Here is a 288,358-nt window from a genome sequence, read left to right as displayed (position 1 = left end):
ATCCTCCAGCAAGTGACCTATGCAAAGAGGAAAAAAAAGGATCTGCTGACATTTTCTTCTTTTGCTTAAGATGAGATGCTGTGAGCCAGAAAGAAATTGATGGTGGATTACAAAGTGGGTAATACTGAAATGCATAAACACAGCTAAATGGTGGACATTGGCTAAATAAGAACAAAATATGTTGGCACATGCCAGCAAAATGAACAGACCCACAAATGACACCAAAATTCCACGTGATTGACTTAACATTCCCACTTATTTGTATAGGGACAGGACCCTCCAGGCTACCTACCTAGGAATGGAACATTCCATAGTAACAGTTTTATCATGGGAGTTGTAGCCTTTTCACTTGTTATTTATGGACACTTGCATATGTTCATAACCTGGATCCACGTGCTGCTGCAGAATCCAAAGGAGAGGGTCAAATGTGGCTGTAAGGGATCAGGGCTGCTCTAATCTGTACCCAGCAGCAACACCTCCCAAGATTGCTGTGGGACTCCATCCTGGTCATGTCCTTATATCAGAGCCATGAGAGTGGGATGATGCACAGTAACTAGGTTGATGACACTTGGGATCCCAATATTGTGGTAAGTCCCTGACTGGCCAGTTAAGCTGGGCTTCTGCCTGCTTTTCCTTCTGGATCAGAGGCTAGAGTCTGGCCCAATATCTTTAATAAAGGCACTGACCTCTGGTGCCAGAGTGACGGCCTCGTAAAGAATGAGTGACATTACAGGGACCCCGTTTGATCTCTCACACACCAGTACAGCTCCACTGACTTCAATGGAGCTGTGGCTCATTTGCACCAGGGTGAGATCCCAGGTCACTCTGAGGTAGGGTGACTAGATGTCCCGATAAAATCAGGACTGTCCCGATTTTTAGGCGTTTGTCGCGCGTCCTGATCAATGTTTAGTTGGGACGCAATTTGTCTAGATATTTCTCACTTCTGTTTTTTTTGTTTTGTTTTGTTCTGCCAATGGGACTTCACTTTTTGTTTGTTTGGTTGGTTGGTTTTCTTCCCCACCTCTGCCGGCGGGACTCTGTGACTCCATTTTTTCCCTCTCTCTCTCTCTCTGTCTGCAGGACTCCATTTTTTTCCTCTCTATTCCTACCCCCCACCCCCTGCCGGTGGGATTCAGGGACTTTATTATTTTGTTTTCTCTCTGCTGGCGGGATTCCGGGACTACTCCGCACTTTTTTTTTGCTTCTCTAGTGGGATACCCCCGCATGAGTCCCAATATTTTCTTCATTCCATCTGGACCCTACTCTGAGGTATCCTACCCAATGGCACAATAAAAGCCCCTCTCTGACCTCAAAGTCATTCTGGGCCTGATTCTGGAGAACTGAGAAGTCCAAGGACACACTCAACCCTCCTCAGGCTAGTCTCTAAATAGTGCATTGGGGCTGGGGGAGACATGTTCTTTACTGCACAGTAGAAGCAAAGCAAAATTCATTTTGAACTAAATGTTGGGTCCTTTTCCTTATCCCACTCCTATTCCCAGGGAAGCCTAATTGTAGTTTTCCTTGACTGGCATCAGCTAATTTCTACAAGAGGGAGTCATTCAAAAGCCAGTGCCACTCATCTGCCCCGGAAACCCGTACGCCATCTCTCTGAATAAATCTGGTCCTTCTGCCCCGGCGGTGCCGACTCATTGTTGTGTCATAAAGGGCAGTCTGCTCTACAAAAAGCAAACTGGTCTCGGTGGGGCATTTTTCTTGGGTTTAGCAGAAGCGGAATTTGCATAGACATGAGTGTAAACAGAAAAGGTAGCGTAAAGTCCCTGCAGGGGCAGGAAGGAGGGAAACAAAAGCTCAGATGTCAAAAAGGATTTACAAGGATCTGGAAGAGCAAGAAGTAGGAGTGGGAGAAAAAGGCGCAGAGAAAGGACTGAGGGGAGAGAGAGAGAGAGGATGAGGGAAGGAAGCCAGGGAAAAGAGAAAAGGGAGGATGAAAAGAAGAAGGGAGCAGAAGGAAGGAGGAGAAAGAGAAAGTGAGAGAACAGAGGAAGGAAGAGAAGTGGGAGAGGATGAAGGGAGCAGAGGAAAGACAGACAGAAGACCAATCAGACAGAGGAATGTGTGATACTGAGGTTGTTACACAGATATGCTGGACCTAACAGTCACTGCACCAGAAGAGCTGCCACTGATTGAAGGCACGAGCTCCTTGAGTTTAGTGAGGTTCTAGGCACACAGTTATGTGCTTTTTGCCCCACCTGCTCAAACAGGGAAATATTTTGCACTGGGCAGGGGGTGGAGCTATGGCTCCCCCCATTCGTTCCCTGCCCACTGGCACTTCTTGAATAGGCACAGTGCTGGGATTCAGGGGATGTGGATTCTGTTCTTAAGACACATTGTTTTGTAGAAGTGCCAAGTGACCCGTGAAGGGAAAATTACCCCACCCCCTTTTTATAGTTTCTTCTCTCTCATGAATAAACGTAGCCTCAGCCTAAAAAAAAAAAAAGCACATCCTTTTTCTACTTTAAAAAAATTAGAAATAATTTCCCCACCCATCTCTCTTTTTGCTGGAGGGCCTTGGGGCAAGATCTTTAGGGAGGTCAATAGTGATGTCATATGAAGCTGTAGCAGAAGGTCTCTCTATCCATGCTGTCATGTGTGGGAGGCTACACTTGAAGATCAAAATGGGCATTAAAATCTATGATTGTCAGACTATATCTCAGAATCAACATCTGCTTCCCAGCAGCTAGGTGAGGGATTAGAAGACCTCCATTTTTGATTAAATGAAACTTCTTCCTTTCAAAGATCAATGAGATGAGATCAGTTTGGACGGGGAAATTCTTTTGGTCAGGGGCCACATTTTTCTGATCTGTTTGTACTGTTCTTGGCATAATGAGGCCCTGTCTTCTTGGTGCTGTCACGATACAAATAAAAAAATGAGTCTCTCCTAGGGCTTCATTATGCATGTCTAACTACAGGCAGTAGAATTTACTTCTGCCCTGTAGTTTGTGTTACACTGTAATGCAAATTAGGGAAAATATCATGAAAAGTGTTGTTAGCTACCTTTTCTCAGATCATCTAAGAAAATACATTTTAAAGGACAGAATTTTTATTGTTAATAATTATTTTTCATTTGTTTATTAAGGGACAAGGGTCAGTGAAAGATCTGTGCTTCCCACAGGTGAATTCACTAGTCCCTAGGTGAGAATCAGTTACCATCCAGGAGACTATATAATCCAGTTTGCCTTTTTTCCCCCCATCTCTGACCTAAATGCAGTCTCTAGCATGGCTCCATGGTCACAAATCAGAGGCCTAATTCCCTCTATCACCTGGACATTTCTCTTTTCAGTTCTTCTCTCAACAGTGGAGACAGCTTTAATAATCCATCATTACACTTACATGAACTTCCTGCCTGTCTGTCAGGTATTTCAACATTCACAGTGACTCAGACCTCACATTTAGCATCCTTGGGACTTTTCTTTCCAATCTCAAGACAGATTTGCCCTGAGGTCTTTACCCAGGCCCTCTTTTGATTGTCATCCCTGGCACGTCAGCCCCATAAATTATTATTGCTAAGTGATGACTAGAACCCTGGATAGTAGCTCACGTTCCTTTTTCCACGGTTTATATTCAGTGCTTCACAAGTTCACATTAACTTTCATCTGACAACTAGAAAAGCCATTCCTTCTTTTCTTACCTGCCAAGTCCAGAGTTCATATATTTGGTTTTGAAATGTGTTCCTCTAACATGTGTCTATGCACTTTTAATCCAACCTTGCAAGCCCTCCATGAGGAGAACTCCAGTTGAAATGATCTGCACTAATTGTGTATGAAAATGAGTCAAACATACCTCGTGGAAGCCCTATCCTCAAGTGTCTGAAGATCAGGCCAGGAGTACCACAGAGAATTTACAGAATAAATGTCTAAAAATATATGGAAGTGATGAAATTCCCTCACATACTGTCATATAACTGCCATATAACTGCTCCTATGCTCACAGATTTTATACTATTAAATATGGTTACTCATCTTCCCTGCATCCCACTTTCACTTTTCTCTCTTTCAAGTGTTTTGCAGGATAGATGTTGAAATCAGTTATTTTAAGGGCCCATCTAACTCAGGAAAAGAAACCCTCAAAAGCTGTCAGAGCAAATGAGCTGCTTCACAAATGACACAGGCACACACTATTAAAACCATTCAATGCCCAAGGTCAGAAAACAAACAATTTCCCTCATTCTGAGGACTCTGCTGCATTTTAACTTGGCATCCAACAATCATATATGAATGAGATGACAACATACTGTAAGTGTTTCCTGTAATTAGAGTGACATGATTCCATGCTTGGTCTAGTAGGCATACTGCAGGCTGGCAGTTAGCTTTGCCCTCCGCAATGGTTTCACTCTGTCCAGAGGAAAGTAAATCTTGCTAACATACTGGCAACATGAACTATGAAAAAGCATATACAGGTTGAGAGGTCCAGATGAGATCAAACCAGAGTCACTCCATCATAGTAAATGCAGCACGGCTGATGTACACCAGCTGAGCATCTAATCCACTGACCTTTAGATAGATGAAAAACAAATCTCTATTCTCAAGTAGAATAGCAGTTTGTCTAACTTGCTGTGCTGCTCTATTTTATTTGTCCTTGATCAAAGTCAAGATCTTGTTATGGCAAATCCTTGCTGGCCATTAAGACACCAATGCAGTAGAGTTATGAGAGTCTTTATTTTGCAAGATGAATAATGATAAGTAATGAATATTTGACCAAAGGGGCAACCAATTTCATAGCATCAACTTCTTAGCTGTCAGTAGAGAAGTATGTTTGCAGTGGGCTTAACAACAACAGTCTTCTGTCCCCCTTCATTAATGGAGAGGGTGCTTCCTTGCACGAGACCTAATTATGCTATGTATAATGAATTATATAATAAAGATTACTCAATTAATCCCCATCAGACTGGTCCATCATAGGCAGCAAATTCAATGCCATTCTGCTTGCATAATGAATCACATCTGCCAAGGACAGGCAAGGCCATTTGAGCATAAAATGAGTTGGAAGGGGGAATCCATAGTAGCTTTGCAAGAAGCTTTACAGCTGGACTGGTATTGGGTCCCACAAATTGGCAGCTCATTGATGGTGCTGTAGGTCCCTTGTAAATGAAAAAGGGACATTGTCAAGGGTTTTGAGACCCACACTTTAAGGTACCTTTTCATGTAAGTGATCCCAGAAAGGAAAAGAGTAAGAAAAACACAAGAACTGTAGAGAAATAGACTCAACCTACTTCCCCCATCTTACACAGCACAGAAGTTTTATGAATGGGTGGGACTCCAAGAATGAGGAATGGCCAGGTAAATAGAGATCTAGACACATTCTGCACTCAGTTACACTAAGGTAAATTCAGAATAACTTCACTGATTGCATTGGTATTACACATTTTAGCTAAGGGCAGAATCTGGACCACAAATTGCTTCTTCACCCATCCATAGAACATATGGTCAACCTCTCTTTAATTTTCCCACCCACAATATTGGATTTTATTTTAATCTTTTTCTAGTAACTTGCCACTTATCCAAGTCATCTCAGGAAGGTTTAGCAATACATGACCCACTGCATTTCCACCCCATGCCTTCCTCCAAATCTTCCAAGAAAATGTGGCATAATTTGAAGTCATTTTGTATACAAAAGAGCAGATAGGCAGCCCGAGTGGATGTGAGCAACAGCAGATGACACCAATCATCTGATAAATGGTTGTCACACCATTTAAAAAATTAGTCCTGACAAGGAGTCATTATCCCTTAAGTAAACACAACCAAAATGTGATGAGGACTGTCAGGGCAACCAGACATACTTGACTCTCTCCTTTTGATGATGCCACTCAACTGTGGGCTGGTATTTGTCACTTTGAAGAGATGTAACAACAATATTAATTTTCAGTTTGTGCTAAGCAAGCCTTCCGCCCCCATCCAAGCACGGTGCTGCCTTTCAGACACAGGATTCTAAGGTTATTCTTCACCTGCCTGGAAACGCATTGTTGAAACGTTACCTACTTTCCTTGTCACATCCCATCCCTTTCTTGGACCCCCTGTGATGCCTAGACCGCCTCTGTCCCTCTCTCCTACTCTTCCCTTCTCTGTCCCTTCTAACACTTTTCATCACCAGGCTCCAGTTGTAACAGGATGATTCCCAGCGATTCATCAAAGCCCCAGCTATCATTTTCACAACTCGATCTGTCCTGTGCTCAAAAACACTCTCACAGTTCTTCCAGGTCGGTGCAGAACTTCAAGAGAAGGGGAAACAGACTGCAGTGCCAACTTGCCTTCTTTATCTTTCCCCTACTGGTTAGTTGTTACTTCTGTGGACCTTACAAGAAAACATCTTCAGATGGATAATACAATGGCACCAATAAGTTTGGAGTTCAAGAGGCCATGCTGTTTGTCCACCACCAGTTGTTACGTTCCCAACTTTTATGTTCACAGGATACCCACAGAGAAGTTAAAAAAAACATACAGTACCAGACTGACTCTGATAGCACACTTCCCTATAGAGTTCCCTAGCCTGCAATCAGGAAACCTTCCCCACCTTGTAATTCCAATACAGTCCTCAATACACCACACCAACCTTCTTCTCTAGGGGAAAATTTCAACTCCATACACATGGCAAAGCTCACGGACACCACTTAGGTGCTGGAGTGTGCACAACGCCATTTAAACCTCACTCCGGCACATTCGGTTTGCAGAACCAGATGGATGAGGGCCTTTGAGTACGCACGTCAAAAAAGATAAACAAAATGCACACTGGGTATAGAAAGCAAGATTTATTATCTGCAAAGTCTTATTTTTGCTACAGAAATATAAATGTATAGGGAGAAGCGAACCTGGGGCACTGTTATATAGATGCAGATGAAAGCAGTGAGGATGGGGGTGGTTGTGAATAGTGAGGGGAAGGGGCAGAAAGACACAGAGTCGCAGAGATCCAGAAGGTAAACCAGGCCTTTAGGAGATCAGATAAGAGGTAGGCACATGAAATGGCGATAATGCAGGCTGCAGGAAAAGGTATGGAGGGTAGGGGCTACTCCAGGCCCCAGCACACCAAGAGCGTGCTTGGAGCAGCAAGTCGCAAGGGGCGCTCTGCCAGCACCGTGAGGGCGGCAGGCAGGCTGCCTCCGGCGGCGTGCCTGCGGGAGGTCCATCGAAGCCGCAGGACCAGCAAACCCTCTGCAGGCAAACTGCTGGAGGCAGCCTGCCTGCCATGCTTGGGGTGGCAAAATCTCTAGAACAGGCCCTGATAGAGGGTACAGAGATAAACATGCCAATGGGAAAGAAAATGTGTCCAAGCCTGAGAGGTGAAAGGGAGCAGTGGAATAGAAACATGGTCAAAAAGGAAGGACAAAAAAAACTTACCAAAAAATCAGACAAGAGATGATAAATAGAATGAGGTTTTTCAATTAAACTGGCCCCTCAGGCAGTGATGTAGGAACACATTCAATTAGGCCCTGATTTTAAAGTTGAGGTTCCCTCATGAGCAGTTAATTAAATTAGAAGATTAATTTAGCTTCTTGGGAAGGAAGCAACAAAATATGTACACTTTTGTACGTGATTTTTAGCAACCACAGAGCTCCTAGAGCTTTGGATTAGGTGCTGTCTCCTTTCAGAAATTGAAAATACTACAGGAAGAGAAAGAAAAGAAGGAAGAGGAAACTAATGATTTTGGATTTTTCGATTCCTACTGTAAATCTCTGAAAATAAGGATTTATGATGGTGGATCTTAGGAGCACATCCTCTGCTGCCATAGCTCCATTCAATGATCATCTGCAGCCAATCCATCAGCCGAGTGAGGACCTCTTAGACTCTTCACAGCAGGGCTGTACCAATAATAATGTCTGGAGATAGCACTAACGACATTCGCAAGGATCACTTTCTGTTCCTTTCAAAAGCTGGGAGGGGTGTGCAATCCACATCATGAAGTTGCCTCACCTTCTGTGTGGGAAGCTTGGTTCTATCACTTGTACAACATCCTGTGGTACAGGGAATGGCCTATTGCAACAATCCTGTAAAAATTGTCTAATGGCTGCTGGCAAATACTCCTGGTGACGTGATGGGGAAACAGGGAAGGAAGGATAGAAAAATGGAAAACAAATGATTTGACCAGAGATTCATCTTGTTGGAAATCTTTGGTTTCATCTCTTTGGTATCCAGTGGTTTGGATGGACGTTAGTGTTAAAATGTCCCAGCCCTGACAGTCGAGAGTCAAGGCAACAATGGGAATGGTCCTGACAATGGCAGAGTCTAGAAGGAGCCCATACTACCTTTTCAAATCTCTGCAAGGTTTTACTAGCATGTTATTTGGTAGGACCCTGCTTCAGCCTCTGACTTTGGACTCTCTCTCCTCGTTCCAGAATCAGCACACAAGAAATTTCCACATTGTATGGCAACAGGTGAGAAACAGCTGCGCTCTCTTTTGACTGTCGCTAGGTCTCAACTCACTTTCCCTCCTCCAGACAACTCCCCCTTCTCAACTTTCCCTCCTTCACTGGCCTGTATCTCTGTGAGCTCTCTTCAGTTCATTTAAAGCAATGGATACTCTCAGCTAACTGTATCCTACAGACCAAGAATCATTCCTAAGAGTTATCCAGGACATAATTTCAACGAACAGATAAAGTCTAGAATATCACATTCTGTTTGTGGACAAGGGGTAAACAGAAAAAGAGCTATAGTCTGAGTCAATGAATAAATCATTCGTTTTCTGTTGGCTACCCTGCTTTAATCTGTACTGATGCCACAGCTTATTTCCCAGTTCAAGGTCAAGGGATCCCAGTTCAAGGTCAGACATATTCATTAATTTTGAAGCTCCACTGAGGCATGACTAATGGGAGAGCCACTGTTCAGCTCACTGGGGTAGATGGATAATTGAGCTAATTCAGACTAGGATGTGTGTTAAGAAAGAGGAAGCAAAATTCTATAGTGGTTTGTATGAAGTAATGGTGATCTGATAATATGGTGCCCTGAGCACTATAATAATGTGGTGCTATTAGTGTATATCCCTGGGAATTTGCATGGAAATAATGGCTTGTAGCAATGCAGTCTCTTGTGAGACTATCTCCTCGTGAGGGGTGCAGAATTCTTACTGATGGGCACTGTAGAAGCTGCAGGTTGCTTTGCTACCTGAGGTCGCTGAGGTGGCATAGTGCCTCTAATGAATCCTCAGATCTCAACTAAGGAAAACACAAGTCAGTGAAAGCCATAATTCCTGCATTGCATGAATAGAGATTAGGTCCCTTTGCCATTGTTTATTATTGTTTCATCTGACCTGAACCAGGGAATTGCAAACACGCTAATAAAGGAAAACTAGAAAGATGGTCTGGTTTGACTGTAGCTCCTGCAAATATCTCCAGATAGTGCTGAAATTCTACATTGTAACCCGAGACATCAGTGCTCTTTAGTGAAATCATATCAGATTTCTACCCACCACTTCCTTGGAAAAAAGGGCAACCTCAGAACATTTTCTTCAGGGGCAGATGCCTACTTTTATTTCTGAAGGCTGTGGTATGTCAGGAATATCTCTCTATCTGTATTACTACCAACTATGCCTACAGTTTAGCATTGGCCATAAACCAGTTATCTGTCTTGTGTTGATGGTTTTGGTGACAGAAGCACAAATAATCCAGCATAAAACCCATTCCTTTTTCTAAACGCTGTACGGCTAGCCCCTAGGAAAACGTTGGTAACAAGATAAGCCCATGACTAGACAACTGTGGGGACCCAGAATAAGCAAAGGGCAGGGTGTGTATCTGGAAATGTGGCTTTCTTGTTGAAAGGCTGTCTCGTTAACATTGGGCCCCTTTCAGTGGAACATTAACTTTTAAAAAAGAGGGAGCGGGCTAATGAGAGCCTGGAGAGCTTTTAACCTGTTTGAGGTTCCTGTTCTTCCAGAGAGGCAGGTTTCAATGGATTCAGATTGATAAAGTACCATCCATTCCTCTTTGGTGCAGAGAAGCCATCCAGGGAAGTTGTGAATCTTTGACATTTCAAAGGGGTCTGACGTCTTTAAGAAAAATACACCAGAACTAGTTTAGAAGACAGGACTGGAGGAATGAGGCCACGCCAGAAAGACAAAGGTGGGAGCCCTGTGACTAGTTATTTGAACTTAGCTTTATGATGATGAACCTGGCACTTGGAAATGTGGGTAGCTGAAGCGAGTGGAAGCTGAGGTTTTGCAAACTGTTCTTTCTATCGGTTAAACTTTTAAAAAGATGTGCCCTAGTTCAAGCCCACATTAGGGGATTTGAAGCAGGGACTAGGGGTGAAAAAGTCTATAACCTGTGTTACAAAGGAGGTCAGATTCGATGATCACTATGGTTCATTCCAGCCCCTATCTGTGTGTCTAAGCTCATCATATTTCTTTAGGGGGAATAAAATTAGTGCTTGAGCTAAAGGTGCTGTATAGTGGACAGAAGGGTTCCTCCTAAGCCAGGCTAGTACAAGCAGAGGACCAACATACAGAATGTTTACTGCTTTTTACACCCTCCCTTCCTGCTCTCAGCTATTCATCTCTTTTAGGGTCACAAGATTTTTTGTCTCCCTCCACTTTTGCTTTGCTTTCTTCTCTCCCAGCCACCCCCAATCTCATAATCAAAACAAAACAGCTTGGAAAGTTCAGTTTAAACTTCTAAGCTCCTGATGTTCAGTAGAATTAAAATGTAGGAAAAGCAAGTGCACCCAGCCCTAAGATACCTGTCTTTGACTTATAAGGTAGCAATACCCTAAAACACACAGAAGCAGCCCTTTATGGAGAAACCCTTTGCTTTGTGAATGCCTAGCCTATATTACTATACTCTGCTGCAAGGCTGCCTACTTATATAACCTTTTCCCCCAGCATGCCTCTCTGTGACTGGCCCTTTAAATTTAGCAGCTCTTAGGGTCCTTCAGTCCTAAAGTAGCCATTTTGCAGATAGCTACTAGATCTTCCTCTTTTCCAGCTGGTAAGTGTCAGCATCTACCATGTTCTTCCTTTACTGCTCATGAAGAAGGGAGTCACACATTGTGCCACATCCTTTAAGAGTTTAGCAGACACAACAACACACAGACATGCACTAGAGGTTTGTGTATATTGGGCTATTTGGGGAAATCTGCCTCCCACTCCTCTGTGAAGTTAGCAAGGTGCATTAGTGTAGACTGCCCACAAGCCTTTGATACCGCTGCCCTCTCTGAGCTACACTGGATAACACGGCAGAAACCCCCCCTGAAACCAAGCTATGCTAGTGCTTCTGCTGGTGGGACTGCACAGCTGCTACACAATAATGACTAACAGAGCTAAGTGGAGATATTGTCTAACTGATTTCCCCTCCCAGGCATATGTTAATATTTGCTTTAACAAAACACTGATTTGTTCCACTTCTAAACCCCACACCTGAAATAAAAAAATCCTCCCCCCCCCGCCCCGTATGTGTGTATCTTGTGCAAGAATATGACACCAGGATTTTTCTCACCCTTTTCAAAGATCCCTACTGTTCACCCCTCCTGAGGAATCCTCTTGCTCTAAGGAAGTGTCCTGTGAACATTCAGGGAATCTCTTGGTGATTTTTCTGGGGCAGGCAATGCATTATATAAGTAAAATAACAAACTTGCTGATGCATTTCTTGTCACCATCCATCCCACCCAGCCACAAGAAAAGACCTGCTGACCTTTCAGTGCTTCTTATTTAGAAAATCATTTAAACTCTAGACTGGAAGCCAATGAGGTCCTAGAGAAATCTGGCATAAGACTCCTCAAAATTGTCAAGCAGCAGCAGCAGCAAAGCCCTATTTGCATTGATGGGTAGGAGAGATTCTTTGAGAATTACAGGTGATTAACCAGAGAGGCTGGTCCCAATTGCAGGTGACCGTGCTAAACAAACATTGGCAAGCAGCTTTACTGAATGATCTCGAGCATTTTTTCCCTTCAAGTGAGATGTTTAACATGAATCAGTTGTCAAGAAGGGAAAAATACGGGATTTTAAATGAAGAACAGATAAAAAACTCCTCAGTGCCATGCTATATTTGCAGACAGAGGGGTGACTGGCTGCTGAAGAGAATAAGGTATTCCTCCCCCTTCTCAAATGCCTCTAGCCACTTCTACCTTAAGGAGCAGGAGATGAAAAAGAATCAGACAGAGATCTCCCATATGAGGCTGCCAAAGGCTAATCACTAGGCCCTGCTGCCAGTGAGATTTTTCAGACATGACACTGGGCGGTATAGAGATCCTTTCACATGCTTTCTGCTGAGTGTGGATGAATATTTCCCTGACTGAATCTGAATGCAGATTATTATTTTATTATTTCGATTGATAAAGAAACAAGTGGCTCTCCGAATGTGCCAGTTGACCAACAAACACAATAAATCAAAAGAGAAATCACAGCTCCATAACACACAATAATAGTAAATCACCTGGCAGCATGGAAAGGAAACCACAAATGCCCATTTTCCACCGTACCTCATCTCTGATAATATTTGCAACCATTGTAAGAAGATGGGCCTTGCAGCTTGCCCGGAAGGTTGACAGATGTAGGATGTTTGGGACCGATGGGGCAAAGGAGCACAGTCTAGAGGAAAGGGGCCCTTAGCCAAGAATGCCCTGCCAGTTTCCTCATCTATTTGATACCAAAGGGGTCCTGGTGATTTCTGCTGTGGCAGTGGGTCACTGGGAGAGGTGATCTCAAGGTAGGAAGAACCTACATCACTTAGAACTTTATGGTCAGTATCAACACCTTAAACAGCACTCCCTATTTCCATTTGGAGGTAGGATTCCCTTTGCTCAGGCTGTATCTGGCTTAGTCTGAATGCTGTACCAAGCATTTAAATTATTCATTCAGACACAGCCTGGGTTTGAGATTTACGTCATGCTATGAAAATGAGTTGAGGTGGTTCACACAGCTATGACATTTGTAAACCCTCCACTCCTGACCCCCTTCTCTCTCTCTGGGTACACCCACAGTGCAGCTGGGAGGTGTGATTCCCAGCTCACACAGACATACCAGCGCTAGCTTTGATTGAGCCAGCATGCTAAAAATAGCAGTGTAACTGTGACCACACAAGTAGTGGCTCAGCCTAGCTGCCAGAGTATAAACCTGCTCAGGAGGACCCTGGGTATGTAGTCAGGTGGCTAGCCCAAGCTGCTGCCTGTGCTGCTTTGGCTACACGACTATACTTTGTGTGTTAGCCCGAACAAAGCTAGTGCAGGCATACCTTCCTGAGCTGGGAATCTCACCTCCTAGCTGCAGTGTAGATGTAGCCTATATGTGTATAGGACCTGCATCACTGCCACATCTGAGTACCTGTGGACCACAACCCACTCCATGGCCTTAGAATTCTGAGAGGGCAGATGTCACCTGTTGAGAGAGGGTCACGTTCCATTTAGAGTCCGTTGTTCATCTCAGTATTGCACAGCTCTTAGTCCTCAAAAGAAGTCGTATTTAATAAACATTTATTTTGCTGATAATGCACAAAAGCTCGAGACAATGTGGTGGTGGAATATCACCAGGGACATGAAGCCCATGTCCACCCAAACCTGAGTGGAGAAGGGTTCGAGCCTGTTTATATTATTTATTGCGTGGGAGGAGGTGTCCTTTCCCTACTGCCCTAATCCCCAGTGTTTCCAGTATTGGAAGTCCCCTTCAGAAAAGATCAACTGATCCACCCAAATCTTGCATTGGTTATTGACTGAAATTCAGGAGGTTAGAATTTCTGAGGAACTCAGGGCCAAATTTTCAGATGCTTAGTACCAGCAATTGGGACCAGATTTTCCAAAGACTTCAGCATCTAATGTGCTGAGGTCTTTTGAGGCTATCACCCCTACTGTGGGTTCCTGAACCTTTTTGAGATTACTGGCTGTACAGTCAATCTTATTGCTTCCTAATTCACAGCAAACAGCTAGACAATGGTAACACAGTTTAATGCCCAGATTGCAGCAACAATAGCTCTGAAGATCTCACAATAAGTATGCTGCTGATGGATGATGCCTTTGTACTCGGTTATGTATATTTCCCTGGAGGTGTTCCCAAATCTACCCTAGCACAGAGGGACAGTGCACATTACATGTTTTTATTTTATCTACATCATTTGTTGAGACTTTTGTTTGGGAGAAAAGGAGCGAAGCAAAAGATGGTGGCTATCTTCGCTCTACACCTGCACCCGGGATGCTGGCTGACGAATGACATCCAACTGGCAACGGTAGCCCTCCCAGCTTTTCAGATAAACATAACACAGAGCCATCAAGAAGCCGTCAGACCTTTCACTTAAATCTATTGATTAAGCCCAGATCTTTGGAAAGGGGTTCAAATAACAGTATAGTCTCTCTCTTTCCTCTCTCCCCCGCCCCTCACTTTTAAGTTGTTTTGGGATCCATTTCTTCAAATGAGATGTTAGACTGAAGTCTCTTCCAAGGCTCAGTTGAGAGTGACTGGAAGCCAGGAAGCCCTGAAGTCTTATCATAACTCTGCTACTGATTTTCTTTGTGGCCTTGGGCAAGTTATTAACCACTCTGTGTCTGTTATTCCACCTGAAAAGTGGGGCTAATAATACTTCACAGTCTGAAAGAACAGAAATGTGACGGCTCTTCACTCTAGCTGACAAAGGTTTAACAAGATCCAATTACTGTAAACTCAGGCTAGACAAATTCAGCCTGGAAATAAGATGTACATTTTTAACAGCTAGGGTAATTAATCACTGGAACAATTTATCAAGGGTCATGGTGGATTCTCCATCACTGACAATTTTTAATCCAAGACTGGATGTTTTTCTAAAAGATCTGCTCTAGTTCAAACATAATTAATTCAGGAAAGTCCTGTGGCAGCCCGTGTTCTGCAGAAGGTCAAACTAGATGATCACATTGGTCCCTTCTGGCTTTATAATCTATGACTCTAAACTGTTACTGTATGTACAGCACCTAGTGCCAAGTGGCTATGATTTCAGTTTGCCAGTAGGCGCCAACATAATGCAAAATAACCAATAATGAGTAAAAAAAATAAACTCTTTAAAAAATAAGATGGTGCGATCTGTTGTCAGCCAAGCCTCTTCATAGCCTCTGCTCAGCACACACATGGTCTAACAATTGCACCTGCATCTTTAAATAATCTGACACCTGTGTGGATGCAAGTGCTTGTGGAACTGGTCTCCCGCTGTGCCTGTCCCACAGAGGATGTGTGTGTGTTACAGTTCCCAGCTAGAGCCTGGCTCTTCAGCTCAAGCTGTAGAGACTCATGATTTTAACTCTGGAGGGGACCCTAAGCCAATACCAAGTCACGCTAGCAGCTGCCAAATTCACTGCAGCAAATGCAAGTATGAGAGTTTAAAGAATGTGTGCAATATTTTGTGCATACATAAGTGCGGAGCTCTTGGATGAAAATGCTGCCATGTATTTTGAATGCTTTCTGCTGAATTCCTATAGCCTGTGTTTTACAGAAGGTCAGGCTAAATTATTATAATGGTCTCTTCTAGCTTTAGAATCTATTGGAGAAAAAAAAACCCTCTGTCTGAGCTATTTCTGAGCATATAATGATTGCTTGCTGTGTAATTAATACAGAAACAGTCTCTAACTTCCAATTACTAGCAAGCAGAAGTCTCAATTTAAGTTTTTTTTTTTAAATAAGGATTTATAGGCACAAGGCTACCTAGGTCCAAGGGCAGTGAGTGCCCAACTCTGCTCAGTTACACCAGTGTCAATCCAAAGTAATGCCACTCATTTTAACAGAGTTACCAGACAGACACCAATGTGATTGAAAGCAAATTTTGGCCTTGAAGCTCCACTCCATTTCTACATGGCATCTCTTCCAGGTTGCAAATAGAGAGACAGAAGTATTGTTGCAGTAGGAGTCACCAGACGGCGCTTGTCTCACACATTCCTACACGTTCTTAGCACACGAGCGCTGTTCAGTCTTTGGAAAAATGCTTTATTGTTGTTAGTTTTGGGGAAGTGGGGGAGAGTTGCCGCTAAGGCAGGAGAGACTTTGCTGCACTTTAACCTCCCTGACTAGTCAACTCCTGGAGCAGAGTTGCATCCTGGGGCCTCTGCATTAGGGCTGAAGGTCCTGGAAGAGCTTTTTGTCAGCGCCTCTGGCCAATGACTGGTGTATGTGTGTACAGAAAACAAGTTACACTAAGAAAATCCTCAATCTCCACGTTACTGGTTTCTTCTCCACTGGAAAGCTGGCATGCAAGGCCCCAAAATGTGCTTGGAGGAGGGGAGATATCATGTAGGGGGGTAGACTTTGTTTTGATAATCCAACACTGGAGTAGTCGAGATCTGAATCCCGGTTAATTCAAATCCCTAAGATGAGGCATTGCATTCAGAGAAATGGTGCTGGGGTTGGCCTATAATCTCACCAGCATGAATATCTAGACCTAAACTACAAACAGCCTTGTTTGCAAATGAATGTTATCTCAAAATACTAGACCCAAAAGACAGTCTGCTGCTTACTCAGAAGAACAAATAAAAAAGCAAAGTAAGCTATAAATTGTTATAGATCCAGATTGAGAAGCATCTCATTAACAAGCTACTGTGCCTTCCAACATCCAGATATTTAAAACACAGGCTGACTGTGCTACCAAATGTCAAATTGGTAGCCACAAACTGGAACTACAAACCAGGAGATCAGGGCAAGTGATTTTTTTAAATCAATATGGCCAAGGGCAAACTGAACCTCAGTCATTTTCTGCTTCACTTTGAAGAATATAAAAATACAAGAAAGATGTTACAAGGCCCCAGTTGGCACCTGTCATAATATAACTATTGAATTATTACAATGCGTAAGCCTTTGGCACTAATGTATCTGCACTCTTCTTATATAGTGAATTGCCAGTATAAGTAGGATGTATCTGTGATATAGAAACTGCCTTGTTTGACTGAGTGTCATACACAACAGCCTCCCCGCAGAAACCTGCAGCCCACTTAATTTGCCCTTGGAAAGCAATTACTATGAACATGGGTGTAAACTGCACCTACTTAGCTCTTTACACACATATGGTACATGGCATCCGCTCATGTGACAGAATGTCGAACTTGCTTAAAATTTTAGCCCCTGATTCTGAGCGAATTTACCATTTATCTCCATGTTCCCCTCCTCACGTAAAAAGTAACTCCTAAGCCACTGAGGTTAGCATGGTTGAGAACATAACCAATTGGCTAAATCTGAGCATCAGCTACCAGGATGTAGGATTACACAGTTCAATTTGGTGTGTCTCTTTGTCAGTATTCTGGATCAGTGGTCAGATTAATGAGGCCAAATTTAAAATCCCAATACAAATCAAGGTAGTGCATGTACAAATAACTGTCTGGACGCACAGTTATCTGATCTGCATGAGCAAATGCAGGAGGCTTGAGTGTGCAGATGGTTATTTTCATTGAATTTTGGAACTGTGGTTCCATAATTTCCTTCTCCTCTCCCATTCTGCTCCCTTTGAAGTTTCCTCTCGCTGTTCCCCATTGCATGGGCACTGCGAGTTCTACTAAATGAGTGAAAACAGCCTGTGTCATTTTTTAGAGACGTGCTTCAAAGATTTCCTACAGCCTGCTAGAAAACCTTGAGGAATGAAAGCATAATATTTCAGACTACACTAAGTTATGTTTATTTAACCTATTTCCTGTGCTAGCTTTCATATCTCATCCTGGAGAAAATGTTATGCTGATGTGATTTTCATTTATTCACAACTTGGACTTTTAAGAAAATGATCATCCTTGAGCTATTTTTCTATTTGCATTCTGAATAAACCATAAATTGCTTTTTCCTCCCTTTCACCACAGTAACAGTAAAGCACTGACTGAGCAACTGTCTAAGTTACACAAACTGAAATGACTTGTTTTTTTCAAATGCTTATGCAGCCGTTTTCATTGTAGGTTCCGAGCATCTTCCAGAAGTGCTTTAAGTCACCTGACCTGTACCTGTCACATGTCATTCTTTCTTTCTCGCTTCTTCTCCTCAAGAGGAAATTGTATGGGGATTTTTTTGTAATGAATATATTCTGTGTATATCCTGTTCTGTGTTTACTTTACCCTCCTACATCACAGATGAACTCTGTTTTGTGATTTCTCATCCTTGTTCATTGAGGATATTTGTCCATATCTCCAAAGGACCACACAGTTCTTCAAAATGGACATGTTCTATTAGTCTGTCATTTGTAAGAGCATCTCACATTCTGCTAAATGTTAAAGAAAAGGATAAAGAAAAAAGAAAAAAAAAGATGTCTTACTGATGAGATTTTGCAACAGTTTCTGACACTGAGGGGATGTAACTGTGGTAACTGGAAGTAAGGGGTTGTGGGAAAATACAATATTCTCATCATTTAATGTCATGATGCTGATAAACCAAAGCATGCAGCCAATGCCTGTCCGTAGCTGAAGAATCTGGTGGCTCCTGGGGACATGGGCTTGCGAGCCTCTAATATGAAGGACTGATGGAAAGAGAATTTGGGTTCCTTCAGCCTATGGTGCAAACATTGATCTGGAAAAGCTTCAGTTCAGCAGTTCTGTCCTGAAGCAGCGCAATGGATCACATGGTGATTGTTTCATCAGAGAGATGTCGGTTTTGGTTCTTTAGTCCATTCATTAGAATGCAAGGCTAACAAGTCAGATCTCTAACCATCTCAATTTTCCAGTCTAGCTGACTCTCCTATCTTGTCTACCCCGACATGTCTCCTACCTACAGGCTGTCTCTGCCCTTCCTTTCTTCTTCCCAAAAGCCTCTGCTCAAGTTTCATTCTCCTTAATTTCCCACACCCCTGACCTGCATGCCCAACCTCAGCTCGCTCTCGGGTGGTCATAGACACCAGATCCTGAAAGGTATTTAGGTGCTTAACTCCCATTTAAAGCAACGTGAGTTAGGCACCTAAATACCTTTGAGGATCTGGACCATATTGCCTACTCTAGACACTGGAAGGGGAAGGGGAGACGCTTTGACCTAGGACATCTCCTTTCCAATGGTTTCACAGGGCAGGGAGACATTCCACACGTGAGATATGGCATCTTCACCATCTCATTTCTACCACATCTAGAACCAGCTGTTAATGTCCATTCCACACCTTCACTTTGTGGACAACAGGTGGCAAAGATAAGACAGCTCTGGTTCCTCAATCAGCCCCTTCTCTCCACTTGGGTGAGCCCAGAAAGACTCTGAGGATGAAACAAGGTATAATCTGAGCTGCACACAATGCACATAACTACATACTTTTTTTCACCCACCAGAACCTGCAGGGGTAAATCTTACCAATTTCACATGCACCTGAACTCACTAGAGAAAAACCAGCAGGTAGCTGGGCTAGTATGTGAATATTTGTGCTTGCACTCAGTTTAGGACAAATACAGGGGCATTTTGAATAGGCCCAAAGGGCCAGATTTACGAAGGTCTGTAGTCACCTACCTGCTTCTTAGGCACCTATGTACTGTTGTAAATCTGGGCCAGGGAGATTGAGTCTCAGACTGCTTGGAAATCTAGGCCAACGTTTTTGCAGGTGAGTGCCTAAATGTGGCCCCCAGGGCAAGGTCACTGGAAGCCAAAGATGTTGGTAGGAGCTTCTGGTGCATTTCTCCACTTTAAACAAAATCACATCCTTTTTATTCAGCAGCCTTAAATCTGGATTTAGGAGACTACCCCCAACTTTGAAAATGTTTATATTCCACTCTGGAAGAAAGATTTAAACCTATGCAAGTATTAATAGTTGTAATATGTTTTAATACATTTCATTACTCTCATTCTCTGAAGCTGTAGACATTCTTCAATTAATTCTCATAAGCATTTCGTTCCACCCCATTAAAATATGTCAGTTTCAAGATTTAAGAATAATAGTACTAAAAAAAAGACCTCAAACCCTGAGAAGGATTAAGATTAGTGCTTGGTAAATGAATGCTTAAGAAAAGGTCTTTTCATTTTGTCTCGACTAAATTCCCACCCCGGAAACCTTGCTATACAGTATGCTTTGCCCTTCGAGCACTCAGAGCGAGCTCCCATGCTTGGTCAATGTACAGGGCATGCTTAATATCAGCCAGGTTGAATGTGCTGATGAGGGGCAGAGGGCCACTGAAGGGTCCTTTGTGTCTGCCTCAGATTTCTCCCTGCTGACTAAACTCTAATCTGTCTTCTGTTTAAAATCTCATTAGGGGAAGCTCCTGCTGGAGGGAAAGCAAACCTTTTTGTGTATGTTTGGAATGAGTCTGCAATTTTCTGTCCCTTAAGCTTCAGACAGCAGTTCCCTAATGTTACAGGCCATTAGCAGTGATGTCAATGTCACACAGGCCCTTTTCTCTGTGTTGCTCTCCCTTCACACATGCTTTACCTCCCTACATGTGCTTTAGTGCAGAAAAGGTCTGATCCTGCACATTGCTGAGCACCCTCCCGGGTCCAGGGAAGCCAGTGGGAGTTGAGCAGGCTTAGCATCTTTGCAGGATTGAGCGTCTAATAAAGCATGGTGCTTATGAACTCTGATACATCCCCCCCGTCCAACTGGGCTGAAATACACAGTGCATGGCCATCATTGGGAGGAAGCAAGCTGCTTTGCTTTTCATCTGCTTGCACATAATGCATTGGTTTTCAAGGAAAAAAAATCTCAACCATTTTCCAGGGGGAACCAAACAGCCCTGAAGCCAATACGTTCCCCTTTTGAGTCGTAGGTTCCAAGTCCAGAAAGGACCATTGTGATCATCTACTCTGACCTTGTGTATGACACAGGCCAGAGAGCGTCCCCCAAATAATTCCTTTTGAACTAGAGTAGATCTTTAAAAAATAAAATTCCAGTCTTTGCCCTGGGAGAATTCTATTTCCAGCCACAGTCAAGCAGGTCTCTTGATGCTGTTTGCTCACCTTTGCATACACAAATGGAGTGCACCTGCAGAAGTAGCCAGGAGCATGCGTATTGGGGCGATGAATGCCTAGCTGCTTTAGGTGCACAGGAGACGGGCCATCAGTGTGGTGTGCGCCAAATGCATGTAGTCCCCCATTTTGTAGACACAAGCAGTTGCACATGAATGTCTATCCAGGTACTTAGATGACCCATCACAGCACCTGACCACCCTTGCAAACATTAGTGAATCTGTGCTCACAACCAACTTTGCATTTGTAGGGAGGTAGTATTATACCCATTTCACAGAGGTGGAACTGAGGCACAAAGATTATGTGATTTGCCTGAGATTTTACAGTGGGTCTGCGTCAGAGCTGAGAAGAGAATCCAGGTCTCCTGAGGCCCAGTCCAGTGCTTTATCCACATGCTGTTCTGATAACTGGGCCTACTGATATAACTCAGGGACTGTGCAAAAATCATATTTGATAAACAGGAGAAGGGTGGGTCTGGAAATCAATGAGCCAAAATCAGTGTGTCGGAAATTAGGCCTAATTGGTGAACAAAATATAAGGGGATGGGCTATTCCACCCATCACTCCATTTTGCAGGCCTTAAAAGAACAGACTGTATGGGGAGAGTGGAGCTGTCTGAGAACAATGCCTGCTGGGAGACAGGTGGATCGGAAAGAGCGAGCTTCACCATCCTGCCTGCTGCTTCTCCCACCATCTCCTGGGACCCCAGGGTTCAGCAGGACACCACTAGGCCTTTGTCAGCATGATCTCAAGGGATGTCCTGACTGCTCCAGGCCAAAAAGAGGACCCCACCTCCACTAGCTCCGGTCAAATCCTGAACACCATCTGGGATGTGAGCCTTTGGTTCCTGCTGTCACCTCCCTCTGCCACCATGTGCCCTTTGCCTTCCATACCTTACTCCTTCTCTTTCTTGCCCATTTCCTTTTGCCTTCTGTCTAATAAGAGTCTGGCTTTGCTGGCCAGGACTGTATATTCTGCAAAACTGCCGTGAGCCTGTGACCAAAGAGGCAGCTAAAGGTAATGTCCTAAACAGTCCCATGCTGGCACATGCTTGCCGGGTCTTGGAGTGGCTGGTAAGACCATGTGCTGTGCCAATGTTTCTCCAGCACTGAGGCTGCAAGTGAGGGTCAACCCCAGAGACAGACGCTGCATTTTGTTCTTTTCGCTCCCCTCTTGTGTGTGTTTGTCATGTTTTGTCTTCTAGGAAATGGGACTGGACTTTAACAACAGCTTCAGCCAGTCTCAGCTAACTACTTCTCTTTCTCAAAAGGACAGTTATTATCATCTTTAATTCCATCTCCAAGACTATCAGGCAGGGGCGTTGTTCTTCTGTAGAATCTCTCCAGCTAAAGAGAGATTGTTAAAACGAAAGCCTTAGTTAGTACTCTGTATTTTAAACGCTCTGTTTTTCTTTCTTTTTCTGAATCATTAATAAAAGGTTTTAAAGGATTTTTAATGGTGTGTTTGCTGTGGTATTAGCAGGCTGAATGGTATTAAACTGTACTTTTAAAACTGTTTAATATTGTACAGTGACAGCTATGTTAATATTTGACTGTTTAGGCCCATTTATTCCATCAAAATTAACACAGCAGTGCCCGTGCTTGCTGAAAAGTGAGCACACGCAATTAGAAGCCAGTGCTGGAAATTTTATCCTGCTCAGCTTCTTATTTCCAGTCAACCTTTGGCACTCCTGTTCATGGATTTGTAGCTTTTAAGCAAAGAAAGGACCATTACCTCGTCTAGTCTGACCTCCTTCGTAACACAAGCCAGAGAAGTTCAACGGGCCTCAAGCAAAATCTGATTGGGCTTTGTTTTATTTTATTCATGTGTATTTGTTTTACTTAGGGTCATTACCAATGGACCAGTCCATTATTATCGCCACACAAGCCAAGCTCTCCGTTAAACTGGCATTGGAATCTGGAGCTAACTGAGCAATTGGATTGCTTGGCTGAACATTCCTGGATGACCGATGAAACCAGCTCCAGGGTTTAACCTGGTATCTGTTAAGTAAAATCATGCACACTCAGAATTCTCCCCTCCACCCCGAGTCCTGACAGAATGACCACATTATCTCCTTTGCTGCTTGTGACCACATGCCTTTCCTAGTAAAAGGTAGAAGACTGGTCATCTCATTGGATTTCCATATATCAAAATATCAGATCCAATTCAAGCTGATTTTATATTAAACCCCCTTGCCTCAGGCACATCCGGAGAGATGGACAGAAGTCAGCTAATTAAACTTTCAGCAGTACACCTTGCCAAGAGTTTAATTAGCTGAGATGCTCTCTTCGCTATATTTATCTTATGCACATCTTCCAGAGAGTTTGCATGTTATGAAATTCAGAGGGAGCAAAATCATTCATGCCCATGTATGCGGATGCATTCAAAGAACAGGGGTTTGTTGGTTTTCTTTTGCATAAGTGGTTAAATATGCTCAAAATCTGCACAGTTTTAGATGCCCAACCCCTGTTGATTTTAATGGGAGTCACGCAACTAATGCACTACATGCTTTAAAAACGTAGGGGGGGAAGGGTTTGATGTAACTCATTTTTGCTGGATTTTAGCTCTGGAGTGTAAACAAGTGTGATAATTGCTCTATATCTCAATCCTCACCAGCTGCATTAGAAAGGCAAAGGTAACTAGCACTCATCTCTCCACATACCACAAAATCAGCCACAAGTGCAGTTCTCTCATGCATTTGTCTGAAATGTTAATTTTTCTCTTTCATTTAGGAGTGTGGGTCACGGATTACAATACAGATATGTGCAGTGTTGTGCCAGGGACAGGCACGAATCATAGCTACGTTTCTATTTCACACACCACCCTATTGCTGATTTCTTGGAGGTGGAAACACAAATCCTTGGAGTGAACTTCTGTTCACAAGAATTCTGCTGAGCAAGTAATCAATAACCCATTATTAGGCCCGTGTCTTTGGTTGCGGTAGATACAATGTGCCATTTGAGATCAGCTTATAGTTTTGTCTTTGTATTCATTGAGCTCGCTGAAGTTCAAAGTAGTGCAACTGGCAAAGGCATCCAGGCTGCACACCCGAAGACTTGCCCAGTTAGGAATAGCTTATGGTCAATATTTTCAGAACTGCACATGTTAAAATGTACACATGCAAGTGCAATTGGATGCCTGCACAGCTCAGAAGGACCTGGCCATTGGCTGCATTCCTGCACAGCTGGCAGTAGAATCAGTGTAGCTTGGTTGTGCAAGGGACCAGAATTTAAGTGAGGGGGCGGGGGCGGGGAGCCTGACAGCAGATAGGGTGTGCAGCCACTGACATGGTGTGTACCACCACTCTGCAGCAGTGCACCAGGCATGGGCAGGAACTAGGCATTCAGTATTATGAAGACCTTCTGTTGTTAATTTCCAAGGCCACTCCATCATATAACTTAGGCTGGTACATTATTCCTCTTCGTTCTATCCCTCCTTCCTCCTCCCGCTCCCGCCTCAAAGGCACTGATCCTGGGCTCTAGTAATCTTTGCCATCAATTAAAACGAGTCCCATTAAAGAGTCTGAAGCTGCAGCCTGCTCCTTTCCCCAAACCAGAAAATATTAAACCAAAGCTAGAATCAAATCTCCCCGTTATCACAAACACCAACCCTCATTTCAAGCCCTCCCTCCCTAGAAACATGGGAAAAGAGAGAGGCCTGGGTAGAGTTCTGAAAGACAACATCTTTCAGGTTAACTGGGCAGGGGAGTTTGTTCCAAAGTTGAGGGCCTCTTGCAGAGAATGCCTGACCGGCAGTGCTCTCTTGATTATATAATGGGGGGGGGCGGGGTGCAGGCCCGGCTTCCCTGCTGAGCATGCCTGAGGCCATCTTGCATGGGGGAGAGTCAGATTTTTTAACAAAGTAGAACCTAATCCAGTGAGGGCTCTATAGGTTAAACATTGATGCCTTAAAGTCCACTTGGGAATAAGAGGCAGCCAGTGCAGATCTCAGAGCACAGATGCCATGGGCTCTGGGCAAAGACCATCTGCCAAGCAGGCCAACTCATTGTGCTCTCCTTTCAAGTTGCAGGTTGACTTAAGCCCCATGTAGAGTTCCTCTGTTAGAGAGCTCCAGATAAGCTCAGTAGCATAACAGAGAGATTCCTTTCAACTTACCTGGCTGTGGAGATACTCAGCTACTCAGGCCAAACATTTGCCTAGGTGTTTGGACCTTAGTGAATAATAAGAACAAGACACTGGCAAATCCTTTTTCCTTTTGGCCCTGGTTTGAATTTATCTTGTCTCTTCTCCAGGCTCGTTCTCTCTCGCTGGCACAGGAAATCGTGTCTGAGTGAAATCTTGGGAACTGGCCTTAGGAGGGAAAAAAAAAAAAAGACAACCAGAAAGTCTGAATTAGTGAAGTATGTACAAGTGAGCTTTTTAAGTCTAATGAGAGGTAATTAGAAATACTCAAAAGCAATCCATCAAAGCCTCGCTGGATATTCATCATCCTTCCAGGGCCATTCACAGGTATCCTCCAAGATGAATTGTGGTTTATGTGGGCTTATTTCTGGATGTCCTGATGCATTTATTTTTAAACTCCAACATTTTGCTGGGTTTGAATTTGAGCATGTTGTGCTATTTATAGATTTTTTTTAACTGTTCTAGGACAAAAGGAAATAGCTTTCCTGAGAGTTAACAGATAATTTATTAGACAAATTGGTCCCTTTTTCTATGTGTGTAACATCTGCTCACTTACCACAATTTATTCCTGATGCAAACTGAGCAGACACAATTTGTTTTTACTTTATGGATCTCTAGGGAATAGCTCACCGGGCATATTCAATGCTCAGTTGAACTGGCAAGGTCTAGCGAATAGGACACTTGCCTGGGAAATTAGGAGACTTAGTTTTTTTCTCTGCCACTGACCTGCCATGTGACCTTGGGCAAGTTCACTTCACCTCTTTTGGACCTTCTGTTCCACTCCCATCCTATGTCTGGCTTGTTTGTTTAGAATGTGAGCTTTCTGAGGTTGGAGTTGTTTCTTAATTTGTATATGTGCAGCTCCCAGCACGGTGGGGCACCATTCTCTGCTGAAGCCTCTAGGCACTTCTGAAATACAAATAACGATCAAAGAGGTATTCACAAACTAGGCTGTAGTGCTTAGCTGTGGTTCGGCACATTATGTTACTTCTGTTCCCTGATTTTATCCTAGTGGGCCTGGACGCACAACACTGCCCGCCATAGTTATGGAATGTATTCATCCAGGCCCTATGTCTTCATTCTCAACAAAGCCACGCATTTCTCTGCACTGACTCTGCAGTAAAGTCGACTAGACCAACTCCAGTGACTCTGTACCAGCTCCTTGCTGTTCTGGTTTTCACATTTCCCCACATCTCAGCACCCAAGCAAGTCTAGCAAGTTGTAATATTGGAAAGTGAGGGGCACTCTGCCATATTGATTATATTAGATGAGAAAAAATTGCTACATGCTATTTGCAGATAAGAGATTTATTATCTCTCTGCAATATGGCTCACCAGCTGGAGAGAGCCAAAGCTTAAAGACACAGACCCAAGACTCCTGCTGGTTCTTATTCTGCTTCCATCTGTGAAAGGGAACTGGGGGATAAGGCTTGTCTACACATTCACTGCTCACCCCCCCACCCGGCTCTGTGCTATCTGCCGGGGTGGTGGTGGTGGTTTTATTATAGAGGTCCAAAATGCAGTTTTGCCCATAGCTGCATCTTTACTAGGAGTGATTTGCCAGTCTAGCATACCACACTGGTAGAGCACTCCTAGTGTAGACATGGCCTGGGTGTGCCATGCAGGTGAATAGACACGGTGGATCAATCCCCAAATGCAGCATGCAGCCCCATTATGACCTGCTCAAGGAATCTGCCTCTTTCTGATCCTTTGCTATACTTGTAGGGCTTATCATGCCAGTGATGCTGTATTGACTGGATTCTGGCCTGGTCAACACCGAAAAGTGAAGGATGTGAGTTTTTACCAACATAGCTATGCCAGTAAAAGCCCCGCAGTGATACCGTATGCCAGGTAAGGGAAGCACTTTTATACGCTACAACTTTGTCCAGACTAGAGGGTTTTGCCAGTGTAACAATAACAGTATAACCGTACCAGCAAAACCCACCTAATGTAGACAAGGCCTCTGAGTTAAAGGAAATCCTAGGCTCCTTTGCTGAGGCTACCGGTTGCAGTGGTGTTTAAATCACTATGGGCTTGTATCTATTTGGAACTAGACATTCATTTAGCAAGAAGTCTCACCCAGCTGTCACTCAAGGTAGATTTGAACCAATAGCCTTTAAGCAAGAGCAGCTTCATATATTTTAAGTCTAGATGACTATCTAAGGATATTTGAAGGGTACAAATACCACAGAGGGAGAGGAATTGACTAGGGTGTTACGTGGGGAGAATAATTGGAATTAATGGGATTAAATTAAGAAAAAGAAACAGTAGGCTGAATAGCAAGAAAAATATCCTGACCGTGACATTTATTAGAGTGTAGAAGAGTCTCCTAGTACTTGAGAGGAGTGTGGACAGGGCCCTGGACTATGATCCAGTAAACCTGCGTTTGGTTCCCTTCTTTACTGCTCATCTGTTGTGTGGCCTTGTCAAGTCATTTTCTCTCCGTGCCTCTATTTCCCCGTAAAACCCTTGTCTATCTAGACTATAAACTCTGAGGTGGGAACTGTGTTCGTACAGCGCCCAGCGTGGCAGGGCCTTGAGATACTACCATAATATAAAGGAGAAGTAGGGGCAGCCCCGTGGCTTGGGCTATTTAGAACTAGACATAGGGTAAAATTTTCAGAAACGCTTGAGTGACTTAGGAGCCTCAATCCTGTTGATTTGCAGTGAGATTTAGGGCTTGCCTAGACGGTGGGGTAATGTGCTCTGAGGGGGGCGGGGTGTGATTTTTAAAGCACACGAATATGCTGTACATGAATTGGTCCTTGCAAACCCTGGGATGGTAACTGCAGGGAAAAAGGGTTGTGCTTCATCCCGGAACAGCCTTCAGATTGCTTCTGTGCTGACAGCTCTAGGTGTCTCGGCTTTTATTAGCAGCCCAGGATGCTAGGAGACCCGGATGCTAACTGTACAGAGGAGCAAGTGTTTTCTGTAATTGCCGTTAAATGAAAAATTTGTTAAAACATTCCACTCTTGACAAATCAAGGATGGTTTTCTTCGTGTAACATCACCACAGTTTGGGTTGTTCCTTATGCTGACAGCAATGATTGCTAATGCACCAGCCAGCATCACTGTGCAGGTTGGGGAAACCTGGGGTTACACTGTCTTTTAGAAGGGAGAGAGAAAGCAAGCAAGGGAATGCCTGACTGATTACTAATCCATTATTCAGCTTCCAGACGTTTTGCATTTCTTAGCTGGAGGGTTGACGTGCATGACATCTGACTTACTGGAGAGATGCTAGTGAGACAAGGCAGGGGAGGTAATAGCTTTCATTAGACCAACTTGTCTTCCCAGGTTGTGTGCTTATTTATGAAGCAATGTCTGCATCCTTACCTTCTTCATTAGTTGCCAGGGGAAGAATCTGAGCCAATTTTCTTGTTAAAGTAGAAAATGGGCTACCCTGCTTTTGGAAAAGGAGCGATCTATTCCCTGCTCTGCTGCAACTCACTGTGTGACCTTGACTGTTGTTACGATGTATAAATGTCAACATGCAGAAAGGGGTGGATCACTTATTTGACCAGCATCAGATTATTAATGGTCAGGATGAGATCTATGAGGGGACCGATTATCTCATATCTGACTGTCGGTTGCAGGGGTCTTCTTCTGAATCCTGGTCTACAAGGACCTCGGGTCTGATCAAGTGTGGCAGTTCGCCTGTCCCTGTGACCACTCACCTCATAGCTGCGTCAGGAATGTTGTATGAGGGCAGTGGCTGCTCTTACCTGTTGAATTTCCCTCTCCTCACTACTGATTTAGTCCTTCAAGACAGCTTTTGAAGTCAATGGCTGTCATTTCAAAGGAGTTTCAGAGTTCTACAGAGAACATATGGACTGTGCTGATCCTCCAGGAGACTTCCTTAGCGAGCAATGTTTTTGAGAACAAAATAAACCAGTGAGAACTGCTACGTGCAAGCATATACTTGCCTCCCCGTATCCCATAGTGCTGATCCTGAAGGACACGGTCTATTCTGGCAGCCAATGCTCAGGGGCGGTAGCTCAGCAGCCTTTGTGACAAATTGGAAAGCACATTTCCATCACCCCCAGTGGACTCCTTACACAATTGATTTCCTTTTGGGTTCCCGTTAGGTCAATGCTGACTGTTTAAATACAGGTTCCTCAGCTATACTACACTCCTGGCAGATGCTTCCTCCCCACTCCCATCCTAAGGGGTGGGAGTGGGAAGAGAGATTTAAATAATCTCCATGCTGAAGTCTAATCTGACCCACCAGCAAAATCCAAGGGCAGTTTCTGCTGCTACAGAATACTGACCCCAGGAGCAGTATTGGCACTGAGTTGGAGGAAGCATCGAGGGCCTGCTTTCCAGCAGGGTGCACCAGGTGGAGGCGAGAGCAGTGTGTTGCTCAATGTATTTAATCTGAATTCATTCTGGAGTGTGATTATTTGGGGGGGGAAGTGACCCACATAAAAGCAACAAAGAGTCCTGTGGTACCTTATAGACTAACAGATGTATTGGAGCATAAGCTTTTGTGGATGAATACCCACTTCGTCAGACACATGTTAGTCTATAAGGTGCCACAGGACTCGTTGCTGCTTTTTACAGGCCCAGACTAACATGGCTACCCCTCTGATACATGACCCACATAATATCTGCCACTGGGCCCCCAGCAAACTCCACAGCTTCAGGATGGGATTCTCAAACTGCTTTGGCCCTTGGATAAAAAAAAACCTTAACTCTGTGGCTGCAGCTCTATACTCTTAAAATAGATGGATGACCACTCTATGAATGGCAAGCTGTGTCCAACCAAATCAACTGCTTCTCAGGGTAGGGGGCAGTGTTTGTACAGTAAATGAATTTATATCATATGGGGAAAAAACTACACTGACACCTTTAACACAGTGCATGTTCCCAGTAGCAGCATGCTACCCCGAGAGCCAGGGGCTTAGGTGAGCTTTTGCCTTCTCATACTCCAATAGGCATCAAAAGATTAAATGCAATGATTTCTGCTGAATGCAAAGGTGGTTTGCCCTGTGGGCATTGTTTCTAGATATGTGAAGGGTTGGTTTGTTTGTTTTTTTCAGTTGGCTTCCCTCAGAGAAACTCAGTTTTGTGCGAACCAGGCCAGGTCTCTCCTGCATTTAGGTCTCTTTGCATGGAGTTAAGCCATGAGTTTTTATAGTGTTTTGAGTTTGCATTCGGTGCACCTGAGAGTGACTCTCCCTCCCCGCACCCTGACTCTAAATAATTATGCAAAATGGTGCTTCATTGTTGGTCAGAAGCCCTGGAGTTGCCATCATGGACTGAAATTCTGGAGCCCCTCAAGAGAGGTGCTGTAACGGGGTGCACTCGCCTCTCGTGAGCGCCCCTTTGGCCAAGCGTGTGTGCCTGCACACTCTCTCTCAGGTTGTCCCTGCTCTGGGATAGAGCAGTGTCCCAGGGCTCCTCCCTGGAGACGTCTTTGCCCTCTTGGGCTTTCTGGCTGCAGCTCTCCAGCTGGGCCAATATAGTTCAGTTCCCTCTCTGGGGGCCTCACTGTCCAGGCCATTTTCTCCCAGTGGCTAATAGGGGGTGAGGTTGGGGGACCCAGGCCAGCCCACTACTCTGGGTCCTAGCCCAGGGACCCCGTAGATCGCAGCGGTTTGCTGTGTCCCTTGAACTATGTCACACAGCTTCTCTAATTCCCTGGGCCACAGCCCCGCACTGTCTTCACCTTACCCAGAGCCATAGGGCAGACTGGGGCAACTGGCCCAGGGCCCATGCTTTGTGGGGCCCCATGCATCAGGAGGATGTGGGGGGGGGCAGTGTAGTCCTGGGGGGCTAACAGGGGGCCTGGCACCAGCAGCAGGGGTCAGACCTGCACCCCGCACTCACCAGCCCAGGTGAGTATTTCTTTTTCTTGCCTGCAGCCCCCTGGGTTCAGGCTCAGCCTCTGCCGCAGGGAGCAACCCGGCCCCAGCTGGCTCCCAGCATCCCCTGCTGCATCAGGGTCCTAGCACCCCCCAACCACTAGTACTAGGGCAGGCAGACCCTGTCCTTCCACCTCAGGGAGACCCTTCCCTTTTTTGGAAGGACCCTCCACCAGCACAGGGGGTCCCCTCGCCCCAGCACAGGTGACTGCCAGCTTGTAGTCTCCATCACCCCTTGCCCAGCACTGGTGTCCCCCTCAGTGCCCCACAGCTCACCCTTACTCTGCCCTCTTCTGCCTCTCCCAGCACTGGGGGGGGCCCTCCAATGCCACCTCCAGGCCATGGCCAGCCCTTATCACCCCCCCACCTCAGGGGGGGGGTCTTTGCCTTTCAGCTCTCCAGCCTTGGGGTCACCCACCCCATAGTAACAGGACTTGGGGTCCCACAATTCTCCACCACCCACCAGGACTGGGGTCCTCCAGCCATCCGCTTTTCCACCTCCCCTCCCTGCCCCCAGAGAAAACAGATCTTAGAGCCCACCCCCATGCTGGATGGTCCTGGGGTTCCACAGCACCAGGGCACATATGGGCCCTCTGAGAGCCACCTGATTCCCAAGACATGGGCTCTCACTGCTGGGAATGTATAATTACAGTTAAAAAAAATCCACTGAGGGTAACAAGACCATATGCACCTGGGAAGTGAGTTTGCTGCAAGAAGTCCAGGAAGATGGATTTCAGAATATAAGTGGCACAACACTGATCATGACTGATGAGTTATTTTAATTATATGAACTTCATTATAAGTATGAAACAGATTATATAACACTATAATTATACAGCTGAGTGCTATCACTATTTAACCTGCAGTTGCCCTTGAAGTTCACTGTAACCAGATTTCACCTGTATAAGAAATGTTAAAGGGGGGGGGCATACAGGCTGATTTGTCCCAGGCCCCCCCAGGAACAGCCCTGCCCTTACCTCACCTCTGGGCCTTGTCCTAATGGAGTCTCAGCAACCAGCTCATGGATCCTTCTCACTCTCCCTGGCTTCCAGCAGCACTGCCCTGTCCAGGGTTCTGTAATTCCATGAACCAGCCACACACCACCCATGCTCCTACAGCTCCAACAGGGACCTGAACTCCTGCTGTCCCTGCAGCTCTTTTTATACTAGGCTGCTGGGCCCTGATTGGCTGTGTGCCACACAGCAGCTCTAGACAGCTTGCAGGATTCTCTCCACTGCTCTTTTGGGGGGCTGGGGCAGGGTGTGGCGGGGCCATGAGGCCTCCAGCAGGGGGCCTCAGAGGGTCTGGTGTACCCCAACACCGGTGCGTTTGCTCATTTCTATCTGCAGTTGAACAGCCCCCACTGCAGCTGAGTTGCACTCAAGTGATGAAAACAGCCCCTAGTTCAAAAATATCTGTTGTGCCAATAAAGCCCTGCCTTGTGCTTGCATATCATGTGTTGTTCAGGTTTGTGTTTTGAGATTTGTCTCCAGAAAATAAGGGTCTCCCTGTTTACAGATGCAGTGCAGAAATATTGATGAGAGGAGATCAAAGAGGGATTTCATGACTAGGTTGGTTTGAACAAGTTTCTTACCCCCCCCCCCAGCATTAAAGTGCGGATTTTCTGTGAAAATTTCCTCCATGTAAATGTCACTATCAGACTGCAGTGTCTTCTCTGATTCCTGGTGAAATGTGTTCAGTTTACAAATGAAATGTGATTTATTGTTTAGTACCTGCCAACCCTGTAATCTCACTCTGGGCCCTGGCAGTTAAGCAGGGTTGTTTCATTATATATAGAGCATCATCATTAAGACAGACTTTCTAGGCCACACCATGCCCCTACTTACTTCTGTGTTAGCCCTCCTTTAGCTTACCCCATTTCCACCCAAGAACAGACTTGCCTTGACTATGTTCAAAAATACTGAGGTTTAACAAAAGGTGTGATTATATACTGATTTAATGTTAAACCAGTTCAGTTTGGGGTTGATCCATACAGCGAAATGGCACCAATTTAACTAAATGGGTTTCCAGACCAAATTCATAAAATCAGTATAGACTTCTCGTGTGGAAACACATTGATTTAAGAGAAGCGAAAATCAATTTAGGCTGATCTACACAGCAGGTTGCACCAGTTTAACTTCAGGTGTTTTTTTTTTTTTAAACCAATTTACTGTAAAACACTCTCTGGGCACACTCATATCAGTTTAAATCTGCTTTATGTTGATTTAAATTGTATGAGGAAATTTCCAAGCACAAACCAAACCAATATAACCTGTCTTAAACTGATACAAGTCTTTCTGCACCATAGTTTGTACCAGTTTAATTAATCTGTTTTTTAAACTGATTTTAGTTCAACTGGTGCTACTTTTGTATGTGGATAAGGCCTTAGCTTACTTTGTCAGAATTGCTCTATGCAAATCTACGAGGCCTCAGGGTAACATTCAAAGACAATGGTGTTACAGAAATGTTCATGAGGACTTCCTTAAGCTTGCAGTGCCCAGTTGATGCATGAGAAGGAAAAACCTCTATTTAGCTCTCAGATCTTCCCTTGTGTACATGCATAAACTGTGAAGCCTTTTGATCTAGAATGGATAAGACATACTAACTGTATATCTTCCTAGTGCTTTTTTTTTTTTTACAATCACCTGCTTTAACCAGTAAGTGTTTTCTCATAGTCGCCAGCTAGATTCCTAGGATAAAGATGGTTGGATTAGCACCGAAATGTCGAGGTGTTTATGTAGACTGAACTGAACACTGGAATGTTTTGGGGTTTGCTCATCACTAGTTGTTGCTATGGTTCCAGGACAGATTTTCTTGTTTCCTAGCAATGATTGTCTTTGAGTTGAACCGTGGTTGGGCTCCTGACGGAAATATTCAGTCTGTCAGCCCTTTGCCTGCTCAAATGGTGTCTGTTTCATCAAATGAAATCTCCCCTCCTCCACCCCATAGCTGATAGCTTGCCTCAGGGAACATCATTTCATGCAGCCCAGCAATTTACACCTTGGTGAAATGCTTGGGATATTAGAATAACATCATTTCTGCATGGGACCTGATTTGATTTTTAATAAACTGCAGCAGTGGTATGGTAGGTATTTGTGAGTCATTGGTTGTAATGTAGCTACTTGCCTCCGAACAAGAGTTTCAATGAACTTTCATTTGAATAAAAGATTGAATTCACTTTGGCCATGTTTACATCCCTTTCATGTTTGTGTTCCACGAATATTGATAAGTGTTTTGACACAAATGCTCACAGAACAATTTATTTAAGGAAAGATTAATGAAATATTATTTAATTTATACTGATACTTTTAAAACCAGGGGAAAAGAACAGCTGGTTGAAAAACACCAGAAAAGTTTTGTGCTTTTGAAACATTTTGACCAGCTCTAGCAAATAATGTTCTTCTAAATATAGCAATCCAGGCTGGAATGTGGTACATTTTGAGGATTTGCAAAATTTTTTACAAATGAGACTGTGACCCTCTGAATACTCATGAATAACAAATACAGCCTCATGGATAACAGCAGAGCAAACACATTCTGTTTATTCATGAATCATTTTTTATTCATCCAGCATAAGCAGGGGGTCCTGCACTTACTCTGAGTGAAAGAGATGAACCCAGTGTTGCCAACTCTTATGATTATGTTCTGAGTCATGCAATATTTAGTGCTATTCTTAAAGTCCCAGCTGCTCAAGTCAAGTGAGTATTTGAAAAGTTCTGTTTAATTTGTTTTTAAAGTAAGATTTTAGGCCTCATGGTTGCAGAGAAAAGCTTGAAACAATCAAGAATATATATATTTGAGGTTCTTTTTATTAATCTTCTGCACCTTTATGATACATTTTCTTCATTGTTTCAAGCTTTTCTCTGCAACCATGAGACCTAGAAACTTACTTTAAAAAACAAATTAAACAGAACTACCAACACTAAGCCTTTAAACACCATGGATCAACCCCCTCAAATCATGGAATTTTATATGTATAAACATATAAATAAATATATAGATTATATATATATAAAATCCCATGATTTGAAGGGGGGTGACCCATGGTGTTTAAAGGCTTAGGGTCAATAGTACTGTAAACCTTTGACTAAACAAGTTATACTTTTCCATACAGTATATATTCAGTCTGATATATATAAATCCATGGTACACCCACATCTTGAATACTGCATACAGATGTGGTCTCCTCATCTCAAAAAAGATATACTGGCATTAGGAAAGGTTCAGAGAAGGGCAACTAAAATGATCAGGAGTTTGGAACGGGTTCCATATGAGGAGAGATTAAAGAGGCTAGGACTTTTCAGCTTGGAAAAGAGGAGACTAAGGGGGGATATGATAGAGGTATCTAAAATCATGAGTGGTGTGGAGAAAGTGAATAAGGAGAAGTTATTTACTTGTTCCCATAATACAAGAACTAGGGGCCACCAAATGAAATTAATAGGCAGCAGGTTTAAAACAAATAAAAGGAAGTTCTCCTTCACACAGCGCACAGTCAACCTGTGGAACTCCTTGCCTGAGGAGGTTTTTTAAACAGAGTTTAAAAGAGAACTGGATAAATTCATAGAGGTTAAGTCCATTAATGGCTATTAGCCAGGATGGGTAAGGAATGGTGTCCCTAGCCTCTGTTTGTCAGAGAGTGGAGATGGATGGCAGGAGAGAGATCACTTGATCATTACCTGTTAGGTTCACTCCTTCTGGGACACCTGGCATTGGTCACTGTTGGTAGACAGGATACTGGGCTGGATGGACCTTTGGTCTGTTCCAGTCTGGCCATTCTTATGTTCTTAATGATTTGATTCTGTATTAGGGATAACACAAGAAAGAATTTTTAAAAACCCTCTGCCTTAAAAAGAGCCTGGAGTGTGTGTGTGTCTCATTTGTAAGAAGCCACAGTAATGCTGAGAGCAAAATGGCATCTATTTCTTTGTGCAGCCAGTATTCATAGCTATTTAAAGAAAAAAAAGCATCACAGCGTCATATCTAAATGAAACACAGCAATTAAAAATAAAAATAATTAGTAACATTTTTTAAAAGGTTGACTTGGTTTTTCTCTGTCTGCTAGGAAACCCATATGCCAGACACAAATCTGGACAACAAAAAGATAATAAATGTATAAATCAGTGTGTATATTTTCCAGCCTGATTTTGGCTCAGAGTTGACCCTGAATAAAAATGTGATGATTGCTCTTTTCTAGTGTTGCATGTTTTCAATTCAGTGATCCCTCTGGTGGATATGCTTATGAAAAGCAATCCCTTCCTAGAGCTGGGTGGGAATCCTGTGAAAATGTTTGAGATTTCAAAATGTTTCCTGTTCCACACTGGGACAAAAACAAAGACCTTTTGAAATTTTTCATTAAAAAAATGACAGATTCAGACTAGGGACTGAGACCTGGGTCCCTCACGTCTTAGCCAGTGGTTCTGTGCAGGGAAACAGGCAATCCGTTTTCAAGTAGCAGGCATTTTTCTGACAGGTGCGCCCCTCCCCAGCTCCTCTCTCTTGCCATAATGCTGTCTCAGGCCACTGGTTCACTGTGCCGCCATTAAATTAACACTTCATTTATTTCTAAATATTTAATCACCTGAAAAAAAATCTGAGGGTAACAAAACATCAGTGCTACTGAAGGCCTTGAGTCTCCATGGCCCTGGCATGAAATGTTGGAGGCAAGATGTGGCAGGAGGAAAATACCAGGAGAGCGCAGTTCTGTCTCTCCCACACATGACAAGTGGCTGCTTCACAACAAATTAGGCCGAAGTTTGAAATGAGACCAAGTGGCCGTGTGCGTCCAGTAAAATCAGCCTTTTGCTATAGGATGGCTCCCTTAGGAGATGTTTAAGTGTGACTACGTAGCTTAACAAACAGCAGGTGAAGGGGCAACTTGATTAGAAGCTAAGTGTCTATACAAGGAACAAATGTTTAAGAATAGGCTCTTCAATCTAGCACAGAAAGATCTAACACGATCCAATGGGTGGAAGCTGAAAGTGAACAAATTCAGACTGAAAAGAAGGAAGGTGTACATTTGTAACAGTGGGAGGAATGAACCATTGGAGCAATTTACAAAGAGTCATGGTAGATTCTCCATCACTGACAATTTTTAAATCAAGATTGGATGTTTTCTAAAAGCTCTGCGCTAGGAATTATTTTGGGGCAGTTCTATGGGCTGTGTTATACAGGAGGTCAGACTAGATGACCATAGTGGTCCGTTCTGGCATTAGAATCTATGAACACCCGGTTGGTGCAATAGATTGTAAAAGGCATTCCCCGCCCCCACTGGCTGTGTTGCAGATGGGTGTGATTTGAGGCAGGCTGGAAAGTTAAACAAAATGTCTTTTACGAGTGGAGGAGAAGAGTTGTATGGGTTGAAGAGTTGTTAGGGGCTGCTGTGTGTCAGCTGCACTTGCCTCCTGCCTTCAGTTAACCCTCATGTGGCTATACATTGTTGTAACTGTTTATGGGTATGTCTACACTACACACCGGATTGGCGGGTAGGGATCGATCTATCGGGGATCAATTTATCACGTGTAGTGTAGACGCGATAAATCGATCCCTGATCGCTCTTCCGCCAACTGGCGGAACTCCAGCAGTGCGAGAGGCGGAAGCAAAGTCGACAGGGGAGCCGCGGTCGTCAAGCTGAGGGCCGAGAGACGTGCTAGCCGCCACTTCCCACCGCCCCCATTGGCCTGGAGCAGCGAACTGTGGCCAGTGGGAGCAGTGATCGGCCTACATGGCAGGTAAACAAACTGGCCCGGCCCGTCAGGGTGCTTATCCTGGTGAGCTGCGTGCCAAAGGTGCCAATCCCTGGTACAGAAGTATGAGCCAAGCATTCTATCTATGCCATGCAGCACAAGTTAGCTTCAAATGTCCAGCTAACCTCTCTGCTGCATCTACAAAATGTGTGGTTGCTTAAGTTTTGCACCCCTGCAGCTATTCAACAATGCAAAAAGTTCTGTGTGTGGACATTGGATTGTTAGATGAACAACTACCCAACTCTCATGTGCATATACCCGTTGGTCTGTATAAAAACGTGGTTGTGTATACAAATAGGTGTGCCCCTATATTCTAGGGCCTGTTGGACATACTGATTTAGCAATGCACGTAGGCACATGCTTCAGTCCATCCCTAGGCCCAGATCCTGTGAAGACTTATTCACACACTTTGCTTTACACCCTGCAGGTCCATTGAACCAATGGGAGTTTTGCCATTGATTTCAATGGCTCCAGGATGTGACCATTTGAGTAGCTCCAGTGAGATCAGTAGCGTTACTCACAGTGTGTAAAGTTAAGCACGTGCATAAGTCTTTGCACAATCATGGCTTTATTGGGCAAATCATTTAATCTCTTACTTAACTTTAATCATGAACTGAGATCTCCATGTCTTCACAGTCAGTGCTTGAATGCATTGCTGAATGGGGGACTGGAAGCACAGCCCACAGTGTTGCTAGGCTCTGTTGTGGCTTTTATTGTTGCCTTTTTATCCTGCACAAAATTATAATCAATGTCTCTGCTTTCTGGCAACTCTGTTAATCAACTTTTTATTATTATGATAGCTTCCATGTTTTCATTATACCATCATTTATTTATTGAATGGCTGCCTTAGCTTGCTATCCCTGCACGGGCATAGTTTTGCATCCACAGGACTTGCATCCACATATATCAGTTGCAGGAACGGGTATAGCTACATCTTCTCTAGCTGGCTGATTTATTTTTTTTCCTTCTTCCAGTAATACAACCTTGACCAAGAAGATTTTTGATTTGCAAATTCTCGATTGTGAGCAGTTTCCAAATAGACAGCAGGGATTATTGATCTTGCTCAACATAAACTTTACCGTTTGCTGCAGTGTATAAATTAATCAGCTCCCCTTCGACTGTGCTGAACTGCTTCCGCTAGGCCTCCATGAGAAATAATTAAAGGTAGCGTAAGCCGTGCTGCTAACAATGGTCTTTTTGTAGAGCTCACTTATCTGCTTGTAATTCTTTGTGGAGACAGCTCAGGGAGTCACTTTTCCTTTCTCTCCTGATGCATGATACCTGCACTCTGCAGGATGTGTGGAGTTCAATTGCTGATGTTCATGGTGGAGATAGTGGTTTTAAAAAAAGAAATAGAGGAGGTATAGGGTACTATATAGTGCAATGTTTCTCAAACTGGGGTCGCCGCTTGTGTAAGGAAAGCCCCTGGCGGGCGGGCCAGTTTGTTTACCTGCCCCGTCCACAGGTCAGGCCGATTGTAGCTCCCAGTGGACGTGGTTCACCATTGCAGGCCAATGGGAGCTGCTGGAAATGGTGGCCAATATGTCCCTCAGCCCGTACCACTTCCAGCAGCTCCCATTGGCCCCGAGCAGTGAACCACGGCCAGTGGGAGCCACGATCAGCCAGACCTGTGGACGGGGCAGGTAAACAAACTGGCCCGGCCCGCCAGGGGCTTGCCCTACACAAGTGGTGACCACAGTTTGAGAAACACTGGTGTAGTGCATTTGTTGGCCTCCAGCCTTTGGGGACAGTATACAAAATAGAGTATCCAAATGGCATTATGTTCTAAGGGCTTGTCTACACTTGAAACTATACAGCTGTAGTGCTTCAGTGTAGACACTACCTATGCCAATGGGAGGGGTTCCTGGTTGTCACTAAAACATTCTATAAATTGGGGAATCAGCCAGATATTAGCTCCCCAGAGACAACAGCAAGGAAAGTAACCAGTGCCCGGGTGGGGTGTCAAACAACCCATCAACAGCTATCGTGCAGCAGGGGAGTTAAAAATTAATGACTCACCTGCATAAGACCCCACCAGGGGAATTGGTCAACTTTGCCTGGGGACTCAGCAATGCCCCCAGACATGCCTGGACTTGTTTATAAATGGACTAAGGGTATAAAACAGGACTCAGCAAGCAACACTGAGAAGACTGAGGAGACTGGCCCAGGTTTCTGTGTACTATGAACTGAAATATCCAGTGGAGTGAGAAAAATTGCTTAATCTAGATGTTGCCCAGCCTAATAGGGTTGAGAGTTTAGACTGCGTGCTTATATTTTCTTTTCTTTTGGCAACTAACTCTGACTTTTTGCCTATCACTTATAATCACTTAAAATCTATCTTCTGTAGTCAGTACATTTGTGTAACTGTTTATCTTTACCAGTGAGTTTGCCTTAAGTGTTTGGTAAGGTGTCACCTTCATTTTTTCACCAGCTGTATGGGCACTAGGGGGCCCAGCCTGTGTCAGGGGCCAAATAGAGCTGTTCTAACTTGCACCTCTGCACCTATGGACTGTTTCAACAGTGCAGAATTACAGGGGCACAGAACTACCTGAGCCATTTCCCGTCCCTTTATAGTGGCTTGTGCATGCACGCGCGCACAGACACACACACACACAAAAATTGCCTTTGGTTCTGAACTAATGATAACTGAGTGGTACAATTTAGAAGCCAGGTTCTGACGATGCTGACTCACATTTAATAGTACCTTAATCTGTGAGAAACCTCCCTGAAAACAATGCAAGTATACGTACCTGAATCTGGTCCTGAGCCTGGACCTATGTATTCAGAATGTGGATAAATCTTCCTCTGAAGGCATGAGGAAGGTTGGGATTTTGGGGGGGAGATTATCAAAGCAGAGAGGGCAGTTTCAGAAGCCAATGGGAATTAGGTACTTAATCATTTGTATTTTTGAAATTCACCCCCTTAATCAATCAAAGACCTTGAGATTCAGAATGCTGTGGGAGGAACAGATGGGAGATGGTTCCTCCCACAGGGCACTGAAATGACAGAAGCATATGTATGAATCAACAGGAAGCTGATTTAAGACCAAAGGTGTCAATAACACAAGTTATGGATACAGACAGATACACAAACCAGCTGCCAGCCTTCTTTTCTGTCAGTAGATTTCCTTCTCCACTGCTTGAAAATTGAGAGTGAGGGAAAATTATCAATAGTGCATTGGAATCAAATAATAAGGTGATCTTGAGATTTCTGCATTGGGACTTGCGAAGCAAAGATCATAGCATATACTAGCTATAAAACCAAGGCAGTAAACTGTTTGGTACTGGCAAATGAAAGCCACAGTTGTCTGCAGAAAAACTTTTGTCCCATTGTGAAGATTCAGACGGTAAGAAGAATTTCTACTTTCCAACTTGTCAAGTCTATAAAAAAATGAAACTTTCTATTTTTTTTTTAGTTCCATTATTAGCAATGGGCACATCAATTTACAATACAACCTGAGCCAAACCCTCACTCAAAACTTTAACCCATGCCTGAAGGGCCAAAATCCATGTGCTGTTTATGTAACAGTCTGATAGACTATGTCAGCGCTGTTTACAGGCCCAAAGTCCAGAGTTTGGTCAAGAGGCCCAAGGCCCAGAAAACAACAAACAATATTAGTTAAGAGAAGCAGAGCAAACAAAAGACAACTTTGCTTTTTGCTAAGATAAGCTTGGTCAGCAAAAAGCCAGGTGGGGAGCTGTAATTGGTGTCTTTATCTAAAGCTGCAAATGAACCAAAGGAATGAAAGAGGCCTATTATGCCTGTGTCCATTCTTTCTGTAGAAAGAGATGTTCTCCCCACACATCGACCTCGAGTTTATGGAAAGGGTTCAAGCATGTCGGTATGAGATATGATATCCTCCCTCCTGCTTCCCACAGATACCAGTGCCCAAGGCTGGCGCTACCATTTAGGCAGCCTAGGCAATCGCCTAGGGCGCCAGGATTATTCGAGGGGCGGCATTTTGCCGGGGGATGGCAGGCGGCTCTGGTTGACCTGCCGCAGGCATGCCTGCGGAGGGTCTGCTGGTCCGCGGCTCCGGTGGAGCTGCCGCAGTCATGCCTGCGGACGGTCGGCTGCTCGCGTGGCTCTGGTGGACCGCCCGCAGACATGCCTGCGGCAGCTCCACCAGAGCCATGGACCAACGGACCCTCCGCAGGAATGACTGTGGCAGCTCCACCGGAGCCACAGGATCAGTGCGGGAGGCGGCAAAATGGCTGTGTGCCTAGGGCGCGAGAAACCCTAGTGCCGGTCCTGCCAGTGCCTGCCTTAGAAACACAAATGAGCACCTGAAAAACAATCTTTATTGCCATATACTTTTCATTTGTCTTTTTGTTTCAACCCCTAGGTATGTACCTGTTGGCAATCAGAAGGGCTACTTGATTCCTATGGACCCCAAATCAGAATTCAACATATATATCTTCAACATATACATGTTATACATTGTTTGACGTGCTACCTGTATGTTACTTGTTTACATAATGTCTCCGCTCATGGTTTTAGATTATCTTTGACTATTGGCTACTGTGCTTATCTTGTCTTGCTGTTAGACCTAGCCAGGGGTTTAGGACTACCTACCCCGTCACTTTCCTTTGCCCATGGAAAATCCATATAATCTACTCCATTGGCCTGGAGCAGAGAACCATGGCCAGTGGGAGCCACAATCGGCTGGACCTGCGGACGGGGCAGGTAAACAAACCGGCCCGGCCCGCCAAGGGCTTTCCCTACACAAGCGGCAGCCCCAGTTTGAGAAACACTGGTGTAGACACTGCTTTGACATTGCAGCTCAGGCTCTGAAGTTTAAGGAGGAGAGTCAAGCCGGGCTAGGAGGCTTGTTACTATAGACAGTGTAGACATACCCTAAGACAGGCCCCCGGCCATTCTATGAGAGTAGGAAATGAAACCTGTTTTTCTAATTCCTTCCTCCACCCTCCATGCACGAAACAATTCTCCCTCCTCATTAAACACACCTGTTTAAAGTGGATGCAAAGGAAATAGGGAACCTTGAGCCAGAGCATCTGAGAAAGTGGGAGTGCTGGGGTTACCTGGCCAAACAGCCACACCCAGCTCAGGTGTGTATGGAACACTGGGTCTACACTATATACTTACTTCGGGATAAGTGTGTCACTTCGGGGTGTGAAATATCCCCATCTTAAGCCCCCATGTGGAAAGCACTATGCTGGCAGGAGAGCTTCTCCCATGGACATCACACTGCCTCTTGTGGAGTGGAGTTATTAAGCCAATGGAAGAGCTCTCTCCCGTCAGCTTAGAACATCTTCACCAGATGTGCCTCAGTCGTGCAGCTGTACCAATGTACATCTGTAGTGTAGGCCTGCCCAGAGAGTAAAAAGGCCCAAGTGGGAAGTTTTCATCTCATTTTGCCTCTCTATTGTTATAGCGTAATGCTACTAAATTCAGAGCCACCTGTGAAGGGGCAGTTTGCCCCCGGCCCCCATTTGAGAGGGCTCCCAAACTGAGTGGCATTGTCACCTGCTGCACAGAGCCGCTCACGTTTGGCCTGGCCACCCCTCCATCATGGTGACGGGGTGGCTGGGCTAAACTGGAGTGATGCTGCAACCCTCTGTGTCAGGTCACAACACTTGGAGTGGAGAGCTGGGCCCAGCCCCCTGGGACAGGAGTTACTGCTGTGGGTGAGTGGGGTGAGGAGCTGTAATAACCTTAGCTTTGTCCTTACACTTGGAAACAGAAGACTAGAAAATAGAAACTACTTCTCCAAAGCTCAGAGAAAGCAGGCAGACGGAAAACAAAGCCTCAGAGACACAATTCCCTCCACCCAAAGTTGAAAAAATCCGGTTTCCTGATTGGTCCTCTGGTTAGGTGCTTCAGGTGAAAGAGACATTAACCCTTAGCTATCTGTTTATGACAGGAGCTCGCTCTCCAAACCCCCCATGCCCTGCCCCCACCCAGTGTTAATATTTGGAAGGGTTCAAATTTTTCCTTTTGCCTCCAGAAACCTTTGCACAGCCCTCACTAAATTACCTGAAGCACTTGTAACTGTTCTTGGCACTTTTAGACCAGGTTTGATAAGGCAGTAAAACCACATCAGAGAGTTGGTTTACATCATAATTGTCCCCTATCCGGGTTTATAAAGGACCACACTGTAGCATAAATCATAACTTAACCATGTTTATGGGAGACAGTGAAGTCTAGTGGTTAGGGCATTTGAGATGGGAGTCAGGGGTCCTAGGTTCTACTCCTGGCTCAGCCATTGATCTGCTATGTGCCCCTGGGAGGGCCACTTTTCCTCCAGAGCCGGGACTCCCTCTCACTATGTGTAAATAGCAGAGCTGGGCAGCGAACTCTCAATGCATTCCATGGATGATTTGGAAATTTGGTTTTGTTCTGATTTGGAATGAAAATGACCATTGTGATAGTCTCGGAAAAATGGATGTGGGAGCTGGGAACCCTGGGAGCTGCACCTGCTGAGGTGTTGCAGACCTGGGCTCCCGCCCTGCTTTGTTCTCAGTGGAATGTCATTGAATCCTTGCAATTTCAACTAATTGGCAGATTTCAACAACAACAAAATGTTCAGACCAGCTCTAGAAAGTATAGAACCGAGCATGACCGGACGTCCGATATTAGGGGGTTTATCTTCTATGGGACCCTATTATCCCTTCCCCCCATCCTGATTTTTCACCCTTGCTACCTTGTCACCTTAATAGCACCCAGCACAATGGTGGTTGGGTCCTTTGGGCTACTGGAATACAAATAATGTTTCATAAATGGGCTTAAGACTTGGGCTTTAACTTAGTTATGCAATAGCGTTAAAGAACTGCCTACACTGCAGTTTGCAGTCAGGCTCCCTGACAAGGTTGTATTTGTAGGGTAGGCGGGGCCTGTGGCTAAGTGATTACCAGGGAGTGTAGAAGATGGACTGTGTCAATCAATCAGCTCCAGATTTCATCAGTGAATAAATTGGGCAGCATTTGCCCTTCGGTTGGGAAGGACACGAGCCTAATTTAGATCTACAAAGCCGAGCAATGAAACCAAAGATATCCTTGGAGAACAAACTTGTCTAGAGAGCTATGCTTCTGTTCTCTAATTTAAAATCCCTCAGCTTAGATCCCAACGGAAGCTAAAGCTGCCTCCCTTGTTCTTCCCCCTCTCCCCCCACCATTTATAATATCTGACATTTACAAATAAGGCTTTGAGGTTTGTCTCATTTGTTATATTAAGCTTCTCATAGCCTTAAAGATGGTTTGTGCCATGTTGTGTAAAGTGGCTGCAGTGCAGGGAGGCTTTCCGTCTCCTCCCCCTTCCTGGTACCACTTGACCCCTGGAGAGCTGTAAATACAATGTGCCGATCTCATAACTCTATTACAGGGCCTAATCCTGCAAAGTGCTGAGCACCCTTAATAATTTACCAGATTGTAAGGCAGCGCAATAGGCGAATGCACTAGGGCCCCTGCACTTAGATTCGAATCCTAATCAGCTCGTGGACAGACGAGAGAGTTAGTGATCTTGCCCTAGAGTGGCCTTTATATTTATTCTTTCCACACATCTGTCACATATTTCATAATTGTTCACATGCTCCCAGGACTGGAACAGCGGGGGCTGCTGTAGGTCAGAATTGTGGCGCATTGGCAGAGCTGCCTGGAGGAAGCCAGCGAGGACACCCTCTTGCACTGGGCATGGCTGAGAACCTTCACTAAGAGGCTGTCAGTTTCACAAGCACTGAAAGGACTGTGTTAATAACACGTTCATTGCGATGCAAACTGTACTGAGGAGAAATAAAGAGAAGGGCAAATAATTTAGTCTGGTTATAGGCTTGTCACAAGCACTCACCCAAACACGAGCACAGAGATTAACCCCTCTACATTTTAAGACCCAGGTCAATCCTTAACTATTAGCCATTCCCTTTCTTTCTGCAACAGGTGTCAATCTCTTGCTTGGCGGCTGAGTGCTGTCCCACTACCCCAGTCAGTTAGCTGCAAACATCCTTCCTGATGTTTGTCCCTAAAAAGAGAGCATAGTACAAAATATTTCAATTGTACTTTAACAAGCAGGAAAGGGCAGTGAAAACCAGACCTTTATCCGGAGGGTAAATGATCTTTATCTTGACTCTGCTGCTGCTGCGTCAGCTGGAAATTCTCTCTGCATCTTTCATAGCTGGCATGATGCTGGAATGAACGCAGCTTTGGAAGAAATTCAGTTCACACTCTTTGTGATCTCGAAGGGTACTGGCAGCTTCTTCTGGAAGCCAAGAATGAGAGGGGCATAATTACAGCAATTATTAAAGGGGAATAATACGCTGGAGCTCTATGGGCATGATGAGAGTATGATGATGACATATATAAAAAGCTTTAGCGCATGTACAGTGGCATCCTATAAATGATATCAGATGGAATTGGTGCCAGGCAGCCATATTGTTGGATAACTGGCTATTATTCACCAATGAAAACTTGGTTTCTCAAAGCAGACACTGAAATCTGTTGTTGTACAGCTGCGTTACTGTCTTTGTCCTTAGACACTGAGCATTGTGATGAAAATGTTTCAGTATATAATCAGGTATAAAAATGAAATGGATGAAATTCCAGCCACCCAGAAAAAAAATCATCATTCCTTAAAAAGAACAATACTTGTGAATATTATGGATTCTGATTGGCTTAATCACATGTCATGTGAGGTTTCTAAGCCAGTGGTTTTCAAACTTTTTTCATCTGCAGACCCCTAACTAGTTTGAATGGAGGTGCAGACCCCTGGGAAATCTTAGACGTAGTCTGTGAACCCCCAGGGGTCCATGGGCCAAAGGTTGAAAACCAATGTTCTAAACCAGTTATACTACAACAGATTACTGATGTAAGGCTACAGGATAAGGAGATCCTTGCTCAAGCCCACATCATCCTTCCCCAATTATTACTATTTGCTTAGGACACAGCCATACTCTCCTCACCCCTCCCACATGAGGTCAGTTCCCACTGGGGGTTAGGTACATCTGCCTCCTTCCTGGGAACCCGTGGACCAACTCCCTTCAGGGTGCTACACGGGTAGTCATGGGCCTCAGGCTGAGTCAGGTCAGGGTAGGCTGGGGGTGGATTCCTTTCTTCCCCACCCACCCCTGCACATGAACGTGCTCCGTGACCTTTGCTGCAGGAAAACACCCCCATCTACGGACAGGTACAGGGAGGGGAGGCATTGGTAGTGTGACTCCATTGGCACTGTACTGTCAGGGAGCACTAGGATTCCTACCTCCTGGGATTCACAGGGTTTGGGGCTGACCCCCAGCTCATTGGTGGGAGCGGGGGCAGCCCCACTTCCCCACCCCTTACAGAATGATGTGGAGGGATGCTCCACAAGGGAATCCTCCCAGAGGTCTTCTGCTCCTCCCAGATCCCCTCCCCTGGGTATTTCTAAGGTGATCTGGCTCTTTGATTGTTCTCAGTTCTGGGTAGGGAGCCCTCTCTGAAGTCAATGGCAGTTCTTCTGGTTAAGGGCTGAGTGAAAATTGGCTCTGGGCTCCACACTGGTGCTTCCTCTTCCACAGGAAACAAATACCCAGTTGTTCTGGAGTAATAGAAATAATGCCGAGTCATTTCAGCACAGCTATTTTTATTTCTATACAAAAGCCTCTTCTGCCTGGGACGATGTTTGATTCTCTCGGGAATATCCTTCAAGATCCACTCATGCCTTGTGGCCACACTGAGAGAAATACTGGGCCAGATACACTCAGCTGGTGTAAATCAACGGCGCTCCAGTGAGGTCAACAATACTCTTCTGATTGACACCAGATGAGGAGTGGCACCCATTCTGCTTAGAAACCTTTCTGTACCCACAGCCTGCTGCAGTCCGCTCCCCTCATCGCTTATGTCTCAGCACATTTGCATTGAACAAGGATCTCCCTCCCTGAAGTGTTGGCTTTGTTTCCTGCTGCTAATTTCTCACCTGAAGTCAGAATTCTTTGCTGGTGACAAAGCAATCGACTGCTGCGGAAGATAAATCTTCTTTGTGAGGAAAGAATGAAGGGAGGAAAAGAAAGAAAACTGTCTCTTTAGGGAACAAGGCTTTGAACTCCAGGAGAATGTTTCCCAAACTTCCCTTGTGTGAAGCCCAAGTTAACAGACTTTGCATGGAGGGAATATTATTACTTGTGTAACATGAAAGATATGCACAATGCTTTACTAAACAGATACAGATGGAGGCCTTGCCCTGGAGAGCACACAATGCAGGCTGAGATGAGAGCGGGAAATGACAGCAAAGCAGGGAGCGCAAAAGCAAAGACAATTTAATTGTGCAGTCCCTTGAGGGGAGCGTGCATGTGTCTTGAGGGTTACATCGGGAGCCTGTGTGCATGTGTTTTGTTACTACATGAGATTACTGGGGCCAGGGGTTAAGCCCCCGACTCTCCTAGACTTTCAGTGGGAGTGGGAAGCCTCTGTCCTTGGTGACTTTGAAAATCCACCCCATAGCTGAGAAACTGCCTTCAAGAAGGAGGTTTTGAGAAGGGCTTAGAAGAAGGAACCTGAACAAGAGTATTCTGGGTTCTAAGTACTGGTGGCTCTGGGGCATGGAGACATGCCTCTGAGAGAAATGGGAAGCATCTAGCAGCTTGGCTTGAGTGAATTCCCCCTGCCAACTCTGTGAAACAGAACTGCAGCTCTTCCTTTTCATTTGGTGTTTTCTGCCCCTCCAGGCCTATAGGATCTCTCGCTAAGTAACCGCAGCTACGGTGCTCATTGTTCTCGTAGGTGTTCTTTGTAGAGTGCTCACATGGTGTTTCCCAAGAGGAAAGCTGTGCTAAAGGAGAACAATAATGATTGCAGGGCAACACAATGCAGAAATGGAGTGACAAGTGATCCTCATAACTAGACTTCATCTTTGTCATAGAACAGGGTGGGCTGAAAGGGGCTTTCTGAAGGAGATGTGTGACGGAGCCTTGCCTATGCTAACATTGCTCCAGATATGAAGGGCATGGAACGTGGCACAAAGGCAGGAGAGAGGAAGGGAGACACAGGGACTCTCTCAGTGAGAGGGTGTTTAGTGGAGATGGAGGGCAGAGATCCATAGATCCCAAGGCCAGGTCATTTATGATCCTCTAGTCCAGGGTTTCTCAAACACAGGTCACCGCTTGTGTAGGGAAAGTCCCCGGCGGGCTGGGCCGATGTGATTACTTGCCCCGTCCTCAGGTCCGGCCGATCGCAGTTCTCACTGTCCGTGGATCACTGCACCAGGCCAATGGGAGCTGCTGGAAGCAGTGACCAGTACGTCCCTCAGCCTGCACTGCTTCCTGCACCTCCCATTGGCCTGGAGCAGCGAACCACTGCCAGTGGGAGCTGCGATCAGCTGGACCTGCCGACGGGGCAGGTAAACAAACCAGCCTGGCCCATCAGAGGCTTTTCCTACACAAGCGGCGACCCCTGTTTGAGAAACACTGTTCTAGTCTGACCTCCCATTTAACACAGGCCATAGAACTGCCCCAAAATAATTCCAAGAACAGAGCTTTTAGAAAAAATATCCAATCTTCATTTAAAAATTCTCAAGTGATGGAGAATCCACCATGACCCTTGGTAAGTTGTTCAATGGTTAATTACTCTCACCATTAAAATTGATACCTTATTTCCAGCTAGAATTTCAACTTCCAGCCTTTGGATTGTGTTGTTCCTTTCTCTGCTTGGTTGAAGAGTAAATATTTGTTCTCCATATAGATACATACAGACTGTATAGATCAATGTTTCTCAAACCGGGGTCACTGCTTGTGCAGGGAAAGCCCCTGGTGGGCCGGGCTGGTTTGTTTACCTGCTCCGTCCACAGATCCAGCCGATCGCGGCTCCCACTGGCTGTGGTTCGCTGCTCCGGGCCAATGGGGGCTGCTGGAAGCGGCACGGGCCAAAGGACATACTGGCTGCCGCTTCCAGCTGCTTCCATTGGCCTGCACTTGGAGAGCACTAATGTGAGCCCTGCAAGCCTGAGTCTATTGACCAGAGATGGGAGGCTTGGTGCTGCCGGCTGTGTAGATGTACTCTCAACACCTCCATTTCACATCAACTTTAGAGGGTGCAATCAGTGCACTCTGTGCAAACATCAACTAAAAAAGAATTAGAGGCCATGGCTCAAAATGTGACCAGCAGTATTTTGCTTGGCTAAATAGCCAGGAACTTCTGATTGTCAAACGTTTACTGCAATAGGGTAAGAGGTAGGAGATAACTAGGGTAACAGCTAGTATGGTGGTAGGGACATATTTCAGAAACATTGTATAGGGAAAACATGGCAAGTTGAGACCCTGGACGTGGAAGAAGAAGGAGAGAGAGGGAGAGAGAAGTTGAAGATGAATGAGCAATCACTCACAGCCAGGAATCCAGCGGCAGTAGGTAATTACCCACATGCCTTAGCTTCAACGTCAATGTCACAAGGTCAAATGTCAATGTTCTTCAGTCTCCCTGAGAAATTCAGGTAGCCAGGATGCTTGTACTTGCTAAGATTTCTCCCCCCAACCCCACCATCATAGATACTTTTTTGAAGGCCAAGTGATGAGAGTAAATCCAATCTCATGCTTCAGAGTGTGAAATGATCAGCTGCAAGGAGCGGGAAATACGTTTTTCTCCCCGCATACCATTGTACAATTTGCTACATGCTAATGTTTAGCCACTATTGAGTGAGGCAGGGTACCAGACTAATTTCGACCAGATCAGTGGTCTAATGAAGTCTGTTCTTAACATAGGATCTGCTCAGGCAAAGAACAGGCATGTTCAGAGTAGATACATTCCGGTTTTGAAATTACTGAGTCCTAAAGATTAAATATCTTCTTGTTATTCAATACATTCCAGTAAATCAACAGAAGACATTATGGTTTGACTGCTTGTATATCACTTGTGCCATCCAGCTCACAGCTCAAGTCTGAGATGATTAAAAGCTAGGGGTAAAATGCTGTTTCAGTTACATTTGGCAAAGCTCTTAACCCCAAATAGCTTCAGTGTCAGTAAAGCTGGCCATACATTTGTAATGCCCAGATGAACCATGTGATGGTCTAAATTCTTTGCAAATAAATAAAGATATTAATAATGTCAGTCTCAGTCTCTCATCCTTGGATTAGACTAGAATCAGGCTTTTGGTGGGATCCTTACCATTTTTCAACTGAAATTCATTTAAAATCATTATTTCAAAGGTGCATAGTTTGTCCCAGGCATGCTGAGTTTCATGTACATGTTCCAGCAGAAAACTTTGTCTTCCGAATACATACAAGAGTGTATGGAAATTTTGTTATGGCCCAATGATGCAGAAAGGAATTGGCAGTGAGATTGAACAAGGTCACTTCAAGGTGCAGAAATTCTTGTAAAATGTACTTCCTTCCCCACATCATATAAAAACAGGGCAGGAGGGAAGAGGGATAAACTCTTCACTTATAGGGAATGATGAGGTGTGATTGATCTCTGCAAGAAGGAAATCCATTTTTAATCAAAATTATTTATAGGGTTAACGCAAAGGCCGTACTTGCTAGCCTGCTCCATAGCTAAGCAGCATGGACTGTGACATGTGTTGGAGATGGATGGAGTATTTCTACAGTAGTTTGAATCAACTTCAAACTCCTGTAGCCAAGGAGACTGTATCACTCATGGACAAGATTTTCAAAAGTGACTTGTGATTTTGGATGCCTCAAGTTCTGAGTGTTCAGCTACTGCCTCTCACCAATATAGTCTCATTGCTTCCCTGTACTCCCTGTCTGTCTTCATCTGTTGTCTCCTCTTATACTTAGATTGTAAGCTCCTTGGGGCAGGGACCATCTTTTTGTTCTGCTCTTGTATAGCAGCTAGCGCAATGGGGGCTTGGTCAATGACTAGGGCTCCCCTGCACTGCAGTAATACAAATAAATACATAATAAATATTCATATTAATAATGCCAACCACAACTTAAACAGCATGATTTTCCAATAGTGGTAAGTACTCAACTTCTAAAAATCTGGCCTCTTCTAAAAATCTTGGCCTAGTGTCCCATTTTTTTCCTCAAATGGGAATTTGAAGAGAGCAGTCGTATTTGGTATCTGTTGGTTGAAACTCTAAACCTATTGAAATCACTGACTTCCCTGTTTACCTGCGCGTATGCACCTTGCGCAGACAGACACCACAAGAATTTCAATGTAAAGCCACATGTGCAAGGAAATTGCAGAAACCTTCACAGATCTCTTCAGAATCAAAAGACACATGATACAAGGAAGTCTGGTGTCCTGGTTAGTGCACAGAGCTGGGACTCGGAGACCTGACGTCAGTGACTGCCTCTGCCACTGACTTCTACATGACCCCAGACAAATCACTGACATTTCTTTGTGCCTCCACTCTCCCATCTATAAAATGAAGATAATATTTCCTTGTCTCACAAATGTGTTGTGGGGATAAATTCAATAATGTTTCTAAGCTGCTCAGATAATATGGGGAGGGGGGCCAGATAAGTATCTAGGTGATAGATAGAAGAAATTTTACCTAGGTATGGGGCTGAGATCTTCCAACCCTTTCCCCTAAACGCTAGAGGAAAATACGCAATTTCCAGGTAAAATAAAGGAGTTTTGAATTTCTCCAAAGGGATAAATGACTGTGTCTGATTGTCTAGAGGAATTTACAAGGAAACAGTGGAGTAATCAGAATCCTGAGTACCTGCAGGTGTCAATATTATAGACTCTTGCTGACTTTTTCTTCTGTGGGCAACTTAGTCCAGAATGAGACATTGGGAAATTACTGCTGCTTCATAGACTAATGACCACATTTCCACTAAGAAGGGCACCAGCTGGCTAAGGGTGCATGTCACAGAGAGTTCTTGGCCCTATCAGGGCCTGATCCTGTGGGGGCTCTGTCATTCATTTCCATTGCTGCCAATGAGGAAGCCTGGTGCTTAGTGCTTGGAAGCACTGGACATTCAGGAGGTATCATGAGTAGCAAGCCAGAATCTTTGAATATTAACCCTGATCCTGGAGAAGGAATAATAAGTAATATATGATGCAGTGTTGGAACATTCTGTTCTGTAATTTTCTCTCACTTCTTTCTTTGCATATATTATTGCCAGAGGAAGCCCATGGAATTAGCCCCCTTCTGAAGAAGCACATAATGTTCGGATGCCACACTGATGGGTGTAGTATAAAAGAGAAGAGAAGAGAAGTTGGACTAGATGACCTCCTGAGGTCCCTTCCAACCCTGATATTCTATGATTCTATGAAGTTTGTCACTGCATGTTGATTTTACTCGTGCTTTTAGAATAGATTCAGTGTCTTGGGTTGCTTTAAACCTACCTGTTGTCAGTCACGTAATCTAATGCTATAAAAGACCTAGGTATTATCTTTGTTCTGTGTTACATTAAAAGGCACCTGATATGCTTTGGGAGAAAGGAAACTATATATATAAAACTATGGATTTATTATTAGAACAGACTTTGATTAACTTTACAGTGTGGAAGTAATTAGCTACATCTGCAAATACAATCCATTTCCTATCCTTGTGGAAGTAATCATAACATCATAGCAGGGGCAAGCTTAAAGCGAAACAGAAAGGGCTGAGTTCTGCATTCTGGTTAACATCACTGAAATCATTAGAAGCAGTGAGTTGGTTTAGAGCCAGATTGCAACTCCTTTACTCACAGCAAATAATCCGTTACTCCATAGGTAGCACCATTGACTTCAGCAGGACAGTTTGCAGCATAAAGTTGTATTCAAGTGGGCCCCTTACTCACAGTCTTGATTGGGATGTTGTCTGGGATAGGGACTGTCTCTTTTAATGTAATGTTTGAACAGCATCTAGCACTATGGGTCTCTTGCACAATAATAATATGCAAGGAATGAAAAACGGTCAGGCCACAGACACTTCACTTTCCCTATTGCTTTCAAAATAAATATAGTGTAAAGAACTGCTGATCAAAAGTTAATTTTATGGGGTAAGAAATAATAATTAACTGGAGATCTGGGCCTGCTCCATACAGATCTCTATTGGTGTTCAGGCACCATAAAGACTGCGGCTGAACCAAATTCCCTTCCAGTCTGGAGCCCTGGCCTTTGAGAATCACCCTCATTCTAAAAGTCTCCCTTTCCTGCAGGCTGTTTGCTGAAGTACACGGATTCTCTCCTCCCCCTTCTTTAGACAGGAGGTGGGCAGGTCCAAGTGGATTAAATATGCAAACACACTGTAGCAGCTCCCTCTGTTCTGCCAAGGGCTTTCACTGGCTTGCATAGACCATCAGCAGCGACCAATCTGAGCAAAGAAAAACCAAAGGGGGGAAACTGCAGTAGCTCTGCTATGAAAATCAGGCAGCAAACAAACTAAGGAAGAGAAAGCGGGGAGGAGAATATCAAAGGCGGGTGTGTAGTTGAAAAAAGAGCTTGCAGGGGCACCTGTGAACCCCTTAAAGTAACTGCGTGGATTTGTGTCCTAGGGAAGAGAAAAACTCCGAGTAGGACGAGCTGGAAATTGCTGTGAGCAGGAGGCAAAAAACCTCCCACCCCCTCCAAGAACCTGGTGTGTGCGTGTGAGGGAGAAAGGAGTTTGAGGGAATGAAGCTGGAAGATCCCGGGACTCCGAGAAGAAAAGTTGCTGCCAAGGGGGACTTTGCAGTCTAGAAACTGAGCTTTGCTCCGCGATGGGCTTTCTGGTTTCTAAAGAAAACCTTCTCCTCTTCCTCTGCGCTAACGTCTTCCCTGGTAAGTTTCAGAGCAGGTTTCCCTACGACCTTGGTCAATTCCCCCCCACTGCTCCCCAGCTGGAGATTGTCCCATTGCAGCAAGGAACCCCCCCCCCCCACTCAAAGAACCACCTACTCCTTTCCATCCGGTCCCTCGAGGATGCCCCCCTCCCCCTTGCACTATACTGTCTTGCTTTGTGTTTATTTTCTGCCTCTTGGGTGGCAAAGGGTTAACCCCCCCGGGGATTTAAACGCACGAGTCCTGCGCTCCCTCGCTGGTGGCTGCTTCCCCCCGGTGAAAGGCAGTGGGTTACTGTGCCTCCCAGCTGCAGCTCAGGCGGACGGGGATGTGCGCTAGGCGCTCACCTAGTGCCCCGTTTTTATGTAACCCAGGGCAGGCAAAACAATAACTAAGGACCACGGTGCCTGGGAGCTGGAGAGGGGCGGGAGAGCCCTGGGCTGAGTCCCCCATTCGCCCCAGATCTCCCACTGCCTCCCTCGCCTTTGTGCACATTCAGCACCGGCCAGAGACCTTTCCTGGCAGCTGCCTCCTCGACGCTTTAATTTTTAATCACCCCAGTGAAGGGGGAGCCAGTCTCTGCAGCCTCCAACTTTCGAAGTCATCAGTGAGGGGGCCTGTGTGCTCTTGAGCTAACTCCCGCACCAGACCCCCGTCGCCTTTGTCTGTACTACAGATACACAGATCTTGTAGCCGGGAGTGACCCGAGTTACTGGTCCAGTAAATTCTTGCTTTGCTCAGGGGGTTGAAATTTGGTCTGATGGTCGTTTTTTGATGTGTTTAATCTCCATAATCACAGACTCTCTCTCTCTCTGGCACACACACACACACATCCCTGAACTGATGTCCTGGTCCTATTTCCCCTCCTCCCCCGAACAACTCTTCTTGCCCTGTCCAGAGCAAGTGGCCCTTTCATATGCCCCACTCCATGCTTCAAAGCCTGACACTTGCTAATATTCTCCCAGCTGTTCAAGAATGGGACTGCTTGGCATCCACAAAGAGGCTGAAACAATTTAACAGGAGAACAGTCCAGGCAGTGTATTTCAAGTGCTTTTTAACAATCTCACCACCCCCAAGACAGTTCCTACATGCTGTTCCATGCCACATTGTGAACTAACAATGGTAGATGCTGAAAGTGTCCTGTCACTGGAGTGTCCTGTCACTGGGATGTCACTGCCATGTCATGCCCATCTATATTCTTTCCTCCTCTACCTGTCTGCATTTCTTTTGTGCCCATCACCACGGTATCTAGGTGCTGTACATATATAAGTAAGACTTGCATCATAGTGTCTCTGCCAAAGGACAGAAGGGCTGGGGTCTATTCAAGGAGAGAGGAATATGAAGCACTCCCCTCCTCTCCTGCACACCAAATGTCTCTGCTCCCGTCTTCCTAACTTACAAACGTTTCACACTTTCATGTCTCACACTTTCCCTGCAGTGTGCAGCCATGTGGAAACCCGAGCCCACGCAGAGGAGAGACTCCTGAAGAAACTCTTCTCTGGCTATAACAAGTGGTCCCGACCTGTAGCCAACATTTCGGACGTGGTCCTCGTCCATTTCGGATTGTCCATTGCGCAGCTCATTGACGTGGTAAGTAAAATTGACTGTACCTATAAGCAGTGGAGATTTTAGGGGTCATGGGTGAGGAGTGATTCCAGATGCAAGCCAGCGTGTGCGGTTTTTGCGGACTTATTTCATGAATATGAATATCTTACTGACACTGAAGAACAGTTATCCATATTTACAAGTTCTATTGAAACTAATGGGAGAACTCATGAGATAACTGCTCATCAAGGTGTGCAATCTGGTGGTCTTGTATTATTTATTTATTAATTATAGTAAAAAATGTGATGCCCTTTCTGAAACCAAGGGAAAGTCCATGGTAAGCCTCTATCCCGATATAACACAACCCGATATAACACAAATTCGGATAGAACATGGTAAAGCAGTGCTCTGGGGGAAGTGGCTGCGCACTCCAGTGGATCGAAGCAAGTTTGATATAACGCGGTTTCACCTATAACACGGTAAGATTTTTTGACTCCTGAGGACAGCGTTATATCGGGGTAGAGGAGTATAAAATCCATAGATCTATTAAGCTCAAGGGGAGTTTTGAGGGAATGAATTTTGGCTGAGTTAGAAACAAGGAAGGTGTTTAGAATTTGATCTATAATTAGAATTCATAATACATAATCCTCACAAATAATTTACACATCTATTACTTAGCTTATTCAAGGATCCCAAAGTTCTTTCTTCACATGGAAAGTCCTTCTGCTGCTTTGAGGCATAGTGGTTGACAGAAAATATTCCTGCATGTTTTCTCAAAGGGAATTGACTTGTATACAAAATATAGATGACATACAAAATTGATTGATTTTTACTATGAGTCAGGCGTATGCATTGGCGTGGTATTTAAAGGACATGATTTTATGGCACTCAATTTTCAAAGAAGAAAACAGGTGCATGATTCCACACCCACACAAATCTGCTTTTTACTGTTCTAGCATGATGGTATGCACAAGTACCAGTTTGCACATGGAACTCAGATAACTAATTTTGCATGCCAGTGTGTGTGTCTGTGTGCATGCATACCTGTTTTGAATGTTACATTTTTGGAAGCTGTCTGAATTATTTCTTAAATAGAAAACTATATGTGCAGTATGTTCTTATGTATGTAACAGAGAGAGAAGAAAGGTAATACAGGATGGTGTAGTGTAGTACACAAGAATGATTGGCATGAGTTTGTGCTTATACGCAAACAGTAAAGCTATAAATAAATTTTACAGATCATTCCAGATGAGTGTTATTAACCCTTTATTCCATACCACACCATCATGTACTCTCTATATGCCACCTATGTAATAGAATCACTATTTTTTAAATGGATGAGAAAGAAATATTGATGCTAACTTTCATATTCCTCCCTCTGAGAAGCTAGGCTGCCTGTTTCCTGGGTTCAGCCATATGTGACTCAGATAAATATTCCAGCTAATACAATTTACAGACTTCTTAAAACACCTGTAATCATTTTTCCACCCATAATGTTATCCTGACCCCTATGGTTCTTCCACTCAGATTGCCGAGTTCTGTTGAGAAGAATAGACGATCCCTTTTCCAGTAGTAAAAAGGTCCAATTTCTAGCCTTCATGAGTCATGAGATCTCAGGCCTTAAACGTCTCCCTGGTTGAATATTGTCCATATTGGGCTCATGCCATTGTAATTTAGATGGGTAAATTCTACTTTTGGGTGGAAATTAGAAAATGGTTCTGGGGTGGGTGGTTTCAAAGAAGGGTAGTTCTTTGAAGCTGCATTCATGTTTGGGACGTTAGAGGTAGTCACAGGTGGACTAGATTAGTGGTCAGAGTACAGGAGAGAGGATTGTAGATTAGTGATAGATGCACATGGTTCCACAATTTATCACATTTATATGTGGCAAAGATATCTGTGAAGTATACAATTTAATATAGGTATTGAGAAATGAATGGCATATGTGCATGAGGGGTTGTATATCTTTTTATATATAAGCCTTTGCTCAAACAACTTCAAAAAACAGAGCTTGGCATTGATTATTATATTATTATTGTGATAGCAGCTAGGAGCCCTAGTCATGGACCCGGGACCCCATTGTGCAAGGTGCTGTACACACACAGAACAAAAAGGCTGAGGAGCCCAAATCTGTCATTGGTGGTATTAGGTTGTATGCATTTTGTCTAAATAATTGATAAGATTAAAGATGGTACATCAACGATTGTGGTGGCATAAGAGATACTTTCTATTATGCAACTGCCCAATCATGGACAGTGAGATCAATACTTGTGCTTTGAAGTGCTTTTCTTGTCTTACCTAGGAAGAATATACTCTATAAAAGTCATATTCTGGTGTTTAAAACTGCAGTCGACGTGCAGGGCTGTAAAGCAGCTGAGATTTAGTTAATTATTCCCCTTCTCCTTCAGTAAGGTTCTCTAGTTCCTGTATAACCCTTTCCCTGATAGGATTCCTGTATCATGTTCCCAGTCCAGCTAAGTGTCTGTTTAATGATCCCCCTTCTTACCACAGGAGCATTTCTTAAGAAAACGTAGCATGATTGTCAGACATGATGTTAAAAGCGCAGTCTTCCCTTTTCAATGGAGTTCGCTTCTCCTCTAGACACATCTCAATGGCAGAAAGTCAAAGAAAGCAAAACAGAATCAATATTCAAATCCTGACGCGGTCTGACAAAAGCCAGAAAACTCAGTATCAAATCCACTATCCTGCTGTATCCTTACTTCACCCTGTTGTGCTGAGGTCAATTTGATACTGGCAGGGCCAGCTCCAGGTTTTTTGCCACCCCAAGCCAAAAAAAAAAAAAAAGTTGGAGTGCCGCCCCTTGAAAAGTGCTGCCCCAAGCACATGCTTGGGATGCTGGTGCCTAGAGCTGGCCCTGGGTACTGGACTAAGTGACTATGAGACTGAGACATGGGTTTCAGAACAGACTAGATAGAACCCATTTACCTCCTACGCCCCTCTCTGCTGGGTAGCATGGAGTGCAGCATATTCACCTTGGGAAAAGAGACTATGCAGTTAAATTTCACCCTCAGCTGTGTTGCTACCACAGCCCCTCTGTTCCTCTGTTAATAGTGAGCTGCTTTTGCTCAAAAAAGTACTGACATCTGAGCTCTTTTGAAGCCAGGCCAATGAGGAGACCAAACAAACAAACAAACAAAAATCATTAGTTTTGCTGCAGCACCTTAAACTGTGAGAACCGAACGGAGTCCAAAGCACTTTTCTTTGGATGTTTACACAGAAACTGTAATTAGCATGCAAGCAAACTAGCAAACATTAAACAATTCAATTAAATTGTATTAGTGATAGCTGAGCAATCTGCATGCTTTGCATTGGATTTCATTTATTTATACATACTTATATTTTGTAACTTAACACTCCATTCACGTTTAGCACAGGAAAGAGCCTGTCACCCAAAACACACACAGAGCTGTATAGATCATCAGAGATATCATCAGGTTGTGTGTCTGCAGAATGACTCACATAGTTTTGTCACTAAAATGAATTTGTAGTGTTTTAAGTTAACATATTTGTGGAAATGTAAATACTGCAGATGCCCAAGTTTTCAGAACTGCACATACAAAATGCACATGAACGCTGCTTGATTGCACACTAAGACATGCTAACTGTGCAGACAAAGGACTAATTGCACATGCAGCTGGCCATGTACACATGCTTACTGCATTTGTGTGTGCAAATGTGGTAAATGCACACAGAAATGATCAAATATACATCTAACCAGCTATGTGCTTATGCGTTTACTGCAACTGAATATCTATTGTGTTTATACAAGGAAATATTTCCCAAAGTGCACAAGGTGGCAATTCTCAAAGGCAAAAATGACAGTTAAGCACCTAACTCCCCTTGACATACCTGAGGCACTTTTGAAAATCTTGACCCAAGTGACTTATGAGCATAGGTATCTTTCAGTGGGACTTAGGCTTTTAAGTAGAGCTGAGTGAATAATGGATTTTTCAGTTCACTGGAAGTTCTGAAAAATTAAAATAATAATTTCAGGTCAAACCAAAAATGAAATGTTTACACATTTTTGGCAAATTGAAAAGTTGAAAAAAAATTGTTTTGGGTCAAATGAAATGTTTTATTGTGGTTTAGAGCACTTTAAAACATTTACCCTTAAAAAAAGTAAAACAAAAGAAATTATCTAAATGAAAATCCATTTTGAATTGAAAAATCAAAACATTTCATTAAAAAATGTCAAAATGAAACGTAGATATTTTCAGAATTTGGAGTTTGTTTTTTCAGAATGAACAATTCAGCGAAATGGACATGAATTTGTGAAACATTTTGGCATCACTGAATCTACTTTTTCTGCCAAAAAAAATGTTTTGGTTGAAAAGTTTTGACCAGTTCTGCTCTTGAGTCCCTCAGGCACTTTTGAAATTTTTACCTGTGGTCCTTATTATACTGGAATCTAAGCAACAACCAACCTACTACTTACATGCCCAAAGTAGATGCACAAAATGCACGTTAATTTCTGAGAATTGGAGCCTTAATTCTCTCTAGGTATAAAAAAATGCAAGACAGATTTTTTAAAAAAAAAGAATGAAGCTGTGTTGCACTCAGAAACAGGTCTTGGGAGGAGTGAATTACTTAAGAGATTAGAGGATATAAAGCCTTTAATTTCTTCTTGACCAGTTCAAATCCAGCCCAAATTGGTAACAATCAAAAGTTGTCACCTCCTGATGGCTTTTCAGTGACCTATATGAAAGATCCCCATGGACAGATGTCCCATTTGCAAATGCTATTCCCACTGGTGGCACCAGTTGGCACCTTTATTGGCAGTTCCATAAGAAAAGCCAAGGATTGAACAAGCAATGGAGACTGAGCCACCATCTCTTTAGACGGTCCCTGCAGGTTAGATCTGGCAGGACACTAAGGGGAAGATTTCCCTGGCATTGCATCTCTTGTGGATATAAAGAGGGTTTCAGGGTCCAACAGCTGCCAATTTAGCTGTCACTTTTTATCAGTGCTAAATTCATTTTTTATAAATGAGAGAAAGAGACAAGCAGGGGTTAGGAAAATATGAATTGTTTTCCAAAGAAGAACATTTTAAATTAAATGGCAATGGTTGTGTGAGCAATCATTGCAGCTGAGAGATATCCCCTAACTCAGGAAAAGCATATAGTTTAGAAGTGAACAAACAACTAGTAGAAAAACTTAAGAGTCTACACTTTCAGGGCAAAGTGTCAAGCTCTGAATACAGGTAAACCAACCACCAGTTCTCACTACAAGACTATCTGAAAGCTACCAATTTGCTATAGGAATTTCTTTATGGTCTGTGATAGGTATGTGTGAAAAACTGCGTGCTCTGGAGGAATGAAGCAAGGGCTAGGGGCCAGCGGGGCCTTGATTCTAATCTTAACCACCGGAGCTTCCTTCCCAGCACAGTACTATAGTGTGTTCTTTAGAACATGCTTTGGAGAGGAGGGTTGCACATTAGAGCTAAAGGCAGAGACCTATCGATAATGGCCTTAAATTCAAGAAGGGAAAGTGCAGATCTGCAACCAAGCATCACTTCCAAGTAGTCAGAACAATGCAGGAAAGGAAGTGCTGGGGAATTGTCTGTGGACATGTTCGAAGGTAAATCGTGCAGGGGACATTTCCAGATACCCGCACCCAGCCCACGTCTGCAGACAGATTGGTACTGCCATGCCAAGGGAGAATTTGCAAGTGGTAAGTGATTGGTTCTCAATAGGACAGCTTCCCTGGAAGTCCCAGTGAAGCTGTGCTCAGCAGGTCACTGGGGGAGGAGTGATGGACAAATGTAACAATCCTACCCCCATTGTGGTGAGGGCTGTGGATTCTTCTCCTGCCCTCCCTCCACCCCGGTGCTGATCTCATCTTGGCTGGGCCTTATAATGTCCTTCGAAACAAAAGTCTTCTTAGTACACATATTTCTAGGAAAATCTATTTAACAAATCCAAGTTGATCATCTGCCAAACTGCCTAGTCTTAGCCTCAGCTGTTGGGTGGTATCAGACAGGTGCATTCTATCCCATGCTAAACTCCAGGACCATCTGCTTTTTTTAGCTGAAAAATATGTTTATTGCTGAGATTATTTCTGATTACAAAAATGGCCTACAGTGAACATGTCTCTGCTTTCTGAACGTGTGCCTTTTTCTTTTCAGGATGAGAAGAATCAAATGATGACCACGAACATGTGGGTGAAGCAGGTGGGTGAGCCCAAAAAGTGTTTTCTTGTATTGTTTTCCGTGTATATTTCAATTCTAACTCCTCCCAGTCCCTGGTAATGGATCTGTTTTCCCCCAGGAGTGGTATGACTACAAGTTGCGCTGGGATCCTCTGGAATATGAGAACGTTACATCCATTCGCATCCCTTCAGAACTCATTTGGAGGCCGGATATCGTTCTCTACAATAAGTGAGTCGGAGCTCCAGGAAGGCGACTGTGTTCCTTTAAAAATCTACTCTGCTCTCTGCTCTGGGGAGATTGTTGTAATTTTCTCTCTCTATTCTATTTGATACTATTCTAGTTGATCCAGGGTCTTATGCTACCATAACTGCTGTAGTATCTGAGCACCTTCAAGTCATACGCTAAGCAACATCACTGACATCTGTCACATTTGGTTTGTTCTCCCTCTCTTTCTCTCTCTTTCTCTCCCAAGGGGGAGAACTGTGCATGCAGTGGAATGTTTTGTTTGGGAAGAGTTTTGTTTTTGTTTTAAAGGCACATCCTTTAAATATACTCGGATAATATTCTGGGAGAATGTCATATGTACCCTCTGTCCAAAATTGGCTGAAAAAGGACCCTAACACTATCGATTCTAACTGCTAACGAGTTATGGTCTTGGTTTCACTTGAGAACCTCTCCTTCCTGGGCAACAGTGCCATGTCCTCTAACTTATACCCAAGCAGTTCTCTGTAGAAAGTGCTAGGAGGAAGGGAGGAGTGTTTCCTGAGAAATTATTTGCAAACTTACCTACAGCTTCTTGGGCTGGGTACTGTTTAGGAATCATTATGCAGGTTCTGGGATTGTTCCAAGAAACCTCTAGTGTTGTTTGTAAATAAACTGTTGCAGCTGGATCTGCGTGTTTGAAATCTTGGACACATATGGCAAGTGAAGGTGGTTGCTTTCTTTACTAGACACTTTTGGACAGTAGTAGCTAAATTTGTTTCTCAGTGAGCCCTATGCAAGCTCAGTGTCAGGCTTTCCAGGTCTAGAATCCAAAGGAGGAGCAGCAAGGGCAGAGAGAAGAGATATCAGCACAGTTCAAAAGTATCTTACATGGGTGATGGGAACATCGGAGTTTGACTTTCACAAATTCCCAATTGCAAGGGAATGTTGGTCAACTCTACCAAAATAATTTACAAATATTTTTGTGACTAAAAACATTGAGTTTGTTTGGCTATGAACTGTGAGATCCTATTATGCATTGTTAGTGCCGATTAAGATGATTGCCTGGTACTGATGACAATCCTCATGAGTCCTAAAAGCATCACAAGTTTTAACATGAATTATTATTTCTCCAAAAAATTCACACAGGAAAGTGTGTCATCCAGGGTTCGATAGTCACTATTAATCATTCTCCTCTTCTAAAAGTTTCAGTTGCCCAATCAGAGATTAGAAACAATGCCATGTGACTTGGCATAACATAGGGCATAAAGGCTGTGGTAAATTATACCAGCTGGAGCACATGGCCCTAGCTCCTCACATCCTCTGCATGCTCCCTATATATCTGAGGGCACATCAGGGTGGAATGAAACAGGGTGACCGATGCAGTGCTCTCTCCAGTTCTTTGTTGGTGGAGCAGTCTCTGTGGGCAAATAGCATTGATTGGATACACAGATTAGGCATGCAATCACATATTTAACTTCTTAGACAACCTGTACATGTTATTACTAACGAAAGCACAGAAGAAGCAGCTGTGTTACAAGGTACAAAAAAATGCTTTATGTGAAGCACAGAATCTTCTGTTCTTCCCAAGCATGTTTAATCTGGACTGCTTTTCCCTGTGTTCTTCCATTTTTGTCTTGGCTGCTTTCGTTGTAATGAAGTCACTTGTCACTGGCTGAGGTCTTAAAGGTTTAGCAAGGTCTCTGAGCATCTTTACTTATTGTACTTGCAATATCCGAGCTCTGGTTGTTGGAGGACACATAGCCTTGCGTGGCAACCCTGGCCGAATGTGCCCTTGGAACGGCGAACAGAAATGGCTTTTTAAACAAGCAACATTTTGTGACTGAGTTTTGACAATGGAACTGTCTTCATTTTCAATTAACAGTTGCATGGTTCCAGTCTGGTACGTTCTCTAAGAAATGATTGAGGTAAATATATAAATCTAGAGGGTGTGCCGCTTTACAGACTATTGAAACAATCTTTTCCATTCTTCACGAGCCTGATCCTGAATAATGCTGAGCTTGCTGCTCTGGCTGAAATCATTGGGGGTGGTGTGTGCTCAGCACCTCTGAAGATTAGCCCTATGTAATTATTAATTCATGGACACTCAGACTTTCTTATCCTAAAAGCAGGCACAAGCTAACACTAACAGATTATCAGTGGCTTAGACTGCAGCCCAGGAAAGGTACGCATATTTTTTTGTCAACCTTCACATGCACATGGGAGTCCCTGTTTCTACACCAACCAGACACAGAAAAATACAATATCCACATTGAAATCTTTTTCAGGTAGCCCCTGAAAAAGCAGCAAACCCAGCTACCAATGGAATGGGATTAGAGCCTGAAAATGTTAGCAATGGAATAAGAAATAATGATCCTGCTTCTCCGTTACATTAAAGATCAATTTATGATTAATAAGAATGAATCATTGGAATTGCAGTCAAACCAGTCATGGACCCCACTGTGGTAGGCACTGTACCGACACCGAGTAAGTAGACAGACTCTGCCCCAAAGAGTCCACAATCGAAGTGTAAGGCAAGAGACTACAGGAGGTTACAACAAATGAACAGGAGGAATACAAAGAGAGCACTGGACATCAGCTGCCTGACCATGTGGGTTTTTTAAGGCTGAGAAGTTTCAAGAAGGGATTTGCAGGACCGTGAGTGGGCCTGGAGGATGATTATAGGGATTTTTTCCCATGCTATCTTTCTGACAGTGTAAAGGGACCTTAAAGTAGGTGTCAATACTGTATGGCTAGTATAAGGCCCCTTTCTCCTGCCAGAGTGGTATAAAAGGGGTTTAGCGGAACTTTTAGAGGAAAAGGCCCAATCGTCCTATTTCAGTGTTTCACCATTTTAATGTGAATCATTTTGGAAGGCCCCACTGTGCTTACAAAAAGAGTTCTGATATTCTTCTTTTGGATGAGATGCTTGGTGGGGGGGAGGAAGCTTCTGGCTGTGAGTCCACATAGAAGCCTTCCTTATTTTTAACCTCTGGGAATAGATAGAAACGATGCAATTGCAATTGACTTGAGATTTTCATCTTCAAGGAAGTCATACCCCTTGTTGTCAGTGATTCTCTTATCTGAGCTCATTATTGTCAAAAGCTTCAATTTATGCACTCTGGGGGCCCATATTAAGTCAGTAAATTTGGTCAGTTTGGCCTGCAGAGTATATGTAGTTGTCAACATTCATAAGGAATCTAAAACAAAACTAATATCCTAGGAGGAAATTAATATGCGGTTGGATTTTGCAGGCTTGATAAGATAAGCTCTAAGACTCTGTAAATTGTCTCAACTGAATCTGACAAAGCATATGTAAAACAGAGGAACATGATTTCATAGTGAAAAAACAAAACCTCCTTTCCTTTATTTTCTTTCTCAAGAAGGCGAGATGTTCCATAGTTGAGGTTTTAATGGTTGTGAAGGTAGCTTACCCAAGGCTCAATAAGGATGAGCAAATCATTTGTAGTGAATACATTTATTTGACATGTTTATTGTCCATGAACATTTTGCAATTTCCCTACATGTATTTGCTATTCAAATTATTTCTCAAACAGTTTCAGAGAATAATTCATAGGTTCTGATTTTCCACTGCTTTGCCACCATGTGTAGCTATTTGACCTGTGTGAGACATGCAACATGCTATCATCAATGACTGTGAGTGGAGAATTCTGAACACTAGCCTTACGTAGATCTGTCAAATCATTGGAGGACTGTGCTCTTGGTTCTGCAGATTGAGCAGTTCATTGAGAATATTTGATAATTGAAATTCAAGCTTTTCCAGATGGTTTTAATTGAACATGTGATAGCATTTCTGTTCTATAATTAGATGAGTTTAACACTTGGAAAGGAAGTTTCTGGTATGAATATTTGCACTTAGGAGGTCAAAATTCACTCTCTGAATATTAATATTCACCTAAAGTTAGTTGTTTCTATAAAAAATTCCTGTCAGCTAAAAGCACTTGGTAAAATAGTCTGAGAAAATTAACACAAGGGACATGATCACATGTGAAATGAGTTCAGATATTTATTACAATGAATATTATCAGGAAATGTTTTGATGAATTCTTCCAGTTGTAATATAGACACAAAGGACTTCAGTACATAGTTATAAGATGATCTGGTAGATGGCTTAATATAAATCAAAAAATGGATAGTTTCTTTTGAAAACTTTGGTGTTTTTTTGGTGTTTTTTTTTAACTGATGAGGCCCATGCAATAAGACAGGGTTCCTGACTGACCTGAAGGACATTTGGAACAGAAATTATCTTCCCTAAAATTATTGGAAACACTCTGACTACTGGGGCAATATGGTATTTTTCCCCATAGGGTGACCAGATAGCAAATGTGAAAAATCGGGACAGGGGGTGGAGGGTAATAGGAGCCCATATAAGAAAAAGACCCAAACATCGGGACTGTCCCTATAAAATCTGGTCACCCTATTTCCCCATATCATTGGCAGTTAAAGAATATCTCCGAATGACATAGTCTGTGTCTACCAGTCTGTTAAAGAAGCAGGTAGAAGTTGCAGCCAGTTCATTATTTATTGGTCCTCAAATTGCTGAAATTGAGATAACAGGTAGAACAAAGAATAAAAAAGACTAAATCTTCACACAAATTAGACATGAAAATACATGCATATATATGTATCATCGGTGATTTAGATAATGGCATAGAAAATACACATAAAGTTTGTGGGTGATACCAAGCTGGGAAGGGTTACAGGTGCTTTGGAGAATAGGATTAAAATTCAAAATGATCTGGACAAACTGGAGAAATGGTCTGAAGTAAATAGGATGAAATTCAATAAGGACATATGCAAAGTATTCCACTTAGGAAGGAACAATCAGTTGCACACATGCAAAATGGGAAATGACTGCCTAGGATGGAGTACTGCGGAAAGGGATCTGGGGGTCACAGTGGATCACAAGCTGAAGATGAATCAACAGTTTAACACAGTTGCAAAAAAAGCGAACATCATTCTGAGATGCATTAGCAGGAGTGTTGTAAGCAAGACACAAGATGTAATTCTTCAGCTCTACTCCATGCTGATTAGGCCTCAACTGGAGTTTTGTGTCCAGTTCTGGGCACCACATTTCGGGAAAGATGTGGGGAAATTGAAGAAAGTCCAGAGAAGAGCAACAAAAAATGATTAAAGATCTAGAAAACATGACCTATGAGGCAAGACTGAAAAAATTGTGTTTGTTTAGTCTGGAAAAGAGAAGACTGAGAGGGGATATGATAACACAGTGTTTCTCAAACTGAGGTCGCTGCTTGTGTAGGGAAAGCCCCTGGCGGGCTGGACTGGTTTGTTTACCTGCCCCGGCCGCAGGTCCAGCCAATTGCAGCACCCACTGGCTGCGGCTCACCGTTGCAGGCCAATGGGAGCTGCTGGAAGTGGCTCGGGCCAGGGGCCATACTGGCCGCTATTTCCAGCAGCTCCCATTGGCCCGGAGCAGCGAACCATGGCCAGTGGGAGCCGCGATCTATCTATATAAGTAAGGAACTAATTTTCAGACTTCTATAGCACTGTTTAAATTAAAATAGTATATCAAATTAAAATAAATTTGTGCCTCATTTATATGCATTCTGAAAACATTTAATCTGATGAGCTGATGTGTATCTGAACTACAAGGAAAAGAGAAGCTGGCAAAAGGATCTTCATCAGCAGAGCTTTTTAATGAAGCACGGTTGATATTTGTAAGCAGGACAACACAGTTCTTGAATTTCAATTCAACTCACCTTATGATAAAGATAAAATGAGAAGATTAGAGGAGACTCTGAAGTGAAGTTAAATCTAGAAATGAAATCTGGAAGGAGTATAGAACAATGAGAAGATGTTTACAGAGGACAACTGCTGTAACAAGCCACAATTCTCTTCTGCCAATATTGATATAGTATTTGATAGACGAAAGTGAGACTTCGGGGAGTTATTACTGACAGATATTTAGGCCTTTCTGGCCTGAACAATTAAGAGATCTTGACTACATTATTTATCTTGAAAATACTCTTGTTTTGATACTAGCCAGTGTTTCAGGAAGATTTTCACCTGTCCGGTTATAAAACTATATTGCAGCTTAATTGTCTTCATTGAACGAGACAATAATATGGTTGTTATCTGAGAAATGACTATATACAAATGGCACCTTCTTACTGAACATGTTTATCCCCAAATGTGTAGTCAGAGTCAGACCTGCTAACTTGATTATGAGTCTAAGCTGAAATCCACTGAAGCCAATGCAATAGCATCAGACCCCAATTAGCCTCACACAGCCAAGGCAGCTGTAGGGAAAAGGAGCTGGATTCAGTTCCAGTTAGCGACTCCTCAGCTGAATTGTTAACTAAATTCCAACTGCAGGAACAAACTCCACTCCTCCTTGCACACATGAAATCCCACTGCGAGCAGACTTAGGTCTTGCAGCCCTTTTGTTGCTGGTGATAATGAGTGAGCCAGAACAGAACCTGCCTGACTTTTGGCTCCAAGGCTGAGTTTGCAAGGTAGGCAGTTAAAAATGATCTTTCTTTCTCTATGTCGAAAAAAACCAGAAACAGTGTAGAAATAATTGAGAGATGATATCTGTAGAACCAAACAGTGCTACTCTTACAGAGACAAGGTGGGGGACTATTGAACTTCCATAGAGCTCTTCTTCAAGACCTGAAGAAGATTCCTGTCCAAGTTCAAAAGCTTGTCTCCCTTGTCAACAGAAATTGATCCACTAAAAGATATCTCGCCCACCTTGTCTCTTTAATATCCCGGGACCGACATGGTGGCCACAACATTGCAAACTACTTCTCCAAAGTCACTTCTCAAGATGGAATCGAACTCCAGTAACAAAAAGGTCTAAAAATAATTAGTCTATAATATGTAGACTGGTAAACTGCTCCTAAGAGATGGTGTCTGAATGAAACCCCATGGCTTTACATAACTCCGAGGAGGGGATTATAGATGAGCAAATATTATTATTCTCAGATGTATTTTTAATAACGACTATGGGCCGGAACTTCAGCTGGGGTAAATTAGCGTTGCTCCATTGAAATTGATTTCCCCTGGCAGAGTATCTGGCCAATTTTTTTCTGTTCAGTGTCCTCCCTTCTGCATTCACCAGCATAATGCTCAGCCCAATATCCAGTGAGAGAATTTGGTGCTTTTACTCTGTTATGAAGAAATTAAGGCAGGGATCAGAGGAACAGAGAAATAAAGCAATGTCCTCTTGTCTCTTCCCCTGTCTGTCCTTCCTCCCCAGCTTCTGGCTTGTAAATTCATATAAACCTAGTGATGGGTGAATCCTGGAAGGTTTGGAGGCTTAGGTCAGTTAGGATGACCAGACAGCAAATATGAAAAATTGGGATAGGGGGTGTAGGCCAATAGGAGCCTATATAAGAAAAAGACCCCAAAATCGGGACTTTCCCTATAAAATCAGGACATCTGGTCAGCCTAGGATCAGTTAGGAGAAACATGTTAGAGTCTTGGGACCTGCTATATCTTTTTTGGTAGCAGTGAGGTGTCCAGAGGACCCCAAGCTGCTCTCTCCTCCCCTGTGGACTATGCTGCTCTTCCTCCTCAGAGGCAAGAGAGGTAGGCTGGAGAACCTCCTGGTAGAGGTAGCCGTCTTGGTGTTAGGGCTCTAGCCACCTGCACTGCTCCATCGCTACTGCCTCTTAAACGTGGTGCTGCTCTTGGGCTTCCTCTTGAATGACCGGTGTGCAAGCAGCAGAGATATTCAGGACGCCTCCCTCCTTCCCCTGGAACCCATAATCTTCATTAGGGTGAAAGGATTTGCATGTTCTTCTCTCCAATGTTTCAGTGTCTAAATTTCCACCCAATCCTCCCTAAAATGCAGTGAGGCATAACATTCTTCATTGCACAAACTCAGCTGTGAGCTGCCCGAGGCGTTGGATCCTAATGGACCATAAGGTTTGCCTTTCCAGGTCAGGCCATCTAGCCTGGTAACCTGGCTCTGGTATTAAATAATACCTGATACTGCAATAATGTACCTAGTCAACTGAATGATGCTGTACATGGGAGGGACCATTATTAGCATAATCACTCAGCTGTGATGTGAATCCAATTATAAACGTACTATTCTATTAATGAATGATTTACTCATGCCTCAGAGATCTCATTAAATGCTGAATGAGATTCCAGTTTCTTATCAAAGTTTAAAGGACAACAACAACAGTAGTGTGTATTGAAGTGTCACACACAGTGAATGTTTCATTGCTCAGTCTGGTTTTACAGGAAGATAAAATCAGGCAGAAAGATTTGTTCTAGTCAGGAAACTGGAAGGAAAATGCCCAGGCAAAGAGCAAAATTCAAGTCATTAAATATCAACATTGCATTTTTCAATCAGAATAGACTAAAATGCAATAGTGCCATTGCCTGATTTCATTAATCTTTTGGGAGGTATTGAACTGAAGGTAGAATAGCATGGAAAAAAATCTTTTTGTCAAAAACAAACAAACAAACAAAAACTTGAAAATTTTTAAACAAAACCCAAAAAACTTAGTTTTGGGCCAAATACTGAACATTTAAGGTTATGGCCAAAAAATTTAGTGGTCAGGTATTTATATTTTCAATAGGGTTGTCAAGCAATGAAAAAAAATTAACCACACAATTAATCGCACTGTTAGAACACCATTTATTTAAATATTTTGGGATGTTTTCTACATTTTCAAATATATTGATTTCAGTTACAACACAGAATACAAAGTGTACAGTGCTCACTTTATATTTATTTTTAATTACAAGTATTTGCACTGTAAAAAGTAAAAGAAATAGTATTTTTAATTCACTTAATACAAGTACTGTAGTGCAATCTCTTTATCATGAAAGTTGAACTTACAAATGTAGAATTATGTACAAAAAAACTGCATTCAACAATAAAAATGTAAAATTTTAGACCCTGCTTCTAGTTCAAGCAGTTGTTCAGACAAACAAATTTGTTTACATTTGCAGGAGATAATGCTGCCCGCTTTTTGTTTGCAATGTCACCTGAAAGTGAGAACTAGTATTCTCATGGCACTGTTGTAGCAGGCATCCCAAATTATTTACGTGACCGTTGAGCTAAATATTCATTTGTGCCTTCATGCTTCAACAACCATTCCATGTTGATGACGGGTTCTGCTTGATAACAATCCAAAGCTGTGTGGACAGACACATGTTCATTTTCATTATCTGAGTCAGCTGCCACCAGCAGAAGGTTGGTTTTCTTTTTTGGTGGTTCGGGTTCTGTAGTTTCCGCATTAGAGTGGTTTTTTTTTAAGACTTCTAAAAGCATGCTCCACAGCTCAATTCAGATTCTTAAATCTTGGGTCACGTGCTATAGTTATCTTTAAAAATCTCCCATTGGTACCTTCTTTGAGTTTTGTCAAATCTGCAGTGAAAGTGTTCTTAAAATGAACAACATGTGCTGGTCATCACCAGAGACTGCTATAACATGAAATACATGGCAGAATGCAGGTAAAACAGAGCAGGGGACATACAATTCCTCCCCAAGGAGTTCAGTCACAAATTTAATTAACACATTATTTTTTTTAACAAGCATTGTCAGCATGGAAGCATGTCCTCTAGAATGGTGGCCAAAGCATGAAGGGGCATATGAATGTTTAGCATATCTGGCACATAAGTACCTTGTTATGCCAGCTACAAAAGTGCCGTGCAAATGCCTGTTCTCACTTTCTGGTGACATTGTAAGTAAGAAGCGGGCAGCATTATGTCCCATAAATGTAAACAACCTTGTTTCTCTTAGCAATTGGCTGAACAAGAAGTAGGACTGAGTGGACATGTAGGCTATGAAGTTTTACATTGTTTTGTTTTTGAGTGCAGTTATATAACAAAAAAAATCTAGATTTGTAAATTGCACTTTCACGACAAAGAGATTGCACTACAGTACTTGTATGAAGTAAATTGAAAAATACAGTTTGATTTCAGTTACAACAGAATAGAATATATATGAAAATGTAGAAAAACATCCACAATATTTAATAAATTTCTATTGGTATTCTATTTTTTAACAGTGCGATTAAAACTGTGATTAAACGAGATTATTTTTTAAATGGTGATTAAATTTTTGGGGTTAATTGCTTGCATTAATTGCGATTAATCGACAGCCCTAATTTTCGATGAAAGTCAAAATATTTTGTGGAACTCAGACAACTGTTGCAAAAAACTTTGTTTAGTCAACCGTCTCTTCCCCCTGCCCCCATTTTTCCATCAAAAGCCAATTTTGATTGAACATTTTTTACTAATCCTATTTGGGGGAAAACATTGTAAATAGCATTTTAAATCACTTTTAAACAAGATTGGCCGTTTTTTTTTAATGCCCCCTAAAAATAGCAGGTGGAAATTCAGAAGCCCAACTGCTTGAAAATGTGATCTTGCTATTTACCATTCTGGATTAGATAGTAGTAAAAAAAGGTGGCAGTGAAATCAATGAGGGAAACAGTGACACTCTGACAGCGATCAGGCTTGGACACTGGTATGTCTTCTTGTGGCTGGCTACCAAGGAAGAAACTTCATGTGATGCAAACCAGTGGCAAGGAATGGAGCTAATAAAACAAACAAAAAAACAAGAGGAGAAATCTTCTGCTAAAAACTGGAACTACATTATTAAATCTGGTATAGAGCGAAACTGGTTTTTCTCCAGCCAACGTGTCCCTAGCTGGAGCTGATCCAGGATAGGGATCCCTCAGTCCTGCTTAATTGCTTCAGTGCTCAGATGAGATGTGACAGCAGTGGTACAATAGCCTAGTGTGCGGGGATTAGATCTTTTGTTTATCTTTAGGAGAGAGAGAGAGAAGTGACCCAAGGAAGACTCTTTGGGGCTCATTTCTGACTGCCGGGGGTGCAGCTGGAAATATTAGTGAGACAGAGATGGTGAATCTGAAATGCTTGAACAATTTAAGAAATGATTTGACCCACATCTTTGTAAGCCCATCCCCGCCAGGGAAACAGAGCTCTCGAAATAAACTCAGCAGGAGCCACAGCATTGAGATGAGCAGCGACAGCCCATGCTGCAGTTCCCGTCTGCAGCACACTACTTTCTGCCACAGGAGGAAAGAAAATGTTGGTGAAAAGATAACTTTTTAAAAAACCATTGCCATTGGGATCTGCAATCGGCCAAACCTGCAGACGCAGCAGGTACACAAACCGGCCTGGCCTGCCAGGGGCTTTTCCTGCACAAGCGACGGAACAACTTTGGGAACCACTGGATTAGTTCATCACAAACTTTGTTGTGTTGTTAGTAGAGATGGTCCCAGACCAACTTCTCAGGTCCAAACAACCACAGACATGGTGGACTTTTGGATCTGGAGCCTGTTCTGAATTGCTCAGCTTTGGCCTGTTTCCAGTAGTTATTTTGTAGGGTCAACTGTGATCCAAAGAAAATTCAAGACTGACCAAAACACACTAAACCAGAAATACAACAATATTGCAAATTATGCAAAGTCTAAATGGGGACATTGCCCCAGTTACCTTGATGTGACAAGCATTTATATTTTAGAGCAACTTAATATGGTAACTTCATTCCATAATAATTATGGATTTCCTATTATCGCCTGGAGACACTCCCTGGTTGCTTTTAAGCTTGCTGTATAAGGAAATTGGAGTCCTGCAAAAATCCAACTATTGCCACATAACAATAGCATATTGAACAATGGTTCTTTATTGCAGCTGTCTGAAGTTGAAGCCTACTGGTGTCAGTGTTAGCTGAATAAGGAAGCTCTAGCCTATGTGTAGAACTCAGTGACTGGGGAATCAAGAGTTTGGTTTCTATTACTAATAGGATATTCTCCCTAGGTTTCCATATAGCAATTGTCACAATTAATCCCATTCTGCATAGTGTGCAGCCATGCCACCTGATGGCATGATGCTACCAGCACTATAGGATTTACAAGCAACCTACAAGCTCAAGCCTGGTCAGGAGGTAGATGGAAGAGCATCAAGGAAAATCTAGGTACAGCAGGAGGTGTTGTTACTGACTAAAAAGTGGGTACAGTTCTCTGTGTCTGGTCTGAACCAATGTCACAGTTGTGCTAGCGGGCACTTGGCGGCTGGAAGGCTTCTTTTTTGGATGAGCTGTAAAGCATAAACCCTGATCAGTTCTGATTTTAAGTGCTTGATTTGTACTAGGTGAGACCTGACGTTTGCCTGCCTAAGCTGGCACCTGCAAATCAGATATTTGCATATGAAAATAGGTTTCATAACCCACTTGCTTTACTACACATACCCAATTTTCATGCACCATTATAGCTCTCATATGTGCCAATGCAAAAAAGAAAAAGTGTCTTGGAATTCACTAAATATCCCCTTGCACATTTGGCAAGAGTTAGGGAGTTAACAGCATCCCAGAAATTTTGAAAGCGTGAGCCATATTTTGCAAGGCCTGTGAACTAATTTTAAAGCAATGGATTCTAATTTCCTTTTTATCTGATTTTCCCCTTAGTGCAGATGGGGACTTTGCAATCACCCACCTGACCAAAGCCCACCTTTTTTATGATGGAAGAATCAAGTGGATGCCCCCTGCTATCTACAAAAGCTCCTGTAGCATCGATGTCACCTTCTTCCCCTTTGACCAGCAAAACTGCACCATGAAGTTTGGCTCCTGGACCTATGACAAAGCCAAGATAGACTTAGTGAGCATGCACAGCCATGTGGACCAATTGGACTACTGGGAGAGTGGAGAATGGGTCATCATCGATGCTGTGGGCAATTACAATATCAAGAAATACGAGTGCTGTACAGAGATCTACCCTGATATCACCTACTTCTTTATTATCAGGAGGCTGCCCTTGTTCTACACAATTAATCTGATCATCCCCTGCCTCCTTATCTCCTTCCTGACTGTCTTAGTCTTCTACCTGCCTTCAGAGTGTGGTGAGAAGATCACCCTTTGTATCTCAGTGCTGCTGTCACTGACCGTGTTCCTGCTGCTCATTACGGAGATCATCCCTTCCACCTCCTTGGTCATCCCCTTGATTGGAGAGTATCTGCTTTTCACCATGATATTTGTCACCTTGTCCATCATCATCACTGTCTTTGTGCTCAACGTGCACCACCGATCCCCCCGCACCCACACCATGCCCGACTGGGTAAAGCGAATCTTTCTCAATGTTGTCCCACGCCTCCTCTTCATGCAACGGCCCTCGGTGGTGAAGAACTCTTGCAAGAAGCTGATTGAGTCCATGCACAAAATAGCCTCCTCTCCACAGCTTTGGTCCGAGACTGAAGTGGAGCCGAAGTTTACTATATCCTCTTCAGACAGCACTCAGAGCAAAGAACTGTCACCCGCCTCTTCTTTCTGTGCCCATCTTGAGGAGCAAGTCAAACCCCAGACTGTCGGCAAGTCACCTTCTCTCCAGTACTCTGTGCTACACCAAGAGCCAGCACAGGCTAGCTGCTCCTCCCTGCAGCCCCCCTGCCATCCCCTGAGTGACACCCAGTCCACGTCCATCTCCAAGAGCAGATCTTTAAGCATCCAGCAGATGTGCAGCCCAAATAAAGTAGAGGATGGGAGCATCCGCTGCAGATCCAGGAGCATCCAGTACTGCTATCTGCAAGAGGAGTCGTCCCAGACCAACGGCCAGACCAGTGGCTCTCCAGCATCTCAGCGGTATCATCTGAATGAAAAGCAGCCCCAAAGCAAACCCCCCCAGTGTAAATGCAAGTGTAAAAAGAATGTGGCAACCAGCTCTTCGGAAAAAGGAACCAAAACTCTCAGCACCAAAGAGCAACACATTTTGCTGATGTCCCCTGCCTTGAAGCTGGCAGTGGAGGGGGTCCATTACATTGCAGACCACTTGAGAGCCGAGGATGCGGATTTCTCAGTAAGTACAATTGGCTGCCTGCCACCCATTGTGATTGTCAGACAAAACAACTCATGTAACTAGAACTGGCTGAAAAGCAGGTCAAACAAACCCTTCCACCCCTTTGTAATGTCCACATTTTTATGGAAAACTTTTTCAGATTTTGAAACATCTCAACCAGCTTTAGTTATACCCTTGAGATCCAGCCAATGAGCATTGAGGGCCCGCCGTATCTTGCAGGGTTGAGGCTTAGGTCAGTAGTGCTTCCCTGTTGCTGCTGCCTATTTCATGATCGACCCATACAGGAGACGATTGTAGCTTATTGTTGAGAACCAGATCTGTCATTCCTCTTTTAACCTTGGCAGCCACCACGTAGCTTTCAACAGATTGGCTTTGTTTAGGAATGCACTGTGCTATTCCTCTGGCACTGGGTCTTGTTAAAATAACCATTGTTTCTAAGCTTAGCGTACTGCAGCTCAGAGTTATAGCTTCACTTGCCTGTAAATAAGAGATCTGGACACCATTTTATAATGATACAGCAAAGAACCAGAACACTTGGTGAAAGCAAATCATACTGGATGGAACTCAGCTGAGCTCTACACACCTGACCTATGGTCCTGAAAGTTGTTAAATACCTCCCATGAGAGGATGAGCACCGTAATTGGAGGTTTGATAGTGGCTAGTATGGAGAAAGTGAATAGGGAAGTGTTATTTACCCCTTCACATAACACAAGATCTAGGAGGTCACCTGATGAAATAAAAAGGTGGTAGGTTAAGAACATACATAAAATAGTACTTCTTCATACAAAACACAGTCACTAATGGAATTCATTGCCAGAGGATGTTGTAAGGGTCAAAAGTATAACTGGATTGAGGAGAGAATTAGATAAGTTCATGGAAAATAGGTCCATCAATGACTATTAGCCAAGATGGTCAGGGACACAACCCCATGCTCTTATGTCCCTAACCGCTGGACTGCCAGAAACTGAGACTGGACCACAGGGGATGGGTCACTTGAAATTGACCTGTTCTGTTCATGCCCTTTGAAACATCTGGCACTGGCCACTGTCAGAAGGCAGACAACTGGGTTACATGGACCATTGTTCTGACCCGCTATGGCCGTGTAAATCCCGTCGACTTCAGTGGAAGCTGAAGGTGCTCAGCACCTCAAAGGAACAGGTCCCAGCTGTTGCAGAACATAGTAACCCATGATCCTAGGATCTGGGAAGGGAAAGCTTGTACCACTGCAAGCATCAGATAAAAAGCAAAAAGGAGAACTCAAAGGCAGTCTCTGCTGCTCATTGATTGGGAACTTGACCACATTATACTTTGCAGCTAAGCCTCTGCTAGACAGGGAGTTATCACCCTCTGTCTTCTAGTAAGTGTTGACTTTGGATAATCTGGAAAAGTGAAGCACCACGGTAGTTCATTGATATGACAGCCTGGTAATACTGTGAGGTTAGGAGCTTCTCTGCTTCTCCACTGTCCTGAACCTGGGGTAATTATTTACTTCCATGTAAACTTAGTGCAAAGCAATTGTAAAGACCAGCATTGGTAGCATTTTACATCTACTCTCCGTACATGGCTATGGCGAAGAGGCAAGGGAGTGGGGAATCAAACCCTACTCTTTCACTGATGGAGATGTGGGTTCAAATACTAGCTAAAGCCACAAGAGAAATGTGATTTGGCCCATAATTTCCTTATTCACATAATAGAATTGGGAACAATTCTGCAGAGAAGACAACCAACTACCGCCGCATGTAAGATCAGACCTGGAATAGCATGGTTAGGCCAGGACAGGTCTGAGGTGGGAAGCTTACCCAGAGCCTGCATGTTTCTGTCAAGCCATTATCTATAGCAACCTCTCGTGTGCACGAATACTACATTAACTACCGTCTATTGTAGTTCTTTCACCAGGTTGATGGCAATGGAATGTGATGGGTAAGATCACCTGAAAAAATCACTTGTTATAACTAGAACCAGAAAATTCATCCATTGATAGAAAAAGCTACTGGAGTTGATCAGCTGTAGCAAACATACATTTAAGGCTACACTTTTGATGTCAATGTCTAAAGGTTTATATTCAATGCAACATGTGGTGCTTTTGTACATTGATCTCCATTAACTCTTTTGGATTGTAAGCTCCGTGGGGTAATGATTGGCTTTATATTTGTCTCCTGTACAGTGCTGAGCAGAGAGTTACATAAATGACAAAGAACCAGAATCCTAATAATAAATAAATATTGCTACCTCTGGTATTTACATGTCCTCATACCCCTTGCCCACATTACCATAGTATCTGAGCGCCTCACAGTCTTTAAGGTCCTCAGAGATATTTAGGTGCCTAAACCCCATTGAGTTAAATGGGAGAGAGGAACCTAAATAGTCCTGAGGATCTGAGCCAGAAAGACTCAGAGCTGCCTATATGGTGCAATAGTCCACCTCAGCTGGGGTGTAAATTCTAATGTGCACCACTGTGTTGCACACTAAGTGGCCCACGTGGGCTCTGCTGGAACACAATAAAAGTTCCCTAGTGCGTATTGAAACAGGACCACACTACCATGCACTTGGAACTTTTAGTGTGTACCAGCAGGGTCCACACGGGCCAGTTAATGCGTGACACTGTGGTTCACACTGGAATTCATACCCCAACTAGTGCAGACTAAGACATCGTGTAGCCCTAAGTGACTTGCCAAAGGTCACCTAGGAAGTCCCTGGTGAAGCAGGGACACCAACCCAGGGCTCCCAAGTCCTTGGCTAGTGCCCTAATCACTGGACCATCCCTCTTCTCTTCTGGGCCACAGCTGTGCCACAGTGAGTTAAAAATACATGAGTCAAATCCTGCTTTTATGTATTCCAATGTGAATCAGAAGTATTTCCATTGACATCAATAGAATTTGGCCCATATATTTCCCATGATTTAATAAAAGAGACATAATTCCCCACTTTTTACCAAAACAATGATACCTTCCATTTCATGTAAATCTCTTTATAAGCTTGTCAGTATAAATATAGTATTGAATAAGTGATTATATTAGATTCCTTGTAATCCATCCTTTTCATTTGCATTATAGACAGTGTGTGATGAAAACCACTAGTGCGTGCCTTCTCCTCTGATGCCATGTGACACTTTCCCCTTGTGAAATGGTCTGATATCTTCAGGGGAGAGCTGCCCTCATCATGACTGTCAATGTACTAGAGAAAAGAACAGTTTTGTCTTCTGTAAATGCATATTCCACCACACCAGTCTAATGGGTTAGTGGTTAAAAAATATCCAGCATGAGAACTCAAACAAATTGGAAAACTATGACCCTAAGGACCACTGATTCCTTAGCTTTCCCTGGGAATAGATGCCAAATCTACTATGTTAAGTTGCTTTATTTTTTTTCTCTATTCCTTGCTACATAAATAAGTGTGTTTCACCAGAGTTTAGCACCTTAGCGACTCTTGCAATTCCCTCAGAAAATAGAAGAGAAGGGACTAGTGGAGAAGACCTGTACCCCTGGGTTTTTTGTAGGGCTGAGCAGCTGAGCTATCACCACTGACTTTCTACACTTCCCCAATAGATTTTGTGGTTTGCTCTTGTTCTGAATCCAGAAAGGAAATAGCAGAAAGAGATATTACAAATGTGAACTGAAGATTCATTCTTGGGAGTAGAGCTGATGGAAACATGAGGATTCTATAGGACCATCCAATATTTCAACGTTTACTTTCATCCTGACTTGGGATGAAAAAATCAAAAACATTGAAATTTATCATGAAATTAGCTTTCCAGAACATTGCACCAGCTGCCCTAAGCCTATCTACTTCAGAGACACTGCACCTATGCTTGAGTATTTTTAGAGACCTGCACATCATTGCAATGGAGAAAGTTTCTCTTTAAACTCCCAACTGTTATTTGTTTAGTATCATTGCCACAAGAGACATATTTCTAAATTAAAAGTAAATAGTTCATTTAATTAAATGTTCCAATCAAAAGAAAAATGGGAAACCAGGAAGCAGCAGTCTGTTAAAAAACGTGTCTGCATGCAAATCCAGGCACAGAGTCACACTTAGGGAAATGACTGAAAATTGAATACCTGCGGTATATAATAGAAATGCCATCAGATTTCTTGCAGACTGTGATGAGCAAGAGAAGCTGTATGTCAAACCTGAGCTAGAATAACCAGGTTGCCTTTTCATTACCACCTATGCATTAACAGCATGGTCTGGAAACACAGACACTCATGTTATCACAGGGATATCCATTTCTGCTTGAGAAATACACTATTTCCTCTGAACAAATGAAGGTTTTACCAGTAATTAGTATCCCAAAATGATGCGCTGCTGGTAGCCTGCATTACTTGCTCTTTGCCTACTATTTAGGATATTTGTTTTAGGAACAAACGTTTGACATGTCTTGGAAGGTAGCATTATATTGTGACAGGAAAACCATCCTCTGCATTATAGTGAAATAAAAACGGTTAGACAAAGAGCTTTCATATTCAAACCACCAGATCTTTCCATTGGCTGAAGATTCTAATACTATATCTATTTTTTGGAAATGATAGGTTGGTTTGTGCAACATGGAATAGTTAATGGTCCAGTCCATTTAAATATTCAGAACCTTCCCACCCCCAACTCAAATAAATGCTTACGATTGCTTTAAAGAACATAAAGGCTAGGGAGGTGAATTTTCATTTGGAAATGAGTGAATAATTTGTAACCAAAAGTGTATTCAACACATTTTGCAGCTTCTTCTGTTCATAAAGGCCATGATCCACCAAGGTAATTAAACTCATCTTGACTAACTCTACACACAAGTATTCCCACACACTCAGAGGCTTATAATCAGGTACCCAGCTGAATCAGGGCTACATTGTCTGCAGAAACCCTTCTTTTTCTCAAAATGTATTTATAATGTAGAATCACTTGCCCATTAAAGTCTCCATTAGTTCTTGCCCTACAGGTTTCTCACAACTCTTCATTGTAAGGATTCAATACACTAAATTTGAGCTGTTCTGAGTTACTTGTATGTCCCATGGTATTGTTTGTGATCCTGAATCCTAACTGGGTGATCCTGACTCTTAGAATCAGAGTTCCTGCACAGATACCCACACTTCTGAACTGAATATTTGCCTCTTGCATATGTTCTGCAATATTTGCTTAAAAGTCACTATTTTGACAACATTGCCAGGAAACTCATTTCAAGGTTAATGGTAGAAAGCAAATTCAGGGGAGGTGTGATATGAAGTGATTTAAAAATAAAATTGGAATGATTATTTGTTGTGGGAGAGGGTTGCAGAATTTCCTCCAGCTTTATTTCTAACAGCGTATAGCAGACACTCTTGGGACTGCTCTAACTTATGCCACAGTCAATGGCCCATCTGCCAGAGAGAGATCCCTTGAGCACATCAACATTCCAGCCATCCCTCTTCCTCACACCAATCCCATATGCCAGGGGCTGAATGGAGCTGGCATAGTAACTGGCTAGATAGGTTCACCTGTGAACTCCCTCTTACCTGGAGGGAGTCTTTAATGGGGAGATCTAGCTACTTTATATCCCCTAATCCTTTCCCTCAACCTTGGGAGAGCCTGTTAAATCTAGGTAAAATCCAGAGCAGTGGTTCTGTGCCAGGTATTGATATCTGTATGCAAGTTGCTGGTGATGTCTCTATAGATTGCACTGCATGGGAATTGCTGTATAGAGGGCAGGCTGAAGGGGAATTTCAGTCAGAGGGAAAGACTATAGCACAGTTAAAAACATCTAATTTCCCTTTCTTCTTATTCTTTTTTGGTCTCCTCTCATCCTTTCTCATTTATCTCTTCTGTGCTCTCTGTGGTGCTGAATGCCAATTGACCATATTTGATGCAAATCCATTTTCCAGAAGAGCTGAGTATTCAGTGAAGATACAATCAAATTTAGAAGCAAATTTCAATTAGGCTGCTTACAACCCCCTCATGTTTCCTTTCCTGGAACAAATCACGCACCTAACGCTTTACTAGCACAACTACATCAAGCTCATTTTTACCTTGGATGCTGGAATGTTTGCTAAAGTGATTTCCAATTGTGCATTGGATGGTGAAGGTCAAAATCTGTGCTTTGTTGGTTACATACGTAAGACATAGAATCATGGAATCATAGAATATCAGGGTTGGAAGGGACCTCAGGAAGTCATCTACTCCAACCCCCTGCTCAAAGCAGGACCAAGCCCCAACTATATCATCCCAGCCAGGGCTTTGTCAAGCCTGACCTTAAAAGCCTCTAAGGAAGGAGATTCCACCACCTCCCTAGGTAACACATTCCAGTGCTTTACCACCCTCCTAGTGAAAAAGTTTTTCCTAATATCCAACCTAAAATTGTGATTTTAAAATCTAAAATCAAATTATGAAACAGAAACAATCCCCCAGAACTTCTCTAGCTCTCCCACATAGGACAAATGTTGAATATCAAACTATGAGCATCACAATCCAATTCAGAGTCCAACATTGGCTGTCATCAAATAATGAATAAATCAGAGAATCTCATGAGTTGCTTGTGGACAACTGATGAACGATGGGGGGTGGGAAATGAAATTCATAGTCTACATTATCATCCTGATCCCAAACTCAGTGGGAATTTTGCCCTGGCTTCCAGTAGTTGCAGGATCAAGACTTATTCGCTCAATTTTGTATTTGAAAGTGATTCTGAGCATTAAACAGCCATCATACCACCATTAATAGCTCAACTATGCAAGGTGCTGAGCAGTTTGGCCCCAGTCCAACAAAGCGTTTAAGAACATTTAGCTTAAATCATATGTCTACTGCCATCGAAGTGGCTCTGACAGCTCCTATACTTAAGAGGTTTTGCTGAATCAGAGCCAGTGCGCTCAATACCTGGCAGGACTGAGCCTCAAATGGGCCTGTTTAATGGCAGGGACGAGGCTCGGGGTGGGTGGGGCGGGGGAGTAGCTACTGCTATGTTGACACCCACTCACCCATTGACGAGTAGGAAGGATATAATTAGTTGAAACCATCTGATCAACAATCTGTGCCAAATTCAGTTGTGGTGCTTCACCATTTTACTTCTGCATCCTTCTCTCTCACATATCACCAGCATGTCATCTTAAACAGACCTCCCACAGCAGTGGGTCAAGCATACCAGCCAGTCATGTTCATTTGTCAGCATACTGTACGAGGTACTTGTGTGGTGGATGGACTGGGCACATGCACAGTAGGAGAGTTATATAGCTTTAGAGGCCCCATCTCCTCTCAGTAATCAGTGCTTCATGAGATTACATTCTGTAATCTGCCTCTAGTCAGGTTAGGAGCATAGCAACAGGTGGGCCTGGTTGGGCCATGACCCATCCACCTAGCCTCCAGGCCCACCCAAATCTGAGAGGGGTTTAGTACTGCTATGTTGGCCCGGAGCATCACTCAGGCACCTGAAATCCAGGATGGAGCTATGCGCCTGTCCTTCAGAAAGCTACGCTCCGGCAGCTCTGCCCTGCCATTTTCTGAGCCTCTCATGCCCATGCACAGCTCAGCCGGTGAAGCCCTGTGGCTGGGGGCACCAGGGCAAGGAAGACAGTGTGGTGTCATGGGAGAAGCTGAACTAACACAGTCTGTCATTACCCATCCACCCGAAAATTGGAGCCCACCCAAATTTCCTCTCCTAGCAACTGAGTCAGGCTTATTAGGCTGGGTTGGGGTTAAAACTGGCCTGTATAATGTCTGGATTGGGTTCAGAGCAGTCCGCCTCATGAAATGTAAATATTTTGTTTTCTTCCCTTTGAACTGATTTCAGTAGTGAGTATGAGCAAGGATTTTAACTGCCCAATGGAATTTATTCGCAGACTGCTTGATATCACTTTAATCGGACTCCTGGGGAATGAATATATATAGTCACCAAAATATATGTTAGATTCCATGCAGAGTTGTTTATTCCTTTTAAGGGATCTGAGATCTATGAAATTGTAGGCAGTAGTGATCCAAGTTATTTTTGTGTGTTTTGTTCTAGTGGCTGGATCATCAGTAACATGCACTCAACTGTGCACCTCTAGCACTCAGATTTTGACCTGTATTTTGGCTAATTTTAGAGGGCCACTCAAAGTTGTTTGAGGGAGATGATCCATCACAAGGAAACAAAAGAGCTCCTCTCAAATAACTCAAGTTGGAGAATTACATGCCATGATCTCATTGCAGAGTTGTACCATCTGATGTCACAAAATATTGGAACTGGGCAAAGAGGACACAAAGTGATTTATGAACATGTGAATAAATGTGATGAGTTCTATCTGATGTTAACAATGAGATGAAATTAACCACTGTTTGGAAATATTCCAGTGTCCATTTGTGAGAACATTTATGAATCCCTGATGTTTCATGAATCTTAGTACAAAGAACGATGTAAGAAACGTGTGTTATTTCTTATTCGCTTCTTATCATTCTCCTATGTAAAAAGCTGGTTGTCCATTCAGATTGCAGAAGTAATACTGGATGATTTGGGCAATGTGATACAGCATGGCCAGAGGGCAGCAGGAGAGGGTTAGAAGGGAGCCTTATTCCCTGTAAGAGGAAGAAAGTTTGCTATAGTTTAATTAGAGCACCTGAAGCCAATTAGAGCACTTGAGGCCAGTCACATGATAAAAACCCCTGCTTCAATCAGACAGTGTGAAAGTTGGAGCAGATAACAGTTTGAAGGAGTTGGAGCAGAGAGGAATTGGTGCTGGAGCAGAGAACAGTTTGAAGGGAAGCAGAGGACAGTTTGGAGAAGTGCTGTGGTGACCTAAGAAGTCCAAGACCCTAGGTAAAGGGGCACCTGGCTTGTACAGAGGGAGAGCAGGAAGCCCCCCACAAGCTGAAGGGCAGGAGAGGGAAGTAGCCCAGGGGAAGGAAGTATCAGTTCAAAGAAGTACCACTATCCTCAGGGCCCCTGGGCTGGGACCTGGAGTAGAGGGTGGGCCCAGGTCCCTCCCTCTCCACTCCCCTCCTCTAGGACACTACTGGGGCAGTTAACATTTCACTGCAGGGGCAAGAAATGGTGCCCTGACCCCTCCCCAAAGAAGAGAAGCGCGAGACCTGTCAAAATAGTGCCGGCAATTTGCCACAGCAACAAAAGCAAGTAATAGGAATAGCAAATAATCAAAGATGTGAACAGTTTACGAGTGTGCCATAGGCTGAAATTTTTTTGCATGCACCATTCAGTGAACATTTATTAATTATAAACACACCTGAAGATTCATGATTAGTTTGCAAAGGATTTGTGAGCCAAAACAGGAGCTAAATGCAGGTAACTTATTTAAAATGAATAATTCTACCAGCTCTACAAACATCACAATGTATTCCACACCAAACTTAAACTTTCATTCAGTCTATGACATGTCATGATTTATCTGCAAACTTCGTAGCTTATGACAAACTAAAACTCTCTTGTGAAACCATGACTAATGTAGAAAGAAAAGGTGATAGAAATGTTTTAACATAGTGACTCCATTGCATTCATGGGAGCTGTTTTGTTTGGCTGTATGTCAGATCATAACATTGTGTTACATGGTAACTAGAATGATATTTATGATGTCACTAAGACAGTGAAACCATGATCCTTGCTCAGCTGAAATGGTGGATTCCTTGGCACTTGAATAGCTTCCTTTACCGTCAATGTGCTTAAGAGCATTTCCAGCAAATTTAGGAATCCCTTAACATTGAGCAACCTCGTTTAAGGTCTCCTACCAATCACTTTTTGTTTCAGTTGTGCTAATAATTGCTCACAGCAACTTGTAAAAACATTTATTTTAAAACAGTGTCATGTACATAGGGTTGTTACTGATTAACCTGGGGTTAAAACCACTGCTCTTTTCACCATAGTTTAGTTCCATGAAGTAGTAAATACTGAAGTTAATCAAAGCAAGATCTCACGTCCCCTTCACCAGATCATGAAGGTATCCATTACACCTCTTTCCTGACATGAGGCCCTGACCAGCTCGATAAAGCACTGGTAATCCAAAGGAGGAATTTTCCAAAGCACTCAGCTCCGCCTTAACTCTGTTCCCCTTTTTAAATAATGCTGCAGTATCATTTTAACTCTTCAAAGATTTAGGACAGTGGAGATGGGTGAGTGCTGGGACTTCAGACACTTGGGTTTTATTCCTACCTCTGCCAATGACTTGCTGCATTCCCTTCAGCAGATCACTTAACCTCAATAGGCCTCAGTTTCTGTATCCATGAAAAGGGGCATAACTACACTTACCTACTTTTGAAAAGTGCATTGAGATTGATGGATGAGAAGCAGTGCAGTGTTAATGTCTTATTCATTGGTTAGGGTTGTAGGGTTGAGCCTGTCACCAGCACTACAATTGACAGCAAACAACAAGCCAAACTGCCATATTTCAGCCCTGAGTCCTGCAATATGGTGAGAATATCAAATAGCAAGCAGAATATTATAGGAAATGTTAATGGGCACATCCATATAAATCAAGACTTTACAGTCTGTTCAGACCTCTTTTTTGGGGGGGAAATCATGGCTGCAGTATAGTAGACAAGGTTGTGATGTGCATGTGGGTCTTTATTCCAAGCAATGTTCATCTAGGAACATTAACTCCTTCTCTCTGGGGAGGCCAAATAGATTTCTGTATGGCAGAGGAGAAGATGGGTAAATCCTTCCACAGCAACTTGAGAGTGGGCCAAAAGGGAACAGGCATGATCATTTCTCTTACCTGCTGGCTTTTTTCACTTATGACTCAGCAAAGGCTTCCTGGGATGGATTAGGATGTGTTAACGGCTCAGTGAAGATGTTTAAGCAGGGGGGAGATATGAACATTTCCCCCCAGTTTAAACCTCTGCCTAATTTGAGCCTACAGTTTTGGCCCATGGAAAATGGGTTATTGCATGTGCAAATAAGCCTAATGAACTATTTGCATATGCAGTGTGTGCACAATTGTAACTGCATGTGCAAACTAGGCATATCAGAACTGTCTGAAAATCCATCCCTTGGTCATATTTAATAGAATGAATTCCTGCCATTGTACGAGCTGCTTGAATGGAAAACAGGCACTCTCTGTCTAGGTAAAAAAGAGACATTGTCCTTTCACCATAAGAGCCGTAGTAACATCTCTTGCCTCTCTGTTTTCCCAGGTGAAGGAAGACTGGAAGTACGTTGCAATGGTGATTGACAGAATCTTCCTTTGGATGTTCATCATAGTCTGCTTACTGGGCACCGTTGGTCTCTTCCTTCCTCCTTGGCTGGCAGGAATGATCTAAGAATAGCTGTGGAAAGAACAAAGTGCATCCCATTCTATGGATTTTAGTCCATCTGGAAGGAGACAAGAGGAGAGAGCTGGAGACAGTCTCATTGAATAATTTACTATGTATCTGCGCATGAATTGTTCAGAGGGCGCTGGGGACACCTTCCAAGTTTACATTATTCGCCAAGCCATCCTCATCTTCTATATCTATTTTAAGGGGGAAATTGTTATTAAAATTTATACATAGCATGGTGGCATTTGTTGACATATATGCTACAATGTAAGAATGCAGGCTTGGTCCCTAAACCAGTACTAACCAAAGCATTATTTACAGACTTGTCCCTGGCAAATTAGGCCCATTAGTCTTGAGGGGTTTCAGTGTGTCCTACGTAGTAGGGTCACGCCATCAGGATGGAACAGTCCAGCACTGTGTGTCCCTGTAAGAGCCGTTTAATAAATAAAGTTTCAAATTTGGCTTTCTGGGCAAGAGACTGTCTGTGCGTCAGGCAGAGCAGCTGTAGTCACAGATGGCCAGATCACAAAGGTTCTGCATCAGCCCGGCCCTTCTGAGCCTCTGGAGACAGTTTACCCTGATCAAAGTCCCAGCAGCAGCAGCGGCACCCTTATCAAAGTGTATGGGCCAAGCGCTGACGTCTTTACTCATGCAAAACTGCAGGAGTAAGATTTTGGCTTGAGCAAGGACTGCATAAAACCTAAGCAAGGACCTCATGATTTGGCTCAAAGTGTGTTTCGATCCATCCACATTAGCCTTTGGCTTGGTTTGCTTTTCTTCCTGGACATCTGCTTGCTCACAGACTTCGGCTGCTGCACAAAGCCTATAAGCTGGACTCTGTCTCTGTGTCTGTCAGCAAAGCGTGAAATGCTTGGCACTTGTGCAGTAATGCTTTTAGTATTATATGAGGGAAGGGGAGGCAGTCATACGTAGTGGCCAGTTGTTAAATGCAGACACTTGAACAGGATACCTAGATCCCACATATGGAGGCTTGGACTGGCATTGAGCCAGCTAAAGAAGGCATTATGGACTAAATTCCTAAATGCCATTCTGGATGCACCAATTGAGACGTTGGTTACCCATGAACATTAGTTACCTCTGACAAGTCTGACCTATGTACAGAAGTAAATGTCCATCTAGATAGAGTCAATGTTATTGAAGGCCTGTGTTATACAGGAGGGTGACTGTTTCCTCTTTGTATCAAGGTTCTCTTTCTACATGCACTTCACTTTAACAACCACCAAGACTTGAGAAAATCTGACAAGACTGTGTCTTGGATGGTTCAGGGTGTCACCAGGATGCCTGCAAAGTTTCAAGTTGAAGGTAGTTTAAAAAATATACCTTTTAGTGCATGCTGGCACTATCAGCAGTTTCAAGTCCTAGTGGGTTATCAGAACTTAAATACAGCATTTATTTGAATAGCCACAATAGACGTAGGGAGGGAACATGGTTTTTATTGCATCTGGCACAAACATCAACATACGATAAGGCTCAAAACCCACCATTTTGGAATGTCAAGTTCAGCAACAGCATCTTCTGAAGCTGGATCAATTTACAGAAGTGTCAGGCACAGAGACTGGTCAGTGCTATGGTCAATCTTCAAAGGCAACATTATTGAGGAGTCATGTTGATTTTCATTGGTGCAAAACAGAGTCAATGGCCTTAGTTTGACTTGATGGTTTCTACATTTTGAATGCACAGGAGGATCAGCGAAGGCTGGATGGCTCAGTAATTTGACAGCGAAGCCAGTTAATGAGGTGGCTGAGTTGCCACAGTGGTTACTTTTTTACCCCTGAAGACCTGGGGCTTATGTCACAATTGAAATGAATGTTGTGGTCTAACACAAGTCCCCATTTGTCCACAGGATCAAATCACCACTGTTGGGAGCCCCACTTCATCAGTGGCGAGATGGGGATGTTATAAGTCAGGCTGACCTTAAAAACCTCTAAGGAAATAGATTCCACCACCTCCCTAGGTAACCCATTCCAGTGCTTCACCACCCTCCTAGTGAAAAAGTTTTTCCTAATATCCAGCCTAAACCTCCCCCACTGCAACTTGAGACCATTACTCAATGAGGGATTGAGTAATGGGATGAGGAGCACATTTTGTCCCAGAAGGTCTCGCTCTCCTTTCCCTTGGGTTTCTCAAACTATGTAAGGTGGTGGGAAAAAAGGCACCCCATGGATAAGCCTCATAAGGTCCCATTGACAGTGTTAAAACCTAAGCCCTTAAATACTTTCAATTCAATAAAAGGATGGACTTTATTTTTTTGCAGTTTGTACCTCAGAGAAAATTGTATTCAAAGAAAGATACAGAGGCTGAATGCAGACAGAGCCTTTCATGTTTTTTCCACCAGCAACTCACACTCAGAACTCAGATGCAAGTCATTCAGTGTGCTCTCAGATCTGTGAGTTGAAAAATTATCCAGGATCGTGCGGTACAAATTAACTGACTGAGTATTAGACCTTGCGTCTGCAATTCCCTAGTTAATTCTACCAAAAGGGTGAAATTCACTGATGTGCAGAGCCACAATGCATGTCCTATACTTAGTTTCAGGTATGTTTACACTGCATACTAAGCTCAGGCTGTGCCTCAGGTCTGAGCCCAAGCTCCACTTCCATCGCACATAAATCAGTCTGAGTTGGGCCAGCAAGAACTCAGGACCCAGGTTCTAGGATGCTGCAAGGGGTGTGGTTCAGCGCCAGAGTGCTGCTGTGACTTGGCTCCAAGTCCTGGCATTTTGCAGTGTGGACGCAGGTCAAGCCACAGACTTGAGTCAGAAGGTCTGTGCAGTGCAGCGTGGACACATTAGCATGGCTGGGAGACCCACGTCCAGCAATTGTAAACCCAGGTTTACAATGCAGTGTGGACACTCAAGCGTGGGCTTGGAAACACTAAGTCCACAGACCCAAATCCCGCAGACTCAATCAGGCAGTGTTTCTCAAACTGGGATCGCCGCTTGTGTAGGGAAAGCCCTTGGCGGGCTGGGCCGGTTTGTTTACCTGCTCCATCCGCAGGTCCAGCTGATCGCAGCTTCCACTGGCCATGGTTCGCTGCTGCAGGCCAATGGGAGCAGCTGGGAGCAGAGGCCAGTATGTCCCTCGGGCCATGCCACTTCCAGCAGCTCCCATTGGCCTGGAGCAGTGAACCACGGCCAGTGGGAGCCGCGATCAACCAGACTTGCAGATAGGGCAGGTAAACACACTGGCCCGGCCCGCCAGGGGCTTTCCCTACATGAGCGGCGACCCCAGTTTGAGAAACACGGCAATAGGGTTTGAGTGGGACTTAAGTAGTGCACAAGACTCATGCTGTCAATCTCAAAAGGGATGAATTTCACCTGCAAGTGGAATATATTGAAACTTAGACAAGGATTTCCCAATCATCTACAGCTACAGATTTCAGCTTTGCACCATGCTTAACTAATACAATTACAAAATAGTAATTCAATGAGACCAAAGAGCTCTCATTTGGAATGTGTTTTCCCTCACGGTTGCTCCTCCATCATGTTTTGCACACCCAGTTTTGCACAATTCACAGGCTACAGCTTCAGTAAAAGGCACGTCATGCAGCTCCCTGATTGTTGCACACAAATTTTACTGAGCAACCTGGGGACAGACACACTGGACATTCAAAACTGGATGCACAAAATCAGAGGTCACACTGAAGGTGGTTGAAAATTTAAATCCTCCGATCTCTTTCCTCTCTGAGTTAAATGAATTTTAATCCTATGACCTGTGGCGATTTTAAAGTCATGTTTCACATCATGAACTTGTAATAGACATCTGCACCCAACCACTCTGCTTCCATAAACCCTTGCAGGAAAATTGATGCAATAAGTTGGTATCTCTGCTAATAATTTCCCCATATATAAATTAGCCATCAGACAGTTTGCTTCAAGCAGACTCTGCATAGAAAAGCTACCCACGAGACCATTCAAATGGGTGCACCTCCATTCAAGGCAACGTAGCATAATGGAAATGTTTAAGAACAGCGCTGGTTGTTCTTAGTACATCTGTGTACATTTCCCTCTCTCCCCAGAAATCTATATTCCTCTAGCTTCTCAGAGGGCATAGGAAGGAAATGCCTGACAGTCAATCACAAGTCTGGCTTTGCCCATGGAGTGCCAGACTTCAGGCTTATTCTAGGCAGCGGAGGTAGCATGGTCTGGGAGCAGTTTTATCAGCTTACATCGTCATTCCTCTATGAGTATTTCCTCCAAGGAATATTAACTCACTCCAGAATTCACAGCTGTTCCAAGAGGCTTTCACATTTCTCCTAGGAGTCGTAGCCTGCAGGCCTACCAACAGGAATGATGATGTATTTGTGTTGCAGGGCTGACTGGGGATTCCGATCAAGGCCCCGTTCTCCTTGGCAACAAAGATGATGGCCCCTCCCCCAGACAGCACACAGACGAGGTGTCAGATGAGTGGACAAGCCGGACAAATGGGGTTGCCAGGTAACAAAAGGAGCACAGCAGAAAAAGAGAAGGCACTTTTTCAACCGAAACCAGGCGGGAGTGAGTTGTAGGGATCACATTGGATGTAGCTTTAAAGGAGGGATTTTAAAAAAGGATAAAGGGGGGCCCTTTTAAATTTCAACAGGGAGGATCGTGGGGCTTTGCTGGTATGCATGAGCTTCAATCCTGTCCATTCAGCCTAGGAGGCCAGGGTACCATACCAGACCATGAGGCCTCCCTAAGGGAACAATAGTCCAGTTACAGACAAGAGGATCACTGCAGGGATTCAGGAACTAACCCCTCTGAGCTTTGGGGTCCCTTTGCTCACCAGATGGGAATTCCCAAACTCTCTCAACTCTCCTAGACTATCATTTGATTAAGTGCACTTCAAAAGTGGCGGATAGTGTGACTTTGCTCAGTGCACGTGGCTGAAATCCTGATGTCTCACGGGGATCATGCCGCTATTACAGCAAATTGAATTGGGAGTGACTGGCAGGAACACAAAACTTCAATTAATCTCAGTCACAGAATTGTCCTGCAGTGCAGAATAAAACAAATATTTTGACTCACATCAACACTTCAGCCAGTGCCACTAGGACATTTGAACACCCTTAGGAATCAGCACTTTGGCCTCAGGAAGGTGGCAAAAAATAAAAAATACAAAAAAGTGGAAAATGAAACAGCTTAAACTTGTTACAAACATGTTGCTTATATTCTGGGAGAAATTCAGGTGCCTTTGAAGACCCCTCAGGGGTTTTGTAATCAGGTCACTGTCTCTCCCCATTTTGCTGGTGTCATAAGACTCTTCAGATAGTGGTAACTCCATTTCTTTACACTGGGCATAAATTCCTTAGGATTGCGGTCATATCTTTGCTGGGACTCAGAACAACATGATTCTATCAAGCCCTGCAGAGTGCCCATGAAGAATGCATTTCACACAGATGCCTTTCTCCATCCGACTTCTCAGCTTTGTAATTGACATTATCAGCTTCAGGCAATTCATTGAAAATGTAGAATACTTTGTATCAGTTTTTAGTGCAGGGAAAGGGGAAAATCCTGAGTCTGTACATCCTGCCCAGAAATCCTTAAGTTCAAAAAATCATTGACTTGTGCTGACATGTGTCCAGGTAAAACCAAAGACGTAGCTAGTAGGATTTAACTCCAACCACTGGATTTCCTATGCACCTCATCACACCGCACAGGTTGCTACAGGTTTGCCTGATTTATCCAGAGCAGTAATGTGAGACATTCAGAACTTTCCTAAAGAGTTTGACCAGAATAAAACTGGGACATCAGACAGAATATAACTATAGAATAATGAGTTATTCTAACCCCTCTGCCTAGTAATGGACGAGATGAAATATAAAGAGATTTTTTTAGCATATGAAAAACTCAGAAGATGAATCCAGCCATCCTATTAATATTTTTAATGGCCCTGCTCGGAACTGATTCATATTGGCTGGGCAAATTAATATAAGGGAAAAAAATAGGAATCCAGGATGGTAACTTAGTGGTAGCACTACACACTACTTTGAGTCTCTCAAGGCAAAATGACCAGTGTGTAGGATGTGGCTAAACCTTTTGTACTCAAAAGAAACACTGATATGTCACACACAGTACCTCCTCCGTCTCCAAAATAGGTCTCAATGTTTTGTGCTATAGCCTCATGAGAGAGAGCAGATCACTACCACTGTTAAGGAGTTTGTGGTCAGTCAAACAGATATCTAGGGTTTTGCCTCTCACTCACTTTTAAACTAGTGCAGCTGTATTGACTCCAGTGAACTTACTCCTAATTTACAAAAAAGTAAGAATGAATCAGGTCCTGGAAATCTAGTCTGCTTGTGACCTCCTGAATTACTACTTTAATTTGCATACCATCTGGCAATTATTGCCACATCATCCTCCCCAGCCACACGCACACATTGTCCAGTATCCCAATCAATGAAGCTTCCATCAATTCCCTTCCCATACTCTTTCTCTAAAGGGTATTAGATAAAACACCTTGGAACTGCACTAAGAGAGTGCTACATAGACAGACATGCCTCTAATAGGCAGTACATAGCCAATGTAACGTAATGATAAGGGACCACTCTGAGCAGAGACCCACTTAATAGACCTTCCTCTCTAATTACCTAGCTCCTTTTGACACCACCCCTACATCAGTGCTGCCCTCTTATAGGAACTCTCCTCCCTACCCCAGCATGCCTTTCTGCTTCTGGTCCTTTAAATTGGGCAGTGCCAGCCAACATAGACTTTAAGGTAGCCATTTTATAACTAATGGCTGCTTGCAATATCTTTCTTTCAGCTGGTGAGTTCTTTGTGTTTCTTTCATTTCCTCTACCCCCATTTAAGTATTCTTTTCTTTCCTAAACAGATGGCAAACCCTCACACATGCCAGGAGTTTTTTGTTGTGACCTATGAGTGTAGAGTAAAAATGGGCTATTTTTGCCCCATTAAGTGGGGTTGTGGCAATTGCCAAAGTGCTGTTCACCTCTAGTTCCTTGAAATCTCTTTATTATGCAGTCTTATTTACTCTCACTGGGATGCTATGGGGAAAAAGCATTTATTAAAGGCAGCATGTGGCACCAACAACAGTATGGAGTAGTGGGGGGCTGGTTTGGAGGTGGCATTAATGAGAACAGCAGAGTTAGTTTTTCCAACAATTAGGGGAAGGAGCAATGAAAAAAATTAAGCTGATTAAATATTTTTTAAAGCATCTCTGTTCTAGCCAGTGCCCAACTGCAGTATGCAGCATCAAACTATGCCTAAAAACACAAATGAAACATCACAACCCAAATGCCCCCTTAGCTTGGGAGAAAGTGAATGTAAAGATGTGACCTCAAACTGCTGACCACAGGGAACCAGGGTTTCTTTAGCATATATAATGCAGCTAGAAAGATGGGGTTTAGCAAAAAATGGCTCTGTGCATGGGAAGACCATGAGGCCCCAGCAAGCTAGCAAAAGTCTGTTTTGTTTTGTTTTTAAAATTCTTCTGTTTGAGTGAAGTGGTAATTAAAACTTTCCCATACACAAGGAAAAGAGATTGTCCCCACAAGACATCTTTCAGCATTCTCCAAATGAGATCAGGCTATAGTCCCACTTTGCTGTGAAACCTAGGCTTTGAGTGAGCTATACAATAAAATTGCCTGTCAAATTCACTGTTTGATCTCTTTCAGTGGAGCTGTTTGCCTGAGACGGGATTATTTCTGATTAAAGCTTTGCTGGATGAGGTCCCTACTGGAAAAGCTTGCTAGGGAAGTTTTCAGCATTGCACTTGTAAAACATTGGATTATTTTTAACAGCTGTTTACTTTAAAAATGACAAACTAGGCCAGAAAAGTACAAGGGTTACTAAAGGAAAGTCCAGCAGGGGAAGTGATTGATTGTGCTCTCCAAAGAGAGAAGGAATAGTTAATATTCATGAGTGAGTGGCATCTATTTTCATTAACAGCTAAAAGTAACTTAGCAAAACCATGGATGGGTTTCTTTTTTAACGCTTTCCCTTGTCTACATCACTGCCCCCCTCTGCTCCTTTGAACTCCTCTCTCTCTATATATATCATTTTGCCACTGTTGGTTTGAGAGCCTTCTCTGCAGCTCCTACCATCTGGAACAGCTTTAGCTATCTCATCAAATTTTCTAATCTCACTGGAATACCTTTGTCTCGCTTGCCCATCCCTCTTCTCTCTCTTGACCTGCCATTATTAGTTGTGTAGCTGTGTGATCCCCCCTCCATGGAAAATATCCCAAATAAAGTTGTCTTATTGTGTAGGAAATCAGGACATGTAGAGATTCAGTGTGTAGTAACACAGGTCAGTCATAAAGAAATGCTGCATGTACATAGCTAGAGAAATGTAGTCATTGGCCAGTTAATAACCTTTACAAATTAGAACTGAATTGAGACACTCACACTTAGAGCTGGTCAGGAATTTTTTGAGTAAATGTGTTTTTTTCATTGGAAAATAAACATTTTGCAGGAAAGAATCTGTTTTGATGAAACCTGCATTAGGAAGGTTTCTCTAGTCCAGAATGGAATTTCTAGTTAACAGCAGGGAGATACCTCCCACCCCCTGCACCCCAACCACAGAATAGCCAACACAGTACAAGAACGATTTCCTACCCTGCTGCTCTTACAAAGTATACCACCTTACTGCTGCAGTTCATGAAGAGTAGGCACTTGAAGCTGGGTTTCCCACATCCCAGAGTGAGTGCCATCATCACCAGGCTACTGGTTATTTTAGGGGAGGATTTCTTGAAAAACTTTGAAGGTCTCAATTTTGTCTCATTTCAGAGCAAAAAAAATTCCAAAATCTCAAAAGTTTCCCATGCTCCTGGACTCAGAGTGTAATGCCTCACTCCTCCAATAGCCCCACTGACTTCACTGCAACTGCTTGTGGTATAAGGGACTGTTCACTTGTAAGTGCGTTATAAACTGGCTCCTAATTAACAGAAATCCATGTGTTGCCGTTATTATTGATTTGTATTATTGTAGAACTCTGGAGCCCCAGTCCTGGACCTGCTTCCTGCTGAGCCAAAAAAAATCTCCCTTGGGGGTCGGGAATCTGACTTGTGCTACTGGCACAGACTATGGAAAAGTGTTTCCTTCTGTGAGGCTTTCAGTTGCGGTGCAATGAGTTTATGCTAAAAGCAGGATAACTATTTTTGAAGAATGGTTTATATGAATGCAGCTACAGCATCCTGGAGAAATAACGACTAACTGAGCTCCCCTCCCTTCCCCACTCCCCTGCCACCGCTGTCGTGTGGAAGGTTAAGTTTGTGATTTGTTCAGCAGCCATCTACGGATGACTGAAATTCTGTTGCTGATGGATGTCCCCAGGTGCAGTTATTACATCTATGTATAAGTCCCCTTTCTGTAATTAGTTACTGCTACTAACAGCTGTTTTAGTACCATGGTCTTAACCAGCAGGCGCTGGCATCACCTATACCTTACCAATCTGTCACTGTCCTCCATTGTAACCGTGAACATGGCGTGCCCAATAGGAAACCACTCAGCCGTGGGGGCTGAAAGCTGTAGGACCTTGTTCCTTCCTCATTCCTAGCTCTTGCTTTAGAAAGTCCCAGTGTTTCCTCCTGTGGAAGGAATTTCCCTACACTTCTCTCAAGCTGCTTACAAATAGATCATGGCTTGGCTAGTAGTTCTGAGCCGCTCACACTGACCAATGGGCTCCAGAAAAAGCCAGGACTCAAGTTCGACTGTCCCTGGGGAATGCTGTCAACTCCACAAAGGTATTTAGGTGCCTAACTTCCACTGATCCAGCCTAAGCACCTTTGTGGATCTGGCCCCAGATGCTTTCCTGGTGCGATCAGCATATGCTTCCTTAGTGAACACATCCCGCTGGGGAGGGGAAGCCCTAGTGGGAGCTTTTGGACTGACCCTGAACCTAGAAAACTTAGAAAAGTCAATCAACTGCAGCCCACGCTGCTTCCCGCAGCTCCCATTGGCTGGGAATGGCAAACCATGGCCACTGGGAGCTGAGGGGCTCCATGCCTGCGGATGCTCCAGGTAAACACGATGTCCTGATCCACGACTGGCTTACCCTGACAGGCTGGGAGTCAGAGTTTGCCACCCCCTGAAATATAGGGTCGGTTTATGAAAGGGTCATACAGTCTTTGCCATTTTGAGCTATCCATCTGGGGCGGTGGGGGGGGAGTGGTCAGCTTATAAACGAACAAGCTAATGAACGAGTATCTATGGCAGTTACTGCATCTGAGCCATATTTTTGCAGGAAGGACTTCTGTATTTATCCTGGGCATTTCTAAAGGGCCTAGCAACATGGTTTCTAAATGTTGGATAATTACAGGACTAAAATTTCAAGTGGGTTAGCTGTGCACAGTTACCGGTATTGCAAATTAAAATGCATGATCGTGTATGCGCGGTACCATCACTAGCCATTTGTGTACAGCTATCCAGTGTGCCAATAATTAGAGAAAATGTGCACACACATTAGGTGCACGGTAATGTGTGTTTTGCTCCTTTTTTTGTATCTAAGCTTTTTCGTAGAAGCGATGCAAGGAGAGTTGGTCCAGATTTTCTAATGCCAGTGACTTTTATTTACAGAACTTGATTGTCTTTGTGTCAATAACCCAGGTTCAGGAGCAATTATTTGAAAGCAGTTACAATGTAGCTCGGGTCTGGGACCAATACAAGCTGGTACAATATAAAATAACAAACAATTACCATTAAGGCATTGCATTACTAGTATCAATATAAATTTGGTATGAATGTGAACAATTAAGGCCTGTACAATTAGAATGTCAGACAATAACAAATACCTCTAGTATCCTATTGATAAAAGTGAGGCCTATGGCTATGCAGTATGTGATGGGATACAATGGAAAACTGTTACTATGTGCCTAGAAGGCAGACATGGAGAAGGCCAAGGGGTTATCTAGGCTATCCCTTATTAATGCACAAATGCTCTATTTTCTAGTACTTTGCTTGATATGTATAAAATGAGACTAGGCACCTGGGCTTTCACTGTTCCTCTGCAAAGGTGATTCCATAGTCCAATGATAGTCATGTATATAATGAAACTGGGAGGAAGACTTCAATATTGTGCCAAAGGCAGAAGCAGTAGCAATAGTATTAGACTTTATTCCATTGGCACCCCACAGCTAACATGGCAGTGGGGTGCCAATGGAATCCCCCCATTGTACGGATTTGCATTTTTTGGTACCTTGTACTGTTCTGCTCAGCTACTGGTGACCCACAATAATGGCTGAAAAAATAAAGCATAAGTGGACAAACACGAGCCATTGCTCCAGACTCTTTTTGAACATTTCATATACCGTTAGTGCTACTTTTGGCTTAACAGCCTGAACCTCAGACTGTATTTCTTTACCCTGTTGTGGGACACCTGACAGCAGTTCAGACACACCAACTGTCCAATGCAAAATGGTTCAGATAATATAGAAATACAGGTGAGAGGGGATGACTAGGTACTTGCTGCATACAGTCTGGTTTTGTGGGTAGTGTTTTATGCTTAGTTTAGAGTTCTGTGCTTCCGTACAAAAATCCAGTGCAACCGGGGGGAACTTTGTATTGGGTGTTGAAGTTGCAGTTACGCTCTGGCTAGATAGAAGCTTAATGCAGAAGTTTCCAAAGGACAGAGCCCTGTCCAAGGTAGCCCATGCCTCAGTCATCATGGGATGAAATCTGCATTTGGAGACAAAAACAGGAGATACTATTGAACAGAAGAATATATACAACACAAAGTACAGAGGATGGAGGGTGCACAATTAGCCCTCCCTCAACAATCTTCTCTCAGGCACCAACTAGTGTCTGTATTTTATTCTTATTCTATGAGATGGGGAGGTATAGCGAGGCATTAATATGTCCTGTCATTAGTACCATGAAAATACCCCAAGTTAATTGACAAGATACATCAATAACTAAATTGGGTAGCTCAGTATTAGGAGAAAAGGCCTTTCACATAAGAGAAAATAGCTCCATCTATATCGAGCAGGAGCATTTTTAAAAATCTACTTTGCCGCCTTCAAATGTGGTGCAATAAATCAGGGGGTTTCAAGCTGGGGGTCAGGGCCTCTCAGGGGTTCATGAGGTTATTACCTGGGGGGCTGCAAGCTGACAGCCTACACCCCAAACCCCACTTTGCATCCAGCATTTATAATGGTGTTAAATATAAACATGTTTTTATAAGGAGGGTCGCACTCAGAGGCTTGCTGTGCGAAAGGGGTCACCAGTCCAAAAGTTTGACAACCACTGACATAAATGGAGGGAAAAGGAACTACAGATACAGTTAAATAAAGATGCACAGCTTCATCTGACAGAGAGGGTGAAAATATCATTCAGGAGAAGTCTTGAACCAGTTCCCCTTCCAGTACATGGTTGCATAGTAGGCCAGTTTACAGACATAACTGCTCTGAAAAAATGGCTAGTTTGAGGGGGAGGTCAATATTACAGACAAATGGTCAGTCACATGAGAATGCCTTTTTGCAGTAGAAGTTTCTTGTAGAAACCATGCATAAGTGCTTCTTAAGAAGAATCCCTAGTCCTTTCATGAGGTACAGAGCAGAGGTCATATCCAAGTAAATGCTACTCCTGGTGTGTTAGATCATCTCATGCAACCCAAAGCCTCCAGAACTGGCTTTAGTCTGTCACAACGTCTTTCGTTGTGAGAAGGGGAAAAATTTGTGAGAGGTGGACAGATGCGTAAAGAGCAGAGGTATGCAATTATTACAGGTTAATCCAACCACTGTTAAACGTTCAGCAGCCAGTCAGAAGAACTTTTTCCACATGGTTTGTGTTAAGTACTTAGTAAAAAATGTTCTCCAGGATAAACTGTCCTTGAAGCATGGGAAAAATAAATTAAGCAAAAATAATAATTGGTCTAATACAGGTTATCCAGGTAGCCAAAGATGCATCAATGGGGCAGCTTCTAGAATCAGGACTCACCTCTTGTGCTTGCCCTGTAGCATCCAGAGATATCACAACCACCTGGGTAGCCAGGTGCTCCAGGATGGCCTCTGGCACCAGGAAAACCTGGAGGACCAGTGCTCCCAGGGGAACCCTTCAGACCCGGGTCCCCTATGACTTGTTCTCCTGGAAGGCCTGAAAAATGAATGGTATCTCAAACAGTACAGTATAACTCTGCTGGTCCAATGCAATATCTATAGACAAGTACTGACGGTTATCTGGGAACTTTCCTTTCTCCCTTTTGAAGGAAGATGAGGTTAGAGTCCCTACTGCATCCTGATGATCTATGGACCGCTTTCTCATTTCCCACAATTTAACTTTCCTGCTGTTCACCAGTGCCCTAGAAGCTTTGTGATGTGGTCAGCATCACTCTGTCTGAAGAAGGCTAGAAAGAATGCTTGTCTACCTTCATCAGTGCTGTCTCAAACATCAGGAAGAATTGCTCAGGAGTATGATGACCTAGCCTCACCCTCAAGGAGTGATTCCAGCCTGTGATGAGCAGGGAGAAGGATTAGGGAATCTCATCACTTTCTCCCATGTGGAGAATTATCAGACACTAATCCCAAGATCCTGTGGGATTCACTGATTTTATGTCTTTATGTCAATAGCAACAATCGTGTATATATATAAAAATGAAAAAATACTTTCTGCAAAGCTCTCCTGCTGGCACTGAAGTCAGCAATAGGCCCCCTGACTTCAGCTAAAGCAGATCAGGCTCTTGAGGGGAGAATTTTGAGTGATTTTAGGTTCCAACAAAGTAGGGGGCCAATTTTCAAAGGGCCTTCCACTTTGTGAGCCACATCCTTAACTGGCTTATGCCATCTGAACATCTGGCCCTGTATGCACAAAACTCTGCAATAGTGTAGGCAATGTGAAAAGTCTGTATGATTAAAACATGCAATTACCTAGCTGGTATGTTCAGACATTGGGGATTTCTGCCTCTGCACTGGCAGATGTTTACCAAAGGGAGGCTCTTTGGAAAGTGTGTCCCCATGGGATCTTAGAAACAGAGGAGCTGCCATACTGAAGCAGACCCATGGGCCATATAGTCTTGTTTCCTGTCTCTGATAATGGCCAGCACCAGATGCTTCAGATGAAGGTGCCAGAAACCCTGCTAGAGGCAGATTTAGGCTTATCTGTCTCTCATGAGTGAGTGTTGCTTTGAAATTGGGATGTGGCTGTTGCAAGCTATGCCCAAGCTGTTTGCTCAAACCCCTTGGGAGCACAGATGAAGAGTCAACATTATGTTTGAAACCAAAAGACTGTATTAACTGTACCTGCGCGTCCTCTTGGTCCCTGGCCTCCTTCCTCCCTGGCTCCAGCCATTCCTTTCTCACCCTTGGCTCCTGGTCCTCCTGTTTGAGGATGAGAGAGAGAAAGAGAGAGAGAGAGAGAGATGTCACTTACCAGAGCTTAACAGCTTCCTCTGAATTAACACCCTCTACTCCAGCCTCCCCATAAGGTGGCTCTTAAGTGGTACGGTCTTTGAGGAGGTTGTGGTCTTTAGTGCCACACACAGCAAAACAGGATCCCCTTCTTTAACCCCTCCTATGTGGCCCTGCATATGTATCCTTGGGCAGCCCTTGGAATTGTCCCTCAAATAGGATCATCCCCCTACACACTAAATTTAAGTTTGTGGCTATTTATGAAACTGTAAATATAAATCAAGTAATCTTTTAATATTTATACCTGGTCTTTAAGTACAGTGTAGTGCTTCGTACAGTGTTAGAGAGCCTGTTAACCCTTCGCTGTTGAATGCTATTTTCATGGTGCAGTAGAAATGACTTCCTCATTGATGTGCATTGTTCTGCTGTACCTGCAGCTCTCTGTGCAACAAAGCCAGTCTTCCCAAGCTCTTTCTCCCCTTACCACCTCTAGGGGCCAGCACCCAACTGCAGCTTTCTCAGGGCAACCGGTGCAACTGCATATGCCAGGCTCTTGCTGCTCAGGCAGGGTTGGCTGGAAAACAGTAATTCCATTGTGTGCAATGTTTTGGAGGTTTGGGAATCTGTTTCCATTCTGATGAGGAATGAAACTAAGACCTTACAAAAGTTCCCCCAGTGTCACCAGCCTGGTGGTTATGACACTGGCCTGAGATGTGCTAGCCTCAGGTTCAAGTCCCTTCTCTGACTCTAATCTGGTCTCCCATGTTCCAGGTCAATATCCTGACCCGTAGGCTAATGAGTTAGTCTCACCTTCCTGACGAAATGGTCAACTATACTGGGACCTGAAGAAGAGCTCTGTGTAGCTCAAAAGTGTCTCTCTCTCACCAAACAGAAGTTGGTCCAATAAAAGATATTAACTCCCGCACCTCATGTCTCAAGACGTAGCTCTTGAGAAAATGGCTTGTTTTGGTAAAGAGATTTTGACCAGTTCTACACCCAAGTTCTACCTGTTCTTCATCTAGGGGATCTGTCTCCTCACGTGACCATCTGGAAATAGTTGCAGGTTGCTTCATCCCTGCTCCACTTAATTGTCATTTTGATAAGTTTTATGTTTTCAGGACAGAACTGAATGACTAACCAGCTCGAGCTAGGGGTTGGCTTTTCAGAAGGATTAAGCAGCTACTGAAGCCAGAGCAGTTTCAATTAATGTTGTTGCACAAGACTCTCCAGCAAATATTTTTATAAAAATATCTGCTCGGACATTATTTCCTCCCATTAACACCTGGCTTTGCCTCTCCTGCCATCAAAAATTTGTATCAATATGTAAGACCTGCTCCGGAAGTGGGGCCCTTTCGTGGGAATACATGCTTGTGAGAGAGAGCAGCAGGAATTGCCCGACAGGCCTAGGACTCAAACTGCAGAAGAACTTTTCAGTGCATGGAGCGGTCCTTTGTATTGGTAGCAAAAATAGCTGCTTGCTTTACATGTCTTGTCAGGTGGACAGAAACAGAGTTTGTTATTGAGCTTGTGACTGGGGGAGATTTTCTTGAAATGGGAAGAAGAAAAAAAAACTTTGTTTTTACATGAGAGTTGGTTTAAAAAAAAAAGTCAGTATGGTTGGTATATACCCTTAGTGCTGGCTCCCATCCTGTTCTCACTGGGATGCTATGAATAAAGACTGGGGAGGGGGAGAAGGGCTGCTTCAGAAGCAAACTTGCTATCCCCAAAAGCTCTAGTAAGGAGATACCTTCCCCAACACATATTTCAAGATGGCTTTTCTACAGAAAAGTAAAGAGCTACTAAAAAGAAGGTGGGGGAACAGGAAACAATAGTGCAGAATCTTCCTTGAGTGCTCTTGACAGATTCAGGTTGCTGGGCTAGCAGCTGTGTGAAATGTGCCAATTAAACCACAAACTTAGACCAAAAATTGAAGGAAATTCTACATGAAATAGGAAGGTGAGGCTCTTCTTGCACGTGCACACAGTGATTTCCTTTTCTTTCTCTCACGTTTTCATCTTTAATAATGCTGTATGTGCCGCTTTCGAGCTGCAGCCAAAAGGTTCTTCTAACAGCCTATCCTTAATACACTGCTTTATTAAACCATGGGTGGTTGCCAGGATGATGGTGCAGTCAAGATTTGCCCTGTAATTTAAACAAAAGTTCCAGCAACACTTTCCAAATATTCTCTCCAAAGCTCATGAGTTCTACTCCAAAAAGGTGCCAGCAAGTGCTCTGCCCACTGAGGGGTGGCGGGTGGGGGCGGGGAGAGGTAAGAAGCATTGCATGCTGCTCTCATTCCCTCACTGGAAAAAACTGTTGGCCATATGCTGGCACCTTTACTTAGTCCTTACATTGACTTCAAGGGGAGTTTTGATCAAGTAAAACTTTCAGATTTGGTCCAGCATTGTGCCCAGAGACAATGAGAGCCCACCTTGGATGGTGGGTGATGCTGCTGGGTAGAAGGTGGTCCTGTTTTTTGTTGATTAATACTTATGGGCACGTGAATGGCTGGAGGCATCCACCAGGACTGCACTCCCCTGGGCTGGGTGATGTGAATACACGCACATGCACACCAACACACAAGGTCCCTACCCCAAAGAGCTTGCAGTCTGAGGTGGGTAACAATGCAATGGATGGGAGAAAGAAGTACAATCCAATACTGGAATCCTTCGTGCCCCATCAAACTTTGCTTCATGGCACAAACAAGGTGTCACCACTTCCATCTGTCCTGGGCTACTTTTTGCATATAATGGAAAGGTAAATTTAATATAAACCTCAGCCATACCTGGCAGAGCATTAAAGAATCTGACAAACATGCCTGGTGTGTGTAAGCAAGTCTAGATCTGGTACAGGAGTACATGACACTGCATATCTCAAGTCCCATACATTTCTCCCTTAGTACTGTTTGATGGTGGGAGGGATTATTTTAGTTGGCCCCTTTTATGTATTTCTCCAGCTACCCAATGGCACACTGGCCACAGCAGATGCTCTGGCTTTGGCCTTAACACATGTCCAGATATTTCCATCTTTTTTTCCTGTAGCCATCGTTAAAACGGCTGATTTCATAGACCCGACAGCAGTGGGAGCTGAATGAGGTGAGATCAGCTCAGGAAGGGTATTCCACAAGTAAGGGGCAGTGTGAAGGGATGTGGAGAAGAGTCACTGGCAAAGCTGAGGAGGGGAGTGTGACGAGTGATGAGCAGCTCACAGCCACGTGGGAGATCCAGTTAGAGAATGGGTGCTGCAGGATCCACTTTGCTAAACAGACATAATGCCAGTATGCAATTACTGGCTCAGAAGTGGAGGGGAATGAAGTACAGATATTCAGGCAGACCAGATAGACACTCATGCTGGTAATCCTGGGCAGACACTCCACTTGTTTGTAATTTTAATGGGGTGAGTGTGCCTCAAAATGTCTTGGAACCATAATTTTGACGTTACTCCTGAAAACAGGGTGAGAAGGTACTAGGCTGCAGTTCCTGGTCATTGCGAGAGCTAGAGCTGAACAAACCCCTCTGATCCAGTAACCTCCAAACTTTGTGGACATATGGATCATGAGGGAATCTTTGTTGTTGGTGCCTATCTCTATACCATGCTGAATCAATGTGAAATAGACGTGAGCTTAGTGCTCATATCTATCTGGAAGTTTAGGGTGAAGAAGCTACCCTTCATTAGCCACTATGTCTGAAAGTATGAAGGCCATGGCGAAGCCCTACTTAAGAACACTTCAGTCAGTACCTCTTTCCCCAGGATACCCATCTTTGCCTGGCTGTCCTGGGATACCGTCTTCTCCTCTTTCTCCTTTAGTACCAGCGATACCTGGAAGACCTGGTCGTCCAGGTCCTCCTGGCTTCAATGTGTCATCCCACACAGGAACTGGCTTCCTCGTATGTTCGTGGATGAATGAGTCGAATTTCAACACATGAGCTGAGAAGACAAGTCAGAAAATAAACTGCCTCATCTCCACTCCAGAGGAGATGCTGAGATGAGCAAAAGGCCTCAGGTCAGAACCTCTGCTGGCACAAATGTAACCTGTGAGGATAAAATAAAGGGTCCAAGAGCCTTTTGCCCACCTTTGGGCCAAGCCCTAACCTTTTACCAGATTCAGGAAAGGTTCTGTATGTTCTTCCAACCAGAGAAATAGTTGGAGTCCATCAAATGTGGAGCTACAGAGGACTTGGATTAGGTTTGGAGCCAAGTCAGGGCCACTATGTGGGTTGAGATCGAATAGTGCCAGCGAATCTCTCAACATATTGGCTGCATCTATACAAGACATCACCACCCCTACCCCAAGGCTTTCTGTTTCTGGATCCAAAACTGTCACTATGTTTAGTTCCAAGGACTCAGAACAGAACCCATGCCCAAGCCCTTGAAATCTGAAGCCGTTTAGAAGTCAGGTCCTCGTTTTGGCCCATTTTTAGTTTCCCATATACAGTTCTGATGCCATATGGTTATACATTGGTTGCATCACTTACATAGCAGAGAGAAGACAATACTGCAGCCTGTCTTAAAAGTGCAATGTACCTATCATCAGACCAGGCAAAGGGTGGTTTGGGTTTGAAAAAAGTACTAGCTGGAAACTTCACTGAGTTTGCAAAACCACAATTGGGGGGGGGGTGTTCAGATCCACTTCTGTTTTGTCTGCACCCCGAAGTTCAGGGAGGGAGAGGGGAAATAGGGTGATAGATAAGTGACAGTGGTTCCAGTTTTGGCTCATACCTATTTTACATAGATGAGAGTCAAACTATGGAAACTTTTGATATTACAAAACCATTCCCTGGTTCTGGTTTTGTTTGCAAAACTCATATCAGGATGAATGATGTGGTCTGATTTTATTCTGTGTATTCTGATGTTGCCCCATCTCTGAAAAAAAACTTATATAAATAAAAGTCACCAGGTACTATGAAGTTGTCAGTCCAAACTGCAGAGGTCATGAACTGAAGAGGAAGATTCTGCTGAATCATGGTCTTGCTATTTGACCTTGGGCAAAGCACTAACTTGATTTCCCTGTGCATGGCTGACCCCAAGCAAATCTTGCTGACAACTCTTCATCCCAGGAAAAGCAAACACACAAATCCCTGGTGCATTCAGTGGGCGTTGCACTTGGTCCAGGCATCATCTGAGCTAAGCTTTCCAAGTTCCACCCACCCACCCAAAATCAAGCCTCTTGTTTTCTCTGCTGTAGAAACTGAGGGATCAATTAATGGCACACTGGAGTGATTTTTCCTAAAAGAGTCAGTCAATCCAAGCCTTTTCCTACACTTGAAAGAAAAATCCAGTACAAGATGCCAGGCTGGACTGCTAAGTAATATTTCACAGGTCTTTGTTCTAATACAACTTGGCGGAGGGGCGGGGGAAGAAAAATGTTCAGTTTTGGGGGCTGGCCTGAGAGATTCTTACTCACTTTTAACGCTCATCACTTCACAGGATCTGACCCAAACTCACTGAAGTCATAGAATAGAATATCAGGGTTGGAAGGGACCTCAGGAGGTATCTAGTCCAACCTCCTGCTTAAAGCAAGACCAAGCCCCAATTTTTTCCCCAGATCGCTAAATGGCCCCTCAAGGATTGAACTCACAACCCTGAGTTTAGCAGGCCAATGCTCAAACCACTGAGCTATCCCTCCCCCAATGGAAGGCCAAGGCTTCAGCCTCCTGGATTATGCCAATGGATTATGTAGTAAAAAATCAAGTGCTGTAGAAGCACCACTGCCCAAGGAAACATGTTATACTCACTCTGAATCATCTGCTCACAAGCCTGGCTAACCAGCTGGTAAATTGTGGCCAGGGATTGTGGTTCACCCTGAAGTAAAATTTAAAATAATTAAATACTTTTGAAATAAAGTGGATAAAAGGTAAGAATGTAAGTTTTATGATGGCACAATCAGTTTGAGCTATCGAGATATTAATTGCCCTGAGATATCGCTGTTTATTCATCAATAGGCTTTGAAACAATAAAATCTTAACTGGTAAATATCAATAATTTTGTTCTTCCCTGCAACCACAAGTTGACTAAATAAATTTTCAGTCATTCTTAAATGAAAATTAACCACAACTGGAGAGTATAGTTGCATATATGTTTATATGGCTTGAAGGCTGATAAGTGTGTTTAGCATATAAATCAGTACTCAGCGATGCTTATATTAATATGATTAAATATAACAACTTTATGTCTTTGCTTCTGAATCTTTAATGAATGAATCTTAACTCCTATGGTCATTACCTGCTGAATAAACAACAATTGCTTTCTGACTTTTTTCTTAACGTTTTTGCACAGCAGGATATAAACTACTTGGAAATAAACATTGATTCTAGCCATAAAAATTCATAACTATAAAAATTGATCCCTTCCAAGCCTCTTTCAAAAACATCCATCTGTGGCTGGTACTGTTGCGATCGCTGTGCAATCTTACACAGAATGAAACAAAAACCGGGCACAAGGCCCGCCCAGGAAAACCAGCAATCACAACATAAAAAAAGTTCACAGAAGAAAGAGCTGGTGAAAAAGGGAGGTGACGAAATGAACAATCAGTATCAGCTTCAAATAGAAAAGTCTTGCACCCAGTCTCGAAGGCCATAGGTGCTGGAAGCAGGGGTGCTGCTGCACTTCCTGGCTAGAAGTAGTAATAGCAACCCAAATACATTGGTTCGACCTTCAACACCCACACTTTAAAAAACTCCTCCAGCACCACTTTCTAAGGGTACATCTACACTGCAAAGAAAATCCCGTGGTGTCAGGCCTCAGGGCCTGTGTCAACTGACTTGGGCTCATGGGACTTGGGTCGTAGTGCTGACAATAGCAATGTGGATGTTCCCACTCAGACTGGAGCGCAGGCTCTGAAACCCTGTGACCGGGGAGGGTCTCAAAACCAGGGCTCTACTCTGAGCAGGAATGTCTACACTGCTATTTTTAGCCCCATAGCGTGATCATGAGTCAATTGACCTGGTCTCTGAGACTTGTGCCATGTGTTTTAATTTGCAGCACAGATGTACCCAAAGACAGGTGCAATGGGAACCAGTGAGAAAGAGGTCCAGTGAAGAGGCTTCTCAGGGCATGAGCCTATTGAAGGTAATGGAACAACTTCCATTGGCTTCAATGTCTGTCAATCTGGTCCTGCATGGCAGGAAACATTGTGGCAAATTCTGTATTTGCATCACCTACAGACAAGGCTTGAGTTTTCCCAGTTCTCATATGTAATTCACAGACTGGATGATTGCAAGCCGGTACAAGAGCTGTGCGCATTCTCTGCCACTCAGTGCTACCTAGCAGTAGACAGGCCATTAAGGAGTGTAAATCTAACTGAAAGTCAATGGAACTTACTCTCCTAAGGCCTAACTCCCACAATCAAGGGAAGGCAGCTGTCTATGTGCTCAAGTCACCCTTGAAAATAGGACTTAGGCACTTGAGAAAATTTTAGGCAGCGTTGCCAGGGGAAAATTCCCCTTCAATATCAGAACCCAGATTTTCAGATTGTGTAAATCCCCTGATTCCAGTGGAACTGCAACTATTTATGATAACTGAGGATCTGACCCACTAAATTTTGTTCTGAGTTAGTCAATTAGCATGTAATACATTTTTATAGAAAAATCCTTAATGGGAGTCAAGTAGTTGGTGGGCTTCCCCCTCCCCCACCATTACTGAGACTAAGCCTGTTGCAATATTCTGTCAGGTTCCCGTGGGACAGTCATTCAGGTGAATGGAAAGTCAAGAAGCAACAGGTAAATGAGAGAGTTCAGCACTGAAATGGCTTAATCACGTCACTGTCACTTGTACAGCTGCTCAGCGTGCGCTGCCCAGTCAGTGCTGCACTCAGGAACTGCACTGCACAATATAAAGCACTCCAAGGAGAAACAACTCACTTTCTCTCCCCTTTCCCCCTTTGGACCAGGCAGACCCTGTTGAGAAAATAGAGCAAAAATAAACACTTCTTAAACTGGGAGGAGGTGAAACATGGAAAATAAAAGGCCAATTTAATAAACGCCGGTATTAGTACAGTACTTTGCTGTTGTGATTCACAAGAGAACAGCCAGCGTTATGTTTATAGGCTAACTCCAAGGTAAGGACCACATCTGCAGTGGATCTTTTCAGGTGCTCCTTCCAAAACTGTAGTCTCAGCCATCTGCATGCACAAAACCCCACAAATGTGAATGCAGATGCACAGGGGAAGCTGATCTGACAGCCCCATTCTTTGATATCTTATGGTTGTATATCGCAGAATTATGCAAAATGCATGTACAAATGTCATTTTGTTTAGTCACAAACATGTGAACCAGTAAATACTGTGGCTGTGGTTAAGGATATATACACTTCCCCCCACCCCACAACAGAAGACCATATTCATACAAATAATGGAGGGTTTTTATTAAGGATAACAACAAATAAGGAGCAACGGGAAAAGACTGATGCCAACAAAAAGGCAGAATCAGAGCTGTCAACACTACAGATCTGCCTTTGATCCAAGGTAAGTTCTCCTCACATGCAAAGAGTTCTTCATCTGAGCTAAAGGGACAACTGCAAAGTTCAGATGTGGGCTAAGGCTTGCCCAAAAAGTTTGGTTCAGGCCTATCTCTAGTGATTTCTTTCTCCAGTCCAGGATCTTACGTAGGAAATTTTTGACCACTGAATTTTATTTAGCTCAGAATCCTGCGGAGGGCCATGCTGCCATGAACAACTAGCCCTGAGTCTACTCCAAGACATTTGTCAGCCAGGTCTTTGATAAATAGTTAAAGTCCCTTCCACCAGAAGAGATGGATCTGACCTAACACCCTCAGAGCTACACACATTCAAACTTTGAGGAAGTTCAGATACAGAGCTGAACTTTGCAGCTGCAGCTCAGTCCGTTTAGAACTCTGTCAGGTTCCATGCTCTCATCAGGCACTCCTCAAGTACCATAACACACACACACCACTTACAGTGGGTCCAACATCACCTGGAGGTCCTCGCTCTCCGCTACTGCCTCGGGAACCTGTTATTCCTTGGAAACCCTGCAGAGATTAAATTGTGAGATGCAGCTACAGAGAAGGCCCAGTCAGCTGCACGCTTTCTTCTTCTGCTACTTGAGGCTGACATCTCCCTATGGCTCCAAGAGCACCAGCAGAATCAGTTTAGAGGGCTCAGTTAAAGGCATTGTGCCCTTAAGGTTTATGTCAGTGCATCATCCAACCATGAAGACAATGTTAAGAGTATATCATGCATGAGTCATGTCATGTTCACATCATTTACAATTACTCTCTCAGTTATGGCCAGGAGAGCAGATGTGAGTTGTGCCCACAACCTGCAAGGTGGTTTTTACCCTTCAGTTTTTAGTTCTTTCATTCTATATTGAGATTATTTTAGTCTTAGCCCAGAGCACATCTATTTTTGGACAGTTAACGCCTCTCGTTTACAGCTGAGCTTCCCTCCAATGTGTAATTGCATCAATAATGAAGAATTGTTTAAAGGAAAAAAAAACCTTGCATGCTCTAGACATCTCTGTCTGCTCCCCAGTTGTATTTCTGCAGTTGCCAGAATTGTATAGGAAAAGAGCCAGTTATTTTCTATATATTTGTAATTTTTCACCCACTGGATTCCAGTCAATAGCGATTGACAGCTATTTAGTGGTCATGGGGAAATGAGATGGAGATTTCACTGCAATTCCTAGTGCACAGGTAGCATCTTTGCTGTTGAAAGGCTGGTCTGGTGGTTCCTGCTGGGACTCGGTGAATCTGGGTTCACTTCCTGTGTCTGTCACGTACTGCCTGAAGTTCAGTAGTAGGTCACTGAGCCTCGCAATCCCTCAGCTCCTTATCTGTAAGGTGGGTACATAATAACTTCACCACCATCCACGGTGTTGAGAGACACTCGACACTAATGTGATTGGAGCCTTATAAATAGGTAGATGAACTCTAAGACTGTCCTTGACGAAACTGAGGCTAGGAATTTGTGCGTGGGAGCAGCTCAGGTCCCACTGGCATGGGCAGAGCTGAGTGAGGACATCTTGCCTGGCATCATGCCCAGCTCCAGCTAGTGACTTCAGTCTAGCATCCTGTATGCCTTAAACTCATCCACCATCTAAGAAAGAGGAACAGTAGCCAGCTGGACCACCTAACCCTCTGGCAAAGCACATGTCCCTCTAGAGGCTGCCTACTAGCTAAGTTGTCTACTGCTACCAGCTCACAGAGTTACTCCTGAAGCTGAAGTGGTAGAGGTCTCTGCTGCAGTGCTGAAGATCCCAGATTCTAACCCTGTGATGACCCATGCCAGGAGGTGGTTACTTTGGCTCCAGTGGAAAATGCAGCAAGTCAGCAGGAAGTGAAAGTTATTGCTGATGACAAGCTTTGTACTGACAGTTTGTGCAAGCTCTTACCCTGGGTCCTGGTGGCCCCGGAGGCCCTGCTGTGCCTTCCAGTCCTCTCATCCCCTGCAAACCCAACAGTGTGTTAACGAGAGGGTCCTCACAGCATTGGTGAGAGCTGAGGGTGCAGTGATGTGATGCCTTACTCCAAATGCTGTTTAGCCAGGGCTTATCAATGAAACATAACAACTGCCAAGGACGTTGGCAACTGCTCAGCCACATAAATCTAGCTGAAGAATTTTTGGGCCAAATTTGGGATGTCTGGATCATCAATTCACCCATCCCTGCTGCCACAGGCTTGGCCTGTGCTAGCAACATCAACTGTTGGGCGGAGAGTAGAGAAAACTGTGAATGCTGCCTCTTGACAGCAGAATATCCATGCTTCCTCCAAGATGCTGTGAGAAGAATAGGACCCCAGAGCTCTTTGCTAGGTAAGGTGTCATGGGGGAAATACCCAGAGAGTAAATCTCTAATTCACCATCTCAAGCCAATTCCTCCCCTCCCACCGTACACTCTGCCATGCACTTTTTACAGGAAGTGGTGCAGATATAGTCTGGCCAAAATTTTCAAATCTGAGTGAGTAAAGTTAGGCACCCAAGTCCATATTTGTGCACCTAAAAGCAGGCCAGTTTTCAGAGGTGCAGTGCAACCTCAGTTTCCCCCACACTTTAGGACCTGTGGGTGCTCAGCATCTCTGCAAATCAGGCCACAAATGGAGTGTTAGGTGCCCAGATTTGAAAATCTGGGTCTGTGTGTTTTACCTTTGCACCCTGAATGCCATCTCTGCCTGGAGCTCCCTGGACACCAGGAATACCCTGGAAAACAGAATTGCTGGTTAAGGCTGGCATCCAGCAATTACATCCCACTTCATATTTTTAATGGTGGAAATAGAGGCAACCACCAAAGAGGACAATCAAGCACAGCAGAACAAAAGAGAAACAGCACTAAAATGTCAGTGAAATTTCATTTTCAATTGGCTCTGTTTTCCGGTATATGAAACTCAACACCGCCTCATTCACCATCATAAGGTCAGACTCCTCTTCTCTCTCCTCCCCTATGCCTTACATTTTAATAGCACCTTCCATAATAGGGAGTCCCAAAAGAATTTTACAGGCCCAACTGGATCTCCTGCCTCTTCTGCACTGGGGATATTTAGGAAGTGTTAGAGAGGAGGGGTGGAAGCCAGCCTGCTGGCTCTGCCATTGCTTTACTGTTCGTCCACCGCCCAGTTTATTCTTCAGGGAAATGGGCCCAATAATACTTGCAAGGTTGGTGGGAGGCTGAACTGATTCACGTTTGCTAAGCTCCTGTGCGGGCTCGGATGTGAGCGCACAACAGCAGTGCAAGGTGTTCCTGCAGATTTCCTGTGTGATGGAGATATGGTTTCAAAGTGGGGATGGCAATAATGACAGATAATTCCTTGGATCTCAGATGTTCAGCAGTAAAATAGGTCGCTCTTTGAGTCAAAGGAGTGATGTCGATTATGTTACCTGCATGCCTGGGATTCCAGTGTCTCCTTTCTCCCCTTTAATTCCTGGTGGCCCCTGGAACCAAAATGTAACAATAGAGTTGCATGTATTCTGCCCCACCCCTTAAGTTGGGCAGACGCCTATCTCTCCATGGCTACTCACCACTAATGGTCAGTTCAGCATGGCCAGGAACCCAACTACCTCCACATACCCTTTGAAGGGATTCTTGCACACCTCCATATCTGACCCTTTTGCCTGGCATTTGCATGCAAGTTTGTGTGTCTATCCACATACATGCAAGTGTATATTGCTTCTCTAACACTTGCCCATTGCTTCTCTAACCATGATGACTGTGCTACTGAAATTTTAATACTCCGTTGGACACTTCAAGGGCTAGGCTAGGGATCAGCTATCCCCCATGGCCAGTTTTTAAACCAGAATTTAGCGTCTTGTCAACATTAGGAAAACTAGATATCCCTGTAATAGCAACAGCAAAGCTGGTAGTAGCAGCATTGTAAGCAGTGGTGTAGCTAGGGCTGAGGTTTTTTGATCAACACATCCCTGTAACAAAACCAGACCCCTCATACAGATGTATCTTTCACACAGAGCAAAAGGTGAGATAACAGCAATGGGAGAGATCACGTACCACTGGACCCTGCATGGTGATTCCTTGGGAGCCTGGTGACCCTTGTTGTCCACCAGGACCCTCTGGTCCGGCTTGTCCTGGAGGACCTGGCTCACCCTAAAGCCAGTCAAAAAAATGAGACCAAATGTGGGGAGGGACACCAGTGACTTCCACACGCATTGACTGCACTGTATGACCGGTGTCAGCACAAAGCAGCTACTGGATGCAAAAGGAAGAGACAAGGCCTGGAAGTGTCCAGTATCCTCTGCTGCACAGCCCTTTGCCTTTGCAGTCCGAGGTTTTGAGTCCAGGGAAGTCAATGGTAAAACTCGCACTGGTTGCCAGGGAAGCAAGAGCAGCCCTGCCCTATAGCAAATTATTCTAGCAATTGGAGCTGGTCAAAAAATGGAGGGTGGGAAGGAGAGAAAGTCCCACAAAGATTTCCGAAAACGGTGTCCATTTTTCAATGTCTTTTTCTGACCAGCTCTATCAATGATGCTGGCTTCTGTGCAGAAAAAGGACAGCAGTGTAGGGCGGGGGAGTGGTTCCCTTGCTTCTTTACTGGATTCTCTCAATCATGCTTTGTTGAGTAACACATAGCAAATGCTCTGGATGTGGATTTCAGTGCCTTCCCCACCCCCCAAATTCCAGGTCGTTCAGATCCAGCCTTTTGTTTCATACTTGTCTCTGCTCCTTTTCCACAGAGATATACCCAGTTTCCGTGGCTCTCCCTGTACTTCACACCTTTCCCAAGCACGTCGAGGCACGAGGTCAAATCAGCCACGCATGGCAGGGAGAATAAGAGCACCACAAAACAGGGATGAACGTTTTCTGATAGAGTCAGGTTGTTTTCTTAGAAAGAAGCTTATCGGATCTATGTAGTTAAATCAACACAACTGGGTGTCTGGAGAATTTTGGAGCAGGGATCACGTCTATATCGCACAGCTCTGAGCATCTACTTGGGGTTTAAATAACCATGTCATTTTCTATTCGATTACAGACATTTTCATTGTTCTGTTTCTCAAAATCTCTGGATCCCTGAGCTAAGCAGCAAGAAGGCTCAATCATTAATGTAGGGATGAATTCAGACCTGAGGTGAGTAAATGTAAATCAATTGAAGTTAAGGGAGTTGCACTTTCTCACCCCAGGTCTGCGTATGACCTATAGCTGCCTGAAAGAATATCGGAGGCAGAGTGCTGTCATTGCTCACCTTCGGCCCTGGTTCCCCTTGTTCCCCTTGCGGTCCTCTTCTCCCAGGACTGCCCTGCCAAAGTGGGACAAAGCACAAGACTCTCTTGTTATTAATATTAAGTAGTGTCTGTACTGCGGTAGTGCTTGTACTGCACACACACGTCAGAAGATGCTCCATGCTCCCGCATTGCTTGCTAGAAGGGGATGTGACAAACAGAGCAGGAAGCAGAAGGTAACAGCGAGATACTAGTGAGTGTGAAAAGCAGCAGTCACTGCACATCTGCTGCCGGACCATCCATCGCAGCAGAGATTTGAAGGGAGGACATTGAGGTGGCTTTGTGGAGGCTTATTTCTTCCAGGCATGAGGAGCAGCACAGGAGAAAGCCTGAAGTTGCTTGGTTTTGTAACTGTAACAAACGGCTGCCGAAGGCGACATCGGTAGCATTGAGGGTTAACTCGCTGTGGTTTTGCACCTCTACAGAAAATCTAGGACGGAAGCAACTTTTCTGCTCCATCTGCTTCATTCCAGAGCAGCGTGGGTGGCTCTGCGAATGGTGACGTTGACACAAATCAAAGAGGTCAGGTGAGAGGTGGCCCCCAAGAGGCTCCGAAAGCAGATCCGAATTTGGGTTTCACCCAATTTTTTAAGGACTCAGATGCGGCGTTCTAGTGAATCCCCATCTCTAGCTCACACTCAGCTCAGCCCACATGGGAACTGCAATCGTGAAAGCTCTCACTGCGGTCGTGAGTGGATGCGTAAAGCTCCTCTCATGCTCCCAGCACATAAATATGATGGCCTTGCCGCCATATGGCACTAGGTAAGTCTGCCACAAATGCATTTTGAGAGGGCTGAACAGTAACAAGCAGGAAATGGTTGCATCCCCTGTGGCAAGCTCCTCTCAGGTCAATGGTGTAAGAGAGATTAGAATCAGATCCTCCGTAGTTTAGCATATTCCATAAAAAGGAAAGGTATTCAGTGGGACCATGGAAATGCAACGGAAGCATTTCGTGATGGCACTGAGATTACACACTTATTTCTCAAAGTGCTTCTCACGAAGTGATGCTGATTAATCTCTATTCCAGCCACTTGTAGCAAGCTGGGGATGGGACAGCAGCTCATACTTGTACAGACTCTAGACACACATTCTACTTTACATAAGCTCCAGATGAGCACTTTCACAGAAGGGAAGGGTAGTGTATCCAGGGAGACCTGGTTTATCTGCGCATCTGCATAACCACTGGATCTAAGAGGAATCTAATCTTCTAGCATGTACAGGTGCTGTATGAACTATTGACATTTTAATCTGATGGCTTCTGTTCGTGAATCTAAATAGCAGTGGATTTGGATTAAGCAAGTCTGACTAAGAGCTTTGCTAGAGGTTGTTTATGGGGTGCCCCAAAGGGGCCTATCCCTGAGAAGGAGCTCATTAAGGAAGAGTGGATATGCATGAGACATCCTTGCTCACTATGGAATTACTTTAGACATGTTTAGTGCAAATCGATCAGAGTTTCATGATGCATGAAGCATGTGTGTCATAACTATATTCGCAATCATGGTGAAAGAAAACCCCTTACTCCCCAAAAGGGCACTGAAGAGACATTTAAATTAGAAGGCCGCATGGGTTCATAACTATGCGGGTAGCAGGTAATCATAGGACTGGAAGGAACCTCGACAGGTCTTCTAGTCCAGTCCCCTAGACTTGTGGCAGGACTAATTATCTAGACCATCCCTGACAGGTGTTTGTCTAACCCGCTCTTAAAAATCTTCAATGCTGGAGATTCCACAACCTCCCTAGGTAATTTATTCCAGTGCTTACCCACCTTGACAGTTAGGATGTGTTTCCTAATGTCCAACCTAAACCTCCCTTGCTGCAATTTAAGCACATTGCTTCTTGTCTTATCCTCAGCTGTTAAGAACAATTTTTCTCCCTCCTCCCTGTAATAACCTTTTATGTACTTGAAAACTGTTCTCATGTCCCTTCTCAGTCTTCTCTTCTCTAGACTAAACAAACACAACTTTTTCAATATTCCCTCTTAGGTCATGTTTTCTAGACCTTTAATCGTCTTCATTGCTCTTCTCTGGACTTTCTCCAATTTGTCCACATTCTTCCAAAATGTGGCGCCCAGAACTGGACACAAAACTCCAGTTGGGACCTAATCAGCATGGAGTAGAGCGGAATAATTACTTTTCATGTCTTGATTACAACACTCCTGCTAATACATCCCAGAATGACGTTTGCTTTTTTTTGCAAGAGTTTTACACTGTGGACTCATATTTAGCTTGTGGTCCACTATGACCCCCAGATCCCTTTCTGCAGTACTCCATCCTAGGCAGTAATTTCCCCATTTCGTATGTGTGCAACTAATTGTTCCTTCCTAAATGGAGTACTTTGCATTGTCCTTATTGAATTTCATCCTATTCACTTCAGACCATTTCTCAGTTTGTCCAGATCATTTTGAATTTTAATCCTATCCTCCAAAACACTGGCAACCCCTCCCAGGTTGATATCATCCGCAAACTTTACAAGTGTACTCTCTATGCCGTTATCTAAATCATTGAGGAAGATATTGAACAGAACCAGACCCAGATCTGATCCTTGCAGGACCCCACTCGTTATGCCCTTCCAGGATGACTGTGAACCACTGATAACTATTCTCTCGGAATGGTTTTCCAACCAGTTTTGCACCCACCTTATAGTAGCTCCATCTAGGTTGCATTTCCCTAGTTTATTTATGAGAAGGTTATGCGAGACAGTATCAAAAGCCTTACTAAAGTCAAGACGTACCACGTCTACCGCTTCCCCCCTACCACAAGGCTTGTTACCCTGTCAAAGAAAGCTATCAGGTTGGTTTGACACAATTTGTTTTTGACAAATGACATACTGTGATGAAGCAATGAGCTGTGTAATTAAAATTTCCAATGGAATTAACCACTAGTTATTATGTAACAAACAGTTGTTCCTTGTTAATTATGAAATTGACCTCACAGATGAATCCTAATATTTAAAAAGTTTAAAAGTGCTAGTCCTGTTTATTGGCATCAAAAGGGCACATAGGCTTCTGCCCTGTCCCCTCGCTCCAGGAAGAAGTGACTCCACACCCAGTCGGGCAGGCCCTTTTCTCAGGCCTTCGACTTTAAAATTAGCACAGCACAATTGTCCCTTCCCCCCTACTCAGGGTCTTCCTCAGGGGCCTATCTACTCCCTACTGGGTTTCATACTAGAGGCCACCTGTCTGAGAGTCCAACCCTGCTCCAGAGCTGCCCGCAGGAGCCAGCCAGCTTCCTGTTGTCCTGTTCCCCAACCCCAGTGGTTTCCTATCAGCACCTCCCTGCTCCTGGCAGCTTTCTCCTCCACTGGGCCACCAGCTGGCTTTTGTAAGCACTTGATCACTAGCCGCTCTCTCTCAGCTGGGAGGGAGCTGATCCTTCGCAGATGAGGCTGGGCCCAACTCCCCTTAAAGAGCCGGCCACCCTGTAACAGGATATTGTTAAACTATATTTATTTGACACAGAGAAAGATTTTTTCTACATTGTGGAAGATTCTCTGGGCTAGATTTTCAGCCCTCAGCTTCTTCATGCAAAAATTCCAATTGCAATCTGCATGTGCAAATACCTGCTAGGTATTCCCATGCCTGCTCTTGTTGTTTAAACAGTCCTGTGGGGAAATGTTAACATTTGCACCCAAAAAACCCGTTGCGGCAAGTGAGTGCATGCATTACATGTACATGGGGGGAGAGTAGGTACAGCCTTGGTTGTAAATGTTCCCCTCTCTCTGTGTAATGTGCATTATGAAACACAGAATTTGTGGTAATTATACAATTTTTCTGCAGTGACTGAAAAACAGATAGGAACAACCAGAACTTCTGAGAGCCAGAGTCAATACACACTCCCCCTACATTAAATTTTGATTGAATCGAGCCCTGAATTCAGTTGGATTCAAGGTTGCCATGCCATGCCTTTTGCATTTCAAGTGTTCATACAGGGTTTTGGAGCTTCCTATCCAATATATCTTTACAGACAGACAAAAAGGGGAGCTGACCTTTCTTCTCTAAGAGGATTAGTACAGTAATACTCTCTCTGCCCCCAGCTGTCACTGTCGCCTTGCAAGATAACTTATTTCGCTTTGGCAGTAGGAGAGGGAAATGAAAGGAAAGGCCTGCCCAGGTTGAGATGGCTGCCTTGAGAGAGACAAACATCAGCAGTTTTTATATTATTCAGCATTTTAAAAATACAAATACCTATGCAGAGATGGGCTTGGACCACGATGCCAGCTCCATGCAACCTTTGCTTTGTTGGCATTTGATATTTGGATCGATATATTCTGGCTTCATTGCACCTCTGATATTAAGGGGTCTGCCAAGATTGTGAGTTCATGGCAGGGACCTTGTCCTTTGCACATGGCTGTGAAATGCCACATGGATGCCACACAATATGAACATTTCTAGGAACAAATGTGAGAAGGCAAACTTACAGGGGGCCCTGGAGGACCTGGCAGGCCTGGGATACCTGAAGTGCAGGTGCAGGAAGGAGTCAAGGTAGGGCAGGTCTCTTCATTTCTCTGAAAGAAAGAAAGAAAGAAAGAAAGAAAAGAAAGAAAGAAAGAAAGAAAGAGAAAGAAGGAAGGAAGAAATTTTGGGTAACATTCTCAAAAATTCAGTACCATTTTCATGACTCAGGCATTGAAAGTAGGGTTGTCGATTAATTGCAGTTAACTCACATGATTAACTCAAAACAATTGTGATTAATCGCAGTTTTAATTGCACTATTAAACAATAGACTACCAATTGAAATGTATTAAATATGTTTGGATATTTTTCTACATTTTCAAATATATTGATTTCAATTATAACACAGAATACAAAGTGTACAATGCTCACTTTGTAATAAAAATAATATGAATATTTGCACTGTACAAATGATAAACAAAAGAAATTGTATTTTTCAGTTCACCTCATACAAGTACTGTAGGGAAATCTCTTTATTGCGAAGGTGCAATTTACAAATACAGATTTTTTTTTGTTACATAACTGCACTCCATAACAAAACAATGTAAAACTTTTCAGCCTGCAAGTCCACTCAGTTCTACTTCTTATTCAGCCAATTGCTAAGGCAAACAAGTTTGTTTACAGTTATGGAGATAATGCTGCCCGCTTCTTATTTATGTCACCTGAAAGTGAGAACAGGCTTTCTTTTGCATGGCACCTTTGTAGCTGGCATTGCAAGATATTTATGTGCCAGATACGCTAAACATTCATATGCCCCTTCATGCTTTAGCCACCATTCCAGAACATGCTTCCATGCTGATGACGCTTGTTAAAAAAAGAATGCATTAATTAAATTTGTGTGTAGCAAAGTGACAACTCACCGGTGCAGCACCTCCTGCTGGTCATCTGGGAATTAGCTCTTTTCCAGCATTTGGAGCGTCCTCTGCAGGCCAGTGTCTTGCCTGCCGCTGGCCCCGTGTTCCTCCCAGACCCCAGTGCCATTTACCTTGGGGTTCTGCCCCAGCAGTACTCCTATACTCTTGGTCTCCCCTCCCTGGGAACCCCCAACCCTCTAAACCCACTTTGCCTCGGTGGCTACTGCCAGTCATCATCTAGCCCCCGCTCACTGGGGCAGACTGAAGTCTGTAATGGCCACTCATCATGGCAAGGGGTTAGGATCTGCTGCCTTTACCTATCCTCAGGCTGCCCCTCTGCAGCCCCAGTACCTTTTGGCCTTAAAGCAAGGCCTGCAGCCTGGGGGTTTTACCAGGCTGGAGCTCCCCACCTCCCTTGCCCTATTCCCCAGCCCTGCTCCCTCCAGGGCTACAGTGAGACTCCTCCAGCTTCTGGCCCACGGCCCTCTTATCAGGGCCAGCTGGGCCCTGATTGGGCTGGTCACAGCTGTGGCTGCCTCCCCAAACAGCCTAGCCTGGCTGTTTTGAACCCGTTCTCCAGGAGTGGGGCAGCTGCCCCACCACATTGTGACTGAACTCCTTGAGGGAGAATTGTATGTCTCCCGCTCTGTTTTACCCACATTCTGCCATACATTTCATGTTATAGCAGTCTCGGACGATGACCCAACACGTTGTTCATTTTAAGAACATCTTTACCACAGATTTGACAAAACGCAAAGAAGGTACCAATGTGAGCTTTCTAAAGACAGCTACAGCACTTGACCCAAGGTTTAAGAATCTGAAGGGCCTTCCAAAATCTGAAAGGGATGAGGTGTGGAGCATGCTTTCAGAAGTCTTAAAAGAGCAACACTCTGATGTGGAAACTACAGAACCTGAACCACCAAAAAAGAAAACCAACCTTCTGGTGATGGCATCTGACTCAGATGCCGAAAATAAATAAGCATCAGTCCACACTGCTTTGGATTATTATCGAGCAAAACCCATAATCAGCATGGACACATGTTCCCTGGAATGGTCGTTGAAGTATGAAGGAACATATGGATCTCTAGTACATCTGGCACATAAATAGCTTATGACACCAACTGCAACAGTTCCACATGAATGCTAGTTCTCACTTTCAGCTGACATTGTAAATAAGCAGCAGGCGGCATTATCTCCCGCAAATGCAAACAAACTTTTTTGTCTAAGCAATTGGCTGAACAAGAAGTAGGACTGAATGGACTCGTAAGCTTTAAAAAGTTTTCCATTGTTTTATTTCTAAATGCAGTTTTTTTTGTATATAATTCCATATTTGTAATTTCAACTTTCATGATAAAGAGATTCCGCTACAGTACTTGTATTAGGTAAACTGAAAAATACTGTTTCTTTGGGTTTTTACTGTATAAATATTTGTAAAAAAAATAAATATAAAGTGAGCACTGTACATTATATTTGAAAATGTAGAAAATAGCCAAAAATATTTAAATAAATGGTATTCTATTATTAATTGCGCAATAAATTGCACGATTAATTTTTTTAATCATTTGACAGCCCTAACTGAAATTAAATGGTACTTAGCCTCCTAAGTCCCTTTTGAACATGGGACTTAGGCACCGCTGAAAATTTTATTTATCATTCCAGTACTTAGCTGGATTATATTTCCCATGATGCACCATGGTCTCCCCTCTTGGTGATATGAGGCAGTGCTTCATGGGAGTCCAAGGGCCATGGTGCATTATGTGAGATAAAGTCCAGCTGAGACACAATATTCAAATTGAAATATTTTGGTTTTCATTTGAAGTATTTCAATTTTAAGCTCAAAACCAAAACATTTTTGGATTTTGAGCATTCATTTTTTCAGTGAAAATCAAAATTTTCTGCAGATAGCAGATGGTTTGTGTTAAAAATTATGTTTAATCAAAGACCCAATTTTCCATCAAAAAACAATTTATAAAGGGAAATTTTCCAACCAGCCCTACATTTTCTAGTCACTGAAATTTACAATAAATATATCCTGAGGAAAACAATCAATCTACTCCTTTCTAAATATTTGCCCACAAAACAAACCACCTCTCAGTTCAGGAGTAAAACTTTTTTTGTGTGCAGTAGAAGCCCAGGGGCGGAAAGGAATAGCAGGGAAATGTTATAACTTCAATGACAAATTCGGGATTTCCAGTTCACGGGAGAATTTGAAATATCAAAAAATCCCACAAACTGGAAATCCCAAGAAAAAAATCTTTCAGAAACCTGACACATGGCCCTTCCAAAACCAGATATACTTGCCAGAACCCTGGCATCTGCTTCGTAAAACTGACACTCTTGTCCGCTGAATGTCAATTTCAGGCAGCAGCTGCTGGCGGTCCCATGCAGGCTATCCCAGGCCAGAGACCCTGGGGCTTTCAGATTCTTGGGCCAGCTGGTCCCCAAAGCTATTTTCACCAATCATTTTAGGTTTGATGAATTGGCATTTTCTGATGAAGCTTTGTTTCATCAGAAAAATGTCCAACCGGCTGTAGTTATAACTCAGAAATGAAGGCCAATAGCAGAGCTGTGTGACTGACAGCGCTGGCTTAGTAGATCTGATTCAAGTCAGGAATTACGTGCCCTGGTGGAGATGTGTTTGAGAAGCTCTCTTATCTGCTGAAGCCAACAGGCATTTTATTATTAATTTCACTGGGAGCAGACGCAGACGCACTTGGCCTTAGCTCTAGCTAGTTTTATCAGTTTCTTGGAAAAAAATAAAAGTTCATCTTCTGGCCCTACCAAAATTCTATTTAAAGTGTCATTTCCTTGTGACACACTCCCTAGTCTCATCCCAATGAGCACATAGGTCAGTCACATCTTACCAGTGCCGGGACATCACAACATCTATCTTCCTCTGCCGAGGAGTCACTGCAAACAATCTGTAAAGACTGCAGCTGGAACTGTTGAGCAAAGAGAATTAGACTAGTCATGAGAAGAGTTACAAATGTGACAGGTGGGTTGGCTATGCAACCTGCCATTTCCATGGCCATACATAATTATTCTACCCGCTGCTGGAGAAGAGAGGCCCCCTAACAAGAATTTAGGTGTAGAAAAAAGGATAGAACTGCACTGTTGTTTTTTTTTAAATATAGTGCCTCCAGGTGTCCTGATGAACAGCAATTATGCAGGCTAATGCCCCAGTTATTGTATGTTCCCAACAATAGGTCACGCCAAGTCTTGTTAAGATGCCAATGAGAATAATAGCTCATCCTACTGCAAGCCGCAGGGTGATCTGTCAAGAAGTTGTATAAGTTCTTGGCCACTTCTGGCTGCAGCAGAATGTAAAAATAACCTTATGTAAGAGACTATCATGAGCTTTCTCCCCTTCCCCCTACCCACCACCCATACAGACACATTCTTCCAAAGGCAATTGTACAAACTGCAGACACAAGGCAATGGATACAGAATTTAAAAGGGGCGGATGGTCATTGGACTGCATTGCAAGTCTCAGGCCTCTGAGGCCAGATCCTTGCAAAGTGAACTCTGTCAGATCATCCATGCTAACAATACCTGTTTCCAATTTACTCACATTTCAGCAGTGGCAGCCGCTCCCAAGGCCCCGGGTAATTGGCTTCAACACAAACCAAAATGTAAAAAGACAACTTTGCTCTGCTGCCACTCAAGAAAGTGGAAGAAGAACAAAAACAGCAGATATTCCTGGGAGATGCATCCTCCCCCTCCATATAAATATGCCCTCCTTCTCAGCCTCTCTCTAGACTGCCAGATCTTTCCGTTTTGATTAGCAAAAGAGCAAATGCAGCATGAAACCAAAAAAAGAAAAAAGAGGGGGGGGAGATATATTTAAAACCCACAGTTTTTTAAAAATGCCATTTTTACCAAATCAAATCTCCCCCCCCCCAGGCATTTAATGATGGGTGAGTGGTGCGACTGGAGGAGTGGGATGTGCAGCATATGGCTATAAAATGAGCCCCATACATCAAATGGCACTTAGAGATGTCTTAAATAAGGTTTGGTGATAACCAGTAATGAGGCACTCTGTCTCCTCAAGGGCAGCAGAGCTGCAGAAGACATGAAACTTTGTTAGGCTTGAAGCATGACGGGAGTAGAGACGGTCTGGGCTGCTCATTAGTAGCTCTTCAATGAGTGGATCCAGCTAGCTAAGCTGCTAAAAGGAAAAACCAGGGAGGGATAAAGGATATTTTCCTCCAAGGCAGAGATCTGACACGGCTGCTGTCAGTCTAAACCACCACAGTATTTCTTTGGCAAATAAAATTAGAGCTGCTTGAATCCTGCTTTGTTATGAATCTGTTCCATATCGTATTGCTCATTCCTTTGATGGCATTTCTCATGGTACGTTGCATGACTCCACTTCCTCCTGGTGTTAGCTGAGGCTGCATGCAATACAGACGGGCCAGATTGCTTGTGCAATGCTGCCTTCAGGTGTGGAAGGCTGCAGCCAGCTGATCTGTTCTTATTTGCACCCCCTAGATCTACAGTCAGAGTGCTGTGGAGCAGGCACCTAATTCATCCTTGCCCTGCGCCTGTGTAATTATTCAAACCAATGCAAATAATTCCCATGAAATCAGTGGGAGTCAGGTGCCAAAATACCTTTGAGGATCTGGGCCAAGGGGCAGAAAACTACCAGATCAGCCACTGGAGTGTTTCTACACTTATTTTGCAGCGGTGGAAATGGCAACATGAGGTATAAGGCAATGAAGAATCAGATTCAGGGTGTTTTTTGTCTCTGGTGCTTGTTTTTCTCATGGGTCAATCAGCCCAAGACCATTGATCTTCAGGGCACGGCACAAAGCCAAGATGTTTATTTTTTTCCTTTACCTATGGGGCAAAAGTGGGCTTATGTTTGCAACTGAGTCTGGTGTTGAGACGGTTTTTTGGTGACTACTCTGAGTATTGTTTTACAGTCATTCAAGGACAGTCATTCAGGAACAGTGCACTTTTGAGAATTTTAGACCAAATGAAACCCATCTGAATGCGTTGCCCCCGTGATGACTAGTATGTGGCTGCTGCCACTCCATGGGAGCTGACGTATAAAGCCTTCTCTTTTCGAAGCAATCTAGTAATCTTCCTGCCTTTTTCAGCCAAGTGCAACAGGATCTGTATATCCTCAGTTTCCAAGATTGTGCAGTATTAAAGCCTCGTGTAAGCTCCTCACCCACAGATCAGGGTGCGAGCTGATGTGACTATGTATCACACACGTGCTGCACTACATCTCGTCACAAACTCCCAAAGGTAGGAGGAGAGAGTGCAAAACATTGCATTAAAAATGCTCATCAAATTTCAAAAGCTGCATAGGTGTATAACACTTCCCTACTTTACAGGGGGAGCTCAACAGAAGAGCAATGGGGAGAGGGGACCGTAATTCTATTCTGATTTGTATTCCAGCCAGCCCTGAATTTAGACACAAGACTCCTCATTAAAATTGATAAACACTGTACTTACCGCTGCTGACCCACTCCTGGGTCCTCTGGTTCCTGTCAGTTTTCCTAGCATGATGAAGCCAGCTGTGGAGACGCTTCCCATAGCATTGATTGGTTTCTCTGCTATTTTCTTACAGTCCAAGTAGAGTTTGATCCTGAAATGGCTCACAGCTATGTGCACCTGGATAACAATTAAAAATAGATGCGTTAGACCTCACCTGTTGGATGGAGGATTCTTTTTAATCATGTATCTGGCAGAGTTCATATCCACTTTGGCAAGCAAAGGCATCTTTTTTTGTGCCTGTAATGATCACCAATGATATTGGGTGAACGCCCTAAAGAGTGAACTCCTCTATGGACAATAATACCTTGTCCTAAGGGACATCAAAACCATTGGAGAATCAAAGTTTCAGATGACTGAGGGGTAGAGGGGGCTAGTCCAACCAGCACTGAAGTCTGCACTCAGGATCTCCTATTTTTAGCTCCACTGACTATGAACAGGGGGCCAGTTTTCCCAGGGACAGTCAGCTCCTCACTCCCCAACACTCCTGCAGAGTTTAGGAGCTATGCAAGAGAAGAGCTCTTCTTCAGATTCCCAGGCCTCTTCCCCAGCCAGCCCTGAGCAAGCCAGGAATCCTTGTGCGCAGAAGCCTTCAACCGATAACAGGGTCAGTAACGATGGCGAAAAGCTTCTGTCAAAACAACAAACAGCCCACTTTGTGCACTGAAGGCTTTGGAGCACAGGACTTGTGGCTTCCTCTAGGCCAGCTCTTGGGATGGAGAAAAGGAACGCAGAATAGGGCTGAGAGCTGGAGCATAGTTCCTTCACAGTCAAACCCTGAAAGACATACACGAGTTCAGGGTAACCAAGAGTTTGAGTAAGCAGAGATACGGTTAATCAGACTTTGATTGCACCTGAAGAGCCATAGGAGCCCACTGTTGGATGTCAGCCCTCTTCTGGAGGAGCCATTCCTGGAGTTCTGATGTGAAGTAGATCAGCCTCCATAATTAGTTTAGTCCATGGGTTGTCTACTGGGACAGTTGTTAAGTAGTGCAGGGCAATTTTTTTTTGGCAAATAGAGGTTTGCTGAAAAATGCATTTTTTCAAAACTCCTCAACTATTCATGAATTTGGGTAGAATTCAGCAAAAGTTTTAGCTTGGAAAAAAATAAAAAGGAAAGGTTTAACCATTTTGTTCTGATGTTTCTGAAACAGAATGTCTTGACATTTTGAAACGAAATAGTGTTTTGTTTTGAAATGCAGCTAATTTACAACCAAAAAAAAAAAAAAGTGAGAAAACACTCCCAAAATGACCTGAAACAAAATGAAAAATTGTTTTGTCTGACTCAAATCAAACAAAAAAAGTCAATTTCAGCTGGAACCAAACCACATTTCCCCCCCTCCCACCAAAGTTTTCAGTTTGACTCTCAAACCAAAAATTCCATTATTTGCTCAGGTCTAGTTGTAAGGTGCTAATTTGGGTGGAGGGTTTTAATTTCTACATTAAAAAAAAAAAAGTCGGGGACAATTTTGATGAAAATTTAAAAAAAAATGTTCCCTTATTTTCAGTCAAACAAGTGAACATTTTCTAAGTTTTTGAAGTTCAATTAATTAATTAATTAGAAGGGCACAGGGAATTATTATTTTTTCCCTCCCAGCCAGTTACCTGGTCCAGATTTGAAGTGGTTAACTGGTGGTGAAAGAATACTCCATTAGCAGTCCCTGAGACACGCTATGAAAGGCCTCTGCTTTAATACAAAGATCTCTCTTTCTACCCCACATGAAAATGCAGGACTTTTCTTTCATAATCTTCTAATGCTGTTCTCAGTCTCACATTTATTATTTTGTTTGGAAGGTGGTTATTAACAGCAAATACAAAGATGATGTTTGGTACAGATGGGAAAAAAAGAATGTGTTTCTTTCTTGCATATTTAACAGAAAACTGTATAGCCATGCAAGAAGCCAGGTTGGATGGCAGTCACCTGTGGAGCAGAGGCGATCTCGCTGACAAACTACCCAAGGTGAGGGGCCAAGGAGAAAGAGACAGCAGACCTGAGATGATGAGTTCTTTGTGAATGTGACAAGGCTTCTTCTCCATAATGATCTGAACTGCACCTACCTAGCTGAGATCATACCAGGCAGGGCCCAAGCTGCGCTACGCAGACTTCCTTTTACTCCCTCTTGAATACATTGGGCTTTTAATGAGAGTGTTCAAGGCTTGTATTGTGTCAAGGTAAAGTCACTGTGGAAGGTCCTGGGAGGGAAGACACTCTTCCGACCTCTTGCAAGAAGCATTCAGAAATAAAACATTACCTACTCTGGATGACGCAATCCCCTAAGGAGTGCCTGCTGCCTAGATACAGGCTGTGGGGAGTGCAATAGAAAAAAGAACATTCTGTCTTTATACAGTGTCCAAGCTCTCTACCATTTCCCCCTCATTTCTCCCTGTCTCCAAATCCCCCATCTATCTTTAACCATCCTCCTCTCCAGCCTCCAGAACACAGAGTTACTTCTCTTCATGAAATCTTGTTATAACCACCCCCTTCTATTCAGGTTAGGGCTGATCTCTGCAAAAGTGTTTTATGGATCATGTATGAAGGACGCGTCACAAAAAGCCATTGTTTTCCACTGCTTTGTAAAGTTGTTGTCCCAAAATCAAAAGGCAAAAACCCGCCTCATTTCTAACAACCTCTGACAAATCTGCCACATGCCTTCAACTTTGAGCTTAAAAAATGATTGCTTCTGGCACTTCAGCTGGGACTAATACCACCACCTAGTTCTTATCTAGCACTGTTCATCTTTAGAGATCAAAGCACTTTAGAATGGAAGTCAGTATCATGATCCCCATTTTTACAGATGGGGAAATTGAGGCACAGAAAGGGATGAGACATGCCCAAGGCCACCCAGCAAGTCAGTGGCAGAGCTGGGAATTGGACCACGGCCTCCTGAGTCCCAGACCTGTGCATATCCACTGACTATATTGCCTTAGAATGTGCTCCATGGTAACTCACCTTTTTATGGGTTAGCAGAGTGAATAGCTGTGCCCACATGACAAACTGTGGGTCTATCACATACCCAATTGCCTTATTTCAGTACCTTCCTGTTTCCTACATTTCCCTTTTTATTTCTTACTCTCATATGAGGAAGAAAATGACGGGTATGGAAGAGAAACCGGTGACTCCAGTTAAAGCCAGGAATAAAGCAGTCAGCCACTGGGCAAGCTCCCCTTGCACACGTATGCTAGGGCACTGACACTCTGACCTGTAACGCCCTGCTAGCCTAACTTGTCCAGCCCTTTCACAGCTTATTCCATGTCCCCCACAAACACCTACTATTAGGCATATCCACCTCAACCCCAGTTCATACTACAGCCAGCCATTCCCAGTTCTTTGCCTCTCGTGAGTAAACGATTCCCTCTGCTGAACCGAGAGGTGATTTTACAGTGTGCATCAGGACTAGACAAAGACTCGCAAATTCTGCATAGACATAAACATACATTTAACTTTAAGGCTAATAGGCCATAAGTAGTCTCATTGACTTCAAAGGAACTATTTAAAAGCTTAAATCTTCTCATGGCTGGGACCAGAGTTGACATTTCAACTATACAGCCAGAGAAAAAAGGATAGTGCAATTACATGAGTACGATGCTATGCACCACTGGGAGTACCACGCTGCATCATAAATGGACATGCATACACTCCAATAAACAGATCCCTTGAGACACACATATCAGGGCAATATTAAAATCAAAGTGAGTTAACTGAATCAGCTACTATGTTAGCTCTTATAATGCATCTCTTATGGAGAAAAAAACATTTTTCGCAGGGTGGTTATATCTTTGCTAAAGCGTTTTTATGAAAATATATCAAATATTTATACCGTACAAAACTGGCAAAAATTTCATATTTAAAAAGGAAGTGCATGATTCAACATACGTTATATAAATTTCACTACTGTAGCATTTCATGTTTCCACCAAATATTACGTTTTAAATATGACAATTAGCCAAGTTTTTTGTGTATGGATATATTTCATATACTCACATGTGACCTCGGTGGCTGGGTTGATTGGAGCCATGGGGATTTAGTTGGGGATTGGTCCTGTTTTGAGCAGGGGATTGGACTAGATGACCTCCTGAGGTCCCTTCCAACCCTGACATTCTATGATTCTATGTATTTTAAGTATATCTAACTATGTAATGCATTTCAAGAAATATTCAATACTTGGAAAATATGTATTTTTCATATGGGATGACTCAAAATTTCTTACAATTACAAATCAACACAAAGAGGTTGGCCAATTTGCTAATGACATTTTTAAAGAACATTCTTATAACCACTCTTCCGTACAAATAATATATATTGAGTGCATTTTTTCTCAGCCTGCCCTTGTGAGATAATGATCTAAGTTACTCCCTCCCTTGATAAGAACCTTATGAAAGCTCCCATAGAATATCTTCTTCACTTCCCGTTGGTCAAAGGTGACTTCCTGTAAATCAGCCTTGTAGTCATGATTGAAATAGGTCAAGGATTTCTTACTGGCTACAGGGGAAAATAGGACAAATAAGAACTTAGAATTAAAATAAAATTTGATTTCATCTACAGCATGTTGAAGAAATATATAAGCTTAAACATACTGAAATATTTAATACTTGTCAAGCTATAAAAGCACAAAAAAAGAAAATAATGGTCAAAGTAAAGAATACATTGCAAAATGGAATAAATAAAATTAGAGTTTTTAGTGGGTTTTTAACTATGCAGAAAAATATTTTCATATGTTATTTCAATAGTTTCTGTAACATTCATTGGACACTGGCAAGTTTCAATAATAAAATTGTCCAACTGAGTATAGAAGTTTGTTCTGTTACTCTTTCAAATACCTGAATCTGATCTATACTACATGAAACCTTACAGTCAAGTATAACCCCAAGGAGTGGCTGGAAGTCCTCATCTGTTAGCTGCCACACGGCAAAGGGCTCTTTGGGAGCCTCCGGAAGGAGCCGGAGGAGGATGCTGATGGTGTGCACAGACGGAATCCCAGAGAGAAGCACTTCACTGGAATGAGATAAGCAGAAGTCAGCTCAGTGACTAATGATAATGAATGCCAGGGGCTTATGTACTACCTTCCTGACAACCAGAACAGTTCTGAGCTACAGAGAAAGTGGTGTTACTGAGGCATGATGGCCTGAGTGAGGATCATTTGTAGGCCAGATTCTCTGCTGCTGTAACTCGGTTGAAATTGAAGGAGTTACCCCAGTAGAGAATCTGGTCCATATTTTGTACATTCCTCTTGGGTTTTAAAAGCACATGCAGAATTGTTCATGTACAGGGCATCCCTGTGGCCTTATCATAGCATGACAAGGGAGGTCCAGGTCCAGTCATCAACGTCAATCTGTCACTCCCTATGTTGGGTCAGGGAATGCTGAAGAGACAGTGAATGCAGCCTTGCATCATTCAAGAGAGACATTTCTGGTAGCTTATGAACTACTTTGATAGGCTCTGAAAAAGTCCTATTCAAAACTTCTTGTCAAGAAGAATGAATGATGGCTGTGATGGATAGGGTAGAAAACTAGGGGAAGATCTTCAGGCCTTGACTGAGGTACTTAGAAGTCCCTTGCAAAAAGACACATGAGCCATACTAAGATCACTTGTGAAAATTGGGACTCGAAAATGAAACCCGTGAGAGGACATGTAACAAGTCCAGCCATGGAGTCCTGAGAAAGTCTGGCTTTCTCTTCCAGACTTCTGTTCTAAACTTGTTACAAAGCACTTACTGCATGCAAATGTCACTCAAAAGGCATAGGTCAAAACTGAATGAAGAAAGCAAAATTAGCCATGTTGCAGATACATTCGTAATCTGCATGGGCCACATTTGCATGAGTAGATACACAACTCTTCAACCATCTTTTCAGGACTGCTTCAAACATAACATCAAGTTTTGGTTTGTTTTAAATGATAGAAAGTCCTTGGAAGGGCATATTTGTGTATCTGATACTCTTACTGGTTGAGCAAATGGATTTATCTATGTTTTTTTAAATACTTAGAGCCTTCTGAATTCCCCTACTCTGTATACTGTAAGAAGCTTTGCTTCTTTAAATAAGATTAAAATGATCCCAGTGTTGCAGTAATTAGGCTTCAAAATAAAATCAAACTGACTATTAAGAGTCCAATCTCCCCTGATTTATACTCCATAATGCTACTGGGGTCATTGGTGCTGCCTGGAAGGAAAGTTGACCCATGACGATGCATAGGACTTTGAGGAGCCCAACTAACGAGGTGCACAGTGAAGTCACATTCCAAAGTCACTGGTTAATCCTTCCTATCAATCAAAATCAAGCTGCCCAGTGCAGCTATGAGCTTGTATTTTACACCAGTAATTGTCGGACTGCAAACCAGGAACATTAGGAGAAAGGGTGAAAGAGGTTAAAAAGGTTGTGCCCCAAACATGTTTCTAGCTGACGCTTTGCCTCGAAGTTTGATCTTTTAAGTGCATGTGGATGAGGAGAGGAGTAGTCATGGAAAGAATTAAATGTATCCCCAACAGAAGACAATTAAACATAACTCTATGGTCAGCACATGCTGTCTTTGAGCACTTAATTCTGGACAGCAGTGATACTGAAGGCATACAGCTAAGACAGGGAAGGTCCCCGTAGGCACCTAAAAATCTGAGCTTGACCTTGCAAAAACTCAACACTCCAATCACCCCACTGTATTCAATGAAGTTCCTATGTGACATGTCCCACCATGCGATCCATTTTGAGGCAATTCAGGGGTTGATTTATGGATCAGCACACAATACATGTCTTCTAAGGGGCGAAAAAAATCTTTGCATTCTTTTTGGTTTCACTAGGGTGGGGTTAGCATTCATGGTATTTTCACTAGGAAATTGCCAGTTGAGTGTTCACTAGGCCAGTGTCTATACCCACCCCCACCAGTCAATACCTTTCACTGTGTGGACCAGAGCCAATGTTTATGCAATAGACAGAGAATAAACTCTTGTTGGAATCAATGCGGTTCTCAGCTACCTTCTCAAACTACCTTGTTCTCTGGGTTAGCTGAATATCTCTGAAGAGAGTGTAAGTACGGGTCCCGCTGAACACATATGGTTCCATGGCCACTCCTTTAATGGAGGCATATTCTTTTTCCACCAGTCCAAAAGCCTCCATCATGTCAAATCCTGGAACAGCCAGAGAAAGAAACACTTAGAGATAGTAGGGAAAACAATAGTTTGTAAAGGATCTGCCTGAGCAATGGTTACGCTTTGTTTTCTCCAAGGGCAAGTGCATTCTAATAAGGAGGAAGACTAGCAGGTATAACTAATCATCAGCCTGATCAAAACACACTCCATATTGTGCCAGTGTTCTGACTTGGATCCTCTGTGTTTCTCATCAAAGTGCCACTTTGGCTTAGGAGAAATATTCACAGATCCATTTTCCAGACGCAGGTAACAGAGGAACAGAAAATTTTCAGGCTAGATTTTCCAAAGTGCCCAGAACACAGCTCCCGCCTCTGGGAACAACTGCAAATTCTACCCATCTGGAATAATGAGCTGAGCACTTTTGAAACTCTGGCCCTAAGCGACTTGCTAAAAGTTACAGGGAAAGTTTGTGGCAGAGTTGGTGGGAACAGAACCTAATCCTTGAAGTGGTCAACCTTTGTCTACTCATTAGACCATACAAAATGCTTCAGATCTGTGTTGGTTAGGCCACCTGCCGAATGGAGATAGCAGTGCTCACCCCTGTGATGTTCTTTGACTTCCACAGATGAAAAATCACTAGGCAGATGCAAAGAATTATTATTAGACACGTTTTTCAGCAGAGATAATTAAAAGCCCAGAGAGGCTGAGTGAGCTAGCTGGAAGGTAGCGTTGCCTAGTTTAGTGGTTCTCAAAGCCGGTCCGCCACTTGTTCAGGGAAAGCCCCTGGCGGGCTGGGCTGGTTTGTTTACCTGCCACGTCCGCAGGTTTGGCCAATTGTGGCTCCCACTGGCCGAGGTTCACTGCTCCAGGCCCATAGGGGCTGCGGGAAGTGGCACAGGCCAAGGGATGTGCTGGCCGCCCTTCCTGCAGCTCCCATTGGCCTGGAGCGGCAAACTGCCCTGAACAAGCAGCAGACCGGCTTTGAGAACCACTGGCTTAGTTGATTAGGAACTGGCCATGCAACCAAAAGATTTATTTTGAGATAAATGATGAATGAATAATATTTATTATGGAGCAGAGTTAAGGTTGTTTTATGATAAAATATGATTTTTTTTTACATTTGAGAAAAATGACGTTTGTTCACTATGTGAGCAGTGTAACATCCACTGTTTGTTTTCTTGCTTTAACATCCTTGAGTTTCATAAATGATAGGTGACAGACTGTATTTACCTAGGAACCTTAAAAATATATTTGGGTTATTTTTTCCTGGAATGAATTAATTACTGTTCACAAAGGCGTCAGCCACTGTAGCAAGGCCGAATAAATAAAAGTGACACTTTAAAAAAAATCTACAAAATGAAAAAAAGAACTAAAAAAATTTGCTCTGAAAAAAACACAAGCTATAATGAGTTCTGCCTTTTCAACTTGATGCCAAATATTATCATAAAGGAAGTGGGTTCTCTCTAGTAATTGCTTAGGGAAGGGAAAAAAGAGAGAGAATTATTCTCTGCTGCAAAATGTATCCTCTCATGTGTGAGAGCCATGAAAGTTGGTAAAGTAAAGCATTTCCATTTCTCTCATCATTTTTCAACAACTGCCCAGAGGTGACCCTGCCTTATGCGGTCTACAAAGATTTTTCCCCTGACATCTTTGACATCTCATCTCCAGCTTCATGTAGCTTCATCTCTCTTTCCCAGCTCATCATTGAAGCTCTATGAGTCACTTTCTTATTTCAGATTTTAATACAAGCAGACCTTGCACTCGGGTTCTTTTTTTTTTTTTTTTTTTACAGCAGGCTGGGAAGTGTGAGGGAAAATAGCCAGTTCGTTTTAAAGAGAAGGGGGGACAAGTTCATCATATCATTTCCCTTTCAATCTGTACTCTCCCACCTCAGCACCACGTGCTACTGATTGGATCTTTGTTCTGGTGGGTATTTTGCATTTGGGATGCTCTAATGCACATTGTCATTATGCAGCATTTAAAGTGTTCATCAGATTATTCTGACCGGTTTCAGACCCATTTCTCTCTGATTTAAGAACCCTGGGATTGGCATATTATCACCTCCGTTAAAATGTATATCAAATATAACAACAGTGTTTAGAAGCAAAATTTAAATTACAGTTATAACCATATTATTAATCCACCAGTGAAACAGTTATGGCACTGGGCTATTTCTTTCGGATGAATCACCTGTATCATGCAAGACAGTTACAGAAACATACAGGCAAATAAATGTTTGCTTGGGTATTATGGCTTGATTAGTCTGGCCTGGATGTACACAGATTGAGTAGTCTTGCAGGAATGTGGGGACAGAGGTCAAACAGGGCAGTCTATGAATCTTAGATACTTATCTGTCCCCCTTTACCAGAGGTTCTGAGCACCTCACAGTCTCTGACATATATATCCTCACAACACGCCTGTGAGGCGGAGAAGTCCTATTATCATTATTCTCTTTTCATGGTTGGGGAACTCTGGCAGAGAGAGACTAAGGGTATGGCTACGTTTGAGCTGGGAGAAGTGATTTCCAGCTGACCACGCTAGCTCCGCCCAAGCAATCACTTAAAAATAGCACTGTGCCAGCAGCACCATGGATGGTTCCCCCGAGCTCTGCCTGAGCCCTGGGTATGTACTCAGACAGCTACCCTGAACTGTGGCCCATGCAGCCACAGATACACTGCTATTTTTAGGTGCTAGTTCAACCAGAGCTAGCAGGGGTATGTCTACATGAGCTGTGAATCACATCTCCTTTAAGCAGGGAGTTGGACTAGGTCCCTTCCAACCCTGATAGTCTATGATTCTAAGTCCCTGACAGGGCAAGGGATTGAACCCAGCTCTTCTGAATCTCAGGCTGGAGCCCTGACCACTAGATCTCTCTAGGAAGGTGTGGGGTTGGGGCTGCCATATAGGCAGTACAAGTCACTTCCTAGGTTGCAAACTATATATAATGCATCCTAGACTGTATAAAGAGGATAAACGGGGAGTAGAGTTCCCCTAGTTAAATATATATCATTTGAGTCCTGACAGTGGCCCTGGGCATGTCTACATCCTTTACAACCTGCAGAGGTTACCTTGGGGGAGGGAAAGGGGAAAACCTTTAGGCTGGGGTTACTGAAGGCGCCTAAGTGCATTAGGCACACAAATCGCCTTGCAGTGCAAAGGAAGTTGGATGCCTAACTTCCTATGGGGCTTTGCAATTCCCAACCCTAACCACTAGCTGTTCCCTCAAAAATGTTGACACAGGTGGGTGATGGGAAAGCTGAGGTGCAAAATCTACCTACCTAGCTTGGATGGATGAAATAAGATGCTCAGTACAACAGGGAAATGTATTTCTGTTGCCCAATGTCGTGGGGAAAGGGAAAGGAAATGAAGGTGTTGGGTGGAGACATTTGTTGAGCTCTCCCAGGTTTCCTGCATCAGACTTTCCGACTCAGCAATAGTACTCTGGGTGTGGGGAAGATGACATTAATGTGTGCTAAGCAAGCTTTCGTAACAGCGATGAAGATTAAAGATTAGTCAGGATCAGACACGGTTTTCACATTCATGACAGAGCCCACCTGGGACTGAGAACTAGTAAGGTACCTTGCAGAGAGCCTTCGATGGAACTGATAGTGGGGCAAGCTGCAGGAGAAAAAAAAATGGGAAAAATCGTGAAACCCAATGGAAACCAAACTGGCAATTTATTACAGGAATAGAGCAGACATGGCTGTGGTCTGCAGCAGAATGGAAAGCATATAAAGACTAGTGAGTGAGTCTGTGTAGACATCTCCGCACATATACTGGAGTATCTTGCAATATGGTCAATTCCTTGAGGCCAGGGCCCAGACTGATGGTAGCAATAATCATTACACTTATGAGCAATCCAGCAGCATACATTTGGGCCATATTTTCAACAGCTTGAAGACAGACACACTGGTTGAAAACTTGTACTCCATGCAAACTTGGGTCTATGACAAGAAGCTGCATATGCACTTAGCCAATTCGCACATGCAAATATGGAATTTTGCAAGGTTTTGCATGGCTCACTCATCACTCAAACCTTTGAAATGATTGTCCTTTATCGGCAGGCCTCTTCATCATAACTTTGTTTTGACTCAATCTTCTACTACTACTCGCCCATTGTGGTCTTAAACATAGTTATAATGGGCTTTTTCTTTGATATTTCTGCTTAGTTGTAGTCTGGATACCTAAACATGTAATGCATATGTAATTGCTCAGTTTGCATAAACAATTGCTCTAACTGCATTGCAAAACAAAGGAACACAACTGCCCAACCATTTTTGAGCATGGAGCTAAGATTTTATCTTTGCAAAATTTGCCTCTCTGCATCATGTTTAAGTGGCATAGCCAAGATTCTCAGAGGCTAGTATAAGCAACCACATGCACAAAATCTGTGCAGGCATTTACACTCAAAATGTGCATATGCAATTGCCATGGCTGCATATGGAATTGTGGTAATTGCACACAAAGACTATGCATGTCCATGTAATTCTGAAAATCTGGACTTCAGTGCATTCTTTCATTTTTATTCATTTCTTATTAAATTTTGGAACTTAATCTTTAAAAAAAAATGGCAATCCTTTGCCGTTCATCTTTTCAGGAAACCCTCTGCTCAATCTTATAACATCCCTGAGGCAGCGAGAGCGAAATATATGGATGCTACTCATATAAACTAGGGACAAAAGGACTAGAATCAAAAGCTCTTTGGTGACAAGTGCTCTCCCCAGTTAAGTGGTTTGAGTATGGCAGTGTTTTAGAAAACAGAGCATGAATGTTACTTTCAATAATTTGCTGCTGTTTAAATCCCAGGGCCATGGATGCCAGATGGAACTGGGACAAGGAAAATATTTGAAAGTCAGAGATGTCCCTGAAAATCAAGCATACTTGAGAGGTTGGCTATTTTCTAAATGGCTTTTTAGGTCACTAGTTTAATGTAGCTTAGCAGCTCATTACATTAAGGTTGCATTATAAACGTTCTGTTGCGATTACTACATCATATGGCATTTCATAGCTCACCAGACAAGCAGGATTCCAGTTTTCAGTACTTGACTACTGTAAAAGGTAGGAGGAGCTGGTCATTCCCTCCCCATTCCCCGTGGCAAATAAACATGCACCTGAAAAGTCCAGTTCACTGTGTTAATTTGTGACCCCTCTCACCCACCAAGTATGAGCCACCGGCGGTTGGTACCATAGCACTCCGGGGTGACCTGAAGGCTGTGAGTCTGATGGCTCTGGGACTACGGACATCAGGTACTAAATCAAATTGACATTTTCCATTGGCCTCCATTATTTTGAGGTACATTGGTTTGCATGCACATAAAGCAGATTTTTCTTTCTGGAAGAGTACTGTAGACCCGGGATTAGAACCTGTACTGTGCGATAAAGAAATGGAATAGGGTTCTACTGAAATGGTCAGTTCCTGGGTGAGTTCCACCTCTGACCCTCCTGCTCTCTCTAAGAGTGCTTCTTCTAGGTCTTGGGCCATCACTCTGTCTTGGGGTGGAATCACACAATTCTCCCACTCTCAGACCAGGACCTGGATTGCAGTCCCCTGTGTATCAAGTGTGACCACCTCAGCAGGTCGGACTGACCTCCAGACCCTGCAGTTTTGTTCTCCCCGGGCAATGACAGTGCCAACCAGCGACCAAACAGCCTCCTTAAAGCAAAGTGTCATTTGTTCAGAACAAAAGCATTTCAGAGAACCCAGATCTCAAAAACAGCAGAACAGACTGCACACACTTCCCCTAGCTGAGGAAGTGCATCTTAAGCTTCAGAGTCTTCCCAGTTAAAATTCCAGATAAGCCCTCACTTGTAACAACGACAGAGCCCGGTCATTCATAGGCGAGATGAAACCTGGGTCCTCTGAAGCTTAGTTTATGAGTCCCTAATGCATGAGCTAAAAGCCACATGTCTCTTAGCCCAGGCTGTAGCAGGTTCCTCAATCTCCAGAGGTGATAGAGCACCACACCAATCAGGCATAGGTTACACCTACACCTGCTGGGTTTACATTAGACTCATGCTGAAAAGATACATGTCCACTGCATCATCTTCCATGATGTGAGAAATGACTTACACCCAGTCCTACTTGAAGTGCTAAGCCCCAACAGTTTGAGTTGCCACTGCAAGAGGACGCTTGTGAATTTCAGCTTTCTCCCATGTGACTTACCCTCTGTTTTGAAGGGAACGGAGCCTTGTGCTGAGGGCAATTTAGCCAAGGCAGAAGCTGTAAAAATAAATGCATTTGTAAGTCCTGATTCTGGGACTGTGATGTTTGGCTCGCTATTGTTCATGGTCATTAGACCTTCCCTGTGCTCCCTTCTGACTGCAAACAATAGCTTGGGAATGTGATAGGAAATGGGCACATTGTTTGAGCCATGTCTTGGGCATATTGTTCCAATTGGGGACCTATTGTCTCCAACCTCATTCCCCTTTTTAAAGAGGTTAGACGTTCACTTTCCTACTGGAATTTGCAAAAGGGCTGAGGACTTGGCTCCCTTTCCAGGGCACAAGTTGTACCCTGAAAATGTCGCACTCTCATTTTTGTGCCTGCAGAATGGACCGTGGTTGTATATCCAAGTACATGCATCTCTAACTATCTGATTTGCAAACACAGACTGGTAGCTACGTCTATATTTTCATTTGTATTACTCAGATTTATACCCACAGTTCAAATTTCTGTGCAAATTACATCTGCAAAAGGGTGACCCAACCCTACTGAAAGGCTGGCCCTATATGTAAACTGCTTATCCTACACAAGCAAGTAAATCTTCATATACTTCCAAGGTGAAACTAATCTGAGGAGTATCTCCGTTGACTTCCACAGAGTTGCACTGAGATTAATTTGGCCAAATTGGTCTCTGGCCCTTCAACTTCTAACGTTGCTTTTCCCTGTTACTCTTTCCAAGCCCTAGCTTAATAGGGATAATGACAGCACCACACTTCTGTAAATTATTGGAGATCTCTGGATAAAAGGCAATGCATAAAAGGTAAATGCTTACTGATTTGTCTACCAGTTTGGCCAGTAGTGGATACAGCGTCACTCTCTCCTGTGTCATGGACAGCAGAAACCATCACCTTATATTCTGTATTGGGAAGCAGTGACTGCAGGGTCACTCCGCTGCTTTTACCAGAAACTATTGTCTACGGTAGAGATGGGAAAGACTCTTACAGCTTTTATTCATTTGCAGATACAAGTGGGCAATACAGGTCAACAGCAAAGCAGTTTAAGGGCTGATGACACCACTCCCCTTCCCAGCTAGAGCTGGGAAAGGTTTTTCACCCAAAATTTGTTTCTGCCTACACAGCAGCTTCACCAACATTGAAACGTTTCTCAGGTTCATGTTGGTTTATCCAAACTGCTTCAGTTGGTGGGGAGGGGAGAGGAGGGAGAGGAGAAAATCTCCAAAAATCAAAATGTTTCCTTTCCACATTTTATAAATGAAACATTTCAATTTTTTGGGTTGAAATCGCTTTCAATTTCAACATTTCCTTTCATTTTATTTTTACAAACATTTTAAAAAATTTAAAAATGAATGAAGCAAAATGAAACAATTTTGTCTCGACAAAATGTTTCATTTGACCCCAAATGATTTTTTGGTTGCCATGAAAATTTTGAAAAAATTCATTTTTAATTCAACCTGAACATACTTAAAATTGTTTTTTTTGCAATTACGAGCAAAACAAAAAATCCTCTCTTCTCCCAGCACTTTTCCTGCAGACCCCCACCCCCGCCCCACTGCCAGCCCTTAGATTCCCGCTAGGTGCTGAGACTGCCCCTCAGCTCACCAGGAAAGATATTCAAAGATACAGTGAGGAGTTAGGCATCCAGCTGCCATTGAAAGTTTTTTTATTTATTCTGGAAAATGTCCCTGTTAGCATTTTCCTAATGGATATCTAAATTGGACAAGCCTACCGGTCTCAGGCCAGTGTTGCCTCAACTAAATAGAAACACTGAGGGAGTTTCATCAGCCATGGTTTCTTGCTTTGGTTTCCTATTGAAGCTATAGCCTGGAGGAAGAAAGTCATCAGCCCAGGCTTATCTAGGTGCTGGGCAGCCCGGTATGAACATGGAGACATTCTCCATCCAGATGAATTTCAAACTTCCTTATGGTAGTGTGGTCTAACTGGGTGTAAATGGAAAATCTGACTGATAAATGTTAACGCTTAATCACTTTAGGTCAGAGTGGGAGATTTGTCCATAATCCTTCACCTATTGGAAAGGCAGCACTCTGGTTTATGGCGAGGGAGAGGATAAAAGAGGCGGCTGTAGTCTGAGGGGCTTTGACTGCAATGAATTCTCCTGATGTTTTATACAGAAATCCAAGCAAGAGCCTAGAAGGCCTTGGTTTGAATTCACAACTGAACATGCCCTTCCTGTCTTCAGTGCGCTGCCATTAATCAGACGGAGGAAGTGAGTTGCTCTTGTACTCTTGACCAAATTTGTCCTTGGGGTAACCCCACTGAGTTCAAAAGAGACACATCAGGGATGACACTGGCCCTGTGTCTCTTTAGTCAAGTGCCTGGCATGTCCAAAAGCAACTGAGGACTTACTGTTTGCTGAGCGCTGTCATCAGATTCAGGAGCATAGGTTACTCTGTAGTACTGTATGTGGCTGCCAGGGGGTCTCCAGTGGATCTGAAGGCTATTGGGGGTCTCCAAGTCTATAACGAGGTTGGTGGGCGGGCTCTGGGAAGCTGCAGCAGGGAACAAAGATGAACTAGATGATGGGCAGATAGCAATGGATACAAACTAGGCGAAAAACACTCCCTGTCTAGCACATTAGTAAGTGTTTCACTGATCTGCAACCATAATAGTGAGCGCTCAGAATGGAGACAGAGGGGCGTCACCTTGGGGCCAGGGAATGAGAGAGACCGAGATCTTGGAGGGGAGTGGGTTGCCTAAGAGTATATAGAGAGGTCTCAACACTGAGACAAGAGAGGCCTGGGAGCTGGAAGAAAAGCTTTTGAGAGGAGACGGAAGACCTAGAAGCATAAAGAAATATAAGTGTACCCCACAGATACCCAAGGTGGCATGTATCTCTGACCCAAGATATAAAGAAGGCATATTGTGAATTGGCTTTAGAGATGGTCAGGAGTGGATTGAACATTCCAATTTACTCTGATGTCATTGCTAAGTTGATATTGTCCAGTAAATGCAACGTCCATCTGTCCCTTCTTGTTTTTAAATTCAATTTCTTACTAAAATATTAGCAGCCTTACAGAGTGTGACTCCCACAGACTTCTGAAGATGTTTCATATGAAGTTTGGGTGCGATTCCCATTGCATATCCTGAGCTGAATGTGACTCCTACAGAAGTAAGGGTCTCAGAGCCTAGGCTTCAGACCAGCCCCAATTGTCTATGTTGTAATTTTTAGCCCCAAAGCCCAACTCAATAGACCTAGGCTCTGAGACTTGGTGCTGCAGGTGTTTTAGCGTAATGTAGACACACCCTAAGACAATGGCTGAGGAAGCCAACTGCAAGAAAGGGATGGGCAACCTCCGCTTGACGTATGGTTCAAAGATATCACAGGGCTTAAGAGAGAAATATGGAGTCACCCAGAAAAGGAGTTTGTTGCTAAATGGTCTCTTGCCCAACGGTTAGAGTCTGGTCTTGAAAATCAAGAGGGGACAAGGCTGGCACTAAGAAGGGAAAGTCTAAGGAGGAAAGAAGGAAGCAAGGTAAACAGAGAGGTGAAAATGTAGCAGATGAACCCAAAGGACAAGTAAGGACATGGCTGAATCCAGGATATGAGCTCTCTCTTCTCAAGCTTTACCTATAACACAAATATGCTCTTCTGCCCACCCAGAGGACTGAGGTCACCTCAGAATGTGCTTTGAATGAAGCTTTGTGGCTCGCTTTGCATTCTCATTGATTTTCTCTCCTTTTTCCTGGATCGAATAAGCTTTGTTTTATTGAAACCAAATCAAAAGTTACTGACTGAACCTTGAGGGTGTTGCTGCATGGAAGCCCAAGGTGAGGTAAACAAGGACAGGCTGAAGTGTGTTTGTTCTGGGGTGAAAGAGGGGAGCAGTCTCCCTGGCCCAGGTCAGGTTCTTGAGTCACAAACAAAAAAAAACTATGTTCAGAAAAAAGTTAAGGTTGAAAGCGAGTTTCAGCGGAGCCCAGATAACATCTGTTCCCCCTAGACTCCCCATCACGAGATCATCTAGGCCTGCTCAGAATGGGATTAGATAGCACAGTAGTAAAAAAATGTCAGTGCCTTGTCTACGCTAGCACTTCCACCAACAGTGCTGGTGCTTAATCAATGGTAGGAGACTTTCTGAAAATACTTGCTGTATGCAAGGCCGGTGAGGGAGGGAATATCCCTTCAGTAGCACCCTCACTTAACAATCCTGTGCTACCCCATGCTCTGTGGGTGCTCCCCACGTCCGGGACCCACCACCAAACCCAGACCCAGCTCACTGCCTTCAGGTGAGTTTAGCTGATGAACCAGACATCCTGACTAGCTGAAGACTTCAGCAGGCACATCCTGAAGCCCTGCATCAGCGCCAGGTCCCTGGCTGCTCAATAGCATTCCTGCCTGCTACTGGGTTTCTGGTTCTGCTCCTAACTCCTTGTTCCTGGCTTCTTCCTATTGACTCGCAGTTCCTGGTTCCTGCCCTGGTGCCAGCCCCTTCTCTGGCTGATTCTCTGGGTATGACCCTTTGCTCCTGATTCCCAGCGCTTGGCTCCAGTTCGCTCTCTTGGCAACTTGGCTCCTGATTTGGCCTCTGGCCACTAGGCCCCGTCACCTCCACACCGACCACAAGGCCAGCCTCCCACCCTGACCATTAGGCAAGACCTTCCCCAGCCTGCTTCATAGCACCCAGTGCTTCTCACAGGTTTGCTGCCTGTACTGGCCATTTCATTCAGCTAGGATGTGCCACCAATTCACTGTTTCTCTGTCGTTATTTTAAGATAACCCAAGCTAACAAAATAGAATAAGTTAGTGGAAAACTTCAAAGTCGGAATTACTTGGAAAGCTCCCAGGGCCCTGCAGAATCTGACAGCACGGATCTGACAGACAGGGGAAAGGTCACATTTCTAGGCTGACCAGGAGGAAGTGAGTTTCTCTGACATGGAGAGTGCCATCCGTGCCAGCCTCATGTGCTGCCCCTTAAACCTTTTCCACGCTTCCTTCACAGCCTTCTGACTCCTCAGTCTAACTGGAATAATGTACGTGTCCTCAAATCAGGATAAAGCTCCAGAGCTCTCTGCTCAGCGGCACTGCTGCCCATTTCAAATGACCCTTCGGAGCCTTATCCATCCTTATTACACTCACGATGCAGCTGAGTTTCTCTTGCTCTCATTGCTCAGTATTCTGGATTCTTCCCAGCATTTTCTCTCCTCGCCGTTAATTTCATTAAACTTATTTACTAAACTAAGCATCAGCTTGCCCAAGTTTAAGGACCTATCTATTCATGACTTTACCACTGTGGATGTTAGCTCCAGAGGGTGACAGACCAACCTGTGTTCTACTCCCAGGCCAGGTATTTAACTCCTGGGAGTGGAAAAACCCAGCTCGCTATACAGTTAGAGTCCTATGTTTGTTCCCAGGCATTCCTTTAAATGTCACATCACAGCCTAGTCCTAAGAGGTTGGGGCTTTGAATCATCATGCTGGACAATAATGCCAGGTTGCAATGTGCTGATGAAATACGATTTCATGCTCACCCAGCATTACCGCATATTCTGTAGTTTTGAACACAAGCATTGAAATGTGAGGAGGTCCAACTCTGATAATTTTGTCCTTCAGGACAAATGCAGACTGGTGGAGGAGGAGTACTTCGCTCCAGGGAAAGGGGGTGGGATGCCTCACTTCACTCATCCAAGCTTTTGAAAGAACAGTCTTGGTGGGTTTTAAAGGGAGTCCCATCCCTCCTTCTTATGCATAAGGATGGCAGCTGCCTTACAATCCTTGAAAGGGAGCAAACAGGAAGATCATTAGATTTATGGCACAGATATTAAAGACTCCGATAGGTCCCAAAAAGATACGCACTGTTACATGATATCCCATTACTGTGCACAAAGGGTTGCGTGTATGTGCTTTTGTGTTATTATTAATAATAACTACTTGCATTGTGGTAGCACGGAGAGGTCCCAATCAAGCATCAGGGCCCACTGAGCTAGGTAATGATAATGAAAAGACGGTTCCCTGCTGCAAAGACCCTACAATCTAAGTGTAATACGAGAGAGAACAGGTGGTTACAACATCTATGTTGATTCTAAACCGTGCCCTTTGTAAGGGAGCACACTGCCCTGCCGAGCGATGGATTTTTGAGACAAGGCCCGTTGTCTGCAAGAGAGAGATGTCCTGTAACGTCCACTGAGCACAATCTACCTGCACAGAGTTTTGTATGTGGATTGAGCAGGGAAGTAGTCCTGATTAAAATGAACTAGCTGTGCTCACCTCAGCACCAAGGGAGGTATTTAGTTCCACATTGCAAAGCCAGTACACAAAGGCAGTCATTTTTCTCTTAACCTTCAAGGAGGCCATATTCTCCTGGGGGAGAACAGAGAAAGAGAGGTGCTCGCGTTCCTCACACTTCCTGCATAGCCTCAGGCTTCTAGAGCAATAGCCTCACTTCAGTGGCTGCCCTGAGGTTGCTGTATTTCTTGCAGGATGCTGCATACAATTTTTTTTTTAAAAAAAGAGAACTTAATGGTTTAGCCTCTTCTTATATGGAGGAGCGAGAAAAAACAACAAAAAGAGTATGAGTCACTTTTCATTCCACATATACACCCCGCTTTGCACCCAGGCCCTCTCTTATCACAGCAAGCGTGCACCTGCTGGCTACAATGGAACATAAGCCTTCCACTCGGAGGCAGGCTTGGAAGATTTTTGACACATCATTGGTATTTCATCCTGCAAACCTTGGTTTTAAGAAGCATGTCAGAGTGGGGACTGAGGAGGAATCATACAATTAAGCGGAATGATTTTCTCAAGGATGCTCAGTTGAACTTGGCCACAAAATAGAGTGAGAGTCTTTCCCATAACCTTGCCAAGTCCCTCCTCTCTCTACCAGGACACCAGCCGACTTAGCCTTTTTCAAGCTATTGGGACCACAAGCCTTCTCGGGGCTTCCTGGGAGCTGCACTCTCTCTTTGAAACCACCTCCTCCTCTTACTTCACTTTTCCTCACTGGCATTTTCTCTTTTAAATTGAGAGACAGATTTTCAAACACATTAGGCATCCAGTTGTGCATGCAAAATCCAGTCCCAGTTTATGTATGCACTTATTTTGATTGCATGTGCAAACTGGGTAATTGCACATGTAAATTAAGCATGCACTCTGGCTGTGTAACTGCTGGCCTAATTTGCTGAGCATCTGGCCCTTTGAATGAATTAAGTGGTGTGAAAGATTGATATCCATGACACATGAAATCCCCTACTCACTCATTGGAAAGATACATCATGGGCAGCAGGAGTGCAAGCCGCACCCCCTTCATTGTCCCACTAGTGTCTCTCAGACTTATTTCAGCACTAGCAAAGAATGGGAAATGTACACCTGAGGGTCAGTTCTGTGCTTGGCCTGTCTCCTGAGTATGCCAAGCATGACACAAACAAGATTTTCAGTGGGTTGTGTGATGTGGATCCTGTCTGAGCTCATCGCTCAGGTTTGACATTGTGGAATTCACACCTTGAAACCTCCCTGTTTGTTTACTGAAGCGTTTAAATAGCTGTAGTTATCCCTCTGTCCCATACAATAGTATGATGCACAATGAGTCTGTTGCATCAATTCACCTTTGTGCTGCACAGCACTTGGAGGCTCGCCTGAGGTAGCTTTATGCAAGAATACATTATTATTAATTACTAATAAAAGCAGGGCTTTGGATTCCAAGACAGCCATTTACTCTGAACTTCACCAACTCAGAAAACACAAAACCAGACAGAACGAGTTTATTCTGCAAAGACTATTGAGAACTAAGAGGAGAATGAGCAGATCACAGATATTAAATGACTCGTGTTCCATTCACTGGCCGCAAAGCCATTAGACAGAGAGTATTCATTACGAGGACCTTTGGGAAGGACACTTTTAAACTTCATTCTGTTGGCACCGAGCAAGATTCAGACTTCCCCTTAGAGCGGAGTCTGATCGCAACGCTCACTTTCATTTTTGGAAGTGCCCCCAATGAAGAATGACTCAGCAATTAGGACCCCAAATGATCCCTCACCTTCCTTAATAGACAGCACGTTATAAACAAGTAACATTAATCAGGCAACATCTAGACAGTGAATTAAACAGCCTACAGAAAGTCCGTGTAACCCACTCCAATATATTCCTTCTTATGGGGAAAAGGGAAACTACATTTCAAGGGTACCAAAAACTATTGGCTTATAACACCAGCCTGCTTTCTTGAGCAGACCGCAAATCTATAACGCATCAGCCATCCAGCACACTGTCTGCAGCACTAGGGACTCACCCAATACATGTCACCTGAAGTTAAGAAACACATGTAGACTTCATATGCAGTGGTACTTTCCTGGAACATACAAAGTCTCGTGTGGTACAGAGCGCACCCAGCTAAAGGGCACTCCTACAGATGTACAGGGAAGACTACGTTGAGACAGATGTCCCAGGTTATAATGATTTTTCCATGAGGCTTTTAAAAGACAGAGCCCTCATCTACATCTGTGTCTAATAAGGCCATTTTACATGTTATAATACATTTCTTCACTGCTCAAAATACTTCCTAAAAGTGGATCATTTTAGCCTTTCATCAATTCACCAAGAGGCATCAGAGATGCAGAGGCCAGCAGTCGCCAAAAGAAGTTCTAGGTATAATCCTGCCTCCATTGACAGCAAAGGGCATTTTGTTATTGACTTCAGTGGAGCCAGGATTTCACCCCTAGAGTACCAAAGCAAAAATCACACCAGGGCAGGACCAAGGTGCCATCTCACAGCTTTTCAGGGGGGGAAGGCAGCACATGCCTGTAACTGATATTATTAGTCTTCACATGCACCCTGCCTGTTCCCCCTAAAAATGTCTACACAAAGATACATGCACTGGGACCTAAATTCCCCAGGGCAACTAGTGATATTGGCTGCCTCCATTTCTGGCTAATCCATCTGAAACATCTTCATAGAGGACTGGCTTTCAGAGGGGAGATGCTCAAGACCCTATAAGGTGTCTCAGGTTGGTCACCCAAAATCACCAACCACTTAGTTGGTCCAACTCACACACCTTGCCTCTCAAGTCACTTTTAGACATTTAGGCCTGGGCAATCCTGTTGTTCAAAGCTGGGTTATTGGTCTGTAACTAGTTCAGAGACTTCCCTTCCCTGAAGACCTAGAGATTTCACGTTGGTCACTTACTGGTTTTGTGCAGAATAGAGACAGTGTCGCTTCGAGCTCCATCCTTGTAATATGCCCAGATGGATATCTGGTATTCTGTGTTCTTTTTCAATCCTGGTAAGCTGGCAACAGCCAGGTTCCCAGCAACAGACAGCTGTAGCGTGGAGGAGAAATGAATGTAAGTAGAGTTCCCAGGCAGCTGCAACTACCTGGTTGAGTATGACATTTTAAAGTATCAAATCCTTTCATAACAAGAGTCACTGTTCTCTAACAAGTCTCTTCCTACAAAAGGACTGATCACCTCAGATAGAATGATCTGAATGCTCTTCGCATAAGGACACCCAGTGTTTGCAGAGTTATAAAGAAATGATGGTCCAACCAGGGTGACTGTCATCAGGACCCTTGTTTCTGATGTTCTTGCAAAAGCTCAGCCACAGTTAAGTTGTCGACCAGTAAACAGAAGGGGAGGTTAAGTAGAAGCTCTCCCAGCTGTGCCCTGACTCCAGTTACCAGCTTTGTGATGCTGCTTCTGTAACCTGCAGGATGCTTTGTGAAAAGCTGTGTGGCCACACCTGAGGAATTAGAGGTCATCAAAACTCTACTCCATCTCCCCTCCAGCCCCTATTTTTACTTTAAATGAACTTTGCACAATAGAAGCTCAAAATCTCCAGAGGTTTAAGCCAATGATGAGGAGAGAAGAGGAAGTAGTTTTGTTTATGGATCTCTCTCTCTCTCTCTCACTCTCACACACACACACACACACTTCGTGAGGTACTGCTCACTGATGTAATTTCATTGAAGTCAATGGAGCAATGGTAATTCACACCAGCTGAGGATCTGACCCATCATTTTGCGTGTGGAGAAGATAGGGGATACCTCCATGCTGGCACAGGACTTTGGGGCCAAATCCTACCCTCATAGCTTTCATAAGTGTAGATGAACTGGGGCCAAATTTGGCCCTAGTTAGTGTGCTGTAGATGCCAGGCAGTCTGGATATGCTGATGACAGTAATAGTTACTTTAATATCAAGTCTTAGGATACTCATTCAAGAAGCTCCAGTTACCTTGCACACGTCTGCAGTCACTTCCCCACTCAGCACTACACTTTATAGACCACACGTTAGTATCCATGTAGCCGTTGGCAGGGCATGTGATCTATACATGCCCAGCAGCCCTTAAACAGGCAACACACCATCTGCGATGGAAGTGGGAATTGTCTGTAATATTTTTATGAACTACCTGTATGATTCTGTACCTATCACCCAGTGGGCATAGAAAGATTAAAATGCTGCACTGGGGAAAAGCAAGAGACATGAGGTGTTTCGTCACATAGCTTCTGGGAGGCTATGAATGGGTCATTAAGGGATGGCTGGAACCAACCTATATCAATGGAAGACCCTAAAGAGGCAATGGGAACCCCAAAGAGCTAACTACTGACACTTATCAACAGAAGCTCCCAGCGGGCTGAACATGTGAACGCAGCATGACTTTGCAGCAGGTGGACAATGGGCGGAGATGACAGGGAAAGGAAATGAAGACAGTCCCTACAGCAGCATGACTCATGGGAGCCCTAGCTTTCCCCAGTATGGACTATGTCTTAACCTTGCCTTATTTACGCTAACCTAAGCACTTTCCCGATGCTATATTCCAGCTGACTAATAAACACTTCTCTGTTTTGAAAAGGTGCATGGAGTCACTGTAGATACTTGCTGAACTGCACTAACCCCCGAAGGGAGTAAAAGTCTGAGCAGGAGTCTGCAGGAATGGGCAGAGCTCACAATGAGAAACAGGAGTGCTGGAGCCCAAGGTGCAGCCCAGGAGGCATTGAGGCCCGATGGTCTACCCTTGTAGCAGAGTGTGACCCCTTGGAGGACTACAGTGAAGGGATCTTCCCACAGCGATGCTTAAAGGCCATGGCATAGCATAGATCCTGTAAATCCAGGACACCACCTCATTCTCCCTAGGCCTATACTGCACCCTACCTCCTGGGAGCTCTCTTCTCCACGTGCATTCCATTTAATCTGATAAACCAGGACATCAGAGGCAGCGGCTGCTTCCCATTGCAACTGGACATTGTTTCCTGAGAGCTCAGTCACCTTCAGGCCACTTGGTGGTGGAACCTTTACTGAAAGACACCAAGAAAACAAGCATCAGGAGCTGGTCGTACAGAGCCAAGGTACAGAGCAGATGGTTAGGGAGAAAAGTATTCACCGGCAGCTGTCTCTCACCAGCCTGCCATTCACTTCTTCAGACCCCAAATGAAAACAGCTCATCATGAGGGACATGGATAAAATATTTGTAAACACTAATTACAGATGATTATTGTATTTGCCAGAGGACATGTGCAGTGCTGGCACTGGGAGCGGGAAGATGCCGGGAGTAGCTTTCAAGGACAAAGAGGCTATTATCATGCCATGTGCTAAACTCCCGGAGAGGCAAGAGAGTCTTTTCAGGGGTCTTCCTTACTTTTATAATTTTTTATTAATTTGTTTAAACTTTAGCACTCCTAAGAGTTCACAGGACTCCCAGCAGCACCTTGGGCCAGGTGCGGTATAGACAAGCATACAATGTAGCAGACCCATCTCAGCATATAAATAATACAGTTGGACACACACACAAATCCTGAAAAGGTTTGAGTTTTGCCCTGATGGCTTTTACACCCCCTCCATTGGGTTCGCTCTCTGAGAATATTCTAGCATATGCACATTTTAAGCTGAATGCACAGGTACCCACCCAGTTTGGTGTGCTCACTGCAGGAGAGGCAGCGAGGACACGTGGGGAGGATTTTAACCAGGTTGCAAGTTTATGAGTCAAATTACATCTAAGGCTCCTGTCGAGGGACAGCCCAGTGCAGTCACTTGACAATCCCTTGATCCTTTGCCAATTCTTGGGGTGCTCCCACCGTATGGGTAGCCAGTCATCACACTAGGTGATTCCCTGCGCACCTCCACCCGCATTCCTCCCCCTTTCAGGGGCTGAAGCTAGAGGACATTGCCCTCCCAGCCAGCACTGCTGTAAAGTGCATTGCTGGGGTGGTCCCCCCCGTCTAGTGTCCTGTGTCACATTTGTCCCCAGGGGGTTAGACGTGATGTCCCCATCTCATAAGAAGATACCCTTGGGATGCCCATTGTGTTAACTCTTTGGATATGGAGCCTAAATCAGCAAGTTCCAGCACTGGGCCCCTGCCAGAAGTTGCAATAACTAAACGATTCTCCCATAACTCCCATATGTGCCCTCTGGGAAGGGGGGAATTCCAGTTCTCAAGTTGCCCAAAACCCAACCCCCAAGTTTCACAGCAAGGAAGGCAAAAAAGCCCACCAGTCTCAGCCACACCTGTGATACGGGAAAATATTCCTTCCCAGTCCCAAAGCTGTGGGTAGCAAAGCCTGCAAGAACCCAGGAAAGGGGCATAGGGCTGACTGCTGGAATGTCAGAACTTCAGAATGTCACAGTCTGTTTGCAGATGATTCACAAATGGGAAAGCAGGAGGAATTATCTGAACTTAATTCTTGAAAATTATTTACCCAGGCCTAGCTGTGATCCATTGGGTACTGTATAATAAGAATTAAGGCAGGCTTCTCTGTGTCTGTTTTCCTCGTAAAAAGGTGAGACTTAATCTGCATTTCAACTTTCCTTTACAAATATTTTTGATGGCCTTTTTCAATTTGCTGTCCCACTTTGGTGACTGGGAAACAGGGAGTTGCGTCCACTTGAGGGATGGAGTAGACGACCAGCTAAAAGCTTCCAGGCTCTCAAATACGCAGCGAAAAACAGGAGAATGGGATGGAGGGAAAGGGAACAGAGCATACAGAGGAAAAAAGGGTCAGAGAAAGGGAAAGACAAGAGTAATCAACTAAAGGAGATAGAAAACGAGTGAAAGGCAGAGGGATAACATGAGAAAGGACTGTTTGGGATGGAAGAGGTGGGGACCAAAGGAGGGAGAAGACACACACCTTTTGAATGACAGAGTTATTTATTAATTCCGGTGTTATTACTTCCCTAGCAGAAAAGGGACGACTGTATTTATCTGCTTCACTTGCAGAGTTTTCCTATACAAATAAGGCGCCGCCCTCTATGGAACTTAATGCAGCTCTCAATGTTGGAAACTGGGGGTGCCCCCTGGTCCCCCTTCCACCATCACGGAGGAGGGAAAAGTGTTGCTAGGAGCCTGTGCCAAATCTTTCTGGAGCTGTTACAAAGCTCTGCAGTGACCTGGAAATCAAAGGCTCCATCCCATTAGCAGTCCCCTGACTGCCCTGACTACACTTAACAGAGCTCTGGAGACAGTAGAGTATTGCCTGCCCACTGCACACAGTTCCTGAAGTGCTGGCAAGGCCCAGCCGGGTAACGAATGGCCAGGAGTTGGAGGTGTACGTAAATGGATGAGGACTCTGCTATTGCGAACGGGAGACTTCCAAGGGCTTGTCCATCATAACAAACCAGCAACAAGTACAGGCTCGCCTCTGCTAATGGAAAATTAATAGTTTCTGCTGATTACATAATCCTCAGGACAGACTGACAGACACAAACACCATCATTCTCCAGGCTTCTTCAAGAGCGGTCAGCCAGCACCTCTAACCAGTTCTTCTTCAGGGGCCATCCCAGAGGAGTTCAGCTCACTAATGCCGCTACCACCACCTTTACAGTCCCGTCCTGGATGACAGAGATACGTCAACACTGGAGGCGTCATTTCCAGCTTGAGCAGACATACAGGTGCTCGCTTGCACCTACCAATACTAAAAATAGACACGTACCCGCGGCAGCACAAGGAGAGGCATGGGCTAGCTGCCCTGAGTACAATCCTGCCCAGGGTCCTAAGTATTCACACGGGTGGCTACCTATTCCCACTACCCAGGGCTACACATCTATTTTTAACATGCTGGCTCAATCAAAACTAGCATCTGTACATCTTCCTCAGACAGAAATGACACCTCCACAGAAAATGTACCCTCAGACACAGGGACATATTCTGTTCCCAACTGAACCCACATAAACCCTAGAGTAACTCCACTGAATTCAACAGGCTTCAAAATAAAGTTGGATGAAATGCTGTGTCTGAACCTTTTTCCAACAAAAGATGCAAATTTGGGGACACCAAAAACATTTAACAAATCCCTGTCACGTTCACCAGATTGTTCATGTCAACCCCACCCCTCATGAAATATTCTGAAAAAGTTGAAACGTTTCAATATTTTCTAAATGTTCCAATTTTTCAGTTCAAAACAGCTTTTTGTTTAGAAATTTCCTTCATTTTTATTTGAAAAAAAATTTAAAAATGTTAAAAGTTTGAAATGTAAATGAAATGTTTTGTTTTGGGTTGAATGGAACATTTTTGCTTGACCCAAAATGAATTTTTCTCCCCTAATTTTTCTGTTATTCAAGCAGAGCTAACTTAAAGGCTATCTTTCTAAATGAGCTGGTCTAGGTAAAATCCAAACCAGTGGGCTCAGTGCGGGAATTACGGTGTGAAATTCCGTGTTCTTTGCTATGCAGAAGGCCAGAGGAGCTGGTCAGAATGGTCCCTTCTGTCTCCAAGTCATTGCATCTATAAATAAAAGCAGGATTTGACCAACAGAAATTACTGAGGGCAAATGCTCCCAATGGAGGATCACAGTTAAGTGTCATTTTCTCAATTCCATGTATCATTCAGATGGTTACTGCCCAACATCCAATGGCTATAAGAGTTCATTTCAAGACTACCGAGCATTTGGAAATTCTGGTAGCCTGGTAAAGATTTCCCAGCAAAATGAGTGACTGGCAATAAGATGTCCTGTTTAGAAGGACCCTATTAAAGCAATCTATCCAATGAGGGGTTTGAACCCCAGTAAGAACCAGGTTCAGTGCCAGTGAGATTTCTGGCCACGCCGAGCTGAATTTTGGCCAAGTTTGGGAGGAAAAAACCTGCCCTGACATGGGCAGAGAGAGATACTGAGGAGGGATTTAAGTCTTCAGGTAGAAACCTGGCAGAACTCAACAAATTTCAGCCTCGATTTGCTCTGAGGTCTAAGATTTGTTTGAACCAGAAAACCCTAGTAGTGAACATCCCGAATTCTGGCGTCTGGGTCCAGATCTAAACTTTTGGCTGGCTGGCAGCTAGGCACCAAACTTTATAATGGACCTTGAACCAAACACCTACTGACCCTCACACTCTGCCTCTGCCCTACTTACATGTGGTAATATTGCCTGTAAGCGGAAAGGATTCGCCTTCGTTATAAATAGAGCTGACATTAATGAAGTACTGGGTCAGAGAAGACAGAGGTCTCAGCACAGTGGATGATGCACTGCTGGGAACTTCGACCTACAGTGAAACAGAAACACCAGGGTCAGAATTGTAGCATGGAGCAAGGGCAAAGAGGGACTTGGGATTCGGAATAGCTGCCCCCAAACCCTCCCATTTTGAGGCACCATCATTATTAAAAAGCTGCAGGCATATGAGGAGCCTCTGTCAGGAGACCGCAGAGCTCTTGACAGCACACGGCGATGGTGCCTCTTATGTGAAAGGAAAGATGGGAAGGGTTTTAGTAGAGTCACACCTAGGATGCATGACTCCATTTGAAGGGTTTGGACCATGTGAGGAAATTCAGAAGGGCCCATGGAAGCACCTGCCTGTATGTTCCCGCTGTGCGAAAAGGATAGATAGGATAGCACTACAGCTAGGGCAGGGCTGTTTCCCTATTACCCTGTCTTCTGGCAATGCAGGGGTCACACCCTTGCACAGGTATAAACCAACTAACGAATCAAGTCCAATGGGGCTACATTCTGTTCTCGGTTACACAAATGTTCATCTGGAGTAACTCTGCAGCCAAGCCATTGGAGTTAACGACGCATTCGCACTCCATCGCCGTTCTCCCGGTTTTAGCACATTCCTGTGTCCCCTAAGCAAGGACTTGCCTCTCCAGAATTGCTCCCTCTGCTTGAGATGTAGGTCACACGGTGAGCTCTCACAGCACGCGAAGCTGCGGTCCAGCTGACCTTGACAGATCCATGGTTGACCTCAGAGAAACTCAGGTGTCTAGGAGGGCTCAATGCCACTGCAACAATAATTAGCAAAAGGATGTGGTGAAGATTTTTAAGGCAATACTTGTAAAGCCACTGATTGCCTCCTGCTGCTACCTCCATCTTAACTACTGGACTTTTCCCACTGTGGGATGAAAGAGTTTCTGATTTCATTGTTCCACAGGTCTACATGATGCCCTGGGAGAATAACTGGTTTATGGGTAGAGAAAGGGTCAAATCAACCCACTTACTCTCCAAGATCCAAAGAGCTCAAAACTCTCAGGAACTTCAAGTCTAGATCCTGATCCTAATTTTGTCCCTGGTCAAACCCTCTGGGATAGGGGCTCAGATGCCATGGCGGTGGGTGCAGTATGAGAACCCAGGTGGATAAAGATATAGATGCAGATAGATAACTTCAGTTCTGAACACCCCAAAATTGGGAGCAGTTTGGATCCAGATCTGACTCCCCCATTCTGAATTTCAAGGAGATTCAGTCACAGTTTGCCTGGACAGAACCACTCACTTTCACAGCCCTGTACCCCATACTGGAGTTGTTCATGAGTAAGCTTATCATACACCTAGAGGTAGCCTCGGAGAACCACCTACATTTAGCATTAGCCAGGGAAGAGGAAGCCTGTTTACGAGCTATGTGAAAAATACACGAAGCATCTCAGTTAATAAGTCTCTCTTGCAAATTGTGCACCATTCATCAAACCACTTGTGCTCCTGTCTAAGGGTCAGCTGAGTTAGAGAAGGAAGTAAAACATACGGGTGGTTTCCTGGAGGCTGGCTGGATCACTCGCCTCTTCCCCGTACATGGCGTACACCGCTACGGAGTACTCAGTGCTGGGAGACAGCCCGTCCAACAGAACCTCAGGTTGTTCCACTTTCACCTACCACAGGATAAAGAGTGACACTCAGAGAGGTATTTTGGGGTGAGGCTCTGCCATGGTTGGCTCCCCGTAGCAGCCTCTAACAAACCAAGAGCAAAGCAGGGCTGCAGAGACAGGAGTCTAAGGCTACAGCTTGGCTGTCTCTTTGGGCACGTCTACACTTCAAGCTGGGGGTGTGACATTCCCAGCTTGAGAAGTCAAATTTGCACTGGCTGTCCTTGAGCTAGCTACTACGAATAGAATGCAGCCTGGCTAGCTGCTTTAAGTACATATTCACAGGGTGAGGGCAGATGTGTACTCAAGATGGCTAACATGCCACTGCTTTCCTCTGCCCACTTTACCATGGCTACACTATTTCTAGCATGGTAGCTCACTGAAAGCTGGAGTGAGTAGGTCTTCTCCAGCTCGGAGGATATATCCAGCTCCAGCTGTAAGACGTATCATTAAATAGTACTTGTAACACTCTTCACCTGCCACGTAGCTGTGTTGTGGTCAATGCTTCTCCACCGCCCAACCCAACAGACATCATGCACAGCGTACACAAACTCTACAGCTGGCTGGGAATTTTTCACCAGAATAATTTTTCCACTCAAAAAATACCAAATTGTTAAAACCAAAACAGTTCACACAAAAAGGTTGGTTTCAACTAGTTTTCCAACTTAAAAAAAAAAGTTGAAATATCCTATTCTGATACTTTCTAAACAAAAAAAACTTCAGTTTCTTGGTTCAAAGTGACTCATCTCAAATTTAACTTAATTTATACTTTAAAATAGTTAACAAAGAGAAAAGGGTCAAAATCAAATCAAAATGTTTTGATTCATTTTCAAAACAATGTTCTCAAAAAGAGGCTAGCTAGCCAGTCTCAGATGGTTTAGGCACAACAAATCCTGCATCCTGGCAGGGAGTTAGACTAGGTGACCCTTTTGGTCCTTTCTAACCCCTATGATTGAGACAAACTGGATTTTTTTTTTCAGTCTGTCAGGTTGCAAAAATTTGAGATGTTGACTTTTTCTCCCAATTTGGGATGGAAAACATTTTTGAAATCTCAAAAGTACTTGTGGAATGGTAAAGCCATTTTCTGTCCAGCCCTACTGAATATCACGCGCTCCCTCTCACTCCCACCCTGCCACTCACCACACTCTGTCCTTACTTCTGGGTGTACAATTCTGCTAAACAGAAATGAATGCCAATCCAGCTTGCTTAGGTTAGGGTGGTAGAACTACAGCGGGGAAAGCAATGATTATTTTTTCTGAGAAATACTTAATTGAAAATAAAAATTAGTTTTCATTTTCATTAAAGCTATTCAGGTTTTCCTCCGCAGGCCAAAAAAAATCAGTTTACTGAAAATGGGTTTGGGGTTTTTTGACAAAAACCTAAAATATTTTGGCAAAATTTTCAATTTTTATTGATTTTTTTTTAATAAAAACCAAAAAGAATATTTTCCATTGAAAAAATAAATAGTGTGACAGACCCAAACCAGTGGGGTACAGGAGTCTGGTAGAGGGCAAATATTCTGGTCACTGGATGAGTAGTTTTCTTTTCCCTGAGTGACCAGAGCAGGGACTGCACTGGAGTAATCAGGAACCTGCTAGAACCAGTTAAGGCAGACAGGCTGATTAGATCACCTACAGCTAATCAAGGCAGGCTAATCAGGGCACCTGGGTTTAAAAAGGAGCTCATTCCAGTCAGGCAGGGAGGAGCCAGAGGAGAGGAAGTGCGTGTGAGGAGCTGGGAGCAAGAGGCACAAGGAGCTGAGAGTGAGAGGCTGTGCTGCTGGAGGACTAAGGAGTACAAGCATTATCAGAAACCAGGAGGAAGGTCCTGTGGTGAGGATAAAGAAGGTGTTTGGAGGAGGCTATGAGGAAGTAGCCCCAGGAGTTGTAGCTGTCATGCAGCTGTTACAGGAGGCACTATAGACAGCTGCAATCCGCAGGGCCCTGGGCTGGAACCCGGAGTAGAGGGTGGGCCTGGGTTCCCCCCAAACCTCCGAACTCCTGATCAGACACAGGAGAAGTTGACCCAGACTGTGGGGAAGGTCACTGAGGTGAGCAAATCCGCCAATAAGCGCAGGACCCACCAAGGTAGAGGAAGAACTTTGTCACAATAGAGGAACATTTTTCGGTCAGCTCTAAATAGAACCTAGTAGCCCAGATCGCATGCAGGGACAATACACATTGCAGTAAAAAAATACAAATTAAAAATAAAAATCTGATCCTTTTGCGAGCATGGAGAAGGTATCATAACAGACAGATCACCATCACTTTTATTCACAGATATTCAGCACAGAAAAACATCACAGCACAAGGATTAGGGACAGAGATGGATTCTCATGGGAACCAGCTGTTTAAATGAACTGTCTCTAAGATTCCATGGGAGAATGCAACGTTCTCAGCCTACCAAGGCCCAAACAGGATACCCCTGGGGAAGAATGACTGAAGACGGGACACGAACAAATGACTGCAGAGAAGAGAGTTCTCACAGTTTCACCATTCTACATTTGTGATGTAAAATGCTTCACACTAGAGATGGCAGGGATGTGCAGAGGGATTATGAATTTGTATCTATGCAAAGAACATGATATCCCATATCCGGAGAGAGACTTGAAGAGCTATGCTTCTAGGAGGAAAAAAAAATCACAAAACAAACCAAAAAACCCCCCACAAAACAAACCTTTTCCTCAACTTTTTCATTTTTATACTTGTTTATTATTGCAGGATTGTCACCATCTACTGCTTCCAGAGCAGAACTGCACTCACTTAACATGCACGGGACAGCTTGTTTTGCAATGCTGCTCATGGCAAAAAGTCAATACCTGCCTTGTAATCTGAAAAACATTCTAGGAGGTTTTAACGGAAAGACTAGAATTTGATGGGGTGGGAAGCATTTGCTGGACACACAAAGTTAACTCCTTTGTGGGTGGCCCATAGCTTTAGTGCTTTAATTCCTGTGTGAGGCAGGAGGAATTGTGGGACAGCCCAGAAACATATACATAAAAAAAGTTACCCCTGTTCACCCATCCCAATATCAAGGCCACCCAGAGAATAAGTGGCAGCGTCTTGGAAGGCCTGGCTTCCAGCCTCAAGCTCCACCTACTAGACACGCTTCTTCTCAACACTGAGGAAAGAAGCCATAGATTTTTTTGACAAGATATCAGGCTCCAAGCGCATCATTTTGCATATGTTTGAGATAGTTCATTAAAAATGCATGTTGGATTAGATGAGCTGAGAGCTCCTTTTCTCTTGTATGGTATTATTTAAGGTTTATCCAAAGCCATAAGAGTGAGTCATATTTAAGTAAATAAAAACTAACCTGCCAAATCTACATTTTGAAACCCGAAACATTTGTTTTGTTTTTGTATAACAAGTGGATAGGGCACTGGACTGGGACTTAGGAGACCTAGGCTCAACTCCTCAGTCTGCCACTGGCCTGCTGGGTGACCTTGGGCAAGTCTTTTTCCCTCAGTTTTCCCCATCTGTAAAATTGAGATGATAATCCTGACCTCCTTTCTAAGCCCCTTTGAGATCTACTGAAAAGTGCTGTATAAGAGCCACCGATTGTTATGTCTAAATATGGGCTCACTCCAGAAAACTCTGGATCCAGATCCAAACTTTCTTGAATTCCATGTTTAGACCCGGGGCTTCCACTCAGACCTTTATAGTAACAGCAGGTATACAATGAACCTTCCCAAAGCCTGCATTGATTCAGATCCACTTTGACTTACAAGAGATTTAAATGAAAGTCAGTTTAGTAATTCTCATGCAGACCTGGGATTTAAGTTTGGGCCCCATATGTCTGACTATATTCAGTGCGGCAAAAGGAATAATTATAACTATCTTCAGCTATACCTCTTTGGTATCATCCTCCGCTCCACTGGGGGCTGATGAACAGAGCACCAGGTATTGAGTAGCTCCACTTGCTGGCTGCCAGCTCAGTCTTAGATGGTTATGGCTCACTTCAGACACTCTCAGGGAAAGGGGTGGTGACAAAGCTACTCAGATGAAGAAAAACGTAACAAAAAGATTCACAAGGCAGTTGATCATTTCTGTCCTTAACCCCTCTCACCCCCCGCCCACACACACACACACACACACACACATTCAAGGATATCTAAACTGTACAGCAGAGCAAAACACTTAGGTTAAAGCTATTTTAGGAGATGTGTATATGATGCTTCTATAACAGAGAATCATCAGAATCCGGTCAGGCCTTATTGGCTGTTCCTGTTGGTGGGGAATATCTTTGACATGTGGAACAAAGAAATGTATCACTCCCATCACAATCTCTCCTTGTCCCATGGTCATTTAACTCCAAGCTTTCCTTCAAGATAGATATTGTTTGGCAGATATTAGCAATAAAAAAGAAACAACATGCAGAGAAGGTACTAAGACTTGAGAACCTTTGGACAAACTTGACAGCGGTTAGGCAGCTGAGACGACTGCCTATCATGCCAACCAATCTTGTCTCATTTTTCCTTGTGCTTCCCTATCTGTATCTACCTGTTGGCTCTTGCCTTACACATAGCTTGTAAGATCTTCGGGCCAAGTAAGAGTGTGAACACACCACCTAGCACAATGGGGTCCACTTCCACAAAACAAATTAATTACCATTTGGAACAGAGGGGAAAAAATCAGAAGCAACAGGATCAAAAGCCTTTCTAGAAATGTATATAGTCACAGAACGGCAATCTAAAGGCACAGCTTGCTCCCTAATAGCAGTAACTGTAAAACATCTACCTCATGAGGCTTGTCTCTGCCTTTGCAAGTTTCAGCAGCTGACACAGAGTTCTTCCTCAGGCTCACACCAATCAGCCCCAGTCAGTCTCAGGGTTTTCAATATCTATTTTTAAATTGGCTCTTTCTGGACCCTTCGGGGGACATTCTGGGGAAAATCCTAGTACAAAAATCTCCCTCTTTCAATTATTGCATCACAAGGGAACAGAAAGGATCTCCAACATTTTAAAAGAAGAGCAGCAGTGGGTGAACAAGTCAAAAAAATTTAAAAAATCCATAAGGGAAGTGTGTGTAGGTGAGTATATGAGCATGTGTACCAGGCTTCCAGGCACAAAACTCCTGGGATGGGATGTCATTCCATTAGCATCTTATAATTCAATCCTGAGAATGTGATCCAGGAATGGCTGAGTAAATGTAGCTTAATTATAAAAACAATACAACCACAACAGAAAGCTTGATGCTGAGTCTAGTATATCTGGGTAACATTGTTTCTTCCTGCCAGAATACTACATAGCTAATTTTCTCCCCTGAAGAACATTCATTTTGTTTACGGTCAAACATTATCTCCAGAAGTCCTGCTTTACCTCAGTCATGTAAAAACACTTACTGAAGTCAAAGGGGATTTTGCCTTAAGCATCAAGATTCCCACACACACTTTTTTTAAATATACGGCATCATCTATATCCGCAGCCTGCTTAAAGAGCTCAGACATACCCTATACATGGGGCAACCACTCGGGAGGTGGGGAAGTGCTGAGGTGATGAGGAAATCAGCACAGAGAGAACTGGAGCCTAAGGAAGGGAGTGAAAGATGCTTGGGACATGGGAAGAGAGAAGCTGTACAAAGCAGAGAGGGATGCAGGGAAGGCCAGACTAGTGCTCTCTACTCACGACCTACATGTCGAAGTGATGCCCCTCAGCCCATCTCCAACGGCATTTTCATAAATAGGAAACACTGAAACCAGGTATTCCGTGTGTGAGGTCAAATTGACAAGCTGGGTGGAGGAGGCAGATCCATCTAAAACTACCTGAAAAACACAAAGAAAGGCTGTAAGAAGTTGTGGCATCAGGAGTTGTGTAGCAGAGGAAGCAACCAAACAAATCAACACCAGCTACAGCTGTCTGCTCAGGTCTAGTCCAAGTCTGCTCTGGTTTCCAGGCACCACACACATCCAAATACAGGATCTCCTACCTCTTTGGGGATTCCTCCCCGGGATGGGTAATATACAATCCTATATTTCTTTGGTGGTCTCAGCGGAGGAGTCCAGGAAAGGTGCATGCTTCTGGAGGTCACCTCTGATATCATAAGGTTGGTGGGACTCAGATGGGGACCAGTGTTGGCTGAGACAGCTTTCACAGGACTGCCTATGAGTTCAAAAAACTAGATTATCTTCTTAAATTATCTTAACATGCCAAATGCATTTTCTACTTTTTATCAAGTGACATGTCCTAATCCAGTTACAGCCTTCTTCTCTAAAGGCTAAGGAAGCATTCCAGCCTACCATGAACATTTAGAAGTTGGTCCAAGGGGAAATATAAAAATCCCATTGAGAACAAACTGTGTATTTTGTTGGAGGCTGAGACTATATTTTACATTTGAATTGGAGTCACTGCTATCGATTCAACAGACGGCCCAGCATTTGCCAGTTCCAAAGACAGCCAAATTGAACCAGAAAAGGTCTGTTTTTTTAAAAAATAATAAACAAAAAACCAGCCCATTTTCTCTGGGTTATGGCATGCCTGAGAAAATTGGTCTAATTACATCAGACCAGATACAGACTAATAGGTAAGAGTCCATTTATTTTGCCAAATTCCAAAGCCACTGGAATAAAGGTGCATTTGAAAGTTGAACTCTCTCATTCTATTTTAGAAAAATCTGTGAAAAAATAAGGAAAGATTAAAAATTGGAGGGGGGAACCTATACACAGCTATTGGTACTGGGCACTCAGCCTAACATTGGGTTGGGGATGCGGAGGGGGGAGTCCTTCAGTCTAGTTCTAGCATCTCTTTAGCTAGAAAAACCACACTTCTTTGTACTTAGCTATCCCTTGGGAACATATGGCTTGAACTACAAGTGGAAAAAGGCTTATACTCAATAATTTTGCAATCACTCCCCACCCAACAAAAGCCCACAGTGCTCACAAATTAATCCTCTGCTTTGGACATCTCAATGATGAACCCAACAGGCAGTGATGCAGCTGCACAGGGTAAGTTTGGGAGAGGCCCAGGTTAAGAATGCATTTGTTGTTCATGTGCATTGAAGTGGATAAATTGGACGGGTAAGTCCCCCTCCTCCCTACACATGTGTATTCACCTATTATTATTTATATACAGTACCACCCACTATATACTTTCCAGCCGCCTTCCCTCCCAAAGTCTCTGCCCAAGCTGCTCACAATCTTAGGATGGAGGGTAGGGGAAGGGGAACCACACACATTTATACATACATCAGCTCATCTCATTGCAGAAGCGGGTCTTCGAGAGGGACGTCAGCATGGAGAGGGTAGGGGCCTTGCAGGCGAACCAAAGAAGCTGTACCATGCATAGGGGATCATGTGGAAGATAGGTGACCGTGTGAGAGGCTGGCAAACAGGTGAGCAAGGCGAGGAGCACTGGCAGAGCAGTGGAGACAGCTGCAAGAGAGGATACGCAGGGAAGGGAAGAGGTAGACAGAGCTCTGGAGGTGGTGACAATAAGCTGACAGCAGGTGGGGAGCAAGTGGTAGGATTTGAAGAGGGGATCAAATGGACAGGGAGGAAGAGGAGTGTAGTGGGTGCGTTTGGCATGGACTGCAGGAGGAGATGAGGAAGCCATGCTCGCTAAGAGGACTGCTCGGGGATTGCAGGCTTTAACTCACTTGTGTTTTCACTCTTGTGCTTCTCTTTGATCCTGGTGCACAAGACCCGGGTGAGCCTGCTGACCAGCGAGCTGAGCAGGGGGAAATCCAGCACGTTATACACAGTGAGCTCCAGGGGCTCTGACGCCACCTGTCTCAGCTCTGCCTCGTCTGCATTTTTCACCCCTAAAAAGAGAGAAAGCAAAGAGCCAGTCAGCTAAGAAAACTCCCAGGAGATGAACAAGACTCAGGGCCAGAAAAAGGTCTTCCCCTATTTAATGCCCCTGTGCAGGAGTCAAGCACAACTGCAGTCTCTTGGCTAAAAATGTCTCCTAGCCTGCCACATGGGGTGGTGCTACTCTGCAGTGCCCTGGAGTCTCACCTGTAGCTAGAAGCACAATCTGGCCTTTAAGGAGCATGTCTGGATTGTGTTTAAATAGTGGAGGCATGGGGTCTTCTGTGGTCCAGAGCAACACTTGTAAATCCTCCTAATAGTTCCCCTCCATCCTGTTACTGCAGGCCTGGCTACCACAGAGGCTGATAATATTCCATTAAAAGACAAATCAGAACATATGTAAAAATCAATGAATGAATGAATAACACTTTGATATTTATGAGGTGCCAGCTTCCCCCACAGAGTATCTGCTGTTCACTAGAACATAAAGCTCCATCACAAATCCTTGTTATTCTTTCCACAAATCCAGCCCTGCATATCATCTGTGCACGAAGGGCCTGAAGCTCCATTGCTTTGCATCTGCATCACTCACCAATATGTAAAGCAGGTCCCAATTTGGATCGTGTTTTACTTCTTCTCACAGACATAAAAGCCTATACAAGGTGCAGAACAGTGGCGAATCAGGCCCAAATCCTTATGCCTGTAGAATGCCATGCCTTACCCTTGCGCATTAGAGATGCAGAGGGAGATCCTGGTGTAAATCAGTGAAATCCAGTGAAGTCAATGAAGCTACCCCATCTCCATCATATGGGGATCTGGCCACTAGCATGCAATCCTCTGGAAAGATGTTTCTCTTGAGATTTTCTTTGTGTAACGGGCAAAAAGTAGCCAGCACCAAAAGGTATCTTGTATTTAACAAATACGCTCATCTTTCCCATCTTGAGGTGGGATTAGAAAAGGATCCAAACCGAAACCTTGGATTAAAGCATTCCTATAGTTTGGGAAAGATCCAGGTTTAGCCGTTGTGGCTTGGGCCCATCTCTAGTTTGAATCCACCTCCATAATTTCTTGCCATATTATTTCTGGGCCGGGTAGTGTTTCCTTGTCTAACCCAGGACTGTGTTTTCGTTCTGCATTTGTAAAGCTCCTAGCATGGCAGGATCCTGCTCCATGACTACAGCTCCTAGGCACTGCAACAATAATGATCTGGACAGGCGGTTTAAATCGCTTTCCTCTTTAGAGACTATAACTCAAGTTCTGATCGTCTAGAGTCAAAATACACAAACACTGAAAAATTTCTAAGCAAAACAACAAGGGGAGGTGTCAAAGCAGGCAATACATTCAGTGCACAGGTTTTAAAGTATTATGCTGTAGACTCTATCACATTCAATGTCTTCATTCAGTATATTAAGTAAAGGACGTTGCAAAAGATATAGCCATACAGTGGTATTCAATGAATTCTCTATGGTGTACTCACCATAAACCACTTCCAGTGTGGCAGGGGTGGGGAGATTTTTTACTGTTTAATTTTATTCCTCTTGCATTAACCTTTACTAGATAAATTCAGTTATAATTGACAGCTACTCTCCCAGTCATGTTATGCCTCCTTATTGCTGCCAAATGGCAAACAGCAGATAAGACTATTAGAAATACAGAATGTTAATCAAATGGATGAAATTGGAGGCAGATTGCCAGATACAATAGGTTGGGAATTTAACCAAATGGTTCTCTTTGGAAATGGAAATTCATCTAAACCAAAACTGTTCACAGGACAGGATCAGTTCACCAAATGTTCAACTCAAAATTAAAAAAAAAAAAAAAAAAAAAGTTTTGAAATTGTTGAAACATTTTGTTTGGATATCCTCAAAGAGAAAAATTCTAATATTCCACTTTGAAGCAATTTTGTTTCAAAATGTAAGCTAATTTTAATAAATTTAAATGTTTCTATCAACCTGAAACCAAAATTCATGAAAATTTGAGATTGACTTTTTTGTCTCAATTCCGAGTGGGAACATTCTTTGACATCTCAAAATTTTTTGCAGGACAGGAAAACCATTTCATGTCCAGCTCTAATAGGTTTCTTTAATTCCATTTTGAGGTAAACTGTTTAGTAATCATTGGTCTCCCATTATACAAATCTGAGGCTGTTAGAGATTTTGATGTGTAGTTGGTGAGAAAACTCTTAATTAAAACTAAACTAGTTTTTAAAAACAAAAACACAACATCCCGCCATTGGCCACTCCTTGAAGACTCTATCAATCTGTCATGTCTGAATGATGCATTAATGGCCCACCTGCTCATGGCAAAGTGATATCCAACTAACAGGTCAAACTTTATGGGTAAGATTGTCCGAAGCACTCAGTGTTGGCCTAAAACTGCTCCAATTAAAGTCCAATAGCGTTTACCCTTGATTTAAAAGGGAACAGAGTTAGGCCAACCCCACCTTGTGTTATTAATAGCTGTAATCTTACCAATGGCGAATATGTCTATGCCAATATTTTTCAAGGTCTGGGCAGACCGGCTGGCATCATCCTGTGATTTTCCGTCAGTCAAGAGGATCACCAGCTTGACTGCATCTGACCTGGCACCAGCTTCAGGTTTCAGATTTTGTTCTAGGACATGGGTCAAAGCGAGGCCTTGGGAAGAAAGAAGAATGGAATTAGACCCCTGAAAACAAGATTACAGAGATGCACGTGCCTTGGAGAAGTACAAACACCTTTCTCAGCTCCTTAGTCAAAACTGGGTATATCAATTCCACATGAGGGATACAAACACAGCTCCTGTGCTGTGGGAACGATCTCCTGCATTGCAATCTGAAAGAGACTGCTGTAAAAAGGTCTTCTAAACACAGCTACAGTGGCTTGCTTTATAAATAAACCTTTGGCGGGTAAAGGGTTAGAACTGACATTTCTGTCATTCCAAAGTTTTTCCTCACTTCATTTCAGACCTCCATGTTGCTCTGCGACTCTGGGGTTGCTCACAGGCAGGCGATGTTAGTTGCTTTGTTTCAAGAGATCTCAGAAGTTTCAGTTTCAAGTAGAACTCCACACACATGTAAAGAATGGTGGAGATTTTGCAAACAAATAAGAACAAAGGTGAGGCAAACGGTGGGCAGATAAACCTTGACAGTGTCCCTTTAAAAAAAATGCATGTGCAAAACTGTGTGCCTGATTTGCATGCATGTTTATTCCATTTTTGCTCACAATCAAAGTAGTTGTGCATGGAAACTAGGCTTGACATTCCACACAGAGATTTAATAAAAATCATGCCTTAGATGTATCAGCAGCGTAAACAATCCAAAACCAAAACACAATGAACTTTACCAAGTCACTTATGGACCTCTTACCTGATCATGAATATAATGAAACACTAATATTTTAAGCAAAGCCAACAAGGCACTAGGTGTTTTCCAAACATAAATGAAGGCAAATTTCCTGTCTTGAAGATCATACAATATGCAGCCCCAATTCAACAAAAGCACGTAAGCATGCACTTAGCTCCCACTGTTTCAAGTGTGGCAGTGCTCTGCTGAATCGGGGCCTAGAAGACAGACACACAGACAAAGCATAAGGAAAAGGGATAAAATATAAGCCAAGTGGTCAAGATGGTGACATAATGTTTCAATCACATTGAATGAATGGATGAATTTGGGTAGAACATATAGATTTCTCCCAAATTTAACCATAATCAACCAGACCGTTTCTTGTAATCTTTACAGTAAGAGGATGATTTTCCCTTTGTGAAGTTCATTCTTCATCCTGCTCTTAAATCCTACCAGATCCTGTACAGGAGTCCAAGTTTCCCAGATTATCTCTGGACTTCATCTCCCTGGACCCACAGAGGCTGAGAGTGCTACACATGACTGCACCAGTCTCCCAAGGGAGTACTGCTGAGGCCACATGTTGGATCTGGGGAGACTGAAGGGGGGAGCTGCTCCTTCCTCCCCAACTGCAGATGCTCAGATAGTTCCCAGGTGTTTCCTAGTTCAGTGGCGGCTGCTGCTCTGGGGGTGGTGTCAGTCCGGCCTTAGAACGTCCATATTCAGTTATTATTTTCTGTAGTGATGCAGTCAAAGTAGTAACAGTCGTGCCTTTCCTTTTGCTAGGGCATTGGTGCTATCATAGCATGTGTGTGTGGGCGGGTGCACTTGCACATGTGAGAGACACAAAGGTCCCTTGTCCTTCATTACCAACAGCTTAGGTCAGAGATATCTGCACCACATACAGCGACTGCGCTGTACTCTTGTAACTAACGCTGCGTTAGTCCTGTATCCAGTTCAGACACATCCAGCCAGAATATTTCTCCCTTAATGTGGAGGATGCTAAGCTATTGGCTAATGATCATAGCGTGATTCTACGCACAGCCCAGCCAGAGACAGAGCTGTGGAGCTGAAGATAAAGCTTGTGTTACCTGTGAAAGTGTTGCCGCCTTTATATCGCAGGTTCCTCACTGCCTCTAACACCTCGTCCCTTGTGATGTAGGTGTTCAGGTTCCACTCTGTCCGTGGATCACTGCTGTACTGGGACAAACCTGGGGAAGGCAAGAGCAGACAATCGAGGGCAACCAAGGGGTTAAGCAGCAAGATGGAAGCTGCTTTTTCCCAGGATTGCCACAGACAGGCAGCGTTGGCTACCGGATTGTGCGCCAAACCGGTGGCAACAGATCTGAGATCTACTTCCAGTTCCACCACTGGCCTTCTGTGGGCAAAGTCACCTCTCCACGACTGTTTCTCCACCTCTGAAAGGGGGATAATGGTTCTTAAGTCCCCTGCAATGTGCTCTGAGATCTGAAGCGCTGTGTAAGACCTAGGGATTATTGTAATTATTTCCTAGTGTGAAAATTCAGGCACAATCCTAGCTAAAATTAGAGCAGTTGCCAGGCTCCTATTCCATCCCACCGTTCCCTTCTGCTCTTCCCTGTCACCTCCTGCTCTGTACCTGCGTCACCTTTCTCCCTTTAGTTACACTGGCCCAATTTTTCTAAAGTGGCCTTTCGGCTTCTCCTCCCCAGCCTGTTACTACTATTTATTCACTGTATTACCACTGCGCAAGGCACTGAACCTCTGAAGTGCTCCTCAAAATGTGGGCCACTGCACACACTGTAGTTGTCTATTACAACCACTAGAGGTCAGACAAGAATCGCTGTCAATACACAAGCCAAGGATCCAAGGTGCAGTAGCGTGAAAGAGGCTGGCCGAGAACAAAGTGCAAAAATGCAAATCCTACAACTACCCAGAGGGGCACTTAAACAGGATAGAGTTGGATGGGACCTAATGCCCTCCTTCTCCTTCCAAGGACTGCACGTATGACAGGGCACTCAAAAAGCTACGTTTATTAACCATCTAGCTTCGCTACTTAAAAATGCATTTGTTCAGCTTTGTGAAAAACAGAGCCATTAGCAGATCCTTTAGGCTCGTAGAATGGTCAACAAGCACATCCTCTTCAAGCCTAGGAGACATTCCCAGGAGACAGGTTTCAGAGGGGTAGTTGTGTTAGTCTGTATCAGCAAAAACAACAAGGAGTACTTGTGGCACCTTAGAGACTAAGGCCATGTCTACATCTAAAATTTTGCAGCGCTGGTTGTTACAGCTGTATTAGTACAGCTGTATAGGGCCAGCGCTGCAGAGTGGCCACACTTACAGCAACCAGCGCTGCAAGTGGTGTTAGATGTGGCCACACTGCAGCGCTGTTGGGCGGCTTCAAGGGGTTTTGGGGAAGGCGAGAGCAAACCGGGGAAGGAGACCAGCTTCGCCGCGGTTTGCTCTCGCGTTCCGCGAACCACCCTGCAAACCGCAGGGAAGGAGACCTGCTTGCACGGGGGTTCGGCGAACGCGAGAGCAAACCGGGGAAGGAGACCAGCTTCGCCGCGGTTTGCTCTCGCGTTCCCCGAACAAGCAGGTCTCCTTCCCTGCGGTTTGCAGGGTGGTTCGCGGAACGCGAGAGCAAACCGCGGCGAAGCTGGTCTCCTTTCCCGGTTTGCTCTCGCCTTCCCGGAACCACCCAGCAAACCTCAGGGAAGGAGACCTGCTTGCTCGGGGTTCGGGGAACGCGAGAGCAAGCCGGGGAAGGAGACCAGCTTGATTACCAGAGGCTTCCTCAGGTATGCTGGGATACCTGCTTATTCCACGGAGGTCAAGAAAAGCGCTGGTAAGTGACTATACTTGATTACCAGCGCTGGATCACCAGCGCTGGATCCTCTACACCCGAGACAAAACGGGAGTACGGCCAGCGCTGCAAACAGGGAGTTGCAGCGCTGGTGGTGCCCTGCAGATGTGTACACCTCCTAAGTTGCAGCGCTGTAACTCCCTCACCAGCGCTGCAACTTTCTGATGTAGACAAGCCCTAATACAGTTATTTGGGTATAAGCTTTCGTGGGCTAAAACCCACTTCATCAGATGCATGGAGTGGAAAACACAGTAGGAATACACACACACACCCCCCCCATGAAATCAATTCAGGTGGGCTATTATAGTTTTAAACTATTTCCCCATGCTAATTTTTCCCCCTACTGTTACTCACATCTTCTTGTCAACTGTTTGAAATGGGTCATCCTGATTATCACTACAAAAGTTTTTTTTCCTCCTGCTGATAATAGCCCACCTTAATTGATTTGTCTCATCAGCAAGGGTGGCTCCAGGCACCAGCACAGCAAGCGGCACACAAGGGTGGCCTGCCGGTCACTGTGAGGGTGGCAAGTCAGGCAGCCTTTGGCAGCTGGCCTGCAGGAGGTCCGCCGGTCCCGCAGCTTCGGCGGCAATTTGGAGGCGGGTACGCCAAAGGCGCGAGATTGGCATATCACCCACAGAAAAGCTGCCAAATCCACGTGACCAGTGGACCTCCCGCAGGCGTGCCACCAAAGGCCACTTGACTGCCGTGCTTGGGGCAGCAAAAAACAGAGCTACCCCTGCTTGTTAGAGTTGGTATGGCAACCCCCATCTTTTCATGTTCTCTGTGTATCTATCTATCTTCCTACTGTATTTTCCACTCCATGCATCTGATGAAGTGGGCTCTAGCCCACAAAAGCTTATGCCCAAATAAATTTGTTAGTCTCTAAGGTGCCTCAAGTACTCCTCGTTCTTATTCCCAGGAGAGGAGATGTGTTGGGTTTTATTCTGATTCTGTATTTGGAGGCCTGGAGACAAGAAGCTCTCTTACCTATCCTTATCTTATCCCGGGCAATATTGAATGGTGAAACCAAGGTGCTCAGGAACTCCCTGACAAGCTTGAAGTTGCCACGTCCAATACTCCAAGACCCATCCACCAGCAGGACGATATCAGTTGTGGCCGATGTGTCACATTGAAACTGAGGACCTAGGAGACAAAGTGATTGAGATCAGTCGGAGGATGCAGGAGCTGTGACAAGAGATCCCCAGCACTACAAATCAAAACACATCCCCTTGGCTTTAAGGGCAAGAATCAAGTTTGTGAAATGTCAAAGCTGAAGATTTCATAATTTCATTAGAACCAGGAGCCAATAGACCACATTTTGTGGTTAGATGGACCAATAGTCTGTGATCCCCATAAATTGCAGTGATTAGTTTAGAGCATTAGTCCGTGACAGTACTACCTATCAGTGCTACAAACTCAGCCCACATCTGGACAATCAAGCTTATGCTTTCTGTACAAAACTGCAGATAATGTACAGTAATGTGCCATTATAATGTAGATGACTGATCAGCAAGGCAGAATAGAATCCCACTCTCTCCTCCTTAACTGAATTTTTCCATTAAATAATCAACCAAGCAGGTACAAGTCTAAGACACAATCATTTGTGCTTCTGTAATGCTTTGATTTCAAAGAGCTTTACAAGTATTATTTCCATTTTGCAGATTGGTAAACTGAGGCAGAAAGGGATTAAAATGATGTGCCATGGCCAGAATCACAACCAATTTTCTTGCTTCCAAGGAGAAAGAGCTCAACAAGGCATCACCTTTGCCTGGCCACTTGGCTGAGTACAAGCTTGCTTATAGCATCAGCACACAGGTGTACAGGAGTGAAGGGGTATGTTCTTGGGGTAAAGAAGTTAAACCTTTTAGGAAATATGCGTCGCCTAAGCATCACTGTATGTAAACTGTCAGCTCCATTACATTCAGCTCTAATCCAGCTCTTTCCTTTATATCACACTAAATCTTACGAAATCTCAGGTGATTATTTAGTTCCATTCCAGCAGGAGATCCCCTACGGGCTATAATTATTCAGCTGCTTTCTCTATATTAAATCTAATCTCTTCCTAAACTGTTGGCACCATATGTCTGTACACCTCCCTCCCTACCCCATGCCTGCAGCTAGTGGGGGATAAGATAAGGCACGTCACTGATAAGCTGCACCTTTCCCCTGATCTTTTTCAGATGGAGGTTTTTACTTTTTTTGAGTGAACACCAGAGGGTACCGGGCAAGAGAGAACAGGCTGCACAGCAGCAGAAGGCATTCCTGCTGCTTCTCACAGAATTACCATGTGACAGCTAGGGATTCCAATGGTCTCCTCGGATGGACCAGATTCAGGCACGCAGGGCAATCTGATTTCCATTGGTGATCCCTGGACTGATTCCTCCCCGTGTGTGCCCAGACCTCACCACTCAATTGCCATTCCCCATTGATAAGACTGAGGGAGCAAATCCAGCGTCACTTAGGCTGTCTCTCCATTAGGACAAAATGTGTGTTCTTATTCTGAGCTAACCAACACAAAGTGAAACCCTTGTGAAGACAAGGCTTTGTACTTTTCACACGACTTAGCAGATCAAATCACAGACTAAAAGGAGCCTTTAACTTGACCTAATAACCCCTGTGAAAACAAGCACCCTGCGTACACTAGAATTTTACCTCAAGTTAAGAATACACCTTTTGTCCTAAGGAAGAGAAGGCCCCAGGAGACAGGACAAAAGGACTGGAGGAAACTAGAGTTTGATGATGGAAACACTGTGCACTATTGGTGCTACTTCTTGTAAAACTAGCCATTCCCTCCCAACCCCCATTTGAAAATCCTTTGCATATAATCCACATAGCTGTGAATGTATTAGTTATTCCCAAGTCTCTGCTACCAGGCTGCAATCATAGGAACTGTTATCTATCTGTAAGGTACTTACATGACACCTATTGCTATGGTATCTGAGTGCCTCACAACCTTTAGTGCATTAATCCTCACAACAGCACCGTCCCACCTTACAGGGGTATTATCCCCATTTCATAGAGAAACTAAACTGGTCCAAGACCACATAGGAAGTTTGTGGAAGAGCAGAGACTTCAATCCAGGTCCTCCAAGTTCTTTTCTAACCACTGGAGCATCCTTCCTCTCCATTATAAGAAGGAAAGTCAGATCTGCTGAATAATTTGGATGAAAATCTTTCAGTTTGTGGGGCTTTTCAGTTTGACTATTAACTATTCATTATTTGCAGTGCATGACAGGTCAGCTAAGTCACACGGTGTTGTTTTTACGTCTTGAGTGGATGCCTGAAACTTCCACACTAGAGAATAATGAATGGAGAAGAGCAGTTAACGAGTCAATGCACTTCCCAGTAGGAATTTTTGCACTAAGGTCTGCGACACTTTGCAGAGCTGCGAGCATTTCCATCAATACTTAGCAGGTCTCCAAATCGTGACTCCACACATAATAGCAAACTGAACAAACACCCAGATTCTTGACAAGATTCATGAATGTGGAGATGCCATAAAAATATCTGTCTACTGGGAATACCCTTCTCCTTTTGCTTGGATTGTTCAGAGGCACTGCCCCTGTTTGGGTAGGATGGTGAATATTTTTAAGCTGAATAACTTTCCTGGGTGCATTCTGGAGGGGTAGACGTTGTGTTAGAAACAAGACTCACCTCTCTTTAAAGTTTCCTTTGTGTGTTTTTCTTGGCCTAGATCTCCTCGCTCAGATTTTGTGGGGCTGCGCAAAGTTGTTTTCAGCATTGTCGGTGTTTCTGTCACACTGAACATGGTGTTGGGTTTCCTTCCGAGGGTTTCACTTGAGTCCTTGGATACTGCTGCCTTCTGTCTTCTCTTGTCAGGTCTGTCTTTTGCTGCACTCCACAGCAGCACAAAAGAGAAACAGCCCATTCTCCTTAGCACGTCATGCACCTCCCATTCAGAGGAACAAGTGAAACATAACGGAACACACTGGCTAAGTGCATGTATATCTCAGCACTGAGTTCTACCTAATGGAATGGCAGATTGGCACAAGTGTGTTTGACTGTGTCAGACCCCCAGCGGCTGGCTCACAGGGGCTAGAAGCCCTAACCCTGCTGCTGCTAATAGAGTTTCTCCTATCGGAGAAGAGGTAGAGATCTAGGATTTTTGAACCAAAATCTTAAATTCTGTCACCGCAGTAGATCATGGACTCCTATATGGCCGTGCCAAGTGTTATGAACTAGGGTTGTGATGTCTACATATAACCAGCCATGGATTTTTTATAAAGGGGCTAGTGCTCAGTTACCAGATGTGAATGCATTCCTTGGAGCTGAATTCCTGCGAGTCCCAGGTGTGCACGGACAAGCTTTGTCTAGCTGGAGAGGAAGCATATGCAATATGCCGACTACTGTGTACCTGAAGTAAGATTTACTCCAGGGCTGAATTTGGCCCATTGTCAGGGTGGTTTTTAAATGATCAAAGGCTCAGGAAAAATAGGAGTCTGCATTCTCAGAGGGAGAACCAAGACATGAAGCGAGGGGAGGTCTCATCCTTACACTTCCACAGGACCCTTAGGAATCTTCCTGGATTCTCAGACGAGGAGTCCTGTCCCTGACCCAGAACTGAAAGGCATCCTCTAGGAATGTTGCTTGGAAATATTCTCTTCTGATGGCCAGATTATCATTTATTATTTGGACTGTGGTAGCATCTAGGACCACCAGCCACAGACCAGGGCTCCATTGTGCTAGGAGCTATACAAACACCAAACAGTAAGATAGTCTCTGCCCCATTCCCCTTCCTTCTCCCATCTGCTACCCTGCCTCCTCCTGGCTTTCTGTGGCTGTTGGCCTGTGCACCGACCCTGCACATACCGGTCTTTGTTGAGGTTTCACTCGGAGGCAGTGACATTGTCTTAGCCGCTGGAATGTGCTCAGTTGCTGTATTTCTCAAAGGGGTGATGCTCTTTCCTGGGGAGGTCTCTCTGTTCTTTCGGGTATTTCTAGCCTGCGAGACGTTTTTCAGCTCCTGAACTGTAAGAGCAGCAGCAAAGGAGAAGGTGGAGAAGCAAAGGGAGTTGGGGTAAACCTGGTACCACTGAGATCGACCCCACGAACTGCAGCTCTCAGGCTCTCCCTGTGCCCTCTACCACCACTCCAACCACAATCACCACAAAAAGACAGTTCGTAACGCTATATCGATGTCCAACGCCACTCACGGAATGTTGACACTGCCCCCACAGGGTGTGACTGCAACTGGAGGAGACATACCCGAGCTAGCTCTGGTCAGGGACCGGCAAGCTGCAGCACCACATGCTTCAATATGTGCTAGTCCCGTGTGTAATTACCCACTGCTCCAGGAGGGCTTGTACAACCTCCACTGAAATACGGGCGGCTGCAATTTCCTTGCTCCATTAAAGCTAGCTTGGGTGCATCCACAGCACAAACATACCCTTAGAGGACTAACTCGAAAGAAACCCGCTTGTCCAGGCACTGTAGGCCATGCCAATGGGGACAGCACATACCGTGCATCATACTTACTCACAAATTTCCTTTTAGCAAACAGGGCTTCTTGGGAGCCATTGAGCACATAGATTTGCAGAGTGTATTCCTTCGTGGGGCTCAGCCCCCCCACTGTTGCCTTAGATGTTTTGGTTTTCAGCATGACTTCCTGTTCTGGGTCACCTGGAATGGGGTTTGCGAGGGGAGAGACACAAAACAGACACCTTTGAAAACAGGCTCGATGCAGAATGTGGGAGCTTTCTGAGCCGTGACAGGGGTCTCAACTGCAGGACACCGGATAGCTGAGCTCTTGCAAATTCCTTCCATCTAATGGAATGTAGGGCAGGCAGTACCCCATCTACCAATCCAAGGTACTTACACAGCCCCCTTTACTGGAGTATATGAGCACCTCCCAATTTTAGTGTATAAACACGTCTATGCAATGCCCCTGGTCAAGCAGTGCTATTATCTCCATTTTATAGCTCGAGGAATGAGGCCCAGAGAGATTAGGTCCAAATGTGTTAAATCGACTTCTAATTTTGAGTGTCCAGTTTTGTACACTTTGGGGAATGGCCTCCTCAGAGGTGCCGAGCACCACAGCAGAGAAGGAATTTTTCAGTTAGCTGATTTCCCATCCAGAAAAGTACTATCTTGTTGAAAACAAAACTGTTTGTGGGAAAGAGTTGGTTTTGATCCATTTCTCTGCCCAAAAAGTTTCAAAAATTGTTAGAACATCCTGGTCTGATATTTTCCAAACAAAATATTCTGGTGTTCTTGTTGGAAGTGACTTTTCGTTTTGAAATTGGAATTAATTAGAGTAAAAATCATGAAATAAAAAAAAATAGTTCAAATTGAAACAAAATGTTTCAGAATTGTCTAAGCAAAATGTATCAATTGATCCAAACTGATTTATTTTATTTTGGTTCATGAAAATTTGAGATTTCGATTGTTCTTCCTGATTCACGATCAGAAAATATTTTGGGAAAAGAAAACAAACATTTTCCCAGTACAAGAAAACCATTTCCTGACCATCTCTCCTGAGCACCCACCCCTGTCCTTGGTGTCCTTGGGAGCTGTTGGTATCTGGCACCTCTGGAAAGCAGAACCAGTAGGTCTAAAATTTGGACACTCAAAACTAGGTGCCACTTTTGAAAGTTTATGCCTAAGTGACTTGGCCATGGTCTCACAAGGAGTCTGTGGCAAAGCAGGGAACTGAACCTTGATCTTCTGAACCAATTGGTGGTACCCTAACCAGTGGGTCATCTCTCCTCTCTCTCTGTCACTTTCACCCCAGCTATCTGAGCAAACCCCATTTCTCTCTGGCTGATTCAGTTGCTCTATCCAGACAGAGGCCATTTCTGGAAGTGACGCCTTCTATCAGCAGGGCTAGCCTAGGTTTCATAGATCCTGTGACCAGATGTCACAAAACCCCCGACACATGCTTAGCGGCTACACAAGCACAGATGCCATTGGTAGGGATGGGGGGAAATGTTTTGCTTAATTTCAAACCATCGAACATACTGGAAAAGAGCCAGTGGTAAAATCTCGCTGGCTCACTGCTGTGCTAGCTTGTGACGCTGCTGTCCAGCAATGGATGGATGGATGGATGGAGAAACAGAGAAGTTGAATAGAAAGGGGAGGCCACAGGGCACTGACAGATCAAACAGTTCACGACAGCTCTATTACTGTCATATGTCTGGCAGCAGCTGCCAGCAGCACTGTTGCTACTGGAGCTGTCAGATGTTTGGTGGCGGCACTTAGATACCCTGGTTGCACAGAGCAGCTTCACAGGTGACCGAAGGCTGAGGTCACCACCACCCATCAGTTTAAGACAGGAGCTGCTGTGGGGAGTGGAGCAGTGACATTGCTAAGGGCTTCATCTCTGAGGCGGTATTTCCCCTGGGGTTAGTTTGCAGACCCAGTCATTCGTCCTCTTGCTGCAAGAATTTGTGACTTAAAGCAATACAACCTGCAATGCTGTCGAACTGCATCCCATCAGTGTAATATCGCTCAGTTAGAACCGCTGGAGGAATCTGCCAGCTAGTGATGCAGGATATTTCAGCTGGACCTTTGCCTCTGGGCAGCTGCCACCTTTCTGTGGACATGCCCCTACTAAACCAACATGGCACGAAGCAGCAGAACAGAGGGGACAGTATCTATGGATTAACTCTCCAAAGCCGCAGCCAAATGCATGTAAGGGGGAGAAAGGAGATGAGGGGAGGAGAGTGGTAACATGTTTTCTGTGGGCAGAAATTCTGATTGGCGCCACTGATTATCTGACAGGGTGACAGTGCTGCCTGTGCCTATCATTCTCCCATTGTGGCCCTGGAGCAAGGTTTCATCTACCATCCATGATCATGACAGTACCTCACCCCTGCCCAATAGGGAATTAAAGGTCTGAAGCTCCTGGAAAGATCTCATATGGTGTAACCCCTTGGGGTTTAGAGAGCATGACCCCTTTAAATCTTTTTCCCCCAAGGGGGGAGGGGAAGCAGTGAGAGGGGTGGCTCTGGAGTTGCAGAGAGAAAGAAGGACTGCAGCCCACAGGTCCTCACAAAGTGAAGCAGCAGAGAACCTGCCTGAAGCCTGAGAAGGACAGGGCAGCTGACTGGGGACACCCCAGGACAGGAGCCAGGGGGAGCACTGTGCCAGGGAGGAATCACCCCAGAAGGACAGGCCAGAGATGGACCCAGTATCACGGCTGCCCAGAGCTGGGGGGTTGTGAGTACTGGGGCTAGTGACTCTGCATTGGGAATAAGGAGGGAGGCTGTAGCTAGTTAAGTGGGGAGGTGGTCGCTCTGTGTGGCTTTGCAGAGAGTGGCAGAAGAGGGCACCGGAGGGGTTTGCTGGGGAAAGTTCATTGGCGCCAAAGATGACCAGCAGCACCCAAGACTCACCACTGGACTGGAACTTTGCTCAGGACTCCTGAACTCTGTGTGCAGACACATTGCTTGGTATCTGCCCTTCCAGACTGTGCTCCCACTGGGCCCGTGGGGCCTTGGTTTGGATGCAGCCCTGTTTTACTGCTCCCCCTATATTTCACCTTGTTGTATTTCTCCTCTCATCCCTCTGTAAATAAATATTTCCCTTTGTTATATCCATTGTACTTTTCCTGTGGGTGTGTGTGTTCACTCTGGGGGGTTTGGAACAGATGCCCCTGGGGTGGACAGGTTTTTTTCCTGCTGCATTCCTGCGTGTGCTCTCTCTTGGCCAAAGCTGCCTGCAGAGAAGACTCCATCTTGGCTACGAGGACGCTAGAGTTACAATGGCAATTCAGACAAGCCTAGGGGAAAGGAAAGAGTATCCTCGCTCTGACACAAACCCATGGTCACTTCAACTATAATGAGACATCTCTGGTGAGGCTGATTGAGTGAAGTTTGTGGTCACAAAACCAAGAGGGAGGGAGACATTGAGAGAAAGAGACAACTGCTCCCTGGACTGCTAGTCTGTGTCTGAGTTGACAGGTCCATGCGTCTGAAACTACTATGACTGACAGGTTTCTGATCCCTAAGCTTCTGAACTGATGCCTTCTTTAAAGGTCCAGAAATTACTCTTTAAATCTGAGCACTAGGGAAAGCCTTAGGCATGTAGTAGCGAATGTCTGTGAGAAGGGAATTGCCTGGATCACTGCAATTCTGACAATCTCCCATGCACACTGCAGCCCTGGTTGTAACTGGGGATGGGGAAGTGAGAAACATTCAACTCCAGCTGAGCAAACAGGTCCCTGCAGAGCTAGAAACAGGGTTGGTGAAAGCCCATCCAACAGCCGTTGTGCATGCATGCATTCCTTGCTGATAATTACCCTCCTCTGCTTCGCTGCAAGGCCTTTCAGTGACATAGCCAGGGACAGCAGCGCACCACTGTGATCGGCAGAAGTGCTTGACAAAAATCCCTTGGCATAAGAGAGCAGTAGATGGATGGATATTGTCCACAAAGTGTCCTCAGCTCTGGAATCTGCTGCCCAGCTTGGTCTTCTGGAGCCTGGGAATTCTACAAACTCCCTCTGCAAAACTCCTACCAAAAGGGGCAGCAGAATTAGATGGATTTTTTTTTCTGTTGGAGGAGGGAGTTTATAGTCGGAATTTGAGCTGTGTGTGGCCTTGTGTGGGATTTTACTATTATTTTAGTGGATCTAATTCCTGTAAAACCTTCAGGGCTGCAGAGAGAGGTGCCCTTACAAAAATGTAAGGCACCAGGCATGGCCTTGTCAGCAGACAAGGTGGTGTCAAAGTGGGCACCTCCCCTTTCCAGGGAGGACAAAATCAGTACGTAATATATGTTTGTGCTGTCATTTCAAGGGGTTCTGGGGATCTTCTGGTGAAAGACACTAAATCTTGCCAGTCACTCAGGGACTGTATTTATATGCAGAAGCTGATTCAAGACCTCAGGAACTGGAATTAGTATGCAGGACATTGGTAAAGAGCTGCTCCCCGGTTGCTTTGACATGACTATCTAGAAACACAAAGCATTCCAGGAAATCAGCCTGCCTGGACGAGCCAAGGGACTGTGTGCAAACGATGCTCTAAACCAGGGGTCAGCAACCTTTCAGAAGTGTTGTGCCGAGTCTTCACTGATTCACTCTAATTTAAGGTTTCACGTGCCAGTTATACATTTTAACATTTTTAGAAGGTATCTTTCTATAAGTCTATAATATGTAACTAAACTATTTTGGTATGTAAAGTAAATAAGGGTTTTAAAATGTTTAAGAAGCTTCATTAAAAATTACATTAACATGCAGAGTCCTCCGGACGGGTGGCCAGGACCCGGGCAGTGTGAGTGCCACTGAAAAGCAGCTCGTGTGCCACCTTCGACACCCATGCCATAGGTTGCCTACGCCTGCTCTGAACCATCCCCTGATGAAATGCACAGACTGTAAATGTGGACAGAAAGTACGTCAGAAGTTCCCCCACCTGGAAGCACGAGATAAAACACAGATACCCCATGGAGCTTTGAAGACTCTGCTGAAAAAGCAGTACCCTTAAAGTACGAGATTCCCAGTGCTGCCTAAGGGAGTTAGGAGCTTAACTTTCCTGAGCTTTGAGTTGAAGTTGGTGCCGAGCTTCTTTAGGTTGCTTTGAAAATCCCAGCCAGAGATGCTGCTGCTTCAGCAGCCCTGGGAGGAGGTTGTGAAGGGCACAAGGAGGTTCTAGTATCACTAATGGATGAAGTGTATTCAGACCATCACAGAAAGCAGCAGCAGCGGCCTCACCCCATTCAGTAGCGCAGGACGGCAGCGCTAACAGTGAGATTATTGGCAGTCAAACCCACATCCTCCTGCCCCTAGATGTGCGTTAGCTGAAAGTTGGGCTCAGGTGGCTCCTGCAACCTGTATCCCTTGCAGAGTCAAATCCAGATCCCAGCAGGACGTACCTGCCATGGGCTTCACTTGGATCTTATACCCGTTGGTGTTCCCTTCTGTTTCTTTCCATTTCATCTGTAGCCTGTCTTCCGAGAGGACAGTTAGTTTCAACCGGTTTGGCCCTGGAAGAAAAGCAGAAACATCACTTGTGTTAGGTCCAGAGGCACCTGTGGCAAGCAGTCCACACATACTCGCCATCTGTCTGCTTTTCAGATGGATCCATCAGTCCCCACGATTTTGGAGGAGAAGGTTTTCCTTCTTCTCATCTAACGGAGAATCCGTCTGTTGTCATGGCTCAGACCAGCCATGACTTTAAGGAGTTTACCATAACCAGCAATTTACTGAGCAAGACACCCTCCGTTCGTTGTTACCGAAAAGCAGAGCAGTGCAAGAGACAAGGAGGGCAAGGATAGTCGCGTGGGCATCTCAGTACCTGCTAGATCATAAAGGCAATGGAGACCAAAGTGGATCCAGGGCTTTTGCGCCAGCTGGCCTGCAACACCATAGTGTAACGTCTACACTTTGAGCAAGGATCATAGCCCCGCCCACCACCCTGGTTAATGGCCCTGAGCGTGCACCTAGCGTCTCGGGTGAGATTCTACTCAAGGCAGATAGCTCAATCAGAGCTAGCATGGGTGTGTCTCTTCGAGCTGCGACTTACACCCCTGGATCAAGGTGCAGGTTTCTCTGTAGCGTACCACCAAACATCTCAGAATTAGGACTGCATCAAACAGGATAACAAGGCGAAAGGTATCAAATGACGCACCCGTAAGACGTAAGTTGCCAAGGAGTACAACAATCCCAGAGATTCTATGTTTCGCAATTCTGCAGAGAGAGTTTCCCAGGCAGTTCCGAGGCCAGATGCTAAAAAATACACAACCTGATCAAGAGTAAGGCCTTGGCTACACTCACACTTTACAGCGCTGCAACTGGGGCGTGAAAAAACACCCCCCTGAGCGCTGCAAGATACAGCGCTGTAAAGCATCAGTGTAATCAGGGCAGCAGCGCTGGGAGCGCAGCTCCCAGCGCTGCACGCTACACCCGTAAAGGATGTGGTTTACATGCAGCGCTGGGAGAGCTCTCTCCCAGCGCTGCCGCTCCGACTACACTCACACTTCAAAGCGCTGCCGGGGCAGCACTTTGAAATTCCAAATGTAGCCATACCCTAAGTAACAACCTCTGACAGGACTATAATTCTGAAGGCAGCAGGCTCCAGCTTGTACCAGCCCCAAAACCTCCTGCTGCGGCCGGGAGGCATCAAACAATCAGTAAATGCAGAGGAAAATGAACTACAGGCAGGGAGAAGGAAGCAAGACTTATAATATGTTGGGCACATGCTCACAGTGGGATGTGGGCAGTCATTCCTAGTGGTTGGAGCAGGAGTCAGGCCTACTGGTTAGAACAGGAGCAGAGCCCAGAGCCAGAGCCACTGGTCACAGCCAAAGTTAGAGGCCAAGAATCAGGGCTGAGGATTAGAACCAGGTTACCCAGAGTGAGGCCAGGCAGGAGTGGGGCTGGGTTCCAGATGGGAACAAGGAGGTGCCGGAGCTATTTCAGCCGCAGACAAGTGCTTTAAGCAGCCACTAAACTGCTGCTTGCTGCTACTGAGCTTAAGTGCTGGTCTGCTGAGTCTTCCCACGGGCATAGCCAATCGGACAGCCTATTACAGGGCGGCCGTGCTCGTTAAGTTGGCACAGCCTGACTCTGATGCAGGCCCTGATTCCTGACAACCATTCCCTTTAAATCTCCATTTCAGAGAGATTCCCTATCTTCCAGCTAGATCCTTAAATTCGCGTTACTCTTTTAAATGATGATGACTCTTAGCTGAAATATAGCTACACAATACCTCTGCTTGATTGGATGCAGGATGTAAACCAGGCAGATTTATAGTCTCTCCACCTGAATATCACATACAAATTAAAAGCAACCTTTTCAGTAAGTTTCCCTCATTGCACCCATGAAATTCAACATGGGAGTGTGTCCTCTGACTGCATTTTCAAAACGTGCAGCAAAAATGTGGAAATAATTGCTCATTTCATTTGTAATCACCGTGATTGCAAAGGCAAACTGGTAACTAAGAATGCAAATAGCCAATTATGGTTATTTGCATGCATAATTACCAGAGTTGCACATGCAATTGTTGCAATGTAATGCAAAAATTAGGAATGCAGTTGCAGGTGCAGTTTAAAAAGCAGCATTTACACATGGAAAACTGGTAAGCAAATACACAAATACTGAATTGTGCATAGAATTAGCAGTTGCAGTGACCATTCACTGTTTTGCAAATACATATACACATCTGCGTTTGTGAAATGTGCAAAGACAGAGAGACCCCCTTAAAAAATGTAGGCCCTAAAAGATAAAAGTCAAAAATAAACAACATTCTCGAGGAGCAAAACAGAGCCTGGACAAATCAGCAAAGTCGAGAAGTTTGACTATTCCTTAGAAATCATTAGGAACACTTTTCCCCTCTCTCCTTTGAGTTTAATGATAGCGAACGTATAAACACCTAGAGGTTCAATGTTCAGAACTGACCAAATTTGCTTGTAAGGAAAAGCCTCCCATTGAATGGCACTATCCTGAGGGCCCACTCGGATCGAAAACGTCTTCCACTCAAATGCCTTCTGTCATCTTTTACTGGGTAGTAACAACCCAAGAAACAAAGCAGCAGCTAGCAATGGTTTAGGCAATGAGGGCCTACTTGTTTCAGCCCAACATCTGCACCTTAACCTTTTGATCCAGACATTTCCCGAAAACGTCTCAACTAGCAGGCAACTATTTTGGGAAAACAAGGCTCAGATTCACATACCACCCAGGCAAAAACAAAACGGAGGAAATTAAAAGTCTTTTATCCTTCCCCTGCGCCCTGCCGTTTAAAGAGCAGGGGCAGAGAGTGTTGGAAGGACCAGACTCAAAGTCAAATCTAAACAGAAATGGGGAAAGAGAATGGAACAATGACAGATTCATAGTGTGATGAAACAGGGAGCTGTCTTCTGATGAACATGTGCCATCCAGCTTTTCAGCCCTAACTCTAGGATCCCAAAAGTTTAAAAGGCCAGAATGCCTGCAGATGAATATGAGAAGGACAAGACTCTCTATAGAGCTGTTATATTCTGGATGCAAATGAGTTCCAGCTCCCTGAAAGCCCCACTGTCTGTCTGCCTTGGGTTCTACATGCGCTCTGATATTGTAACCCTGCTCTCCAACTGACGTGGAGTTATGGCCAGGATAAATGGAAGCCTTGGAGGATTGTCAGGTACTCAGCATGGATATATGTTCTTTCAAATCCAGACAGACTGCCGCCTTCCAAGACACCCAAGAACTAACCATGTACCCAGAAGGTTCTGAACACAGCGGAACCAGCATGCACATGCTGCTGAAAGGGGCAAGGTGCAAAGAGGCTACACAGGAGACCTTCATGCTCCCTGCATGTCACAAAGCACAGTTCACGGCAGTCTCCCACAGCCTTGTGGAGAGGGGACAGGAGGACAGGTTCAAAAATGGGATGCCACTACTTATATCCAGTGGCCTAATCTCACTGTCACCTAAATCCCTAGAAGGTGACTTCATAACAGACCATTTTGGGTATCAGAGCTTGCTCTAGGCACAAGCAGGCTAAGCAATTGCTTAGGGCTCCGAGCAGCTCAAGGGGGCAACCTATTAATTATGAGTATGTGTTGTGTGGGGACCCCTCAAAATATTCCTGCTTAGACCCCGCAATGGACTAGCACTGGCACTGGTGGGTGTGTCTATTCTACAGCTGGAAGTGAGCCTCCCTGCTCGGGAAACCAGACTCATGCTCACAGGGCTTGACCTAGCTTGCTAAAAAAGCACAGGGGACCCATCACGATGTGAGCTGCAGCTCGGGATCTCAAACCCACCCAGTCCCCTGGGCTTGAGAGCCAAGGCTGTGGCCGAAGCCACAACATCCACCCCAACAGTGTAGTTACAGGTAAACGCCCTTCACTTCTCACTTGGGAAATACAGCATTTACTCACCCCTGCTCTCCCGTGATAAGCAAATGCTGGCGGTGTGTGATCACTCTGCGTGTGAAAACGAGCACCACAAACGCATTTTCACGCTACTTCTGCTTTTCATCCCCAATGCCATTCTAGCTGAAACCCAATTCAAACTAAGGGCACCTCTCCACCCAAGTGTCCACCCTGCTGCTGCCCTGCGTGGAACACCAAAAGAGTTAATTTACCCACTTCTTTTTTTAACATGACACCACTGGTCCAACACAGATATTTTTAGCATGAGCCCTGTAACACAGATCTATCCACCTGGGCTGGGAGGCTTTCCCCCAGCTGCAGGGTAGACCTAGCCTGTGTCATTTACTTGTTTACTCTGGCAATTATGCAGGGACCAGAACTTGGACTGTAGGTAACACCAGTGTAATCCACCAGCTGTTATGGAAATTTCACTATAAATGAGGGCAGAGGTGACGTGACCAATGCTAGGTTAGGCGTGATCTGTCCAAGGCTGCCCTGCTATTGATCTGACACAAAGAAAGAAGGAAAACCAGAACTGAGCTAGGGCACTGAATATCAATGTAGGATTCCATAGGCTTAGCAGGTCTTTCTAGCAGTTGGGTTTATGTCTCCCAGTCACTGATAAGAGCTACTAGGATATCACACTCATTGCCTTGAACATCAGCCTCCCTAAATCTTTATTGCTTATGTCCAGGAGCATAAATATTAACAGAGTCTGTCAGAGACGACAGGGACATTTTACCAAAATAAAGATGAAGGCAATGAAGCTAACTCATGACCTCTCTTCTAACTCTTGAGATAGGTCTGTCCAGCATGCTTCCAGTTGATCTGCTATATAACTCTCATCCCAGTCCTCAGCTTAAGTCTTCTGTTATGTTGGATAACATTGCCTGTTTTCTCTGAGGTATATTTACTCTTAGTTTGCCCTGGACTCCTGTTTGGTGAAAAATTGGTTTCATCTTTCTCTCTGTCTTTTCTTCTTCAAAACTGTTCACTTTGCAAATAAAAATAAAGAAGAGGATTTGCGTAACCACCAGGCCTGCAAACCCAGCCTCAGCTGCTAAAAGTCAACGTAAGCTTTTCCCTGCTCATTCCTCAATTTCAAGTAATAATTATGCTACAGGAACTTCATGAGCAATTCTACAGACCAGAATAGACTCTAGCTCTCTCTCCAGTAGCTGGATTGGCTCTCCAGTGCTACCAGCAGAAGTGATTATTTTCATCAGCAAAGGAAGTGGATCCATAACTTTTAAAAACCACTTTTCTGGCCATAACTGCATTTTAAAACTCCCCCTCACCACATGAATCACCTTCCTCCAGTTACCTGCCTGATCATCTACCCAGCACTACAGCAATGTCATCCCAGAGAATTAAGGAAGCACTACCGCCAGCCAACCAGGTGGCATGGAGATCCATGTTAGGAGCATGTGTGCTCTGTGAGTCGTTATCCCAGTTGTGTTCAGACTAGTTCCGCTAACCTTTCTTGTGATACTGCGACAGTTCAGGCCTAAACAACTCAATAGCATTGAAAACATGAAGGGTCCTTTATTAATGGCTGCATCTTGGGAACCAGCCTGACTCTAAAGTGGGACACCTGGGTACATCACTTGAATCCATCTGGCACTCAGGTGCCTTCAACCAATGCAGACCCTTAGCCATTTAGTGCCTGTCCCCAGAAGGCAGGTGTCATAAACAGATAGCTAAGGGTTAATGTCTCTTTCAGCTGAAGCACCTGACCAGAGGACCAATCAGGAAACCGGATTTTTTCAACTTTGGGTGGAGGGAATTGAGTGTCTTTGTCTTTGTTTTCTGGCTGCCTGCTTGCTCTGAGCTTTGGAGAAGTAGTTCTACTTTCTAGTCTTCTGTTTCTAAGTGTAAGGACAAAGAGATCAGATAGTAAGTTCTATGGTTTCTTTTCTTTGGTATTTGCATGAATATAAGTGCTGGAGTGCTTTGATTTGTATTCTTTTGGAATAAGGCTGTTTATTCAATATTCTTTTAAGAAATTGCCCTGTATTGTGTCATCTTAATACAGAGAGACTATTTGTATTTTTTCTTTCTTTTTTATATAAAGCTTTCTTTTAAGACCTATTGGAGTTTTTCTTTACTTCAGGGAAATTGAGTCTGTACTCACCAGGGAATTGGTGGGAGGAAGAAATCAAGGGGAGATTTGTGTGTTGGATCGCTAGCCTGATTTTGCATTCCCTCTGGGGGAATAGGAAAGTACTTTTTGTTTTCAGGATTGGGAACAGAGAGGGGGAGTCTCTCTGTGTAGTTTCACAGAGCTTTTGTCTGTGTATCTCTCCAGGAGCATCTGGAGGGGGGAAGGGAAAAAGGATTATTTCCCTTTGTTGTGAGACTCAAGGGACTTGGGTCTTGGGGTCCCCAGGGAAGGTTTTTCAGAGGGACCAGAGTGCCCCAAAACACTCTAATTTTTTGGGTGGTGGCAGCAGGTACCAGGTCCAAGCTGGTAACTAAGCTTGGAGGTTTTCATGCTAACCCCCATATTTTGGACGCTAAGGTCCAAATCTGGGACTAAGGTTATTACAGCAGGAGATGCTGGGATTGCATCGCCAGAGGCAGTGCAAGGTCAAAGAGGTAAAATGATAATAAGTCTCTGTGTGGGAGCCTTTGTTAAGTGCTTATATAAGGGACTTACTGGACTATATTTAGGAACTGAAGCATCTCTCCCTGGCACAGAGAGATGTGGGATGCCACAAAGCAAGACGCCTCCTTGACATTTTTTGTAATGCTGACCTTAGTTTGCAGGAAACTGGGGAGAGCTCTGGTAATCAGACACTCACTTATGGGATGTCATTGTAAAGAGCAATTTAGCTGGCATTGAAATAACAGGATTCTGCACTGACGAGGAAATCTTGCAAACTGCCAATGTAATTTGGACGTGGTCAGTGTTTTGGCTGCTGACGGTGTACACCAGTTTTAGTCCTGTTCTGAAAACAAAACCAAAGTCCTGCAGGGGGTTAGGACAAGGTTACCTTCTCCAGTAAGGAACAGACAAGGAACATTCCCTTTCAGCCCTGCCCATCACTGTGTCTGCCTTTCAGATTTGGGGCCTCTCATATCAAATGATGTCTTTCTGGGGCTACATTTTCGGATTCTGGTTCGGTACTTCCAGGTATCCAAAACAGAAATGGCTTGAATTGGATTTGACCCCGGTTCCAAATTCCATCATTTGGGTCTCTCTGTATAAAGGATCAAAACTGAACCCCAGATTGAACCCCTCCCCAACACACACACACACACACACACACACACACTTTGATCAGGTGCAGTGTTCAAAAGTTATCGGGTTACAAACAAACCGAGAAATGTGATGAAGCTGAGTACAGGGTCTTGGACCAACAAGATCTGTTAGCTTAGCACAGGTGACAGCCATTCCCGTAATTATTGTAGCCAATGCCTATTTTAAAAGTGATCAGAGAGCCCCTGCTTACCTTGACCATTCGCGTGTCCTATGACATGACTTGCCAAGGTTATGCAGGCAAACAAGAAGGACATGTGACTCAGCATGACGTCCTGGTCCTATATGGAGAGGAAAAGGCACTTTATGTCTAACCACATAACAAACAAAACCGCACTTACTGCATGGACTAATTTGGCTCCCTTGTTGATAAATAGGCAGAAGAGTGAATGCTCCCCTCTCACGCCTAGCAGTGGTCACCCTAAGACTGGACTGAGGGGCTCACTGATGGCCAATGTAGTGAAGTTTACACTGATGCCATCTCCGATGAGCCATTCAGCCTCCAGGACCATCACTATTTTCAACACAGCTAACAGCAGACTTTGGCCCTGTGTTTCTTTACATCTTTTTGATTTAAACAACATTTTTTTTTATCCTTGCTCAGCACTGCAAAGCTCATACAGGTATGGAAAAGCAGTTCTAGTCTGCTGCAGTGTAAGTATCATCAGCAAAATTGGCAATTTTGAATTCAGAATTGCCTGGGTTTTTGAAAATAAAAAAAAATAATAATATTTTTTCCCCAATCATCACAGCAAAAGTCAAAAAAAAGCTACATCAGAATAACCCAGCACCTCTCTCAGGTTTCTGGAATACAATATAAGGGGAGGGAAAGTCCACACCTAATGCCCACAAGAGAAGAATTATTCAATGAACACTCTTCAAAGCACAGACTGTTTGACATTGCGATTGTTGTGAGGATGGAGCAGAGGGGACGCAGCTTTATAATGACACACCTGATTGCGCTTGTAGCGCCAGCAGTCCAGAGATGAAGGCCAAGTTAATTCTTGGCATAACTTCACTGATGTTACACCAGGGACGCATTTGGATAGTTTTTTTTGTTTTGATTTGTCTCCTGAGCAGGGTTGAAAAGAAGAGGAATATTTGGATTGAAAGTTGAAGGTGTTGCCTGGTTTCAATGCGTGTTCAAACCGTAAACTCAAAGCAAAACTCTGGGAACGGGATTGAGAATCTTGTACAACTAAACCATTGACAGCGACAAAATTCAGATCCACATCCAGGGTCTGCATGGACCCAGGGCTTCAATCCTACACAATTCGTGATGCAGACAGATGGACAGACCTGCAGTGCAAGCTCCTGTGCCCGCATGGTGGCTTATGAGCCGAAACCCAGTCAGTGGGGAGTCTTTCCCTAATGTTGGCAGATCCTTGGTCCAAGTGCTTTACGGTTCGTAGTTCAGAGATGCCTGCTCCACAAACTCAAGACGTGGGATCGGCTCTGGGTGCTGCCTGACTCTGCCGCGGCTGAATGAGCAATTATCATGCTTTGGGGCTTAGGAAACCAGCAATTCAAATAGCCAGACGTTGCTATAAAAGCAGCCTATAGTTTCACAAATGCTGAATCCCTCTGCTGCTCCAGCCTCAGATCATCGTGGGGAACCTGCACACCTGCTAACACTGATACACACAGACTATTCGCTCCCACTTGTTGTACCAATTATATTAGACCAGTAAAAACCAGCAGGATCTTATTAAAGGGAACAAGGCAAAGATGCCACATTTATTGTCAATACCGTAATAAAATAAAAGATAACAGCAAACAATGTTGTTTGGCTACTTATTCCTATGATTACTTATATATATATATATATCCATTCAAACAATCATTCATACAGGTTCTATATAGATATTATAGTTACCAGCCTAAAGTTGCTTGTGACAGAATACTGGCCAGGTATCCTGTACACAAGAGTGGAGCCGAGTCCGGGTCAGGTGCACCTGATGCTCCTGGAGGCTGGCAGCAGAACCATAGACTCAAAGTCCTCAGTCTTTAGAGTCCAGTTTTATAGGGATTTTTCCCTATGTTAGTTTATGGGAGTTGTTTCATTCTGCTGTTGCTTGATCAATCAGCAGGTGGCTGGCTCCATTCTATTCATTCTGCTGTTGCTTGATCAATCAGCAGGTGGCTGGCTCCATTCTGTAGGTGCTTGGGGTGGATTCCAGTTCGCCCTCCGGGGGTCATCTGGTTGATTCCACTTGACACCTTCTTCGGCCGACACTGAATTTTTCAGGCTGGTAACTCCCTAACCATTCATTCATCATTTAAACTAGGCACTCATTCACATACACTCTTTATCTTTTGGGGTGTTAAACTAGGCACTCATTCAAATACACTTTTTAGCTTTAGATAAAAATGAATTTACAGAGGTGGGGGTCTCTATTTGTAGTAATTATACAGTTTTGCCTGAGGCATAGGGTCAATTGACGGCTTGTGCGCTGAGTCAATTGACCAATTTAGCTACAAAGTTTCACTTAGGGAACAGGCACTTAGAGTCTATTGACATTTAACAAGTTTTATACAAAGTATCTCTTTGGCTTCACACAGACACAGCTATTCCTAACAATAAATCATTACAAATTTACTTCTAACATAAACCTTGAGTTCTAAAGTATTACTTAACAATAAATCAATAAATCATTTCTCACATAAACCATGTTTAATATAAACCTTTAAATATCCCTACACACTCGCCAGGGCTGCGTTGGGAAACTTCACTCAGCCCGTTTCGCCTGCATCAAAACACCAGCAGTATGGAAGAGGCTGGCTGCAGAGCGATATGAGCAACCCCGCTAGCATATAGCACTTGGTACCCAATTGCTACACAGTGCAATCAGCCCTTTCTCCGCAGCGCCTTCTGTTTCACAAGCTGGATGACAAAGGTAGAGCAAAGCAGGCCTCCTGGGGGAGGCCATCAGTTTCAGTCATGTCACTGCAGGAGTCGCTCGGTGGGCAGTTTGCATGCCTCCGTCTACCTTTCTGCACTGCCAGGCAATCTTATCCCGGCTCCTGCAGCTTTCCGAGCAATCAGTGCCTGACAGCAAGCGTCTCTTTACGTGTCGCTTTCTGCCCCGGTGCCACTGAGGATTTTCCTTTGATTCCTCTCTTCTCCCCCCCAGAAGGTGTTTTGTGGGTTTTCAAAGCAATTCGTTTCCTCTCTCTCTCGCCAAAACTCTCATTAGCTAGAAAGGCAACAGCGTGAGGCATGGCTGCCCAGGGAAGGCAGCAGGAGATCGTGAGCTTGTCAGGTTTTCTGGGCAACACAAAGGAAAGGAGAAGTGCAATCAAAGGACAATTATAACAACAGTGCTTTAGGCCGTATATTTGCACTGTCTAAGACCCTGATCCTTTGCTTTCCTTGTTCAATGGGAGTTAAGGGCAATCAGTACCTTGCAGGATAGGGCCTTCAAAATGTTACAGGCCTCTGGGGGATAAAATCCAGATCTCATCCTCAGTTAACCATTTTTAAACATTTTAAACCTCCAGTTTTATTCCTAAGAGATATTTAAGTAAAACCCATCGTCATTTACGTAGGTCCTACAGAAAAACAAACTTTTTGATTCTTGGGCTATCCCAATGACACTGCTGCTGACTAAACTGGAATAGCCACTGCAGCTCCTCTAGGCCAGCTGCACAAGAGTGGAGGCCACTAGACCTGTATAAACTCAGAGCCATGATCCCACAGCGGCCTGCACTAGGCCTTTGGTGCTGACTTCTGAGCCAGCTCCCAGCTGCAGTGCAGAGATATCCCATAGGGCTGGTGCAGGGTCCCTTGCAGCACCCCATACAGCCCCTATTCAGCCAGCAGAACCTGTTAAACTTTGCATCGAAACTTGTTTTGTAAAAGAAAATTAAAACCAACACACAAAGGCTTTTTGACAAAATTTCCAATTTTCCTCAATATTTTGCAGCGCTTCAGGCAATGAACAATTATTGTTTCAGTTTTTCAATGAAAACCGGAGAAAATCCACAAGATATTTAAGTGAAAATGGTTTTTTTCCAGTTTCCCTCTCAGCTTTTCATGAAAAATAAAACACTTTTTTACCACCAGCTGTAACAGCAAGGGAGATCCAAACACTGACCCTCCACACCACCAGTCAATTTCTCTCTGAAGGTATTACATACATCTGGCTAAAATACAGGGGAAGGGGTGTGTGGTTTGTTTGTTTTATTTAAAAGAGCTGGGGAGATGCCAACTTTGGGCCTGCCAATCTTGAGAGCGAGTCCTTAATTCACTTTGATAATGGTCCCACGTGTTGGGCAAACAGTTGTCAAAATGAAATCTCAGCTGGACCTTCTGAAGTGAAAGGTCTGAGCCAAACCCCCAAATCCAAACCTGATGTGTAATATGAATCCAGACCTGAATTTTCTGACTGATCCCTTCCATATAATGCCAAGACCTTGAAGCCAGACAGCCCTGGAATTTGGGATTGGAGTTCAAACTATGGATCTGGGGTTCCTACTTCAGGCCCTTCTCTAACATCAGAGGAATTCATCTTCATGCAGAAAAGAGGAATTTCTCTCTTATGGAAACATTCAGTGGGTTATTTACCAGTCCATTTCCACTGCTCTCAACAGCTAGTGACAAGCCCCTCTTCCATTGCCACAGTCATGAGACATAATGGACTTGGCTCATTGCTCCTTCACACAACATAAAGAGATTTGCAAGAACCTGAGGTATCCCTGGACAAACTGTCCCCACTATAGACCAAGGGGGAAATTCTATGTGGCGTTCTAAAGAGCGGCTTTGAATCTACAGCAGTGTAAGTGAGCGTATTGTTTATGAACCAAGAGTCTGATTCTCCTCTCTGACACTGGTGTGAATCAGGACAAAGGACCTCCCTCCAAAGCTCACTGAGGTCGATGGAAGCACTCCCATCAACTTCAACAGGCTGGGACTCAGGTCCAACAGGGCAAAACCAATTCAAGTGATGGAACACCAGGCCCAATGTTTCACAGTCCCTATGTTTAAACTTTATTCTATTGGCCTCATTTCACATAGTCCACCATACAATCAGCCCCTGCCACTTCTACAGCCACACTGTTCAGTCATATTACTTTTAGCTTAGACAGGTTGTATACACTAGTTCTATCATTCACTCTACAGCAAAATTTCGATTTAGTACAAGATGATGGACAGTTATAAAGTGGCTTCTGGCAAATTTCTGCAAAAAGAACAGGAGTACTTGTGGCACCTTAGAGACTTAAAAAAATTATTTGAGCATAAGCTTTCGAGGGCTACAGCCCACTTCATCGGATGCATGTAGTGGAAAATACAGTAGGAAGATATATATATACACACACAGAGAACATGAAGCAATGGGTGTTTCTGTTTCCCACCAATTGTGTCAGCTCCTCATTAGTCAAAAGGAAAAAATTGTAGGTCAGCCAGAAGTTCCTACACTTTTACTCCAGGAACTGTAAAATGATGCAATGGAAAGACATGCAAGTCGCAACATATGGTAGTTAACTTACACCCCTGCAGTGACTGTGTTCATTGCAAGGCATTTGGCTGTGTGAAACAATTGCAATTTGCCATTGAAAATCTGAAGGCTTCAGCATCTTGCTTCTCATTTCCATTTTATATAGATATTTTCATGGAAAAATATCCACATTTTGAAATTGTGTTGAGGTAAAGATCAACCTTCATATCAAAAAATGCAAAGCCCACCTTTTTATGAATGCCTGATGCAAAGCCAACAATTCGGGACTTGCCAAAAAGGCCCTGAATTAAAATTAGGAATACTAATTTTTTAACTGTTCTTTATTTATTATGCTAGCAATCTTTCCCATAGCTCTGCTAGGAAGATCAGGGGCAAAGAGGATGCCATCTGGAGGAATAATATTGAATTGTACATGGGTTTCTACACTTCAGCAAAGATTAAGTTGGATCCAAAGTCCATTAAGTAAAGAAAGCAAAGTAATTAATAAAACCTGGCTCTTTTATAATGCCTTTCACTATAAAAATTCCCGTTTACATTAATGGGGGTTGGATCAAGCCCACTGCAATATTCTGATTCAGACAGAAGACTGCACCTTTAAGCTTCAGTGGGGAGAGTAATACACCTTTACGCCGATATAACATGACCTGATATAACACAAATTTGGATAGAACGCGGAAAAGCAGAGCTCTGTGAGGGCGGGGCTGCATGCTCCAGTGGATCAAAGCAAGTTCGATATAACGCGGTAAGATTTTTTGGCTCTTGAGGACAGCATTATACCGGGGTAGAGGTGTATATTTATCGTGTTTATCAAGTGTTGACTCAGAAAATTACCCAACGGTAAGAAGTACACCTGCATCCTTATGGCTTAGTACATAGAGCACTAGACTAGGACTCAGGAGACCTGGGTTCTGCTACAGGCCTGCTGGGTTACGTTGGGTGGGTCACTTCACCTCTGTGCCTCAGTTTCCCCACCTGTAAAGTGAAAACAACAATACTGAGCTTCTGGGTAAAATGTTTTGAGATCCACATCTGGAAAGTGTAGATGAAAGTCAGGCAGCGTTATCCCTCCCCCAACAGCAGGTGAGTGAGATTTCAGACCCTAAGGATTAACTGCTGAACAGAAAACCGCCTCCCATGTTGTTCCACCTGTTTATTTCTGCCATTAATGGTGTAAGCATTCAGCCATGCAGAGGTGAGGTGCAAGATACTGACAGGACCAATATGACATCAACCCTTCTGACAGCACAGAGCCTCCGGCATGTGGATTCCTTTCTCCCATTATTTTTCTCAGGGAAGGAATTCATGGACAGTACATAGAGCAAACGATACCTATTTCCCAGTCACTAGGATTTCCTGAGGAGGTAGAATTTGCCACCTTTCAAAGTGGGTCTAATAATAATAATATTGTCATTATTATAATATAGGAGTAGCACTCAAAAGCTCCAATCAGGTTCTGAGTTCTAGGTGCTGCACAAATGCATCAGGAAAGTGTCCCTGCCACATAGATGGTCTAATTTAAAAAGATGCAACAAGCTAACATCAACAATAGGAAGGGATGAAGTTAGAAGCAAAAAGAACTAGCAAGAAGAGCATGCATTTACATTGTCTGGCTTAGCTGGTTCCTGATCATTAAAAACATTGAATTCATTTATATTAGCAACCTTCTCTCCTAGCCATTGTCAATTTGCAATTTCCCATCAGTATCAAGTGCAATCTGAGGTGGGATTTGAAGGTTAGCACCGGATGACATTTTCCAAGTTTGCAATAGAAATTTTTCAAAAAAATTATTTTCAACCAAAAAAAATTAGGTTTTCTACAAAATTGGCATGTGGGTCTGCTGAGGTGCAGTGTTACGGCTTAGGTCAGAGAGGATTTTCCATTCACAAGAGGCTGCATGAGAAAAACCACAAAGATACTCATGGGAGAAGATGACAGGTGACATCATTGGCTGAGTGGAAATTTCCTTCAGAGATTGACACATCTGGAGCTAGTATGCTCAGTTAGTTCTAAGCTTCCCAAACACCTTCCAGAGTCAGTCACCTGCTCCAAATCCCAGGAAGAGATACCTGCTTAGCATCATGGGGTGACCTGCTATCTCAGGACTTGAACATTTCTAAAAATCAGACTTGAAAAAAAAAAAACACCCATGAAAAGGTGTGACAGCTGGTTGGGAATTTTTCAAAAAAAAAGTGTGGGGTTTTGGGTGATAAATGCCTCATTACTGACACCAAAACACTTTGTGGGATGCTTTTCTAGCACCTGCCACATTTTTGATTATGTAGTCGGGGCTGCATGTTGTGCGGTATAAAACGAGCAAAGGGACAGGACTCCTCTAAACCAAGATTTTTTCACGGCCCCTGCAAGGTACATAGCACCTTTGATTTTGCTCCTGTATTTACCTTCACCATGTTCAACAGGTGAATTGAAGAGAATTTAAAGATGCTGTTAATAGGATTCCAAAGGGACTTGGAAGCTGCAGAAAGATTAGGAGAGAAAAACCTCAAAGGAATACTAAGGTACTAGGTTCTCTTACCACATGAAAATTCCCCAAACCATAGATAAGTTTAGTACCAGTTTGGTACAGGCATATAAACACAGAAACAGCCAGGGAAAAACAATCCAGACAACCAGGATTATCATCAAACCTTCAGCTGTAAGCTAACAAACCCTTCTAACTACTTCACTCATAAGAAATTCCCTCAGGTTGAGTGCCACAAAAAAGTCACTAAAGAGCAAAACTCTCCAATGGAATCATTCACTATCTACACAGCATCAAATTATTATAAGAAAGACATTCCTGTCAGTTTTGGGGGAATTTAGACTTCATCACAGGATAACAGTCTAAAAATTACTTCACCTTAAAGAGACCAAAGTTTTCAGGACCTGCTGTCGCTATGGAATTGAGAACTGTACAAAACCATCAAACTTTGGCTAGGTCAGTGCACTAGCTGGGACTTCCACAAAGTTTTCAAGTCTATAAGAGTTCTTTATTCTGTCAAGAGAAAGGAAAGCGTATAGGCAAAAAAAGGCACACTCTGCAAAACAATACAGCCCCCTGTAGCCTAGCACAGAGAAATCGAAACAGCTTCAAAACCAACAAAGATCTGTCACAAACCTTTGCTTTTCAATTTGTTTTCCCTGAAGTTGGCTGGGGAGGTGCGAAGAATCCGACTACATTCTTGATCCCTGACAAAGGAAGCCAGCACTTTGCCCGCCTTTCAGAATAGTTGAAAGATTTCTCAACTGCTGACAGAGAGAGAGGAAAAGAGAGAGAGGACGCACTATTGATTTCTCCCCACCCTCTTTAGGCAGCAAGCACAGAACACCACTTCAGATTTGGACTGCTACATATAGCTAATCAAACCTGGTTTGTAAAATAGATTATTTTATTTTTCTGCAAACCATGCTTGAGTTTGTTAAGCATATTGAGAGGGCTCAAATGCTACCATCCAGCAAGGAGGAGATCTATGAGTTTCTTGGGAGTGCAGCAAGGAAGGCAAAATGGAATTCCCTTGCATTTTACTAACTCAGAATTAGAGATTGCTTCAACCTGGACATTTCCACATCTGATTAAATTGCCTGAAAATTTCAGAGGCCCTAATCCTGCATGTCCTTGTGCAAAGTTAAGCACACTTGTAAGTTTTGCAAGCCTGGGACCCAAACTGTGGGAGCAGAGTTTGAGGCTACTGAAGTCTTATTAACTGCTGGGTCAAATTTTGGCCACAAATTGTGGAAGTTTCACAACATTAGCAGCGCATGCAAGTTTTACACTGTTCTCGGCCAAAATCCCGTGAAAACAGTAGTGTTAGTGAAATACTGCCAGCTCTTGTATCTGACCCATCGCCAAAGCTATAGAGTCAGGTTTGCAACTGGAGATTATTCTGAAAGAATCCTGTTCTCCCACCAGCAGCACTACCGAGGTTCAATGAAAGGTCTAGAGTTTGGGACTCACTGCCCAGAATACAGCAGATGACAGTGATATCCTTACTGTGTTATAATTTTAGACTAGATTGTAAAAGAGATCTCCAGTGATTAACAGTGGCACTATCCTAGTGTGTCACAATTAGAGCTGGTGAAAAAGCTGGAATTTCCATTGCATGGGAAATTCCAACATATTGAAATTTTCTTTCATCCTGAATCAGAATGAAAAGGCAAAAGTTTTCCACACAATTAAATTTCTGAAAAGTTTCATTTCAGAAATATGAAAAAATACATAAAAGTGCTTTATTTCATACTTTTACTATTACACAAATTATTATAATATAATACAGTTCATGCAAAACCTGAAACACACAGCTTCAAACTTAACAAAAGAAAACGAAGTGTGTTTCGTAATTCCTTCACTCTAATCCACACACTTCTCCCGTTAACTAAAGCAATTTACTTTTCTCGGAACTCTCGTGGATTTTAATAGCTACCTATAGTTGCTACTGTTTATCCTAAAACTAAAAGTATGCATTAAATGGAACACTGTGCCCCACCCTCATTTTAACTTTGGGAAAAAATCTTGATCCAGATCAAAACTTCATTACTGGGTTTTGGGCCTCTGCGCTAAGTTCTGAATCCAAAGAAAGGTTGGTATGGTATCTCTCTCTACCAGCCTTAAGATCACTGCATGGGAACCTGACAACATGGACCTTTACTGGCCTTTCCTACATTTAGAACCCTACAGTTTGGAGTAGATCCTTGAGTTGACACACTACTTATGCATCCAAGTCAAACTGGAGTTTAAACGAGCGTATCTATTAAGATGCTCTGGGTACCAATCAGCTTTCTTTGCACCCAGTTTATTTCACCTAGCTGGAAATGGGAACTGCCAGTATCTTGATAAATGGATTGAAAGACTGCCCAGTTTCCCTCTAGTGCCTGCAAGGACCTCTGTGTATCCTCCACTATAATATCTTGCTGTCCGATATTCCAGTAATTTGCTGTGCAGTATCACACAAATCCCTATGCTAGCTGCACCAGTGATAGGGGAATGAATAGTTGTTTTTCCATCAACAGCAGAGGCACTGCAAGGGGCCGCAGTAAATCCACAGAGCAGCCATTTCTACAGCCATGTCCATTTACGATGCACACTTGGGAACAGATTTTTACAAGTCCTCAGCATCTACAATCAGGCTCAGATTTTCAGAAGGTCAGCTCCAATTTAGGCCCCAAGTGACATGAGTTACTGGGCTGCCCACCTGATGATAGACAAGCTTTTTGGGCTCTCTAGTTGCCTGGCTATCTGACTGAGCACATTTCATGTCAGAGATGCAGAGGGAATCTTTCAGTGTTCCCAAAATAAAATATTGCAGAATTTCACGTCTGGAAAAGAAAATTGAGTCTTTGGCTTTTTTGTCCCATTCCAGGATGAAAAGATTCCAAGAAATTTTCTCTCCCCAACCCCCCCAGGACAGAAATTCCATTTCCCAGCCAGCTCCATTAATGAATTAACTCACAAGTGCTGCGAGTGAAGGCTTATTTAGGACTGATAGAAGCCTGTTGTAGATTTGACGAGTCGGTTCTGATAACATTTAACAGCGTAAGCATAAGTAGAAGAGTGTATGTGTAAGAAACTGCAGAGTAATCCTGTTGAGTGTTGTGCACATGTAAGAAATTGCTAAGCAATCATGTTTGAGAGGACACGTAAAAGGGGCACCGGGGTCCCTCCCTGGACCCCGGTGCCCCTTTTACATGGGGTTCTGCCCCCCTGGCAGTGACCCCTTTCTCTTTGGGGTTTCCCCCTCCTGGGAACCCCCCACCCTCTATCCCCACTTTGCTTCAGTATTGGCTACTGCCAGTCATTGTCTAGCCCCACACCCTGGGGCAGACTGCAGTATCAGCCACTCATCATCAGCAAAGGGGTTTGGACCTGCTGCCTTGGCCTACCCCTGGGTTGCACCCTACAACCCCAGTACCTCCTGGCCTAGTCCTAGGCCACAGCCTGGGGCTTTCCAGGCAGGAGCTCCCCAGCTCCACTGCCTTTCCCCAGCCCTGCTCCACGCTAGGTACCTTGTCTGGTTTCTGGGCAGCCAGACCCTTCTCCCTCTACAAGCAGAGGGAGACTGTCTGCCCTTGGCTTCCCTGGCTGCCTTATTAGGCCCTGTAGCTCAGTTTGGGGCGTGGCCCCAGCTGCAGCCACTTCCCCAATCAGCCCAGCCTAAAAGGGTGCTTTCTCTAGCCCCCAGCCCTTATCCAGGGCTGTTTTAACCCCTTCAGGGCCGGAGCAGAGATCCACTCTGCTACACAGCCCTACTCCACATGAAGGCAAAATTCAAAATTAGAAGTTTTCCCATTGCAAAACAGAAATTTTCCACAGGAAAGAGGCCCATCAGGTCCCATGGAAACTCAGTCATGGAGAGAGACCATGCTGTATGATGGGAGATGTAGTATGGAGAGGAAGCACCTTATGGGAGAATAGGGCACTGCTGCATCTCTGATGGATGTAGAGATTAACATCCAAATTGACATTTCCTGGAACTTCTCAGTCTGAAAAAAAAACCCTGCACATATTTGATATGACATCTGAATTCAGGATGAAAACAAAATGTAGCAATATTAGAATTACCCATCAGATGGAAATTCCATTTTTCTATCAGTCCTAATGTGGAGTCTTCTTACATTTTGGGCTTAACAACTAAGTTAAGGTAAAAAAAAATTAGTTGGACTCTACCCATCCGCCATAGTGCACCAATTTCCCTGTAAAAGATGATTGCCAGAAGTAGGTTTAGATCTCTGCCTCCTATAGGATTTTAAGTCTCTGACACCTGTTGGAAACCAAGCCTGTGTCCAACTGGCACAACAGTTACAGACCAATATTTCTTTGGTTTATTTTTTGTAATTATTTGTATTACAAGTCTATAGAATATCAGTTTTATGAGACATTACACCATTAGAGGGAGGCGTGTTGTGCACTGAAGTGATGGAAGAGGAACTATCTAATCGAATATGAAAACACTAACAAATCAGCATCTAAACAGATTTTATTGTCAAAAGACACTTTCAGCTACAGTAGTTTTAAAAATATAGTTTAAAAAGACATTTTCAAAAAATTAAATGTTGGAAACCTTTTTGATGCTTCAAAAATAAAAGTTATTTCCCTTGAGTATGTCAACTTCCATCTGGAAAAGGGGTTTCTTTCCTGTTTATAAGGAAACGTAACTCACTGGGGCATTCTTTCCTTTATTTCTTGATGTGGTCACCAGCACCATGTACCGTATCATCTGGAATGTGCACAGCTTTCAGATAAGGCATTTTTAGCTGACTCTTCGTGCCGGGCAGTCTCCTGAGCTCAGATATTCTGCTCAGGGTCATCACACAGAATGGTAGGTTTTTAAAACAAAAACAACAAGCTTCTCATCACTTATCGGTTCCTGGAGATCAAACAATCTCAGTTAAATTCTTACTTAACTTGCAGCTTGACCCCAGGTCCTTGTAGGTGAAAGGACCATGTGCGCTAAGGACCCAATCCCGAGTGTGGCCAAGCACCTCCATTGACTCTAAAAGGAGCTGTGGGTGGTCATAATCTCTCAGGATTAGGCACCGAGCCACAAATACCTCAGTCCTGTCTGAGCCCAAGAGACATGTCTCATCAGATTCCAATTACTTAAGACGAGTCAAAATATCAGGCTACATTTCAGGCCTAATCTCTTAGAATGAGAGACCAGGTTTGGTCCGTCCCCTAATTTTAGCAGACTCATGTAATTGATCACTCCATCCTTTAGTAGCTGACGCATCCCGCCTCTTGGAACAGTGATGAGGAGAGGATTCTTCACTTATTCAATGGCTTCCATGACCTCCAGAACAAGCGTTCGTGGTCCTGTCATGATAAGGCTGCTGATGGTCGGATAGTCCAAATGCAGAACATACATTCCGTTCACAGAGAAAACAAACTGACACACCTGCAATGGAGAGAGAGAGGAATGTTTTACAGTGATGTGACTGCACTGCAACTGCAACTGCTCAGAAGAGTGAGACTTTGTGATGATGGTCTCGCTTACCAAATCCTAAAATCAGAAAGTATTTTATACACTATAAATTGCACTAATAGTCACTGGATTCTTAATGGTAACCCAAGGGATTTATATTGGGAGCAAATGGTGAATGCAAAGCCCCCTTTATGAGCAGGTGACGTACATGTAAAAAGCTGACAGTGAGACTTAGTATTAATATTTGCTATTTTTTTAAATAATGAGAATAGAGGAAAGGGTCAGATGAAATGAGCTCTTGAGCAAATGGAACAAATTCACCTGCACCTGTTCCCTTCCAATCTTGCCTGAAGCATATGAGCAAGTCTAACTGTTTCTGTCTCTGAAGAATCTTATTACCTCAAATATCCCAGCAAGTGACTTGAAGGATAAACAAGACCTGTACAAAAATTGCTCCTTGACTGCTGGGGGATTTATGAATTTCCTCTTTCCTTTACTCTTAGAAATTGATCTTCAACCAGAGCACAAAGCCCATTTATTCTTGGTTTGCTGGTCTAAAATGGTTTTCAGAGGCTCAGCTCATTGCATATGAGCTGGAATCAGCAGAGCGATTACAAGATGAATGAAGGCAAACTCTTCTCCCTGTTCCTAAAGGGAATGCTTTATCACTGCAGAGTCATTCTGCAGCTTTCACATGCAAAGAAAAAGAATTCCACATACAACTTTCTTTTTAGTAAGACAGAACACACTTATTACCCCAGGAGCTTTAACACTGGGTGTTTCAAAGCAGTGTGCTGCTCTTTCCCTGCATTAAATAATTAATATGCAGTATATTAACAATTAGAGCTGATTGGGAATTTTCCACTGAAAAGTTTTTTTGGATATTTGGGGTTTTTTTGTTTTATTTTATTGACAGAAAACGTCTCCACAAAATCAAAGTCCCACAGGAAAAAGTTGAATATTTTTTGACAAAACTGAAAATTTTTCATCAAGAAAACTGAAACAATTTTCAGGTTGACCCAAATCTAAACATTCTGATTTTTTGACCTGAATCAAAATGTTTTGGTTTGGGTCAATTCAGCATCAGCTTGTGTCTGTCTGAGTTGCTGCAATGCCTCATGGGAGTTTTAGTTCAGGCATCTCATGCCGCCATCCTTGTCTGAGGGCTGGGTTCTAGACTGGACTAAATCCTCCATGATGTACCACAATTCCCCCCTCCCCAGTTGAACGATCACAATGCATCATGGGAGTTGTAGTCCGTCCGGGGAGTCTGGCCCATAGCAGAGAACGAGGGCATGAGGCATCTGAACGACAAATCTCATGAAGCTCAGGTGGGTGCAGTTCTGTGTAAAACCAAGCCATAACAACAAAAACATTTCCAAATACAAGTTTTTCTGAACTTCCCATCCCATGGATGGTGTCAATGTTTTGACTTTTCATCCTGACTGAGGACAAAGATAAATGTTGAAATCCCAGTTACAGAAGGGAAAGAAGAGGTAGTTTTCTAGTGACTACCTAACACGCTGGCAGTGTGTGTGTCACATCTCTCTCAGCAGCTGGTGTGCGAGAGGATAACAGCCTATTAATGCTACCAGCTAATGAGTTACTCCTTTAGTTGAAGTAGCAGAGGTCTGTGCTGCAGTGCTGAAGGTCCTGGGTTTGAGCCCTGTTGTCAAGCCACATATGGGGAGAATCATTACAAATAGGATGCTGATGAAACTGAAGATGACAACATTGACTGGAGGCAGATCCAGCCAAGGGCAGGCCCTGTGCAAACCTCCCTCACACGGCAGTGACAAAGCACAATTGTGTCTTGCAGCATCTCTGCTGTGTTGTTCTAGGTCTCTCCTGAACAGAGCACAATAGCCATAGCATTCAAAATTCTTCTCCGAAATAAACTCATCAGGCGACCTACAAGCCCAGAGTCAGTGTCAAGCTTCCACAGCGTAGTATGTGACACAGGTATTTGTTGACACCGATCTGTAGAGGTAATGCAATGTAATGGGCCATGCAATGTTTCCCTCTACACTATCTCTCCCCCCACTCTGAGGTTTAGATCAGAGCAGCAACAGCCACAGCTGGGTCTTCATAAGCCCTTGAAAAGAGCCAGGCCCCAGCCACCTTAACACACAGAGGTCCCATTGCTGGCAAGGAGGTGCATGCTTTGCAATCCTCACTCCAAGTGTCGCAGGGACTCCTACAGCTTTGAAACCTAGTAATGAGTGATGACTGAATTCACCGCCCCTGCAGTCAGTGGATTAATGTCGGAGATGAATTTGGCCCAACAGGTTTGATCAGCATACAAGTGATATCACATGCTACACCAGGAAGATCCAGATTATACAGTACCTTCATGCCTGCTGCTGCAGCGGGTCCTCCAGGGTCCACAGCCTGGATATGGCAGGGTCTCCCTCCACGGACCACAAACCCCCAGCCCACAGCATCCCCCACGATCTACAGGCAGAACAGAGGGACTGTAAGGAAGGACTCACAAAGACTTTCTTGCCTGCATGTAGATGACCACGCAAAGGAGTTCTGCTGAACTGAAGTGGTCAGCATTTAGCTTTGCCCCATTATCACTGCCACTAGTGAATGCCCCATATACTCTACAGTGAGATAAACTCTTGAGTGGGCCAGCCAGCTTCAGAAAACGTGCACACGTCTCTGCTTAGAGCACTTGACTGGGATGTAGAAGACCTAGGTGTGAATCCTCATTCTGCAGCAGATCTTGAATTCAATATTCTCCCTCCCAAGCGAGCATCCTAACCACGAGGCCACAGGTTGTTCTGTGGTGGGTTGCTCCAGTCTCTCCTCTTGAAGCTGTTCCACTGAGTATAAATACTAAAATATTCATTGAACCAAAGAGAAAGAATAACTCTTGAACCTGGTGATGAAGGCTCTCATTGGTAGGTAGGAGAGAACTTAAATCTACTCTCTGCCTGATTCAGAGTAGGGATTTAAATCCACATCTGCTGCCTCCCAGGTGAGTGCCTTAATTGCCAGGCTAGAGTCATTCTCCCTGAAAGAGTTCTCCTCTTGTGTTTAATGTGTGACACGCTAGAAAGTGCTCTAGGTTCTAAAACTTCTCTGGCTCTTCGTTAGGACAACTATTTACAGGGATGCTGCAGCTAGCATTCCAACAATGTGCACACAGACTGGCTTCCTCGTGCCTCCTCCAAACTCTTCCCTCATGAAACCTGTGTTCCTCCCTCCAAGTTCCATGCAGCTTCCTATAGCCTGCATGCCATTTGTGACCATTTCTGTTCAAGGACAAGTGTATATAGTGTAAATAAAACAAGTTACAGTAAGACTATATCCAGGATCTGTGTTGCTGATTCCCTCTCTAACAAGAAACCAACCTGTTAGAACCCCTGACATCTTCTGTTACTCATCAGAGGAGCAACAATATATTTCTGGGCCATACACCAAATGAGACTCAAAACCACAAGGTTTAACTGAGATTGTCTCCAAAGTTACTTTCTAACTGGTATTCCTATGCTGTCGAGTACAAGGATCACGCATAGACAATGCAAGATTTTTAAGCAAGTCACATGCAAAGAACATACCAAGAGACACTGCTGCACCATGCATGACGCTTGCACTTTTGCTGGCAAGGGAAGTCACACGCTGAACAAAAACATCCTCTTTCCCCACTTTCGCCCCCCCCCAATCCCAGCTTGTCTGAGAAGCATGCTGTAATGGTCAACACATACAAAGGACCCCTCAAAGGGCATCACATGTTACAAAACAGCAACAGCAGCAGCACAGCTAAGGAGTGGAAATGAGCCATGCAAAAGCAGCTGAAAGGCCCAGCTTGACAGAGTTAAAAGTCAGAGCAAGGCTGGTATTGAGAATGGATGGCATGTCCCTAAACACAGCACTCAGAAAGAGGCCAAACAGGAAGTCTATTTTTTTTTTTGCACTCATTTTAGGCCAGATCCACTGCTCTCCTACAGCCCCCTTGTGCCATTCTGGTGGGGCAAGTGGACCATAAAACATTTTTAACTGGCTACTTGGAGATTCCCCTGGTATAAAGTGAATCTCTCAGTGTCCAGTGGAGCTGGACTGAAGGATCTGGCTCATGGATTGGAGCTGCATTCTACTCAATTCCTGTGTAAGGGAGCAAAGAAGGAAGAGTGGGACATACATACAAATCATCATTTAGAGGGGAAAAAAGGATAGATAGATCTTCAGGGCAAGGACTGTCTCTCACTATGTGCACATACAGTGCCTTGCACAATGGGGCCTTGATCTGTTGAAGCCACTAGATTCCAAAGTAATACAAATAATAATAAAAAACCCCAACAACTATGGTTTCCTAAGTCACATAACCAGGAGCTCGACACCTGAACATTCCTAGAGTTCAGAATGGTTTCCTATTCCCTTTTGAACCCACAGAGTATCCTAATAAACTTAGAGATGCCTTCAGCTATCTGTAAGTAGATCATAGGAACCAGGTGCATACAAAGTGGCATGGAAAGGCAATCAGCCTGTGACAGGAAAGGGAAATGAACGTCTTAGTGCCTTTGACAAGCGAGGCTGCCGTTGTATAAGCTTAGATGGAATGCAATGGAGGTTTCTCCTTAAAAGGACTTTTCTCCTTTCTCCACCCTGACACATATACAAAACATCACCAAGCAGTAGCAACCTGGAGACAGTCACTGCCCATTCAAAACACAAGAATATCCCAAGGCACCAGCTCACAAATCTCATGCAAGTCGAGCAACAAAAAAAGGTCCTGATGACGTGAGATTCAGTCACAGTTGAAACACACAAGAGTGAAAAACGACAACACCTAGAAAGCTAACAAAGCAGCCAGGGAGGGTTCAGCGTTACTGCGAATGTTACAGCGTTCTGACTGGTCACTTACGGTTAGTGTTTTCTTGATGTATGGAGCCCCAGGGGACAGGAGCTCCTCATTGGTGACAGGCCTCTTTAGCACTACAGCCAAAGGTGACAGATCCGATTATAATCACGTGTGCAAAGTTAAATACGATATAATGCATAACAAGGAAGACTGGAAGTACAAGCCTAGAGAATGGATGCACAAACCATCGAAAGCTTTTCTGTGCAAAAAAGCATTCTACGAGAACAGAGCAGGTCTGGGACAAATTCACAGACATCTTCCTTATCTGTATCACTTCTATACAAGTATTAGAACTGGCAGGGAAAGTTTCCACTGAAACGTCCCTCTACTTCCCGCAACAAAAAAAGTGAGGGAGGGGCAGTTTAAAACAAGAAAAAAAAAGTTCAAAGTTTTTGAAAATGGAAATGAAGATTCTGTTTTCCAAGGAGAACCTGAAATATTTTGATCAACACAAAACAATTTGTTTTCTTCAAAAAAAAGTGTGTAGAAATTAAACATGTTGCAATGTGCTCTAATTTACACACATATTTACAGAGCCCAGCATTAAAGGGCCCTTCTCCTTAGACCAAAACAGCACCAGAAAGCTGCAGCTTCTAAGCATGCTGTTTTGGTGATGTAACGAACCCCTTCAAAAAGACGGCCTGCCTCAGAAAACTGTTCTCCAAAGTGGTGTACAAGTCAACATGCTCAAGGAACCATAACTTTAAAACCTTTCTGGTATAATCGTGTTTGTTTTTGAACAGAAAAGGTCTGCCCCAAGAGGAGAGGAGGCATACAACATTGCCAGAAAAAAATGGTTTCATTGCAATGAGAGGTGGTGTATAAAAATGTGGCTTACGGCAAGAAGTCAGCTTCAACCTTAATTATGGAATGGCAAAGCTAAGGCCTTTCTGGTGCCAATCCCTTTGCCAAGCCAAGATCACACTGCCATCTGCCCCCGGCACTAGAACTGGAATTGAGCTACGGCGTGCAAGATGAACTTCCCTAGCGTTGTTCATGCAATTCTTCCCTTTCCTTTCAGGCCTGTTGAAATCAGCCTTCTTATCACTAGTCTGAAGTCTAATGTCATCTCTTCAGCCCCTCTCAGCGTTAGGTAAGTGACACTGAAATCTGAGACCTCACCTGATTTGGGGTTGCATTCAGCTGCTGGCAGGAATCCCAGGCTGGGCGCAGGAGTGAAATAGGAGTTGGAACTTCCGGCAAGAGAGGTGACACTGCTCCTCCGAACTGCTGACACTATTTTGATCTCCTTGTTGGGCTGGACTGAAAGACACAGATACAGCTCCTTGGCTAGGGGCGAGCAGATGGGTTTGGGTAGAGTTTGGCCTGCTTTTTCAGCCCAAGTTTGACAGTCAGAGAAGCGGTTCTCCTCCCCCTCAATGCACACACGTCCACCGGCCCTCAGTCAAGGAATTCAGTCCTTACAAAATACCCAGCCCACCTTTGCAGACTCAAGAGGTCTGAATGATTTAGGAAACTGTAAACCTTCAGAGGATCTCCCTTCATAGTCTTCACCTAGCAAGGCCTGTGGATGTGAGGGCCCATAGATTCCAAGGCCAGAAGGGACCACTGTGGTCATCCACACTGGCCTCTTGGATAACACAGGCCAGAGAACTGCCCTACAATAATCCCTCGTACACATATTTCAGAAAACCATCCAATCTTCATTTAAAAATTGTCAGTGACGGAGAATCCACCACAACCCTTGGTCATTTATTCCAGTGGTTAATTACTCCCACCATTACGTCTTATTTCCGGTCTGAATTTGTCTACATGCAACTTCCAGCCATTGGATTGTGTTACACCTTTCTCTGCTACATTGGAGAGTCCATTATTAAATATTTGTCCCCCACGTTGACACTTATGGACTGTGATCGTCACCCCTTAACCTTCTCTTTAAGCTGAATAGATTGAGCTCCTTGAGTTTATCGCTACGAGCATGTTTTCTAATCCTTTACTCATTATCGTGGCTCTTTTCAGAACACTCTACAACCTATCAACATCCTTCTTGAGTTGAGGGCACCAGAACTGGACACAATATTCCAGCAGTGGTCGCACCAATGCCAGATATAGGAGTACAGAGTAAGAGTATCTCTGCTTTTGCTTGAGATTCCCCTCTATAGACATCCCAGAATTGCATTAGCTGTTTTGGTCATAGTGTCACCCTGGGAGCTCGTCTTCAGCTGGTTGTCCACTACCATGAACTCCAAAACTTTTTCAGAGTCACTGCTTCCCAGGATAGAGTCCCCCATCCTGTAAGTACGGCCGACATTTTTTGGTCCTAGATATATACATTTAGCCATATTAAAGTGCATATTGTTTGCTTGAACCCAGTTTTTCAAGCAATCCAGATCTCTCTGAATCCGTCACTGGTCCTCTTCATAATTTAGAAGTCCCTCACTTCATGTGTCATCTGCAAACTTCATCAGCAATGATTTTCCGTGTTCTTTCAGGTGACTTGTAATAATGTTAAATAGCATGGGGCCAAGAACCAATCCCTGCAGGACGCTGGCAGAGGTGACAGCAGGAGCTTGGATACCAGCCAGGTGTCATCCCCTGGATTTAGATCCATTTTCCTGCTTCTCATGTTGCTCTCCTTGTTTCCTGCTTCTCACTTGACTGCTGCAACTCAGCATAGCTGACATCAACTCCAAGCCATAGGAGCCTAGACTGATTTTTTTTTTTTAATTTAAAAGCTGAACTGGAAGCAGTGCAAGATTCTCTTCTGCTATGGGTAGGAGGCCTGTCAGGTCCTTTAAATCAAAAGGATGCGCACAAGAGATGGCTGGATCAGAGGTGCTTTAACAGCAGCCCCCCTCAGGTGGTGTTCGGGGCCTGCACTACCCAGGAGGGTGCACTGATGATCTGGGAAACAAGTGGTCACTCACAGAGGAGCCTTTAGCGGTTCTATTGGGAAGAGGAAAACCAAGGAGCAAAGAGGCTTGAGTTGTTTTCCTGGGGGTGTGAGGGGAGAACATGGGGAACAGAGCAAGGAGCTGCCAGTCCCAGGACATTTCCCAACACTAGTTCCTTAGGAGGGGCATTCAAAACCAGCAGCAATGCTACCTGCCCCTTACACAATCTCAGTATAAGCAGCACCCCTTCCAATCCCACCCCTGCCCCAGCATCCCTGATTACCCGAGAGGAAGCTGGAGTTGCCTTGCTCCGGGTTGAGCTTGCGGAGGCAGAAGGGGCTGTCAGGGCTCTCCGACAAAGCCCGGGGTGAGTTCTCATTGAGCAGCTCCGTGAGCCGTCGCCTCCGGCGGAAGTTGATCCGGAACTGGTAGAGCAGGTTACTGTCAAAGAAGTGGTGCTTGCTGGAGACTGCGAAGAGAACAGGAAAGGGCAGAGCGGCCATCAGGGGTCTCATAGCAAAGGGGAGCTACATCTTCGCCATTCAGCAGCAGGGCTGGAGGAGAAGACCTGCTGCAGTGTTATCAGTTCTAGTGATTGTCACAGTACCTGGTGTTTTTCTTTTATTAAATCCCCAGCTCCTGGAGTCATGTGAAGAGGGGAGACTCTCAGCTTTCATTAAAAAAACAAAATATGAATTTCTAACCCGCAGGGTGCAGAGAAAAGCTTGAAAACACGACCCCATAAAAGCTAAAACCAAACCTAAAGCTCAGAAACCAGAAGGCAAATAGAAGGAGCCCAACAATCATTATTTTTAAAGTCTCGGGCTTTTGGGGAGCCTCAGGATTTTTTAATACTCAGGATTTCAAGACTGGGTGTGTTCTAATTCCCCTTTTCAGTATCATAAGAGTCTGGTGAGGGAGGAAGCTATTCCATTATCAAATCCAGCCATGGGATGCAGCCTCATCCCTTCCCCTGCCAACCCCCCGCTTCTCCAACAGCCAGGCATGGCAGGGTGTGGGACTACACCTCCCACAATGCCTTGCATTGCAGGAGCACACCAAAGTAATGTTGATAATGTCAAGTAAAAATCCCACAGTCCAGTAAGGCTGGGGTTATTTCAAGCTAGTGTCGGGTTTATTGATGGTACAGAAATAACTGACAGGACGTTAAGTTGATAACAATGAGGCATTTCCTCATTGGCAAGAATGAGAACGTTTTCCCTGTTGGTTTGAGGAGGAGGAGGAGGTAGAGTGACCAGACAGCAAATGTGAAAAATCAGGACTGGGGTGGGGGGGTAATAGGAGACTATATAAGAAAAAGACCCAAAAAATTGGGACTATCCCTATAAAATCGGGACATCTGGTCACCCAAGGAGGAGGAGAAGGAGGAAGAAGGAGAGAAGTGGTGCTGCTCTATCAGTGCTGTTTACAGCCCCAGAGCAGCTAGGTTTTTGCTAAACCGATCAGCAGTGAAAGAGTTAACCCCCTTTCCCAGAGGAATGGAGGCAGCATTGTCACAGCGCCATTGTCTCTCTGTACAAGCAAATTCAGAGCTTGTCTCTGCAAGCTGGGTGCTGCCTTTTCACCGGCTCCACAGTAACCCTCCATGTAGATGAGCCCTCCAAAATATATGGCCTTAGAAATGGGCCAGATATTGAACGAGCCCCTCCACTTCAACTGTCTTATTCCTTCATTTATAGTGTTGGCGAGGAATCTCAGCTCTGATCTCGCAGAGCGTGTGCACAAGCAGGCTTCAAGTGTCTCGAAATCCAGATGTGAATCCCACTTCTGTGGCTTGGGAATAATGCTTTGAAGAGATGCCAGAAAGTGACTCAGATTCCATCTCAAACATTCAAGGGTGACACCAGAAGCCCGGGCCCCAGCAGTCCCCATTCCAAAAATAGAACTAAATGGACCCATTGCTATCTCCGAGTAGAAACTAGCAGTCGGCAATGACCAGCATTTGTTACTTGTTATAAATGGGGGGTTGTTCCAAGCAAAGCATTGATAGCTCACCCCATCCTTCCCCTTCCTTCCCCATCCCCAGGAACTTCAGCTTACCATGCTGAATGATCCCATGTTCCAACAGTGCTCGGCCCAGCTCCACAGCTTCCTTTCTGTTTGCTGTCTCCCCTTCCTGGATGAGCCAGTCAATCATTTCACAGCCCAGGAATGTCCTCTGGTACTTCACAGAATTATCCTCTCTCGCCTTCAGTATGGAGTCTTCTACATTGATCAGCCTGGCACAGAGAAGAGACATGCCAAGGGGTAAGGAGTGGGATGGACCGAGAAGAGCGATCTTTTCTTTAGCCCTATAACTACACAAGCCGCTTGGCAGGAACTAAAGCCAACTGAAGCATTGGTTGTCCCACCTGTCATGAGCAGAGAGAAAACAAACAGTGGGGGGACCCAATACACATTACTACACCATAATATGCTTGATTATGTAACTCCAAGTCTCAGACGGTTCCCCTCTCGAGCCATTAGCTCAGGGCAGTTTTTGGAATGATGTTGTTCCCATGTCAGAATGCTGTATGTGGAGGACCCAGAAGGTGAATCTCATGGTAACATCAAAGCCAGTAAGAACCACACAGACTGTCCAGGATGTTCCATGGATTTGATTGGAGTTTAAAGGAGATGAGCATGCTAGAATGGATGAGAAAAAGAGAAGTCCTCAAGGAAAGAAAGACTCTGGCCCAGCATGGAGACATGAGAGGTAAACAGAGGAGCTGTTACAATTCCACCATAAATAAATACTCCCTCCTCACTGAGATCTGGTTTATAAGGCTACAGGGAAGTGCTGCCATCTGAGGAAGGACCAAAGAACAAAGCCTAGCTTGGCTACACAGTGATGGAGGGGTAATAATTACCTAAGGATTTTGAAGGTGTGGACACCATGAAAGGAGAACTCCTTAGGGGGAACAGCTAAGTGCGGCCAGACAAAATTAAGAAAAGGAACATTGTAGGCTGAACAGTAGGGTAAGCGTCCAATGAGTACTTTGTTTGCCCAAGAAATCTGCACTGGTTTAACTAATTAATTTTAAACTGAATTAAGCCAGTTCAAACCCTTATGTAGACACTCCAGGAATCAGTTTAAGCTAAGACGAAATAAATATCTACACAGCCTATTGTGGTGGCTTAACTACATCCATTTAAAACCGCTCCTTTATTTAAAACTAGTGCAGCTTTCTCATGTAGAGATAGCCATGAGCTCCCAAGGGAAATGGCAAAAGCCCCATTGCTGAAGACAAGTATGGTGAGAAAAAGCACTTTTAAATGAGATGTTTAACCCACATGATCGGAACCTAAATTCTAAGTCTCATTCAAAACACTGCTGAGGAGACAGGTGAGTCACTCCATCGTTTAATGCACAATGGAAAACACCAGCTAATTTCGAAAAGACTAGCTGTAATGAGCTGTAATGAGCTGTGCAGGTAATTGTAACAGAGCCCAAAGCCAAGATAGAAAGGCACCATGGGAGTTTTGCTTGTTTCAGGTGAACCCATGCAAAACATGCTCCTTTCACATGGATTTGAATCAAATCTAGGCAAAAGAGGGTCATTTCAGCACAGCCAATTCAAGGTCAACTCAAAGCAAGACAGAGAATGAGAGTCAAAAAGTAACAAAAGGTTCCTGTAACCCCCTGAAAATCTAAACTGCTAGAAAGGGCACAGTTTAAATGCAGTTAAACCTGTGCTTCCTAAATTCTGGAGTTTAAAACTGATGTGTCCACAAGAGGGTGCCCTAACCCCACATATGCACACAGCTGGATACCTTCAGACAGGGGCAGCTCTAGACATTTCGCCGCCCCAAGCACGGCGGCATGCCACGGGGGGCGCTCTGGCGGTCGCCGGTCCCAGGCTCCGGTGAACCTCCCGCAGGCTTCGGTGGACCTCCCCCAGGCTTCGGTGGAGCCGTGGGACCAGCGGACCCCCCACGGCATGCCGCCATGCTTGGGGCCTGGAGCCGACCCTGCCTTCAGAAGGCATTTCTTAGGGCTTGTCTACAATTGAAATGCTACAGCTATGCCACTATAGCACTTCAGTGTAGACACGCCGAAAGTGGGGGGGGTTCTCCTGTCAGCATAGACAAATCACCTCTCAGAGAGGCGGTAGCTAGGTCCATGGAAGAATTCTCCGTCCACCTCATGCTGTCTATGGTGGGTTAGATTGGCTTCACTACACCACTCAGGGGTGTGGATTTTTCTAGCACAGAGCAGGCCTTATGCTATTTTGTTTAGGAAAAAGCACAACAACAGAAGTATAGCCTTAATCTGCTAATTTCTGACAGATTGAAATCAGAACATGGGCCCAACAGAGGACAGACAGCACATGCTGAGTTCTGCACAAGTTTGCCCAATGTTGGGTTCTCACTTTAACTGCAGTCTGAGATTCTGAGTGCTAGGTGCTTAGCCGAAGTAGAGCATTAAGATGAGCGAGTGCTTGAAACGAGGTACAGAAGTGATTTAGGCCTGACCAGGGGGCACCGGAACAGGAGGGCCCAAGGGAACCATGGCCTTTCCACTTTTTCCAGCTGTAAGTATGAGTGACAAGGGGAGGAGGGGGCAGAGAGGAGTGAGTGGGGGCAAAATCTTGGGGGGAAAGAGGCAGTACCGTAGTGGTGCCTCGCAGGAAGGGACAGCATGAGGGTGGGTTTTTGGAGGGGTGGGACCACAGTTCAGGTGCCTGCCCCCCCAACACACACACACTTTTAGGGTGCTTCAGCCACTCCTGGGCCTGGCCGACACTTAAAAATTAGATCAGCCTAGCTACATAGCTCAGTGTCTGGAGCACTGGAGTTAGGGTGGCCTAATCCCTGGTGTAAACGTGGCAAGTTTGACAGGAGAATTCTTCCATCAACCTAGCTGCAGCCTCTCGGCGGGATGGATTCACTACATCCATGGAAAAACTGCTTCCGTCAACGCAGGAAACAGCTACTGGACGGCACTACAGCAGCAGAGTTGCAGTGCCGTACTGCATCACTGGAGCATTGACATACCCTTTGTGGCTGAAACGAGTTTAAACACAGGACTGGATCTGATTCTAGGAAGAGACCATTTCCGAGATTTAGAACTACAGGGTGTTGCAAAAAAACACCAAACAGTCACTGAGATAGAAAATAGCTTCCCCCCCTAAACGAGAATTGGTGTTAGTTGTGATTTTTTTTAAAATGACAAAAATAAAATCTGTTTATTTCTCCGCTCTCCCCGCCTCCAAATTTTGCCACTAGAAAAGAGGTGGGGTGGGGACCAAGAAGCCAAAAAGGTTGGGGGGTGTTAGGTTTTCAAAATCCAAAAACATTATGATTGTTTTGCAAAATGCATTAAAAAAAAACACACCACCATGGAAATTTGGAAAAAAGTTACAATTTTTCAAAGTTTTCCGAGACAAACTACTAACATTTTTCACTCTGCTCTACCAAGAAGCCAAGGAATGCTTCACATGACGGGAGATGCCAGAAACAGCATCCAAGTCCAATGCTGGAAGGATGGTGAGGAGCCCTGCTGGTGTACAGCCAGCGTTTCGCTCAGCAGAGAATAATTAGTGTGATGAGATTATACACAGCTTCTGGAATTTAGCTCCTCAATTCCAAACCAAGCCTGTGCAGGGTTTCATTTCAGGCATAATAGTTAGCCTGCATACAGTTTTTTTATACTTTTTGAAGCACTGATCATATAAGACAGCCCCTGCAAGGTCAATATTTTCATTCCCATTTAACAGATGGGAGAAAAATAAAAACACAGAGATTAAGTGATTGGCTTAAGGTCAGAGTTAACGAGGAGGTAGGCTCAATGTCTGGAAGGTCAGGTTCCCAGTCCGACGCTGGGACCACTAGAACATACTGGATAACTGATAATAATGGAGAGAAGGGGGTGCGCTGTGGTTAAGACATGTGATGGGGACTCAAGAGATTTGGAATCAGTTCCAGCTTTGTCACAGACTCTCTGTGTGATCCCCCTGTTGGTGGATTGGCTGGGCCATCCGGATCTAACAGCCCAGAAACACCCATCCCCTTTTAATCACTCCCACCTTACCAGAGCTCTGCTTCCCCACACCCACAAAAGAGGGGAGCAGCGCTGACCAGCTACTTGTGTTCTGCCTTCCAGTCCTATTAAGAGGCTAACTGGAATGCAGAGATCCAGATTCGCCAGGCAATTTCCCCCGTCAGACCCAGAGAAGAAGCTGGTTTTTGACCTGGAGGAGTAATTAGTGAAATCTCCACACACGAGTGTGTGTGTGTGTGTGTGTGTGTGTGTGTGTGTGTGTGTGTGTGTGTGTGTGTGTGTGTGTGTGTGTGTGTGTGTGTGTGTGTGTGTGTGTGAGATAACCCGCTCAATGAAAGGAAGCCGTCCATGGAATCTAAGCTACATATTGGAACACCCACATTACCATTACGGTGACCAGATGTCCCGATTTTATAGGGACAGTCCTGATTTTTGAGTCTTTTTTGTATATAGGCTCCTATTACCCCCACCCCCTGTCCCGATTGTTCATACTTGCTGTCTGGTCACCCACATTACCATAGTATCTTAGCATCTCACAGTCTTTAATGCAATTATTCTCACAACACCCCTGTGAGGCAGGACAGTGCTATTATCCCCTTATTCGGGGGGAAGTGATGCAGAGAGTGTCTAACTGATTTGCCCAAGGTCACACAGGAAGCCTGTGGCAAACCAGGACCTCAAACCCAGACCTCCCAGATCCTAGGCTAGCACTTTAGCCATAGGCCAGAATCCTGTATTCACTATTAATGGCTCCAAGTCGAGAAGTCCAGATCTGGATCTGAACGTGAAGTCCCCCCAGAGCAGCAACGAGTTCCGATCCTGCATTCCAGTTCCTGCTGCTTTGCTGGAGTGAGAAAGGCAGCAAGGAGTCAGAGCTGGAGATACCAGTTGATGCTATGGAGCAAGAGAAACATTGGCAATGGTTCAGCTCCCTGGCTCTGGAGCTGCAGCTGTGAAGGCAGCCAGCAGACTGCGTGGCGATACACCTTTCGGGGAAGGACTCACGTACGTCTCGTAAAGGCTCTGCCCCCTCAGGAACACCTTTACATCTTTGTTGAGAGGAAAGGTCCCATCGTCCTTGCGGAAACGGTAGAGCAACTTGGCATCCTTGTAGTCCGAGTGATCGTCACAAACTGGAAAGAAAATCAAAGGAGACATCAGGACTGCAGGTTTAAATACTACCCCATAATGCATACATTAGAGCTGAGCTCAGAACTCCAGCCTGAGCACAAAGCCAGCTTTCAGTCATTTAGGAGTTACAGGCAGTACACCGTGGCCCAGTTTCCAGACCTCCAACTTTATGATTACTACAACGAGCTGTATAGAAACAATTCCTGCATGCAGTAGGGCAGGTGGGCATTCAAACACCAAACAGGGTCCCATGCACAACAGCTGCACACCCATGTTTGGGGCAGGCAGCCAGCCACATGCACTGAACTTTGCTTGAAGGAAGTGCAGTTAGTTCTGATCCTGATAAGCGACATTTAGAGCTCTCATTAGACGACTGAATGGAAAAGGCAGAATTTTTTTTTTAAGTTCTAAATGTTGCAGTTCACCTATAAGCTTAAAAAAAGAAACGCAACCCTCTCCTAGTCTGGTGCGTTAAAAAACCACTGCCACATTTAGGGAAGCTTGGAGAGGGTGGGGGTTGGGGGAGATGTAACAGCCAAAAACCCATTAAATTGCCTCAGAATATTTACATTTCTCTTCCCCTATTGCAGATGTTTTGATATCTAAATGCAACTATAAAAGAGATTTCCCATACAATCAATGTGCATCCACTCTGCCCAATTCATTCACTGGCAATCCGTCAGGTTTGACATCAGATCTTTAAAGTTAGGCCTATGCAAATACAGCTACCTAATTTAAGGGACCACACCTCAGTTGCACGCACACCTTGGGTATTTGTGCATTCCTCATTTGCACATGCCTGGCTGGTAGGTATGTGCAGACGGTAATGTGCAGATATGTGAGATGCCACTGAAAGACAATAGGGTCACAGAGACAGACAACAGTTCTAAGGACCTGGAAGATCGGAGTTCAGCTCTCCCACTGATTTACTGTATGAACTTGAATAAGTCACAGCACCTCTCCTCCACAGTTTCCCCTACATGTAAAATAGGGATATACCCATTTAGGGAAAGTGCTTTGAGATCCATGGTGAGCTTGCACTAAGTGGTAAGTAGAGCAGGTCAAAAGTTTGGGAGGGGTTGTTTGTGTCAAAAAGGTTTTTCCGTGTTGTAAAAAAATGTTTTGTTTTAGTGTGAAGAAATAACCTATTAATACACGAAAACATCTCCCTCTCCCCGCAAAGAGGAAGGAGATTTTTTTCCCTATTGAATTTGGGGGTGGGGAGGCAGGGGAGGAAGAATTAATCAGAGATTATAAAAAGTTGCCTTTCGAAGTTTCATATAAAAATTTCACAGAAAGTTTGGAGTAAAAACCAAAATGTTCATTTCCTTAGGAATGTTTTGTAGAACTATGCCTGCCTTTCTGGCTCAAGTGCCAAGTGTTATGGTTAACTTTAAAAACATGCTCCCTGAATTGCCTTCATGGTGACAAACTGCAATGTCACAAACACAAGATGTGTCAGGCAGAAGGAGGACTATCAGAGCACACAGCTGTTTTAGAAAATTAAGGATGTTTTGCCCATTTTTTGACAAGCGGTGTTCGTAACACCATGGGAACCACTAACAGTTTCATGGGAAGGAGAGGGATTAATGGAAGTTAACATGCTCAGCACCTTACAGGCTGGAGCCCATGGAAAGAAGACACACTTTTGCAGCTTGAAGGCTTGGGGAATAATACCCAATTTCCAATCCTGGGTCCTGTGTCTGGTTATAGTACCTAGTTAGATCATATCTCACAAGTAAACAATAGCCCAGGAAGTGCATTTCGTGGTATTACTCTTGCCTCTCTCAAGGATGCTGGGACTCAGTGAGGGGAGGGGGGGGATGGGTTTTAACTAGCCAGAGCGCCCTCTTACTAGAGGACTAAGAACAAGAAATGATTGCAAATCAGGAAATTAAAAAAAAAAAGTCAGCCTCATGCATTAACCAGGTGATTAACAGAAATGTGGAAGGATGACGTCTTTGGTGACCAAAAGCTTTGCTCCTGCTCAGCATTCCAAAGGCTTTAATCAAATAATGAGTTTCTTTGAAACTGTCAACCTGGCGGTGAAAAAAAAAAATAGCTGGAAAGATGGAAAATAATCAGATTTAAGTGTTAATGGTTAACCCTGAACTAATTGCTGCTACTTTATGCTGCTGTGATAAAGCGCAGTAACAGAGGGTATTTTTATTCATGGCAGCTTAACGTACAAGGCATTAATCTCTCATCAGGCAGCCGATGACAACAGATAGAGTGTTTGCATTGCAGTGGTCAAGGGGGTTGTTTCTAAACTCCACTACCAAAGAGGGGTTGAAGTCAATGAAAGCTGCACCTGCCTTCCACATCCTCAGCTCCGATAAGGAGAGCATAAATGCAAACTCTGGTGTTACCACAGCTCGTGTTGTTAAGGATCTAGGGGCAAGTTTTCAAGAGAGCTCAGCTCCTGTTTAGGTACCTAAATGAAGTGGGCAGATTCTTCATCAGAGCGCAGTAGCGCCCATGGAGAACAATGACATATTATCTCATCTCCCTTCCCCCTCTAATATCAAGAGCGATGGATGAAAGCTCTTCTTGAAAATCTGGCCCCTAAAATCTGGATTTTCAGACTTCATTTTATACCCTCCCCCATTTGGACCTTACCAGTCACTCCAGATGTCATAGGGTGAGAAACTCTTCTTAACAAGTCTGAAAGACTAAGTTAACATGGGGCCTGCCCCAGTCATTGGTCTGTCCAGCATTTAGCACAATGGGTTGGCCACTTTGCACTAGGTGCCCAGGTGTTACAAGCAACAGCCATTTAAATTCACCTTTGATTGTCACTTCTGTAAAGAAGCTACATTCCGAGAGGGTCTTCCATTCTGAAGGGCCCAAAATGTGTTAGCTATAGTCAAAATATCACTAACATGCAGCTACTTCTGGGGCAGAGCTGGACAAGAACATAGGACAGGTACATTTTTCCACAGACATTAACTACACCCACTCTACCTACACACGGTATACTGCACCCTCAACTAAGTCAAACATATTTCTCTCTTGATCATTTGGAGGGAAATTGCAGGTTTTGGCAATAGGTTTTTCCACAAAAAGAAATGTGTTTCCTTTAAGATTTTGTTTCTTCACTGAAAAATTTTAGCAGAAAATGTAAAATGTTGATGAAAACAAATGGGGCACATTTTTGTTTTTTTGGCATTTCACCTAAAACTTTCTGTGGGGAAAAATGTTCCAGACTAACTCTCAATTTACAGACCCATTTTTGTAATTTTTCAGCCAAGAGGAAATCTGCATGGTCATTTTACAACCCTCCTTCCAAAACCAGAGGTTAAAATCCTGCATGCCTGAAAGAGAGAGTGGTATCCCTTGTTCCGAGGGTGGATGCTCACCTCTGGGTGGTGTGTGTGGAAGAAACAAATAGCAACCCGTGAATAAGTCTCTCATAATATCTAGTCAACCCAGAAATATGTCACAAGCAACCTCATACAGAGAGAGAGAAATTTGGGGTCTTTTGCTTCTGACAAGAACCAAAAAAGCTTAGCAAACAAGCTGGAGTGAGTCACCACAACTTCTACAAGCCTCAGAAAAGGCTGAGTGTGAAGTGAAGACTAGAGGAAGAGGGGTCGGGAGAGTGTCCAGGCCAAACGAGCCGTCACCTCCCCGCAAGACAAGAAAACACTGAATTCTTTGGAGGACACACTGGACACAGCTCTTGAAAATCATCTTTTTAGACTCCTTTCCCTTCTTGTGGCCGACAACCAGATTAGAGAGGCAGGATGCTCAGAGAAAGAATCAGGCAATCTATTGCCACATGTACTCTCTGCCCCACAGACCCTGCAGCTCCCCTCACCACAGCCCAAGGCTTTGCTTGTACATGCTGTCCCAGACTGCCGGAAGAAGGCACCCTAGGAGTCTGTGTTTATTTTGGTTTCAGCCAGCATCAGGCTCTGTGTGACATACACAAGCCAGCTTTGTGTGGCTCCTGCAGGGGAAACAGGCCTGAAGTATATTCTGCCAAACTGTGGGCTAAAAGCTGAACATTCAGGCTCATTCAGCACAAGTCGCCCTTGCTCCTCCCCCGACCATTTGCTCTCCATTGCAGATTTCGTCTTTGTTAAGTGTATTGCAGAGCATGCACATCACTCAACAAGTTCACTCGGCTGGTCAATCACAGAGGCATTTTCCATTCCCTCAAGTGCTCTGCGGTTATATGGCTTGGGTCTGTGCATTGGACACTAAGGACAGATGTTACATCCTGCAAAGTTAAGCAGCAATGCAGAAAGACTTCAATGAAGGCAAGAGATCTGGCAGCAAAACTGACATTCTGTGTGCTATTAAAGAGAGAGGGCTACTCATTTAAACAAGCGCAGAGAGAGTAGTTTCAGTCTCTCCGTAAAGATGGTTCTAGCATCAAGCATGAGGACCTCAGATGACCCAAAGCTTGGGTCTGATTCAGCTATTGGGTTTTGGCTTGGCCCATTATAAAAACCAGCAAATAGCTGCAAAATGTGGATGCATATTCCACATTCAGTCACAAGGGTGCGTATAACTAGGGTTTGGCTTTAAGACCAACGGATGTGGTAGATTCTCCACACTTGGATTCTACCAGTCACAACGGAGGGTCTGGACGACATGCTCCAGTTCAACCGCCAGTTATTGGGCTTGATGCATGAATCAATGGTCGAAATTCTGCATTATGCAAGAGGACTGCATGGGCCCTTCTGGCCTTTCATTGTTCCAGGGAGGGAGAGAGCAAGCTCACTTCTATTAGCTGCTAAAAAATAAACTGAGCTGTCTTGCCCATCTCCCCATCCCCTCTCCTCCCCTCACAAACCAAGCTGATTGCATTTCCTTCTCTAGTCTAAATGGAGCTGGGATTTTCATCTAGCACTGGCAGGATGGCGTTGGGGACAGGGCTAGTAGATAGCCCTGCAATGGGAGCACATGCAGATGCCGCTTTGCCAGAGGTGCTGAGGCTTTAGCTTTGGGAAGCAGGGTGCAGTTTGTTATTAACCCTCATGAGATTTTATCTCTGGGAAGAGGATTTTTAGTTTCTTGATAACATCCTGGGAGTTTTCGATTGCGTGTTAAAGAACAAGATGTTTTTAATCCAGAGGATTGTCTCCTACCAGATCACCAAAGCAGGAACATGAGCACATTGGGATCTGGTTCCAAACATCCCGAAGTTTCAGGGAAGTGGGGTTTCAGCTGATTGTGGGATTTTGGCCCAGGCTCATCTCTAGTAACCTGAAAGTTAAATGTGAGACAGCCACTCTTCGCACTACCAGCAAGTGCCCACAAACATCTTTCATGCCCATGCACCAAGGGTGAAATCCATCCCCATGTGAAGAGCCAGCCCAGGGCTTGCTTATGCACCATGAAAGTCTCACCACAAACCCTCAAACAGGTCTTATGAAGTTCATCTGTCTTGTACTAATTCTCTATGCAGGGTTGAGTTTCACCCTAAACGAATCTCTCTCCTGCACCTCAGTCAACACAAGCAACAAACAGCCTCACTCTAGCTGCAGCATAGGATGTAGTGTGGCTGAGTGAACAGTGCACTGGCCTGGGACTCAGGATACCCGCGTTCTAGTCTCAACTCTGATGCTGGGTGACCGTGGGCACATCTCGTTCCTCTGTGCCTCAGCTTCCCCATCTGTAAAATAAGGACAGTGATTCTGACCTCCTCTGTAAAGCGTGTCAGGACTGACTGATGTAAAGCACTACATAAAAGCTAGTTATTATTACAGTTACAACCTAGCGGTTGCCAGAAGAGTTCTGGAACTATTTCCTTCTCCAGGAAAGACAAGGATTTGTCTAAGAACCATCTGAAAACCAGTCTCCAGCCCCAGTGGCGGACAGCATGGCAGGGCCAGTCCAGTTCTCTCAAAAAGAAAAGGAAATAATCTGTTAACGTCAACCAGGTTAACTGCGCTAGAAGAGAGATAGCAACAGCCATGTTTAAACATGGCTCATAATAGCTACCAGTCATGAGGAGAGAATATACAAAAAAGATTCTGTAACTCCCAGAACTGGAGCCTAAGAAATTAGACCCTAATCCTGCAAGCACTTATACACATGTGAAACTGGGGCTTTAATTCAAATCTCTGCCCCCAAGAATTAAAGTATTATTATTATGCCCATTTTTCAGATAAAGAGGCAGAGACTTAACCAAGAAAGGCATAGAGTGAGTCCACATCAGAGCGAGGATCAAACCTCAGGAATTCCTCTCTCTTGCTCCAGTACTCAGTTCTCTAGACCATGCCTTCCCCAGGTATTTAACAACATGGCCCAGCCCAGTGTTTGTATCAAAATAAAGTAGAGCTGTTGCAAGTTAAAAAAAAAAAATTAAGAGCCAGAATAGTAGGAGCCATTGGTCAGGAGCCGCATGGAGCTGGGTGCCAAGTGAGTCTTTACTCTGAGTTGGGTCCAAAGACAGGTCTTGAAAAAGGCACTGTACGTTTTTCATTCCCAAGAGAGGCTTCCCTGCATGTTTGCGTTGGCCCTTGGGATGCCACAACCCGATCACGGTGTAGCGCTTGCTGGCATGCAAGCTGCACTACCACTGTCCCCACCCCAGATATGAGCTGGCAAGTTAAGGGACACTAAGCTGGTGCAGTAAAAATGAATTTTACTACTTTTTTAAATTTCTTCTATCATGCAGTTTCAGCCATTTGAGTATTTACACAATACTACAATATTGCAGGGATTCAATTCCGTAACAATCTAGACTACAGTATGTAGGCAGTTTCTGAACAGCAGAGTAGCATCCAGGACAGGGTGACTGAGCTAAAACCAGTTGCATTATTGTTTTACCTTCTCCCATGAGACACACCTCCGAGGGTTATTTCATTCTTGTACAGCCACAGTCTCTCTTCTGGAGTGGCTGCAGTGCAAGAGACTGGGAGCATCATGCAACCTAAGAAGTAGTGCTATTAAACAGGAGCCCAGTTCTGCACATCTCAAACTCTGGGAGGTCATCCCATTGGCTTCAGCGGAAGTACTTGCATGAGAAAGGGTTGCAGAAGTGGATCCTAAATAGGTAAGTTGGTCTGATAAGTGGGCACAGACAGGGAAATGACTAGTCCAGACACTGTGAATTTTCTCTCTTGGGCAAGTTAAAGGGTAACTAGAGTTTACAAACCATGATGGATGATGTAATGGTCCATTAGCTTCTGCATTAGGCGGATACCCGTCTCTCGGTCTGGTGCTTCCTTGTGGTCAATCAGCCAGTCTGTAAGCTCCTTTGCAACAAAGCAGTTGGGGTACGTTCGAAGGTGGTGGCGCCTGTCCTTAATGAGCTTTCCATCATGAAGTCGAAGCCTAGGATGAGAGAACACTATGAAGTGTATGTGTAATTTCAGAGACATTTTAAATTACATGCCAGTGATGGATGTGCCACCATAGGCTTGAAGATTATGATAGTTTAGGCAAGAGTCAGGATGCTTAACTGCACCTCTTTGAATTGCAAGGTTGTGTTAGTTCTCATAAGGTTTCTGTCTGGTGAGTTTGCTGGTACCTTCCCCTTCTGGTCCCGATCAGAACACAGAGAGAAAAGGAAAGTGAAAGTTGTGACCCGCAAAAATCCATTCACTCTGGATTTGGTTTCAACTAGTTCTTATTTTGCCTAAAATCAGCTGATCTTTCCCGAATACTTCACAGTAAACAAATATGCTCGTAGGTATGCAATGTAAGTATATCCCTATTACCAGATGCTATTCTTTTCTGTCTTAAAACACAGGGAAATGATTTCATTGATGACCGACCATAACTGCTCCAAAATTTAGAGGTTGGTTATTCCCCAACACCATCACACATTGTTAAATTTTACCATCATCCACACTAGTCTTAGTCCTGAACAGCATCCAGGGGGTTATTTTAACATTATTTAGAAAATACACGGCAGCTGAGTGAGGTTTGTGAAGAAAAGCAAGAAGAAAACTATCACTCGTCCTTGCCCCAGTCTGTAGTGAGCTCTGCTCAACATCACCAGGAAAGCAAGTCTTAGAGGTCAGCTATAGTATTCAGCACTAAGCATCAAACAGTAGCAGGTCACAATGGGTTGGGATGGGAATGTCAAAAAGCAACACTTGGTTTTGCTGTATGTATTTGACAAGTATTTGGCAAATCACTTCAGGCAGTTATGAATTCCTACAGAAAAAACTTAAACAGCACACATTTACCAGTGTGTCCAGTCTGGAATGAACGTATTATATGCATGGGAGACCAATATTAGAAAGTTAGATTCTGTATGAGATACTTCCATCAACAAAGAGTCTGTTTTAAAAAAATTAAAAGAAAATAATTAATATCTTTTAGAATAGACAGTGTCCAATCTAGTCTGGTTTAGATAGTTGGGGAGATGAGGGGATACAACTGGCACATATACAACTCCTGGGGCCCCATCCCTGCAAAATCTCAATGTCACAATGAGTTTGTTACTTCAGTGAAAATATGTGCGTGAGTAAGGGTTATTCATATGATTAAGGCTTTGAATCTTGTAATGACCTTCACAGCTGAACAGGGTCACCAATCAAACAGATCTTGTATTCAAGCCAAAACCAAGGGGCAAGGACAAAACCAAAAGGTATCAAACTTGGCAAGCGTTCTGCCTCAGTCATTACTGTTCCCAAAATGTTAACGCTGGAAAATGCACAGGGCATGAATCCTACCTGAACAGGAGCTGTCTGATAATATTTGTTTAACAGCAAGATGTTTATAGTTTCAAAACCTTCATTATAAGACACTCTTGCCCAGGGCCAATATATTCTGCAAGGACATAAATCATGGAGTATTTCTTTGTTTAATGCCTTCAGGTGAGTTTTTCCCCTGCCCACAACAGAACTTTACATAAATTCTATTAGGTGTCCCATAGATCATTTTCTATACAAGGCAATGCTTTGTCTAACAAATTGTAAGAAGCACACCAACAATTCCCATGTCACCACATACTATGCCCTGGAACCTCCCAGATCCATACAGTATTTATGTTAAAGGATTAAGGGAACAATAGAACCACAAAAGTCTGCAGATCGTGAATCATTGGACAAAGGAGGGTTTCATAATTGATGACTGCAGTTAAGACTGCCAATTAAGAACGGGAATGGAGGCCTGTCTGCCCTCTTGGCGTTTTGCATATTAAGGGACTTGTGTCTAGCCAGCAAAAATTGCACCTGTAAATGCTGCTGTGCATACACAATCATCTGACTTGCCAGAACCAGTGCAGCATATGCCGGCCCCCAAGTGGGATTTGTGAATGTAACAATGTGAACGTGCAGAAGTTGTGATGCTCTTTAAGTGGCTGCATTCAATAATTTGGCCCACAGTTATCAGAGGGAAGGTCTGGTAAAAACTCTAGTTCCGTGTCTGTGCCACGTCTGTCAGCTGCTCATGTAACTCAGCAACAGCAGATGTTAAGATCAACAAGGTCAGAAAATTGAAACTTAGTGAAACTCTGAGGCTCGAGAGCTTTCCAGGGTTGCTCCCCCATTAGCTACTCCTCCCTGCCTTTGGACTTTCCGGTAGGCCTCTCCAGTGTTCTCCACCTCATGAAAGGGCCCGATCCACAGTGAATGCAATGGATGCTGGTTTGAGGCCTTGTCTATACTACAGGGGAAATTCCATCTAAGCTACGTTAAGAGGTACATGAATAACGTAACTCAAATCGACGTAGCTTAGATCTACTTACCGCGGGGTCCACACTACGCTATGTCAATGGGAGATGCTCTCCCATTGACTACCCCTACTCTTCTCGATCCTGTGCAGTACAGGAGATGACAGGAGAGCGATCGCCAGTCAATTTGGTGGGTCTTCACTAGAACCGCTAAATCGACCGCTGATGCATCAATCACCACTCGTGGATCCCCCGGTAAGTGTAGACAAGCCCTGACTGTTAGATACTTTCCAGTTCCACAACCAATAACTTACCCGACTGCATCCTCCCCGCAAAACAAAGCCTCAGTCTGAATCCCAAAAGCTCTGACCCGATGCCACCAAATTCAACATGAAAACTGGAGTCTCTGTGTAAGGCAAACCTGGACTTCAGCAGCATCCGGGGCCCACCGCTGTCTAAGACCCACCGCTGGATCAGCAAAGGCACCAGAGAAAAGGAGACAGTGCAAGAAGGGAGCCTTGCCATGCTGAGAGGATGTGTGTTCCACTTGAGAACCAAGGAAAGTTTTGAGATGGTTCTTTTTCCAAACTAGTTTGCTCAGCCTTACGTTAGAAGCATCACCAGAGTTAGTACCACTATATGAGGGCATAAGCACAGTTTCAGCTCACAAACCCTGCATTTTTTTTTTTTTTTTAATTCTGTGAGCATGCACAGGGCCCCCTAGCGCACCACAGAGAGGCAAGGAAAGCAGTCCCGTAACCCAAGGGATTTCCCAATCAAGAAGTTCAGGTAGAGTTCAGGCCTGTATTGTATGGACTGAGATATCCTGCCTTCCGATGACCAGCCGACAAAGACCAAAACCGTATGTTCTTGTTCAGCTTTTTATTTCGTTTTCACTTGGAAGTTTTGTCCAAGCAAGAAGAGAGCAAACATTTTAAGTCCCAAATTTTCTCTCAAGTGAATAATCTGCCATGCAACACTGAGAATTGTCTTTTATTGTAGGGTTTTGGAGGGGTCAGGGGGAAGCATCCTGTCAAAATGCTATCAGCATTGGATGCCAATTTTAAAGTACCCCTGATCAGCCCACCCGCTCCATAAAGAGGTAGACAGACATCCCCCAAAATGTTATCTCCTTAGTACACAACAAGAGAACTACTACTTTATAGGAATGTTTCTTACAGATAAGAGTGAAACCAAGAATACTCTATTGTTAGCATGACTTTGAAGACGTCTGTATAACCCTTATATGTTGTCTTGGATATGAAAACCTGTAGAACCCAAAGCCACACAAGAATGACTCCAAACTGAAATTAGTTGGAAATTTTTTTTCTGGTTTTGCAGTATTCATTTTGCACTTTTTAGAATTCTGCAATAACAGTTATACATATATTGTTTAAAACAATCCCCCCGGTTTCTGGTAAATAAAACATTTGAATAATAGTTTATATAAGAGATATTAAATTTAGATAGAACAAATTGAAGAGTTAACAGTGTCACAATTTTTAAAGCGTTTTTGACTAAGTAATTTGGTTCAAAAATTTTGACCAGCTCTAACTACAAGCCCAGAAGTGAACACCCCCAAACTTTGGGGGAATTCAGCATTGAGTTTGAACACTGAGCCTCAGACCCATCTCTCATGTATAATTACTAAGGCTCTAATTATGCTGTACTGCAGGGATTGGCAACCTATGGCACGTGAGCCAACTTTTGATGGCATGCGGGGCAGGCTGAGCCACTCAGCCCGCCGTCGCTCTGGGGTTCCCGCTGCTGGCCCTTTGCCAGCCAGGGTCCTGCCAGCAGTCCCACTCAGCGCCGCCTGTTGCCCTGGGGGAAGGAACCCCAGGCTGGCAACAGGCTGTGACCCCAGCTGGCAGGAGCCGGTGGTGGAAACCCCAGAGCGGGATGGGCTGAGCTGCTCAGCCCGCTGCTGTTCTGGGATTCCTGCTGCTGGCCCCTTGCCAGCCAGGGTCCTGCCACCGGTCCCACTCAATGCCCACTGCCAGCCTGGGGGAAGGAACCCCAGGCTGGCAGCAGGCTGAGACCCCAGCTGGCAGAAGCCGGTGGTCAAAACCCCAGAGCGGGGCGGGCTGAGATGCTCAGCCCACCGCCAAAACCCCAGAGCTGAGTGGGCTGACCCACTCGGCCCACCGCCGCTCTAGGGTTCCCGCTGCTGGCCTCTTTCCAGGTGGGGTCCCCGCCGCAGTCCCACTCACCTTGCTTCTGGTTAGAGTTCCAGCACAGGCCCTCTGCCAGACAGGGTCCAGGCTTCCGGCCCTGCTCAGCCCTACCAGCCGCCAGCTCCACTCACCTCAGCTGCCAATCTGGGGTTCCAGCCAGTTAACAACTGATCACTCAGAAGCCTGTGTGCAGCTTAAAGTATCCAAGTATCTGCCACCAGACACTGGAAAACTCAGCAAGGAAAAGCAAGGGCAAGGATCATACTAAACTAATAAGATCTGCATTTTAATTTAATTTTAAATAAAGCTTCTGAAACATTTTGAAAACCTTGTTTACTTTACATATAACAATAGTTTGGTTATATATTACAGACTTATAGAGATATCTTCTAAAAAACGTTAAAATGTATTATCGGCACGCAAAGCCTTAAGTTAGAGTGTATACATGAAGACTCGGCACACCACTGCTGAAAGGTTGCCGACCCCAATCTATGCTGTATGTAGCTCTGAAACAGTGATTACCTATGTTTTTCAGTGTGCCGTACCTATTAATTTCTATCAAGTCCACCATACTGCTCTCAGAATTACTGCAGCATGTAACAGAAGACACACAACAGGCTCTCATGTACACATTACTTTTGTTCTTTTTGTTGTTTTCCTTAGTCTAAAAAGGAGATTATACACATTTTGCTCTTTTTGTATGGAAAGAGGTAACACTGAGTATATACCAACAGGCCCTTTGAAGAAATCATTTGACACATACATGAAGAGTAAATATATTATCTTGAGAAAAGCAAAAATAGCTGAAACTGAGACTGACTTATAGTTATCTTGCTTCCAGATAAAGATTGCTAAATAAGAGTGTGTAATATGACATTTAGACTTTTTCTTCTACATGCCAAAAACCATTCGTATTCCACCAAAAACACAAACAAAAGCCCCCAGAATAATACAAGGAGAAACTGGCTGCTAGAACACAAAAGTCAACAGTTATGAAACACTTTCCTTTTTGGCTGTTGCTGCCTGTGCATTTGTTTTGGATGGGTGGTTGGGCAATCGTGATGTTTCTTTGTCAAGGTCACTAGAAGGACACCATTATTCATGCTCTGTGACCTTGTTCAAAGCAAATCCACAGCACTTTAAAGAGGGAGAGCGGGGGTGGACGTCAAGTGTTCTGTAAGTTTATTCATGGGTATTCATGGGTATGTTTTGTTTAACATACAAGAGCTCACTAAACTATGGTAATTCTTTAAACACAGAACAGATATTCCACTGTCATAGGTTTGGGGCTCAGACAGTTTTCAATTATCCTCTCCTGATGAGAGAAGCTCCAATACGTGAATCCAGCTTTCCTCTGATGCTGGTTTTCTTTCTGTACTCTTAATTTTTCACCCCTTTTAATGAATTTAGTGCTCAAAGGTTTTGGATTGACAGAACAATACCTCAGTAATGCAATAGGGTTGGTAACTGGGACTCCATGCATGCACAAGAGTCCATGCCTACACATCTGATTGCAGGATCAGAGCCCTAGAGAGAAGTCCTCCATCCACAGATTCAGTACGGGCAATGGCCATTCCAGCCTCTCCACATTCTTCTTCTAGTGCCTCTCACAGCTAGAGTGGCTCAGAAAACACTAATATAATCTGTGAATATTTTCAAAAGAAATGAACATGCCTCAGTTCTTTTGCTCAAGATTTGCATAGAAACTTGCAAGTTAAAAAAATATATATTTGAAGGTTTTTAGTTTTTTCATAGAAAATCTGGAAAAAGTTTGAACAAGGACATTTTCCATAAAAGTTTTCAGTCTAAAGAAAGGCCATTCATTGATAGGAAAATAAAGTTGTTGAACCATCAATTGTAACTAGCTCTATTCAAAGAATGTCCAGAAGAAACATGTATAATGTTGTATTTCATCTTCATGTCCATATAGCTCAAAGTTTTCAAGACTGACTAGTCATTTGGAAAAACCTTAATATTTGGGTGCCCAACTTGAAAGGACCTAATTTTCAGAAAGTCGGGCCCCTACCAGTGTTTCCAGATGGGCTCCTCAAAAATTGAGGCATCTAAATATCACCAGTTGCTTTTGAAGATATTGGTCATCATCTGAACCTGCTGATAACTACTAAACAACTGTACCTTTATCACTGTGGTTTCTGGGGAGACTGTCCACTGGGAATTGGACTAATACTTCTCAACTCATTTAAAATAACCTACTGTACATCTCTAATGAAACTGAAATCCGTACTGATTCCCTAAATAACTCCAAAAATGTTACAACCATGATAGCTTCTCTCCTTCCAAATTTACTCTTTAACCCTATATTTTACATGCTACACCAAAAGGTTTTTGCAGTTCTTGCATTGAGTCACTTCCAGTCCCCGTGAGAGATTAATAATACCAGACTATTCTCAGTTGAGCACCTGCTTGTTTGCAGGAGGAATGGTATTCACCTGGTCTTGCAGCTGAATCGCAGGCTTTGTCTTCATTATTAAAGGAAAAAAGGGCATATTTTATATCCACATGTCCCTTCTGACCTCGAAATGTATGAACTTTATGTGGAGACAAGGTTCTGGTAAATCTTACCTTGATGTAGCTAGTCAAGGTTAACCCTGTACCACTCACCCAGTGTTTACCTTGACTAGCTACACAGAGATAAAGACTACTTGTCTTGTCTCCACTAGGGTTTTACACTGAAAAAACTAGCTTGTGTCAGTTCTCTCAGTAAAAAAACCCTTTGTCTTACAACAAAAACATAGCCTTAATATAAACTGAACTGCTAGAATATCTTACGTTTACACAGCATCTTCCATCCAAAAAGGCTTTACAGACCATAGGCCACGTTCTGTCCTTGACTGTTGGAGTGAGGCTCCATGACGCAGTCAATCTTTCAAAGCAGAGTTCCCAGTCACTGATGACTGGTATAAATGCTCTGCTGTTCTCATTCTCAGCTTACAACGATGTCTTATATTGACCTAGAGAGAAATCTTCTAAGAGGATCAATCTGGGCAACTCCCCTGTTGATCATTACTTTCAGTGAACCTCCCCAAGTCAGACTCTGGCATAGAAGCAAAATCTCTATTTTAGAGCAAAAAATTGGCATTTGAAATGTTTAGTAAAACTCCAGAAGGGGTCACTCATGTGGTAGTTAGCTCGAGTTCACACTCCCATAGCAATTAAATGCAGAAGAGTGGCCATGAAAAAAAGGGACAAGATTCTTGCACAAAGTGATTTCCTTTCTACTGCAGTCCTTCTAGTCAAATACCCTGACATGCTCAGTAGAAGGGGAGGGCAGCCACAGCAGCACATATATAAACTGGTTTCTGGAGATACAGCTTTGAGCCATAAAGCAACAAAAACAAATTGTGCTGTACTCCCAGTTTGTGTGAACATGAGTACATTCTTGAGGGGAGGGGAGAGGGTTACATAATTGGATCAGCCACGTTAGCTCTGCTTAAGTGACATCCCTTCCTACTTTTAATTTAGGCATAGGAAAGTGAGGGCTGAGTTTCAAGAAGAAATCCAGGCAAGATCAGGCCTGTGTAGTAAGGAAACCCCAATACTCTGATTTTCATGGCCAGATGGAACCATCGTGATCATCTAGTCCAACCTCCTGCATAACACGGACCAGAGAATTTCACCTAGTGATTCCTGGAAAAAAAACCTCACCAATGAATTTGTGATTGAAGTACAGTGTATCTTCTAGAAAAAGACATCCAAGCTTGATTTAAAGCTTTCAAGTGATAGAGAATCCACCATGCCCCTTAAAGGGCTGCAATTTTCAATAGGGACTAGTGATTTTTGGTACCTCCATGTTGGCATGCCCAAATAAACACCTTAAATGGGCCTTATTTTTGGAAGTGACCAGCACTTCATTTAAGGTGTCAAGTTCAGCACCCAAATAAACCCTTATTCTCTTTTGAAAATCTTGGCCAATCTGTGCAACCATTTGCATTGTGGCTTTGTTCTTCGTGGGAGTGAATCTTCACTTCGTACCCTCTTTGTTTACCAAGAAGAAAATCCATGAACAGCTTTTTAGTCCACGAGTGCTCAGTCCAGCCCAAGTGTATAATAGAGAAGGGCTTGTCTACACAGGAAAGTTAATTTGGGCTAAGGTAGGGTGTGAATTGAAAGCACAACAGTGGTTCCAGGATAACTCCCTGCGTAGATAAGCTATTTGTTGCATACAGTTGGTAATGACTAAAGCCGTGTCTACACTAGCGAGCTTACAGCGCACAGCTGTACCAGTGCAGCTGCACCACTGTAAGATCACTCTTGTAGCTGCTCTACACTGACGGGAGAGAGCTCTCCCATCAACAGAATAAAACCATGAAAATAAAAACAGCGGCAGTAGCTACTTGGCAGGAGAAGCTTCTCCCACCAACTTAGCACGGTGCACACTGCCCCTTGTGCTGCCGAAACTTAGGTCGCTCAGGGGTGTATTTTTTCACACCCTGAGCAACATATGTTTTGCTGACATTAATGGCAGCATAGACATGGTTAACTGGCCTCTTCTATAAAGCACCTGTAAGCTGATTTTTGCTCTCTGATATATACACATAATGCCCAATAAGTCAATGGAATTTGCATGCACATGTACAAAGGAAGAATGAGAAGAGACACAAGGGATGTAAAATAAACCCAGCCTTGTAAAACGTGTGGCCGAGTTACTAAACAGACACAGGACTCCACTTAGTCAAGAAGAAGGAGATCACTAAGAACTGCCAGCTAAGTACCAGGAACACATTAGAAGGGGACCACACCGCTCTGACTGCCTCCTTCTGCTGGTCTGAGGGCCACTCCACTTTTTACGCCTTGTTCCACAGCACAGGGGAGCACAGAGGACTAGAAAAAAGCAGGAGTCCTGGGGAGTTTGTTTCTCTCTCTCTCAAGCAGCTATTTCTGGCTGGGAAAGCTGTTTTGACACCAAACAGGCTCATCTCAACAGCCAATTCAAACTGAGAGCAATTGTGAATTTGTCAGAAGCCAAACAATCCTGAAGGCAGAGCAAAGATTTGCACAGCCAAACCCAGAACTAGGGCAGGGGCATATGGAGGCAAGGGAGAGGGGGTGTGTATATAAAAATAGAATAGGACTGATGAATCTTATTTAGTTATCAAGGTTCACAGAAGAAAAAACATCAGCCAGTCAGAACCTGGCTCATTCTTAAAAGTACAGTAGTCTCTTCCACCACTTATGGAGGAGTAACTGGAGTTTGGTGGGAGAGCAGAACAGAGCTCTGCTCCAGTTCCCTCTGCTGTGGCTTCAGGCAAGTCACTCAGCATTTCTGCCTCAGTTTCCCCATCCATAGCCACCTGCTTAACAGAAGGTTGGAAGGCTAAGTTGCTTGTCATAAAGGGTGTGACACACAAGCCAAGTTTGGAACTCATGGTTGGCCCCTGGGTACAAAATGCTAAGCCAGATTCACATACCTCAGCACTGGGCCCTTTGATTTTGCTCACTTCTGGTCTCAACTGGACTATTACAGACCAGCTGCGGTCAGGGTGGGAGGAGTAAGAAAAAAAGAGGGGGAAGTCAGCTGATCCACAGTGGAGTCTCTCCCTCTCCTCACCCCAAAATAGAGGACTCTTCACTCACCAGTCAGACACAGTCTCTCTCACTCTCCCCCCCAGGAGCGCCGGCAGCCTTTTTGACGCCCTAGGCGGCAGAAGGTCCCACCCCCAAAATGATGCCCCCAACACAGGCGGTGGAAGGTCCCGCCCCCGAAATACCACCGACGACCGTGGCGGCTGGACATCCAGCTGCCGTAGTCGGCGCCCCCCAAATGTTAGTGTTCTAGGCGACTACCTATGTTGCCTAATGGGTTGCATCAGCCCTGCTCCCTGGTCCTGTCCCCTTCTTTTCTGCCATGCTGCACAAAGCAGGGAAGCAGCCAGCCAGGGCTCTCAATGAGAGGGAAGGAGGAAAAAAAAAAAAAAGAGAAGTAGCTTCTGGATTCTTCAAGGGCATCCCAAAAACAAGACTGCAGCAGAAAGAGTATTAGCCAGATTGTGTCCCACACCCGCAGCACCTTCCCTTCCACCGATACGAGCACTGAGCATGCTTTGGACTCTTGTTATCTGCAGTCAGTTCCATTTGTCCATAGACGCAATAGGGTAGAGCGGGGGGGGGGGGCCAACCTGAGCTGGAGAAGGAGCCAGAATTTACCAATGTACATTGCCAAAGAACCACAGTAATACCTCACCAGGCCCCCCATCAGCTCTCCCCCACCCCTGCTCCCAGTGCCTCCCACCCACCGGCAAACCCACTGGTCAGCGCCTCCCCCTCCCTCCCCGCACCTCCCAATCAGTTGTTGCATGGCCTGCAGGAGGCTTTGGGGGGGGGAGGGTGAGGGCACAGCAGGTTCAGGGGAGGGTGCGAGAAGGGATGGAGTGGGGGCAAGGCCTGTGGGAGAGCCAGGGGTTGAGCAGTGAGCACCCCCCGAGGACATTGGAAAATTGGTGCCTGTAGCTCCAGACCTGGTGTTGGTGCCTATACAAGGAGCCCCATATTAACTTCTGAAGAGCCACATGTGGCTCCAGAACCACAGGTTGGCCACCCCTGGGGTTCAGTAAGTTCAGGTCACAGCTCCTGAACTGTATTAAATCCATTTGCTGTTATCCAGGCAACAAGAAACTCAAGCCTGTTGCAAAGAGCAGGTCAAAGGTGCAAAGAAGCCTGGTCTTCATCGCTCCCCAGCTGGGAGCAGGGCTCACCTTCTCCATCCTGATGTAACGTCTGCATCCCAAACAGCAGGTGAAAACATCACCTAGTATAAACTAATCTCTCTCAGCTCCCCCACCTAGCTCTTTCCCTTTCACTCTTACACAAGCGCCTGGTGGCTTTGTTTTATACATGTTCCATCCCACATGCTCTCCAGCCCAATTCCCCTCATGCATTATTCCCCTCTCAGAAACAGCTGCCATCAGTCACGCTCACCTCACACACACCAAGCCAACCCAGACAAACCCTGTTCAGGATAAACTGATGCTGCAATGAGCATACCCTAAAGAGCTCCTTGGGACCCACTCACACCAGCAAAGCTCTAGATTTCTTGGCATCCTTTCTATTCTAAAGGCTCCTTCCCTGAGCACATTTGGGCTGGCAACAGTGAGAGAGCTGACTGAGCAAAGAGTGGTACAAGATGGGCGGCTTGGTGGTACGGGTTGTCACACATTTGATCCAAGTTCTCTTCCTTGCTGCTAAGAGCTAGAAAGATCTGACGGACCATTCTGCATAACAGAGTAGGAGCTCTGCTCATGGGAGATTAGTCACAAGCTGCAGTAAATCCATGGCCCCATATCTTGAACATCTCTGTAGAGGACCCAGATGCCACCAAACTGAATTCCCAGAGTAAATTAGATACTGATCTTGCAAGTAGATCCATGCAGATGCCCCCTTCTACCTGCACAGATACGATTGCAAGTTTGATGCCCAGAATGATGGTTTTAGTCCTTCCCGTAATATTTGAGCCCAATGTTTTTGGCCCTCAAGTGGCACAGGACATGGTGCATCTTTAAAACATCCCATTACTTGGGATGTTTACAACAAGGCTGGGCAAAGCGCTAGAAAAATATCTTGTTGAGAACAATCCTGCACTGCCCAGGGGATAGGCCATTCCTTAAAGGTCAAATTTCTGTGGTGAGCAATTTAAATTATGCAATTCAGCAAAAAGTCCAGCTGCTGTTTCGCTTCCCACTACAGTAGACCAGGGTTCAGTTCCCAAGACTTGGTCCCTCACCGCTTGAGCTCAAAGTATTTCAAAGGCAGCAAGCTTTGGCTTAGGGAGGGAAGGGGCCATCAAACAGCAATTCTTCCAGCTACAGAGTGTTCTTGGCAACTCCCAGGGCTAAGAAGGTGGTATCTAGAGACAAGGCAAGGTGAGGTCTGTGAGACGTACAATAACCAGGAGAAGTGGTTGACCCTCATTGTCTTTCTTCATATACTTTGATTACAAGCTCTTTGGGGCACACACTGTCTTTTTTGTTTGTTTGTTATATAGGGTCTAGTGTCTGGCACAATGGGACCTGATGCCATGCTTGGCATTGTAGGGTCTTAGCATAATACAAATAAACAACAAGGATAAGGCTGACACTCCAAGGACCCACTAGAGTAGGGTGCCTCCCCTCCTGACCCAACTAACAGATCCTAAAATTAGCTAGTGATATGAGTTCTGGATGTTTCACGTTGCTTAAGGAGAGCAAGCTCTCTATTCTCCTCCCAAACACAAATCTTGGAGCTTAATAAACAGCCTGTGCTCCTGGAGGGAGAGAGATGAGCAGGAATTTTTTCATTTAAAAACAAAACAATACAGGTGCCTGTGAAGTGATTATCCCCTTCATTTGCAGGCAGGGAAGGAAAGCATTGGCTCGTTCCTAAAGAGTTTTATCAGATACATCAATGGTTCTCAAACTTTTGTACTGGTGACCCCTTTCACAGAGCAAGCCTCTAAGTGAGACCCCCCCCAATAAATTAAAAACACTTTTTTATATGTTTAACACCATTATAAATGCTGGAGGCAAAGCAGGGTTTGGGGTGGAGGCTGACAGCTCATGAACCCCCCATGTAATAACCTCATGACCCTGAGGGGTCCCAACCCCCAGTTTGAGAATCCCTGAGATACACTAACGAAGATATAACAATAAATATCCCTGCATGTGACTGAATGTGGTGTCAGAATTGGGGCAGTTCAACACAGTGGGTAAAGCGACTGAGGAGCCTATGGTGATGTTTAGGAGACCGCACAAACCAGTAAGGGGTTCTGCCAGCTCCTGCCTTGTAACCATGAGGGACTTCGTGCTCTGCAACTGTGGCTCAGATCCCGAACCCCAGAAACCAGCCCACAAGCAGAAGGTCTCACCCTGGCTCTCACCAGCCCAGTTACTCTTTGCAGGGTGACACCTACAGCCTGGTTTCAGAAAAGACTTGGGCACTTTGCCACTTAACTCATTTTTGCAAATGGAACTTTGGGTAAAATTTTCAAAAGTGCCATTCTCAAAACTTACTAAAACTGATCCTGCCCAGATCAGAGACGCAGCAACTAAAATGATCAGCTAGAAACATGTACAGAAGACCAGAAACCTTGTGTTAGCAGCTCAATGTCACAACTCAGACTCCAAGGTTGACAAGGTGTCCTTCTCTCCAAGGTGTACTGAGCATAACAAGGGCTAACATTTGAAAAGCAAACAACGACTAAACAATGAAGAGGAAGCTGAACTCCCTTTCCTTCTCAGGTGCCCAAGTCCCTGGAACTGGTTGTTTTATTTAATGAGGGAAGTTTTTCCCTTCACTGAGGAAGTTTGGAAGGAGAGGACAGTAACAGCCCATGTTAAAAATCCAGGGGTGATTACAAAAAAGAAACTGATTTTTATAAAAGACAAGTCAGGAAATACCTTAGAAGAGACAGATTTTGGTCACTTGGAAACCCCAGAAGGAAGAAAAGCTCTGCACAGACATAATACTTTGAACCCACAAGAGCTGGGGGATGGGGACACACGCTAGATAGTTTGTAGCCACAAGCCCACTAATGGCTCTTTTAGCCTCTTCTTGCAGTTTCTTTCCATCCTTGTTTCTCTCTTCTCCCTCCCAACCCCCTGCAAACTGCATTTGCCACCTGATTAATATTTACAACCACTCACTTACATAGGCACATCAGGTCAGAGTTGAGTGACAGCAAAAGCTCCCTCCTTCCCCCCACCCCCAGCTGAGCTCCCCTACCTCAGCTGCTCTCCTGCAATCATCACCTCTGCTCTGTGATGTCTCTCGGTTGCTTTATTCTTCAGGCTGTTGCTAATACTCTCCATCCTGGCTCAGGCACACATCAGAGGTCGAAAGAGCTTAGCGGTGCTTGGCATGCAAGCATGTGTGTGCAAACAGCTGCCTCCCAGCTCCAGAGCTCTTTGACAGCTACAGCTGATGTCCCATTTACTTTCCTGCCTTTCTGTTTACAGTATGTGTGACTGCCAGAGTCCACTGATTAGCACTGCCCAGCTCCACTCCTCCTCAGCAGAGCTAGGGCACCTGGTATAGGCTGTTTGCAGCCTCTCTGGGAGAAGGTGGGAGGCAGGAAATTCAGGAGCACTCAGGGGACTGTTTCCAAGGATGATTTCCTCCCTTCTCCCCCTTGACTATGCTCAATCCTGGTTATGTAACAGGTAGGTGCAGGTACCTAATGTTTTTCTGCTGGAGCATGTCATTTGAAGGTGGAGCCTGCTGCAATCTGATCCTTACTTTGGCTTCCTCCCTTTCCCCGTGCAAACTGCCTTGGGATGAAAGAACCCCTTGTGCCGTACTTGGGGAAAGCCAGCTGGCTGCTCCAGGAGGCTCAGAGCCCTAGCACTGTTGCTGCCCTTGGCCTGCAGCTGCTTTAATAAACAACTCTCAGGTTGAGGAAAAAGGTGTGGTTTTCAATAGGTTGTGGAGTGTGTCTCTCTCCTGAAATCAGGGGGAAACTGCTCATTAAGGAGCTGGAACAAACTGAGCAAAATCAGAGGTGGGGCCTGCACAAAGGTAACTCACAGAGTTAAGCAGTTTGGGGTAAACAGAGTCTCCTTTCACCTGGTCTTCCCTCTTCCATCAGGGTTCGTGCCCAGGGGGATCCTCACCACTGCTAGAGCAGACTCGGGGTGGAGCCACGCACCTGTAGGCTTCCAGAGAAGCAGCTCCTGAAAGCCACAGGGACCTGTATTCCATAGGGGCTACATAGGAGTGGTGGAAGGCCCTTACATACACACACTGGCTTCCCCTGCCAGAACAAGCCCTCAGGCCCCAGGGATTTGGCACCATGCAGTGGGTACTTTGTGCCCAGCATACACACCATAACAATTAGAGGCCCCAGCTTGAGAATTAAAAAGGAATGTGAATTCTACAACTCCAGATGCCAGTAGGGCCTTTGCACTCTGCCGCCGGCAGGGGATGAAGTCAGTTGACTCTCACATGAAATACTGAAGCTGCTTTCCAAAGGCTTAGTGGGGCAGAGCCTGGAGCTGTGTATTAACACACACAGGCAAGCCACCCAAACAGGACAGGGAAAGATCTGCCTGCAGGGTGCCCCTGGACCTGGAAACAACGTGTGTTCTTATCTCATGGTAGCTCGCGCTTGATAACGAACGTGAGGTACAATCCTAGGGAAGTCAAGGCAGGGTGTAGTTTTCATATGCCTGAGGTGGAAGCAAAGACTCCAGTGGCAGTCTAGAGTTTACCACGACCTGCTCACTCATGTTAAACCTACAACAGCCTGTGATTTTACCTCACATGAGCTAACAAGAGGCAAGAACATCCCCTTTTTTCCTACTGAAGACGAGGCCAAAGACACTCTGGGCACGTCTATACTGCAGCCCCGGGGTGCAACTACAGCTCGAGTAGACGTTCCCAAGCTAGCTTTAATCTAGCTCTGGCCCTGGGACAATGAAACTGTGGCAGCGTGCCCTTCAGCGTGAGCTGGCCCTGCTGAAACACTGCTCTGGGGCCCAAACTAGCTAGATTCAAACTACTTCAGGTAAGTCTACCTGAGCTGGAATTTCTCCATGATTTCAGTCCAGACAACCCTCAGAGACCACATGCTTGGCCCATCCTCTATTACACCTGCTACAGGTATTGCAAAGGTCTCCAGCAACTTCAGACTATGCCAAGGTGTACAGGAATATAGCCAAGTCGCAGGTGCTCCAAGCTGGAGGCGCACTGCAAAAAGTGAAGGACTGTTGACACAGCATTCGGAACCACTCAGTTCCCACTTGTTTGTCATCTTTGAATTTTTTTTCTCCTGAAGTAAAGAGGATGAGATCTGTCTGCTCTGGGGGAGGCCCAGTTGTTCTCTAGGGATATGAAAGATCTCGTGATTTATCCTTGTGTCTTTGGCCAGTGTTTCCTCTCCCCCACCTGAACCTCCCTCACTGGCATGCTGTGCACCAGAGGTTGCTGCATTTCTGTGCTGTATTTACAATTTATGAAGCACTTTGGGGATTCTTCGGCATGAAAATGTCTATGTAAATATACCATTAAAGGCCCTATATTTCACTAACCTCTAGCCCACACATCCAGGAGGGCTGGGTCTGTTTAGATTGTCACAGTGATTTCTGAGGCACTGTGGTAATTTGGGGATAGGCTTAGAAGTCAGCATGCAGTGTCACTGACTGTTCTGGTCAGAGGCAGCCTGACACGGCATCTCTGCCTTTGTAACTGTGTGCACCTGGCTCTATGTACATCTTTCACCTACCATAACAGAGGTTTTGTCTGTAGCCTGGAGGCTGATCTGCCACGTGACTCCAGTGGAGAGACAAAGCCTCCAGCCAGCAATGTCTACCCCAACTTAACTCCAGTTCTTAGATCAAAACATCCCCCCTGGAACTTGCCAGTGCCATTCCTCCGGCAAGTTACAAGGGAACCTGAGGAGCTTCTTTGACCTGGTCACTGGGCATGTGGTCTCCTCTAGTGATTCCAGTGCCAGGCAGCCTGGGAGTAAAGGACCTGAACTCTGAACCACTGAAGTGACAGAGCAGTAGCCACCTCACAGACTACTGAGCACAGGATTTTATGGTAACCGTGTGGTTTCATTGTTGATTCAGCAGTTTGTATTTTTATTGGAAGGTGTACAGGAATAGAGCCAGAAATGACAGAACCATGTGTCAATAGGATCATGGTTACATAGAGATGGTCAGAGAAGATCAAAACATAGACCCTATGTCCAAAAACCCATTGTTGTTCCTCTCCCCTAACTCTGAAACAGCTCTCAAATCAATAGGGAGCTTTCGAGTTATAATTTGGCAGGTAAGATGTCTCAGGCTGTGGAACTCATTGATTTCCTATTATTCTATTACAAGTAACAACGATGAAAAAATTAATAGACTGCAGTAATTTCTCTTTCAATGACTTCTACTAAATCCATATGGGGGCCTGGAGTGTACCCTTAGGGCCAAAGTCAGCCTTGAGATAACCAGGTGCGGCCCCTGGACTTGGTCCTATATCTACTTTAGTAAATGCAATCCTCCTCCTATCTTAGCTAGAACTATTTAGTTCTGAATGCAGCTCAGTAGCCTAAAATAGGTCACTAGCCTAGAATCAAATCCCCTGAGTCCGAACAGGCACCACTCACATTTATAACAAAGAACTGCAGTAACACTTTGCCCCTTCAAATACTAAACTGGGTGAGCTCCTTCTTTGCAGGTCTTAGTAACTAAGGCACTGATCTTGCAAAGACACAACACTCATGCTTAATTTTGTGCACGAGAAGTCCTACTAAAGTTAAGCATGTGTTAGATTGCGGTCTAATTGGCAAGAAAAGTCAGCCCACAAAGGTCTGTCACTGCCCATGTCATTATATTTGCCTATGCTGTGACACCTGTTTTTGCCCTTTAACATCTGCTCCCAGGGAGGGACACCACCTCAGCTGCTGCTGGCCTTTCCCATCCTTACCGACATCTTTTCCCAGGGTTTGGGCAGACACAGAAGCAATGCTATTCACTCTGCAGAGGTCAGCAAAACAAGAACCAGGAAGTAGTTAATTAAAGTTGTTGTTGACACTGGCTATACATGCAATTATATTCCCTTCATCTCAATCAGGAGTGAAAAATATTGGCTGGCAGAAACAAGCAAAAACCAAGAGACTGATATAGAGAAAAAAAAATCTTGCAAAAGAAAATGTGGGGAGGATAGAACAGAGAGTGAGCCACACATCAGCTAGGGAGACTTTTTTGCTTCAATTAGAAGACTTATAAAGCTGAAGTAGTAATGAACCAGATGCCAGATTTAATTAGATCAGCTTAGGCAGCAGTTCACCATACAGGACCTGGGTAGCTAATATCCCCACCAGAGCACTAGCTCTGTGACATGAATGATTGAATGTTCTTCTTTGATGGAGAGTAAAGCCATCTGTCTGAACTAGCTCATTAAACTCAACCTCACCCCTTGCGCTGTTGCACTACAGACTGAAGTTTGTGGCTTAGGCCCATCACATTTGTATGATAGTTCTGGACCAGACCAGTGCTAGGTCCATCCCCTTCATGTGCCAGATCTCAAAATCATGATTACTTCGATTTCTAGAAGACCGTCATGAGGAGGAAGGAAGGAAATCTGACCAAAGGAGCCACTCTTGCTATCTTAGACTAAGTCCCACTATTTATCAAGATAGGTGGTCACCTTACTGCTAACTTCAATTCAGTTCTTCACTGCAAGAACTGAGCTTGGTGAAAGCTCCTTAGCTGAGGCAAGGTTAAGCAGCTGTAGTCCATTCACCCCTGGGCACAGCCAGTTGGTTTATGCTGTCTTTGATAGCTTTCTATGGGGGTTCTTAAATTATTGAGATGAGCCAAAAAAGAACTTCCCAGTCATTCTTAAACACAAGCTATTGATTTATTAATAAATAATAAACACATGTATTTATATGTTTAATTGATTTCTTGATGACAGACCAAGCAAGCAAAGTATGGCAGCTTCAGGAGTGGGATAGCCAGCAGGTTGATCATACATGATGAGGTCATAAGACCCATGAAGTTAGAAAGAGCAAAGTCCTATTGGAGCCTCTAGACCCAGATGCTCAAGGTGCTTAGGAGCCTAACTGACATTGATTTAAATGGGAGCTGAGTGCCTAAATACCTTTGAAGATCTGGGCCCTAGTTGATCCCCTTGGGCTTGTTCCCATCAAACTCTTCTCTGGTGTTCTGTGTAGCCTAATTTAAGATGTCCTCAGCCCTGCAGTTTCCACCACTTCCCTTTGGAGACTGTTCCCAAATCTCCTGCTCAGGAGATTCCTGGGTGATATCAGGCCAAATTAATCCTTGCTATAACTATACTGGTTTGAGTAGAATTACCCCAGGGATATATTTTAGCCTAGATTCATTTATTTTGCATAACTTCTGCTCAGCTCCTCATGGCACCTGCTAATGCTGCTTCTTGCTTGGCATTCACACTCTTCAGACAGCTGTAGATAGTTGTCACATTCCCCCACTAGCTTTAGCAAGTCATGCTATTATCCCTGTTTATGTTAACCTTTCCCCCATATTAATCCCACTAGATCATCAGTTGTGGTAGTGATTCTTCACCAAACATCTCCCTTCCGATACTGAGGTGCCCAGGAATGCAGCATTCCAAGTGTGGCTTCAACACAGTTCTACTGAAATAATTCTCCTCTCCCTTTGTTACAACTGACTACCCACACTAAGCAGCCCAGTTTTGCTGTCATATCACACAGCCAATTGTGTATCTCAACAATCCAGTCTGATGACAATGCATTGTATGCATGCTGAGAGGTTCAAAGAGAACGAGAATCCACCAGAGCCATCAGAACTTACTCTCTTTATTGCCCAGAGAGTCCACTCATTTATTTAAAATTAACATTGCAATAAACAGGTTGTTCTCTTTTTCCAGTAGCCTAAAACATTAGCAGAACGTGAGGAGGATACCACCACTAAGCTCCTTTATTCTCTTGTATACCCAATTGCTTAACAACCAATGGCTTCATCCAGTCCATAGAGGCAGCTGAGAGACTGAAGACAGTGCAAACCCACTGGGGATTTTGTATCCTTAACTCAAATGGAACTACACCAGGGATGGATTCAGACCTTTGAGAGTGAGGTGAGCACTTGTGCCCTGATCTGCAGATGTGGGTTTCCAACTTTCTAATTTCACAAAACCAAACACCCTTCCCCTGCCCTGCCCTGCCCTGCCTCCCTCCCTCCATAGCTCGCTCTTCCCCACCCTCATCCACTTTCACTGGGCTGGGGCCAGAGGTGAGGGGTTTGGAGTGCAGGAGGGGGCTCAGGGCTGGGGTAGAGGGTTGGGGTGCAAACTCTGGAATGAAGTTTGAGTGCAGGGGGACTCAGGGCTGGGTAGAGGTGCAGGAGGGGGTGTGGGCTCTAGGAGGGGGCTCAGAGCTGGAACAGGGGGTTGGGGTGCAGGATGCAATCTCTGGGATGGAGTTTGAGTGCAGGAGGGGGTTCTGACCTGGGGCACGGGGTTGGGATACAGGCTTCTGCTGGGCCGTACTTACCTTAGGTGGCTCCCAGTCGGTGGCACAGTTTGGCTAAGGCAGGCTCCCTGCTTGCCCTGGCTCTGCGCTGCTCCTGGAAGCAGCTAGCATGTCCCCGTGGCCCGTAGGTGAAGGGGTCAGGGACCTCTGTGCTGCCTGAGCCCACAGACACCGCCCCTACAGCTCCTATTGGCCATGATTCCCAGCCAATGGGAGCAGCGGGGCCAGCACGCACAGCTTCTCTGATCCCCCCCTTTAGGCTGGGCTGGCCTTGCAGTGGCAATGTAACTGCAGTTTTCATCCAGTGTCAGCTGGTGCTGTACACGCAGCCACAGCCCATGCAAACCCTACAAGGTGGCTTTTTCCACCTTTTGGCCCTCCTTAGTCTGGGCTAATCCCTCTGGGGCTCCTGTGGCACCTGGCATGAAACAGAACTGCTCATTTACATGGTTTTCTCCCCCCCACCCAACCAGCCCTGGGCTGTTCTGTGCCCACAGCCGCTGAGAATCCCCAGTACTACATCCCTTTCTTTCCGGCAGCATAACGCCTGAACCAAGGCGGCCTATGGCCTTCCTACACTGTATCTCTGTAATTCTCCGCTCACTGTGTGATATTGGTCCCCTTCTCTACCCAAGCCACAGAGGATATGGGTCTGCTACAGCCCCCTCCACCCACCCACCCACCCATTATAGAGGCTTGGGATTTAGCTCAAGCTGAAGAGAATCATGCTGCCAACTCTAGACATGCCTAGCTCCGTCCTTGGCACATCAGCCAGGCTGGTGCCCATCACACTTGCACCAGAGAAGTTCTTCCTTGGTTGACTATGGCTTTTGGAGCCTCAGGAGCCTGGCCCAGCAGCACACAGGGGCTGGGCAGAATTTAAATTTAGTTCATCTGCTCCTGGCTGGTTCACCTAAAGCTACTTTCCCTTAGCTACACTGAGCAGACGGAGCAACCGAGGAGGTGGTGGGGATTCTCCTACCCTGCAATCAGGGAGCCATGGAAGAAGGGACAGTAGCCTCAAGGTAAATGAAACTTTTTACTACACAACCGGGTTCTAGGGTGATCTTTGTCTGACCAATAGGACATGAGGATTTCGTTTATGCTCATGAAGGAGCAGTGGAAGTGTATCCAGTTGGCTGAATAAATCTAGAGTGGTTATACTGCTCCTGTCCAAGTCAAACAGTGGATGCAGTCTGGCCAGGCAAATAAGAGCAATGATCGACTGTTTGCATCAGAAGGGCCCTTTATATATTTATATTTTTACACACACACACACACACACACACACCCCATCCTGGCCTAACCTGTGTCCCAGTGACCACGCTGCATCCAAAACACAGGGACACACCAACTCTCCTTGTACACTTGGGCAGGTTCTGAGAAAAGCAGAAAACCCCCACCAGTGCCTTAGCATACCTTTAGCAGGGGCATCTTTGCACTTCCATTGTTGCTGGCAATAGCATGACATTTCAAGTCACCTGTGTGTGTTTAGGGCTGGTGAGGGACTCAGGGAAGAACTGGGTTTACTGTTAAACGACTGGAGCTGCAGCTCTGGTTAACAGAACATTGGGTGCTGACAGCATGGGACAGCTCAGATCTAGCCCCCACTTTAAGCCAGTGCCTCATTACATTAAACTCACCTTTCCTTGTGCTCAGCCTAAAGCCAAAGCTCATCAGGAGGGCCAGCTCTCATTGTCCAGTGACTTCCATTTTATGGTCATCTGATCTGGCCCCATCATCCTGTGCCAGATCATTGGCCCTACCCAGTGGCTTCGGTTTTTATTTTGCTAAACAATTACTGACAGCTAATTGACTCCCCACCCTCCCCATGACCAAAGTGCACCCTGCACTGCTGCTGCCAGTGCAAACCACAGGGCAGCTGGCTTTATGGTTCTGACCTCAGGCACTCACAAGCATGGCCTAAGACTGTGCACACCATCACAGTGCTAGCCAAGCCAGGGGACCTGCTCACCCATGGTTAGACGTTACAGTCCTCATCACCCCGTAACCAGTTACACCCTGACACAGTTCGCGCTCATTTACAATACAGCTATGATCCATTATTGTAACTATGCCCTCCTAGTGTGGTAGCGTAGAGCAGCCCTACGCTCCCACTTGCTTTTCCTCGGAGGTGCATTATTCTTCCCTCTAGAGCTTATGCCACTGGGGTATTGCTGATATTTTACCCATTAGATTTTGAACTTCTTCCAGAACAAACAAATTAAAGATGGAAAATATTTAGAGCAAAGCTTTAAGGCAGAGAGAGAATGTTTAGCTGCCATGGTAACCAGTTAAGGTACTGCAACACTTGCCAACCGATTTAAAAAAGATTATACAAGAGGAAAGGTTTATTGCGTCCCCAAATAGCCTTGTGTAAAGTGCCAAACATTAACATTCACTTAACCCACAGAAAACACTGAATTACTGATACTCGCCAATCAGTTCCTGCAGGGACCAAAGGGGGCACCATTACACAGCAGCTCAGCACAAGGGTGCCCTGATGCCTGGGAAGCTCACCCTAAGCTGCCTGTTGGAGGCGCTGCTACACCCAATGCAGGTGTCCTAACCACTCCCGCTCTCAAGATGACCTAGTAAGAGCCACTATCTTCTGCTTTTGGGGAGTGCTATCTTTCTGATGAGGAGTAAAGCTGAGTTCCTCACACTTTTGGTCATTAAGGACCAAGCTACCAACAAAGTCAGGAGTTTAGTTCCAGGTGCTGTTGCCTGCCTGATCTGCACAAACAAATCCCCAATCTGCATGTGCAGTCACAGTAACTGTCTGCCCAGTGAGGTACACACATTGTTATGTATCCACCTGGCCTTCTGCAAAATATAGCCCATTGGAGCCCATCGCCTTTTCCATCAAAATAAGTGTGTTAACACCATAAGCAATTGTGCCCTAAAGACACAGAACTACATTCTTTTTACCTCAAGGAAGCTCACTGCAGTTTCACCATCATCTTTAGTCCACACTCTGAAGTGTTGCATACTGTGGAAGGCACTGCTAAGCAGCTGTTAAGCTCCACTCCAGAGCTAGCTGCATTTTAGGGGTGAGTAACGTGATCCCTAGGTATACACCTCCCCCCCAACACACACTGATGCTTAATTAGCTATCAGATGAAACATACTATGCAACTTATTGTGCAGTCCTTGGATATGATGAATATGCATACACCAGCGCAGAGTCGTTTCATCTAAGTTTCCTCTCCAGAGGATTTAACATATCTGAAATTTTTCATTTCAGAGGATTAGTAACCAAATTAACTCATTAGAAATACAGAAGGGACAGAGGAGCCCAGGGGTAAAACTGGATGTCTTATTTTGCAGCTCACTGTGAGGGGGGGGAGGAAGAGGGGGAAATCAATCTAAGATACGCAACTTCAGCTACGAGAATAGCGTAGCTGAAGTCAACGCATCTTAGATCAAATTAAAATTACTTCCTTCGCATCCTCGCAGTGCTGGATTGACAGCCGTGACTTCCGCCTCTCGCAGTGCTGGAGTTCGCTCTCCCACTGACTGCTGATCAGGGATTGATTTATCGTGTCTACACTACACGTGATAAATCAATCCTCAATAGATCGATCACTACCCGCCAATCTGGCGGGTAGTGTAGACGTACCCTTGGTATTTAATTATTTCCATGCTCCCAACTAGAACATGCAATGGCACTTGCCTGATGCCAGAAATGATTGTTCATTACTGTTGTTGCAGCTGGGTGGGTCCCAGGCTACTAGACACAAGATAGGTGAGATAAGTCCAATAAAAGATGACTTCTGTTGGTGAAAGAGAGAGAAGTTGGTCCAATAAAACATACCTCAGCCTCATAAGAACGGCCGTACTGGGTCAGACCAAAGATCCATCCAGCCCAGTATCCTGTCTGCTGACAGTGGCCAATGGCAGGTGCCCCAGAGGGAGTGAACCTAACAGGCAATGATCAAGTGATCTCTCCTGCCATCCATCTCCACCCTCTGACAAACAGAAGCTAGGGACACCATTCCTTACCCATCCTGGCTAATAGCCATTAATGGACTTAACCTCCATGTGTGTCTCATTTTTCCACTGATATTTGTTCAAATCAGCAAAAACTTAGGGATTCTACTAATTCTACAGCTAATATTGGCTTTAAACTGATTTTAGGGACTGTGTTTCCAACAAGTGTGTAAGAGAGAGAGTCTGCCCTTGTCCAGGTTTATACTTTGCTACATAGCTATGAGCCCGCTGGGGCCAGTTGCAGGTTAGCTCATTGCTTTCTGCAATGCAAGTGCAAAACAAACGTAAGATGGAGGGTAGTACACATCAGAGGGCAAAATCCTCAGCAAGGTTGGAGGACTGCTCCCTGCAGCTGAAGGGTGCAAAGGTGGCTGTGTGTTCCAGCACCGGGGCCACTCCACTTAAGAACACCCCTTGCCCGAGGGAATGCTGCTCGGGCCAGCTAAGCCAGATTTCAGACAGTTTTGCACTGGGAAAGTGTTCTAAAAGTGCCCAATGCTCTAGGAGAATTTGGTCCACCCTTTGTTTCTATCTTGGGAGCCTATAGAGACAGAACAGCAGGTGTATCAAATGCTAGGGAGTGTTATTACATAGTGCTGGCAGAAAATGAACATGCTATTCAACAACTTCTCATTAACCAGTTACAAATCTAAGACTGGAACGTTCACATCCTTGATCGTTCTACCTTTTATTCCAGAAAATACCATAGATATGGGACCCTACTGAGGTCAATGGTGCAACACCGGTATAACCAGAGGAAACTAGCTCACTATATATTGTTTTTTCCAAATGAGCAACCCTGAGCATATAAGTATCATGAATCAAGCCCCTTGAAATCATAAGAACAATTTACAAAAAAGATAGATTTGTAGGGAGAGGGAGCTTTTATTTGCTTTCTGGGTTTTGAGTCTTTAGGGGACATGTTTTCAAGTGTTTTCCTCCAGAAACATTAGGGCTAGAAATTTACTTATTTTTTCAAATGAAAGTTGAGATTCTCTCATCACATGACTCCAGAAGCTGGAGCTTGAAACAAAGCAAATATTACGAGACTTGTGATAAGAATCATGTGTGCAACTGAAAAAAAAACAAACTTGTGTAAGAGAAACCATCTAAGAGCTATGTCTTCTTCGTTCCCCTTTTCCTCACCATTCTTGGTGGGTGTGGGGGGGGGGAAGGGCAGGGCAAAGTTATTCCAAGCCTTCTCCCTCCCTCCCTCCAACAGTCCTCAGGTTAAAAAAAAACCCTAATCAAGGCTGTAGTGTCATGTCAGTCTAAATGGATCTGGTTCCCTATGGAGACACTACAGAGTGACAGGAAGTGCTCCTACCCCTATCATGTCACTATCAGAATTAGCTGTCACACCTCTAACTGGATTTCAATACCACTTTGCTCTGTGCTCTTATCACCTCCTTTTAAGTCATGCTTAGTGAGCTATGCCAAGGAAACACATTGCATTCGCTACTTGCTATTCCAGCAAAAACAGAAAAGAGTGTGGATGAGAAAAGCAGTGTGGAATCTAGCATAACAAGGTTACCTTTTATTTTTATTTTAAATATGTCAATATTTTCCTGTCTGAGTACCCTGGAATAAAGGTTGTTGTACAATGGTTTTACATGGCAGACTTGAGTATTTTCTAGCAATTTTAAAATATTTGTTTACTAGGAAATGGGAACTGCCCCCCTTTAAAAAAAAAGGGGGGGCAGGGTACTCGATAAGCAAATACACATATTTGTTTTATGAATCCTGCCTGTAAGTCCAGAGCAGGGAAGATGGAGCCTGTAGAAAGCTGCTTAAGAAAGGTCAGAACTCAAGGGATAATAAAGTTCTCTAAGAAAGCAAAGTCTCATCCTTAAGCATGTAACACTAGAGAGTGAATGTGGTGTTTATGAAAATGACTTGGCTTGACCCAGGCATAAGGGAGACAGATGATAGAGAGATCACTGAGCGAAGAAGGATGAAAGGTCCCTCACCCACAGGCCTGAGCATGCTATCTCTGCAGCACACTCCACTCCTGCTTCCCTAATGAGAAAGATAAAAAACCCACTGCTCCCGCAGAGCACCATATAACTCCTGGGCAGTTTCTCCCATCCCTCTTTGGAAATATACAATCTCCCTGCGGCGCGTACGATGCAGATTAGTTATACTGCTTCTACAGGAAAGGGGCTAACTGCAGAAGAGGAAGATTGCCCCATCTATGATTATGATGAAACACGCTGCATATGCAGAGATAGACAATCATGGCATAAATGGAAGGATGGGGAGAAAACCACAGGCTCCTCCTTGAGTATTATATATTATGTATATTACAGTTGTGCCTGGCAGCCCAAGGCCAGGGCTGTTATGCGAGGCACCGTACAAGGGCACAGACGGTCGCTGCTCAGAAAAGCTGACAAACTAAATAGGCAGGCCAAAGGGTTGCAGGGGAAAGAGACCCAGAGAGGTCAAGTGATTTGTCCAAGGTCTCACAGCTGGTGAATCGCAGAGTCAGGAAAATAATTCAAGGCTCCTGATTCCCAGTCCTGTGCCCTATCTAATAGCTTACTCTGCCTCTCAATCATTGGAATATTTCATAAACGCGCAGTAGCTGATTCTGGAACCCCGGGGGATGGAAGGCCTCACAAACTTTAGATGCATAATGAATAATCCCTCAGCTTCTGTACTCGACCCCCACTCTTCCACAGTGCAGTGAGAATGCACTAATTATGTTATAATTAACATTGCACTTAACTTGCCAGAAACTGCTCCTTCTGCTGTGTTCTGTGTGATCCTACCCAGACCTACTTTAAAACATTTGCTCTGTGAGCAATTGCTGGAACAGACATGAACAGAGCCTCTGATTAACGGCATTGGTTCACGCATTGGGTGTTGCTAAGACACAATACAAGCCCTAGGAACACCACCCTCCTTTCTGACCCCTACTACCTTCCCATTACAAAGAAAAGAGTTTGTGTTTGTCTAAAGGCTGAGGACCAGGTTGACGAGATGAGGGTTAACTCTACTGGATGGAATCAGACTAAAGCCAGCACTTTAAACGGGCTTCATCCAGTAAGACGCAGCAGCTCAGCCAGAGGAACAGAAGTCCCAAAAATCACAGGCATGGCCACTCACTGTGTCTGCTACAGAAGCAACAACATCAAAGTCCAAGCATAACGTTAGGGTAAAAGTCGGACACAGAAGAGGGGCAAGGAACAGAGGGTGTGGTGGGAAGATGAGGGAGCAAGGATATGAACAAGGCTGCTAGCATTGTGTCTAATTTCTAGTTTCTACAGCCTTTAAACTGGGTTTGTTTAATTGCAACAGGTAGTAAAATAACCCCCTCTGGCGGCCATGAAGAAAATTGGAACTGCTGCTGATCATGCTTACGGACCTGACCTTGTCATTATCCTAGAGCAGGAGCTCCCAAGTTTTATTTACAGGTTTATAGAGCGCTCAACACAGCAGGGCCTCTTGATTTCAACCTCTAGGTGCTACTACAGTACAAACAACAGGGTCTGCAGTGTGATGAAAGCAAAGGTAGTCAGAGACTACAGATTAGATGAATGCACAACAATGGGGAGTTTACACTTTCAAGGTTCTTCATCCTCTTTCAAGTCATTTTCATACTCCCTTGTTCACGGAGGATGTTCGTTTGCACTGTCACTGGTATCAGGGATTGCAATGTGGTGTTTGTAGCTTTATTTATGTTGGGTTTTTTGCCAAAAAAAGTTCCTCCCTTTATAGTCAGTTCTTCCCCAGCAGCGGTAGCACTGGTTAGTTACAGTGCTAGGGTAGACAAGGCCCCATGTAACCAACTGTATTTTAACCACCATGTTATCTAGACCTGCCATAAGCAGAGCTGGACAATGATGCACGTATGAGATATCACAGATAAGTTAGAGTGTTAAGATACCATATTATTCATATGTGCGCTAGCCTAACTCTGCTCCCACTAAAACCACTGGTCAAACTCATATTGACTTCAATAAGAGCAGAATTAGGTTAATGATGAGTGCTTATGAAAATCCCTCAGGACTAGAACTGTGAGTTCGATACAGTTTGTTACACGTTTGTAGTATTGGTGTGATGACTAATTGCTAATGTCAATAAAAATGTGTATTGTAAAGATACACATTAGTTTTAAGTAGCAGCCACTCACTTTAGAACTATCTGAGTTTTTATATGCAGTCACAAATGCTGGAAGGTTTCTAGGAGAATGAAGACCTGATTCTGAGCCTGATCTTAACCAGGACTTCCTTGGTCCAGGTACAACTGAGATAGACAGACAGTGGGACATAAATTGCAGGTTTGAGCATTCCTTTAAAACATCTGGCCTTCAGGATATAGGGCAGTAAAGTGAAAACCTGATGGAGAATTACAAAACGTTAGCCATTAACACTTGTATTCAGCCCACATCTGATTTCATTTCACAAAGACAAGCCTAAGCCATTCTGCATTTCTTGGCAGAAGGTGACTTATCTATTGTGTGATACAACAGCCTCAGAACCTCTTCTGCTCGGCAGAGCTTGAAGGGAAAGACAAAGGCAGATTTACAAACTGTGGGAGGCTGATAGCATTGTGTTTGCTTGCCTGAGCAGGAAACAGGAAGCTCAGCGAGATACAGCACAACCTCACTCCGTAATCCCCAGTCTGGGAGAATCAGTCCATCACTTCCCAATAGCTCACCACACTTCAAGTCTCCAAGTGGAGTCCAGCACAGGCACTCTTTGATTTTCACTTCATGCTCACTGGTTTTTCAGTTAGTTTATATGCCAGCCTGCTCTGGCATGGTCTTAGTGAAATTCAGAGCCCAGAGGGGAGGATCCCAAAAAAATACAAGGTGCATTTTTCTTAAGACTCCATATCAGCAAACTGCTTAGAAGAGATTCTTTCCTTTCCCACGGCTCTGATGTCTTGATGAGGTACCAGTACCACTGTGCTGAGATGGCCCATTAGACACCGGACAGGTGGCACCACATAATATAAGCAAGCGTCTCTGGAGCTCCTTGCAAGTTACCTCTTTTAAAGGTTTGAAAGCATCAATGATAATCATAGCTAAGCTTTGAATTTTACTTTCTCCAAACAGAAACTAATCAGACCCCATTTATTTGCTCCTCTGGATTTCTAACAAGTCTTCTCATTATGGCTACCTCCCAGCAGACTTGCTTCAAAGACAAGCCCAGTTAATCCTGTCTAGGTTCTTACACTGCCCTAAGCACTCTGGTATCTGTGTACTAAGCCTGTGCAGTTTGGGGAAAGCAATGGAGGCCAGCCAGCTCATGGATCACTGGCAAGCACCTCTCAGAGGCCAAGGCTCATTTTAATAAAGTATCATTAATGCAGTTATAGCATGTGTGCAAAGAACCCCAAATGTACAGTCAATGGCTTTTGGCATTATCTGCCATTTATTCAGCATGCCCAACTGCCTAATGTCGAAAGCCTCAGAATGCACAAACCGTAGATGCTTTTGAAATCCTTAAAATCAAATGGTTGGTGAACCACTAGGTGGTGCTATTCAATCCACCTCTGTTGTGAATGGTGCTCCCTGCTCAGCTCTTACTGTGTGTGTAAGTTCCTTGGACATTCCAAATACATGGTGCAACCTGTTAAGCCTTTCCATGGTGCTTTTGTATGCTGCTGAGTGGTTGGTCTTCGAAGCTGATGGTCAAATAGATTCCCTGCTCACTTTACTCAGAGGAATCCTAGCTAAGGCCTTGTCTACACTAATGTAATTTGGTAGGCAACTGTGTAGCAGTACTCAAATGGCGACAGGAGACAAACCTTAAATCAAATGGCCCGAGTCAAATGGACCCATGGCACAGGTGACACTTAGTCCAGCACAAGTTCAATTACCAAGTTTGCTTCCCTCGTGTAGACACAGCCCTCTAGGTCAATAAAACTACTTGTGTGAACAAGGCAAGAAGGATTCAGTCCTGACTGATCAAAAAGAGGTAACATTTAAAGATCTGTACATTTTTAGGGGTCAGTCTCAGACCATTTATGAACTCTCCTGAAGAGGCAAGATTCACATAATGTATAAAATCAAACCCAGTTCAGGTATTCATCACATCCATGATTCTCTGAAATCCTGCATTAACCAAATAGCGGATTTCATAGAAGCAAACGTTCTATGTTATTTCTATGGCAGATGCTCCTGCGGCCTGGTTAGTGAGATCGCTGAGCACATAAATCTGTGCTTAACTCACTGTTCATTTCTACTTAATAGTTCACCTTTAAATAAAGGACTGAGACCACATGTGAAATGTTCTCCAAAACTGGTCCTAAAACAAATAAACTTTAAAAAGGAGGATTTAGTGTTGGAGGTCTTGCATCAAATTTATGGTTAAACATGAATCTTTATATGATAGCTGCTCCCCTCCCCCTTGACACTCCATCCCAATTTCCTCCCTCCTTTACCACCATCTTTAAACCCAGCCACTGCCCAGGTGAGCTCATGTTACAGTCACTAACCTCCAGTCAAGAATGTGTGATCCCAACTACACAAGGACATAAATGACACCACTTAGCTGCCCTAGGATTCCATGTGAGGGGATGAGGTATGTATGCCACTATGCTGTTCCCCATTTTCATATTGATACTGTAGTAAAAGATACCATCCTTCTTAGGATGCTATCCTATCTTTAGATTACCCCCACAATATCTGTTTCTTTGAGTAACAATCCACTTCACTTTGTTAGCAAGACCACCTCTATTAAACAACCTATTTTGTATATCCTGTAAGTGATCATTTAAATCAGGTTTCACTGTACTGAAGACAAAAAGAGAGGCCCACACAGAGGGGATGGTATTTCCTAGGCTTTTAAAATTAAGTGTAGTCCCTTCAGGAGATTGACACCGCTCTATTCCATTACTCTTTGCTTTATTGTAATGCTCTTGTAAAAGAGGACACTGCAGCTTAAGTCCAGTACCACTCCATAGAACATATTGTTCACTGAAATTGCCATTCCTGTTAACGTCACATAACACATAAGGAAAATTAAAGATACAGTACCCCCGCATTTACCAAACTTCTGCTGGCACAAAAATGGCTCCAGAAGTGGTCACTGTAGGCCATTACAATCCAACACTCTAGTAATGGGCATTAGATTCCACTTCTTGACTTCTATTTCAGCTCTAGATTGCACAAACCCTCCTTGGCCAGGGATTTTAAAATCAGATCACTTACAAAGGCAACATGGATACTGACATACTTTTGTTGATTGCTATTTTGACCTCAAGAAGGGGCACTGCATCTTTAAATCTTATTTCCTGGATCAGAATACAAAGGAGGTTTCACTCATACTTGTTAAATTATTGCACAGATTATTACACTGAAATACATTATTTACCTGTGGAATGTTACAATGTTTGGAGCGGGAAAAAAGCAGCAGCATTATCGTATAGATCAAGAATTAAGGAGAGCTGGACAAAGATTTCTTGAAATTTAGTAACCAGTGACAGGCTTCAAGACAAAATGAAAGCAACATTTCAAAATCTTAAATGCTAGAAGCAAAAGATCCAGTTTCTGGTTTGGGAACACCAAGAATTAAGATGTTTTGCTCCTTTGCAAACAGCACTGAGTTTGAATGCCCTAGAAGTTCTGTGCTGTAAATATGCCATTGATGAGATCCATCAGTTTAAATGAAATGGAGACTGAAACACTGGAAAGGCTAACCTGGGAGATGCACTATCAGATAGAAAACTTCCCCAATCACCATTTCCCTAGTGTCCATCTCCCCTTCATTTAAAAAAAAAAAATTCATGCTAGTGAAAGGTGCAAGACAGTTCTGAAAACAGAAGTCCTGCTTATCCACAAAATAGGCACAGCATACTGGGGCACTACAGGCCTGCATACCCTGGGAATGTGTCTCAAACTCAGAGCTGGGCTACATCTACGCAGCTGAGGTGCCACCATTCAGTTACTGGTACGTCTCACGAATACAACAGTGCCAGCTGTGAGGGTGTTTTCTAGGATAAGAAAACATTTCCACTGAGAACTGGGCTTTGATACTGCCCTCCTCTGACTGAACAGCTTTCAAATGGCTGCTAATAAACTAAAACCAAAGAGAATAAATATTGGCCAAAGGAAATGCCCTAGTTTCATCCTCCTCTCACCTCTACTCAAAGACATGCTACACCATCTGGATTTCGATGAGCAAACAATTCATTTTTGATTCAGTGGTGCTAAAATGAATGGGAAATGCATGCACTTGGATTGAGCAACAGGCCCAGTTTTACTGTTCCATCCGTATCTTCCATCACAATGCTTCTTTTTAACCACCCTACAATATCACTCTGGAAGCATAAGGGTACGTTAAGTCTCCCCACAACAGTGCAAAGGAGGAAGCTATTCCTTCACTGTCTCCTGGACTGGAAGAAGACCACCGTTACGAAGTTCTACTCAGTCAGGGCTCTGATTTTCACTATGTTCAAGTATAGACCTAAAAACTATGTTGAGCCAATCTTAGCTGCAAGTGTGATGTAAACAATTCCCTATTAGGCAAACCACAAAAGTGGGGAGAATAGGGACAATAGTATATGCACATCAAATTATTTAGATAGATCGCTCAACCTATTACAGAAAGCTATTTCAGGAAGCTGGTGAAAAGAGACAGTAATAAAATAGAACACAGGAAGCTGAATCAGCTTCACATCATTTTAGACAAACAACTTCAGAAGTCAGGCAACCCAGCTAATCAGGTGCATTTTGCTGTCACGACTACTGCAATACTTCACAAAAGATAATTGCTAGTCAAGGACTGGGCAATACCACTTCACATACAAATTACATAGCATGGCCTTCAAAGTACATGCATTAGTTTCAAACTGGGCAGCAGACAAGTGAAAGGAAGAGCAAGTAACAGAAGTGTATGCATAAAATACAAGAATTGTTACATGTTTAACATGCAGTCAAGCCATGACAACAAGATCTCTGAATCGGAAGAAGAAATTCCAGTAAAACCACTCATATGGATTCTGGCCGTAAATGTTCTTGAAAATGGTGCCACTACCACAAGAAGCATCGGCGTCTTAGATCTTGCAGTGCTGCTGCCATTTTAAAAAGGGTCATTCAGCAACTAGGATTCTTTAGCGTGACACACAAAGCCTTGCATTATTCTGGCACAAGCAAGCTCTGGATAATTACTAGCATTGCGTGAAGTACTCTGGTTAGGTGTGGGTCTCAACATACCATCAAAAGGTTACTGAAAGGGTACTAAATCAAGAGAAAACCATTGAGATAAAGGATGGGGGAGCAGCATGGAAGTGGAGATAAAACAGATCAGAAAAATAGTCAGCTGATAATCAGAAAGACTACAGTGATAGAAATACAATAAACAATCCTGCAAGATCAAAATTTCTCCATAATATAAACACAGAGATTACTACTTAGACTATAAATCAAGAAACCATTAATACTTCTGGGTAATTCAGTATTTTTTTTTTTCTGGCTGCTGAAGACAGTTAATTTATGGCCAATATCCGGTTAAATTTGAACCTTCTCCATGGTGAATGACAGAAACTGAGCACTAGCTGAGACAGAAAACTTATCAAACGATCAGCATCAGCTATCATTTGGTCAGCTTGTCAATACAAAGATATTCTTACTCTCAAAAGGTTCACAAATATCCATGGTTCAGAAATCCACACTAATATCTGAAGTATTATCCAATGGCACCATGATTTGAAGTTTTCAAGTGACTTCTAACTACAATATTCACTTATATTGTATATTTATGACATTACACCACAGTAACAATAAAAAAATAGATCTACATCCCATTCACAGCAGATACTTAACATAAGACACCTTCGTTAAAGGAAATATCTGAATTCCTCTATTTTAGTTTTCCACATTCAAAGATTATGGGTTTATAAATCATGAAAAGCAGGTAAAAAAAATAATCAAAGCTCAGACCTGACTAGAGTCTGAGTTTTTTTTGTTTGTTTGTTTTTTTATATAAAAGGTATTAGGGAAATTGTGGAGGAAAAGGTGGCTTAAACAATTATAGAATTGTTTCTATTTGACAAATTGAAGAGAAGATTAATCAATCTGCTGAATTTGAGTTCTATTCATCTATACATCAAAATTAGATTGTCTCTATCTTTAACAATTTTTTATTTTCCCTCTCTTCTCCAATTTTGTTTTACTGTCGCTAGATTTTCCCAAAGTTTCATTGCTGTTGTGCTCAACACATGCTGATAAAAGATCAAGCAGCAGAGGAGGAAGGTTTCATGTTAATAAAAACATAGCAGGTGAAATTAGGAATCTGGAAGGAAGAAAGCTAAAGAGAGGAAGACACTTCTTCATTGTTAAAAGGGAAAAATACTATCACTCTGCATGATACACCTGCAGAAAATCTGCACTGTGTACGCATCCCTAAATCAAAGGGCAAGAAGTGGTGCCATTCTGAACACTCTTATATGGTCAGCTTGACAAAATGGTGAGTTACATACTAATTATCATCTAGCTCTAGTTTGTGTTTTGGGTTTTTTTCCCCTTCATCTAGGAATTCTCTCTATAAGAAAAAAAGGTTTAAAAAAAGTTCTCAAACCTTGCAAAGTTTAAAAATACAGCTTCAATAAAAAGTGTCTTAACGGCTATTTTTAACTGCCAGATTTAATGCAGTCCCAGCAGTAGAGAGAGGCATTTAAACTGGTACTTATTCAACTGCAGTTCACACACTCAATTGCTGGCTATCTCCTCCTTTCTCTGCATCACCCCACCCCAGATGTTCTCTAGAACTTCATTAGAAGTTAGGAATACTGGAGGGGCAATCCTAAGAAACTACACATGCAGTATTGTGCCATGAAAACATGCTTGCACTGACTTGTTCCTCTTGAGTTCTCATTTTAAGAAGTTAGCATACCCAGCTCCAATAGCGCTATGGTGAGAATATATTTATTACTATCCCTTACGATGGCAGAGCCATATCTTCATATGGTCATGATGAGACTGAGATACTATTTGTTTTTCTAAACTGGAACAGAAGAAAGGAGAATGAAGGGGAAGCACAGGGTAACAGGTCGACAAGGACAACCACGTTAATCCAGTTGTGTGTGAAACTTCTCTCAGAGAGCATGGACTCCTTCCTTCGCCATGCAAAGCAGGATTACAGAGGCCTACCAGTTCTGGTTATCCCACCCATCATCAGCTGCTGAAGACACTTTTGTCATTTTCTTGGGGGATTTTTTGGTCTTGCTCTTCCCTCCAGCATTTTCCCAGTTGGTCTCCCAGTTTTCCCAGCTGTCGCTGTTACTGTTCTTGTTGTTGGAGACCGTCCCCGAACCCCAGACGTCCCAGCTATCTGAGCTCTTTTTCTCTGTGGAATTGTCCACGTAGGTCCAGCTGTCACTGCTTGGGGATTTATGAGCCTTGGGTGGGTCTGAGTTGCCAAAGGTTTCCCAGAAGCTTTGATCTACAGCATTGTTCTGGTAGCCCTCTCCTCCGCTGTTCTGATAGCTGTCTCCCTCAGGTGGTCTTTAAAGCAAAAAGAACAGAGGTGGGGGAAAATATCAGCTTTTGTACCACTCATCTCACATTACTGAATTAATAAATCTGCTTAAGCTAAACCTTCACCCCCAGCTCCTACTAAGCTTGTCTGTCATCACCTTATAAATTAGGTATTTCTGCAGGGAAAAAAATGGTATTTCTGCATTTAATTTTACAGCTGAGACATTAATCAACAAGAATAGAGAAAACAAAAGTGCCAGTACCCTTTGCTCAAAGCAATTTGGAGATGACAAAGATGAGCAAGGCAGAGGAACTTGAATGAATATATTTAAAATGGAGTCTGCTTTGGGTTTTAATTTCCAGATTTTGCTGGTTTGGGTAATCACCTTGAAAATATAAAACAAGATGTATCCCATCTGAATTGGTATGAATTAAAAAAAGTTACATTCAGAGCTATTTTGGTCTCAGTGCAATACCCAGGGCTGATGACCAGCTAAATTAAATTAAATCGTATTTGTGTGCCCAGTATTACCTGTTTATTATATTAAATGGTATTTATTACTTTTGAAAACTAGTGAAGATTTGATGAAAGAAAAATATGTTTCTTCCTACTAAAATTAAAGACACTAGTATTGCTGAGGAAAAGAGTTTCCCCTGATACTTTTATATTATAGGGAAAACACGGGGTATATCTTGACATACTTTATGAATCCATGTATTTTAGAGAGAAGAAAAAAAACAAAACAAAAAAAAGATAGTACCTTTCAGAAAGATCATCTGATTTGCTGGAAAAGAAAGTGGTGACATCCCGCCATCCCTTACTGCCAACCCCCTGAACCTGGAAAAAAAGAACAAGGTTATTTCACACTTAATGAATTACCACATATTTGGACTGAGCTCACACATTTGTTCTAATAAAGACTGCTACCTAAAATCCATAATGCACCACCACAGAACACATCTTTGTGCATATGAAGACATATTTAAAGCAGCCTCACAAAGTTCGGCTCACCCACTCGGGAGGCAAGTATGGCAATTAAAATAGGCTCTCTTTTGTCATCATCATAGCAAGTCATTGTTATATCTAGGCTATTAAGCTTTCATGATGATTTTGCAAGGTCCATGAAAGAAACACATTGACTGGACAGTGCTTAACAAGTGAGCAATTAACAAAAAAATTGGACAGACAACCAGGGCTTATTTTTTTCCACTTGACTGTTGATAGTGACAGCTTTTGACTTTTGCCTTCGAATTTTCTGATGAAAATGTTGGGATTGCTCGGAGCAGGAAGGGTCACCTGATTCTCCACTGTGATGGATTTTGTGATGTCAACCACCACCAGTTCAGAATGGTAATATTTTCCATCTACTTTGCACTAGTGTGAATGGCAGCATAAAGTACTGGGCGACTCAGACCCTGTGTTTTTAGCCCCAGACTCAAACTTGGTATGTCCACTTTTGTGCATGAATGGTGTGCCCCCAGAAAAGTGGTGAAGCACCAGTTTTGCATGAATCTCTAGCCATTCTGGTCAATAGTTGGGGAGCTAGCCAGACACTCGCCAATCTGTTTCACTGTAGATTTTCTAAATCAGCAAGAATAAAAGTCAGGGAGCTGATGGAAATTTAGTAACATACATTAATAAACAGGTATAAGAAACTAGGTACATGGCTAGAGCTACATAAAGATCTTCATAAGCGAGAAAATACTGGAACAGACCTAACTTGATATCCTTAGATTATGAAGCCCTGTCTAGAACTTTTAAACAGTATTCTATTTCATAATGGTTTAACAAGGCTTGTGTCCATGCTAAACAAGTTTTAAACCAAATATAGCTATAGAACAGTGCTTGCATGCTAAGCAATTCTGAATGTGATTCATCAAAATTACCACAAACTAGGAGCCACATTCTGATCTCAATTACCCTGATGTAAATCCAGAGTTAATCCAAAACCAGCAATGTTTAACTAAGTTCCGGATCTGCTGCAGGGTCTCACTTTATTCACACAGCAATAGTGTAAATATACTTAAGTGGTTTTACCAACTGTTTCCAAAAGCAATTTCATTTTAGTGCTCACATGGACAGGCCAAAAGTTAATTTCTTGAATGTTACTGTTGGAGGAATTCCAAAACACATTTTCCTTCTGTTATGCTGAGATCATAAGCACAACCCATGAAATGGCATCAATAATGAGCACTATTCTGAGATCCAAATACACCAGTTGGAGCTCTATGTATGATGGGGCAAACTGCCAAGCTTTGAGCAAAATAGACAAGACATTAATTCACTTTTTTGTTGAAGCATTCCATCATTCCCATCCTTTCAAACAGGAAAAACTCCTGGCACTATGACTTCCAATACTGACTTTAACTGCCCACAACAGTTAGGACATCAAAAGCACTAGGCAATGCTGTGCAAATTACTGAAACAGCGTGTTATAAAAATGTTGCAAGTGTCCTGAAACGAGCAGTAGCAGGGAGCACTTACCACATTACCAAGCAATGTCAGCATAATGGGAAAAAGGTACACACATTAATAAAGTTAATAAGTGTACATATTGTATTTAAGCTGTCTCCATATTCTTTAGCACACATTTACTGTCAAGCATTTGGGTCACTGATTCTATTACACGTCTACATTTCGCTGTCAGTGTAAGCATCATTCAGATGCTACTAAGATCTGGTTAATGTACCTGTAGCTATTTACACTCACAATCTGTCTGCGTATCAAGCTATTTTATTATGTCAATTGTATAAGCAATTTTGTGTTTAAAATGTCTCTTTCTCAGATTACTTGTATTGAGAACAGATAAATAGCAAAAGGCAGAAACTAACACATCTTAGGGATTTTGTTTTATAAGACACTTATCACTTGTGTTTCTGTGACCTGTGCACATGAAAGAATATGGAGACTGGCTTAGTATTTGGCCTCCTAATGGGTAGGCAGGCCCCTTCGTACCTTGGTGGCCAGATGAGATACCCCCATGGAGAACTCATCAAGCATTTTTCCCTCTTTCACCTAGATGAATCAAAATGTGCGCAGTTAGTGATGAAACAAAATGGTGTCTACAGCTTACAAACAGGACAACTTGTGATAACAGCTAAGGACAAAAGTTAAAAACAAGCTAAAATATATTTGACTCAAAGACAATGAGGTTAAGAAAATATATGAAGTCTGCTGCTACTAATGGGCTGATCCTCATCTCTTTACAGTTAGTGGGACTCTTTCCATTGACTTATTTGGGCTTTGGATTGGCACTATTACAGGAAACTTGAGAACGGGGGGAAGAGTGGTGACGGGAAAAACACCCCCACAGATAAAAAACAACCAAAAACTTACTGCATGGCCATTTATAAAGAATATGTTTTACTGCATAAAATGGTATTCTGGAGAGACTGAAAAAAAGGCACCTATAAGAATGGGTTCCAAGAAGATGTTTTTAGCATTTACACAGATCTACTGGAAACCTTACAAAAGCCTTAATATCCTTGCCTCCTGGTCATTTGGAGCACACTGGAATTTAGTTTCTCAGCTGGCGTAAAACAATCATCCCAATACAAAAGCGTACAAGTGACCTAATATAGTTACACATGGGCCAGACTGTCACCGCTTGCTGTCAGTTATGTAGAAGATCTAGAATATCTAGAAGATAATTTTATTTAGAATAAACTAACAAAGCATTGCCCAAGGGCAGTTTGCCATTATTTACCTTAGCTAGTGTGCAACATCCTTCACTACAGTAGTCTTCCAAGATATGGAAGTGAGCAACAGGAAAAGCACCCTAAGAAAATGTACTGGTTGCAATATACCTTGTATTATAAATTACCCTATTTGCATCTATACAGAATTTACCAAAACGAATATCTACCAAAACGAAAATCTTGATAAGAAGATTCATTTCTGTAAAAAGATTCTATTCTGGAAATGATTCAGGATCACAGAGAGTGGAAAACTCCATATAAAAAAAGACAAATGTAATGAGTATGTGATACAAGAGGACTGATTTACTTGGGTGATAGGCTTATTTTTTTCCAAATCTGACATGAAACTAGTGCTGGTACTATGTTCCCCATGAAACAAAAATTCTGTTTTATGAATACAGATAATCCTTGAGATTAACTGATTAAAACAAGGAGCTAAACAAAAAATCAAGAACATCATATTTCTTTTGAAAACTATCTGCAATCAGTTAGAAACCACATTACTGATCAGAATATATGAACCCTTATGTAGCTGTGGATGCTCTGATATGCCTTCAAGATGCTTATTTGAAAGGGAACAGTACCAGCAGTCAGAAACGTGACTACTATGAAATTAAACTCACTAAGGTAATATTACTAATCAAAATATTTGCTTATCACTGACCTCTCTAGCCAATTAAGAGGTGCCATGAGGGACTCTGAATGGAGCTCCAGCCACTCTTCCATCCCATGAAGGAAGAGGGCTGTAACAGGGCATCTCATGGGACAGAGAACCAGCAAGAGAAAATGAGGATCTCTCAGGATTGATTTGGACATGAAGCCCATCAAAACGAGGACAATTTTGCCACTTGAACATTTCTTTGGTAATATTAATATTGAATTATTTAGCATTTTCCCTCTGCTACTGGGTCAGGATATGGAAAATAACTGAACATGCTGTCAACTAACTAACTACTTGTGGCAGTAAAAAACAAAATGACTTCCTAGGTAATACAAAAATACTCTGTAAGTAAATTTACTCGTTTCCAAAGTTACCTTTTCCTGTGCAGGTTTGAGAACATTTTCATTTAAACTCTGACCTAACTCTGATGCCTATTTAAAAGCAAAACAAAAGTAAAGTCAGTTATATTTTCGTTCATAAAATACTGCCAACATTCACTGCCAAGAAACTAGCCTGCAGGAGACTCAAAGAACATAGGACAGAAAAGCCTTAAGCTTTGCCTCATACAAGCAACATATTGAGCTAAAAGCACACACAATGCAACACTACAGAGAAAGTGCTACAAGAAAAAGAAAACACAGATAAAAGGCAATAAAGGCTGCTGAAAGTTCCCACAGCCCAAGAAAGGTCTGTCCTTGAACTGGCACAACCTTTCAACCAGCAACAGCCCAGAAGGCAGGCCTCTTGCTAAGCCATGAGCTTTAGCAAATATTTTGAAAAACTCTGAGAAATGTACCCTTCTTTACATGTTCTTGTTAATGGGATTAATCGGCAGACACAAGCCTTTTCATATTAATTCTTTCATAATAAAATACTCTCTTCCTGTGGCACAGGCAATGTCATCTATTAATAACCAATTCCCTGTTTCTAGGCAATACACCAAGTCATACCCATGTGAAAGGATGATTAAACTATTTTATAGCTTAAGCTTCTCTCTCCGCTGAGATGTGCAGACATTCTAGGAGGAAAACTGTAATTATATCTAGGATAGATGCATAAGGCTGCTGTACTTTAGAGAGGACATTTACAGCATACAAATCCATACTGTAAGAGTGAGGAAGTCACAAATGATTTTGGCAGGACAATATTAAAAGGACAGAGTCACTTGGAGTTTTTCATAACTGTTAAAATTATTCCTTTTCTCACAGTCCATAATAAAACAATCTTTAATCAACCATTGGGTGACAAGTACACTACACTGATTAGTTCTTGAAGAGCTGCTTATGTGCTAAGCTGCTGCCATTCATTCTCTTTATAAACAAATATTTGCAAAAAACCCAAAACACAAAAATCCCCACAGAATTTGAATCAGCCTATTTTATGCCTATTAACTCAGACATTGTCCAATTTATTGTCATTAAAAGGTATAATTAACTACAGTTAGTGATCAAAGAACATCAAATATGCTGCTTAAGGGGGTAATGGATCACTGCAGATACCAGAGAGGACCCTTTTGTACAGTAACAGGGCTGTACAATTTTGCAGATGGCTAGAGAAAGGGGCAGTGGGTGACACGGTTTTGTCTTCTTTTGAAACATTGGATATCGGCCACTGTGAAAGACAGGAAATCAAACTTGATAGACCTATGGTGTGATCCAGTACAACAAACACTATATTCCTTCTGTGGGGCTAAGCTATTCTGTATATACATTATTCTTGAATTCCACATGCAGAAGGAAAAACTGACATGACTAACGTTTGCAAGTAGCATAGCTCACAGTACAGAATGTTCTCTAACATACCAGAGGGCAGAACTGGCTCTTTTTTACTAATTTAACCTATTTTAAATAGGCTTGAAGAGACATTACAGAATGATGCACACAACACTATTAAAAAAATGACTGACTTAAAAAGAGGAAATAAAAAGACAGCGCAAGAGCAAACACACATATTCAGCACAAACAGTGACAAAAAGCGCCCATGCACGTGAATGTACGTGAGTGCTTTACCGGCTCTGGCTGCTGCTTGTAGCCCCAAAACTTTACCCAGACAGCACAAGAGAAAGAGAGCAAGGAAGGTAGAAGAAGCAGCTTTTAGCAAAAAAATTGAAGCACTTTTCCGGCAAATTAAGTAGCATGATCCTTTTCCAATTCCAGGGTCTACTGACAAGAGAAATAATGAGCAGAAGTCTGTTTCATGTCCAGTAGCTAAACTTAATTACAAAATACATGGCCGCCACAGTTCAGCGTAAGCCAGATTCTAAATGTGTGCTATAAAGCAACAGATCAGGTTGTTAATTAACAAATTTGAGCTATCATTAATATGGTTGAAGAAGAACAATCTGCTAAAGTGCTTGTCAGTAGATCTGATGAGCTTCTACATTTAGTTCTCTATATTATAAAAAGATGTACACCCACACTAAAATGTAACAGTATATAAAGAAAAGGTTTCAAAATGGAAAATTATATGTAGAGGAAGACCTCCATAACACTAAACTTTTCTCATTCAAGCCACGCAATAAATATCTTATGGCTTTTAGCTAGGGTTCAAAGTTGAAGTACTTCTGAGTGACGTTTTCTTTGTTAATCCTTCAAAAAACACATAATGTTAGCCTATAATGTGAGACAGTGACATACCAGCACCTGTAACTCCCTGCGGACCATCAAGCCTTCCCATGATTTTCCAACCCTGTTTTGATCAATGTCCCATGTAGCTCAGGCTAATGCTGTACACACATGAATCACAGTTCAAGAGCAAGACTCTTTCATGTACTGTACTCTTTCATGTACTGTAGATAATCCCCTTCCAACCCAAAACATAACATTTAGATTTTGGCACTTAATCATATTCCTTGGGTAATTCAAGGAGTAAAGCCAGATTTTTGCTTTCCGGCTTGGGATTTTCAATAATGTTCTACATAAACAGACTATGTTTATGTCAGAGCTGTAGGCAATTTAGGTCTGACTGTCCTCACTTTAATTTTAGTATAAAAACGAAATGTGTACATTTGAAATTGTTGCCTGTTTAAACACAATCATCTTAATTCAACAATATTATTCAATGTGCTATTTTCAATTCATGCAACGGAATGAGCATGTGCATTCTATTAAAACACCTACTTACAGATGACTCACAAAAATTAGAAGTATATATTTTAAGGAGAAACCATCCTTAAGTTTCTCAAAAACACAATCACAACAATACTGTATGGCATCAAATCATTCATTCATTCAACTGTTTAATTTCAATAGCAAATAACTACACCTATTATTTATGCGTACTATAAAAATGTCACAATCCTTGTGGGAGTAAAATCTAACATGTAGTTTTTAAGAGACAATATCCTAGTGTATAATTATACAGATGCAAATATGCAGCACTAAGGATACACACCATGGTTTCATAAGGACCAGATCCAAGACTTCTCGTACTACTGATATAAAGAGAATTGGTAGGGATTCCTAATAAGCCCGATTACTGTAAATGACACAGAGCTACTTGTTTTAATCACCTTTTGAGTTGCTTGAGATCCAAATTTGGTAGCCTGTAAAACAGAAAATAAAATTGTTTGTTTAGATCAACTTGATTTTTTTCTCCCTAACAAACAGACATGGTGAGTGAAATCCTGATCCCAGCTGAAACCAATGGGAAATTGACTTCAATGGCGTCCACGATTTCACACACTATTTCTTAGAACATGGTTAGCTTTAAAGAAAGTACACTCCTTCCATCCTTCTATGAAGGTATCAACTGTCTACAGAAGCAAACAAAAACTGGATTTTTTTTTTTTAAAAGAAGCATTTTCACAAAAACACTCTCCCCCCTCATTTTTTATTTTAAAATGTTGAAATATTGACTAGCTCTAATAATAAGTTGATAGCTACTTATATAATCCCCCAGACTGATAAAACCATTTGCCAAAAGGGGGCATAAAGACAGGGGAAACACAGTAGCCTAGTATTGACAGAAACTCCACTCTGACAACTCAGAATTCTAGACACTTCACCGGCATCTTTCCCTGATGTGCTAAGTAAATCAGTCTGACTTTATAGCTCAGTGTAAATCTACTGAACTAAAAAACTGAAACATAAAGCAACTGACCAAATCGACAATATGCAGCTCAGTGTGAAATTTCTGCAGAAAACACTAACTTGACTTAGCACTAATCCACACCATTGCCCCAGAAAACAAAACTCCTTTAAACAAAGAATGGTAAATAAACGTTAATTATCTTTCTCTTGATTTTTATGTGCAGTGCTCCAATTATTTACAGAAATGCCTCACCAAAACTGTATACGCATATCCAAAAGTAAATATGTGGAAAATACAGGAAGTAGGAGCAATGTCCAAAATATGAAATTCTCATGAATCCATAGGAATGGGAGGTCTAAAGCAGATGAGAAGGGCACAAACTGTGGTGTGGTGTGGGGTGGTTTGTCAAGAGTTGTTGGCACTAGATAAGGCAGCAAAGAATCCTGTGGCACCTTATAGACTAACAGATGTTTTGGAGCATGAGCTTTCGTGGGTGAATACCCACTTCTTCAGATGCATGTGGTGGAAATTTCCAGGGGCAGTATATGTATGCTAGCAAGCAAGCTAGAGATAACGAGGTCAGTTCAATCAGGGAGGATGAGGCCCTGTTCTAGCAGTTGAGGTGTGAAAACCAAGAGAGGAGAGAATGGTTCTGTAGTTGGCAAGCCATTCACAGTCTTTGTTCAATCCGGAGCTGATGGTGTCAAATTTGCAGATGAACTGAAGCTCAGCGGTTTCTCTTTGAAGTCTGGTCCTGAAGTTTTTTTGCTGCAGGATGGCCACCTTAAGGTCTGCAATAGTGTGGCCAGGGAGGTTGAAGTGTTCTCCTACAGGTTTTTGTATATTGCCATTCCTAATGTCTGATTTGTGTCCATTTATCCTTTTCCGTAGAGACTGTCCAGTTTGGCCAAAGTACATAGCAGAGGGGCATTGCTGGCATATGATGGCGTATATTACATTGGTGGATGTGCAGGTGAATGAACCAGTGATGGTGTGGCTGATCTGATTAGGTCCTGTGATGGTGTCGCTGGTGTAGATATGTGGGCAGAGTTGGCATCGAGGTTTGTTGCATGGATTGGTTCCTGAGCTAGAGTTATTATGGTGCGGTGTGCAGTTACTGGTGAGAATATGTTTCAGGTTGGCAGGTTGTCTGTGGGCAAGGACTGGCCTGCCACCCAAGGCCTGTGAAAGTGTGGGATCATTGTCCAGGATGGGTTGTAGATCCTTGATGATGCGTTGGAGGGGTTTTAGCTGGGGGCTGTATGTGATGGCCAGTGGAGTCCTGTTGGTTTCTTTCTTGGGTTTGTCTTGCAGTAGGAGGCTTCTGGGTACACGTCTGGCTCTGTTGATCTGTTTCCTTATTTCCTCGTGCGGGTATTGTAGTTTTGAGAATACTTGGTGGAGATTTTGTAGGTGTTGGTCTCTATCTGAGGGGTTAGAGCAGATGCGGTTGTACCTCAGTGCTTGGCTGTAGACAATGGATCGTGTGATGTGTCCGGGATGGAAGCTGGAGGCATGAAGGTAGGCATAGCGGTCGGTAGGTTTTCGATATAGGGTGGTGTTAATGTGACCATCACTTATTTGCACCATGGTGTCAAGAAAGTGGACCTCCCGTGTAGATTGGTCCAGGCTGAGGTTGATGGTGGGGTGGAAGCTGTTGAAATCATGGTGGAATTTTTCCAGAGTCTCCTTCCCATGGGTTCAGATGATGAAGATGTCATCAATGTAGCATAGGTAGAGAAGGGGCGTGAGTGGACGAGAGCTGAGGAAGCGTTGTTCCAGGTCGGCCATAAAGATATTGGCATATTGTGGGGCCATGCGGGTGCCCATAGCGGTGCCACTGATCTGGAGATATATATTGTCATCAAATTTGAAATAGTTGTGTGTAAGTATAAAGGCACAGAGCTCAGCAGCCAGTTGTGCTGTGGCATCGTCAGGGATAGTGTTCCTGACAGCTTGTATTCCATCTGTGTGTGGGATGTTTGTGTAGAGAGCCTCTACATCCATGGTGGCTAGGATGGTGTTTTCTGGGAGGTGACCAATGCATTGTAGTTTCCTCAGGAAATCAGTGGTGTCACGGAGATAGCTGGGAGTGCTGGTGGCATAGGGTCTGAGTCCATATATCCAGACAGTCCTTCAGTGAGAGTGCCAATGCCTGAGATGATGGGGTGTCCAGGATTTCCGGGTTTGTGGATCTTGGGTAGTAGATAGAATAACCCTGGTCGGGGCTCTAGGGGTATTGATTTCTTCTGGTGTTAGTGTGGGGAGTGTCCTGAGTAGATGCTGTAGTTTCTTAGTGTATTCCTCAGTGGGATCTGAGGGAAGTGGCCTGTAGAATTTGGTATTGGAGAGTTGTCTGGCGGCCTCCTTTTGGTAGTCAGACCTGTTCATGATGACAACGGCACCTCCTTTATCAGCCTCTTTGATCCTTGGCACTAGATAGTAAATTACATTTAATTCTGTGGTGGGATGTCTGAAAGTTTGGATGTATAAGGCTTTCGCAGCTTGATTCTAGAGGCTCTTAGTCAGGTGCCTACCTTCGGCAGCTATTTCCTCTTCAGTGGCCAACTTAATGTGGCTGAAAGCTGAGAAACTCTGCTGGAAGATGGAGATCTGATGAGATGGTGGGGAGAGGGTGAGGACGGGTTTTAGGCCCTTTCATCTTGTAGCATTGGGAAAGGGGGGACAAGGCTTGAACATGTTTATAAGTTGGTGGTTACATGGCTGGTATTTGATATGGTATGGGACAAGGACTTCTACCCTTTGATTCAGGCTGTTGAGTGCAAGGTCCAAGGATCACAGCTCATGATTTAATCATTACCATTAGTGAAAATTATGCACACCAAAGAAGGCAGAGACTCCCAAGGACAGATCAAATGCCTTAAGATATTTTTAGCTCTCAACCACTGGTCTGTCAGTCCTCAAACTCTAATAAACTCTTCCTTGTTCTACTTCATTCTATCTGCTTTAAATTTCAGAATGTAATACTGCAATACTAATATATAAAAATAAAAGGTATACTGCTCATCACCATAATTCTGAAAGACGAACAAAACACAAGCCCGTCACTGCAAAAAAAGTTACAGTAGAATATAGCTTTTTAGATTCTGTTCAAAAGAGCAGCATGCAAACATCTGGGAAAAGGTATACTAGAGCTCAAAAGAGAACGGAATGGAACATAAGCACATTTGCGAACATGATTATGCCTCCGTAATGTTCCCTTTCATTGTAAATGTAGATGCAGTAACAAGTGTAGTTTTTAGAAACTGAACTAAAAAACCTGTGTAGCTTCTTATGTACTGTGCATATAAATTTGCATACAAAACCTGTACCAAAGACCATGCACAGCTTTGCTTATACTTAGTACATAAACATTTCCATTTTTTAAAATGATATCCATAGAAGTCAGGGGTTCAGCTTACAATATGGAGCATTTATTGTTTATTTCAAGATAAATCTCTGTCAAGAGGCCAAATCAAGCTAACAGAATCCTTATACCATGGCAACAATAAGACTGAAATAGCTTCTTGTTTACTTACACCTTCTTTAGCTGCTGAGGCAAACTTGCTCGCTCCAGTTGTAAAACTGCTCCATCCCTTTAAAAATAAAAAAAAAGGAGAAGGAGGAGGAAGCTTAATTTAACATGTAATAGTGAAACAAAGTCAATATATTCTGTGGCACATCCTGTCCTGTAGCCATAAGAGATACCCACTAATTGAGACAGATTTCCTTGTGGCGAAGTTCCACTGAACTGTAAAAAAATACTGCGGTGAATTTCCCTTTTTGTCTTGTGCATTCCTATACTATAAATCCTAATTATTATGACTGTAACATGAACAATCCTGAACATGGGTTAGTCTAATGGAGAAAAACTTCAAAGCTTTTGTTTCTCTCTAAATACAAACATTTTCACAACGATAGCAAGAGAAGACAAAACGTTGTAGAGCCTGAATAAGTACAGGACACATCAAGACTAGTTTGTGTTTTGAGAGTGTTAAGATCTGGGGGAAAGGGCAAGGGGCAGAGTGAAACTTAGGTATAAGCCTGGAAGAAGCTGAAAAGGGAGCCAAGAGCCAGTAGATTCAAACAACATAAAAAAAAACAAAAAAAAGGACTAGGGGCTCATAAGCAGCAGACACAGATCCATTATTGATTTGTTTCTTGTTTACAAGAAAGCTTATAAAAACTTCTGGTTGTTTTTTTGGCCTTACAAATATCAGGAATATAAAGCCTTGTTTTGCCTGTTTTTTTCCTGGAGACCTCCATCAAGTTCAGGAAACTCAATCAGTAGTTTTCTCAGCCCTTAGTAATAGAGTGTGGAATCTATAATAAAGATTTTTTCCTCAGATATTTTGTCAGGCATTTAATAAGGAGCTACCAAGAAAAAGGAAACAGTTTTATAAATTCTCATTAAAAAACTTTCTTCCTCTCTCAATTGTTCAGTTTGCAGTTCCTTGACAGTTGTGATATAATAGTATTAGTTACCCAGTCACGCAGAATCTTTCAATAAAAAGAAGACGACAAGATCTGAATTTCTAATGTAAAACAAAAAACAAACAAAAAAAAAACTTTGGCATACTTTTCAGGACTTCTTTATACACATTATAAAGAAACAAGGAAGGGACACTGATAGGTTTTTTTAGCTAGTCCATAAAAGAAGGTGGAGGCTCTATAGTCAACAGTCCCTTTAAAGACTCCAGTGAGATCCCTTCATTAGTAGTCTCATCTTGCTTTGTTTCATGCTGATAAATGGAATGACAGTGATGATGCTGATGTGCAAATGGCAAGATATTTCTTGTAATTCTGATGTTAAAAATAGGCTCACAAGACAACAGACAACCTAAACTGATCTCAGCCTAATCAGCATCAACTATACAGCAAATTAGCCATCTGATGAGTAATAAGGGGAGGAGGGGAGCCTTACATGTGTATTTGATTTTTTTAGGTTTATTCCTCTGGTATATTATAAGGAAAATTGTTTTCCTCAATCAGATGAGAATTCATGCAAATAAAAAACTTCAACCACTTTGCAAAAGGTGTTTATGTTTAAGCTGCAGTTCATGTGTTTAGTCACAAGAGGGCATTTTAGTCACTAGTTTCAATCAGATGATATTTGAATAATGTCTGACAAAGATTTAGATCAGTGGCTCTCAACCTTTCCAGACTACTGTACCCCTTTCAGGAGTCTGATTTGTCGTGCGCACCTCCAAGCGTCACCTCACTTAAAAACTTCTTGCTTACAAAATCAGACATAAAAATACAGAAGTGTCACAGCACACTATTATTGAAAAATTGCTGACTTTCTCATTTTTACCACATAATTATAAATCAATTGGAATATAGTGTACTGACATTTCAGTATACAGAGCAGTATAAACAAGTCAGTGTCTGTATAAAATTTTAGTTTGTACTGACTTCACTAGTGCTTTTTATGTAGCTTGTTGTAAAACTAGGCAAATATCTACATGCGTTGATGTATCCCCTGGAAGACCTCTATGTACCCCCAGGGGTATGCGAACCCCTGGTTGAGAACCATTGATTTAGATGATATGGCAGTATTTTACTATAAAAAAACCCTGAGAAGTACGTAAGACAGGTACTTGTGAATTGTGCCATTTATAGAATTTGATATGTAATATGAATACTAAACATTTTTTCACCCATCTGTGAACACCCTTTCCCATGACCCCCACCCTTCTTTAGGGTTCTGTGCCATATGGAACTTCTACCCCATTCCTTCCCCATATTTGAAAAGGTACAAAACTGTATTTGAAGGATGATGTACAGATGAATGGAAAAGTAAGTCTGAATGCCTCTACACTAGGTCATGGTGCTGTAATGAAATCTTGCACACACCATACAATAAACTCTAAGAAGCAAAACACCTAGGCGTGTGTCAAATAGGAGAGCTGCAGACCCAAAGAAACCTTCCAGACCTGCTAGAATTCTCTCTGATGGGATCATCAGGTCACAGAGAAGAAACTAGGAGAACAAAAAAGCCCCGACCCCTGTGGCTGCAAGGAGGTTTGTTGGTTTCACTTAAAGACATAACCCATCTAGGAGTTCCATGAAATACAAATAAGGTATGAGCAAACTGACTTGTGCACGTTCCTAATGCTGAAAGTAACCATTTGCAATGGTATTTGACTTCTGCGGCTGAGTGGAGACTGACAACGAGTGTGCGCTGGAGGGAAAGGAAATAAGGATACTATATACTCTTACAAATATGAGCAATCCCTAAAGGAAAATCCAAATCTCCCCACATCAGGTATCACCAAACTGTCTATTTATACTCCCATTGCCCATCACTAGGACACCTCTTGGCCCTGGTAAACAGTTTGCTACTTGTAGTTGCACATTCCTTGCCAACAGTAGAGTGGTCAATTCTTTTAGTGTTAAGAAGTTCATGTTTGGAATCCTGTTAGGACTGCCTCCACCTGTCTTTTTTACCAGCATTTTAGGCTTAATGTATTGGCGGAGTCAGGACTTTTGATCAGATTGCTTTGAGAAGACACGTAAGTGTCAACAACAGAAATGCACAATGTTCCTGAGATGCACATGCATTGCATATTTCCCAGTTACAGCTATTAAATTTTCTCTCTATTCATATTTCCATAATCTGAGCTACAAATACAGGAACATACTGCTAACAGTCACAGAAAGCTCAGAGAAAGAATTTCCTTACCGAGTATAGCGAAGACATGGCATTATTGAGGAAGTCGTCATCCTTTTTTGGAGGGTTGACTGTGTTCCCAAATCCCACATAGCGATTCTCTTGGCCACTAAATCGCACACCATCAGAAAACAATTGTAATTATTATGCATTTCATTAAAACTATCAGACCAAAAATATTGTAAGATACAGCTGAATTTTTGTTTCTTTGTTTTAAAGATTTTCATACACCTGGAAGTAAAGGACTGGTAGAATTTGCATCAGCAGTGCAGGTAAACTGTGTGCTTGACTCCCTCATACAGCTCTACTTTTGCAGCTTGTTTCTAACATGTAAGAACATCACTGCACAATTATGTAAAGCTAGTGAATGTGCACTGTAGACAAGAAAACATCCTTGCAGATTTTATCATCTCAGTAAATCTTCTCCTGTGGTATAATAGATCAGTTAGTTACTTCAGAACCGTGGTCTCTTTTTGCATATCACTGCATTAACTGAAGAACTTAGTGGTAGCCTTATTAAATAACTGAGTTTCACACGCTCTGCTCTAGGCAATTGAACCTGAAAGCTTCATAGACCAGGAGGCCACCATGGTGATAAAGCTACTGTCTATATTTGACTCACAAGCCTCAGCTTCTCTGCACATCAAACCTTTCCTTGATACACAGGAAAGAAATGGCCCTTTTTAATGCTTTTATACCCAATCCTTTGTCATGTATTATCATCACTTATTTTACAACCAGTGAGGATGTGACCAGAGTCTGGTACTGCCCAATGGATTAACAGAGCCATATGTAAACTGACAGGAAAATAATAAGGCCCTAGTGTAGGGTATTCTGAAGGGCCATGACACAATGATTGATACAGAAGTGTCTAGTCTAATAAACATTACTTGCAAGTCAAATAACTTTACCCTTGATAGGAGCTGAAATCATCGTTTAACCAGTCTTCAAATGCTTTGTCGGAAGAACCAGCTGCATTCTGGGATGGTCCAGCAGATCTACTCAAATGAAGGATTTTTTAGGAAGTTAAACTACATGAAGCATAAAGAAACAAATGACTTTGCTCATCACAGAAGCTTGTGCCGAAAACAGATCAGAATTTTACATCCATCAGGCGAGAGCATCCGAGTCTCTCTTAAATCATGGAGAAAGAATGCTGTAAACAAGTCCACAAACAATGGTGTTTAGACCACTTTTAGTTTGCTAGCACTTAGTGGTTATTGTAGAACTTGCCAATCACAAGTTGCTGGTTCTCCTTGTTTCTAGTTCCTTGTGCAGGTAAACCTGACTCTTCATTGCCAAGAAGAATGAGAAGTACCTGAAAGCAAGCTATGCTTCTACCAGGGATCCAGAAACATCAGAGTAAGAGAAACACAGATACCTTCAGGGACTGGAATCACCAGCTAGAATACAGCTGGCAACCATGAAGGGAGAGGGTTGTTAGGGTGAAGGTGGAAGAGGGGACCAGGTGTTTGGCCGTGACTGAGAAGGGAGATGGTTCACGCAGCCACAGTAAAGTGTATTCAGGGAAGAAAGGAAAGCAAAAGAACAGGACAGAAGGAAAAAGCAAAAATAGGCAATATTTGCTGTATTCCGGACAGCTAAAATACACTAAAGGCTTTCCTATTTTGAATGTAAGGAAATACTGTAGTAGCCAATTGGGAAATGATGCAAGCACAAATGCGAGGGACTGTAGCTAGTACAATTACAATCTGTATTAAGAAAGGGTCCACACTGAAGAAAATTTAGGTAACACTGCTGTCAAACTAACATGCCATCACTTCCTATCCAAAAATCAGGGAAGAGCAACTTCATTAAACTAGCTGCTGAGCTGTGGCTGGACATTGACATTTTAATCTGGGAGACTGAAGCTAAAACATGGTAAGAGTAGTAAAATGGCAAATATCTAGGAAAACAAATCTGAGGCAGATAATAGTTCCCCAATTACAAAATGTCTTTGTCATCTGTTTTCTCAGACACAGCTTCCAAAGAAATAGGAGGGTTAAAAAAAAAAATTAACCTGATTATGGAAATGAAAGTACTTCTATCTTAAAAAAAAAATGTAATGGAGATATCCTATCTCCTAGAACTGGAAGGGACCTTGAAAGATCATCTAGTCCAGCCCTCTGCCTTCAGTAGCAGGACCAAGTACTGATTTTTGCCCCAGATCCCTAAGTGGCCCCCTCAAGGATTGAACTCACAACCCTGGGTTTAGCAGGCCAATGCTCAAACCACTGAGTTATCCCAGCAAAGAGTGCTGCCAGTGGAGACAAATAGTCTGTCAGCAGAATAAGAATAGTGACATTCAACTGTCATGCTTGATAGCGAGATCACACTGTATGAGAATTGGATAACGAGAAAACATACCGATGAGCTGAAGACAGGGCCATCTTGGGCTGAGGTGGAGTCCAGTTTCTGGCAGGAGAAGTTTCAAGAGACCATTCCTTGCCCTCAGCTAAAGTAGCCACCTAAAGAGGGGGAGAAAGTGTGAAGATGGTAAGGTCCTAATTTTCAAGTAAAATGAAAATGTAGAAATAACCTTCAACAGAGTGTCAACAGTCAGTTGGAGCAGCTGCAGAAGCAGGCAAAGCAGGGATTACTGCATAGGACAGAGGGTAAAATGGTGTTTAGCTGATGCTGCTCCTCCTCCCAGCTCCAGAACTGTGCAAGGAAGACCTCCTTCATTGTGGGGAAGAGCAGCATTCAGATGGTGAGTCCTCCTCAGATGGTCTTGGGAAAAAACTGCTGGGAGGAACCAACCAGCCAATGAGAGCAGCTGGAGAGGCAGCCAAATCAGGGCTTTGTCCGTTAAGAGACTTTCCTATAATTTTGCCTAGACTTTCCCTCAGCTGTTTCCTCCAAAGGTCTCCCTCATATTCTCTTCACCTTAGCTTCCAAACTGGTCCAATTTACTTTCTTCTTTCCTGTCCTGCTAGAGACCTGTCCATCCCAACTCCCCCAAATAGTAAAGATCTAAGAACTACAGTATGAGAAACTACGCAATGTTAAGTTATTGAGATGTTCCCCCTTCTAGCTGCAGAGTGTCCCAGACCAGCAATCCATAAGTGGCACAACTACACCTCTTTTGGCAAACCAATTTCAAAACTGTGTAAGAACTCCAGCCATGTAGAATGCAGCTTCTCAACTTAGTAGTGCAGGCTAGCATAAATGCACAACCCCTGTGTGTTCAAGTCTCTGCAATTTCTAGGTGCGTATTTGAATTTTGAGTGGTTTTATTTTGAGAAATTGCACAAAGCCTCCTTTTGGAATGACATTTCCAGTGCAGGCATGGATTTTGCTCCTCTGTATGGTCCCACTTGCTTTTGGCAGAGTAATCTGCCATTTTGCATCCATCAAAAGAGAAGTGCTGGCAATTAATTGTGCCCTATAGTATAAGATAGTCTGATGCAATAACAAGCTGACTCTCAGCTGGTGTAAACTGGCATAGATCCATTACTTTCAACTGTGCTACAACAAATTACACCATTGATAATCTGGCGACCATGGCCAAACAAAAAACAAGGACATTAATGAAAATTTCTAGAGAACAACCTTTTTGTAGATTACAGAATAGCAAGTCTTATCCTCTCTCAGGAACTGCAACAAGTTTTTACAAAGATGTTGCAAAATTTAATAAGTGTTTGTCAAGTGCTTTGAGATTTTCAGATGGGAAGTATTAAGGATGCACAAGTTATTATTCATCTGTGTTTACCTTATCTCTAAAGAGAGCTGCAGCTTTGCTGTTGTATTTCTCCTGCATTGACCAGCAGGGATCATAATCCTCCTGAGACTCCAGAAATTCTCGAAATTTGCCATTACCACCAGCCTTCATCTTCTCCAACTCAATGTCCTTCCACTTGTCCATAGTGACAGAGCGCACAAAGCTGGAAATCAGAATTAGAGAGGAAAACCTCACTTTTTATTTATTGCTAGAATCCTGTTGTTATAATACACCATAAAACAAAATTAAAACACCTCACTGGCAGCTATACCAAAAATTAAGCCTTTAGAAATGCCACAGCTAGCAGCTGCACTTTTACTGAGCTTGCTTCCTACCCTGCAGGGAGGAAAAGCACTATAGCAAAAAAGCCTTATGAGTTTTCACTGTTGAAAAAAACAGTGAGTTCCACTTAAAGGAGACAATCTGTGCAAATGAAACAAAAAGTACGTATCCCAACCCAAATTCTGAATTGCCTATCAAAATCACTTAACAGAAAATATTTTCCCGACATTTTCCAAACAGTTTGCTCCTCTTTAGTACCACTCATCCCTCAGGAGCGCACTTAGAATGAACTTCAGGTACTCAACGAGTCATCTGTCCTATATCTAAAATAACCACATCCAAGGGCATTTATGACTGGGATTAGTGTCCCACAGCTTTGCTTTGGGCCATAAATTAGTGCAGCTGCTCATTATTCCACATGAAAAACAAATAGTCCCCTATTGTTAATGCTTAAATATTCCATTAAAGAAAAGGTCAAGGAGATCTCCTCACCAAGGCCCTACAAAACTTTGCTCCATCTACATCTCTACGCTCATTTCCTCCTATCCTCTCTTGGTCCTTACCCTCCTCACATCTCTTTTTGTCTCTGTGCTTCATTCCTTCTTTCATGTAGCAATTGGAATAATTTCCACTTCTTCTTAGTCACTGAACACTCTCGACCCCCTACTCACCTTCAAATCATCCTTTAAAAACCACTTCTAAGTGTCCCCCTGGTATTAGCGCTTGCATTCCTGAATTCTCCTTTCCCTCCCTTATCTGAATAATTGTTCCATATTCCGCCTCTCTCTGTTAGATTTAGACCCAGGACCATGCACATGTGTATGTGTTGGAAGGGGGAGAGGTTGTTTGTTCACTGGCTCATTTTAGAAGAATATAAAACACTTTGTGTAGTCGACAGGAACCTCTATAAATAACATAGATCATATGTTCTATAATGCACTGGGTACATTTATAGCACTACATACATGCTTTATAGTAGTATTACAACCATCTTAGTTCAATTTTAAAAATACCTGGTACCACTAGAGTTCTTTAGCCTACAAGAATAGACAAAATATAAAATAGGACACAACATGAACAACTGATAGGACTAGAGATCGCCTAAATTTCTCCATAACATTACATTTGATTCATGGCGAGGTAACATACGGAGGTAACCTAACTTAATCATGTGTGTACTTACACCACTAACTCATTTTTGGTTTCTAGATTCCACAGTGGATTAGCAATACGTCATATTCTGATTTGCAAAATTCTAGATTTGCTGTTCTGCTGAAGCATGCCAAACTTGCATCTCCATAGCTATATCCAAAAAAATACTCCTTGCAATGACTTCCATGTTTTTCCCGTGAAGAGAAAATTGTAAAACATCTGGTCTGTGTTTGTTCCCAAGACTGACCTGAGGTGAACTCCCAAGCCTCTGTGTTTTCCTGAGCATTCCAGACAGATCCAGATTCCATAGGTCACGCTCACCCATTGGGGGTTAAATGCACCACACTCAAAACAGACCTATAAGAGAAAAAAAAAAATTGTCCATAACTCTCAGTCATCATTTGCTCCAGGTAAAACTTTCAAAGTACAGACACAGAAAATCATAAAAAAACTACTTGCAGCAAATAAATTCAGAATTAGGAGTTGTTAGTGTTTAAAGACTTCTTCCTTGTGTACATAAGTTCCATTACGTAGTCATTTAGGAAGAGCCTTGAGGGTTTAATGTTTTATAGGCAGAATCATTCATGTTAACCGACTCAGACTATAGAAATACAAGCTAAACTGATGTTTCTGTCTCTAGAAAGACTGAATTAAACACTACCCTCAGGGCACCATATAAATATATTATGAAATAACTTTGTTTCACATGTCCATAAAGAACAAAACATACACAATCAAAATTTATGCTTTTGTAAGATTGTTTTGAGGGGGAGAAAACAGTCCAAAAGGTAAAGAATAACTTAAGGGGAATTAGTTCTGTGTCAAGGAGAAAAAGTTAGGAACATCAATTCAGTCCTGTGATCTGACCGCCAGTCACAAACATAATTGCAACTAGCATGATTCTAGCACAAATCCAGGTAGGCACAAATCCAGGTAGGCAATTTTTTTTTAAACAAACATACTTGTATACTGGGCAGCTTCTGTTCTTTTATAGCAGGGATTCTAATAGTTTATCATCAGGTCATGTGGGGGCAACTGACAGAGTTTCAAATATCATTACAAATCCTTACGGTGTATGGGAGGACTTCAAAGGCAGATTACCATAAATATGGTAGCACACTAACAAGATTATATTGTTTGCATTATTAGAGTATAAACATAAAATGCTTTGAATAGAAAGTTCCTGTTCTTAAAATATACAACAATGTCCCAAAACAAAATTATCTGAGGATTTGGCTGACAAACCACCAGTGGTTTACTGAATCACTAAAACCACTCAAAGGAGTTATGCCCAATACTTGACAGTTTATCAATCTTATTGGAATACAATTTAATGGAAGTATATACATATCCACATCTGTACCTTAAAATTTATTGGCTATGCTAAGACCATTAATAAAATATAGCCAGAGAACAAATTCAGTTGTCTGAAATGGGCTGAAAAGTATTTGTTGCTGCTTAATTAAATGTTTCAAACAATATATACAAATATATATATAGACCTTCTTACATTGTTCTCATCTTGCACTCTGATTTCTTTAAGAACTTTCCTTGTTCTTGGACTTGCCATGTTTCTATAATGGGGGAAAAACAATTTTAAAGACTTTAAAACAAATTACATATTAAGTGCTGATCAAATACTCAACACTTGTACAAGATGCAAAGACTTTACAATCTAAAATTTTTGCAGAGGCACAGTCAATGTGTTTTTGTTCCTTGTTACAAGAAACACTTATGATCAACATAACAGATTAAAGGAAAACTGTATTTTTCAGTTTACTGTGTGTATTTCGCACTTTGCAGTCAGTTACAGTTGCTGTTTAATGTATCAATGGGATATCACTAATGAAGAGCTGCAGGGGGCTCAGGTACCTGCTCTTCCATAGCTCTACAAGAACATGGTTAGCAGCAGCAGATCCAAAACCTTGAGAGATACACAGTAATAGGTAGGCATACACATAAAAATGTAGTGGGCAGCAGTAGACGCAACCCAAAACACTTTTGATGATGTTGCTCTCAAACCCACCCACTTCCCCTGCTTAAAGACCCTTATAAAACCTAACCAGTGTCCTAGCAAAGGACCAGAAACCCTTATAAAATGTAAATTTAAAAATTCTGTACATGCTGTTTAAAGGGTGCTCTATAAGAAACTTTTTTTTATGAAAAAATAATTTTGAAAAAGGTTGACAGTTTCCCTTTAAAAATTAGATTTTTAAGAAATACATCCTGACTATTGTAAATTTTTATGTGAAATACACTTTAAGCTCTGATCAGGTCTGCAATACTGTACTACAGACTTGACAATTTGCAAGTGGCATGAAAAGTAACAGCTGCTAAAGTGCATGAAGCCAAGTTAAACTACAGATTTTAGCATATACATTCAGCAAGGAACTTTGATTTATATGTAGTGCATTTATCTGAAGCACTGACAGACATTAAACACATTCTCATAAATGACACTGCAACATATATAGAATTTAGTTGCTTAGGATGTAGGGTGAAATATAACATTACAATTTAGATAAGAGGAAATTACTCAAAAGCTTATAACAAATAGGGTTGTAGGGTATTTATTTTGCTGTACTTTAAACACTACCACTTTTTCCTTGTCCTTCACACCCAAACCTTTTCCCTACCAAAAACGTCATTTGAACATCCAAAATTCACTAAGAAATAGACATAGAAATATCAGGCTGACCTAGGCGCAATGCAGAGCACTACATTCAGAATACAAGAGGGACTAGGAAAAAAGCAGAAAAGAATAGGTCAGTGTCTGAACCTATTTAAAAAAAAAATCTAAAAACTTATTTTCAAATGTGAAGGTCTCTGAAAAGGAAAGCAGATTGCCTCAGCTATCTCTGATACTTCCATAATACTGTTTTTGAGAAGTGTGGTTTAGTGGACTACGCACAGACCTGAGGCAGCTCTAATTAAGCTTCTGACTCTCACTCAGTGTATGCCTTTAAGCTAATAGCTAAAGCCTTTTCTCTTCTTCTGTAAAATGAGAAGAACACTATTTACTCAATTCACCAACTTACTGAGGGAGTTAATATTCACAACACTTTAAAGTGTCAACAACTATGTAATTGCTAAGTGCCATTCCAAAACATAGACATCAAACTGGAGAAAGTCACACCAATTTCCAACCTTTACATTGTGTTTTTCCTCCTGCAAAAAAAAAAAAAAATCCCTTAAATCTTTAATTTGTGTCATCACTGCCATACACGTTTACAGCAAACACTAACCTGGACCACCTTTCCTGTGAATTATAGCACTAATATGCAGAGGTACAGCAAAGCTGTGCAAGGCCAAGGGCTGGTATCCGAACACCAGCTATTCCAGTGTAATTCATGAAAAAATAAATACAAAATTGCAGCTACACGTTATTGCTGTTGAAAGGAAAGATTATTTTTATCTTTGCAGGATTTCAATCTGTATTAGGCATTCCTTTTAATTCATGGCCATTGAAAAAATGCAGTAACGGATGTAACGTTTGTACAGCAGTGTTTATTTTCATGCCATTTCAAGGACAATTTTCTGTTTTTAAACTTACACTCATCATCTAGCATTTGTCCTTTTTTAATCATTAATCAGATCATCATTAGTTATTCTTTACTGAGCCAAGAAAGATTACCAACTCTACAAGCTTTTCTATTTAAAAATATAATAAGAGTTATTAGGTTATATTGTAATTAATGCTTGATGAAGTATAATATTTCAGCTACCCTATCTCAAACTTAAATGTATTGGATTTTTGTTGTTGGTTCATTAACCAGGACAGAAACAGCTTTTATGTCTTGTAGAATGAAAAAAGAACGATAACTAATCTTTTTTTCTGATTAACTGCACTATTTCTTCGATGGGATTCTGAAACTAAAGCTTCCCTTATATACCTTGCTCACATCCATTGAAGAAGGAAATATACTGATATATATTTTGATCATAATCTAGTCAGAAACTGCAGCAAATAAGCTTCCATGGATCTGATGTACAGGTCTTCATTTTCTCTTTTGTCATTGGTGGGAAGGGGGGAATCTCCCTCCTTTCATTACACACACACTCCCTGTCTAGTCTGAAGAAGAGATTAAAATGTTTTAATTGTTTCATTTCTGAATTTAAGATACTATTCTAATTAACAGTGGTAATTTGTTGATAGATAATGAGGTTAGGGAATATATTTAGTTACATAGTTTTCATCTATTCTCTTTCAACTCTCCCTCCACTTTTAAACTTTTTTTTTTTTTTTTCAAATTTGCAGAATCATGCATAGGTATGTGATGCAGTCTCTCTCTGGTGTTATTTGCCTGCCCTCCTTTGAATGTCCCATGTCATTACTTCTCCCTCATCTAGAAATGCTAGGTCAGGTTTTCATTCAGAATAGTGGGGAAAAGAGATGGGGGCTGTCTGCTCCAATCAGAAAATCTTCTAGCCTTATTGGCCAGAGATCTAAACAGATGCCCCATTCCAGAAGTTAGGCTCCTCCTCTGGCCAAGATGCACTCTGGTTCTGGTGGAGCAGGAAGTGTCTGAAGCAAGTCTTTTGGCCTAGACTTGCACTCGTTAAGGAGGGAGAGATCTGACTGCCCTGCTCAACACACTTTGCTTCTGCTCTCCTATCCCTACCGCCCTCACCAATGGTGCTCATCAGCACTGCTTGATGGGGGAGGTTGAAAAACCGAAGTCAGGCTGCAAAGCTGCTCTCCCCCTCCCCACACTGCTCCACCTAGCTGGAAAAATGCAGGGGACCCAAGTGCAGAAGGAACATAAGTTCCTGATTCAGATGACTTAGTGGTAGAGTGGGATTCCATTACTCAAGAGAAAGCATTGCAGGGGTAGTTGTAAAGTTGTGACTCTCATGATCACAGCAACTTTACAGTGCAATGGAAGTCATGAATCTTCACGGCACCTCTGTGAAGTAGACAAGAATATTCACTGTACGGACAGGGAAAGGGAGGCAGAGAGAGGTTAACTGAATTACCCAGTGCTAACGAGAGACGTATTGAACCAGGATTAGAATTCAGAAGTCCCTGGCTCCCAGTTTTGTGCTCAGACTGTCTCTCTCTCCAGTATTCTTTACTAGTAGTCCTCTAAATCCCAAGTCATCTAGTCCCCCCAATGTTTATTTTCTATGTGAATGTGATTCAGTTATGGTTTCATCTGTTCCAAGCATCACCTAGTCTTTAAAGACAACCTAGAAATACAGTAGAACCCTGTTTATCCAACCCTCCATTATCCAACTCTTTGTATGGACAACCAGAGCACAGAGGTCCAGAAGGGGGCAATATCTCTTGTGGCTGCTAGATGGCGTTGCATCATTGCACTTTCCTATTCTCTGGTTTATCCGGATTTTTGATTATCTTATCTGGCCCCGGGTCCCAAATAGATGAGATAAATGGGGTTCTGCTCTAATCTATGAGTTAAGCCACAACCACAGTAATACACTAAGAGTTCACAGTTTTACACACACATTTACAGATATTGGTCATCTTCTGGCATTCAGTTGAGGAACTGGCAAGAATAATTAGAATTTGTAATTTTGTTTGGAACTTGTGCTCCTTAAACTTGCACTGTGGACTCAGAATACTTTAAATTACAGTATAACTGAACTACTGAACCTCAGTGCAGTCACTTAATCACTGCTACCTCTATTCTTCAGTACACTAAACACTGTTTTCCTGATTTTCTACAAATTATAAATACAAAAAAGGCAGAAAAATTATAAAGAAAAGTAACATTTATCTTGTGGAAATAAGTTTTCTTTGGGGAATGTAACTCTAAAATATTCCCTCCAATATTATGGAGGAAAAGATGATTAAATATTGACTGGGAAAGAGAGTTTACCATAAATACATAATTCAGACAAACACACGTACAAATTAACTATGAAATTTTAGACTAAATGTGCCAGCAAACATTCTACAGCAGAGTAGGTTTTCAATGGATCAGTATATTAAGTACCCTGGAATGTTTTGTTTCCTGGTCTTGAATATTCAAGTCATCTGCTTCCACACTGGAGAGTAAAAATGTACTCTGTACATTTCCTACAGCAATGATTTATTCCACAAACCAGGATGTCACCCATACTGACTGCCTCAGCACTGAAGAATCATGCTTATGTCTTATTTACCCAAAGCATCTATTAGTCATCCTTTTGTTTTCCTAAAAGCACATAAATGAAGTGGTAGTAGCAGTAGCTTATTTAGAAGTACAATTATGATGGTCAATATTTAAAACAGCTGCAGTAGGATTTTGAAACTCTGACATGGAGGCCTAGTCACAGGGTTGAAACTCCGATACTATATAAAAAGCAAACCGTGTGATGGGATAGGTTCCAGATATCTTAGTTTACAGACTTCATCAGGATTAAAGATCTCTTAGGTAAGATGGTGGTATCAGTCTGCAGGGCATAACTTTTTAAAATGGTTTAATTGTTGGACAAACATTCTCAAGCCATTTTTTCAAGTTAGATGCTTTTCCACACTGACCAGCACAACCATCTTACCTGAAACTAAGCTCAAGATGAGAAGGTGGAAGAGATTCTTAATCCATATCCCAGTGAAGCCTGTAAATTGAGATACTCAGATCCAGGCTCATTTCTTGAAGACTGTTTCAGAACATGGCCAGATTCCTAATGAGGATGGAGGCTTCTCCTCGCTAGAAGATTTATGGGGGCGGGGGCGGCAAAGGGGGAGGGAGAGAGAGAGACAGACAGAAGAGCGGTGCTCTTAAAAACAGATACAGTGGACAGAGCCTCATTTAAAGCAGTATTTTTTTTAAAGGAACACGATTTTTTCTTTTTGCCTTTAAAGCACAAGAACAAGCCATGAATGCTACTGGGGAAAGGCTGCACTCTACCCAGAGTGTGGTTGATCTGCAGCCCGCTCTGCACTGATGGATGGAAGGGGGCTACCATCTGCAAAGCCTGCCCCGGCAAAGCGACAGGACCCAGCAGCAGTAACATTGGCTGGCAAAGCACAGTCACAGCTAGAGATACCCAGGGGCAGGATCTCAAGCCCAGGGCTTCCCTCTGGCTCCCCGGGTCGTGGGACCAGGGGTCGGAGGGGGGGCTGCAGCAAACTTCTAGCAGAACCCTCCTGGACAGGGGAGAAGGGCTGAAAACGGGGGGGAGGGGGGCTGAGGCCAGGGTGGGGAATGGAGGGAGGGAGGGAGGCCAGGGCCGAGGGGGGAGAACAGGGGTGTGGGGGGAAAGGAGAGAGGCAGGCCAGGTCCGGGGGGGGGGGCCGGATACGGAGGGGGGCAGGAGAGAGGCAGGCCAGGGCCGGGGGGGGCCAGATACGGGGGTCCGCGGTGGAGGCAGGCCAGGGCCGGGGGGTCGACTACGGGGGTCGAAGGGGCAGGAGAGAGGCAGGCCGGGGCCGAGAGGGGAGAACAGGGGTGTGGGGGGAAAGGAGAGAGGCAGGCCAGGTCCGGGGGGGGGCCGGATACGGAGGGGGGCAGGAGAGAGGCAGGCCAGGGCCGGGGGGGGCCGGATACGGGGGGCTGGGGGGGAGGAGGGAGGTAGGCCAGGGCCGGGGGGAGCGGCTACGGGGGTCGAAGGGGGAGGAGAGAGGCAGGCCGGGGCCGAGGGGGGCCAGATACGGGGGTCCGCGGTGGAGGCAGGCCAGGGCCGGGGGGGGCCGGTTACGGGGGTCGGGGGGGAAGGAGGGAGGTAGGCCAGGGCCGGGGGGGGCCGAATACGCGGCTCGGGGGGGCGGCAGGCCGGGGCCGGGGCCGGGATCGGGTTGAAAGGGGGCCCGGCCAAGGCGCTCCGGGGGCGGGCAGAGGTAGGGACGAGCGGCCGGGGCGAAGGGGAGCGCGCGGGCGGCTGTGGGAGACCGGGGTCCCTGCCCACCGGGCCGGCTCCGTACCTCCTGCGGCAGCGGGCAGCCCCGGCTTTCGCTCTCCCCGGCTCCTCAGCGCGCAGCCGCCGCCGGCCGCGGCTACGTTGCAGGTTTGCAAAGCATGCTGGGTAAGGGGGAAGGTTAACCCCCTCGGGCCCGGCCTGCGAGCGCCGGGAGTGGGCGGAGCCCAGAGGGGGCGGGGCACAGGCAGGGGGGCGGGAGAGACACAGAGAGACAAAGGAGGGAGAAAGACCCGGGCAGAGAGACACGGGGACAGAGACACCCCGAGAGGGACAGGGAGACACGGGGACAGAGACACCCCGAGAGGGACAGGGAGACTCGGGGACAGAGACACCCCGAGAGGGACAGAGAGACACGGGGACAGAGACACCCCGGGAGGGACAGGGAGACACGGGGAACAGAGACACCCCGAGAGGGACAGGCAGACACGGGGACAGAGACACCCCTAGAGGGACAGGGAGACTCGGGGACAGAGACACCCCGAGAGGGACAGAGAGACACGGGGGACAGAGACACCCCGAGAGGGACAGGGAGACTCGGGGACAGAGACACCCCGAGAGGGACAGAGAGACACGGGGGACAGAGACACCCCGAGAGGGGCAGGGAGACACGGGGACAGAGACACCCCGAGAGGGACAGGGAGACACGGGGACAGAGACACCCCGAGAGGGACAGGGAGACTCGGGGGACAGAGACACCCCGAGAGGGACAGGGAGACTCGGGGACAGAGACACCCCGAGAGGGACAGAGAGACACGGGGACAGAGACACCCCGAGAGGGACAGAGAGACACGGGGACAGAGACACCCCGAGAGGGGCAGGGA

At 43.9% G+C, this 288,358-nt stretch overlaps 4 protein-coding genes and 1 long non-coding RNA gene across 16 annotated transcripts in view; 2 read left to right on the top strand and 3 right to left on the bottom strand.

Annotated features, from left to right (window-relative positions):
- The first annotated feature begins 53,667 nt into the window (after positions 1-53,667).
- CHRNA4 (cholinergic receptor nicotinic alpha 4 subunit) lies at positions 53,668-89,332 on the top strand. 2 transcript variants are annotated; one of them, XM_050918676.1, is made up of 6 exons: positions 53,668-54,150; positions 55,589-55,740; positions 61,838-61,882; positions 61,980-62,089; positions 74,505-75,885; positions 86,956-89,332. In XM_050918676.1, the coding sequence occupies exons 1-6, from the start codon at positions 54,090-54,092 to the stop codon at positions 87,079-87,081; spliced, it is 1,875 nt and encodes a 624-aa protein (XP_050774633.1). In that variant the 5' UTR covers positions 53,668-54,089; the 3' UTR covers positions 87,082-89,332. The 2 variants fall into 2 exon arrangements, with proteins under 2 accessions (XP_050774633.1, XP_050774634.1); XM_050918677.1 differs by lacking the exon at positions 53,668-54,150 and having other exon boundaries at positions 55,690-55,740; positions 74,510-75,885.
- Positions 89,333-97,605: 8,273 nt separating this feature from the next.
- On the bottom strand, positions 97,606-196,788 carry COL20A1 (collagen type XX alpha 1 chain). Its single transcript, XM_050918713.1, has 40 exons — positions 196,661-196,788; positions 188,280-188,367; positions 180,844-180,954; positions 175,513-175,656; positions 174,847-175,005; positions 173,671-173,868; positions 171,005-171,160; positions 168,261-168,380; positions 166,322-166,486; positions 163,697-163,861; positions 162,032-162,204; positions 161,738-161,867; positions 159,956-160,098; positions 155,987-156,110; positions 155,113-155,252; positions 154,390-154,519; positions 150,204-150,346; positions 148,244-148,376; positions 141,479-141,621; positions 139,927-140,068; positions 139,095-139,151; positions 136,511-136,549; positions 132,832-132,970; positions 130,706-130,848; positions 130,226-130,335; positions 125,817-125,975; positions 123,218-123,295; positions 119,466-119,552; positions 115,013-115,066; positions 113,824-113,919; positions 113,199-113,252; positions 112,470-112,523; positions 111,721-111,774; positions 110,288-110,359; positions 109,235-109,270; positions 107,111-107,177; positions 105,114-105,302; positions 101,268-101,345; positions 99,970-100,125; positions 97,606-98,709 (listed from the first exon to the last, which is right to left on the bottom strand). The coding sequence occupies exons 2-40, from the start codon at positions 188,353-188,355 to the stop codon at positions 98,696-98,698; spliced, it is 4,431 nt and encodes a 1,476-aa protein (XP_050774670.1). The 5' UTR covers positions 188,356-188,367; positions 196,661-196,788; the 3' UTR covers positions 97,606-98,695.
- On the top strand, positions 189,893-190,407 carry LOC127031636 (uncharacterized). Its single transcript, XR_007768588.1, has 2 exons — positions 189,893-190,176; positions 190,226-190,407. It is a non-coding gene; the product is annotated as an uncharacterized LOC127031636 (long non-coding RNA).
- Positions 196,789-200,495: 3,707 nt separating the features above from the next.
- Positions 200,496-238,232, bottom strand: LOC127031621 (DEP domain-containing mTOR-interacting protein-like). Its single transcript, XM_050918696.1, has 9 exons — positions 237,790-238,232; positions 223,430-223,608; positions 216,194-216,317; positions 211,242-211,420; positions 209,464-209,649; positions 207,448-207,588; positions 206,329-206,399; positions 203,808-203,912; positions 200,496-201,431 (listed from the first exon to the last, which is right to left on the bottom strand). The coding sequence occupies exons 1-9, from the start codon at positions 237,873-237,875 to the stop codon at positions 201,306-201,308; spliced, it is 1,197 nt and encodes a 398-aa protein (XP_050774653.1). The 5' UTR covers positions 237,876-238,232; the 3' UTR covers positions 200,496-201,305.
- Positions 238,233-258,102: 19,870 nt separating this feature from the next.
- ARFGAP1 (ADP ribosylation factor GTPase activating protein 1) overlaps positions 258,103-288,358 on the bottom strand; it is a 44,248-nt gene continuing 13,992 nt past the window's right edge. For 3 of the 11 annotated variants that reach the window (XM_050918686.1, XM_050918690.1, XM_050918691.1), the window contains 13 exons: positions 281,185-281,248; positions 279,922-280,031; positions 278,232-278,403; positions 276,887-276,987; positions 275,431-275,517; positions 274,532-274,628; positions 271,386-271,442; positions 267,326-267,358; positions 265,824-265,853; positions 264,189-264,245; positions 262,411-262,470; positions 260,216-260,292; positions 258,103-259,481 (listed from right to left, as the gene is read on the bottom strand). In XM_050918686.1, coding sequence (XP_050774643.1) covers positions 259,124-259,481; positions 260,216-260,292; positions 262,411-262,470; positions 264,189-264,245; positions 265,824-265,853; positions 267,326-267,358; positions 271,386-271,442; positions 274,532-274,628; positions 275,431-275,517; positions 276,887-276,987; positions 278,232-278,403; positions 279,922-280,031; positions 281,185-281,244 — 1,299 coding nt within the window. In that variant the 5' untranslated portion in view covers positions 281,245-281,248 and the 3' untranslated portion in view covers positions 258,103-259,123. Of the gene's footprint in view, positions 259,482-260,215; positions 260,293-262,410; positions 262,471-264,188; positions 264,246-265,823; positions 265,854-267,325; positions 267,359-271,385; positions 271,443-274,531; positions 274,629-275,430; positions 275,518-276,886; positions 276,988-278,231; positions 278,404-279,921; positions 280,032-281,184; positions 281,249-281,546; positions 281,599-285,631; positions 285,833-286,175; positions 286,328-287,541; positions 287,624-288,358 lie in introns of those variants that run through there. The other 8 variants (XM_050918684.1, XM_050918688.1, XM_050918685.1 and 5 more) reach the window with 8 other exon arrangements.

Source organism: Gopherus flavomarginatus, chromosome 11, assembly GCF_025201925.1.
Source record: "Gopherus flavomarginatus isolate rGopFla2 chromosome 11, rGopFla2.mat.asm, whole genome shotgun sequence".
NCBI classification, from domain to species: domain Eukaryota; kingdom Metazoa; phylum Chordata; order Testudines; family Testudinidae; genus Gopherus; species Gopherus flavomarginatus.
This window is presented reverse-complemented; position numbering and strand designations above follow the sequence as displayed.

Excerpts from the sequence above, each read along its gene's own strand:
- CHRNA4 (XM_050918676.1), top strand. The coding sequence starts at position 54,090 with ATGGGCTTTCTGGTTTCTAAAGAAAACCTTCTCCTCTTCCTCTGCGCT. Across the intron at positions 55,741-61,837 it reads TTGCGCAGCTCATTGACGTG|GATGAGAAGAATCAAATGAT; the intron begins GTAAGTAAAATT and ends TTTTCTTTTCAG. Across the intron at positions 75,886-86,955 it reads CCGAGGATGCGGATTTCTCA|GTGAAGGAAGACTGGAAGTA; the intron begins GTAAGTACAATT and ends CTGTTTTCCCAG.
- COL20A1 (XM_050918713.1), bottom strand. The coding sequence starts at position 188,355 with ATGCTGAGTCACATGTCCTTCTTGTTTGCCTGCATAACCTTGGCAAGT. Across the intron at positions 163,862-166,321 it reads CATAGACATATTCGCCATTG|GGGTGAAAAATGCAGACGAG; the intron begins GTAAGATTACAG and ends CTCTCTTTTTAG. Across the intron at positions 130,849-132,831 it reads CAGCTAACCCAGAGAACAAG|TGAAGTGCTTCTCTCTGGGA; the intron begins GTAGTTTGAGAA and ends ATCTCATTCCAG.
- LOC127031621 (XM_050918696.1), bottom strand. The coding sequence starts at position 237,875 with ATGGAGAGTATTAGCAACAGCCTGAAGAATAAAGCAACCGAGAGACAT. Across the intron at positions 223,609-237,789 it reads ATTGCAGGAGAGCAGCTGAG|GCTTCGACTTCATGATGGAA; the intron begins GTAGGGGAGCTC and ends CTCTCATCCTAG. Across the intron at positions 206,400-207,447 it reads TGAATGCAACCCCAAATCAG|TGCTAAAGAGGCCTGTCACC; the intron begins GTGAGGTCTCAG and ends CTTTGGCTGTAG.